This window comes from Argiope bruennichi, chromosome 10 (assembly GCF_947563725.1).
Source record: "Argiope bruennichi chromosome 10, qqArgBrue1.1, whole genome shotgun sequence".
In the NCBI taxonomy this organism is placed as follows: domain Eukaryota; kingdom Metazoa; phylum Arthropoda; class Arachnida; order Araneae; family Araneidae; genus Argiope; species Argiope bruennichi.
The window spans coordinates 71,732,318-71,974,753 of NC_079160.1; the positions used below are offsets into that span (position 1 = coordinate 71,732,318).

Consider the following 242,436-nt stretch of genomic DNA (forward strand, 5'->3'; position numbering starts at 1 on the left):
AGCTCAGTTAATAAAGATATCGGTTGATAGAGGCTCGAGTAATCGAATTCTACTATATTTTCTTTTGTATGCTTCAAATGCTGAAGAATATTTGTGTCATCAAAACTGATTTCTGTAAGGAGAAGATCTTGCTAACAATTATACATTTGTCTCTAGATTCAACAATTAATTGAATATTGAACGTAGGTTTCAAACCCCAAAAGCGCCGTTGTACAATCAATTAGATTAAATTAATTGCGACCACTAAATTCACGATACACTTTCAACATAGTTGCTACTCTCTGTGAAATCAACGACTCACGTTCTTAATTAACACACCAATCGCTTCAAACCTAATTAATTAAAAGACACTCCAATTATTATTTTCTCCACCCTAACATCAAAAAAAAGGAAAGATTAGCACAACCCAATTCTCCAACGCAGCAATCAATAAATCAAAAGATGACAAAAGCTAAAGAGAAGAAAGTATCGTCCATCTGTCATAAAATAATTTAAAACACCGAAGTGGCAATGCCGATTTATCGCCCCCTGGCAATCATGTGTCCGCTGTCCACCCCATCTAGAGCACCGATTCAGACGATTTTTCACTGGGCACTCAGAACAGCCTACTCAATTATTCCATTACGATAATTTCGCAGAAGAGCCTTTTTGAGCAATCTGAGCACGTGCCCATAGTTAATAATGCTTATCGCCACCAGGAGGGGGAAAGGTTTGCCCGGAGACGCCAATTAATTAGGAGGGGGTGGTGGATAGGCGAAGAAGAAGGGTGATATTCTGGAAAATTAATATATTAGCTCAATTGTTGAGGTGACCCGGGTATTGTAGAACAAGGTAAAAAGGCGATGCTTAAATTGCGGTGTTGACCTTTCTAACAGAGCTTCTGAGAAAGAAGATCGATCAATAAAAGTCTTTCAGCTACAAGTATTTTTCAGAAATTTTCATAGAAATATATCTTAATTTGTAGCTAAATATTGTTGTCAAGTTTTAATCCATTAAAAAAATTCAGTTTGCGTCTGATTATTCGACACAATCTTTCTTTTTCTTTCTTTTTTTTTTTTTTTTTCTGTCGCAGTTGTTAAATCGACATAAATGTAGGCAAAAAGGAAAATAATATTTTTTAAAAATTGAAATCTGCTATCTCAAATTCCAAGTTATCATGTGAAAACATTATTTTTTTTAAGTTACGTGATATCAATCCAACAGAAATCCAATTGAAACACAAGACTCATATTTCGCAATCACCAACATTTAGAAAAGCGATGGTTTTTGACCATCTCAAAATCAAACGATTTTTTTTTTTTTTTTTTTTTTTTTCCCCTTCGAGGTTAGAATTTTTTTTCGTGAAAACCAGTTTATACCTGTTTGAAACAATCACGTGACTATCAGACTATGCATGCGTCGGTATTTAGAAAACGATGGTGTTTTGCTTTTTTTTTTTTTTCTTATATAGATAATATAACTTTCGATACCTTATCCTCGCTGTTTCGCTTTCATTCCCATTTACTTCTCTATCCTTTTTCGAGAGATAACTTCTTACGACTCTGCCCTTTATGGTCCAGACAAAAAATTCGGATATGTGGCGGACATTCGAGCCAAGTTGTAACTTTTTGTGACAATCTTATTTAACATTTTTTAATAACCCTAAAAGCGAACAATTGATACCTCAAAAGTGATAAATCGCCCATTTTCTGCCCGTGCATTTTGAGGTTTCAAAAAACCCAAAACTAAAACAACATCATACTCTCACATGATAAAAATTTTTGCTTAGATATAGTAATTCAAATTTAATAATTCTTAACTGTAATTTATTGATTAATATATATTTATCAAAAATATCCCCTTCTTCATATAAAAATTTTAAAATTAAATTATTGCATTAAATATCAAATTATTCAAAATATACTAAAGAAGAATTCATCGTAAATTATTCGAACATATATCACTATGCAATGAGTATTTAATTAATTGTAGTTAGTTATATTCTTAATACTTTTTGTTTGCATTAATCTCGCCATCTAAATATATGTAATATTTTATTCATGGTCGATGGAAACAAAATTTTGACACGAAACTGCATTTTTAGTCATAAAATCTTATACTAAATTTAATATATTTCAGTTATAGCATTTTTTAATTCTCGCTCTTACAAGATTCTAAAAGTACAGACCGACAGACGGCCAACCCATTGTTGAATTTATCTCAAAATTTGCTGGATGTCTACAGTATAGATCTTACAGTATAAATCTGTGTTCCGAATATTATTTATCTAGTTCTTTTCATTATGCAGTTATAGTGTTAACTTGTATTCAAACAGCCGGACAGACAGACTTCTCCTAAATTGGCTTAACTCAAAATTTGATAGAAATCTACAAATGTGGTATAAAGACCGTATACCAAATTTCATCTGTCTAGCTCAAATTGTTTTTGAGTTATCTTTGCCACAGACAAACTGACTGACGGGCGAACATTTTTCAAAAATGTGTTTTTCGAAGTCAGGATGGTCTAAAGCGTGAAGATTCATCAAAATGCCGTGTTTGAATTTTTTGACGATTACTATACTTTCTCTATACTACGGGAAAGTAAAAAAGGGGGGAAATAAATATTTATATGAATTGTATCAATGAACATGCTGTAATTTATTAGATAAACTGTTTCGTACCATATGTTGCAGAAAATATTATCCGTCTTCTAAAAACAGAAACTTAATCAGTCTATGGTTAAATTAGTTGTCCTGTCTCTAATGAGTTCTCCGATATGGTTCCCAGATTCGGAAAGCCACCCGGAAAGAGTTCAAAAACTCTCTCTCTATTCTTCATGATTTTCATTCATTCAAAAAGATTAGAAGCGTCAAGTGGAATAAGAAAGAAACTTTAACAGTTAGCGCAACCCGACCGTAAAATCAAGATTCGAATTACAAGGCACGGGGCTAATTTTCGGTGGACTCAACGATATGAAATCCGCTAATCGAGCCTTCAATTATTCATAGGCATTTTAGCTGGCAGGTAATTATGAACACATCCATCAAAGATGATGGGCCTCAACTTCTGGTGGACAGGTAGGTGTTGTGCTAATGGATGACACTTTAGATAGGGACTCTGGTGCGGAACGAAAAAGCAGTTTGCTTACAGCAGCAGCGTCCTTTACGAAAATTGCTCTTACTACAATCATTCGGAAAATTGGAAATGATTATAGAAGAAGTCCAGAACAAAAAGAATGGAAATAACTTGTTATTCATAAAACACAATAGCCATTATTCTACTTGGTTTTTCAAAGAATTTATTTCGAAATGTATATATTTGGTTCAACGTATCTGGTATGCTTGTTAAACCCATCTTTTACCATTTTCTGTAAAGCCACTTCTGACTTCTTCACAATAGCTGCTGATATATAGAATCTCTGATCCTTAATTTCGATTTCTAAAACAAGTCTTTCCCGGTCATTCCACACCATTCCATTTTTAGCCCATCCATTTCAAGTGGACAATCACTAGCAATGAACGTCGTGACAATCCATCAGAATATCGAACAACATCGCGGGAATATTATACATAACACTTTACGCTAGTAGGAGTAACTCTCATCCTTATCATGACTGCTCTGGTTCGTTTTGAGAATGTGTCATTAAGTATTATGTACAACCATCTAACTCTCCGACCCGCCACGAAGTCACACGGATTTAAACCATAAAAACTAAATGACCGAACCGCCGCAACAACAGCATTGGCGGGAACTGTGGTTTAGTCCTAAGGGCCGTCACCGGCCACGGTACAACCATCCCCGAAGGAAGTACGTCTCGTCATCGATGGGAGGAGTCAGATCCCCCACCTATTAGTGTACCCTCCAGAGTGGAGAGATCCAACCACCATGCCGGAAGCATCTCATCCTCATTTCGAGGTGGCCCCCGGGGATTAGGTATTATGTACAGCTTCTATACTATATATTTTCGTTTTGCATTGACGACTCCTGCACAAATTACTCCTTCCGCAATAGACACTAAGTGCCCATTAAACGATGAAGATGAAAGTCGGATTACCAGTCATCCGGATCACATATGGAATGGAGTATCTAATCTTCCACTCCGTACTGTCCAACTCTTACCGGTGTCCTTTCTGATGTCTGGTTTTGGCATGATGTGCTCGAGAATCATCGTCTTCACAAGGATACAAAAAAAGTCATACAAAATTAAATCCGGACGGTATATAGATTGCAGCATGTATTATATATTTTATCAGCCCAATGATTGTTCAACAACAATGGAAATTTGAGGGCGTATTGTTTGCCAATGAATTCTAAAACACTCCGCGCTTTTGCGATGCGTTAGAATGGGTTTAATTCGTCAAAATAGGGGTGAGAGGAAAGATGAAAGGAGGAGATGTTTACATTTAACAATAAAGTCAACTCGGATTCCTCGTGGAAATAAAATAAATAAATGTTAGATTAAAATAACATTATAAGCGACACGACATTCATATACACGTGAAAAAAATTTGAAGGAAAAGTGTCTAATAGAACGGAAATAAGACCATTCCGGGTCTCGCACGTTAGTGAGATAGAATAGTCAAAAAGTGGTAGTTTTTGGATACTGATACAGTACATTATCATGGAGCATGTGTCAATTAAATGTATGAAATTCAGGGTGTTTCTGTAATACATCTTTAGTTGAGTTTTTCAATACTTTCGAACAGTGTTGCCGAGTTACTGTCGTATATGAAAATACTTCATTCTCGTACTTCGTCAGAAATTGGACATTTTCTTCATCAGCTTTTTCTTTTTGAAGAAGACAAAGGTAATTCTAGAGAAGACATCAAAAGTATCAGCATATACGCTCTGGAACTCGTAAATAAATTAGGTCAATTGCTTGCAATTCTGAAGAAGACCATATCAAGTGGACGGCATAATATTTAGTAAGTAATAAATGCACTGCATAGAATTTAGTAATTTCTGAAAAAAAAACTGCATACTATTTAGTAAGTTCTAATATGTTAAAAGAAAAGCAGTTTTTCAGTTATCATTGCAGTTTTTCATGTTTACGAGAAAATTTTGTGCTTTCTACCAAATATTATAGTTTTATTTGTTTTAATACAAAAGAATTATATAATTCCAAATAAATTGTATAATAGGCTACACTGCTTTGCTGAGCATTCAAAATTATTTTGAAGTAGCAGATTGAAACTTCTTTAAAGAAAAAAAAAAATTCTCAAATATAATGTTTCTTAGTAAAAATTTGCGATTGTTTTAATCCACGTCTGATATATGTAGCTAAGTTCACGAGTCAGAGATTAATGAATAAAAGAGAAGTGTGTCATCGTTAAAGTGATCTTGGAGTACACGCTCACCAGTATAGCCACCACGGTAGGAGTTCTAAGTTTGCTTCATGGTGTAAATGAACGTCTTAGAAGATTTTCAGGTGAAATTGGCTCACATTTGTGTTTCAAGTGGAGGGGGAATCTAACAATCATCTCAGCTTCAACGAAATATTCATAACTGAAACATGCATCGATACATTATAGCATAAACTGCTTTTGCTTAACATACAGATACATACATTCATTGCTAAGGTGTACATTAAGAGAAACAATATTTGAATAATGCTGGTAAAGGGAAGGTAAGAGGATGGAACAATGTCTTCAACTGGATCAAATGAATTTAATCAAGACGATTTATTTACAATTCATGCGTGGTTTTTTTTTTTTTTTTTTTTTCCATGTGAATGGGCTGAAGTGGTTTTAACCATTTTGCGTCCTGAAGCATTATGAGGTTCCTCTTTTAATAAACTGGTCACAATAATTTCACATTTTAATAAAGTTTTAACTTATTAAATATTTCAATGATCTATTTTAACTCAATTTTTTTTCCTTATTATTTTAGCAAATCGTGAAAAAGGTATTTGTTTCCATGAAATATTTACGCAAGATTGTTAAGACAGATTCTTAAAGTAACTAAATCCTATAATAACCAAATGGACATACTGAGATATATAGGAACCTAATCAATTATATATGATAAAGTGTTAATATTATTATTAATCATACAATTCATAAAATATGTTTTTCTAACAAATGTATTTATTTGTCGAGTAGGCTAATTATATTTTTTGATCAACCTGCCCCGAGACAAAAGGTTGTGGTGGTAACATCATAAGCCAGATAACAACTTCCGGAGAGGAGTGCACACTTTTGTCTAGTGGCTTTGTTACTCGGCTATGAACCCTAACATTGCGAGTGCAAACTCAACTTGCACACAGTCTTAGGCAGCTGCCCAATTGATTATTCGCCATTGGGTATACTTTCTTAGGAAATAATTCAAAAACAGTTGCGAAAAAAAAAAATCTACGAAATCAGTGTAGAAAGATATGTACTACAGGGGTTAGCTTAAATAATTGATTTACTCCTTTTCAATAACTGAACGTACAGATATAAAATAGGTAGAAGAATATAATAGCTGTGGCCAGCAAATTTTCCACTAAAAAAACACGACTAAAAATTAAAAATGTGTTATGATAATATGTTAACTGCATTATTATTATTTAAGTATACAGCTGACAAGGCATTTGTGTCTAGGCATATAAAATAACATTATTTTTTCAATAATTACTTAACTCGATTTCTAAATTAGAAATTTTAAAAAAAAGAGTGCAATTTATTCATATTTTATTTCTAAAAAGAGGATAAGAATATGGAATAGTAAAAGCTATATAATGTTAATGATGAAGCATTAATAAAAATATAATTGCTGCAAAACTGGTTCGTAAACTTCGTTTAAAATTGCATTATATTCAGAAAGATCATTAGAAATTATTCGTTAATCTATACTAATAATAAAGATGAATGCGTGTTGTGTATTGGCTCTCTACAATCCAGACCCTTTTATCTATAGCTTCAAAATTTGGCACATGTACACCTTGGAGGTCGGGAATGTGCATTTCGGAGCGATTTTTTTTTTAAATTTTAATTATTTAAAAATTAAGCGAGATTTTAGCGTTTTTCCATGATAACTTTAAATATACATTTAACTAACTTTTAATATACAGCACAAATATAACTTTTACATCATCTTAAGAAGTCCCGATACCCCCCCCCTCCTTTTTTTTTTACAATTTCCAAAGGGTCTGCTTTTTTTGTGGTAATAAATGTAAACTGTTCAGAAATTTAAATTTTCACAATATCTTTCTTGTTCAGAAATTCAAAATTTTCTTTAAAAAATTGACCCTTTTTTCTTAAATACTTCTTATTCAATTCTCAATATTTTCTGACTAATTTATTTTGAAGAATCATTTTAATGAACATATAAAATTAGGCATCCTACTTTGAATATCTAAATTAGTTTGGTAGGAAAAAAAAAATGTTTACCTCAAAATTTTGATTTTTTTTTTTTTTTTTTTTTGAAAATATCACACTTTTTCATCTTTTAAATTTCACTTTACTTTAAAAAAAATTTCTAATCAATATTTTTTTACAACTAATTGTATTAAGTTTATATTTTCGAGTTCTCAGAAAAAATTTCAAGTAGTTTGAATAAATGTGTTTGACTTTAACATTTTAAAGTTGACATAATTTCAGAAAAAGCAAATTGAGAAAAACAGGCTTAAAGTTTCAACACAATAATATTACAACTAAATCAGCTTATATCAAATCAGTTATTTTTATCAACAATAATAAAACATTTTTAAGCAAGAAAATAATGATTTCATAAGATTTTATTGTTTATTGTTTCCATGTATAATAATTTCTTCAGTTTATCTTAGCTGTAATTAGAAAAGAAAAAAAAAATTGAAAAATAATATTTATTTATTTATTTTAATGCTTTATATTTAGGAAATTATTCTTAGCTTCTTTCTTTCAAATGTTTATTAATGCTTGCTAATAATTGTACACCATTTAAATGAAATAAAAATTTAAAAAAAAAGACATTTGAAACAGGCCAGTTTTTTAGGAAAACGAATTGAATAGGTTTAAACACATCCAAACAAACTTTTACAATCACCATTTTTTTTAAGTAAAATTAAATTATATTTTAAAAAAGAGTTGTAAATGTGGCCTTGATAAATTAAAATGTTTTAATTATATACATAAAGTCATTAATTTCGGTGTCACTAATGAATTTGATAGTCAAATAACGAAACCATTTCTAAAAAACTTTTTTTTTTTTAGAAATTTTATTTATACCTTTTACCATTCAATTAATAAAACAATGGGCCTCCAAGTTTACTTGCGGTATTTTCAAATTTATCAGAATTATAAAATTGAAATAAATTATGTTGCAGTTTTAAAAAATCAGTTGTTTTTTTTCCCCAAAAAATGGGTTATACTTGATAGGCAGGTATTAAAATAGAAACGGCAGTAATTTTATCAATTTATATTAAAAAAATTAAGTTTTTAAAAAGTGCTTTATTTTGCTCCAAAGTAAAAAAATTTAGTAGCTTACCAGTAAAAATATAAAAGTATAAAAGGGCGTGGCTCTTTATATAATGTATGTCAAAATGACTTCATATAACATAAAATATTTGTCCGATACTCTCGAAATTTCAGACACATGTCCAGAAATAATTTTAAATACAAAAATCGGCATTTTCATCGATTTCAGAATTTTTTTATTTAAAATTTTAAGAAATATCTTTTCAACCATACCAGTTTAACTGTCGTTCAAATATTTTCTGAATTTTCGCACTTTCGTTGCTTAATTTTTAAAAATTATTATATTGTTACCCCGAAGTTTAAATCGTTTCCTTGTTTCAGCAACTATTTGATCCAGTGTTGTTGTTTTTTCCATTATTGAAAGTTAATTAAGTATTTTGAATACTCTGTAATTTACGAGACAGATAAAGTAATAAAGTTGCAATATCTCAAAATTTAGAAAATAGACGAACAGCATATTTACGTTTTTAATAAGTTAATGGGGCTGATCTCCACTAGAAAGGTAAGTGTATATAATAAATATAATAAACTGAGAACATGTAAAGAGGCTGTTAAATAACAAGGCTTTAATGTCTGATGATTTGAGGAAATCATAGACATGAAGTAATATGTACACCATTTAAATAAAATTAAATATTATCAACATACCCAGCTAGTCATCAAAACACAATACTTTTAAATAATTTATTGCTATCTTATAAAACCGCTTAATTTTAGACCATACAATTCAACCATCTTAAGGATATGCCTTAAGTCGAAGGCATATCCTTAAGATGGTTCGAAGGTGTGCGTTTAAAAGTGAGCGTTTTTATAAGATAGCAATGTTAAATTTTCATAACTCACTCAGTTTTAGTCCCAATAAAGCTGATTGATCTAAAATTATGAAAATGTTGATTGCTCTAAAATCGTAATATTCAAAACTTCGTAATTCGATCAGATTGAATTGCAGTAGTGATACTAATATATATATATATATATATAGTATCACTTAACAGTTGGGAGTATCATGAATATTTCGCAATGAATTTGTTGCTATTGGCGATAGGCGAGGATCGAACTCGCAACCTTTGGGTTCGTAGCCGAGTAACAAGACCACTAGACAAAAGAAATTTCTCATGTCTCGTAGCTGTTATCTGGTTTATAAAGCGTCACCACATTACTCCCCCTTCAGTGCGTCGGAGGTGAGACGAACGATTTTTTGTCCTGTTTTTTGCTGTTATTAGTGATGATATATTGGCTGTAGCGTCTTATCCATTTTTTTTTTTTTTTGGCTGATTATTTATCAGCTGCATTTTTTTTCTTCTCTTATTGGCCGATTATTTATCAGCTTCATTTTATTTATTGGCCGATTGTTTATCAGCTTCTTTTTTTTTTTTTATTGGCTGATTATTTATCAGCTTTGATTTTATTTATTTCTGGTAGAGGGCGCTACAACAGTTGTATGAAGTTTTTTTTTTTTTTTTTTTTTTTTTTGCGTATCACGTCATCGGGTCACCAATGTTGCTATTGGCGAGGATCGAACTCGCAACCTTTCGGTTCGTAGCCGAGTAACAAGACCACTAGACAAAAGAAATTTCTCATGCCTCGTAGCTGTTATCTGGCTTATAAAGCGTCACCACAAATTCTTCAAATCAAAAGATAGTGTGAAATTTAGATATCATAATTTTTTAAGTACATTTATTGAGTGAAACAAAATAAAATATTATGCATTACGTTATTTAAAACCTTTTGAAATTAAAACTAAAAACTGAATTTTATGACGAATTCAGAAGAATTTTCATTGAATACTTATTTGAGATATAATGATTAATTTTCTTAAATTATGAAAATTATTCTACAATGCACATAAGACTTCAATGTCTAACGATTCTATTTTCTGTTCTCGTATTTTAAAAAAATGTATTTGTATTAATTGAAATTTAATCATTTCCACTTTAAAGTTCAGTTTTTGAGGAAGCTAAAAGAAATTAAAGAAACACATGGTACAATGAATAGAAGTCTTCTATGATAGTACAAGTTATATGACTATACAAATTTGAAACTTAAAAATGTTTCACTGAAACTTTTGGCGAGCATTAATCTTGGCTAACCAAACTGTCGCCAAAGGCGCCTAGTACCAAATAAAATCATATTTGAATTTCAGTAAAAAAAAAAAAAAATGCTGAGAATAGTGAAATTCAATAATCGATTCAATACTTTACTCGTGAATTGGTACTGCATAAGCACAGAGTCTGGTCTCATTATACACATTAATATCCGGAATTGGTTTTAAAAATTAAAAAAAAAAAAAACATTTTTTTTTTTAATACAGCAAAGCGATATTTTAAAAGTTGTCAATCTCGTAGACAATATACTCACCATCAAGTAAAACAATTATGAAATAGGTAGACTTTTAGAGAAATAATAGAGCTGCAAAAAACGATTGTTTTAATTTCGGAACATTTTTATTTCCTACTTCCATTTATTATATCTTTAATGGAATATTATAAAGAAACAAAATGCAGTCAGATTTGGCGCATTTTGATCACCTATCGTCCTCACTTATCGAAATAGTCTTGTCTTTTATCATACAATACTTAATCACATTCTCCAATTCATCAAAGAAGGTTATAAAGTAGTCGCTAAAAAATTAATTACTTCCCTAAATCAAATGAAAAAATATTCCGGTGAAAGAAAGCTGAATTTACTTAAATACTAACCAATGGAATATTATTGCTTTTGAAAGAATTCCAAAAGTCTAAACAGTAAATTTGGATGAATAATGTTGTCATATTGAACATAAATTCATGCTCAAAAATGGTGAATTACTAGGATGTGCTTTTCTTGATTATTTTGTACATCAGTACTTCATCAAAAAATTTTATAACTTAGGTGAACGTGGTATATACAGCGCATTCTACCTATGGAGCAAACTAAATTAAGACAAATATTAGAATGTTCATTTAATACTTTAAAATAATAACATAATATTTTAAACTTTAATACTTACTTCAGTTATAGCTTTAAAATTAGTAGGAGAGAGAAAATGTTTAATCCTTAGACTGCCAACAGGATATATATGTCCTGTGAAATAGATCATAAACAACGATGGGATTTTACCAATTTAACCAATACAACACACTCCCGATATGATTCACCGGGACCGCGTATCAGCCTAGTTTTCTTTCATCGTAATTAAATGAGGGAGGCAAGGAGTCTATTAAGTTATCTTTTAGACTTTTTCGAAACCTTAGAATTATAAATTTTAACTCTTATTTTAGGGTTACTTTTCATATTGGTGAAATCACTTATTAGTGAAAAATAAAATCAGTTTGAGACAATTTTCTTAAGAATTAGGCCTATGATTTACATTAATGTTTTATATTTTCTGCACTTAATTTGGGCATTACAGAATTTATGTTAAAACGTGAGCAGTTTATATCCTTTAACTTACTTTTTCGTTAATAAATTCTTGCAATGTGTAGTGCAGTATATAAACATATATAAATTACCAGTAAAGAGCCTTCTATTTTAACTCAACAACTACTTCTATGATTCCCCGGGATGCGGCTGCGTTCACATTGAGACAAATGGAAGATTTAGTACTCAATAAGAAGTGTGAAAATGCGTATTAAAACGAGTTTTTGATAAAAATTTTGCCTTCTGTATTGGTGGACAAAGAAATGAATTCATAGAACTCCAGCCTATCCGGGTTTTTTATTATCAGTTAGTCCTTCCGTCACAATAATACTGGATACTTGGGAGTGTATTGTAATAACACAATGAATAATGTCCACTAGTTCAGAGCTTAGTAAAATGTATGGAAAAAAGTAATATAATTTTAGATATAGTCTATAGTTCCATAAAATGAAATGGACTGCAGTTATTTAAACAGTTTATTAAGAAACTCAACAAAGATATCACATTATAATTTGATTAATACTAATTATATTATTGAAGAATTATAAAATTGTAAAATTAGATCATACCCTTGCTTAATAGGAGGTAAATCTGAACAATAATAAATAAGAGAATTTCATCTCCTACTTAGCAAAGGAGCATCTATCTCTATTGGTCCAGCTCGCATGAGAACCCAGTCTGAACGGAGGGAGGGATTTCCTCTTTCACCACCACACGGTGAAAGAGGAAATCACGTTGCAAGGGAGCTTAAGCAAATACCATGTGCCAAATTCCACTTTCCAGATTGTACTTTACCAAATGATATTAATTTATAGGCATTCTATGTAAACAATTCTAAATATATATATATATATATTTCCTTTCTCTTACCAGTGGCATATATACAGCAACTTTAAATTCCTCCTTATTTAATATGATTATAATAATTCATGACTAACTTCAACAAAGCCTATCTAATATATTTTTGCTGGAAAAAGGTTTTAAAAAAGTAGTCTAAAATTTGAAATCTTAAGTGAAATATGTGAATAATCCAAACCTACTTAATTTGTTATTTCTAACTGGACATGTTGTATTGAAGATTTGTTAATATTTATAAAAAAACACTTCACAAAATATATATAAAAAACCATTTTAATCATCCACAAACAGTACATATTTTCAGCACAAACATTAAATTTGATTTTTAATAAAACAGCAATGCATCCCACACAGAAGTTTCATTTTTCTTAAATGTATATAATGGCAATGTACATTGAATAAACAATATGTGGGAAGAGGGAGTCTTGCTAACAAAGATACACATTTAAGTTATAGAAAAATATAATTTACATATTTTATTTAATAATAATCCAGAATAATGTAAGATAATTGACATCCGAAAAGAAGAAAGCATCAGAATAAAAGTAAAAGATTTAAGCAAAGATTTCAATTAAAATAAGAACATTTTATCAAAGTATTCAATATGATTACAAAGGATAAGTTTGGACAACTGAAAAATAAAACAATATCTTTAACATTATTTAATATATATATAATATGCAATTTTTAATGCCAAATGAAAACACAAGACATTCTTTTTTAAATGTTCAAGAAGTTGATTAACTTTTAAATAATAAATTTTAAGCTATTTTTCTGAATTTCTAACACTGAAAAAGATAAGAAAAATTATATATTTATTTCAAATGAATAATATAGACATGTTAATTACTGATACTCAAAAATAATCTTTTAAATTCCACAGAAGGGAGTATTTTTCCCTAGTCATAAAATAAACATAATTAACAAAGTAGACAAATATTTGCACAATGTGCTATAAAAAGAAATAGATTATAAATAATTAAAAACTTACAGGACTATTCAAGGAAGTTCATCAAAAACATCAAATGCTATTCTTATGTGTCTAATTTTCAATCAAGATATACTTTTATGTAATAACAAACTAAAACTTTTAGACAAATATTAAGGAGAACATCAGTTTTCTGAAGCATTATTTATTTCTGTACCGATAAAATAAAACAAAACCTAAAAGTAAAATCTAAGATATGAAATAAATTTTTAAATGAAAAAATATTCAACAACATTAATGCAAATATATAAGAATGATAATATGTAATGCAAATGTAGTTGCTGAAATAATGATAGGGTACATACAAGATCCATAATAAAAGAATGATTTTTTTTAAAAACACATTATTTCTCAAAAATGATATCTTTAATGTTTACACAAATTCAATATAAGTACTTCAACAGCAAGCTCATACAACTAAGTGGTCATTAATTCATAGTGAATTTTGAAGCCATTCTATTGAATCAGGAAAAATGCAAGATAAAATGAGAACTCAAGATAGGATTCCCATTCAAATATAGTGCAACTACCTGAAATTAACGAATATGAAATTTCTTTAATTTCACATAAGCTGTGTACATCAACATGGATTATACAAAGACTTTAGCTATATATACACATTTGCCAAAGTATAAAGAATTCAAATAACAGTAATTATGATGTAAAAACATCTTTGTGTCTCTATATATAAGCGTTGTGGTGAAAAATAGTTACTTCATTTGCACAAGATAAGAACATATTTTCCGTTCTCATATAAACAAAAATATAAGCAATATACAAAGTATTTTACTATAAAATACATAATTAAACATCATTTGTTTTATTTTGTATAAAAGATAGTGGCAATTCACAGCCAGTGTAGCAACCATTGACAACACAATAACGTACAAATGAATGCCAGAAAAGATCTTTTGACAAAATATGGGGATTACCAACAACAATTAAAAGTTCCTGTGACCGTGTAATAGCTACATTCAATCTTTTAGGATTGCTCATAAATCCTAAATTATAGAGTAAATCAGAACTGACATACTGATCAGAAGATCGAACAGTTGAGATAATTATGGCTCGCCTTTCCTGGCCCTGAAATTCTTCCACAGATCCAATTTTGCAAAATTCTAAATTTAAAGCTGTCAAAAGCATTCTAATTTTTTCCACCTGTTTCTTATATGGAGCAATAATACCCACATCATTAGGCGATAAGCCAAAATTATAAAGTTTCTGCAAGTACTTTGCCACTTGGACAACCTCAGCTGGGTTAAACCACGATGGGCTATTTTGTTCTCGAAGTTCTTCACCTTTAACACCATGAAAAATCACAGGAAAACCCTTGTTTGGAAGCTCGTCCCAGCTCACTAGTTCATGATCAATATCCATAGGAAAACGGCACACTACTCGAGAGTAGTAAAACATATCAGAGGGAAAACGCAGGATGTCTGGATGAGATCGGTAGCTTTCTTCTAGCATTGTCACAAGTAATGGATTATAACCTCCATATTCTTTATATTCCCTCTCATTCCTGGCATACAAGGCAGTGTTCATTAGCCTTTCTAGGTAAGATACCTGTAACCCATATGTTAAAGCATGGGATGATCGAAGCACAGGACCTAACTGTTTTGGATCACCAGCCATGATCACTTGACCTTCTGTCTGGGAATCAATAAATCCGACAGCTATGTCACTTTCAGGCTCCATTAACTGACCAGCTTCATCAATGAAAACGTGAGTGAAAAAATCATGGCATAAATCAATTGTATATAATGAGCCAGCGGTGGAACAAGTACTGATTACAATACGATACTGTGTAAGATGATCCATTGAATCTTTATCCTGACAATAAGGTCTAATAAATTCAGGTATCGAGTCTACAGATCTTTGGTAACTATTCAGTCTAACCATTTCAGAAATATCGATCAAATCACTTTCAATTATTCTTTGTGCCACAAGATCGGCAGCACTATTAGAAGGTGTGCAAATAATAATTCGGGACTCCGGGATATTTTCATATACTTGAAGAACAGCTTCTACAAGGGTTACAGTTTTGCCTGTCCCAGGGGGACCAAAAATAATATATGGAAGTGGCCTACATCTACACTCAAGAATTCGCATAACAGCTTCTTTCTGTTTCCAATTTAGCTTATTATTTTTCCACTGTAAGACTGCAACATCTGAAGGCTTAGCTTGATATTTTTGGCGTTTATTATTATTCATTCGCTTTTGAATAGGAAGTAGTCCCAAATCAACTAAAGGTTCTTCAAGTATTAGTTTAGAAGGAAAAATAGCATATTCGTGATTCTCAGATACATGATGAACACACTGATGTAATCTTCTGAAATTGGTTCGATTCAGTTCAAATCGCACATCATACGACTCTCCATCATAACTCGTATGGAAAGAGTCGCTAAATTTTAAAAGAACTGCATTTTGATGTACTTCGTGAATACAACCTTCAAATGCAAAACTGGATTTCTGATAAGGAGGTACAAGGATTGCTTTGTCACCTATAATTAAAGAAGGACGTCCTTCAGCTAATCCTTCCACTTCAAGACTTAAAAATTCTCCTTTCCTTTGCAATATAGCTTCAGAAAGATCGAATTTCTTCATATCATAACGAACTTGGATTTCTTCCAAATGAAGAAGTGTCGAAAACTTTGAGACATAGTTATGCATTGTCAATTCTTTGTATAAGCTCGGAACTACTAAAGTCAGGTCTTGCCTGTTTTGAACAGCTTTTAGAAGAGGTTTTGGAATTAGAGAAGGAGGAAGTTTATTTGAGAACTGCGAAACAGGCTTATATGGTCTTCTACCTGGAATTATGAGTAAATTTTCACAGTCTAGTTGATTTTGACGTTTCTTATTTGCAAGAGAGAAAGGAGCAGAAGGATTTAAAATGTGCTGCAAAGGATCAACGACAGTTACAGTCACATTGCGTTTAATAATACAATCTGTAAACTCAAATAGCAGAAAATCTTCATGCTGTCCAATGGCTTCAGTTCTACAATGAATCGTGATATCGACACTACTACTATCTGGTATACACTGAGCAGTTTCTAAACCTTTCCCTATATAAAACACACCTTTTTTATTTTGAAAATAGCAACTTTGAAGAACTAAATTTGAAGAAGTATTATTCTGCACAGTAATTTGTAAATCATTTTCCTTCCCTAAAGAAATATTATTGAAATTTAATGGTTCAGTAATATAAATTCCATCTTTATTCGAAATATATGGTTTACGTACATCATCAGTATCATCATTGCTAGTGCACAAAGAAAACGCTCTCCACTTGAACAAACCTTGCTCACTTGAAGCGATCATAGCCGAGACCTTTTGCCCGACATATAAATTCACTTTCTGGCGGCAAGAATTTCGGAAAAACATAATTTCATCATTTATGACTCCACAATCATTTTCACATGCAGTTATATCTCCCTCAATGCATTTTATTTCTTTTGGTTTCCAAGACACAACCTTCTTACCACCTTCATTATAAAGGACAGTAACTGAGAGAATGTCACCAGTTACAGGAACAAAGTTGATTTCACCATCTTCAACAAAAAACTCAACGCCATCTTTTAACCTCCCATATCGGCCATTGCATACTGATACAATCTGCTCAATTGTTTCAGTCCGATCCATAACTGGATTTTTAAATTCAGCACTCAACGAATTTAAATCTTTGTTAGCCATTAAAGAATTTTTGTCAGGAGTTTTCAAAGTTATACAGTTAGAGACTTTTTCACTCGATCTTTTTTTATTGTCTATTGTGCCTCTGTTAACTAATTCGACACGTGAAGCAGTCCAACAATGATAGACCTCTTTTCGACGTGCATCAAATAACACAGAATCACCAGCAGAAAGTTCTTGGCCAGCATAAATTGCACTAAATGGAAAGAAAATATCACTGTCAATGACACCGTATTCTTCAAAGCTGTTGATGCTGGTAATTTTTCCAGAGCAGTTTTTCTTTGCCAATTTGATGACTTGTGCGCTATTCTTTTCTGAAGAATTGACTTTCTCCTTCACTCTGTGGCCAGTCAAGCCATTCCAATCCAAGGTGAGAGATGCAAACTTGGTAAGTAAGGTAAACATTGTTTCAAATCAAAAATCGCAAAAATTACCTGAAAAAGAGTAAGACTTAATGAGTTTTGATGTAAAACAAGTCATAAATTAGATCTCATTTTAGAGAAAGTTTTTGCATCTATTTGGCAAACTTCCTCAATGTGCAAAGGCCATAATTCTGGAATATACACTTGAAATCCCCACTTGCATCCGCAATACTTCAATGCATACTTTGCAGGGAACAACACTTTCATAAAAAATATGGGTAGAAACAAAATGGAGGACAAAGATGATGAAAAACAGATGTACACAAAACAAATACAAGAAAGTCACAATATATATAAGTAAGCATTTATCATCCAACAATACTTTACTTTGGACTTCATAGCTGAATCCAAATGCATAGCCGAGTTTTAAGACAGATCTTTAAAAAGCTCTTTGAACACAAGAACCAGCAAAACCCTTAAAAAATAAGTCAGAGAAATTGGTACGGGTTTAAAGACATATGCAGATAATAAACAATAAATGTCACTATAAAAAAATCTGATCTGATAGTTAATTAGATAAAAAAAATTTAGTTTATTAGCTTCATTATTTTTTTACTTAATTTAAAATTTTAATAAATTTGCCATTTTTCTCTTTCCATTATATATTTGTCAAATAATATAAGTTTGAATATATCTTTATATTCATTTTAATGGATCACTTTTGCTTAATCAGAAAAAAAAATGTTGAAAAATTGATTCTTCAGTAATAAATCCAACTTTATATTCATTTTATAAACATAAAACTTAAAAAAAATATATGAATTCATGAAATGTTCAAACATATTATGTAATTTTCTAAACATATTATAAAGTTATAAATCGATGAAAAAAAAAGATAATTTCAAACTATTGCAAGATTTTTGTTTAATAAAGATAAACTATTTACCACAATATATTCCTATTAAATAAAATTCATCATTTGGCATGTAGTAATATAGATATTTGTGGCTTCAATGTGTAAATATTAAATTATTTGAAAATTCAAACAGATTTTAAACGATATTTAGTTAGAATGAATCGTATAAATTATATTTCTGTGTTTATAGAACATTAATATTCTTAATCACTGAAGATATTAATAAAAATGCTTATGACAATAGTATTCTTTTTAAAGTTTATGTAAACTAATTATTAAAATATTTGGAATTAAACTGACAGTGATCTCTCAAAATTAAAAATCATGTAATTGAAAGTTAAAAATAAACCATTTAAAAAGGGGGGGGGAACTCTCAAAATTTTCAAAAAGGATTCAAAAGAAGGAAAATTTGAAACAATTTCAAAAATAGTACGCTTATCTGTCAGGATATTAGTATTCTTCATAATATTTAGAATGACATAATGAAAAGAGAAAAATCGGCAAATTAAAATTTTTCTAAGAAATGTTTCTTGATTCTTTTTTTATATTCTTTATTACCCATCTTTTAAATGTATTTTAAAATACAGTGGCCATAAAACACTAACATTATTTTAGGACAATTATTTAACAGTCTCCCCTTTATTATTCCCCAGAAAAGTTATAAAGAAAGATGTTTATACAGACTTCGCTTTTAATACTAACTTATGAGACCACAAGATGCTTAAATCTCCATAAAATAAAGAGCAGTTTGAAAAAAATAGGCACATCCACTGTTTCCAATCCCTATTCTGAAAAAAATGTCAGATTATAAAATATATATATATCCCAGGTCAAAAAAGGAACATGTGAATATGGAAAGCATCAGAAGCCTAAAATCAACTTAGTGAAACGAAACTTTGCAGACTACACGCATGCAAAATATTATTTTTATAATAATTTTCCACTTGATGCAGCTGAGGAACTGAATGCTTTTCAAAGAAAATAATACAATGAAATTAACAATGTAGAAAAATTTTAAAGCATAAAAATTTGTTATATGCCATTTTTGTGATTTTCATTATTATTATTATTAAACCCTGAGAATCATTTCACATTTCATCATTTTTCAGTGCTAATTCAAATTTAAATTTTGAAAATGAATTAATCCTATATTTTTAAAAATTAAAAACAATTTTAATATGCATTAATTAAAAACTGTAAAAATAAATTCAAAATTCAAGTTCATTAAAATCATGCATGCTGCATTTCAACATAATTTCATTAGAAAAAAATATAACAAATAATATAAATCATAGCATACAAATGCAAAAATTATATCACATTCCAAGGCAAATAACATCATTTTCATATCTTCATAAATTAATCTACTTTGTAAACTTTATTGTGCTTTTTTCTCTTTCAAAGTTGTTCAGATCCTCAACTGCATTTTCATAAATTTCAGTTAATTCTCGAAAATAAATAGTAACCAATGACATCTAAAAGGATCATTTTAATTATGTATACTTTAGTAAAATGAAATTTTCAACAAAAAAATTGCTATTTTGAAAGGTATGTTAAAAAACAAATAACTAAACAGGTATTTTTTTACTAAAACAAAACAGAAAAATAAAGAAATTATTTAAATGCCTACTGATGAGATAACATAAATAATAAGGACAAAGGGAAACATAAAAAAGTTTAAAGTTCCAAAATAAAAGTGAAAAGACACTTGACAACAGTAAATTTATTATGACAATAAGATACAGAACATAAAATAGTAATAATTGAAAGAAAGAAGATTGATAATATTTTCCTTTCAGTATAGATCAGAGTTTAATCTTAAAAAGGAGTCCCTTTGAGATATATATATATATATGTAAGGATTTTTACTCTTCATTTCCCAACAAATGAAAAAATGTAGTTCATATGTATCTTTAAAAATTGAAATAAATAGTAACCCAATTTACAAATTAATTCACTTTAGTGTATTTGATTATTTTCTCAAGTATTTTCAAACTATTTCATTAAAAAAAAAAAACAATTATTAAATGAATAAAATTTTGTAAAATAGAATGGAAAAATTTATAACAGCAGCTTCACAATAAAAAAATATTCGTTGTGAAAAAAAATTATTAAACACTAAAGAAATATGTACTATTACTTAAATGCTTTAATTTACAAATTTTATTTTTACAAATGATATACAGTTGAACTTATTTTAAATCTGTTTGCAATTAATGAATACAGGAAACAGGAATAAACCTAACTAGAACAGATGAACAAGGCTTAATGAAAATATAGATATGCAGATATCTTGAAATTGTATAAGAGACCTATACTAATGAGGAAGGAAGTATAATGATAAATTTTCATTCTATAGCAACAGAACTAAAACAAAATCATGTACTTTTCAATAAAAATATATTTCATATACCTATAAGGCATTTCTGTATTAATGATATTATCATTTCTTTAAAAAGGAATTTTAATGACTTTTAATAAAAATAATTCAATTAATAACTTTGTTTTAGAAAAATTAAAATGGTGGAATCAAACACAGTTGATTTTCAGTTACAAATAGGCAATTAATAATTAGAAAATTAACAATATTAGCAACCATATAATATCCTATGCAAATTAAAGGTTAAAATGGGACTATAACATGTATAATAGTTCATTCCAATAAATTTGTTTCTAAATTCCCAAAAACTTTCAACAAAAATAATGAATTCTGATAGACTAAAACAAAATTAGTTTATATTTAAAATAAAAAGCAATTAATTTATGCAACTTCAGAGAAAGAAAAAAAATACTATGAAACAGCAAAAATTTTCTTAAAGTAAAATGTAAATAGTGGGATGACTGAATATGTACCAAAAGAAAAAAAAAATTCACTAACACACATGATAAATCTCAAACACCAAAAATGTATAGATTTTATATCACTATAATGGTTAATCATTGCCAAATCATGTAAAGAAAAAAAGTTTGAATAAAATATGTATTATCAATTTTTTTATTTTGATAAAAATAAAGAAATACAGATTATTTAGAGAGAGATTTATGAATAAATCAGCTTTCAAGTTTGATGATATTTCAACACTTCAATTATAAACTCACATAACTTGTAGAAAATTTTAAAAACTGTAAAGTTAACCAATATTGGAAGTGAACCAAAACTTCATTCTTACTATTTTACTTAGATAATTTGTTGGCAAAACAAATAACCAATTCAATGAAAACCTAAACAAATATGTTGAATTTCAATGAAACAATACTTTAAATTGCAATTACAATTTAAAAATAAAAGAATTCATCAAGAGATGTTAAGCTATCACAAAATAGATAAACAAAACATGAAATGCACACACAGAAAAAAGTATCAATTAAACAATTTAATTGATAATAGACGCATAATAAAAAAAAATCAACAACTTCTAACTGCAATTATGGGAAAAAAACAAATTAACATGCAAACAAGACACGAACATAAAACAATGAATGAATAAAATATCCTGACTTGTGTGCTCCTCTTGTAAAGAAGTCAGAATGGTTTTTCTGGCACTTTCCCATGCAATTCTCATTCTACAAACCTGTGTTGCTAGTTGATGAAAATGTAAAAACAAAACAAATAACATTATTAAAGTAGAAAACAAGTGAAACAGAATACAATACCTTGAATTATTTAATTTTACTTTTGATATTTTTACTTCGAGTCACTGGGCCAGCAAAACTCCGGCATCATTAAGAATGACATTGGCAGTTTGATATTCTTCTGATTCACACAAATGAGTTTCTGATTCCTGCAACGAAATTTCAATAAATCAATCTTTAAGCTTACACATTTTATAGTAATGATTTCCTTTATTATTATTTTTATTATTAATGCTTTAACTTTTAGGTACTTTTAATAAATTTTGTAAGAATATTCCTCACAAATACTATTTTAATATTTCTAGGATTTAATTATCAGTAAATTTTGTGTAAGAGCATTTAAATGTAAATGAGAATAACAACAAAAAACAATATTTGAAAAATTATACCTATTTATCCATCTAAATTTATGTAAAAAATATTACCTATGAATATATATATTAAATTTCAAGGTACAATAATAACAAACAAAAAAGCAGAAATTTCAGAAATAATTTAAAATAATAGATTAACTTAACTGAACTTCAATTCCTTACATGTAATGCCATTTAATAATGCATTAGAGAAAAACTACTTTTAAGATTCTATGATATTTATAGTAATAAATTAAAAATTAAAGAAAAAATATAAAAAATTAATTAAAACATTTTTAAATGCTCAATTTTTTAACACATATGGTAAAAAGAAATTTTGAAAAATTATTTTTTATTTAATTTATACCTAGCAGAATTTGTTAAAGAGGTAATCAATTAAAGAACAAATTAGTTACCAAACATTTCATAGAATAAAACACAAAAAGCTATGCCAAACATAGGAATTATAAAATTGCATCAAAATGTTTGACATGAAGTGAGGATGCCAAAAAAATAAAAAAAAAATAAAAAGATTTTGTATAGAGATTCTACCTACTGCACACATAACTTTTTTATGCATAGAAAGTAAGCATGACATTGCTTTGTAACAAAATATATAAACATCATTAGAAATGAAGAAATTTTTATTTTTTGAGTACTTTAGCAAATTGCTATAAAAATCATCAGCAGAGAAAATGTTGCTTTTGTATGGTTTTTTTTCAAAGCCCATTTAAAATATATGAAATAGCACTTATACATGGCAACAAAAATATCACTAGAAAATACTCTGATACACTACCATTCCAATCAAAATCCTGTTGTTCACATAGTAAAGGTTAAATTGAAAACAATTTTAAAATTAGATTTTAAAAATTTCTAATTAAACCTATTTTTTTAGTTAAAAATTAGAAATTTTTAATAACAATTTTTATAGACATTTTATTTTAACAATTTTTATAGACATCACGTAAAATTTTTTACTAGATCTTGAATTTACATTGACATAATATTAATCTTATTAAAAAGTGATCAGAATTGTTTCAGTTCTAAATTTTTTCTATTTCCATGTATAGTGCATTATGCCCAATTTAATTAGGAAAAAATTGTATAAAACTGTCATCACCCTTTAACACACTGAAAAATTCAATAGAATTTCAAAATAAACTTTCCCTTAAAATTAGCACGTTTATTATTTAAAACAGAGTACAGAAGAAAATAAAATTGAAAACTGAGTTTAAAGTTCAGTTTAAAGAATTAATAATAATCTAGAAAAAATTGTTACCATTTTGTAATTAATTACCACTTAAATACAATAAATTGAGAGTTATTCAGATATTAACACGAAGAAATCTTTGCAAAATAGAAATACATGGTGAAAAAGATATAAAACTGATTTAACATGTTTACATTTATTTTGAATAAATTTGATAAATATATCAATCGTTTCATGCATTAAATGCTTCCAAATACATAGGAGGGGGAACAAAATTATTTAAACATGTTTGTATTTATTTTGAATAATTTTGATGATATAAATAAATTATTTTATTCAAATGCTTACTGTTCAGTCGATTCTTGTCATTGATTTTGATTAAAACAAATTTCATACTGCTAAATCAGAAATTTTATTCTCCTTTGACAAAGGTTCAATCAACCCACAAGTAATTTAATTTTCGTACACAGATAATACATTTTTGAACAGAAAGACGTGGAAAATTTTAACATGGGGAAACATAAACTTACATGAGGAAACCAATGAACTGACACAAAATTGGCATGCATAATGAACAGTGGTCAAAAGGAGGGGGGGGGGAGAATTCAGGAATATATTTTAATGAAGAAAAATTATTTAAAATTAGTGAAATACCAGTAGTGCAACCTTGTGATTTTTTTAAAAACCTTTTTTAATGTTTTGCATTTTTTTTTTCCTTCATACTCTTTATCTGAATTTGACTTCATTCTAAGATATTTCAGTTTTTATTAATTTGACTTATATAATTTCTTGAATTTTCTTTGTATGTGCTTTTCAAACAATATTTATGAGTTTTATTTTACATTTAAAACTATACATATGTTTAAAAAAAAGAATATAAAGAAAACAATAAATCAGAATCACATTTTCTGAATAAATTGAAATAATGATTAGCACAGAAAAAGAAAAACTGCCAAATCTTACATTCCCAGATAATGAAACAAATAACTTTTTCTAGAACATAGCAAAGTTAAATGTTAGTTTGCATAATCTTAGATAGAGAAAGAAAAGAAGAAAAACACTGTTTGAAATCACTCAACATTTGCTTTACAAATCTATATCTTTACAATAATTATGTGAACTAAATCCCAATCCCAAACAAAGTTTCTCTCTTTAGCCAACTTTTATATCACATGAAAGCTCATTGCTAGCTAAATAAGCTCTCGGTGGTCAACTGCTCTTTACCCATCCCCTCCCCCAATTTATCAAGCATATTGAAAAATAAAGCACTGAAAGAACTCCCAGCCTTAATAAGAGCAATTTCCCCTATTTTATTCATCAATTAATTTTGCCAGTTTGCAAACACAGCTAACCAATCAAAATGCTCCAAGTTTATGCTGTAAGCATAATTTAAAATAAAACTTTCTTCCATTGTGATAAAATTTGTTACGACTAAATGAATACTATTAACATGATAGGTGAAGATCTGGTTGTTGGATGAAGCTAGTAGATTCTTTATTACAGACAATACTGACTATAGATATTTCAAACAATATTAATGCTTAAATATATCAATTGTTTTCAGAATACAAAAGATTAATTCAGATAGATTTTACTTGGAAAAATGGTATGCTTTAAAACTTTTACAGATACAAAACTGCTAAAGTAATCTATATATAAGCATAGTTTCCATACATATAGCAGTGTTTTAATCATTAAATATAAGAGATTCTTATTGTATAAACAAAAATGTGAATTTCTCTTTGGAAAGAATATTTAAAGCAAAGAAAAAGCACTAAATGATAGATTCCACTAAAAAATAATTATTCATAGCTCTTTTTTTTATATTTAATAAATTGCTTAAAAAACATGCAAGCATATTCTGCACACTACACTCATTTAATCATCAATACATTTCATGATTATTACCAACATTAAAAGGCAGTAATTCAAAAGAATACCTTACCAGTAAAGCTTTCAGTTCCATATATGCAGTTTGAAGTTCATTCATACAATGTGGCACCATACGAGCAGATTCACGGATTACTTCTTCCTACAAAAGACAAATACTTAATTTTCTAACAAAATGTAACTAAATTTTTAGCATTATATATATCTAAAAAAATTTCTTTAAATAACATTTCCTTTCTCTGCTGTTAATCCTTCATTGCCCTAATTGTTATTTGCTAGTAAAATAAATAAATATTGATAACAAAAATTTAGAAATACTTATGTTTAAAATCATATTTTATCCAGATTAAGTAATAACTTAATTTATATTAATTAATTTCATAAAGATTAAAAATTAAAATTACTCATTCACTATTTATTTGCTTTCAGATCATGCTGCCATATAACATTACTATGAAAATCATGCAGCAACAATAGAAATATAAATTAAATAGATGACAACTGGACTTCTAAAATCCTGGAAGAGCTCAGATTATTTATTTACGGGATTATAGAATAATTTAATGCAATGGGCAATAGATTCCTAGATTTTTAATCTACCTTAACTTGACCTTTTCTGTTTTTCTAGTTCAATTCAAAAGTTGATAATGTATCTTCTATATATGTATACACATATTTTAATTTCACAGATAAAAATATTTTTAAGAATTTAGATAAGCAATTATTTACAAAAAATATTTATTTACTTTAAAAGCTGATTTTTTAAACTTTAAATCTATTAGTTCAACATAATCATAGCATAAATGCTTAAAATTATATCAGAACAGAATCAACATAAGCAACAATGACATAGATATAAATGTTTTTCCTCAGTGTGTTCATAATGTGTGTGTTCTTCTATTTATTGAAGAAACATATTGCTATATCTTTTAATGAAATAAAAGAGGATAATAAAAGTAAAAGATCCAATATATTACAACACTGCTAAAATATATGTACAAATTTTTATTTTATTTTATTTATTTATCTGAGAAAAGCTATTTGGAAATTTTTGATTATGAAATAAATTTTCTAGAATTCAGCCTCTTCTTATCATAAAAATTCCAAATTAATTGTTCATATCCTAAAGAAATTAGTATAGAACCAAATAATAATAATAATTGAAATTACATAAAACTCGTAGCATTCGCAAACGCATTTATTTTTCTAAGAATTAATGAAAACACCTTCACAGTTAACAAGGCACTATATTAAGTAAGAACAATATATTAATCAGCATTTGAATAAATTACACAAAATAACCTTGATAACAACTTTTATGTCTTTTCATAATTAATATCACATTATTTCAAATCAAAAGCTCTTAAAAATTGGTTAGGAGATAGCTTTTCCCTATCCAAACATTAAAAATCAGAAAATTATTTAACATGTAAGCAACTATATGCACCTTCATATTCTGCATAATATTAATGCATAATGGATCCAAAAGATGTCAATATAATAGCTTAAATGTGCTGCATTATTTTTATTGGCATGATATCTGTAACATAACAGAGGATAAATAAAATATCTTTTTTAATCATTACTTCTGAATATGAAAATTTATGTAACTTTAGCACTAGTCTATTTTTCTGAAATATCAGCCATTTTAAGAATCAATTTAAAAAATAGTAATTTTTAAGTCATATCTGTTGATTGTCAAAAATAATATCGTAATAAAAAACAGCACATTTCAAATGACAATTTTTAGAAAGAAAAACCATATGCTTGATACATTGGAATTTATTTACTTTACACTTTAATTCTATTGTATGGTAATTATAATTGTAAATGAATAAAAGTGAAACTTTTAATAGCAAAAATCTGAGGAGATTTATCATCAAAAGAGCAATTCCAAAATCAACAAGATTTTTTTTTTGAAAAAATTAATTGATTTATTCAGAAAATAAAAATAAATATTCCTTAGATATTCGAGTAAAGCAAGACACATTTTCTTTACTAACACTTTCGGGTTTGTTTAAAAACATGATGATTAAATAACTTAATAATTGTAAAATTTGCTTACATATTTCTTTCAAAGCAACAGAAAAAATGTTAATTATTTTTTAATTAAAGAATTGATTTAATTTTAATTTACTAAATTAATAATTTTTCTATATTTCTCATATTTATTTATATAGATTTACATAATTTCTGTTTAAAAATTAAAGTTGCATACAGAAGGAAAAAAATGTCACAGTTAAGAGCAAAAAGAGAATTAAATAAATCTCACAACAAAAATAATAAAAATATATATTTTGAAAAACAAATGTATAATGCCAAGAATATCAAGTTAATGTAGTTTACCATTAAGAAAAATTCCTAATAATTTTTTTCACTTTCCCTCCCCCCCACACACACATTTCAAATTCTTTTGATATGAGAAATGACAAGATTCTTTTGAATGATTTTTTTTAATTGAAGAATTTTCCTAGTTTTGAAATAACTATAGTTTAAAAGGCATTCAATTCTCTAGTTTTATATTTTGTCTAATTGCGGGTAGCTTAGGCTAATAACACAAAAATTCTATATTCCTATTTAAAAATAATTCTTTTCACAGATTGAGTGGATTAAAATAGCACACATTATGATGGTTATAAAAAGAATCATAGATTACTTACTTGTTGCTTTAAAGTATATTCATCTTTGCCTTCATTTTCCAATTTTGATAACCTTTCTTTTTCTCTTATGACTTCTTTTTCATAATAATATACTTCTTTTGTTATTCTAAAAAAAAGGATTTAAATATAAAATTAAAATAAATCCATGGCATTACAAAAATATTTTAAATTCAAAAAGTACTTTTTTAAATACCACAACCAGATTTTACCAGGATACTGGACCACATACATCTTCTTCACAAATTCATACTTCTTTTCAATTCTCCCCTCCCTTCATAATTTGTACTTTTGTGATTTATTTGTTTAAAGTCTTATTTTCACATGATTAATTTAGAAAAACAGAATTTTTTAAAAAATGGAATTCAGTAATTACTGAATACATTAAAAATTAAAAATATTTAAATGCAGCTATATATATATATATATATTATTTCTTTTACTCACTTTTTGAAAATTCCATAAGTAAAATATTCTTGAAATTTCAAAGATAGAATTACAAACTAAAAAGTATAGTCACCCACCTAGCAACTTTTTTTAAAATTATTTCTAAGATTTAAATCTATGGAAACAAAATGTCAAATGAAAAATTTAACTAAACATATTTTGTTATTTGTTATATTTTTTTGTAACAGTAAAATATTGCCATTTAAATATGCATGTTTAAACTGCAATGTTTAATGATAGTTGACATTTATTCTTTCACAAATTCTGAAAGAATTAATTATAGAGATACTTTATATATTATCTTAGTAAATTTCAAATATTACTACTAGTGAGAGATCTCAGCCTTAAAATGAATGGACGAGTAGCTGCTTAATAGTTACCAAGTATTATTATATATACATTGTAGAGTTTACATGTTGAGAGTAGATATACATATACACACTATAACCAAATAATTTCTTCTATAATTAATACAATAAAAATTATTCATATTAAATACAAAAAAGTAAAATTCACTCACTTTAAAAGTTAATTTTTCAATTAACAATTTACCTCAGACATGATTATTTTGAAATAGAGAAAAAAGGGTATTACAGTAAGAATGATAAAGAATCATGAATCAATAATTAGGTAAGATTTGGATTAAGATAGATATTGTCAGAAATCAATGAATAAAGTCATAATGTTACTTATTGCTCACTAACAGTGAAAAAAGCATTATTAAAGCAGGATGTTATTATATCATGAATCAAAAAAAGGTTTTATAAAATAAGCATTGCATTGTTTATTATTTATATGTCATTTTCAAAATACTTTTCAGGCAATTTAGATGTACATTAGGGGGAAAACAATAAGAAGAATTAATAATTTACATTTAAGTATTTATTTTGGAAGAAAATATTTACATGTGTTTATCTGCACAATATACTTGCTATTGTGATTGTGGAAAATAATATTTCATTTTGTGGTATCTGAAAAACTACCCAAAAAATCAACATCATTCACTAAAAAATTGAATGAATAATGAAAGAAAAAAAAATCCAGTCTTGAAGTAATGTTTTCCTCCCAAATATGTTACCGTTCTAAAAATCAAACTCTTTCTTCCCAATAATTTAAATAAATGTTAATTAAAAATTTATATACACATTCATTCAATGGCTAATAAAAAAAACTTTTGGATGACAATACGCTTCTAAAAACAATCCACAATCCGCACAATTGTCAGAAAATTCTTCTTGGAGAGTGAATGCATGAAGATGTATATATATACTCAGTTCTTCTTTTATACACTTTGAAAGATTAAAAATAATTTTATTATTAGTGGCATTCTATTAATATATGTTTTCATGATAATTTTATCTTTAATTTTGCCTTCAGGAACTCTGAATACATTTACAGAATGATTTGTCAAGAATTGTCTTCAAAAACTTTAAAATCTTTTATGACTTGCCATGTCAATTATTTATAAAACAGAAGCTTTGCTACTTCAAAACAAGGACAGAAATCATTTTAAAAATTTGGAATCAGAATTGATTTGCAATTGTTAAATATTTAAATAATATTTGAAATTTATATAAACCTGAACTTTCACTGAATATTCTTTACATTAGGGGTTTATTATCTGTTCATATGAATAAGTTTTCATTGCTATGAAATATTTTCTGACATTATATGTTTTTTTTTTAACTAATTGTCTTTATCTAATGTCATATGAAGATATCTCATCTTACTTCTATATGTATGAACTTTATTTAGCCCCCACTCACTCAGTGAAATTCATTATTTGGTATTAATCTCTCATTTTATCTTTTTTGTTTAAACAATTTCAATTCTTCTAAATTTATTTTGTATAGCTGATTACATAAATCAAAGAGAAAAAAAAATGTTTAGTATGGGGAATTTTGTTATATTTTATTTATTTGATATTTTGATATATGGTGTGCTGGTTTCAGACATGAAAAAAGATTTGCTTAATTTCAAACAGTAGCTAATAGAGCTACTGTTTGAAATTAAGTATATCCAAATTTTAAAATATTTAAAAATTTTAAAAACAAGTTATTTTTCTAACAGAAGAGTCATATAAAAAGAATACTTGTTCTCATAAAAAATTCTATGATGAATTTTAAAAAATAATTCCATAGATTTGGTTATGGAGAAATTAAATTCCATAAACATCAATGGATAATTTGTATAAACTTAAAAATGGTTATCTGTTTTCATCAGAAGCAAAGGGACCGTTTGAAATATTCTCCATGAGATAGCAAAATCAAATAATAACACTGCATAAGAGTGGCTTACCAGATAGAACAAGTTGCAAAGAAAGAAATATTATTCAAAAGGCATTAAGATAGTTATAAATCAGATGAAATCATCTTGTCACCATTGCATATAAAACTAGAGTGAATGAAAACAGTTTCATGAAAGCTCTTTATTAGGATAGCCCTTTTTTTGCAAACATGGGACAAGTCAGAAATAAGTTGAGGAGAGGGGGACTTATAAAAACTGAAATTTGTATGATTCTCATTTAATAGATTCAATGAGTAATACAGAGCAATGTACTGATCTCATTTGTCTCTGCTTCAAGAACATCCTGAGCAGTTATAGTGGTGAAAACTATTATCATTTAGTTCACAGCAAACTCCACAGCTTCAGAAATGTTGGCTGTATTATATAAACATGAAAATCTTATTTTATCTCTGACATTTCGAGCACTCTCCTGAAAATTTTAACAGTAATAATGAAGAGCAAAGAGTATTATTGTCAAAGAATACAGATAATGATGGATCAATATCAAGATAAATAGGATATTAATTTTTAATTAAGCTATAGTAGATTATAGGAATGTTTGAATATTTTGTTTTCAAGGGACTAAAATATTTTACAATCTTTATTAAAAAAAGAAAACGAAGAGTCAATACTAGGACAGCTTGTTACTCACTTGATGGCAGATTATTGTTAGAATCTACAAACCTAAACACTGTTCATCCAAGAACATCAAATGAACTTTTGGAGTGGGACTAAAAAAATGTTTTTTCTTTAAGTTTTTTTATATTATTCTTTTAATTTCTACTTTTTAATTAATTTATTGTAAATTCAGAAATGTAGTGCTTTCTTTTCTACTCAAATTTTTTCATATTATTTATTTAAGGAAAGGGTGTTTTTATTCAATAGCTATAGCCTAGATTTCGTTTAATGTATTAAATACTACCATCATTTCTAACAGACTAGCACTAATGGACAAAGATTATTAATGCTTATTTTCAGCACACAAAATCAGTTTAAAAAGTCTTCAGTATCCAAATATGTAGGAAACTTACATTCACAACTAGACAATGAACAGAAGAAAATTTTGAATAAAATGAGACTTCAACATGGTCTTGAATTACAAAATCTTATCGCAGAAATATTCTTAATTTATGCAAAATTTAATCTACTTGAAGATTATAATCACTATCAAGAATACAGATGTAACTTGTGATAGAGACTTCGATCATTTTCATAATAACATTTTTATGATTGGCAAAAAAAAAAAAAAAAAAAAAAAATCATATTGGTTAAATATCTCTATAATTATTAAATATGTAGTCTTTTATTAGCTGAAATCAAATAGTAGTAACATAGCCATTTTCCTGAAAATCATGACAATATTAGTGGGAAAATAATGTATGACATACTAAAAGATGAAAGACAATCATTTCGGGTACCCCCAGATCTTGATTTACTAGAAAGTTAAAAATAAAAGTTGAAGGGCCAGTTCCCTCCTCCACGAAATATTATGAGTAAAAGATAATAATTTTTAAGAAGTGTTTAATTTTCAGATTGCTACAAAAGATTATATATCTTGAACAATAGATATATCTCATAGTTCACTATACAGATATATGGCATTTTTAATAAATTTAAAACTTAAAATTCAAATGCAATAAAAAATAACATTAGTATGTTATCAATTTATTAAAGTAATAGATTGTTTCACAGGTAGAACTGAAGAATACAACATATTTCTTGTTAAAAATTAATCAGAATATCAGCATATCAACTTTTCGATTCCAATTCTTCCTAAATATTAGATGCAAAATGCAGATTATATTTTATTCTCTTAAGAGACTCTAGAGATAATAAAAGAAATAAAGAATAATTTCTTCAGTTGAAAACACCAAATATTAATACTTTCTGTAGTAATATATTTCAGAAGTTAGTCATGGTCAAGGTAAAAATTACTATTGTAGATTTCTTAAATAATCTGGAGTTCAAAACAATTGTTAATAACTTATTATATCTGAATGTGATTTATCATTTAAGATAAATTGTCTATTAAAAAAAAACATTCATTTTCTGTTAAAGATTTTAATCAAGTGCTATAGGAGAAACAATTTAATTTTAATAATTTTTCTTTTTCACAATAAACGTTTCAATTCCATTTGCTCCATAAACTTGATTTTTTACTGGTGAAAACATGTTAAAATATCCCAATTCATTAGCTAGGACTACTCTTTTCTCAAACTTTCTCAAGTTTGGGAGAAAAAATCTTCAAATGCAGATAATTTAAAAAACAAATTTAATGGGAGATAAAATAAATGTATAATAAATATGGCAGAATTAGGTAAAAGCCACATAATTAAAATAAGTATTAAAATTTTTTCAATAATAAATACATGCAATATTAATTAGATAACATAATATGAATATTGCAGGATGGATTATAATTAACTCAATAACAAATTTTAACACATTTAGGAAACTTAATGCTTAGTAAAATTAAAAAATTTGATTGTCTGATTTAAACAGTTAACCGAAATCAAGTACTATTTGCATCCAAAGATACAAGAAATTACTAAATGATGGTTCAAATAAAAATAGTAACATTTGACAATTAGTTTGGTTTGAGCCCAATAAATCCTTTGCTTATCAAATTTGTCAAAAGGCTTTTCAAAAACCTAAAAATGAAACTATTAAACTGTATGAAAAAAAAAATACACAATAGCATCCTTTAAAAAGGATATTTAACTAAAATAAATGAAGAAAAATAACTTGCTTTAATACACACACATATATATAAAAGCTTATCTAAATACATGTTGAGCATTAAGGTACTATTAAATTGTGCATCATTCAAACAATTTAATATATAAATATCATGGGAAATGACTAGCATTTTTTTAATTATATAAAATTAGTTTATTTTAATATTTCTACAAATTGAGAATAAAATTTCACGACTTTATAGATATATTTATAGAATTTCTAAATCAATATATAAATAAGAATCACATGCATCATTTTTTTACTTTAATATAGAAAAGCACAATGGCTCAGTTATCATTTAAAAAAATCATTCTTTTCTGAATAGAGCTTGTAGAAATAAAAGAAAAAAAATCAAGCAATGGAAACTAATAGCTAATAGCTCAATACTAAAAATACACATGTTCCTTTTATTCTTTCTCAAGACTGTTTTCAATAAATGCTTCAAAATAAAAACAATCATATATATTTAAGTAAACATTTATTTTTAATCTAAAATCAAAATAAATAAAATTACATACAACTCAAAATACTTTTTCACAGTAGAACAGCAATTTTCACGTTTGAACTACAAGAGGAGAGAACAGTATCAAACGAAAATCATAAATTCAGAAACATTTAACTGTCCATCTAAAAATATTCACATGCAGATCACCATATAGAAAATAAACCTAAATTCAAGTCACAATATAATTTTATAAACAAGTTCTACAATACTTCTGGCTACAACTAAGTACTACTTTGACACAAGTTGTAAAACAATTCAAGTAGAAGATGTGCGCCTTGTAGAATGTCTTGGAATTTTTGTTTCGGAACCTTCATTAGTGGTTCCGTCATCTTCACCCCAATTATCTCGAGACGACTTTCGCTTCCCACTCCTACGCCTAGATTTACGGTAGCCAATCTCTGCAGATCGGCGTTTTCTCCGTGAATCAGACCGAGGACGAGAACCTTCGTGTAGGTGGTCATCCTCCGCACCGGACGATATCCAAATCTCGCTGCCTTTCTCTTCAGCTCCGACGTTGTCGTCCGATGTCTTCTTGCATGACCGTCCGCGACGAGGCTTCTCCTGATCAGACTTGGACAATTCTTTATACCGTAACTTTCGAGGAGCGTTAGCATCCACATCTTCATGTTGTTCCTCTTCCTCTGTCTTGTCACACTCGCTACACTGCCAGCCAAGCGATTTTGTCTTCTTTGGCATTCGAGAAAGTGGTGGATCCAGGCAGGCCAGGTGATAGTGCAACTGACAACTGTCGCACTTCGCAAGTTGGTGCTGGTCATGCGATTTGTGACAGATGCTGCATTCCATAATCACGGACCCGACAGAATCAGATTTCTTGTTTCTGCTGGACTTGGCAACAGGCTTGGGTTGCAAAACATCAGGAAGAGGAAGTTTTTTGTTATTCAAATCACACATTATCTTCCAGTAATGCATACCTCGCTCAGTCAACTCCGCATTCTCTTTACGGAATATTTCTACATCAGAGACAATCCGTTCATAATTCTGCCTTAGTTCTTGCTCTTGTTCCTGTAATTGACTATTTTGCTGTAAAAGTTCATCTAATCTATGTTGCATAGATACCATCCGAACATTTCGATCAAGATAATAATTGACAAATTCTGCACTAAAGGCTGGTGGAACATGCCATTTGCGCCTTATGTCCATACCATAATCGGCACTACTCAAATGTAGTTGTGGACTTAAGCCAAGAAGCTCAGCCTTTTTAATTAATTTTTTACAAGCAGAAGGACTTGTTGTTAACAATCTTGGCATTTTTTGAGTTGGAACCCACGGTTGGGGACGCTTTTCCTTATCTGCAAGATAACGATCACGATGCCATGCAAGCTTTCTTTCAATTCTTGTTTTTTCATCTGACATTGAGGTATCAGCATGATGCTTTTGTCTAAATTGGGACTGAAGAGCCAAATAGTTACGCCGTTTACTTCGTGCAATATTTTTGTCTGAATGTAATTTGCAATAAGCAAAAAATGGATCAGCTATATCTTCTTCTGTAGAAGCTTTTGATAATAATCCTTCTTTCTGAGCACATGTCACATGGAAATAACTACGACACATTCCTGCATCACAGTTAATGCACACTCCTGTGCGGCTAAAGCGTTCATCTTCACAAAGAGAACAAGCTTTGGCCCCCCAACGAGAGTATGGCATTTCAAATAGGGTGACTGGCGACAATTTATCTACATCACCAAATGCAACACCTGGAATGTATAAAGCACAGACAAGATGAACCCATTTTCCAACATCAGTTTCCTTGAAAATTCCACCTGTATTGGGACATAGCTCACAAGTTGGGTTCATATTACCTGCTTTACAGGCATCACAAAACCATGGTTCTGTAGAATAAGAGGAAACTGTACTGACAGCAGTCTCAACATCACTTATGCCATAGCAGCCTTCATGAACAGAAATACCACAACAGTCACATTCAACGATTTCATCTTCTTCATCGACAGTTTTGTTATCAGTACCTTGTCTAGGAAGAAGACTAACGTCTCCCAGACAAACACTGCAAATAAGAACTTTTAACTTTTTGGCTGCGGCTCCTTCGCCAATCTTCAACTTAATTTGACGTTGTACACCTTCAACAGCATCTCCAGACGAAGATGGTGCAATGTCTTTAATAGGCTCAGTCTTGATTTTTATATCATCCTTACTGTCAGGAATTTCCTGTTCTCCCTCTTCTTCATCATCATCGTCTTCTTCTTCGCTGTTGTCATCGTTTCCTCCAGAACTCTCGCCAGAATCCTCTTCATTGGATTCTTGAGCATCGTCACCTATTTTGAAATCACTGTCATCGGAACTGTCGTCTAAGTCACCAAAATCTAGTAATTGTTGCATATGATTTTCAACCGGTTTCACTTTGCGTTTACTTGGATCCCGCTCAACCATCGTGCGGTAAAGAAAACTTGCACCTTCCAGTGGATCTTGTTCTGCCATATTGTCATTGTTATTCATCTCCATGTTTACCAGAAAAAATTTACCGCAACAATAGCTTTTAGATATTTCCAAAAATTAAAGTTTAGCAGCAATTTTCATTCAAAATATAAATTTGAGAAAACATTTAGGGATGGACGACTTATTTCGCGAAATTGAATAACGATAAATATTAACAGACGCCGCCGAATTAATCAATCGTTTTAATGATGCCAACAACAAAACTTTAAAATGTGCAAGTTTTAATAACATTTATCTTACTAATTACACAAAGGAGCTTAATAAATAAAAAAATTGAATTTGATCATATATTTGAAATAAATCTATTAATCTGAAATTAACTGAGTGTACAAATTACAAGGTTTTATCAAATGCATCTTGTGACGTCATAAGCCAAATACTTTTTTTTTTACTTTCATGCGATTTGCACAAAAAAAAATAATAAAAAATTTTAAAAAATGAATAAAAATAAATTTATCAAAGATCCGGGTTTATTTTTTTAGTTAACCTGATCATCTAAAAATATATTTATAATCACTTTGATGAATGGAAAAAAAATGCATGTACAACCATTTCTCATATAGTTTTAGTGCCAACACCAGATGGCGTAAGCAAATGTAAACATAATACGTAGGCTGTCGGCGAGGAGATCTAATTCTGGCCTAAAGATCCCAATTTATGTTTTTCAATAAAATCGAATCAAGATTCGTCAATAGTAATACGGAATTACAGTTCTATTTTCATGTAATAAAAGCAGTAACAACATTCTTCAACTGCAATTCAAAGGACTTTTCATATTTAAAACTAGAAATTCAATTTCCTCGCCTTCATTTTTAAATCATTGAATTCTTTGAAAACTTTCTTTGGCCCGGTTTCTTGTGAAATATCATGTAAAATGAATGAAACTTTAACCTAAAACATTTTACGATTATTAATGTTTTATTTTTAACCCCCCCCCCTTTTTACGTTATTAAAAAATATAGATTTTAGATGGCAAAAATCATTGATTTATAAATATACTTAGTTTTATTTATTTGATTTCCTTAACTGATTGCTTAGAAACTAATTGAATATATTTTTTAGACTGGATGAAAGATTTCAAATAATTTTATAATAACTTATTATAACCTGATACTAAAAAATAATGCTACAAAGGATACTTTTCAGAACAGTAAAATAAAGCTTGGAACTTATTTTCAAAAAAATCGTTATTTTTTTATTGACTTTCATGCATAAGGCCACATGAATCATTGAGCTTAAAAAAATATTTTATGCTAGAAATTTATTTGAATAAAATTTTTGATTATCTTGCACATTAATTTATAATTACTCTATTTAAATATGATTTTTCATCAATCTCCCCATTTCAGTTATCTGCATATTTACTTTCACATAAAAACTGTTTTATACATAAAATAATCCAAAAGGCATAAAATAATTTAAACTTGATAAGAAAAAATGGGAAACAAATTTTCAGACTTAAAAAAATTTCAATATATAGACCAATAAAGGAAGTTTCAATCTTCTTGCATTCCAATCTGCCTATCCTTAATATGTTGACATAGAATAATGTTTACATATTTTTAAATAGTTATAAAATGTTAATAAAAATATTTTTTTTCAGATTAAAAATTTAACATTATTTAATTTTTAATAATGTTAAAAATTAAATAATATTGTTGACAGAGATACGCAAGCTTATATTGTTGACAGAGATACGCAAGCACAAATATGTATATGAAGGCAAAACAAAAATGACAAAAAAAAGAAAAGAAAATAGTGAAGAGAATTCTAAAAACTGTAATAAAACAATTAATATGAATCAAATAAGTCAAGACAAATGAAAGATTTAAGTAATCATTTTGGATATAATAAGAATAAAACAATTTTATGCCAATAATCAAATATAACAAAAGACAATGAAACAAATTACAAGAGTAAAAAAAATAGTGAGTGTGATCTCTCTCAAACTTTCTTGTATATTTCTTTTTCCCAGAGAATGCTTTGCATTATGGTGGTACACAATGGTTATGAGACATTAATCTTTGAGAATGAATTTAACATTTTTACTGAATCTGTCATGTAATTCTTGGCAAGTTTTTTGGCAATGAATCCTTGACATGTTTAACAGTATCCGAAAACTAAATGTCTGTTTTAGATACAATTGACTGAAACAAAAGTTTGACACAAAACTACATTTGTAGTCATATCATACCAAATTTGATGCATTTAAGTCATTGCAATTTTTAGTTATCATGTTTATATGTTTCTGAATGTATAGATTGGCAGACATTCTGAGAATTAACTCGGTTATTTTTTAGAATGTGTGTTAGAATTAAATAAATAAAAAAGTGGGATTTGAATCAGGCAATAAGAGAAAATTTTAGATTAAAGTAATATGGAGTAATTTAGGATAAAATATAGGAGAATTAAAATTAGATTAAGAGATATTAGATGTATGCCTTGTGACAACAGCACATTAACTGCCAAGAGTAAAAAAAAATATATCCTAGGTATACTTCATAAAGTACATTTTTTTATAATTTATTACTATCCATGTAACTAAATGGAATGCAATAATATGATCTTCATCACAGTTTTGCTTAAGATATACTAACATGTTGGAATGGAAAAGGAGAGGGGTAGTGATATGATTGCAAGAGTAAATCTAATGAAAGATGTAGGCTTGGTGTGCAGATCATGTAAGATTTTGTGGACAATTAAAAGACTGATATCTAATATTGCAAAACTCTTAACTACACATTTTGACATCATAAATAGAAAGGAATAGTAATATAGATGATGTTTGGAATATCTGGTTGAACAAATGTATTTCAAAAGATAGAAGAGATGTAAGTACTCCTTCCCCAATTAACATGAGACACACATCTAAATATCAAATATGAGTCTAAATATAATACATCAAAAATTCTCTCAAACTGTACAAAAATATTAAAACAAAGCCATTTAGCAAAAGAAAAATAACCTAAAAAGAAGTAAATTCCTATTCTTACTAGATCAAAATTATATTTTCCTACATATAAAAATTAAGAAAATAACAATAAATATATTTCAAAATGAGGCTGAGAAACATCATTCCTTGTGACAATTGCTCATCTCAAAGTATCCACAACAACTTCATAATATTTTTAAAAAGTCGAAATAATGATCAGCAGGAAACTTCAACCTTAAACAGTATCCCATTATAATATATTTATAAATATTAAAAAATATTGTTTATATGCAAAAGTTTAATAAAATTAAAAGTAAAACAACAGTATCCATTGTTCTTATTACTTGATTTAAACTCATGCATGATCAGACAATATTAAATACAACTCTTTTTGTGCATATTATCATTGTTATATAAAAAGAGCAAATTTGAAAAAAAAAAAAAAATTAAACCAAAATCATGCTACAAAACTAGAAAACATTTGAATCATTTTTTAAATTTTTTCTTTTAATTTACAGTAATTAATAATGTTTAAACTGACAAAGATGAAAATCGGCAACAACAGTTTTGATAATAAAACTGTTAGTTCAACGAACAAAATTCCATAAATTTTCTTTTAGCAAAAATTTATTTAATTTCAACCATTATAAACTACATAATTTTCTTTTATAAATAAATATAAGTGTAATATATCATAATTGTGAAATAATATTTGTAATAATTGGTACATTAATTTCTTTATAATAAGTGTTCTAGTTCAATTATTAAACTAAACATTAAAAATATATTAAATATCAACTGCCTTCTGGAATAAAATAAAAAAATTGCATATCATATTTGACAAGTACATAGTATATATCTTAATCTAATTTAAATTTTAATTAATTTTTTAAAAATTTTATCTTAATTTAGCCCATGTTAATTTCATTCTAGAATGTTCTCTTATTTCCTGATCCAATTCCCTCTTTTTATTTAATTAATTGTACATATGCTTTATAAAACTGCTGATTTTTGCATTTTCTCATGCTCAGAGTAAAGGGATAAAAATCCTTAATATTTACAACATTCTTTTAGATATATCTAAAATTTCTTTGCTTAAATCGGCTTATAACTAAGAAATCCCAATCAAAATCTCATAGTAAAATTATAGAAGGAAAATATTTCTGTCTAATCTAACAATTAATAATTCTAATCTAATAATCTAACAATTAATATGATTTGTACTGATCGCAGATTAAAATTTCAATCATTTTTTGAAGAAAAGTAATAAAAATTAAAGCAGCAGAAATATTTTCAGGTAACTTTATGTAAAAAAAAGTTACCTTTTTAAAATTTCAGTAGTTGTGAATACTTTATTTTTAAGGGTATTAGATAGTAATCATTATTATTTTGGAAACAAGAGTATCTTATAAAATAAATCTTAAAATTAATTTCTTAATTATATTTTCTTTGTGGCAATAATATAAAAGAGAAAACTTCCTTAATCTTCCTTTATTCAATAATAGACTTCTTACTTAAATACAATACTGTTGGAAAGAGTTCATATTTTACTATATAAAAAAGATCATGAAAGTGATTTTTATAGTAGTCAACCCATTTAATAAAGATATATCAATAACCTTGGCCAGTTGTAAAATTAGCTGCTGCTCAAATTTTAAATTACATTTTATATTGATAAACAAGCAGAGTTTTTAGTATAATTTAATACAATAAACATAAATTTTATTATTTAAATTGTACCCTCCAATATTAGTTACCCAGTCATCAGTAGAACTTTTTACAGATAAATTACATTTAACATAGTATCAACAACTTATTGAACAATAGATTTTTCCAAACAATTTAAACTAAAAGAAATATTTTCAAACATTATTCAAAATTTTAAGATTATATTAAACAATTAATATTCAATATCATAATTAAGATTCATTTATTATAGATTAAACATATAAATAAAATATTTTTTTAAATATCACAGAGCATAATTTTAGTGTTTAAACAAATTAAATGTTAAATAGTTATAATTTTTTCATTAAATAATAAATACTTTTGCTTTTTTTTTTAAACTCATCATTGCTCAGTTTAACATCATACTAAACTCCTATATACATTTTGAAATGAGGAGCAACTCCAATGTTTTTGTATTCATGTTGAAACAAGATTCCATTTTTTTTCTAACCGTGGTAAAAATTCTTTCACTTTCAGCATTAATGTGGGTGTGGTTTCAAGAAGGTATTCTCAGCAATTTTTTGTAGTTGTTTTTTAGTAATTAGTTTTGTAGTTTAATTTTTTTGTACTTTGCAGCAATTTTTACCTAATTTCTGTAATATTTACAGAAATATTACAGCTGTTGAAGGGTATGTTAAATGCAATTTTAAATTAACTTTATTGATTCAAAGTTTTTGTTAATCTAGCTGTTAAGTCTGATGTCTACCACATTACAGATAATATTACAGTATTAAAAAAAAAGACAAGCTTTAAAGATTTAACACAAGCATGTTAAAAAAAAATTGAAGACATATTCTCTTTCATTAGTTATAATTTAAATGCATAAATGTACAATAGATAAAATCTTAGTTTTGATACTAATTAAGAAAAGCAGAAGATATTTTGTTCCCAATAAAATCAAAAAATCAATGATAAATTCACAATTTTTATCATAAAATGTTTCTTTCGGCATTTATTTGAAAGAAGAATAATTGCAAACAGAATTTATTTCTTCAAATATGTAAAAAACGTAGAGAATAAAATTTTAGCCCTTATCAACTAACATAATCTTTTAGCATTTACTTAATAGCTTCAGTTTTTAAAAATCTATTATTAAATTTGAAATAATCTTTTTGCTTTTTATTTTTATACAGTACAGTTTATGTATTAACTACTTGTAATGGTGGACTTTTGATTTAACCACATAGCACTTACAAAGTTCTAGCTAAGCTACATGTCATTAATGAACATTATGCAAAATTGCATATCATTTATGAAAACAGTGATAAGATTAACATGACATCTTTGGTGGTTAATCATTAATTGCAAATAAACAAGATAATTTTGTCAATTTGAGGGGGGGGGACAATTAATTAGTAACAAGTGATTAATATACAAATATACTATTTGTTACATTAATATTAATTATTTTGCAATAAATGCTGAATTATTCAATATCAATAAGTCAATATCTATGGTGTTGTGACTTATGACACTTTACAAGCCCACTGACAATTAACTGTCAGCAATTTAAACCGAGTGAGTGTCTTGTTTTTTCTGTGGCGCTAATAAGGGTCAAGAGTACGACATAGCTACTTCACACATCATATTCACTTCCACAACCCCTTTTTACAGGGGGAACATTCACACACCTCACAGATAGAATACAGAAGAAGAATGACAATGCCTGAACCTGGACTCAAATCCAAGATGCCCAGATCACTTGGAAGACGCGCTAACCCTATGCCAGGAAGCCAGCATATCTATGGTTGCTATAATATACAAAATTTCATTGCTTTTATCTAAGGAATTTGACAGCTTTTTTTTATATGAATTATGGGATAAAGAGAATATTGTAGATATCTGAAAACTGAACCTTAACATTTTGAAGTACATTTAAGACCAGAAAAGAAAACAAATATTTTGATCTATTTTATTTATTTATTTTATATGTATTTACTGTATTTGAATATTTTAAATGTATATACTAATTTTTACACTGAATTTTTTTTTAAAAAATCCTTTGGACGATATCCATTAATAAGAAAGTATCTATTAGTTGATATGTGAACAAAGGCATTTATAAAAAATACAAGATAAATAGCATGTTGAATGTGATTTTGACTTCAAAATTGCACATCTAAAACAAATTCTAGACCAAATTATTTGCTCATAAGTCAACTAAAATACTATAGGAGTAAATAAATCTTAAGCAATTTACCAAAGTACAACAAAATCATTTAAATGCATAATAAAATTTATTATTAGGACAGTTTCGGTTAATTTCAACATATTTCTCATTGGCCAGCTACAAACCAAATCATAGATTTCAATTTTCAAACTAAAAATTCAATATGAAATCTCCTTTAAGTAAGTCCTGAGGATGATAAGAATCATTAAGGAAAATAGAAATGAAAATTGGAAATGGAAAATTGAGTTAATGCCAAAACTTCCCCTCCTTCCTTTTGCCCATTCAAATGAAATAAAAATCAAAGTTTTCAATTTGTGAAACCATATAAATGTCTAATATACTCTAAGGACATGAAAAATATGTCCATTGATTTATGTACCATAATAATAAGTCTTATGGAGATAAAATATACTATTTGATAATAACCGCTATTTCCATTTTATATCTATAAATATTTATTTGGAATGGGTAATTCAATGTTATGAAAAATGTTTCCACCAATCCATTGGATTGGTGGAATGGATTGGTGGAAACAATTCGCTCAAAGAAATTCACCTTATTGACTAATTAAGAAAAAAAATTTATGCTCAGGATTCCTAAAATTGTAAAATGCTTGAAAATTATCTAACATTGAGAATAAGATAAGGAATCCAATATATTATATTCCCCAACAAAAGAAATTTTTGTTATATAATAAGTTGATATCATTAGAGCATGAAAAAATTTTCACAATAGAGAATTATGAATAAATATTATTTATATAATATTATTTTGTTCTATATCTCATGACATTTATGAGAGAAAGAATAGGCAACAAGATTATTCCATTGGTACAACCACAAAGTCTATGCATTATATCCAGATATATATATATTAAAAAAAATGCTTATTCTTCTGCAAAATAAAAACTATCATATTAAATAGTATAAAATATAAATTAAATTGGTACACAAAATGAATTATGTGATATTTTCTAGTTTTCTATAATAAATTCAAAATAAGTGAGTACTATGAGCTGTGTATAAATTAAGGGGTAATAAAAATAAAAAATAAGTCTTGAAATGCCTATAAAACAAAATGATAGTGTTTATTTTACTTTATAATTTAAATACAATAAGATGGAAAGGGATCTATTATGTGTACCCAAATATCTAAGCTGAAGATTGAGGTAGCTTATTTCCAAATACTCTTGCATTCCCTTTCAGAATGCAGAATCAGAAATATGTGAATAAAAAGTTATTGTATTAATAAACAGGTTTCATTTCTCCAGTAGGTATAATATTGATGTAAGAATGACTTATCTATTGACACATTTTATTTTATAGACATTTTTAACATTGGATAATGACACATTTTTCAAATCTTAAAATCAAGCAAAATATTTCTAAGACTTGAGTCTTTTTTTTAAAAAAAGGGGGGGGAGAGGGAAGACTGACACATAGTAGTTATTTGTTGTCATAAATTGCAGAGAAAAATTTCTATTTATTTTTCATCTTTCCTACTTCATATTTAAATCAATGACATTGAATTGAGCCACGTTTTAGTCTTCACTTCTAACAAGGCAATGGAATCACTGATGACTTTAAAATTTAATATAAATACACATATCAACTAATAACTGAAATTTATTTCAAATATAATAAAAGCTAAACAAAAATATACTTTGAACCAAAATTAAAAGAAACAGCATTTTATAAATAAAAAGAAAGTAATTATTTATTATTATAAAAAGAATAAAACAATTATTTCTAAAATTGTCTAAATACTTATTAAAATTCGTAACAAAAAATATAATGAAATATTTCTGTGTTTATTCACATATATTAATCAAACTACCCACTTTTCATTTTTGACTACTTTATAACTGATCGATTTTTTTTAGAATCGAAAATTAACGATATGACGATTTATATTTGGTTTGGAAATATGGAGAAGTCAAACGTATGGGGGGAAACAAATTATACCTACGAAAAATTAATATTCTACAACTGAAAACAAATGAATTTGCAATTAATAACAATTAAGTTCGATTATTTTTCGAAATTGGTTGGATCTTGAAAAGTATAACAAATGCATAATAAAAAAAACTAAGTTATTTAATGAAACCAAATCTCGTCAAGAGAATATTGAAAAATCCTTCAACAAACAAATTTATTAATATTAATACTAAAAATTTGGTTTAAAATATAAAAAAAAATGTAATAATTTGTACCTTTTTACAACACCGCTTTTTATCTTGATTAATTTCAATGCTGGGGGCAAAGACATGATTTTTAAAGGAAATTGTCAGGAAAACTTTAATCGAAACAATTTAGTAGAAAAGCACTAAAGATCATGTTGATCTTACTTTCTCCACACAAGTTTCTTCACGAAGATTTCTATTCCATATATTTTCAGCAGAAACCCACACAGACAGGTAAGAGAAAACAACGAGACTCGTTAACCGGAGGACGCTTGAACCCCCCATTTGAAGTTGAAAGGGGAGGGAAGTAGGGGGAAGCAGCACTGGAGGACGGATTTCATTCCGGTAGTGATGGAAATGGGGGAATCGATGTATGGTTGCTTACGGAAAAGCTTTTTTCGCCAACATTTGAAAATTTATTTACCCGCCAAGAATGAAGCTCATTTTTGGAATGTATAGGGTTGAGTGTGGACGAATGTCGGTTAGATCTATGATGAAGGCAGACCTTATTTATGCACGATCTTTTTTAATAAAAGAATAATACCGTGTTATAATATATTTATTTTTGCTCATAATTAAGTTTAATGAATCTAATTTTTGACTAGAAATTAATGTTGACTGTGGCTGGGAACTTGGGAAAGCTGAATTTTCTACAGGCGCTTTCTATTTATAATTAATTAAATGGCAAGAAACTAATATGTTAACTGATAATTAATTTCTATCTTCTATTGGTTTGTTAAATGAAATTTAAAGTTTTCACAAAGTAATGGAATGAACTTACAAGTTTCATTTAAATTCTTAATGGAAGCTAAAAATGATGCTTTATTCAGAATACAAATTCGATGTAGTTTTAATTTTATTTCTTGCAATTTGGCTGTATTCATTGGAAAGTATTTTAGTTTTTTTATACTATTAATTTTAATGCCCATATTTTGTTTGTTTGTTGTTGTACAATATTAAATGTTTTTTTAAAAATTAGCTAAATTTTTTTTAAATGATGCTTTTAAAAAATTATATATATATATATATTTTTACCTAATTAAGTAATAAATTAGTGTTATAGAACATTTAAAACATTTTTTATAACTGCGGGCATGCTTTGATTTTGTTATTTGCTAGTATTTATAGTAGCAATAAAGCATTTATATTTTGTGGTCTAAAAATTGCAATAATAAAAATCTGTAATCTCTTTCTTGCAGTTTTGTACATTCTATTTTTATTTTTTTAATGTTGATAATGTGCATGATGAACTCTTTAAAATTTGTTTTTTAATTTAATAATTCATACTTGTAAAGATATATATATATAATTTTAGCTAGGTTTTTGATAAAATATGGCTTATTCTCTGTTAAGAAAGTATGATAAACCAAAAATCCTCAAAGGAATCATCAAAATATTCAATATTTTCTATTTAATAAAAACTAATTTTTGTTTTGTTAAAATAAGATTTATATTGAACAAAAAATTATATGCATAAGTTGATTAATATTACATGATTTTAAAAAGTACTCTTTCAATACATATATTTCTTATTCTAAATTATTAATTTTTTTTCATAAATGCTTAATACATTTATTTATGCATACAGCAATTTAATTCTTCTTTTAATGCTAAAAATCAGAATTTTGATTGAAAGTAGCCAAACTAAATTTGAAAAGGTAATAGAATCAATCATTTCTAATTATACGATTGGTGTAATAATATTTTTAAAAAAAATTTGTATTAAAAATTCTAATATCGTGGATAAATTTGTTCTAAATGTTGAATTTTCTACTTTTATAATAATGCACAGAAGTTGAAACTTTTAAAGAAAATTTGGAATGTAATTTTTAATTTCAAAAAATAAAAATTATTTTTTAATTTAATATAAAAATATTAGTGTATTCTAAATTAGTCAATAGAATTTTCAATTAAATTGTAAAATATCATTTGTTAATTTTTGCATAATATTTAAGTCATATTTTATTCAACACATACATTTTCTCAAGAAATTTTTCTTTTTCTTAGTTTTTTGAAGCTTAATTTCTTCTCATTTTGATTTTCAATAATAATTCATAAAATAAAAATGATTTGCTTCACAAGCATTCATTATTGTAATATACAAATGTATATTAGTTAACCAAACCATTAACAAAATAAACATTTACTCCACCTTAAAAAATGCTATACTAACATTGTTTTAACTGATTCAAATGAGTGGATAAATACCAAGTGATGAATAGTTCTGAGATATTGTGTAAAAAAAATTATAAAGGATGATGAAAATCCTTAAAACCTATAAAACTTATATAGTTTATATACCTACTTTATCTTTTAGAATTAAGGTTTTGACTAAATTATTAAAAAAGACAATTTCTATGAGGATATAGAAAAAAAAAATGTTTTAGGAAAAAAAAAATTGGAAAATAATCTTTTTTGTTTTAAAGTAATGAATAATTACAATGGAATAATGAAATTGATCACTGTTTATGTTAAAGTGAAAAAAATTATTTACAATTTAGAATCAATAATAAAAATAATCATAATCTCTGAATCAAATTATCTGCAAATTCATTTGTTCAATAGGAATTTAATAACTTGGAGAATATGACTTTAGTCACTTGGAAACTTTAAATCAACTTCCATTGTCCCCATTACAAAAACGTAAAGAAAGGCTAATTTCCAAAAATAATTTAGTATTGATTCAATTCACCTTCAGTAAAAATTTTAAACTACTAACGCAAATAGGTTAAAACTGTCTGAGTGGTTTAACTTACATATATCAATTGGATCAATAAAAGAAATTAGATGGCAATCAACTGAAGGCAGATTTTATTCATTACAGAAAAAAGGATGGACAGAGAATGAATAATATCAGAAGGATCACAAAATATGTTCTGATATTGTTTTGATGAAGGAGTTTGTATGAAACCAGTATTTTAAAAATCAAAGTAGTTTTGTACATTTTAAATGCAACTGAAAGAACTACCTGGGCCATTGTATTCACAAAAGAAGAAAAAAGAAATCTTTTAGCATATGAAAGAGCAGTTGAACTTGGATATGTATCATATAATTGGGAACTTCTAAAGAGATAAAGAGAACTTGACAGGGAAAAAAAACAAAAAAAAAACTTAATGAACAAAGAGAACCACAATCATTTACAATTGGAATATATGAATAATATATTCTCAAGATATTGTATCAAAGCTGATAATCTATGCAACTCCTCTCAAAATTCAAATTGTACCTCTAAAACATGATTCTTATTAATGCCTAAACCACAGCCTGAAAATTGGAAGGAAAAAAACTGTAAACAGTATCTTTCACTTTTGTTTCCAATATCATTTTAAATAATTAAAAAAAAAAATCTTTCTTTTTTATTTAGTTAAAATTACTTTTTAAAAAATCGTCTACCTCATTATTATTCATTGTAACTAAAAAGAATTTAAATTAAGTATGTTAAATGTATAATGTGTTATTCTTTGTTTTTTTATTAATTTTTTAAAAATTTTATGAAATAAAAAAAATTATATGCTTCCCTCCCTTTCTCTCTTTTATCTTTATACTTTTTCTGCCTCTTTATAACATTAGCATATAAGATCATACAGTTTTTTTTATATGATCTCTTTTATCTTTATACTTTTTCTGCCTCTTTATAACATTAGCATATAAGATCATACAGTTTTTTTTATATGAATACAATTAATTGAAAAATAAATAACCATTGTGGATATTTATCCTTAAAATTAGATACCTGAATGCCATCACTAATCAACTCGCACTAAAAGAAAATTTTACTTTTGAAGAAAAATAATTATTTTGCGAATAAAAGAAACCTTGGTTAATGCTTCAGAAGAAAATTTCATAATTTCCAAATGTATTTTTTGAAGTTTTAAATACTAAATCTGAATGATAAAATGGTATTTTAACAAAATTTCGAATATGGCTGTGTTAATTTACCTAAGCATTTTTATTGAACAAATAAAATATCTTGAAGGGTACGAGAAATTGTGTTGTTTCAAGATGTCATAAGGAATTGTTTACCTCGTTTGTAGATTTTTCAGCTACTACTGCAAACATAATATTCCATTTTTTTTTTCAAAGATTATTGTTATCAAATAATATTATTGCTGTCATACTTTTTTTTTTTTTGTAATCACTATATTACATACAAACAAACGCGTAATGTTGAGTGACAGAAAAAACAAGTTTAAATTAATGACAAAAGAATAAATTCATCTTTACTTGATTAGTTAAATTTTGATAGTCTTGGGAATGAAATGAATTTTATTACAATAATAAAAATTATTGTAGAAATACATTCTAAAATATTTTTTAGTTTATTTATATTAAAAAGGCAATTGTATGATAATGAAATTGATATCAATAAAAGGATTTTGATATTAAGTTTGGAAAATGGTGTTAGTATCATTTTTGTACAATAATATATTTGGGAATTATAAAGAGGAAAACATCAACATTTTGTTTAGTTAAAATTATAACTGGAAATTTTGATGCATTGCATCAAAGCACACGCTTTCATCTTTTAAAGCATGTTTGATTGATTTTCAGTTTCTGGAGTCGGCAGTCTGTCTTATAACTCATGTTAAAGTATAGATAAATATATGAACAACTATATATTTCTTCAGTAAGATTGAAATTACAATTGCATATCTGTATATTGACCTAATGTCATTCTTTGATTTGATATCCACCAGAATGCAGCATCTTGTAAAATTTTTATTTATCTACTATTCTATTTAAAAGTAAAAGGGTTTTTTTTTTCAATTAATTTTAATAAACATTATTTTGTTCTTTAGCATTTTAATCATCAAAATAAAATTGCTTAAATGTAGTTTCCCAAAGAAAGCTTATTTGCAGAAAAGTATTTCTTAGATAGCGCAGTAACCGATGCTTTTATGAGCATAAAGAAAGAAAAATAGATACTTATGACAGTTCTGTAATTGATTTTTCCACTTCCATCTACTTATCTATCTCTGCTGCTTTTGAAAAGCTACCCCAATTTGCTTACGGCAACAAAACCACCGGGTGGTGGTAAGCAGATGCGCTCTTATCTAGTATCATATGTGCTAAAGTTGTAGGATTAACGGAATTTAACTACCTGTTAGAGAAAACTTGGTAAACAGTTAGAAAAGCTGTAGGGAATGCATATTTCTCATTCTTATAATGCGAGTGATTGATGGATAATGATTCTTTTTTATGGGATAATCAACATTTTTCCCACGCGAAACTTGATAATTACACTTTAATCCATGCCTGGAGATGGGAAAATTCAGTGAACTCATGATCTAATTTCCTTCAAACAAATGCCTTCATTTTATAAAGGCAAATGAATAAATTTTTATTGAATTAAAAAAAAGACAAATTAAGGAATAATTAAACAGACAGTTATTTGTTTACACAAATGATATAACAAAGTATTTGACATTCGCATTGGTCTGTGAATATCCATTTTGAACGGATGATTTTTAAGTAAAGTTGATTAAGCCGAATCTATTTTTCCCTTGTAGCATATAAATATTACAAATACTTGATAAAGAATATTGGAATTATTATTACGATTTATTTCTTATTTAATACTTTTTTATCGATGTATTTTAGTCAGTTTTTGAGTTCGCTGTTTTGAGCTGCATTTTAATATAATTAATGTTTTGATAGCAATAATGGACAAAACCATTTTTTATACAACCATGTCGAATGAGTTTTATTTCAATATGTAGTATGTATAAATATATATATATAGAGAGAGAGAGATTAATTAAAATTATAGTTGTAAATTTTGATAAATTGCCTAAAAGTACACATTTTTATCATCTAAATCACGTTTGCTAAATGTTAAGCTTTGGGGCGGCAGTCTGTCTTGTAACTCATGTTAACATATAGATAAACACATTAATAATTATATTATTCTTCAGTAAGACTGAAATTACGAACGGGTGTCAGCATCTTACTCTAACCTTATTCTGTTGATTTAATATTCATTAAAAAGGACCGAGAAGAGCTATTTGGAAGGCAGCATATAGCAAAATTTTTATTATTTTTATTAATCTGCTTAACGATGAAGATTTTTAACCAAAAAATTTTTATAACATGAGTTATATTTTCCCCTTTCTTGTTTGGTATTGTATTCATCAAAGAAAGAAATTGCTTAAAAGTAGCTTCTCAAATAAAGGCAATCGTTTGCAAAAATAAATTCAAGTTAAAATATCGATTTCTATTTATTCTTTTATTTATTTATTTTTTTTATTGGGCTCGATTTTTCATTCGGTTGACATGTCTAATTTTTCTGAAAAGGATGTTGAATTATTTACAAAAATTTTAACATGATTAAATTTATAGAATGGATGTTGTCTCTGAATTAAGTTAGAACATTTATAAGGCAAAAACATATTCGAGATTTCTGAAGGCTAGACCGTTCGACCGAAAGTTGGTTCCTAATTTGAATAATAAATGTTCACTAAGAAAAGTTTTTAAAATTGCAAATAGGTTTTTTTCTTTAAAAATTTATTGACGTTTTAACCCTTCGTCTCAATAACTTCGGAGCGTATTGTTGCATAGGAGTCATTCTTATGCCATTTTAAAATTCAAAATATTAATTATTCAGTGATATCAATTTTATTTCTGTGTAATTTCTTTTCATATTTTAATTAAATATTTGAAAATATTTTAAAGAATATTTTATAATAATACTTTCTAGTACCTTTGTTACAAGGTTGGTCTTAGAAAACGCGAGGCCCAATCTGAAACTATTTTCTATAATGCTTATTTCTAGACAATTTTTACCAGTTATATAAAATAACTTTTGTAAAAAAAAAACACTTTTTAAAAGATATTCTAATTAGTAAATTAAAAGTAGATTTTAAAAAATTTTAATTAATTTTTTAAAAATTTTTAAATCATTGTTACTATTCCCCTTTGGCAACTAGCTGGTTTGCCTAGAATTAACATTTGCTTTTCAATTAAATATTTTATGTAACTTGCTCTCTTAATAGATTCTCAAGCAAAATGTTTTTAAGCTTCAAATTTTTATAAACATAGCACCGATACTATTATAGAAGCCTTTCCTTATTCTGTTCGTTCTTCGATGCCTTTCTCTAATTTTCTATCAGTTCCTGTAAAATGTGAACTTGAAATTTAAGCTGGAATTGATAAAACTTCAATAAATACATTTTTTAAAAACCAAACACGTCTTTTAAAAAAAATATGAGTTCAAAATTGAAATCTAATTTGTATTACAGAATATTTTAATAATTTATGAATTATATAAAAACATTATTCAATAATATTTTCTTTGGCCTCATCATAAAATTTTATTTTCAATTTTGCTTTCTGAAGGATTTAAATGTTGTAATATTTTATTTTATTTCAATAAAAAAAAGTACTTCTGTAAACGATTATGAAGTCTAAAATTTATTTTGTCCTTCAGGCTTACGAATCCTATTCAATAAAATAATCTTGATCATCTAACGTTTCCATCTTTTGCGTTATAAATCCTTGAATATCCTTATTTTAGGACAATCAAAACTGTAATTATTTTAGGTCGATCAATCTTCGAGAAACTCAGGGCATTGATTGAATATCTTCGAGATGGTCAATGGAATTCCGCGATTTTATAAAACAGTGACATTCAAATTGTCATAACTCACTCAGTTTTGGTCACAAAAGGGCGAACTTTTTTTATTTAAAGCAACAAAATATATGTAGAAGAATTATTAAAAGCATGCTTCATATTTAAGCCAACTCAACATGGGAAAATAAACCGAACCTTCATATCTTGGTCATATCAGTGGGAGAAGGCCAAGATGAGGTATTAGGAGCAACAATGTAAATGGTTTCAGTTTCTCTTCAATAATTAAATACAGTGTTGTAAAATAAACTTAAAAACTTTTAAAAAATAAAAAATTATATGGCAAAAATTTTAGCATCATTAAAAAGATAATGTTTTGAATTTTAAGATACTGTACAAATTGTTTTTCTGCTATATTTTCAGAAATTATTGCAAAAACGCCAAAATTTTACAAATTTTAATTAACTGAAAATTCAAAAAATCCCACCGATATTTCAAATTTCCGCACTGCATATATGTGCAAAATCTGGTTGTTATAGATCAAACGATTTGCTCTACAGTACCAATACAAACACACACAAATTTATCTTTATAATTAGTGTAGATTATATGCATTATGTAATTTAAAAATAAAGTGTTTTTTTCTCATATTCAGTACCGGATGGCACTACTCATGTGAAATTAAAAATTAAGTAAATGGACAAGTTAATTTTCAGTAAAGTTATGTATAGTCATAGAGAATACAAACGTGCCGTGCAATTTTGAAACTCTGTCTCCTGAGAGAGTGAATAAAAATTCCATTACAGAACTTCATTTTTACAAACAGGAAATGCATTATCTATCCTAATTATAAAGATGAATGTATGTGTCTTCGTGCGTATGTGAGTATTTGCGTAAGACAATAAAAGTAACATATCTTTGATGTCTGGAAATTTCGCGGTATCACTGTTATATAGTTATATCTAAATAATTTATTTGGAATTAAATATAATCAATATTTTTGTCTTACCAGCTGATCACCGGGAGCGATATTTACTAATAATAAAGATGAGTATGTGTTTGTGCGTCTGTATATCTGGGTGTTGACGCTCTATTAATCAAACCGTAAGACTTATAGCTACCAAACTTAGTACGCAACTATGTTGGACGGATAAAATGTGCACTTCGGAGCAATGTTTTAAAAATTTCATTTAGAATTTTAATTAATTAAAAATTAAGCAAGTTCTTGATGTTTATTTCACTCGTTAACTTTCGCAAATATTACAGTATAAATGTTATTTTTATATATTCAGAATTTTTTTTTCAATGATTGTAATTTTTTGCTGTATAAATATTTTTTTCATATTTAATCAATTTTCTAAAAATATTTTAGGCACATTTTCCAGCAAAAATCTTAAAATTCTGAGCAAATATTAAGCGTATCAAGATTAATTATTCAAAAGCATAAGAATTCTTGATGAACACCAAAGTTATTAAATTTGCAAAAAAATGTTCAGTTTTCGTTTTACTGTGCGAATTATTATTCTGTCCTTTACAAAAATTATGACTGGCAAAGCTGATTTCAGGAAAGTACGCAATATAATTATCTAATTTTGCAAAAAAAAAAAAAAAAAAAACCCTGAAAAATTTACATTTAAAATATTTTTAATATGAAGAAAAATGCCTTTTGTTTTGCTCTAGGTTAGAAATTAGATTGTATTGTTAAAAGACTAAATATCAAAGTGCATCCACGATGGTTAGTGGCGTTGGCAGAAAATAAGGGAAATGCATAGTAAAATGAATAGAATCATAGATGTCTTCTAATATTATATTTATTATAGACTATCTATCAAAATTTGAAGCTTATAAATAATTTGCTTAAGAAGCTATTAAGACCCAGTTACGTAAAGTATTTAATTGAAAATTTTAGCGGCCATTAACTTTGGCTAGCCAGTTGGTCGGTGACTAGTATTAAATAAAATGTTGCTATAGATATAACTCAGCAATAGAATGGAAATCACAAATAGAAATTAACGCTAAATAGAAAATGATTAAAACGTGTTTTTCACACTGATTAATAAACCAAACATACTCGTAAATTTATATATACTTTAAAACATATGCTTTAATTTTTAATTTACGAATGCACATAAGCTAGCCAACAAATGAACAAAAATTTGTATACTATTTGTAATAAGCAAATAGGTCACTATACTATTTATTTCAGTGACTTAACAAAGATTTATGAAAATTCTTTATTTGGTACAAAAAAAATTGAAATGCAAGAACATTGTCAGAAATAAATAATTTTTAGGACTTTGTTATTTTATTTCTTTTACTTATTCTTTATTGTGTACATGAACTCTTATAATGGAGACTATACCATAACATCATAACACTATTAAAAACATAAATATTTGATTCAACTACAATATAAATTTCGTGATATTGTAATTTCACTTTTTTATCTTGTAAACAACACAGATCTTTTTATTACATAAAAAATAATTGAACATTCATACATCATTATTGTCTTTTATTATTAGGGAGCAATTTTTCTTGTTTTTATTTCCTTTTGCGAACTTTTTATATAAATCCGAAATCCAGCTGATTTCAGATCCAATCGATATAACAGCCCAACAATTTAAGCGTCCTTGCTGAATTAATGATCGTAAGTTTGTTTTATAATTATTGATTTAATGATCGTAATTAATTTCAAGTTGAAAAACTTTCTTTCTACAAATGCTAAAGAAACTGAAATTGTCAAGAGAATCCGTAGATGAATATATAATTTTGAATTCTTCTGTAAATTATATCACGAAAAAAACTATATTATTCCAAATGTTTCCATTAATGACATATGGATAAATACGTCTTGTTAAAATGGTGATTAATAAAGAAAAATGTTGATAGAATATCCATATCTAACATAATGGAAAAAAGTTTTAAAAATTAAAAAAAATACTTATTTTTGTGAGCATTTGAGCTCGCAAAAGTTAAAATAAAATTCTTAAAAATAACCCTTCAGGATTACAGGAGAATTCGAATTAAAAACAAATATCCTGTTTTGAATAAATTCAGTGCAGAATAATAATTTCATAAATTCACATTTCCTAGTTAAAAGGCTTTTATTTAAAAATTACTTTATTCAAATTTTATAGAAAACATCACTTTTATAATGAACCAGAATCCAATGCATAAAATGCTAATTATTTTTTAAACAAGAAATGCCATGAAATTTTTATTTTCTGCTCATCAAAAGCTTCGCCACGGATCCATTAGTAAATAGCATGTTAAGTGGACAAGAAGTTAATAATTTCCGTTGCTGAAGAGTTATAACTTTCCGAATTCTTCTAAATTGTAAATTCTAAAAAAGATAGAAACAATGATGGAATCAGAGAGAGAAAAAAAAAAAAAAAAAGCTGATACAAAATTAGTAATAACATTGAAAACGGCTTTGAGCTTTTTTTTTTCAACAGTGAAATATATATTGTTGCAAAATACGTTTAAAATATATTTCAAAACATTTATTAAATATTGTAAGAAAAATTGTATGATAAACAAATCTGGTATCATTAAAAGGATATATATATATATTTTAATTTTATAATGCTATAAAAACTATTTTTCTACTGTAAACTTTTAAAAAGTTATCCCGAATAAAGACCAATATTTCGCTTAATTTTTAATTAACTAAAAAAATTTTTTTAATCACTCTGAAAAGCACATTTTTACCCACCAAACTAAATATTTGCCAAATTTGATTGATACATGTCAAAAAGGCCGGTTTGTAAAGTCAGCACATGTACAAACAGTCAGAAGCTTTTTCCTTATGTATCAAAATTTAGTTAAAATACCAATACATTTTCTCACTAAACATTCTTGCCAGCAGGCTTATGTGTTTTTTAGCAAAGACTAATCACTCCCTAGCCCCTTTTTTTAATGAGCTAAGAATGATTTATTGGATGTTTGACTCGTACGGAAATGTCTGGTCCCAATACCCTTCTCGTGCCCCTTCCCCCTTTTTTTTCCCTACTAAATAGACAAAGTAGCTGTAAATTTTATGTTACGAACATACAATACCCTTCGTAAAAAGACTACTAGGATTTTTTTATGTTTGTAAAGGTCCATGGCAAGGCGGAAGAAAAATTAACCCTGTATGCAGGAAATAAGAAAGAGACCTTATGAACGTCGCCCAATTGGAAGCAATCGACTAAAGACCGATCCTGCTTAATTCTTGGTCTTATACTCAAGAATGTGTTTGATATTGTCGATATTAAACACCATTTTTATTTACTTTATTGCTGTTGTAATTAAGGGAAAAGAATAATATAAAAATAGATTAAAATGAAACCTAAAATATTATTATACTACGATATTTCGAATTAAAGGTTCGAATCACCTTAATATTAATTTTTTATATAATTTCTGTGATAAATTTGAAAAGAGAATATAAGTAGAGTCTATAGAAAATATAAGCCTTGATCTGCCGTCAAAGACATTTTTTTCCTTAATCTGTTCCATCCTAGCAGATAACAAGTGGTCAAGATCAATTACATGATGTCATTGATACCGGATAAGATTAATGTATTAATCATTGGAAGAAGTAATAGGATTTAATTGAACAAAATTAAAACACAGTGCCTAAAAATTTGCCATTGTAGGATATCCCTGTAGCGATGGTTCTAATTCTCTCGGAGAAAGCGCGCCAAAGTTTGATGTGCGTTTCATCTCCATGAATCATAAAATGGCCTTGAATGCGCAATATGACCCAGTTTCCCGCCTCTCGGGGAGCTCAGAGAGACATAACCAGAGTATTAGCTCCGAGGGACAGAGCGTGCGATGTTGTTGTGTGTCTAATAAAGATATATTTTTGATATAACCGAAGAGTGATTGCTTCCAAACCCTTACATGGAGTCAGATCATGACAATAACATTATGGATTAATCAATCCTCCTCATCCCCTTTCCGAAAACTAAGACTCCTTCATGGTTTTTTTTCTATCATTTTTCTTGATAAGTTTTTAATATCCTTCTATTGATAGCGTTTGAAAAAGTCATAACAATAGTTTTTGATGCAAATTTAATTGAATTTTTTATTTCTTAAGATTTGAAGTCTGATTGGAAGAATTTACTTGATAAAATCAAATATCATAAACCCCATTATGGGTTTGAAGGGGTTTATACATTCCAGCTTATTTTCATCAAATAATCTACAAACAAGTTCATTACATTTTCAGAGAATAAATGTAGATTATTCAAAAAATAGTAGTTGATTAGAAAAGATATGTAGAAATTTGTAGAACAATTAAAGGTCCATGCTACACATTCAGCATTAATATAACAATATAGGCGCATACCCGGCAGCTGAACATAAATGCTAAATAGAGAATCAGTCAATAAATATTAGTTTTGGATTTTAAGAGGAGTCGGTGCATAACTAAGCAGGTATTCCATGTATGACATGGCTAGAGCCGAAGAAGAAACATGAGCTCTAATGTTAGCTAACTATTTTATATATAGACACCGCGTTCCCCAATGATATAAGTAGACTGTTTTGTTTCACATTGAAAACACATTTACATTATAAGGATGATTATTGTTAGATGTATACTTTGGAAACGAAATCGAAATAATTAGGGATGTACCAGCTGCTTTCGTTGACCAGCTGGTCTGTCCATCATATATTTAGTATTACTTTAATTATGTCAATTAAAGTATTTGCAATAAATTTAATTTTTGTTAAATTAATGCATGAATTGAAAAAAAAAATAACAAGTTATATATAGTTGTAAATTATTATAAAAAATACTGTTTATGAGATTTTTTTTGAGAATTATTTTTTAAAACTTAATTTTAGTTTAATTCTTCTTTAATTCTTAGTTTTTTTATGACAATAACTGTTTAAGCAAACTATAATATATAAATAATTAACATAACCTTCGAAAAGAATTATCTTGCAGTTGATAGAAGACTTATTTAATGATTCAGCTAAGAAGTAAATATATTAAAACTAATAGAAAGTTAATTTTTAAAATTGACGTTTATTAAATGATAGAAAAAAGCCATAAAAAGCTGGTCAAATAAAAAAATCAACTGTATTTTATTAGGAAAAAAAAAGATGATGCTCCAGTTATACCTAATTTTTAATTTTATTTTAACCTAAAATAAATTAAATAAAATAAATAAAAAATAAATAATGGAAATGAAAATAATAAAGTAGATTTGAATCTTCATCCAAAATATTATAGAAAGCCAAGATAGTAGATTTTAATTGTTTAGTTTTATATTATCTTTAAAAAATTAAAATGACAATAATATGTGCATAACATTGTATTGGATATCACTGCAATGTGCTCATATAGAAGTATAGTTTACTACACCAATGAAAAATATTTTTGAAAAATATGTTTAAAAGTATTTTGAAAAATACTAAGATCAAAGAAGAAAAATATTGAATGGAATTAAAAAAAAAAGAAAAGATAATTGAAAAACTAATTTTTTTTTTTAATTTAAAATGTTTTTGGTCAGCGATATATTTTGAATTTATAAAGAAAATGCTGGAATTTTGTTAATTTTTTATTAAAATTTTAATTTAATTTTTGAAACAAGATTTGTTAATATTGCTATCTAAGAAATAGCTACTTGCCAGCCAAATTTGGAAGCTCTAAGTCCAACAACCTGCCTTGAAAGATGCAATTTATTGATAGCATGCCAGCCTATAAATTTTATAATATTAAAAGTATGAATAATTTTATTTCATATTTTTTAACAAAGAAAAATCATTCAGATTTGATTGAAAAATGAAAATGATTTGTCTTTCATTTACGATATTGGTGAAAATCAAAATTTAAAAATTTGTTAAAATAAAGAATATCATATGATTTTATAATTAAAAAGATATATGTCTAAATATACTTTTACTTTAAAGATGAATTAAAATCTTTTTTTTTTTAATTTGGAAACATTTTCGAAAGTTATTGCAGAAAAACTTCAAACTTTTTCGCTGTTTTTAAATAATAAAAATTAAAAAATTGCTCTACCAAGCATTACAGTTTCCTACCCTCCAAAACATATTTATTCTTCTCTGCATACACACGTGCACGTTTTCTTTTATTAGAAAAAAAATTTGCATATAGTAAAAAATTTATATATATATTATATAGAAAGTCCTTGCAGTGAAATGTTATTTCGAATCGCAATAACATAAAAGCATTTATTTATTCAAATTTCGCATGAAAATATTTCTATTATTATCAACTGTTGGAGACGTTTTCTTTCAAATGAAAAATACTTATACAATAATAAAATAAATAAAAAATAATAAATAAATACATTTATATTTTCAATAAGTTATTTAATAAATAATAATTTTTAACAAATGACTTATAAAAATTCTTAATAAATAAATACATTTTAATAATAATAAAGAATTTATTTACATCAAAATCAATTTAAAATAAAAAAAATTATCAGATGAATTTCTGAAAGAGTGTAAAAGAAACGAGTAAAGTTTCAGAAAGAGTAAAAGAAACGAAACAGTTTGACGATTCCAAGTTTTGGCGGAATAAAATAAAAAACAAAATCGCGTAATAGGAAATGAAAAAGATTGGCATAATTCGCCACAAATGTGCTTATTTGCCAAATCTTATAACCCCTATTATAGCTAATCCTGCATTTGGGATAGTTTTTGTTAGCGCCTACAGATGGCTGTAGACTGCTGGCGCCGTCTACAGGCACTAATTGGAACCTAGCTTGATCCTCCAATACGTCCTCCGGTTAACTCTACCCGAAAACAACATATTAAAAAATACGAACGGATACAGTTATTTCTTAATTCTCTGAAGAAACACTGTAGACAGATATTTATCCTGCTTTTATTATTATTATTCGGCCTCAAAGTTTTAAATACAAGAAAACTTTCAATTTTCTAAAGCAAAAAATTATCTAAAAGAAAATGTGTAATATTCAATTCTGAAATAGATAAAAACTTTGCATGTAAAACAAAATTCCACCTGAGGAATTCCAGATATAGATATTGATTGAGAGGGAAAGAAAATTTGAAGGAAAATGGTAATTTTTAAATAACTTATGAAAATTAGTCTTTGATAAATTTCATTATATATTATTTTATGATAATAATTTTACAAGAAAAATAAATACACTGGTAAATTTTGATATAACGGAAGCAGATGGCGCAACGTCACAAAATAATAGTTATCATTTCCGTTTAATGAAGTCTGTGCTGACCTCCATATCTTACAATTTATATTTTATAAATTCATACGTGTTTTCTTTTAATAAGTGATGAAAGTTAGGTACTACTTGCAGAAACATAACATTTTTATTCATTGAATTGCTCTTGGGTAATAGCTAAAATTCTTATAAATTTAGCAATGAACAGAACAGAAGGACTAGTTTTAAGAAAAAATGCCGTTGCACTAAATACTGAGAGATCCCTTAATATAGATGATGAGCTTGAAAAACATCATTTGGATGAACAAGAAGAGGAAGATGTAGATTCTAAAGAAACACGTCTTACTCTAATGGAAGAAGTATTACTCTTGGGTCTGAAAGACAAAGAGGTATGTTTACATTCCTCTTACGTCACTGTCAAATATAGCTTTCATGTATTTGTTGCAATTAAATTTATTTATTAACTAAACTTATTAATTATTCATAAATCTTGAAAAGAAACACTCCTTATATTATATCTCAGTTGATGAAATATAGCTCATTTATATTTTTATTAATGGATACGGTGAAATGTTCATTTACTTTACTTGAAGCTTTGTAGAAATAATACGTTGAAGTCTTTTAAAAGATTCAGATTTTATATTCAGAAACTTCATGTGCTCCGAAAAATTTTCTGAACAATTTGACGTGTTTAATTTTCAGTTCGTTTATAATTTTATCCTTTCAATTCCATCTTCAAAATTAGCATAGCTCTTCAAAAATAAAAATTACTGCATTGACAGCCTCAATTATTTTAGATTTTCATGGATTTCCAAAGATATTTATTCATAATTTGTATAATTGATCAGAAATTTGACTTTTTTCCCCCTCCTACTTGTTTTCCTTTTTTTAAAACTCCTACTTGCAATGTGGTGCATGTCAGTATTGCTGATAGTGGGTGAATTGATCAAATATGTGTGTATTTTGCAAAAGATGAAGCATCTTTATCTTTAGAATGAGTTTTATATATTTGATCTCATGAAAACCAAGGATCTGATTTTCTTCTTGAGTAATTAATTTGCTACAGAAGATGTCATGATATAAGAAGAGTTCACCATATTCCCAGGGAGAGGAACATCTTAAGTCATATGTGAATGAGAACTTATTGGATATGTAAGTTGTTTCTTACTTCTCCTAGAATTTTCCATTACTTCCATTCCTATCGTGGAGTTGGAACTCCTGTAGTACTGTTTGGTCTGCAGCTACTGGTGGCCTATAGTACTCCATCTTCACGTCTTGTATTTTTGGTATTCGATTTTCCTGGTTGCTTTAGCATGGCAGGTATAATTTTTGTGTAATTATAAAAAGTGGGTAGGGTGGATGCTCCTGATTATGGATTTGATTTGAATCGATCGTGTTCTTAAGAGACATTGAAGCAAATAAAATAATTGTAATATTTTCTATCAGGTCTTTTTTACATGAAAAAATAATTTTTTGTAAAACTTTAGTTTAAATCAAGTTCTTTCATGTAATAATTAATTTGGTATTATCCTAAAATTGATTTCTTTTTAAAATAATACCTTTTCCTTAATATCTATTTGCTTATTTCATGATTAGATTCTATCATTTTGTTATGAAAAATATTTACTGATATATATCTTGAGAAATAAATTATTTGATTTGTAATCAAAGGATGCTTTAATATAACTTGGAATACTTAAGAATATCTCTTTCATTCTGCACCTGATATTTCAATTATTTTATTCCCTTTAAAAAGGGCCTAGAATTAAAAGAAAAAAAGAAGAAGAAATTGTATTTCAAATACATTTCAAACTAATTATAACTGAGAAGCAAATATTGGATGTTTTAGTGCCTTGTATCTTTTATACTACCTGTGTATCATACAGAATAAAAATAATTATAAAATCATAGTTGTAAAATGTAAGATTTTAAACTTTATTTTATTTCTAAATTTTTGATTATGACTGAAAGTTATAACAGATAATCATTGTTATTTTCTTCTATTAGGGATACACATCCTTTTGGAATGACTCTATATCATCTGGATTACGTGGTTGCATTTTAGTGGAATTAGCTCTTAGAGGCAGAGTTGAATTGGAGAAAGCTGGCATGCGCAGAAGAAGTTTATTAATGAGAAAAGTGCTTGTAAAAAATGATTCACCTACTGGGGATGTTCTACTTGATGAAGCTCTAAAACACATTAAAGAAACTGATCCTCCAGAAACATTACAAAGCTGGATTGATTATTTAAGTGGTAAATAATGTAATTTCTGCTCTATTTTCCATAGATTTCAATAAGCTCCTTTGGAATCCGTGCTTAGACTTTTCTACCCATAGAAAAATAAAGGTATTTTGAACTACATTTTCTTTTTTCTAAAGGTACTCATTTTAAAAGTTTTTGGTAAGTTATTCTTTTCCAAAACTTAATTTCATGGCTTTATCTCTACATCCATTATTACATAGTTTTTTTCTTAAGTTTACCAGTGATGAAACTAAAGATAAGAATAATAACTGATATTGATACCATGCCAACAACTTTTTTTTTTTTTTTTTCAGAAAAAAATTATTTAAATGTGATGTTTTGATATATTTTTATACTTGTAAATGTATTTTAATCAGTGTTGGTAATATACATTTTAAGCTGTTGAGCATTTTTTTTAATGAAACTTAAAAAACTTAAACATTGTAATTTTTTAAAATTTTATAATTATTAATATTGTCTCTCCCCCCCCTTCCTCCCCCTATTGTTGGCTAACAACTTACTAGTAAATAGCCTCACCAAATTTTATATTAGAATGTATAGATTGCTTGATGATTTTTTTTTTTTTTTTTTTTACTTTTTTTGTTTTTATATGCAAATTTAAATTATAAACATTTTGAACATGATAGGTTGAGCAAAATTCCCTTGAAAGTGACTCAAAATTGAATGTTTTCTTTCAGTTTGAATTAGTGTCTTTTAGTTAAAAACTTCTTATATAGAGGTAAATTAAAGTCAGCAGAAAAAAAAAATCCAATTTTGACTTGCCAAAAGCCCCTACAGGACTTAATTTATGATACTATTTAAATTTAAATAACACTATTGTATTCTCAAAAAAACATTAATTAAAAGCTAACAAAAATGTTTTGCATATTGTAAGTTCTCTTTTCGCATAAAAATTTAAAATATAAGTTGAACATACATTTTGAATATTCATTTAAAAAAAAAAACTAATAACTTTTATGGTTTTTCTTTTTCTTCATTTAAAAAAATGTCTTAAAGTAATTTGACTAGTTAATGTGAAGATGGTGGTCAATATTAGACAATTCTTATGAATATATGCCTATTATTCTACACAATACAACTTCTTGGGTTATAAGATATCTTTTCTAAAGAAAATTTAACATGTTTATCTTCAAATCATTAGAATGGAATATTGTTAAAAATTACTGTGAAAATCAGCTTTTGTTTGTTTATGGATTTTTATCAAAAGTATTGTAATGCATTTCATATTTTCATAGGATAGGTTAGGATTACATAGAATATAATAGATTACATTTTTTAAAAAATGAATTTGATATTTTGTTTCATTTTCATATGAATTTTGAAATATTTTTTTTATTTAGAAACATGAATGGTGGTTAATATTAGACAATTCTTATGAATATATGCCTATTATTCTACACAATACAACTTCTTGGGTTATAAGATATCTTTTCTAAAGAAAATTTAACATGTTTATCTTCAAATCATTAGAATGGAATATTGTTAAAAATTACTGTGAAAATCAGCTTTTGTTTGTTTATCGATTTTTATCAAAAGTTATTGTAATGCATTTCATATTTTCATAGGATAGATTAGAATTACATAGGATATAATAGATTACATTTTTTAAAAAATGAATTTGAAATTTTGTTTCATTTTCATATGAATTTTGAAATATTTTTTTTATTTAGAAACATGATTCTTAAGTAATTTTGTAAAAGTGACCAGCTGTTCTCAATTCAGTAATCATCATGGAGTTATTTTTTGATAATTTTCCTTATTGCCTTTGTCTACTTCAGCAAATAATGATGTTTTGCTTACAATGAGAGGATTGCTTCCCTCTTGTTGTATAAATCTTTGATCTAATTAAAGGTTCTATATTTAAAGCATTTTCTCCCCTTTTTAGTTCTATCTTCATTATATTAAAAGCTTAGTGTTGCTTAATTAATTGCTTCCTTTTTAATTGGTTTGTTATGACTGTATAAAAAATGTTAGTAAATAGTGAAACTAATAGTTGAAAACTTGGAAGTTTTTGGTTATCATTTATTTAATGTTTGAAATGAATTAAACAAAAAAACTATCCTTTTTTTAATTTTGAAATTAAATTTTATACTATTCATTCTTCTGTATATGTAATAGCGTCAAATTCCTTTATGGGTATTGTAATATTCAGTAAAATTTCATATTTCGCCATATCTGTTCAATCAAATAGTATTAGAAAGTTATTTTTATAAGCTTATTTCACATATGACTTATACAAATAAAAAAGTAACAAATTTGATATAAAATTAAAAACAGGAACATATTTAATGATGGTGATTGAGCATTGTAACAATATCAAAATTATCTCGAAATATCAATATTTATTCATGTAGCGAAGTAATGATTGCAATGTTATAAAAAGGGTAGGCAAATATAACTGATTGGTGATGACTTTTTATCTACATTTTTTTTTTTTCAATGAGAATTTTTCTTAACATATCTAAAAATTTTATGAATATTAGGGATTATATACTGTATTTTAATAAAATTTGCATAAATAAGTGGCAAATCATATGTATTTAAAGAATTATTGTTATTTTCAGGGGGAAGGGGGAATTTTCTCTAAAAAATAATTTTAAATAGATGTGTGCTGCTAATTGTTCCAAAATATATATATGATTTTGATTCTGATAAACAGATTGTTAGAGTAAAAAAAGGCAGCATTGATTTTTTCTACATGCTTACTAGATAGTATCTTGCTGAATTTCTTTTTATGAAGATACATAAAATATGTTTGTTGCTTAAAACCAACTATAATTGATTAGTTGAGCAGTGATTGAAAGGTAATGTTTCTAAATTGTATGGTTAGGAGTGTTTGTAATTCCATGGATTAGTGTTATCAGCAATGCCTGAACAAAAGTTGCCATTAATTCAGACACTTCCAACAACTAACAAGGCTTTATATTTCTATTTAACTTTGATAAACTTTGAAAATGCATTGTTTATTGGATGGTTGGTTAGTGATATATTTTTAAGGAACTTTGTATTTTCTTGGATGAATAAATTAGAAAAATTTTCACTAGCAGAGGCAATTGAAAGGTATAAATGTAATTAAATTAGGAATTTACAGTTTAACCATGATTAAGCATCTTGCATTTCAACTCTGTTTTCCTTTAGATTTTTGTTAATAACATCTAATGTGATAATATATGGGGTTTAGTTTTATATAAACTGAAGTTGCAAAATACCAAATTTTAAATTTCCCAAGGAAAAGCTGTCATTCCTTTACAGTAGAATGATTATTGAATAAGTTTTGGAATTGTGTGCATTAAATATTTTAGTTTTCTTTAAACCTTCTGTAAAATTTATGTTTTAAAATAAAATGCAATAGACTTAACTTTAATCCAGCTGTTACTTGACAAAAAAAAAAAACTAACTCCTGGATTAACAAAAGTGCCAATTAGTAGAAATCTATTTTTTTAATTGTATTTTAAAAAACTGCATTGAATTTGTGTATTGCTAAAAAAAAAAAAAAAAAAACTGCATCAAAATATATAGGAACTTGTTATGTTTAATAAATATTGCACAATATCATTCAAAATTTTCTCTATAATATAGTGAGAGCATTGAATTCTAAGTATTGTTTTGTTTATCCTTTAAACATCCCTATTTTTAATTCTGAAACTGCTGGACTTCAGGAGGAGCCAGATTATTATAGTACTAGATTACTGAGTGTCTATTGTACTTTTAAAAATATTGTTGGTCTTTTTTTTTTTTTTCGATCTTAGTTTAGGTAATGAATTAGCACATGAATTTTGTTATTAATATTAAAATTATTTTGCAGGTGAAACATGGAATCCATTAAAACTGCGTTACCAACTAAGAAATGTCCGTGAGAGACTAGCAAAGAATCTTGTGGAGAAAGGTGTCTTGACAACTGAAAAACAGAACTTCCTATTATTTGATATGACAACCCATCCACTGACAGATTCCAGCACAAAGACTAAATTAGTTAAGAAAGTGCAAGATGCTGTTTTGAGCAAATGGATCAATGACCCTCACCGCATGGACAAACGTATCCTCTCTTTAATCATTCTAGCGCATTCCTCAGATGTTTTAGAAAATGCTTTTGCACCGTTATCTGATGATGATTATGAAGTGGCTATGAAGCGTGTACGCGAATTGCTCGAATTAGATGTGGAAGCTGAAAGTATGAAACCAAATGCCAATGAGACAATGTGGGCTGTATTTGCTGCTTTTATAAAATAAAACAAATTTCTATTTTAATTTAAATTTTGAAAGAAACACAATATTTCTTTGAGTGACTAGAGATCAATTTACAATTGCTGTATAATTGAAATGCCTGATATTTTTTCCTATCCAATTTTGTTGGCATCATATTTACAAATTGTATCCTGATTTAGCAAACAATAAACATTTGAGTATATTTATTTATAAACTAATTAATAGCAGATTTGTAAAATTTGGTGTTGGTTTATTAGATTTGCTTGTATTGAAATGGCTTTTTTTTTTTTTAATGTATGTAAGTTTCTTCATGGTATTTGTTTTTGAATTTTTAAATAATTCTTCCTTATTCTGAAAACTTAAAACATCATTCTTCCAGAAAACATTTTGGCGTTGGTAAAAGTCATCCTCTTTGCCATTTAATTCTTTTTCCTTTTGTGTTATACATTCATGTGTTATACATACAAGTCATATTTTACACAAATAATACTTTATTTTCACTTAATTTTGTTGATTATCTGCTTTCAGTAATTTTTCTCAGAATCATGGTTGCTATAATTATGATTAAAGGATTATTGAAACAATTTTTTAATGAGCAGCTTTATGAAGTGTTATTTATATTATTTTCATATTGTGTGTTTAGATCTCATTGTAAAAGCAAATGGGAATTTTTTCCAGTCAAAGTTTAATTGCCACTTTGAAATATAAATTTTATTCATCTGTGAACAAATACAAATATTTATATTTATAAATCTTCTCTCAATTAGATGTATTTTGAAATGGCCTTGAATATTTAATATCATAAAAGAATAAATTTAAAATTAAATTTTTATTATTGACACTTTTTCTTTTTCATAAAAATAATCGAACAAGTTAATTCATTTCATTATTTATTTTGCATTGATGTAGAATATTAAAGAACAAATTTGTAATGCAAAAAAAAAAAAAAAAAAACTTTAATAGAAAACTTTTGTAGTATTTTAAAGAAATATTACATGAATTTTATTTCTCTAATTAATATAGTATCATTTAGCTGTTAGGGGATTCTAAAAAAATAATCTAAAATGAATCATAATATTTATTCCAATTATAGATAACTTTTTTTTTTTTTTTTTTTTCATCTCTAAATGTGTAATGTTAATAAAAGATATTGGAAACTTTTTTTTTTAAATGGAAACTTTTGAATGACAAAATTTCCCAGGAAGTAAAAGCGAATAGTTTTGGAGTTTTGGCTTTAAATTATTTATTATTGTATTTAATATTTGTATATTTTATTTTTGAAATCAAAATATATAAAAAGTTTATAATCAAATATTAATTAATTTTGAAATCTTGACTTTTAAAAACAATCTTGATCATCATATAAAAATTCTAGTTCATACTGTGCTTTCCTTTAAAAATTTTCTTCAAAAAGAAGATAGTTTTCTTAAACTGGTATTATGTGTAGGCTTGGAGTGTAAGCATTTTTGCTTACTGGTGATTTTTGTGCTTCGTTTACATAGTTGAAATTTATATACTTTATTCATTGAAATATATATATTATTTAACTTAATGATTAAAAGATTTCCTTTGATGTAGTACAGTAATTTAATTTCTTTGTCTTAATAAGATTAGTATTTGAAGAATTATTTGGTTATAAAAGTATGCAAGTTAAATTTATTTTTAGAATAAAAAATCAGCCAAATATATGCTGAATAAATTAAAATGTTTTTGTTGTAAATATTAGAATTGAAGATTTTATTTTTGCAATCGTGTTTGATTGAATTCAAATTAAAGGTAATGTTTTTTAAGCTTTAAATTCTTTTAAAGAGTACATATAAGTCTTTGAAGAAAGAACTGAAATGAGATAAAATTTTATTTGAATAATATTTTTTTTTAATTTATAGTAAATTTATTTTCTTAGAATGGAAACGTTGTTTATTTTATAATAAGGCTCTTTTTATTTATATCTGTAAATTATACCCCTGTTACTAGTCACTGTATCATTAATTTGTAATTTGGAAATAAATTTTATTTTACGATATGACTCAATGCTGTTATTTTAAGAATTTATTTGAACTTGGAAATTATTTTGTGTAACTTCTGGCATATTAACATGCAATTCTATAATGCATAGCAAAATTTTATAAGTTAATGTAGTAAATAAGTGTCAAATTTTAGAACATTTCAATCTGTGATCATTTATTGAGATAAATTTTGTTGCTAAGATTGTTATATTTGATTTATAATATAACATAATATATTTGTTATATTAGATTGCTTTTAATCATATATAATTTCTTGTGTCTTATTTTTATGTATATTTCTTAAATAAAACTTTGTGCCTATTTATATCAATTTTAAGCATAGATTTCAAAATTATGTTTTATGGAAAATTATGATTAAATTATAGGATTTGGAAAATTATGTTTTATGTTATGTTAGATAAAATTAAGAGATTATAATGTATAGTTAAAAAATTTTAATATTTTTTCTAAATTTCTTGCATTATTTTGAAAATGAATCAGAAAAGATAAGGAATGTTCTTCAAAATGACAAGACTTTGACTTCTTAATCTGGTAAATGAATGGTCTATACTAGTTGAAACAAGTTAAGGAATACATATTGACTTGTTAGACAAATCAAATAAAAAAACTAACTATGGAAATGAAATGATTTTTGGTAGATTAATAAATTTTAGATTATGTTTTCATTAGCTTGACAACAGTCATTGCTAAATAGTAATCTTTTTACAGAATTCATTTTTTTCCCTTTCTTTTATATATATGTCAGGTACCAAAGTGTGTTAAATGTAGTAACTTAATATCATGGATCACAAGTTTTCTGCTATTTGGTGGACTTAATTTGATTCAAGAATTGGTTGCTTCTGTGTAACTGTAAAAGTGACATTTTTAGCTTCTCTCAAGTTAATGAAAATGCATTAATATCCAAAATCTTCTCTTTTTATAAATGCTTTCTTATTTAACCTAAGCCATAAATAATGCTTAGCAAATCAATTAAATTTGATCACAGTTGCAATAAAAGTGATATTTTAAAAGAAATGTTTTGCAATTTTTATAATTTTATATTATAGATTTCTCTCTTCCTTCATATGGGTAATTTTTTACTATTAAATTATAATATATATTTGTAAGAAAATTAATGTAATATAATGTTTGTCTCTAATTGTATATCTTCTATGTGTAAATATTAGTTTTTATTTTTTCTTGTATTCTTAAAAAAAAAAAAATGTCCTTTTTGCTGTTTGGTATTATATCATTGAATATTGTTTCAATTTTCTTTCCATTTTAAGAAATAAAAGTGACATATTTTAAAACAAAAATTGTATAAAAATAAAATTATTCTGAATTGAGAAAAAAATTTACTTCTGAATTACAGCTCACATGTATAAGATATTGTTAGTGGTACTTATGAATACTTATTTCTAAGTATAGGCATCATAGTAATCAGATTATTATTTGATTGTAAATTTTGTTGAAAAATTATTGATAAAAATATTAATATCTGAATAATAAAGTTAATTTCTCTGCTTATTAATCATTTGAATCCTTTATATAGAGCTCTACTTTCATGTTGAAAAGACCCATTATATTTCATCTTAATGTGTAAATATTAATGTTTTGTTATTATTTGTTTTCTTTTACAATTAATGCATTTGAAATAAGCATTATGGCAGTCAAAAGACACATTTCTGCCAGAGCATTTTTTTATTTGAATGAAAGAAGCACTTTTGTACTGCTTGGGACTTTTTAGCATGAAATAAAACAAGCACTTGTGCTCATTTAGGTTATTTTGGCAAAATTTAAATCTTTAGAATTTAATTAATTGAGCTATTAATTAAGAATGTTTATAATTATAATCTTATACTGTTCAGTTAATTATTGTCCATTGATTTTTAAATTATTGAAGCTTATTAATTATTGTAAATAAAAAAAATTATCCTTTTGTAATAATCAGTCCTTTAATTTGTTATTCAAGTATTTTTTTTTTAATATGAAAAATCATTCACACCATTAATATGTCATTTAATATTTTGCAAGTTATTTGTTAAGGGCTTAAGGTTTTATTATTTTAGTAGTTAAAAATTATATGTTCTCAGCTTTTTGACCAATCTAGTCTCTATTTTTGTATACTGTTTTTCTGTGTATCTTTCATTAATGACTTTTTACATGTTAATCAGTATTTTATGTTTGGTAATAGATATCTTTCACATTCATTCATATTTTGTGTGAAGTTTTAGTATGTGTATGTATTATTACAACTATATTAACTATGTATGCCACATTTTTCTCAAGGCATTTGAAATATTTTATGGTGGCATAGCATGTATATTGGTAGAAATGTAAATATGTATAAAAAAAAAATTCTGGCATATGTATAGTCAAGTTGGGACAAAATTGCCTAGTATAAAATCTAATATTCTTGAACAAATTACTGTTTGTATTTTTTGAAAATTGTCTGAACTCTGATTGTTAACTAAACAACCATACTTTTATATTTCTGTCAACATATTCCACCTTAGGCTCTTGATTAAATTAATAATCAAGGCATGAAATGGCCCTGCAATTTAGTTTTGGAATTTGGATAGTTGATTGCAAAGGGTGATTAAGGTTGCTGTCAAAAATCTGTTGTAACAAGTAAATTAACTTTTAATGCTTAAGAAAAAGATTTCACTTTAAAATCCTTTGAAATGCATTTAAGGGAATCTTCTAGAAAATTTGTATATGTATTTATCACACTTTGTAAGGGGAAGTTTTTTAGTAGGATAGGTGCATATTTTCACTAATTCTAATTGTTATTATTTCTCAAAATGCATTAATCCTTTTACTCCTCAAAACTTTAAAAAGAAACAATATTAAAATAATGTATAAAATGCTCTGTAAAAAATAATTGACTCTGGAAGAATTTTATTTGTAATCTTAATTTCTTCTGGGGCTATTTTTGTATGTCTGATGTTCTATCTTTAATTCACTTTTCGTGTTTTAAGCATATCTATTATTAATTACTTTTTGTATACATTAGTGCTTTTGGGTGATATTTGAAACATGGTTGGACATTTGAAATGTGAAATTATAATTTCTGAATTTATATTTTTTATTAAAGGAATCATATTTCTTTAAAAACACACATCCAATATCTTTCACTTCAACATATATTTTACTAACTAGATAAGCATTTTTATCATTTCATTTGATATTTTGAACTGAAAAAAAAAAAAGAATAAATTTTATTCAGAATTTGTGTTTTGAATAATTTGCAAAGGGAAAATAATATTGTATAAATTTGATATTCCTTTAAAAGAAATCTGTATGATTTTTTTTTTTAACTTTTATTCTTTAAAAATGCTTTTTATGTACTTTGTCAGTTAGTGATCTTAATGGACTTAATAAGTGAATTTGTTATGAACTCAGTTTGCATACCCATGCAGTTAAACATCTTTTTTTATTATTATTGGAGCTAAATTGTTTGTAAATGCTGTGATACAAAGTTATAAATTTACATGAGATATTAGTTAAATTTTTTCACCAATATTCTTTGGTATGGTGTTGGGAGGGTTAACAATGTTTAGAAGTAGACCATATAAACTTGTTAAGGTTGGTCTAATTTTATTGGGTGTGACTTTTACTTTAGAAATTTTATTGGTTTAATTTAGTTTTGTAAAGCACTTTACTTGTTTGTGAACAAAGCATTCCATACTTTGTAGTTGCATTCAAAATATTTTGTTGAAGCACATATGGTGATGAAATTGTCCCTTGTTATTGGTTTTGGGCATGAGTTTTTATAATTTGAAAGATTGCATTTTGATTACCGAATAGTATCACCAAAAATTAACATTTTAGTTATATTCTAGATAATGTGACAAGTGCTAGAAGTATTTTGCATATGAGAATAATGTAAGAACAAATATGATTTATTTTGCTTAATCCTTGTTTTGTTTTTGTAGCATAGAAATCATTTTTATGAAAACTGCATATCATTTTCATAGTTGATATCCAAAATCATATAATAGATAAAGTTGTAATTTATATGTCACTTGTATATCAGTCCTGTATTTGAATTTTTAATCACTTAGACACCTTCTATTAAAAAATAACAAATTATTATAATTTAAAAAGAATAAATTATTAGTGGCATATTGTTGTGATATCAGTATTTTCTTATTAACTTTTTATATTTTCTGTAATTTTTTGATATGTTAAATTGAATACTATTTGCTTAAATTTATTCTATACTAAGATATTGTTGTTTGATTAATTAATAATATTTTTATCTATTGCTTTATCAATAAAATTTTATATTTCCTTTCAATTCTTTTTTTATGGTCAATAAAAGTTAATTATGCCTACTAAAATTATTGGAACATTTGATGTTAAAGAAATTATTAATCAAATGAAATTTGCAGTAACTAATTTAATTCAATTCTAATCAAATGAAGATCTTTGCTGATCTTACTAACTTTGTCTTTGTATTTGTTTGTAAAAAAAAAGAAACAATATTATTGTTAGTTTCCAAAATAATATAACATTTTATTTTCTGAAAGTTTGCTTTTAAAAACTATTTGAAAATTGTACTCGTATTTTTTAAATAATATTCTAAAAGTTTAATAGATAAATCAACACTTTTCTGATACACAAGTGGAATTGATAAATGATGGAATTTTTTATTCTATTTAAAACTTCCTCTTTTGAAAATGTCTTCTAAGTGCTCTGAAAAATAAATCTTCTTGATGCTTGAGCATAGTATAGAAATTTATTTTATGATATTTTGGATCCAAACTATTTTGATATGTTGCTAAATTTTGTTTCATACAATTTTGATGTATTTATTGTTTTCCAGTTTGTCAGGTTGCAGGTGTATTAGATCCTATCAATGACAAATATATAAGATATTGTAATTATATGTTGTGTAATAAATAAAGATTTACTGTTTTATTGTTTTTATTATTTTTCATACCTGAATCAAACTAATGAATTAAATATTTGTTAACTATTGCCACAAAAGTATAATATACTAGTTATAAGTGATCAATGTAAATAATTCATCTAACAGAAAAAAAAAGGAAAATTAATATTTTATATTTTAAAACATTTTAGTCAAGTTATATGGATCATAACTGAAATATAGATTGCCCATATAAATGGGAAAGAGAAAGGTTTTGGAAATAAAGAATACAGCTTTATTCTATATGTCTGCTTAGTAACTAATTTCTGAAACATTAGAAATGGGCATGTTCTTCCAATTAGAGAAATATTCTAAGTGAAGTAATATATACATGTGTGTGTTGCTTAGACAATGTTCTTCTAAAAGGACTACATCAAAATTTTTATACAGCTTTCAGTTCTAGAAGCCATATCCTGTAAAATATTATTGTCACACTAAAAATTTTTTTAAATTATAACTTTCATTCTTGTATAATTAAGGTTGACTACATTATGCAGCTTTGAATATTACTATTTAAAAAAATTTTGAACAATTTCAATGACCCTTTTAGGAACATCTGCTTCAATTTACAATTCTGCTTCAAGACTAAATCAGTTTTGGTTGCTATTTTTGTTTGTTTAAAATGTTAGCAAGGCAGGAATATTTCATTAAATATGATCAGAAAACTGTAAAAATATAGATTTCACAATTTTTCCACTAATAAATTTATTGCTTCGAACATAAACTATAATTCTTCATGTTATTTGGAGCATTGTTTCTACTAATAATATATGCTATCTAATGATTTAAAAATTAGGTATACCATGGTTTTTCCTACGTAATGCATTTTTTTTAATTGAACATTTATAAAACATTAATTACGTAATGCATTGAATATAGATTCTTGTATTCTTGATTTTCTATTAAATGTGTAAATTATCTAAAGTTTATTAGATATTTTTTTTATTTATTGGCATTTTCTGCTGCTTTGGTGATTAATGATGGTCTTTTATTTGCAGAAGTAACTTTTCTTCCTTATTGTACTAATAAAAACATCCATTTTAAATCTTTTAGGTAAAAACATTAACTTAACCAGAAACCATTACATTTTTAATAATTCAATAAGTTGCCAAATTTTATATAGTATGTTAAAACAATAGAAAGAAAATCATTTCTGAATAGAAAGATTGGGGAATATTCTATACACAACAATTATCATTTCTTTTCAAAGTAACCCTGATATATTGAAACACAAAACTTTTCATTTCACATTAAATCAATAAATATAATTCAAATTTATTGAAGGTTTTAGTGCATTGTATTTTACTGTTTCCAATTAAGTTAGCAATGAAATCAACACCTCCTAAAGCAATGTACTTTAGGAGGTGTTGGTCAAATGCACTTCCGTGAACGTATTATAAACAAACACGTATTATAAAAATAAAAAATAAAAGTATATGTAGTGTCATATTAGAAAAAGAAGCTTTAGTGGTTGATAAAGACAATTTTTTAATGATTATACATAAAGTTTTCATTCATACAGAAACTGCTTCCCAATTCCTTCAAATTAAATTTATTGTATTTATTTTTAAACTATCTAAATAATATGTATGCATGTCCCATTAGTTAAATTGTATTTATTTTACAGCATTCAATTACAAATGAAAGTAATAATTGGAATTATTTAATTATAAAAAATTTTCATAGCTATGAAATTTTAGCCCTTTTACTAGAAAACCGATGCTGGAATTGCAAATGTTCAATTTCCATACATTGTAGATAAAAATTCACACACACTCTAATGATAACTGGTTAATCATTTAAATGGAATAACCAGTTACAATGATTCTTTAAAAAATGAAATTTGTTAAAAAGAATAAATATAAAAATTCATACACATAGAATCTATATAAATAAAATAAACAATCCAAAATAGGAATAATGCATTTTGCCTTGATAATTAAAGTAAGCACAAGAAACTTGTTTAATAATCTTCAATCTGGAAATTCATCTAAATATAGTGATATCTAAGATGTTTGATGTTTCTAGTATTTCTATTGGCTTATCATACAGGAGAAAAATTTAATGGTAAAATTTTATTCCTAAAAATAAATTAAAGATGATCTTTTCTGTTATTATATACTTAAGGGAAAAGCTTCATTGAATATTTTATAAAGATGTTTCCATCAGGATAAACACTATTCTAACTTCATTCAAAGATACCAATGCTTGAAGAAATTATAGTGAATTCCTTAAATAATAATAACAAAAAAATCCAGGAAATAATATTGTTTGGGTATCTTAAATGTATTCTGTTTCTGAAATCATTCAATTACTTTTAACAAATACAATTAAAGGAATTACTGTGTTATAATAAAAATGTATTTATATAAAAATATTTTACTCTATGGCAAAACAAACACATTTGTTTATAGATATTAAAAATAGAAAAAAAAATGTACTTTTTTTCCCAAGATTTTTAATTTACACTAAAACAGCTAAGAAATAGTTAAACATAATAAACTGTTTTGTAATAAATTTATCCCTCGGAAATCAGAAAAGAAATAAGATACACCATTATGTATATATATATAAGCATTCATTTTAGAACTTAGAAAAAAAAATACTCATTGTTTTGTTTCCATTTCTAAAAATATTGTAAGAATTTTCATTATTATATGGCTTTCTTGTTTGATAAGAATATGAAAAGCAACATTCAAAATGGCTAGTAACACCTTCAATATACAAATTGAAAGATTCAATTGTTGAAACTACATTAAATAATTAAATTTTAAGAACTATCATGAAATAATGAATATGGAAAGACACAAAATAAAATTAAAAACTAAACATAAATAGTCTAGAATTTTAGAATAAGATTTGCCTAAAACTCAGAATATTTTAAAGGTGTAATTTTTTTAAAAAATTATAAAATGAAGGTATTATTTTAAATTTTGAATGGATAACTTGATAGATCTACCTTAAATGCAGGACAAAGAATTATATCAAACTTCTTGAAAAATTTTTTAATGACATTTGATCATATTTGCCATTATTTTGCCATTTGTAATTCATCAGTAACAGAACCCAAATCAAATATTTTCCCCAAATTTATTAATGAACTGACATTTATCTAAATTGCTTTCTAAAAATTATAATAAATAAAATTAATATGAAAAGTAAAAAATACCCTTATTTGTACATTAAAAGAAAATTACAAACTAATTTCCCATTATGTATCACTTCAATTACCTCCATCTTTCTGTTGTAAAATAACATTGTTACAATTAAATGCCTGATGAAAACAAAGAGAATGAAGCTAATGTATGAGTAATGTGTTAAACTTTTCATTGTTCAGCAATAACTTGAATTCTTGAAAAAAAAATCGCTATTTATTTTCAGAGAAAAAATTATTTTACAGCTTACTTTCTGGTCCAAAAATTCTTATTAAACTGCTTAAATCAGCATTTTTGTTCAGCATTTGCCATTCTTGAGAAAAAAATGTAAACAATAAAAACAAGATTTCAGTTATACAAAATTTACAGTACAATTTTACTTTCAAATAACAATGTCCATATTTGCTATGACCATATTTAGATACACACCCTATGTTTGGAGCAGCATAATCAAGAGATGTTTTGTGTGTGTGTGTGTGTGTACAAATAAATCACATCAAATCAACAAAATTTAATATTTATCACTACTATAACTGCATTTGCTTTTTCACTTCTAAAAATACAAGTATAAGTAATGGACAAAATTTTATACACAATAACAACAAAAAAAATTTGCAATGCATGATAATATGAAATGGAAAAGAAAGTATTATCATCAGTTTTTGAAATTGCCATTGATATTGAAACATTTGTCTGAACTCTGAATCAATCAGAAAATTCCATTTATAGAATATTGTCAGCCCTTATGAGATCCTCATCAAAGTAAAATTTTTCACTGCTGATGAACCTATGGATCCAAACAGACGGAATATAATACATTCACTGCCGTTTCACTGTAGATGCCACATTCACTGCCGTTTCATAGATACTCCGAAATTTCTCAACCAAATACTTCTCTCCTATCCACCTCATACAAGCTGTTGGCTTTGCGAATGCAACATAAATTACAGTTATGCTAGAAAGTTCTAAATTAACAATACTTTCATGTCCAATCCATATTATCTTACATTGGATTTTTTTATTATTGTGTGCAAAGTTATGTGCATTACTTACCGATACCCTCTTGCATATTCAGCAGATGTGACTTCATTTGTAGACAGTAAAATTTATATATATATATAAGCATTATTTGATATGAAGCAAGATGCAGTTTTGAAGACAGTGAAAAGACTTTCGATTTCATGACGTTGTTTTATTTCATTTTGGAGAAACAGGCAAATGTACACACAACGACACAACACAGAAAGGAATGAGGAAAAAGCTCTTGGACATTTAACCCTGGTCTTATATAACCTGAGATTTTGATAGGGAAAATATTTATTTACAGTGCTAATATGTTATTAAGATTTCGATAGGGATTTTTGCTACATGCGTCGAAGAGGCAGGGAATACACGGGGATCTTTTAAAAAAGAATGTGTCTCGTCAGCGGTATTTTGTCCATCTACTCGGAGTGTGGGAAAATTAGGCTTTTAGCTGATTCAGCAATTTTACAAAGCTACTCTTGAATTAATTAAGTAGAGACAGTGGAATTGGATCAAGAAATAAGAGAATATTTTAGAATAAAGTTACTATGGGTTAAATTAAGATAAAATCTTGGAAATTAATTAAATTGAAATTAAAGTTTAAAATATCATTACATATATATGACTAACTTAAAGAATCATTTACTCAAAAACCTACAGATATTCATAAAAATGGCATAATTTCTTTGTAAAGATTTTAGAAATATAAAAGAAATATTTTTAAGGAGTATTAGTACTGTAAAAGCAGATCCCCCCACCCAATTCTTGATCAGTACAAGTTGGTAAAACTAACATAAACAATTTGTTCCATCAACCAGAATTTGTAGATTCACATAATTATCTAGAATACAGTTTTGATGCTTTGCCCCATTTATTATATGCAAGAGTATTAAATTTCTTGTTAATAAGAGAAATGCTTAAACAGTTTGTACAGGAAGAAAGAGAAGTACTTTGCCATTTCTTCTTCGAAATCCCCATTTTGAAGAGAACATTTCAAACTCAATCTAATCTTAATTTAATGGAAAAAAAAATTAGCCCTTCAAAAGAAAATGCATTTAAACATGGTGAATTCTGATCACAATGTATTAAATAAAACAAATGATTTAATTTTTTTCAAGTTTTAAATTTTCAAATATGTGTGTGCTTATCAATATAACAATCAATTATATTGCAATATTTTTAAAGATGTCTTACTTAAGATATTGATATCTGTTATAACATGTCATAAAAGAGCATATATGACATTATATTAAAAAAAGAACAGATAAATATCAATTTAAGATAAAATCAAAATATAAAAATCACTACAGAAATAGGGCATGTATCCATGTACAAAATAATTAAACTTTAAACTCAATGATTAAAAAATAAAACAGGGTGATTTCATTAAAATTAAATTTTAATACAGAAAAATAATAAATATTTTTTATTTTACATAATATTCCAATCATCAGATGCCCAAATAGGCATATCAGTTTGAAATTCCCATTTATCAGATTTATATATGTGAGCATGGAGGAACATAAACAGGTTGGAGGGTTTGGGATCACATAAGACATTATTACAAAAAAAGCAATCTTCATCTCTGTAAAGTCTAGATGAATTTTTTTTATATGCATCACTATGTAACATTGCATCCATGTTATAGCAATTCATATCCAAAAGTAATTTTGAAATATTTGTATCTGTTTCAGAGTTGCAAGGTGTCTTTTTTTCATCATCTTTCACAAACCATTCAGTAGAATGGATTTCAACAAGATCTTTCAAAAGCTTATCAATACTTTTGTGAATTTTACCATGTTTACCCTTTTCAGGCCCAAAAATATAACTATTGTAAAGAGAATCATTAAGAATTGGGAACCCCAAATATTGAAGATGAGCCCTAATCTGATGAGTCCTACCAGTATAAAGTTTACATTTCACTACACTAGATTTACCATTGAAACTTAATTTTTGAAATTCTGTGACTGAAATTTTCCCCCTTGGGTGAACAAGAGCGATCCCTATCTTGTTATAGAAATGCTTGAGAGGTTTATTGCACATAATAACACCATCAGGAAATTCACCTTCGACTCTACAAATATATTCCTTCGTTACATCACGCATATTCAAATCTTCATGTATTTTACGCGAACTTTCAACATTTTTTGCAAAAATCAAAACACCTGATGTTAGTCTATCAAGCCTGTGAATTACATGCAAGTCTCTCCAGTTCCCTTCCTGTTCTAGAATAAATACTGCCGAATTATATCTGTATAAACCACAAGGGTGTACAGGAATTGATGGGGGTTTATCGATAACCACGAAATTTTCATCTTCATAAATAACTTTTATAGAAGCAGCTAATACAGGCAATTCATGCCTGTGGACTTTTGACGAAAGAACGTCTGATAATTTCAATTCGTATTCTAAATCAACTGGTTCCCCATTGACTTTTACTGCACCTGATAAAATTCTTCTCTCAAGTTCATTTCGAGGATATAGACCGAATTCACAAGAATAGATATCAATCAAAGTTCGTTTAGCCCATCGCTTTTTACAATACGTTAAATGATTAAAGTAATAAGGATAAACTTTTCTCAGTCTGTCTTCGATGTAATATGGATTTTCTTTTCTCTGAGAATGATTTTGTATCTCATCAAATGTAGTGCTTTTCATCAAATTTTCTACATGCTTATTACAATGATTATCATTCGGATCAGAATTGTATGTATTTGATGTAAGAATTTTATTACTCCTATAAAAGAGTCTACAAAATGTTTTTGAACGAAATCTTAAGCCCGAAATCATGATTTCATGTACGTATTTTATTAACTAGTCTAACTTTCCACAACACACAAAGCTCAATTCAAATCAAAATGTAAACATAACAGACATGGTTTGATGCTGAGATGAGATGTTCAATAATGATAGACTGTTGTAGAAATATTACATTTACTATTAAATGTTAGCCGGCTCCTTTCCTCCCCATTGAAGAAACAAAAGAAAAGAAAAAAGAAAGATTTCAGTTTCGAATTTATACAATTATTTCTTAAAAATAAGAAAAACAAAGATATAATATTTTAATTCAATAAACGGTTAAGTACATGTAACTATAGCCGCTAAAGAATTGTTTACATTTTGAAATAAAAGCTAGCAGACGAACGTGCTTTATTTTTGAGAGTAAACATTAATCGTAAGGAAACATATTTTACACTTTGGGGCCTACTCTAAAATGGCAGAAATTGAAAAACTGGCTTCTGATATTCAACTGGCTAGACGAGAATTAAGAAATATCCGGTAATTATGTGTATATTTATAATTAAATAAAATTCTCTCTTACTTTCATCGAGAAGGGAAAATGCAAGTCTTTCCAGTTTCTAGTGATCTCTTGGGAAAAGTTCTGGCTTATATTTCTGAAAAAGAATGTTTTTGTAAAACTTAATAAAAGGCACATTTCTGGATGCTTTGAACAGTAATTTTTATAAATAAATTAAATATTTAAGCTTTTATTTTGCTTTATTGATTTATTTTAACACTTAGAAAAAGTGTAAAAATATTTATGACAAAAAAAAAAACTTAATGAAATTTATGATCCTATTAAATTTAAATGACACTTATTATAGCTATTACATTTATTCATCCCTTTCTAATTTAGTAGACTGCCATAATTTTTTATTAAATAACTAGAAAGCAAGTATAATTTCAATACTCTTCCATAAAGGTTTCATTTTAAAATATAAATAGCATTTAATTGAATGTTTTAATAAAAAAAGATTCATAATTAAAAATTTGTAAAATAATTTCATTGTTAGTTTATTTTTAACAATTATTATCATAAAATTAAAAATTTTTATTATACTAATTTACAATAAATAAATGATTATAAAGTAACTAATGTATTAATTTAATGTTCTGATGAGGATATCTGTATTGTTTATTTCATAAAAATCTATCCCTTTCACATCTTTGATTATCAAATCACAGAAATTCTATATGAATTTTATGGTAGGGGTAGCTTTTAAACTCCTTCCTGCATCTTTTTCTTCGTGATTTTTTTTTTTTTTTTTCATTACTGTTTGTCTCCAACCTCAGTACAATTATTAATTTGTTTAATAAACATTTTTTTAATTTTCTCTTTAAAAAATGAAGTACAATCTCCATGTAAGGAACTTGAAATATATGCAAATGTTTTTCATTTATCAGGTTCTAGAATTTGTATTTCTTCCACTGTATTTGTAACAATATGACATTATTTTATTTTTAAAGAATTTTTTTTAAAAAAACTGATACTTTTCATAAATTTCTAGATGTTTTTTTTTTTTTAAATGGATTTTACTGGCAGTTTGCTTTTTGTAAATGTAAAAGAAACACTGAATTTTTGATAATACAAACTTTGAATGGACTTATTCTATTATAATCATGAAAAAGAATATTATTATAAATGTTTATGTTTAGTAATAAATATGAATAATTGACAGTGTAGAAGCAGCTCACTAGATATATGCAAACTGTATTTTTATATAGCTTTAATTATTTTGAATTGCATTATATTTTGAATTTTAAAAATATTTTATAACAAAGCAATAATACTTTTTTTTTGTTATCTTTAAAATATTTTTGTAATTTTTTTTTTTAATTTATAATTTTTACTTGCATAAGAAGTTTTTATTGTGATTATTATGAATTCTTATTTATCTACTGTATGCATTATTCTTTTTATAAATCTGTTATATTTCATAAATTATGAGTCTCTACTAAGATAGGATCTGTGGCATCGCCTGAAAAAAATGGAATATAATACATCCTTGTTATAAATTCTTATATTGCTTAAGAATAGAATGGTCAGAAGTTTTAGAAATAATTGAATAAAAGTATGGACATGATTTTGTATCTTCAATTCAAGTTAATTTGATTTTTAATAAATCTATATTATTAATTGTTGATATGATATTTCTTCCTGAAATATGTTATGAATAATTTAATATGTCCTACCTAAATATAATAGACTGTTTAATAATGTTATATTTAATATATCATTCTTAAATGTAGTTTTCTGCCAAGCAGAAAAAGTATCATTTTATATATTATCATAAATAAATAGTTGCAAATTCCAGTGATATTTTTAATAATTATTTCCTTATGGCAATTAATCTTGAATTATAGTTTTTAGCATTTATCTGCTTTTAACCATGTTATTGCCTGTATGGTTCGATGTATTGGAAAAATTTGTAAATCAAAAATTCATTTCCTTTATTTTTATTTCTCCTAATAATAAAGAATTGGCGTAGTGGTAGCGCTTCACTCTCCCAACTCACAGGTCCTAGGTTCGATCCTTGGGCTGGGCAAGGTCGACTCAGCCTTTCATCCCTTCAGTGGGTTGATAAACTGCGGACCAAACATGCTTGAGAATCAAACACTAGGGGTTCCTCGTTAGGCTGACCACTTAACCGGGACATATGCTTAGTACCTCAGGGCCCTCGGTCAAGAAAGCAAATATGGGTACTGTAGGCCTTGGCCCACATGGGCTACCATGCCACTGAGTTTAGTTTAGTTAATAATAAAGGACTGTGTGTGTGTGTGTGTGTGTATTAGTATTCTACAGAATAGATTTTTAGACCTAAAGCTGCCATATTTAATGTAGGTATACTTTGAAGTACACTTTGTAACAGTTTTTATTCATAATCAAAAAAGTGATATTTCATTAAATTTATTAAAATTTAAATGAAAGAAAAGATTTTTACTCCATTTGAAAATTATCGATACACACACCTTTCCCATGATGTCAAATTATTTTCTGTTCCCCTCAAGTATTTTGATATTTACTAAGTGTAACCTTTTCTCATCCAAGAAATAACAGTCTTTGTTGCAATATTCCTCTGTGTTTATATTCAAGTTGGATAGTTCTTTTTTTTTTTTTTCCATCTTAATGTCAAAATTAATTTTTATTAATTATTTTAATTTTACTTTGCAATACTACATATCATTATAGTAATGAAACTCAAATGTTTATATTATTGCTCCTGATCTTTTCATCCTCTATTTTTCTTCCGTTTTTGATGACTAAGGCATGAAGATTCAGCCTATTCTTACATACTGAGTAGGTTTATGTTATATTCTTTTATTAAATTTTTTATTTATTTATTTATTTTTTAATTCTTTAACAATAATGGCTACAATCTTATTTCAGAAATAAGCAATGATGAAATATTTCTTTAAATCATCCACTTTTAAACTCTGATTTGTTTTTAATTTCTGTAATAGAATTAGATGTATCTTTTCTTTTAATCAAATAAATTTTTCTTGTATCACTTTTTGAGATGTTGCATAAATTATGAAATAAATTTTGTAGTATGCACTAGACAATGAGGAACAATTCAACTTTCTGTTCTTATATTTATTTCAGAGCATTCAGCTTAAAAGTTATTGAAGTAATTGAAGTTTAAGCCCTTTTTTTCAAATTAAAATTCAAACTTTGAATAAGATAATAGAAAATAAAAAAAGTTATAAAACGCTATGAACAGATCAATGTAAGATGTATAATCACACAGATTACATGTCTATTAAGATTCAAAAATGTTTTTCTAAAAAATCACTCAGGTACATAAAAAAGATTTCTTTGAAATTTTAGCAACCATTTATCCACACAAATCAGCTGGTCATCAAATGTGACTTGTTAGTTATATGTAAAAACTTTTCTTTAAATAATTTAATTATAGTAGTGTTTGAAAAAAAAAATCTCAACTTAAAGCATAAAGAATATATATATATATTTTTTCCCCTTATAGACAAGAATGCTTGAAGCAGAAGGCAAATTTAAAGTCAGAAATCAACAGAATCAAAGAATTTCTTTCAAAAAGTGCAATAAATGACAAAGATACATATTCTGATATAAAAAGTAAGTAAAATGAAGTCTAGAATGCCATAAAGTTAGAGGCACACTTTTTATTCCAAATGCCTTAACCAATTTATTTCTTCATGGTATTTATTTTTATATGTGTAATATCTATTATGTGATCTATTATTTTTCAAAGTTAATGCAAAATTGTTTTATTATTTTAAGTAAAAGCATTCCATATATTATAGGCTTAATTTTGAATGTCCTTTTCTTTTTTTAGATCTATTTGTAAATAACTCTGTTGTGTATTACTAAGGTTCTTTTTTGTGTGTAAATATTTCCATAAAATATATAAAGGCATGTGAAAAAAATTATAAATGCAAGAACATAGTTAAATAATTGATTAGGATAATGTATTTAAAAAGACAATATAAATATATGAATAAGTTTATACTTATCAAGCTGATTACTTCAAGTACTTCTATTAATTATTAATATTTGAAATGACAAATATGAATGATTGACTATAGAAAAAGTTATCTTTTCAAATCCTGAACACTCCATTTATTTCATTTTAGAAAGAAAAGAATAAATAATTTTTAAAACAAGATAAGTAAGGTACCATTTTAGTCATTTATGCAAAAGATTGAAATTTATCTCTAATAATATGTAATTGCAAAAATGAAACTCTAGAAGTGAATTATAATAGAGCTTTCAGGTTCAACTAGTCATATACTTTGAGATATAATTATTAAGATAATTAAACATATGAAAGATATTTTCTCAAGTTGTTGGCTTAAAGAAATTTGTCTAATATTTGTTTAGTTTCCATCATAAAAAAAATACTACTATTTAATTCTTAAATGATAAACTAAACTTATTACATTTTTATAGTACACAAATCTTAAGACATTGTTGCTGTTTTTTATATTGTCTTGTATTATAGTGAATGAAACAATTTAAATGCTTTGAAAAAATAACTATTTAAAAGCATTAAAATTAAAAATAATTATCAGTTAGTTAAAGAAAGTGTGAAAATATAGTTCTAAAATAGAAAGCACATGCTAGCGTGCAACATCAGATAGCATCAATAAAACATTCAACTAATGAATAATATATAATTCAATAAATATTATATGATGTAGTTCAATTGTATTGATTCCTATTATCAATTTAATTATTATTTTTATTGCAAATTTATAAAAAAAATGTTAATATTGGATAACTTAACTTTTATATATAAGGTTTTATATATAAATTTTACTATCATGCATTGTAATTTTATCAATATTCAAAACGTTTTATATTTCTTGGTTGCATTTGAAAATCAATAATTGAACAATGTATTCAGTTTTATATACAGTTTGTTTCATTTGCAAATAATCATTGATGACTTTTATTCCATATCAAAACTTTTCATACAAAAATTATTTTGTTACAGATATTGTTTCTTAACATTTACACAAATTAATGAGAATCTTAACTATTATTATTATTTTTGGTAGTGTTGATATTAGAAGAAGTATATATATAATATATATTTCAGAGGAAGAGCATTCTAGATATTCTATGAATCCTATTGGCTTTATTTCTTCTTGTTTTAAAACTAAAAATGGAATTCCTCGTCAACCTGCTTTATGCCCAGCAGCTAAAGGTACACTGACTATAGAGAAAAGCATCTTTTCAAATCCTGAACATTCCTTAATTGGATTAAATGAGTTTTCTCATATATGGTGAGTCTTTCTGTTTAATCTTAATTTAACTTTGCATTCAGTTCGAAATTTTCAGTACTTTAGATATATATTTGCAAGGGGAAAAAAATTATATTTCCATTCTTTTTGTACTTTTAAATATAATGACTTGCAAATACTCTAATTTTAATATAAACAAAAGTCATTGTAGCTATGGATGAATATATTTAGATATGTTCCACATCTTCTTTTAGGTAACTTATTCAAATTCAACCAGATTCTGTACATATATTATTTAATATAGTGTAAAAGGAGAGAGAATATTGTCATCTTTCCAAAATAGAAATGTTAAAAAAACATCCAGTTGGTTAGAAATTAATCAAAACTTTGCCCTTTTTTCCACAATAATTTCTAAAGAAATGTTTTTCAGAAAAGAAAAAAATTTTTTTTTACTTTGTTTAAAATTTTATCTTTTCAATGAAATTTGTTTTTGTGCAATTTTTTTAATTGTTAGTAATTTTTTAAAAAATTACTAGGCAATTCAGAAATAAAGGAATTTTTAGATTTTTTTTTTTTTTTTTTTTTTTTTTTTTTTGTAAAACATTAAGACTTTGAACTACTATTGTTTTTAAATTTTTCATTTATGTTAATGTTTATTTGTTCACAGTGTTTTTATTTGTTTTCAGGTTGTGTTTTAATAATTATACTAGCCGCCTTTGGCGACCAGCCGTTTCGCCAATCTTAATGTTCGTTAAAATTTTAATAATTAAATATTTTATGCAATTCCTACTTTAATAGCTTCTTCATCAAAATATTTTAAAACTTCAAATTTTGATAGTCATATAATTCACTTATAATATTATAAACGCCTTCAGTCATAACATAATATGTATCTCTCTAATTTTCTGTTAGTTCCCGTAGAATTTATACTATAAATTAAAGTGGAAAGGACTAATCTGCAATTAATATAATAATATTTTTTACTGAAACAAAGTTTTTTTTTTTTTTTTTTTTTTTTTTTTTTTTTGTAATATGATTACTGAAAACAGTCACTGAGCGTTTAAACTTTATGGGCACTAAAGAATATCTTTCCTAATTTATGTAATATTTCAAGAATTTGTCAAAAAAATATTCTCAGATTCATCATGACCAGAACGACTAATTAACAATGTTTAATTTTAAATGCATCAAACACTAAGAAAATAAAACGAATCGTTTAAAATAATTGGTTGAAAACAGGTTAAAAAAAACTACTTAAAAAACGATGTACTTAAAACTATAAGCGTATACAAAAAATATATAACTAACATAAATACAATTTAATTACAAAAACATGCAACTAACCTAAAAATAATTTAAATCATCCGTTGATAATGGTTGTCATGTCAACAATCAGAACACAATGCGCATGCGTGAATTTTCACGCCAGTTACGGTAACGCAAATGCGTGTGTTTTTCTACGCCAGTTGGGGTAACGCTATGCAGATTACAAATTTTTAATTTCCTTTATTCTGTTTTATTTTAATTCAAAAGTACATAAGAATGAATCTGAAAGATCGATTAATTAACAATGTTTAATTTTAAATGCATCAAACATTAAGAAAATAAATAGAATCCTTTCAAATAATCAGCCGAAAAATCTTCAGCCCAGCCTCATGACTGTTGGGAAAAAAAAACTGAAGCCGTACTCATTTGGCGGTGGAGAAAATGAAAAGATTTTTTTGGCTGGAAAGTTAGTTTTAATTAATAATTAAAATTCTAATTAAAAATTCAAAAAAAGGGCTATCCTATCTTTTTAGTTAGATCAAACTGCATACGGTGTGCAAATTTGATTAAAATCGGTTAAGTAGTTTAGGAGTCCATCGCGGACAAACAACGTGACACGTAATTTATATATATTAAGATAAACGGGTGGGGTGATCTTTCAAATTCAAATGAAACTTAATTATGAAAGTAAATCTTTCATAAGGAGAGTTTTTTTATCGTTAATGAACATGAATATATATTAAGACCTGTTGATAGAGCACATTAGCGAAATTCTAAGAGAAAACTTTAAAAACAGACAATAAACTATTTGTACTTTTCATTAGGATGAGTTTCTTTTTACTTTCGCATATACAAAATACAAATAGAAAGTACTGTAATCACCAAAAAGATATTTGACTGAAATGTTCATGAATTTTTAAACAGACCCACCGGAATCTAAAAAAACAAACTTTTAGAATTATCTCTACCTGTTTATCAGCATTATTCCTCAAAAACATTTTCAGCTTGTTGGATGAATTTTGGAATGAGGTCTTTACATAAAATTTGTGAAGTTCTGTCAAATTTTGAAAAAAATCCATTCAAAGGAAACCTGTTTGTCCAGCTGTTCTAATATAAATTAACACAATAATCATAAAATTAAAAAAAAAAAAACTAGATGGGTAAAATCTGGCACACTAATTTAGCTTCGAAGGTGTAGATCCTTACCAAATTTTTATACCAGGTATGTCAGAGTTAACCATCTGTTGATCTGTATTTATGCAGGCATATAAAATACGATAAAACAAAGACGCATTTTGGCATGAATAAATGAAATTCGTTCTTGTAACTTCAACTGTAGTTCTGTTTTAAAAAAGAAAAAAAAAAAAAGACATCGAAAATATATAAAATATATATTTGATTTACTTTACTATACTTTTAAGCAAACAGCTTTCATATATGGCCCTCTGAACAGAAAAATGCTTTAGTGACGTTCATGGTCTTGACCAAAGTCTGCAATTTTATCCAAATGCGAAAGGAAAGTAACAGTTTTATTAGAAAATATGCGAAAAAGATTCGGGACTACCGCTATTGCTGGTTTAAATTTCCATTTAGGAGCCATCCTTGCTGCAAGAAAGCTAAACTGAGTTTAAAGCAAAAATTTTACTTCAAATATAAAAAGAGATTCGTAGGATAACCTATGATATTTTAAACTCTTAATTTAATTCCCATATACCCACTCTTAATACCAAATTCATTTCCAAAGCTTTATCTTAATTTAGCCCATAGTAAAATCTCCTCTCGTTTCATAATCTAAATCCACTTTCTGTTTAATTAATTCAACTGAAGCTGTGTAAAAATTATTGCGCCATCAGATGCCCTTGCCAAGGTGAACACGAGTATACAATCGCCACGTGGCCGGAAATCTCATGTTATATAAGACTAGTGATCATTTGTTTCGTCCCTTCCATACTTCTGCTTTTGTGCTGCAGTGTGGCGGACATGCCTTGTCCGCGTCTCTGCTTGTAAATAATTATGCTTTCCCGGAATGGATATTAAAATTAATTTTAAAATGTAAAATATTTCTTCAAAGTCTTCCATACGCACACATAGATAGCTAGCTAGGTAGGTAGGTTGGTAGATTGATAGATAGATGGATGGATGGAAGCTGAGTATATGGACGTTAAACTTTGTTATCATATTATACAACAAAAAAAGTGATTATAGGAAGAATGTTAATATCAGGGAATCATTAATGTATTGACCTAAATACATTTAAATGTAAAAACATGATAATCAAGTTGCATATGTTACAGGAAATCGGTGGATATACGGTGCATATAGTACAACAAGTTAGGTAATGGAAACGGTGTTTTTTTTTCTTTTTTTTTTCACGGGGAAAAAAATTCCTCAGAGCCCAAAACCCCCCAGCAAAATACATTAGAGATGGAAACGAAGAACTACACTTCTAGAAAGAACTACACATTACAAGCAGACAGTAAATCGTTAGTTCGAAAACAATAAGAACGCTTAGAGTGCATGGTAGAGCTCGTTTTGCAAATAAACTCCAGAGAGATAATTACCTGAATAATGTCGGCCTCTCCAATTTATATAGGTTTCTTACAGGGAGTGGAATTTTTTAAGAAATATCTTCAATTCTCAGTGCCTAGTAATAAAGATGACGCCATAGTTCTTGTGTTTTCTAGAATCTCGTCATGGGAGGGATAATTCACCTGCTATTCGTTCATCAACCATTTAGAATATCTGTAAATCTCTCTTTTCACCGATGAGACTAACATGATGGGAAAGCGGTATTACGAATTCGTAACATGTGTAAACATTTCCACATTTGTAGTAGCCAAATGTTTATCACTCTCCCTCCCCCCCCCCCAAATCCTGCAGCCGCCTCTTAGTGTGTGTGCTATTGTAGCCGACGAGGGGGTGTTCCTGGGCGGAACGGGCGAAGCACTTCGGGATAGTATTCTCCTGGCAGGGAATCACCCAAGGCGTGAAGGCCGTTCCATTTTGCTCAGCTAAGGTCTGCAGGCATTCAGAGCTAAGTCAGTCTTCCAACTTCGATGCTTAGGTCCACGGACCTATAGAAATTGCTCATTTCCCTTTATCATGAAATCAAATCCCTCACCTCCCAACACGGACGGAGGATCTTTGCTGAATGTCCTTGGTGCAAGGCAGATCAAGCCTCCCCCAATCATGTTCTTAAATGTTTAAATTTTACGATTTTTGAGATTTTAAGGGATCCGCTATTGTTTTTGGACTTTTTAGAGATCTTTGGTTTCTTGGAGGTTTCATGCAACTATACTACCTGGGATCAGAAACAACAACAACAGATGTTTTTTACTGTTTTGGATCTACTAAGTGAATATAATGTTCAAGTTTGCAAAGCTATTAATCACTCATAGTCAAATATTTTGGTCCATGCATCATTCCTTGCATGTACATGAAATTGTATTTAAAAAATTAAGCTATGAAATGTATATTAAATTTTTTGCTGTAATATGTGATATGTTAAAGTTACTCTTTCTGAGCTGCCATGCCCTATAGTCAACTTATTTAATACTACTGGCTTACATGATTTCCTATGTAATTTCTTATGTGGATTGTAGCTAAAATGAATGTTGAAAAATCTCTTAGGAAACCAAATTAAATCATTACAATTTCTACAGTTATTTTTTTTATATAAAGTTTCTCTTTCACTTCCAAGTTAAATAGATGAAACATTTTTTTTCTTTGTCTTCTTATATTTTGTAGAAGTTAATACTGTTAGCTAGATTGTGTTTTTAATAATTTATCAAGTACATGCTATATCATTTTAGGATTTTATTTATTTTTCATGAAAATGGCACTCACAATGCAGTTAAAGCTAAAGTGCATCCTCCTCGGTTAAATGGTACTTCTGTTGGAGTTTTCAGCACTCGTTCACCCCATAGGCCTTCTGCGATTGGCTTGTCTTTAACAAAATTAGATAAAATTGAAGGTCAGTAAGATTTTTATTTATTATTTTAGTCTTAAGTTTTTGACGCGTCTTCAAAATAAAAATTAAAACAATTCAATTATTCTACTTTAATTGAGATGATACTGTTAAAGAAAATAATCGTTGAAAAAAACAATATACATTTAAAAACAATTATAGTAAAGTCCTCTTAGCTAAACACGTCATATAATTTAACTACTGAAAAAATTAAGATCTACCCCCGCTCCCTTTCTCATTTCACATTGAAGAAAGATTTCTTTTGTTAACATATTGTATACAATATACAGTGGGTAAAAAATGTATTGGCAATTGCATGTTAATGGGCGTATTTAAAATAATGTATTTCTAATCGCAAATTAAAGTATAAAATAAACATTAGAAGGCATTTTGTTAGGAATTTACTTTAAAATTTATTTATTTGTACTATCAGTTTACCTGCTAAGAATAAAAATATGCAAAACGAAGGTTAAAGAAAAGTATTGGTATAGTGAGAAGAATCGTCGTATTGAAAGCACTTGATTTTAGGAAGGAATACATATTTTCCTAAAATCACGTTGATTTATTGATTAGACGATCTGTTGAACTTCTGGGTCGTTTTTATTCAACGCTGGTTAAAATGTCTACAAAATCGAAAGAGTTGGATGTGAGTATAAAAAACAACATTATACGTCTTAGAAATGATGGCTTAACATATCGCGAAATTGGAAATCAAATGCAAATTAGTTTATTCACTGTCAGAAGTGTCGTCAAAAAGTTTCAAGAAATGGAATCAACAGAGAATAAGGTCAGAACTGGGCAGCCTCGAATATTTTCCACAATTGATAAGCGTGACATTATCAGAGAAGTAAAAAAGAACCCAAAAATAGGTACGCCTCCGTTGACCCAACAAGTGGCAAATACTTCGCAAAAAATATTTAGTGTCCAGACTATCCGATATGTTTTACTTGAAAGTGACTAGTATGGAAGAGCAGCTAGAAAGAAGCCTTTCATTTCTGAAAAAAAAAAACACAGGAAACTTAGACTGGACTTCGCAAAAGCTAATATTGATCGGCCAGACGAATTTTGGAGTAAAGTCATATTTTCGAATGAATCGAAATTCAATATTTTTGGAAGTGATGGAAGACGATATGTATGGAGAAAGCCGAATTCTGAATTTGAAACACGAAATGTAACAGCTACTGTGAAACACGGCGGTGGGAGCGTCTTGGTGTGGGGCTGTATGGCAGCGAATGGAGTCGGTAATTTGCATTTTATTGAACGAAAAATGACAGCACTTATGTACATCAAAATATTGCGCTGTAATTTGAAGGCGAATGCTCAAAAACTTCGGTTGGAAACGTCGTTTGTGTTTCAGTAAGACAATGACCCCAAGCATACAGCGTATAAAACATGGAATGGTTACTCTACAATGAACCTCGCCAGTTAAAAACACCGCCTCAGTCTTCGGACCTTAACCCAATCGAAAATTTATGGCACCAATTGGATTTAGCTGTCAGGAAACACAAAATATCATCTAAAGAGAATCTGAAAAGTATACTTCTCCTAGAATGGCAAAATATACACAGTGATGCCATGAAAGCGTTGGTTTTGTCAATGAAGAATAGATTACAGGCAATCATAAACGCGAAACGCATGCATACAAAGTATTGAATATGACCTGTATTTATCTAAACTTCACTGTTTCATTTTGCCAATACTTTTTTGACAAGCTTATTGCCATTTTTGCTCCATTTTAATTTTGAAAACCTTATTAAAACGAAAGTTTCATTTTATTTTGAGTTTTTATTGTCTTTATACTTCATTATATTACGCTTAAATTATCAGACATTTTCTGAGTTAAGTAATATGTTTAAATATAAGCAATTGCCAATACTTTTTTTACTCACTGTATATAAAAAATATATTAAAATCGTCAAAAAATTCGATCTCAATATTTTTATGAATCTCCACATTTTGAACCTCCCTGATTCTGATTTTTTTTTTTTTTTTTTTTTTTTTTTTGTATTATTTAGAACTTTTTGTGAACACATTGCTTAAAAAAATGCAACAATAGAACGAGTGAAATCTAGTATTTAGTCTTTATTTGAAATCTACAATCTTGATATAAATTTTCGACAAAGTCAATCCGTGGGAAGACTGTCTGATTGTCAGTTCATGTGTACATGAGCATAACTTAAAAAAGACATAAAAGCCATGATTTATTATTGGTTTTATCTTACAAATTATATATCTGTACAAAGTTTGATCCAAAATTGTCTGAACTGCGTTTTTCTGTTGATCTGCATTTTTATGTGATACGAACACGATAATTAAGATTAAAGATGGGCGATACTGCATTGTGCTTTTGATTTGAATAGATAATTTTAAGAAAAGTCTGAGTGCTGCATTTTATTTGAGACATGTGTTTTCTTTAAGAATACGTTCATGTCATTACATGTTGTTGTTTTTTTAATCAGATGTTCTAAAGTATCAAGTACATAAGACTGATACAGATAAGGGTATAAGTTTTCGAATTCAATTCATTGGTATAGCCTATTTCGCTGTCCTTTCTCTGCAACACTATCCTATACGTGTTTTTTTGGGGTTTTTTAACTATATATATTTCAACTCTAGCCAAAAAAGATATTGTAGTTACTAATCAATTCGAACTCGAGACTCTGTTGAGTTCCTACGTTTCAAACCTCCTTATAAAACACATTTTTGGAACTATGTCTGCCACTTATTTTATCTATCTGTGAACACAATAATTCAAAAGCGCTTTGATCTAGAAGGATTCAATTTGTGTATGTGGACACCAAATTTGTAGATTTTTATCAAATTTTGAATGAAATTTATTAACAGAAAGTGTAGTTGCCCGAGGACAGGAAGACTCAATAACTCAAAAGGCTAAGAGCTAATTGAATAAAATTTAATATCCTAATTGAAAACCTAAGGTGCGGGCATTCGATGATTTTGAACTAAATCCGTCAAGAAATTGACAGTATTTCTGTTTATAGTTTTGCATGCAAGTAAACGCGATAACTAAAAAAAAAAAAAACGCATCAAGTTAGACAAATGAAATTGAATATACAGTTGTAGCATCGAAATAGTATATTTGTGTCGAATTTCGAATAAAATCCATCAAAGGCTTGCCAGTCTGTACTTTCACATGCATATAAATGTAGGACTGGGTGGGACAAAATGCCCATTCAATCCCATTTGGATCAGTGTCTAGGGTACTGATTAAGAAACTTTTAAAGAAAAACAAATAGTTTATTTACAGTAAACAAAATTAAAAGGATATTAACAAATAGGACGGGAAACATTATTTACATTAAAGTTAGAAGTAAAATATTTAGATGGCACCAAGGGCGAAGCCTAACCAGATGTCTGCTCATAGCTAAGCTATGTAACGCCTCTCCTTCTCTGCTCTGCTCTCGAGCTAATGCCAACAGCTCGCTTTTTCAAATTTATGGTCACGTGACCTAGCACTTTCGATTAGTAGAACCCGTGGTGCCATCTATTACAATACAATAAAACTAAATTGAATTGGATGCATTCAGTATAACAGTGGAATGGTAATGGCCACTAATTAAAACTCTACAACTCGGCCAATCCTGATAGAACGATGACCTCATCGTTGTTTACATACTGGCACTCAAAATTGACATTCAATTCCACTCGGCCAAACTGTTATTAAAGAAAACAAATTCAGAAATTCACTTTAAATACGTTGATTCTTAATAGAGAAGAACGTTGCACTAGTAGTAACAATTTGCTAAATGCATAACTGGAAAAAAATGTATAAAATATAAATGCACAATTTAAAGGAAAACACAGTTTACATAATTGTTGATAACTCAAGACAGAAGTTCACTACAAAAGAAAAATATAATGGACGGAGCATGGAAAAAAACATACGTGCACATTCATTGAAGCACAATTATGTTAAAAGAATATAAAAATAGACATAAAAATGGAATACATTACAGAATAAAATACGGTTACTAACAATCGCCCTGATTTCGCTTTATTCAACCAGGTGAGTAAAATTTCATCATATCAGCTGACGACGTGGTCTGATTCGGACTTTCATGGTCGCCTATTTTTTCAACGTCGTACCTGTCTTTCGGCTTTACTTTTATAATTTTATATGGTCCCAAAAATCTAGGTCTTAGCTTTAGTCCAGTCCCGAATTGAGTTCGTTGAATGGCTACCAAATCCCCTTTCTGATATACTGGAGCTTTCTTGCGCTTTTTATCATAGTTCTTTTTATTTTCAGCCTGTATATTCTGAATGTTTGCTTTTGCGTCTTGCCGAAGTAGATCTCTCTGTTCTTGTAATTCTTCTATTAATTCTTCCAACAGTAAGTCTCGTATTCGGAGATCTTCTTTATTCCTCATTGTGGTGCCAATTAACAGTTCAAAAGGTGTCCACTTGGTACTGCGGTTTGAGGTACTGTTAAGAATTCTCTGTAGTCTGTCTACATGCTTGTACCATTTTGTAGGGTCATCAATTGACAATTTGGTCAAGACAGGTATGAGGGTGCGATGCACTCTTTCTACTTGGCCGTTTCCTCGAGGTACACCTGTTGCTGTTTGTAAATGCTGGATATTCTCGTCAATACAATATTCACTAAAGGCGGTAGAGGTGAATGCTGATCCTCTATCAGTAATTATTATCCTTGGATTGCCAAACGTTTTCTGTTGTAGTCTTAATTTGTCAAGTGTGTCCTCGGTAGAAGTAGATTTGACAGGGTATAGCCAAGTAAATTTGGTAAATGCATCAACAACTGTTAGGATATGTTGATATTTCTTGTTCGTGGATGGCATAGGACCTATAAAATCGATATGATAGGTACTTAGTGGTATATCTTCTTTAGGAATAGGGTTTAAAAATCCTTCTTTCTTCCCACTTTTCTTATTCGCTAGTATACATGATACACAGTTCAGGATTACATTTTGTACTCGTTTGGTTAGATTTGGAATAAAGAATTCTTGCTTGATGATTTCTTCGGTCTTAGTTGTTGAAAAGTGTCCCTTTTCATGAGCTAATTTGATTAATTCGGTTTGCATATCTCTTGGAACAACTGTTAATTCCCGACCATTTTCATATTTATATAAAATTTCGTTTCTTTCGAAAAAATTTTCTTGATTAACACTGCCGCTGATGGCCGATCTGAAATTTTGGACATTTTCATCCTCTTGCTGGGCTCTTTTCAATCTTGCTGTAATAGTTTCGTTTGATATTACCGCTACCGGATTTCTGCTTAGAGCATCTACATGTTGCATTCTTTTACCTGGTCGATGAATAATTTCGTAGTCAAACTCTTCTAACAGAAGTGCCCATCTGGCTATTCGAGTGACTAAGTCCTTTTTATCCATAGTCTTTTGGAAAGCGGAGCAGTCTGTAACAATCTTGAAGTGATTACCTAAAAGGTAGGTGCGAAATTTCTTAAGTGCGGTGACAATGGCGAGGACTTCTAATTCGTAGCTACTATACTTTTCTTCCTCTGGAGAGGTTTTATGAGACATGTATTGGATCGGATGCAGTTTTCTATCTTCGCCTTCTTGCAGTAAAATGGCTCCATACCCATGTTGACTTGCGTCCGTATGTAGTTCTGTTTTTCTTCCTTGTCGAAATATATTTAACACTGGACCTTCTGTTAATATTTTCTTGAGCTTTTCGAATGCTTCAAATTGTGGCTGGTTAAACACAAATGGAGTATTCTTTCTAGTCAGGTCACTCAGTGGTTTTGCTATCTTTGAATACTGAGGAATGAACTTGCGAAAATAGCCGGTTAGGCCTAGGAAACTTTGAACTTGTTTGACCGTTGTCGGTACTGGAAATTTTTTTACTGCTAACGTTTTCGCTGTTGACGGACGGATTGTCCCGTTTTCGACGATGTGACCTAAAAACTCTACTCTCTTCTGCAGAAATTGACATTTTTGAAATTTTATTTCTAAGCCAAATTTGGAAGCTACTTCAAACACTTTCTTTAACTTTTCGAGCCCTTCAATTTCGTCTTTAGCTGGAATTATTAAGTCGTCCATGTAAATTATCACAATGCCTTTACGCATAAGTTCTCGGAAAATACTGTACACATACCTCTGGAACACGCTAGGACTGGTACTCAGACCAAAAGGTACCTTGTTGAATTCGAATTGTCCATCAGGAACTACAAAAGACGTGAAGTGTTTACAGTTTTCGTTTACGTCGACATGAAAAAATCCGTTTCTTAAATCAAGGGTAGTGTATACTTTAGCTTCTTGGAGTTTATTCAAAACGTCTTCTATTAACGGCAATGGGAAACGGTCTTTGATGAGCTTTTTGTTTAATTTTCTATAATCGATGCATAGCCTAGTAGTACCATCTTTTTTCTTTACTAATACGATTGGACTCGCGTACTCAGATGAGCTGGTTCTGATTATTCCTTGTTCTAACCATTCGTCGATTTGTTTATTCACTGCTTGATTCTCTGGAAATGACAGTCTTCTTGCAGGTTGGTAGACTGGAATATCGTCCTTTAAAATAATTCTCATGGATACATCCGTACTTTCAGTTTTTTCTGGTTTGTAACTGGAAATTAGCTCCGATAATTCTTTTCTTACTTCTGGACTAGAAATGTGCTCTATTTCGATTTCATCTTTTGGTCTTGACTCATATAGCTGTGCATGCATGGAAAATATTTCTACGTCTTCTCTTCTTCGAAATTTAACACCTTCTTTGGCGAAGTCAAGTGAGGCTTGTTCTAAGATGTCTGAACCAATGATTGCCTGAAAATCTAAATATGACGTAGGCACCACATGCCATGTCAGAGAATATTTTTGTCCATCTAATTCGATATCTTGCCGAAATGACCCTTTTGTTTTGACTTGTGATTTTCCTAAACCAGATAATATAATCGTTTCTCTTGAGAGTTCTGAAGGTTTGATGATTTGTTTGCAAATATCTTCTCGGAGGAGTGTGACTGAACTACCAGTGTCGATTAATGCATAGAAAGTTTTGCTTCTTAAAGCTACTTTTCTTGTTCTCATTTTCTCTCGTGAAAGTTCAGATCAAACTTGTACAATAGGCGCCAAAGGCTTATTACTTTTCGTATTTTTGGGTCGTCGTGGACAATCTACTCCAAAATGTCCTAGTGTCTGGCAGTAACAACAATTCACAGGTCTCCATGGTTTATTCTTCTCGACGCATGAGTTTCTATTTAGCTGCAAAGGTCTCTTCTCGAACTTGTTATTTCCATCCCGGAAATTCGCTGGTCTTCGTGGGTAATTCTGAAATTTATTTGCTCCTTGAACTTCATCTTTCCTTCTGAAGAATAGATCTGATGCTTTTGGTTTCAATGTCCTCCTGACATCGTCATATTGCTCGAATTTTCTCGCCACATCAGCAGGTGAATTTATGGATGACCACTCATCAAGAAAGTGATTCTGTAACTCTGGTGGTGCCTTCCGTTTCATCTGGTCAGCGATAATAAGTTCACGTAACTTCTCGTAGGTGTCTATTTTCAGCCCTGTTACCCATCCATCAAAATAAGTCTGCAATTCATGATAGAAATCTTGCCATGTTTTCTCAGGAGCTTTTTGATGTGAAACAAACAACTGTCGAAGTTTCTCCGGTGACAACTTGAATCTCTGTAACAACAGATTCTTCACATGTTCGTAATCGTTCGATTTTTCCTCAGGTTCTCGAGCAATTAAATGAGCAATCTCCAGAGGAATTAATCCTAGTAGCTTCTGGACCCATTGCTCTTTTGGCAATAACGCCAAATTGGCATGGTGCTCAAATAGCGTTAAATTTAAACTTATGTCATCTTTCATGTTGAATCGGTGGAACATCTCTTGCGAAGCCTTATTCGTTATTGAAGTATCTGCCGAGTTTCCATGACCAACATTTCTTTGAGCTTGGATTCTCAAGTTCGTGCTCACGTTCCTCCTTCCGCAATCGCTCTTCTCTTTCGTTTTGTTTTTCTACTTCTGCTAGATGTCTGTCCTCAATGATACTATCTAACATCACTTTGGCATCTTCCTCATCATAATCTTCGCTTTTCAAAATCAGATCTTTAATTTTGGGTTTCGTCAAGTCGGATTCAACAGATACGCCGAATTGTTTCGCGAGAGCAATTAAATCTTCTTTCTTGCCTTTTAGTAAGAAAGCCATTTTGAGAGAAAAAGGGACCTGGTGCCAAATCAAAGAACTGTATTAATTTTGAAATGTATCCAAAATTCTCTATGCTTTGGCGTATTCAATTAAATGCCAAATTAGATTAGTTTCGCTTCAAACTTGAAATTAAAAATTAATCTTTGGGAAATTTAAAACCAATTCCTTAAAACTATATCTCAAAATGGACAAATTAGTTTTAAAACAGTTCCACTCTGAAATTATAGATTGAAAAAATGACACTGATAATAACTTTCAAAATAATGCTAGTGACAATAAAACAATTGTAAAGTAGAAAAGCCCAAAATTACATCAAAATATTAGTAAAATTCAAAATTAAATCAAAATAAAAGTAAGATTCAAAATTAATTCAAAATATAAGCAAAATTCAAAATTAATTCAAAATAAAAGTAAGATTCAAAATCATTTCAAAATATAAGCAAAATTCAAAATCAATTCAAAATATAAGCAAAATTCAAAATTAAATCAAAAATATTATTCGAATTTAAACCGAAAGTGAATGAATTATCTACAACATTGATATATAAAACAAATATTTTTAACAATTCAACTGGTTTCCTTAATTCAAAATGCTATTGGAATGAATAGAAGATAAAATACTTTATTAGAAAACCATGATTAACTTTCAGCAATAAATTTCAAATAGTAAGAATATCGGATATTTCATTTGAGATCACAAGTAAAATATAAAAAAAAATCTCTTTCGTTAATATTCATTTATGCAGCTAGGAAAAATTATTTGAATATCAGTTAAGTTTCCTTCAACACGATACATATATATATAGACTTTCATTTCGTTTTTAAGGATATCGGAATGAATAAATACCCGTACAAAAATATAGCATAAAATAATATACACAAATAATAAGAAAAAAGATTTCATACAAGTGGAACTCTTGATTTGGACTCTGGAATCCTAAGGCGCGCCACTCGAGGTCATTGCCCTGCCGTTGATTCGGCGATTGGAAGGGAGGAAGGAATGAGGTTTGTTTTTCCGGCGTATGCTCCTGAACGGATTCTTAGCTTGTGCCGGGTTAACAAAAATCAAACTCGAATATCAATCATAGAAAAACAGAATAGTGCATACAAATTTCAAAAAAACAAGTTAAATTCAGAACTCAAAACAGAAAAAATATTTTTTTTTCAATAAAATAATAACTTTTAATTAATCAATAGTTTACTTAAAATTAATTTCCCTACGTTTATTATAGAATAGACACTTCAAAAACAAAACTGAAATCTGTTACTATACACATCAGCAAACACATTAATGAAGCTGAAATACACAACAGTTATCAATGGATTTAAACAAATGGATTGTTACATATATTTAAATAAAAAGAACTGGAGAGCGTCAATAGATTACTTTCAGGTCATGCGATTCAATTCTGGAACGTAGACAAAATATTTCAAAGTACTTACGCGAATCTTGCTCAGTAGCTGTATGCGACGACACAACGTTTCATATTTTACTCGGCGGTGCACACTTATTTTCGATGTTTCGATAATTTTTTCCGTTGATGATGCTTTCAAGGTGAGGTTTTTTGACTGATGATTTTTTTGAGATACAATTTTTTCACTGATGACACTTTTGACATTTGATATGCAGGAACACACATTCTTCCGTTGCACAGGTGGGAACCCTTCCGTTGTATACTTATTTGAAGAGGAGACTGGATGCTGGAGTTTTCTTTAACGATGATTCAAAATCCGGGCCGTGCCCCCAAGTTTGTAGGACTGGGTGGGACAAAATGCCCATTCAATCCCATTTGGATCAGTGTCTAGGGTACTGATTAAGAAACTTTTAAAGAAAAACAAATAGTTTATTTACAGTAAACAAAATTAAAAGGATATTAACAAATAGGACGGGAAACATTATTTACATTAAAGTTAGAAGTAAAATATTTAGATGGCACCAAGGGCGAAGCCTAACCAGATGTCTGCTCATAGCTAAGCTATGTAACGCCTCTCCTTCTCTGCTCTGCTCTGCTCTCGAGCTAATGCCAACAGCTCGCTTTTTCAAATTTATGGTCACGTGACCTAGCACCTTCGATTAGTAGAACCCGTGGTGCCATCTATTACAATACAATAAAACTAAATTGAATTGGATGCATTCAGTATAACAGTGGAATGGTAATGGCCACTAATTAAAACTCTACATAAATACCATACCATGCATATAAATACCATACCATTCTAGGCATATAAATACCATACCATTCTACGCATATAAATACCATACCATTCTACGCATATAAATACCATGTATACCCTAACTCAAAACACAATTTCTTGAAGAAAATGAAATTTAATATAAAGTTTTAGCATCTGATGCGTAGAGTTTTGAATGAAATCCTACAACAGGTTCACTGTCTGGCTGTCAATCTGTGCATTCTTATGCATGTGAATGCCATATTTTAAAAACGCTACGACTTTCGTAACTAAAATTTGGCATGTGTTCTCACTACTACAATTGCAGTTGTATATCAAATTTTGGTTTCAATATGTCGGGGAAAGAAAAGAAAGAAAGAAATGCTCGGAACACATGCTCGATTTTCTAAACTTGAAAGTGCTTATGCGGGAGGGACTCTAAAGATAAAAATCGTGTCGTTCGTGACATTCATGGTCTAAATGACCCCTCTGAGAATTCGTTAATTTTCTTCAAGAAAATTATTTCCGTATTTTATGAGAATATTTCTATTAATTTTTACTTAAGACATATAATCGCAAATCTTATCTTTTTCTTTTTATATTTTAGGAGGAATGTATATAGTATCCCTTCTTTTACCGAAGGGATCATTTTGACCATTCGAATAAATATTGTTGACAATGCATACATTTATATTTAAATATGTAACGGCTTCATAGTCACGCACATAGATATAGGTATAAATATAGAAATAAGCATGTGTCAGTAAAATATGTGCATATCAGAAACTAGAAGACGAAGCCGAAAGTCAGTCATATAGAAGCTATTATAGGTGTTTAGTAAGAAGACGTGAGAGTCAAGGTTTTGGTGGAAGATGATGGTAGATGAATGGTCTTGAAGACATAGATTAGAAAATAAACACATTTTTTTAGTAAATAAACACAGAGTAACTGCCTTTTCTTAATCACACCACACCTTAACAAATATACTGAAAATATAAAAGCTTTTTCTACTTTAATATCAGAACAGATAGGTCGATTTATATTTTTTTTTCTAATTAAATACTGAAGGAGATCATTTTGACCCCTTTGGTAGAAATAGGTATATGCCAACTCATGGTAAACCTAGTGTTAAGTAGTATGTGAAAAAGTTTTGAAGAAAACACGTTGGTTTTGTTATTTTGTTTTGTTTTAATCATACATTTGAAATTTGATACATGTTTTTTAGATATAAAAAGACGTTTTACATTTTCTTTTTATTAGTTTTACTCGTGTATAAATAGTGGCTGTCAAAAGTATATGTACACTTTTAAATATGAAGAAAAAGATCTGTGGCAAGGAATTGAATTCTAATTTTCTGTCCAAAATTTTTTCGTTTTATCTCCTCGTGATTTTTCCTGTCTCTGGGGGGAAATATCATTTTATTTCATATAATTTTTTTTAATTAAAATGCAAAAAGGGCAAAGTAAGACGAGTACGTCACAAAAGTGCTCATACATCAAAAAATTTCCGAATAAATTCATATATGAATTATTGTCAAATCCTCTCTTTGTTTTTGTTTTTGTACTTTGGTTAAATTTTAAAAATCGTTCGTCTTTAATCTTTGCCTTTTTAATTCTCTATGTTCTATTTATTATTTTAAAATGGCTCATATTCGTAAGGAATCAACGAGTAGCATTTGAAAATTGTTTATTTTTAGTCATAATAATGGTAAATCAGATCAGCATATTGCTAAATTAGTCAATGTATTCATTCTATTCTATAGTATAATATATGATAAAACGCTTCGACGAAAAAAATCGAATCAAAAATAAAATTTTAAAAATTTTCCGCAAAGCTAACTTAGAAATTTTTTTAAAAAAATGTATAATTAAAAAATTATCAAAAAAACATGTTTCAGTTCTGTAAGAATTTCTGCAGAGCTTACGAAAATGTTTCTATTTCAGTTTCACCTGAAACTGTTCGGTGAATACTCAGGTCAATTGGATTACATGGCTTACAATCCGCAGAATTTTTTTTTAATTAGTGAAAAGAATAAAAAGATTAAACTTTCCTTCGCCAAATCATTGATAAACAAGCCCGAAATATTTTGGAATCATGCCTTATTCGCCGATGAAAGCAAATAAAAAAAAAATTCTGATGGGCTTATAATTGTATGAAGAATTTATGGCATACATATGAACTTAATCCTAAAAACTCAGTTGGAACAGTAAATGGCGGTGGAGGCGATGTTCATCTGTGGAGGTACATTTTAGCATTAGGATTAGGTAATTTCGCATTTATTGGTGGAATAATAAATCGTGCTCTTTATTTGAATATTTTAAAAGAAAATTTAAAATTCTGAGTCCAAAATGTGAATATAGGAAATGGCTTTATGTTTTATCAGGATAACAATCCTAAGCACACTGCTAACAACGATCACTTCTGGTGCCTCTGTAATTGTACGCGAAATCTAAAAACACATCTTTCTCCAAATTTAAATCTATTAAAACTGGAACTGAAAAGTACAGTACGAAGACACAACATGAGTACGGAAACCGACCTAAAAATAATAATAACGAAAGAGTAGAGGTTATTGACGCAAAAAATAACAAATAAACAAATGCACTCTCTTCTACAGACGTTTGAAAGCTGTTGAGGATGATATGGGATATATTATTGAATATTAACTGACTGAAATACCGCAATATTTATTAAAATGTATAAATTTCTTTAAACTACATGAAGACTTTTTTCAGATAACTTTATATTTGAATAATGTTTTTTCAAAAAAAAAAAAGTTTTGTATATCTTTTAGATATTTAATGAAGTTTTATTCAGAAGCATTAAATTTTGTAATGACATTGAAAAAATAGTATTTTTAGTAACTTTAAGTATACGAGCATTTTTGGGAAAGCATTGTATATTAGTTTTTTTTTTTTTTCATTCTGTAAATTGATGCTTGTAGTGGTGACTACACTAGCCATATGCAAGTTACATCTTTGATCTAACTTGATGTATAATTTTTGATTATACATCAAGTGATGTAATTTGATATAACTTGATGTATGATCTTTGACGTATAGAAAGTTACATCAAATTTAGAAAATGAAATTTGGATAAGATGTTTATTTTCTCTTTTGGAAGGTGCCTGAATAATATTTCGATTCAAGAAAGAGATAACTTTTTAGATATTTCATGTGGCAGAAATCTCGTTCAAAAACAATAATTTATAAATTTCGGTACAAAAGAAAAAAATGAATTTAAGTATATTTCCAAAAAAGTGATTCAATTTTTAATGCTCTGCAGCACGTCACGTTTCCGCGTAGTTACATTTATTTTTAATTAACAAGATGGCTGAAAATTTAATACACAATTGTGATTTGAACCTGCCTTATGATAAAATAAATGAAGATAAAATCTGACATTTAGTTATAACGAAACAAGAACATTCATCGCATTAATACTCATAAGTAATGCTTCTAAATATTTATTATTATGTATTATCATTCTCTGTTGACTACAATACATAGTATATTTCATTTTATTTTAATATAAAAGTTTAATTTACAAAAATAATTACATAAAGTAAGTTTAAAATCTTTTGTTTGATGTTAATTTTTATTTAAAATGCATTGATTTTTTTAATCGAAATAGGATTTTAAGATAGTACATATATTTCTTATTCTTATTTATGTAGTACGAAATTTTAAAAAGTTTGGGAACTTTCGTATTATTGTATGAGGAGGCGGTTGAAATTAAATAGTATAATAGCGTATTTCAACTGAACAAGACCTGGACAGAACATTTTTATAATATTCTACTAAATTTTATAAAATTGCATATGACACAGTTTCTTTAACTATTCAACCATTGCTTACCGATAAATAAATTATAGCTCTCTTTTTAACAGCTAGTATACTGTATTAGTAAAGAATTAAATTGTTTTACATAAGTTTACAACAATTTAATAGATATACATTTCTCAATTATTTTTTTAATTAAGTACAGAATAAAAAAGTGACGGTTGAAAATAAAATTGTATGCATGTGTTTATAACTCAAGAAAGTACTTTAAAGTATTTTTATTTTTAAAAGTTGTAAATATTTTTTGGACTTTTTTTTTTAAATAGGAAACACGCTCTTCTTATCTGGTATAGATTTATTGGATGGAACTCCAGTTCTGGATATTAAACCTTACATTCCTTTCTATGACATGCCTCCAAATCTTAAAGAAAATTTGACACAGTTTGAGCATGAAAGTGAAGCTGAAAACACCGGTGAGTAATATATAACGTATTCAAATATTTCCCCGTTTATTTTGTTTTCGTATCTTAGTTTAAATGAGTATACTGATATTTTTTATTTTAAAAATGGATTATTTTTAATATAAACTAGCCATCTTTGGCGACCAGCTTGTTCACCTAGATTATTTATTGCCTTTGCAAGTGAAAAAACGATTGTTATAGGATGTATTTTTTTAAAAATTCCAACATGCCATTTGATGCAATTGAAATCTCCAAATCTTAAAGAAACTTTGACGCAGCTTGAGCATGAAAGTAAAGCTGAAAACACCGGTGAGTAATATATAACGTATTCAAATATTTCCACATTCATTTTGTTTTCGTATCTTATTTTAAGTTAGTATGCTGATTTTTTTTAATTTTAAAAATGGATTACTTTTCATATAAACTAGCCATCTTTGGCGACCAGCTTGTTCACCTAGATTATTGACTTTGTAAGTAAAGAAATGATTGTTATAGAATGTATTTTTTTTTAAATTCCAACATGCCATTTGATGCAATTGAAAGTATGAATTTAATTGAATCCCTTTTCTATAAATGACTGGAGTGCTAATGGCAGATTGTATACCATACTGCAAATAAAAGCGGAAATAGAATTCCTATTTCGGAGGTACTGTCCAAAAAAAAAAAAAAGAAAGAAAGAAAGGGGGGAAAAAAAAAGACATTTTTACCTTCTCATATAAACCCCCGGGGGGCACCTCGAAATGAGGAGGCGATGCTTCCGGCATGGTGGTTGGATCTTGCCACCCTGGAGGGTACACTAATAGGTGGGGGATCTGCCTCCTCCCATCGATGACGAGACGTACTTCCTTCGGGGAGGGTTGTACCGTGGCCGGCCCTTAGGACTCAACCACAGTTCCCTCCAATGTTGCTGTTGCGGCGGTCCGGTCATTCAGTTTTTATGGTTTAAATCTGTGTGCCTTCGTGGCGGGTCGGAGAGTTAGATGGCTGACTTACCTTCTCATATACGTAGTATAGAGAAAATATAGTAATCGTCAAAACTTCAGATTACAACGAATCTCCAAGTTTTAGACCTCATTGAGTTCGAAAAACTCATTTTTGGAAAATATTCGTTTGTCTGTGACAAAGATAATTCAAAAACGCTTTGAGCTTGACAGTTGTAATTTGGTATATATTTACACTAGATTTGCAGATATTAGTTAAATTTTGAGTAAAATTATTCAGAGGAAGTCCGTCTGTCTGGCTTTTCAAATATAAGTTAACATGATAACTACAAAACGAAGAGAGCTAGATACATAAGATTCAGCACACGGATTTAACGTCTATAGTGTAGAGACAAAACGAACTGCGGGTTGACAGTTTGTCTGTGTTGACAATTGCATAGATTATAAATCAGGTACTCGTTTCTTCATTTTATTAAAATACTTAAGTGTTTAAATTCATAGGATTGGAATTTTAATTATGGCAATCATATAATTACAATCGGTACTAGCCTGCAACATTTATTGTCCTCCAATGCAATCAGCAATATTATTTGTTTTCAGCGCATCAGAATTTCTTTTCAGCGATGGGAAGTACTTATCTGTTGATATATCGGATGGAGTTGCTGCCTTTAACCCCTTATGGTAAAATGACGAGTATAGCTCGTCACTGGTTTGTCATTCCATATAGCACAATGACGAGCTATATCCGTCATGCTACCTAAGTTACTGTTGAATATGATGGTACATTCGGTTAAAAATTTCTAGTGTACTGAATCCGGTTGTACTTTTATTTATGTTGATATCATAGTTGTGGGAGTGAATGTGTCCATCCTCTGAAAGAACTCACTACCAAACGGTGTCTAGGGTTAAATATAGGTTATATTGTACATATTTGCAGTTTTGGTGTATATTATAGTGTGGGCACCTCATCGTGCAATCATGGTTCACAGCCATTTAAACCGGAACAGTCCAGCCTCCGCTCTCCCGTCTCATTCAATATTTACTAAAGTTAGCGTTCTCCCTGGCGCCGCCTGCGCAATCTCGTCGAGACTGCCACAACCGCTTCTACGTAGATCAGTATCTCATATTGTTTACCGTTAGATTGTCTTGGTGCAAGTTACGGCCAAATTGGTATTAGTCAGTGGATTTCATTCTTAAGAACATTTAGCGTTAACATCGGTCTCACTAAAGGAAAAACAAATTCTGAAATAAACACCGTGATGAATAAGAGTAGTGTGGACTATGAAGATCAAGGTAATTGTTGGGATTCAGAAAAAATAAACATACATTTACCTGATACTGATAATGAAACTAATGGTAGCGAAATATGACAAAAAACACGAAAACGGGCTTAGCAACTAATAAGTGATTTTAGTAAATGCTCGCTCTGGAGTCACAGACACATAATCAAAAGAATGGATTTGGAAAGAAATAGATAAGGTATCTGAAATAAAAAAAAAAAAGTAAGGCCGTGCCTGGCGTAAATGCGAAAACTACGTACTAATCCGAAGTCATTAGAGGTTTTAGAAAAAGTGTTGAATATGAACTTACGAATTACATTTATATAATTATCAATAACTAACTAACAAAATGTAAAAATTATAAATTAAATTTTCTTAAATAAAAATTAAATGGTTATTTCATGCACAATTTTTCATTATTAAATCTTACTTGAAAGGGTTAATAATCTCTGAAATAATATAGTGGCCACCTGATTTGCTCCACCGCTGACTATTTCATAGCGAGTATAAGTGGCATCCTGGGTATAACAATTATTTTTCTCTCCGAATTGAATCAGAGATTAATCGCAAAATTATTGTGCCTTCATTTTAAATTTTCACTCTTTTATTGCTTTTTTTTTTTAGCAAAAAGAATCAGCGCATTAACATTTTGCTTCCATGCCACAAGGGCATTTCTAACCCCTTGCACCCCTGTCATTATATCACTGATCACAAGAAGTTGCTTTGCCATCATCTGTGCATTCCATATTTAAACCTTTATGATTATGATTTCATACCAAAGTTAAACGTATATTCAGTAGTTACTAGTTACTGCAGAAACGAACTGCGTTGGAAATATATATTTCACAAAAGACACTTAAAACGCACAATGTCTCAAAGCTTTACCTCTAAATAGCTGAAAAAATCTTTCATCATATTTTAGAAAATTTTCACCGTTTCTTTTTTGATGAGTAACTTTGTTTCTGTCGAGGCCAAAACAATGTAAAAACTAAACGAGCGTAAAATAATAGCTGACGGAACCAACGGCAGTACTCTCCCCAAAATTTTCTCGCATATTCTCTAATAAATAAAAGTGCTATCTCCTCCCCCCTCGTATAAAATCATGGATCTTGGCTAAGACCTTGAATACTTTGCATGGCATTGACGACCAACAGTTGTGAAATATTGATCTTTAGCATGAATTTAGCATATGACTGAGTCTATTGTTTGGTACCTGACAATTTTTTGGCAATTAATCCCTGGCATTTAGCAATAGATACATTGAAATTTAATTTTTTGTTCTGGATACTTATTTCCAGTTAGTTAGGAATAAAATCTGACACAGATCTGCAATAATAATCACAAAATCACATACCAAATTTCATTAATTATCTGTCTATTCATTAATTTCATTGAACTATCGCCATTTCTTTCTTGTGAAAGCAGACCGATGGAAAGTCAACCCTTTGATAGATGTGGTTCTAAATTTTATAGGTATCTACACTTTAGATTTTGAATCTATGTATTAAATTTTATTCATCTAGATCCTTTCGTTTTGTACTTATCGTGTTAACTTATATTCGGGCAACCGGATAGACAGAAAAAAATCTCTGAAAAATTTTCAAAATTTCTGAGAGATTTCCAAAATTTGATAAAAATCTACAAATTTGGTGTAAAGTTCATATACCAAATTTCATCCATTTAGCTCAAAACGTGTGTGTTTTTTTTCAGTTATCTTTGTCACAGACAGAAAAACAGGCGGACAAACATAATACAAATATATGTTTTTTCTTGATATCTAAAACGGAAAGATTCATCAAAATTTTTAGCTGGAATTTTTTGGCAATACTTTGTACATACTTCGTATACGAGAAGATAAAAACGGCGAAGAAAAATAAATAGAGTGCATCCCCCCCCATTCCAAGTCCAGTCTGCTACCCATAACAGCTTAGCCACAGCAAAGCTCAATTGGAGGAATCTTCCGTTGCGATGTTGTGAGTGAATTTTGATGGCCTTCGGTCTGGCGGATGTCCACTTGCTTCGACTACGCAACTGTCTAAAGCCCCGTTCTCATGGCCCGTGATCGCCTTCGTCAGGCACATTTTGCCCTCTTTCCCCTCATTTGTGGTTATCCGGGGCTCTTTTGATATCTGTTCATTTTAGCGGCAGTTTGCGGGAAGCTCTCGACCAATGCCCACAGGCGAGTGTGGTTCTAAAATGCGTCAGATGGCAGATTTACTACCATAAAGGAGAGGGCCATGAGGACGGAGCTTAAGGCCGCTTGGGTGATAGGATGGACAGCAGGTAGATGGCTTTAAAAATTTCTATTAGCCTAGTCGCCAAATAAATATTATCTGTAAGAAACTACGAATCTTACATAAAATAGCCACAATGGTTTTTATTTATATTAAGTTCTACATCTTTTCCTAACCGACTGAGCTGCTTTCAATCTAATTTTAAACATTCATTCTTTTAGACTAGAAGAAAAATAATATCAACTTTTCACAGTTGAAAAGTTAATTAAATATTCAATTAATTTGAAATTAACTAAAATTTTACCGTTTTCTTGCTATAATTTTGAAGTTAATAATCGTATAAGAAATATTTTATTATGATTTTAAAATTCAAAATTTTACAATGTTAATGATTGCGATTTCATTTTTGTACAATATTCCTTTCAATTGTTACTAACTTTAAAAAATACTAATGTATTAAAATTAATGTTAACTTTTAATTATTTTACCACTATTATTATTTTTTTAATTTTTATTTCGTTTTTTTTTTTTTTTTTTATTTCAATACACTTCTCTTGAAAAAGGTTTTGCCAATTATAACCATTGAGTTTTACATTAAAAATATGGTTATAAAATACAAAAAAAAAGGAATTTAAAAAAATAGTCCTGTTTATTTTAAAGATAAAAGAAAGAACGAAAAAAAGCTAGCAATATGTCTTACAAGATTAAGTCTTGTAAGACAAAGAAATCAAAAGAAGTAAAGCACTTGCAGTTTCTGGACTTACCAGGTCATTTTAATTTTTACTTCATGTTACCAACAAATGTTTTTGTTCCATTATTTCAGTTTGACTATTTCTCTTCAAATTATTAAATTTTAGTCTATGTGCGTTTAATCGTTTTTGAAATAAGAAGTTACATTATTTATTTTATAGAATATTTATTTATTGGATTGAATACATGTATAAAAACGTTCATTGAATGAAGCAGTCTAAAATCCATATGATGGCTTTATTTATATTTGACTGTTACCATTCTACAATAATAATAATAATAAGCACTATTCCTGTGCCTCGTACGTTAGCGTTTTATATATATTAGGGTGTCCCATAAGTTTCTTTCTTATTTCTAATATGAAATGAATACACAATATTTACTATTTAAGATATTATTTATTTTGTTATATGAGAACCCTTTTGTTTTATTACCTTCTTCCATCTCTCAAAAAGCCTTAATATACCTTCTTTACAAAATTGTTGTGTTTTGGACAAGAAGTAATCCTCAAGGTGTGCTTTTATTTTGCTGATGGATTTAAAACGCTTATCGCGAAGAGAATTTTTTAAGGACAGAAAGAAGTAATAATCAGACGGAGCGAGATCTGGAGAATATGCAGGATACAGTAAAACATCCCAATCAAACTAAGAGTTTCTCTCTTACAACTAATGCAATATATGTGGTCTCGCGCTGTCATGATGAAAAACAACGACTCGTTAATTCTGGCCGTGTTTTTTGCTATGGCAGCTTTCAATTGATGACAGTATGTCATCAATCTTTGTACAAGCAGAGCCAGATAAGACCATTCATAAAGAAACTTTTGGGAACCTTAATAGATAGATATTTTCAACAGAATAATATTTTAACCAAAAAAAGAAAGACATTTAGTGTCCGACGCCAACATAGTTATAAAGCCTTGAATTTATTTATTATGAAGCATATATAGTGATGAAGCACTATTTTCAATCATTTCAATGGCCGCTTCGAGGAAAATTAGCTAGATAATTAGCGGTGCTAACTGGAAGTGCCTGTTGATTGACTTAAAATAATTTAAGCATAATTTGGTCAATTTTAATCGGAAAAGCTTTAAGTTTTTTTGTTTTTTGTTTTTTTTTTAATGTTGATGTAACAAATATATGCTATTAAACATTAATACACCAGGAGGTAAATGCATAAAAATTCAGACTCCATAATATGTTTAGCATTATATTTATAGACTCAAACAACATAAGTCATTGTTCTTCATTCATTTAAAATATTTTTTCCAGTTACAGAAAATAACGAAGAATGCGCTTTCTAACAATTTCTTTCGGGTCATGATTAGGGAGATTTTCTTTGTTTTGTAATATGCAAGCGATATTGGATATTAGAAAACAAGGAAATTAAAATCCCTGGGTTTAATATAATAAATAGAGGAATTTTAACTATATAGTTACAAAAGAAGCTATTGTACTAAATTGTTCGCCTGTTTTTTAAAAATGAATGCTCTCTGTAATAGCTTCATGTATATTTACAATTAGAGTATTATATTATTTTATAGCTCTTTATAGAAAATTCCAGAAAAAATTATTAAGGGTTTTTTTTTTTTTTGCGTCTGTTTTAATGTGTAACTATTAACTCAATAATTTTTTTTTAATGTGCGAACGTAAGTAATTAATTATGGGATCTAAACTTCAGTTTTATATACATTTTTTTTTTTAAATTTTGCATTACAGCTAAAACCCGAAAGTGTTTATGACAATTTTATTAAAGACAGTAAAAGAGAGGATAAAATAAATGGGAAAACCCTCATTCATTTAGAATGTTTTTAGATTGTGATATCACGTCGTAGTTCATTATACAGTACACTCTCGATTGTCCGCGGAATTGGGTGGCGCGGCCGCCGCGGATAACAAAAATCGCGGATAATCCGAAAAAAAGCTAAAAACGGGTATAGCAAAAAAGAAAACAGTCATTCCAACTTTGAAAAATCGTTTTATGTACAATAAAACGTAAAATAAACAGCAGGATGTTTAACTAACGCTTAATATTTTAGTATATCACTCAAAACTAACCTAAAATGCATTTTGTTAATGAAAACAGAAAAGTGTTTTGTATTTACGAGAAGCGTCAAGGATACACAGAAAAATTAATACATATGTACTGTTTTAATACTGTAATGTATTATGTAATTACAAAATCATAACAGTAAAACTGCACTTTTTTGAAAAAATCAGTCAAAAAAAAAAAAAAAAAAAAAACTTTGTGCGGCAGGCGCGGATAATCGGGAGTCTACTGTATTATTTCCCGAGGCAGTTGGAAGTTACTTCTAAGGTTAATCAGCTGAGGTCTGCTGATTCAGAATCAAATATTTTCATTCTTCATTATTTTAATTCTTTATTCGGTATTGCATTTTTTCTTCTTCTTTTTTTTAGTAGATCACTATTTGTTTCAAATTGATTTTAGTGGTTAGTTTCAATTTGAGTGTCCGTAAACATTACTTGTAAAGAAGATTTCACCACAAAGAAACAAAACTTTTAATGTAATTATATATTTTCATCTGAAGTCTGCTACTAATAGTATATTTTTAAAATTTCTTAACACATTCTGTCATTGTGATATGTTTTTCCTACTATAACTTCCATTAATTATTCTGTTACATATGTGATATTGTTAACCGCTTAACTGTTTTGTCCGAGTGCCATACGTGGATCGATTTATCGAATTTTGATAGTTGTAAGCAAAAAATAAATCATTCATAACGATTATAATATTAAAATTACTTAGAATACATAGATAAGTCAAGTTTTCAATGGATTTACATTTGAATCAAAATAAGAAAATATTCCCAAAAAAGAAAGTGTCATCTTATTAGGTAGTAAAGAAAATAAAACAATTAAGTGGTTAATAAGATAGCAAATTGTCTAAATGTGCACAATGTATGTTTTTTTAATCATGGTTTGTGTAGTGATGCAAGGCCGGATTATTAAACAGGCAAATTCTTTAATGCCCTCGAACTCTAAAGGCCGAAGCTTCTTCTTTTTTTTGCGGTAAATTGATAGGTATTTAATTTTGTGCTTTCATATAATTATAAAAAATGGCCATGTAATTGGACTTATTCAAATTAAAATCAAGAATTGTTTAAATTAATCTTGAAAAGTTATTCTAGTAATATTTCTAATTTATTACCATGTAAGTTTAAAATTTTTTTATTTTATAATTCTAAAAAAAATATGGTACTTCATAATTTTTAAAAAAAAATCCGACCTTATTAAACATCATTCAGATTGTGTTAAATTTTTTTTTTAATATTTATTTATTCACTACGTTTAAAATTACTTTTCAAATTTCAGTTGTATAATTTATTATATGCGATATACTCAAAACAACTTTTTAGACAGTGATATGCAATTAAGCGTTTTCTATTTCAATTTGACAAAAAATTGCTGATTCGAGACGGATTGTGTCCAAAGAATTTCCGAATTATAAAGACGAGTAGCACACCATAAGTGAACTGATTGCTATTCAGTCATTTCAGCTTCTGGTGGTGGTCTTCAAATAATGCTTTGTCTTCATTGGGTTGAAACTATTTTATATAAATTAAATTAAAATCGATAAAAAAATATTTCATTTTGAAAGTTTGGAGGGGAAAAGCTGTCTTGAGATTTGCATTACTAAGGGACCCTAAAAGACTTAATCCGGCCTTGCAGTGAATGAAAAATAAAAGTACCAATAATTAAAATTGTTATAACATAATATTTTACATTTTATTTCCTCTCTCTATAGAAGATGAACAAATTGATAATCATAGCATTCTACAACAAACGGAAGCAGAAAATATCAGTACCGATACCACTGCAGCCAGTGCCATGCATAATGAGCCCCTTCTGTGCAATTCAAAACACACAAACTGCAACGTTGCTTCTTTTCTGACTAAAATGCCCAAATATTTGGATGTGCTATTTACAAATAGAGCATTGAGAGATCTGGAAGGATTTCATGCTAAAGGAAGTCATGAAGGGTGTTGTGTAAACTGTTTTGCTTTCGCTAACCAAAATGAAGCGAAACAAGCTATAACTGATGTTTTGAAGAATGATCCGAGATCAGTATATCGACGGACAAAATGTTCTGATCGACTTTATTATTTTTTTATAAATAATTTACATGTTACATGCTGGTTTGATGAAAGTATTGCAGAAGTACTGCGAGTAAAAACACTTACAGATGAAAATGAAAAATGTGATAATTTGTAAATAAAACTAACTATTTTTATATTCATTGTTTGAATATCTTTTCTTTCTCGCATGCGAATATTCAATAGTCAATAGCTATCAAAACATTCGATCTCAAACATTTCAATATTCTACGTGATCTTCATCTACTACCAATTTTGACCTTGAATCAAATCATGATCTACTATCAATTTTGACCTTCTCGAATCATGATCATGATCTGCTATCAGTTTTGACCTCATCAGATCATGGTCTACTATCCATTTTGATTTTCTCTTATCAAAGTCGAGTTTTGAATATCTATGAACACGATAAATCACTAACAAGTTGAATGAAATTTGATGTTTTATCAAACTAAATTTCTATCAAAATTTCGATGAAATTCGTCTTTTCTGCTTATTATGACTTATTGCATGAACTTGCTGACTGTCACTTGTTATGACTTATTGTAAGAAAAGCACTTGTAGAAAACTTTCCTCCGATAAGTCACGTCTCTTTTTTTTTTTTTTTTTTTTTTTAGTGAGAAGGCTATTTTGCGACTAAATATACAGGAAATTAAAAAAGAAAGAAATGTTTAATCATAAAAATAAGACAATGCTTAATGATTTTTAAATATTCTTTACAAGTATATAAATTCTCTAGACATTTCTGAACTTAAATATTTTCATACATCTTAGAAATTTAAAACGCATTAGTTAATGCCAATAATCTAATTATAACTTACATGTTATTTATTCGGAAATAATTTAGAAATTTAACAGCAAATTCTATTACGAATTTATTTAAAATTAACCATTGCTGCTTATCAGTCGGTTTACCTGAAATATTGATTGTATTTGATTTCAATTATATCACTTATACATAACCTCCCTCCACAAAATATTTTTAACAATGAGATTGTGAGTAGGCATAGTGTTTCTTTAATAGCCTACGCCTGTTCAATTAATTGAGTGCATTAACATTCTTTATGGAATTAAGAGTTCGACGATATTAAAAGTGTAATTATTCGAGGAATTCGTCTTCTAATTGTGTATTGTCATAACATAATAAATACATTATTGGAAATAATAAAAAAATCTGTATTTAAAAAAACTGCCGAATTTTAGGGGGGGGGAAATGCCTTGGTTAAAAAGGATATTTTTTTAAATTTTGATATGGCGTAAAAATTATTTTTGTGCAATAATATCCTCAGTACATATTATTGTGCCGAAAAATGCAAAAAGATCATGATTTTTAAAAAGTAGCTTATTCATGTTTTACCTTAATTTTGTAACTTAACATTCAGCAATATGCCATATGAAGCACTTATGGAACAGATACATATTTTCTTTTATCATTAGTATAGATAATATAAAAATTATGTGCATGTCAAATAGAATTGATTCGTTCTTGAAATTTTAATCAAATCAATCAGAGATGGTTGTAGGATGTTACTATAAGGGCATGCAAAATAAGTTTACTCAGTTTGACTGCCTAAGGTGTAGTTTCAAAACTCGGGAAACTTAGCATCCTTTAAATCTGAATATTACTTAAGATTCAAATTGTAATAATTATTGTATATTTTATTCAGAATTACTAATCATGCATTTGAAGATAACCTTCACGGATCTCTTAATTTTTAAAATTTTCACAAATTTACTAGTAATATTATTTCATGTTGCAATGTTCACAGAAGATTTAGTAAGACTTTTTTGCTGCATCTCTTTACTATTTTTGCTTTATTACAGGCCATGCATCTTTTTTTTAATGATGTTTTTTGTGGCTTTCTGTATACAAATTATTTTCTCACTTATGTTGGTCTACCTTTGTGCAAATTTAAATCTATTTTCATACAATTTTCTAAGTGTGCTTAATTGTAACTTTTGATTACAAATCGAAAAAATATATTTATTTTTTTGTATGAAAAACAACTGGTAACAACTAAAGCACAAGATTTATAATATGCAAGATCTAGATTGCAAGTAAAAATTATCAAAAGAATCCAAAAGTGTGATATCTCTCATTAACTACTTTCACCAAATAGTCACCTATTTCAGCTAGTGTATTTTAAAATCCGAATTTTGACGAGACAAAAAATTTCCAAGTGATTTTCTGGACATTAAAATGTTAGAAAAGCCGATTAAATACAAAACCTTTCATTCATTTTATAATTATTATCAATTTTTGTATTTAATCTGATGTGACATTAGATTTCACACTTAAATGAATCGACATATGATGAAAAGCTAGCTACAGATAGATACATTATAACAATATTAAATGTCACACAAATAGAAAGACTCAACCCCCCCCAAAAATAATATCTAACTAATATTGTTAATAATAACTTAATTAATAACTAATATTGTTAAATTATATAATTGAAATTTGCACCTACTGCATTTATTTAACAGAAATACCAATAATAATAATAAATATTTTTCAATAACAACCGTAGTACTAGTTCTAATCATGCTTCTATATCATCCTTTAGAATAACCAATTTTTAGATTTATTGTTAATCATTATAGAATTTTATAAGTTACTGCATTCCTACTCTACCATCAAAATACATAAATTCTGTATCTTTCCTGCATATATAATGTTACAATTTACATTTCACCAATACTTTGTGTTTAATTAATCAAAAAAAAGTTGATGTCATATTTCATAAAAAATGGCTCTCCATAACAATATAAAATAAATAAATAGCTCTGCAGGGGAACAAATTTTATAAATACTATATGATAAATTAGAACTTTTCTGTATTAAAAAATTGATTCTTTTTTTTTTCCCATTTAAAATCAGATTTTAACTTCCAAGTCTTGCAGCCTTTTAATCCCCCCCCTTTTTATGTTTCTAAAAATCAAAGCAAGTTTCTTAAGAATTAAATTGATCAGAAGCCAATGCGAGTCCAGACACCAAAAAAACCCGAATGAATAAGTATTTTTAATGCATTAATAACTTAATTAATATATAATGAAAATTAATGTATTCTGATCTAGGGAAAGATAAAGGAATGTAATCCTTCAAATGTAAACTTTTCAATAATAAAATTTTTTATTTATTCTTTTAAAAAAATCTACAAAAATTAAGGAATATCAAAAAAATGGATTGGCTTTTCAGCAGTTTAATTATTAGGGAAAAGAATTTAAGATCAAGATCCCACTTAAAAAAAATATCTCCCATTTCTAAAATAAAAACAAATGTTGGAGAATAAAGGAAACCAAACAACTGTGATTCAAGAACACATTTATTATATAAATTAATGAGTGTAAAGGTATGATACATATAATTAAGGAACTTCCCAAGTACTTCTCACCAGGAGTCCCTTTCCTGTAGATGTATGAAGGCTAAGGAGAACACGCGATATTTCAGTCCAACCCAGCCGAAAGACACAGAGACAATTTTAGCTGTAGCAAAGGACTATTGTTTTTTGATGCCAATCGAGCAGTACATTACCTGAAATGGAAGCCATTCACCTGAGCACTTGATACGTTTTCTTACCTTTCACACACATTGTGCATTGTTACAAAGAAACTGTACATTTGCTAGAATGTTTGTTCTATGATTAGATGCAAATGGTACATAAATGGAGTTTGCCTTAAAACAATTTCCAAGAAACACAAATAATAGTAATAATAATAATAATATATGTATATATATATATTGCACACAATCACATTTTTATTATGACTGAAATTTAAAATGCATAAAGTGATCAGAGGTAACATTATGCATTTCATATACTTTTTTTTACATTCATTACTTGGAAATGTACTAAAAATTTGAAGAAAATATCAATTCAGCCTTTCTTAATAAGGGACATAATGTGCTATGTAAAAATATTGTGCCAAATTAAGAAAGGAGGGGAAATACACTAATTTTTGTTTTCCTCAGAGTAATGAGAGTAAATTCATAAATTTTCGAAAAAGGAAAAAAAAAAAATGTAATATGTATAATAATCTATTCTTATTATAGTATATTTTCATATATATATAACGAAATAGCTCTAAACCATATTTAATAATAGAAAAAGAAACATAATTGCAGAAAACAGTCTCAATTTTTCATAAATAATTAGATCTCCAAAATGCTTCAATATAGAACTAATAAAAATTTCAAAAAATAAAGTCAACATAATATTTAAAAATAGATTTAAAAAAAAAAGGAATCTAGTAAAACTGATTATAGATTTTCTATTTTATATGTTATGTAAATATATCTATACACAAAGTGAATTTAAGGCTGCATTAATATTTCGGGTAAATTTTCAGCAAAACTGTAAAAGCTATTTAGAAATGAGTATTAAGAAATCAAAGTTATGTGAAAGCATTCGTTTATAAATATAAAAGCTTCCACTATCAGAATCAGTTTGATAGCTGCAAATCTTAGTCCTCCTATGTCATTTGTTCTATGTTTAAGTGCAGTTCCTTAGAACACTTGAAAAATTCAAACAAAATTAGCATATATTCACAAGGTTTTTTCTCATTGAAGTATTCATAATATTTACAATTTAAAAATATACTATGTTCTAATTTGATTTCTAAATTGTAGAGCTTTTAAGCCTGCATTAAGAATAACAATAATTATAGTGGAGGTAGATGTCTGTAGTGTGCAATGTACCACTAAACAGTTCACTAAGGACATAATGATTACATTTCACTTAGTCAAATTTAAGGAAAATCTTCGTTAACAACATTTTTGTTATACTGCTTGAGCATAGTTAACAGCAAAATCTTCACAATCAAAAACAACTTTTATGCCCAAACTATTGATTGTGGGATCATAAGTATCACTGAATTACATGAGCTTTAATAATTCTTAAAAAAGATATAATTTAAACATATAACAAAAAAAAAAATTAACAGCCGAGTAATATTAGAGTAAGTATTCAAATACAGTAAGTAATTAATATATTCAGTGAAACAATTCATTTATTATGACATTCAATGCAGAATTCATATATAGTAAAGGAAATATTAAAAATTAAGTTCCAAGATGTATAAAAAAGTGGCAAAGTTGTCGAAGTAGCTAAAATTGAGTTAATTAATTTTTAAATTTAACACTGAATAAATTTGGTGACTACTCACTGATGCATGAGAGTATAAGAAGTTTCTTTTATATATAAATACACACTTAGATCTATCTATTGAGAAAGGTTTCATTATAAAATTCAATTTTTGTTTTACCCACTTGCCATCAAATTAAACCTTGATAAACGAGAAAAAAAAATTAAGAAATTTTTTTTTTAAAGATTCCTTTCACATTAAAGCTCAGCGATTGTTTTTAGCTACAATAACATTCAATGTTCTTAAAATCCAGTATTAAATAACGCCCTGAGCTTGAGATATAACAAACTGCGTTTAAATGTAACAAATATTAGTCCTGCCCTGATTTTAGACTTAGAACAAACGTTTATACATAAAGCTCAAAGAATGTAGATTTCCACAAAGTATTTGAAAAAGGATCTATGGTTGAATCACAGTTTGAGGATTTTTATCCCCTTCAAACAAACTATGTAAAAACATTGCAGATGATATCTCCTAAACATTTTATCATCCGCAACAGTGTCTTAAGTGAGGATCAACGTGCCCCATCCAGTTTTCATTAATGGAAATGAAAAAAAAAAAAAAAAAATGTGATATTTCTTATTTGAAAGCATGCTAACATAATTAAATTTACTGTAGAAAAACATTTTACATTAACAAACAGCAGCAAATTGTTAAGCATCCATAACATTTAAGTATTGAAAAAAAATGCATAGAAGAAATAAATAACATATGAATGACAACAAATTCACAATACAGACAAACAAGTTAATCACTTCATTATAGTAGGCGGGGGAGAAAGGCTAAAACAATTCCCTTGCAGCTCACAGATGGATACAAGAGCAAAGTTATTTGATTGCTTATTTCAAATAAACCAAAATACTGATAACAGTAACTCACAGAGAAAAGAAGGAAAGTAAATGACAGCAGCATTTATAATAGCTTGTCATCTGTGAACTTTAATAATTAATCAAGTGCGGACGGGGATTACTTTCTGTAACTAACAAATGAAAGCATGGAAATACTGTTAGAAAGAAATATGAAAATGCAGTCCTTAATTTTTTACAAAACAAAATGAGCAACCTCTTTGGTTACCAATTCTGACGTAGAAATGTCACCGGAGATTCAATGAACGTTCTGCTTTTGTCCATACACACAAGATATGCGCGCGAGCAATAAAAAGCCATGCAAAGGAGAGATGTACTCACAGCTCTACACAAACACAAGAAGAAAATGCTGCAACAACACTATGTACAAAAAGATCATGTCTTCCAATTAACTGACCCTTGGGGTAGTGATCTTGGTGGGATCATGTCCAGCAAATACTGTCGCTGCAATTCGGCTGAGCTCATTGGGTTTTTCCCGAGCAATTGATATGAATATGCCTGAGCAGCTAGTAAGGGAGCAAAGGGATACATATGGGCCGGCTGTGGCTGTGGTTGCATTGTCTGTGCAAAATGTTGCAACTGCTGCGCTTGCGCATGTAGAAGTGACTGGTGAGCAGCACTCAGTTTTGGCAAGTGTTGCAACAGATTTGCAGAGTTCACCAAAGCCTGATTGCTGCTGGTACCACTATTATTGCCCATCTTGGACAACAGCCCATGTACTGGGCTGTGAGGTGCAGGAGGTGTTGGTATTGAAGATGTACCACTTGATGTAACTATAGCAGGGGTGGGAGTCGAACAAGGGGTGTGAGTAGGAGATATGCCAATCGGAGGAGGAGGGCTTGGCATGGCTTGAGACATCCTCTGTTCGATTTCCTGTTCTTGCTGCAAAGCTTTCACAAATGCTGTCTTCAGACGATTGGTATGTTCAGCCTTGAGTGCTTTCTTAATGTTAGATGTGACACATGTCTCACAAATGACAGATGGTTTGTGCATGCGGGAACGTCCTGCATCTTGCCACTTCCATACAGGGCTGAAATCAGTGCCACACTGAACACATTCAAAAGGTTCGGGAGGAGGGCGATTTATATTGGGGTCCTCAGTAATGAAATCTACCACCTTTTCCAAACCTAGAAGACAAATGAATTCTTGATTGTTAGCATTCGGCACAAAATGCATTTCTGGCGGAGGAGGTTTAGGTGGTGGTATTTGAAGAAGAGTTTTTTCTAATTGTTTACGCAAGGCCAGTTTGGCAGCAGCCTGTCTCTGAGCAGGGGTCTGGTTATCCATACGGTCCAATTGGGGTGTCTGAATTGTTGAAGATGGTGAAGGACAAGCTTGAGGATTTGCCTGGTTAAAAATTTGAAAAAAAAAAAAAAAAAAAAAAAAATTAATATTTTTCATTGAAATTTTTTAAGCATTTAAATTTAATTACTATTACTATTTTATTTTCACTATTAATCAAACATAAATAATTTTTTTCAAAGGAAATGTATTTTTTTATCAATAGTAAAATAATAAAATTAAAACATATAAGCAGACTTTTAAAAAATTAAGCTTCATTTTCTTTTCCTTTCACACACATGCACACAATTAGTAATAAGTACTAAATATGTACAAGCACATTTTTTTTCAAAATAATTGCCAAATATTTCTTTATTTTCTAAAAAAGAGTTGAAAACCTTAAATCCTTATTTTGTAGTATGAAATAAGAATCGTTATTATATTATTTTTAAATTATTTATATTTTGTCATATATCATGCAATTAAAAAGCAGTTTATTATATACAACTTTGTGAGAGACATATAATTAAATTATAAACAAAAAAAATGCTTGAATAGCTATTAAAAAGTGTGAATCATTTAATCTACTCAAGATTAAATTGGTATAAAATTATAATGTTTAAGTACAAGATTTTTTATTATACACAGAAATTATATTCTGTGTATATTAAGTAATCATAATATACACAGAAGCCATAATGAAATACTATAGTAGTTCAGTTGTAATCCCACCAAGAAAAGTGAATTCAACTCCTCCTCCATGTTTGAAACTTTTTTATACAAATGTGAAAACACAGAATAGAGAGAACACACTATTTTCCTGCACACAAATAATGGCTAGACACTTTAGCTAATAACATTAAATTGTAATAAAATGAAAAATTCTTATAACAGTTTCTAATAAGAGCACATGTACCTCCATCTTCTCCTCCCCCCAAGAATAACCTAGAAATGTACAATCGAGTAAAAGTCTAATATGATTTCAAATAATTTAGAATAGCAATGTAAAAAAAAAAGCATTCATGTACCTACAAAAATTTCAGTGGTTAAGCTATAAGCATATATTTATAAAAATAAGCTATTTTTTTCACAATATCAAATCACAAAGTTACTAGACTTTTCAGTTTCTCAACATAAATAATAATAATTTTAACATTTATCTTGTTACCTCATGGGCAGCATGGGATAGATAGGATTTACTATATTTATAATTTTCTTAGTAGAGATTAAAATTTTTTTATATGATTAGCAAGATTATATATATATATATATATTAGGTGTGAAGAGACGATGGATTTTTATGTAACATCAGAATATCAAATTATAACCCAAGACACTTCAATATGTACCAAAGGATCACTAACTGGAAGAAAATGGTTACAGAATGCAGAAAATTTTGGCAAGTTACACTATTCAATACTATCTTTAAAATCATTAACAACAACAACCTCTTGATAGAGATTTTCTAAACACAAAATTTCACATGCACTTTCGTTTAATGAGAACCAACTATATATTGATGAGAATATAATATATATTTATTTTCTACATAATTAAAATTTCTGTAATTTAGAAAATGAAAGATTAAGAATTTCATATTTAATTTGAATACACTAAATCCTGTATTAGACATTAAGTAAAATATAAATTTATATAGGCTGTTATTAAAGAGCTGAAGAATTTCACTTTGCATTTCTCACGATTTATAGAATTTGGGAATTGAGTATAATTTGTAGTAATCAATATGTAAAAATAAATAAATAAATAAATTGATTATGAAAAACTTGGTGGCATTACAAAGGAATGTGGAAATGAGTTTTATAACATTTTCAATATATGTATGGAAGTTTTCAAACCTGAGGCATTGAGATCTGATGCTGGGTACTTTGAACTGATTGTTGCAAATTGTGTAGATTATAACCCATAACCATATTGGGAGGAGTTGTAACTGGAGTCCTAGAGGAGGAATTATGACTGGGTCTCATGATACCACTCATTAAATTAGATGACAAAGATGTTCCACTAGATGAATTACTACTTCGTTGCCCAATCAGAGGGGGAGGACCGCCATGAGCACTTTGACTACACATCTACAAATGATAAAACAATTAAGAAAAAAATTAACTTCATTATCCATGTTAGGCAAGCACAGAAACTATATGCCATTTACATGCTAAAAAAAGTTACTGATCTATTTGCATATACCAAAAAGTTTAATAAGCAATCAAATTAAATGAATATCCCTGATGAGTTAATTTACTTGTTAAACATTTCATTTAAACTGTCATTGCAAAATATGATATGAAAAATTTAGAAAGAAAATTTTAAAAGGTATATGCTTTTTTTATACAATAAAAATTGTTTAATGTTATATTTTTTTTAACAAATTTCTTCCATTCATTAGTAGATTAAAGAAGTTCATTTGAAAATACAAAACTGTTAATTGGTAAAATCTATATCAAACTGCTGAAAGAAGAGCAAAATAAAATGTAAATTTATTTAAAGTTTTATAAAAAATATATATATATTCACACAAAAATAACAAATACCATCAATACAAAACATATAATTGTTCAATGTTATTCCTAATGACAGAAATCATAAAAAGAATACTAAAAAATTAAGTACAACATAGCTGAAAATCTTTAGGTGAAATAATGTTCCTATTCATAACAAGAAATAAAAAGTCTGCATTCCTAATGGAAGTTTTTAATTCAACATAGCTGAAAATCTTTGGATGAAGTAAAGTTCATATTCATAACAAGTTATAAGAATTAAAAATTAACATTTCCTCTTTTTTTAACAGAACATGAAAAATTTCAAGTCGTACAGGGCAGCAAAGAATACATTTGCACAATTGTATTAAGAAATTTAAATTTCTTTATATGTTCCTAATTATTTGTGAAGTTTTTTTTTTTAATTTTGTGCTTATTCAATGGAAGAATTTCCATTTATGGAATATAGCTCCAGTTGTTATGGAAAGATTTTTTTTTTTTTTTTGTTAATTAAGTATATTATTTTTAAATTTTTACTTGTACCAACATCTCCTAAATTTTAATAGCATATTCCATTTGTTATATAAATCAAATTTGCATAATTTCTTCTTTTATTGGTAATTCTTGAAAGGCTTTAATGGTAATATTGTCAAAGCTATCCTCATAATAGGCAGGTGAGTTTTTCAATTAGACATATACATTTTTCAGCTGGCTAAATTACATTTTTACTAAAAAAAACCTTCATCAACATAATATATTTTTTCAATAAGTATATAATATTGTCTAATTTATATTTGCTTTATTGATAAATTTAAAAGATTAATACAGCCCAAAATTATAAAACCACCGATGACTACAATCAATTAAATTTAAAATGTTGATAATGTTTTTCAGAAAATATCATGTTTAAAAGAGCTATATCATTTGCTCTTAATAGCTGTCCATACACTACATGTAATTAAAAAATTTCTACATTTTTTTTTGTTTTGTTCTTAAAATTTTACTGGACAAATTACCTCAAATTAATATGATTTGAGGTTTAGTACAATGTCAATAATAATAATAACCTAATAACTGTATAATACATGTCAACAACATGTATTGTGTAACTATAAATATCTGTACTTAATGTCATTATATTTGATAATGCTCAATGAAGTTCCTGGCAATTCACAACATTTCTTATATTCCCTGCCATAATGGTTGACTATGGATTGATTCATGGTTGATTTCTTATATTCCCTGCCATAATGGTTGACTATGGATTGATTCATGGTTGATTTCATGAATTTATACTTTGATAATATTTCCCCTTTCCTTTGAACTTCTCTCCTAGAAGGAGAGGGGAAAAATTCTTTCCTCCTTCAACAGAATTGCAGTTAAAAATCTTTAAATTTGTGAGGAAAAAATTAATTAAAAATTAATGATAAAAGATATTTGGATACCTCTTTTTTTAAAATTAGGAAAAAATGTTTGAAAATGGAAATAGAATTTAGATGTAGGAAGTTTAGTTTTAATTCCTTGCCAAGAAAACTTGCAGCTTTTTTTTTTTAACTTTTTAAAAATTAGTAAAATGACATTAAATGTTTAATACAAAAATTATTATAACATTTCTTTACTTCCAATGGTGCATTCAGTATTTTTTTCTATGACAAAAAGGAATGATAGTAAGGGTAAAAATGTAAACATTTTCCCATATAGGCTAGATAGGAGCACTCAGCTTTGTTACGAAACTTCAGGAAATTGTGGGTGATTGCTTGCTTAGTATAGCAATGCAACTAATAATGCCAAAAGGGCACTATTTCTAAAAAATATTTGGTGCGATTTTGGCAAAATTTATGAACTATTTTTAAGCATTACACCAGCAACACAAAATAAAATGTTAAATTAAAAAAAAAAATTCTGCATTACATTTTGAAACTTTGGCTAGGATATGAACTGAGTTACCATTATTATTAATTATGCACCAAATGTTATAGCTGTAACTGCAAAAAATTTGCTTGGTCAATATAGGTACTATTTTTTTTTAATGAGTTAAATGATATCTTTTATTCTTCATACATACATTAAGATGCGAGTCTAATTTTCAGCAGATTAATTTTTTGTTGAATCCGCGATCAGTAAATGATTTAACTCCAACCAAGGAGCAGAAATTCAAGGGGAAAGTAAGCATATCTCAATTCAGGATAAAAATATTTTTAAGAGCATGGATAAATTGAAATTATATAATTTCAATGTGTGTGAATATTATATATATATATATATATATATATATATATATATATATATATATATATATATATATATATATATATATATATATATATATATTGTACTCACACATGCAATTGTGAATGAGGGGGCAAGAAATTGTGTATTAGTGTTCTACAGGACAGATCATTTGACTTACCCAATTTAGTATCACTTTTACTTTAAAAGGTTAAGTCTCGGAACAATTTTAAAAAAAATTTTTTCTTTACTGCTTATACAACTAAGAAAAATTTTAGAATGGCAATTCCAGAAAATATTATTGCACAAGACTGATTTTTACATCAATATAAAATTTAAAATGCCCTTTTAATTATACAAATTTAGTTGTTCCACATATTCTATATAAATTTCTGGAATTTTTGTAAAAATATTTTTTACATAATCTTCAACAATAATTTTCCTTTTTTGTAATCAAACTCATGGTTTTTTTTTTTTTTTTGTCTTATCTGGTATTTAATTTTGTTCCATTATTGAATATTAATAAAGAAGGATTCTGCTTATTATCAGCACAAGTTACATAAAAAAAATTAGAAAAAGAAATTATACTACAACAAAAGGCAAAGTGCAGTTACTCAGATACTTAAGTTTTCAATGGCACTATGATATAGAAATCAACACTATTAAGATGATTACTCAATAAGCATAACAGGTGTGGGGCTAATCAAATAACAAGTTTTAAAATTCAATGCTTAAAAATACTTTGTTCAAAAAACAAAAGGAAAACATGCAACTATTCTTGGGAAACTAGCTGGTCACTAAAGACGGTTATATTATATATTAATAAAGAGGGTGAAAGATTCAAACCAATAATATGAACTTACAGTAAATTTAAATTTATTTCTACACTTTTTTTTGGTATTATAAATTATATTTAAACACATGTACAGTTTATTTTATACAAGTGTTAATCTTATAAGCGAGTATTTATGAGGAATTTAAAGGCAAATAATGTAAATGACATGATATTATGTTACACAACGTCATTAAGGGATAATGAAAGAAATACTACAGTAAAAACTGAAATTATGGCATTTTATAAAAAAAATTTAAATATAAATAAATCAAAGAAGAAACAAAATTAAATTACCTATTCATTAACATTTCTCATAAAATTTTAATTTTATATTAATATTTTGATTAAGTTATGCTTGCTAGTTTTTCAATAAATGAAATATCCACATTTCATCCAAAGAGACTATTATAATTAAAATTTCATTCATTTTCAGATTTTTATTTATTTTTTCTGAACTGATCAAAGTAATTACAAAGTAATTTCATGCACCTTTATAGAAATACTTAATGAGTTGAAAACTAGCAAAGTTTTCACATAGAAAGTATCACACAGTGAAGCAAAATTCACTGTAATTAAGATTTTCATTAAATATATAAATATTAATTGTCTTACAAAGCAAACTATCTGCTTTCTTCTCTTTATAAAGGATTTTATTTTAATTATTAATTAGAAGATATTGACAAATTACCTAAAATAAAATTATATATAATATGTGCTAATATTCATTTTCAAAAATATCTAATAGAATGCTTTATAGCACTAGTAGCATTTAATACATTTCATCACAGTTAGTTTGTACCGAAATTTAATAAATAATCCTATACCCATCTGAATTTTACAAAGATTTGACAATGGCCTTTTCTTTCTTTTCTTTTTTTTTTTTTCTTTTTTTTTTATGGTTAAAATTTCCACTTTTCAAAATGCTGTAATATATGGGTTCCATAACTGACATGTTTGAATAAATGCATTATAAAAATAAATAATAATAAAGCATTACTAAAATTATGTGAAAACTATGTCAGGTGTTTCAAGAGCCGTTTTGCAAAATCAAAATAATAATTTGCTTAAATAAGAGGTGCTATAATATAACAAAAAATATATTAAAATTAAGTGACCAAAATGGGTTTTTTTTCCATTTACATACAATTATTAAAAAAATTAATTAAAAATAAACTCTGGCCTCGTAATAACAAATAACTGCAACAACTTACCAATGGTGAAGACATCATAGAAGTCTGATGTGACAACTGTTGCCCAAGCATCTTATTTTGGGGCTGTGGTATTTGACCAGTCCTTACTAATGGGGGTGGAGGAGCAGTATTAGAAGCACTTCTACTACCTGTAGGAACAATTTTATTTGCTACAGCAGCAGCCGCTTGATTAAGTATATTCTCTTTTATCATCTGGCTTTGCTGAAGTTTCTTCAGAAGTACAAGCTTCATTTCCTCACTTCTCAATTCACCACGGAACTGTTTATACTGCCTCATTTTCTCCTTCAACTCTTTGGGATCCCAATGTTTCTCAGGTGGCAGAGGGGGCATTTCAGAGTCCGAATTTTTTGCATCACTGTCATACCCATTCAGATGGCCATTGAGACGAGGCCGCTCTTCATCAGAGAGAACAATAACATCTGGCGAGGAACAACTACTGGCACTATTATGGTGCGTTTCTGTTGTTGTATGCAGTCTTTTCCGCGGAAGCATACGGACATGATGAGAGGATTTGCTCCGCTTGTGTTCTGATGTCCTTTCAGGATTGCCAAATTCTGAGGTATTTGATGTTGAGGCTGGCTGGGCTAAAGTTGAGCTTATCGAACTGAGGGGTTTCCTCTCTGAGGTAGGAGGTGCACGCCATTTCGTACTTAGATCCATAGTTTCATCCAGACTATATGAAGAAGGATACACTTTTTCTCTAGTTTCATAGCTAGTTGGTTTTGTTTTTCTGAAAGATTTATAGATACATTTTACAAAAGAGTAAAAATGCTGAAAAAAATGATAGACTCAAGAAATAAAAATTAGCTTGTATTTGTAAAACTGCATTTAAATAAATACTCTACAACAAAAATACAAAAGCCCATTTTGTAAAATTGTAAAAATCAAAAACTATTAAATGTATTTACTAAAAGAAATTAAATTTAAATATTAAAAAAAAATGGATTAAGTAAGTGTTTTAAATAATGATTCCTGCCATTTATTTATCTTAAATAAACTCAATGAGAAAAAATTATTCCATTATTCATCACTTTTGTCTAAAAAACAGTGCTTTCGATAGACAAAAGTAAAATATTTAACTGAATAAATATGACATCCAGAAGACAGAAATAATGGATGTACAATACACAAATTTACAAAACAGAGCAATTGTAAAATATTATTGCAAGATTTCTATTAGTAATAATAATTTAAACTTAATTTTAAAAAAATTGAGATGATATTTATTATTTTTAGTAATTATCAAATAATAATTGCTTTTACTACAAATGTTTACAATATTTACTTCTCATTAATTCTACAAGTATTGTACATAATTTTGATTCAATCATTTAAAAATATAAATATCTACTCATTTTAAAAACCTTGATTATCCTTTTAAAAGCATATTTTTTCCCACTTTTATTAAATGATTATATAATACCAACTATCAATTAATAATATAATATAATATGTTATAATTTATTTTCAAAAAATATGAAATAACCACTCAGTTTATATAGCTCATAGATAATGAAAAGCATTTTAAAATTGCAGGCAATTGAAAATGAAACAAAATGTTTGCAAACTAATATTCAGAATTATATCATTCTGAAATTAGAATGCAAACATGGACCCTTCATTAAAATATCTTTACATTCATAGAAATATTGCAAATTATTCAAACTAATTTAGGGTAAAATAAATTATTTTTATAACTAAAATTATGTTATTTCTAACTATACAAATATCTAAATGAATTCATTTTAAAATAAATTGTAAGAATGCAATCTGAATTGTTCATTTCAAGATTTTGGGCAAAGACTATTTCTTTAAAATATACAGTGGTGGCCAAAATTGTGGACACTTTTGAAAATGTTTATGTTTTCTGACTTTGTATGCTTATATAAAATGTAACCTTTCACAAAATGCAAAATATTATACATCATTTTAAAGAGAATTTAATGCTGATTTTAATACAAAAAACAAAATTCAAATATTTACAAAACAAAAATAATTGAGCGACAATAATTATCAAGATACAAGATGCTGATGACTGCAGTGAGTTATCAGTATTTAGTAGAGTAGCCTTTATTTTTTATTACAGCTTCAGACTGATGTTTTATTGAGCTGATGAGAGATTTAAGCTCTTCCTTCATTATTGCATGATGCCAGGAAACAATTATAGTCTCAATTAATTCTTTTTTATTTGATGAATGCTTCATATGTATAAGAGTTTTAAACAGTGCCATAAGTTCTCAATAATTTTGAGGTCAAGAGTGTTTCCTGGCCATGATAATGATTCAACGCTCTTTGTACTAAATCACGCTTTCGATATTTTTGCTGTGTGGCAAGGAGCTGAATCCTGCTGAAAAATAAATGATGTGTCGATAACATGAAGGAGACCAATACCGTCTGTTGACATGCATGATCAAATCATAACACTAACTGAGTTCTTCATAGTTGCCTGAATGAAGTCAGAATGTAGCTCTTCACCTATTCTATGCCTTACATATTTTCACCATCATTATCAATTAACAATATCTTTGTTTCATCTCTCCGTATAACTTGTGACCACTGATCATCTGTCCAATTAATGTGTTTCCTTTATCCACTGTAATCTTTTTATAAGCTGCTGTAAATTGAGATAAAGATTTTTTCGTTAAATTCTACATCTTAGTCCAACATCTAATGATCTTCTCCTGATTGTTCTTGAACTGACATAAATGCTAGCATCATTCAATTGACTTCTGATGGCATTCTTCTATCTTGGAGACATTGTTTTTTTATTCTTTTGTGGTCAGAAGATGTGGTGTACCTCTTTCAGTCATTTCCTGCTTTATTTTTTTATTGAAGTTGTCTCTTGATATCATAAATAAAACTTTCGAACTCCAGATGTAATCATTGAACCCCCCACTTGTCTTGTAATTTCAGCGTAGGAAAGACCACATTCATGTAACACAATAATCTTAGTTCTCTTTCTAGGTATCAAAATATATTATTTTATTTGATGTCATTGCTTCTCGACTAAATATTAGAAATATTTACAAAAATCCCAACTATATATTAAAAAGTTTACAACTTCCAATTTGATTACATAAATAAAAAAGCCCTCCTTCAATGAAAAAAGTACAATAATGACTTGTTCCAACTTTAAACATGATGTCAGCTTCTGCTAGCAGTTATTAACATTTGACTGGTTCTCAGAACAAGCATTCATTACTGAGTTTGTTATTCAGATTAAAGTAAGAATAACTTTTTTTTTATTGCAAATATTTGAATTTTACTTTTTGAATTGAAATCAGCATTAAATTCTCTTTAAAAAAATATGTAAGAGTTTGCATTTTGTGAAATGTAACATTTTCTATATGCATGCAAAATTAAAAAACATAACAATATTCAAGTGTCCAAAATTTTAGTCACCACTGTATACTAAAAATACATTTAAAATTATCTTTCAACACAATTATATCACTTATAATAAACAACTCAATTATTAAAAAACTTTCAAATCCATTAAAAAATAGAAATTAAATTACTTTAAAGATAAATCAGCAGCTTCTTCAAATTCCATAGCATTAAAAGCACGGGAGTGTCCTTCCGGTGGAAGGACAGATCGAAACACAGCTTTTCTGAAGAATAAAGAAATAAACAATTAATGAAACTATAATAAAACAATGAACATCAAATAATTGTTGCAATAAGATACAAAAAATGCATTTATTTAACTACAGAAAATGCTCCAATTTTTTTTAAAGGAAAATTGAATTTTATAAAAAGAACTATTTTACATTTCAAACCTGAAAAAGTAGAATCAAACAGGAATCAAAATGCATCGTTGAAAAAGTCTTATAAAATTCTAAACACAATTTTGAATGTAGTAAAGCTAGAAATACATTTATTTTTATGAAAAATGAAGAGAGTTGTTTCTAAACCTATCCGGGTATAATATAAGACAAATTTATAAAACCATATTAAGATTGCTAAAAAAAATGTTCTTCTCTCTTTCTTTCATCCAATTATAAACTTGGTACAGAAAATAAACCATGCTAAGGCCATTAAAAGCTATGCCTCACCAATTTCAGTTTTAGCATATATAGCAGGAAAAAAAGTGAAAATCCAATGAAATAAAAGTGATACACCAAAAGGCAACAGTGCATTATCTAGAAGATCTTTTGAAAAAGCGGAAAGCAACAATAATGAAAAGTGAAAAAAAAAAAGATTTTGTACTTTAAAGACCTAAAAAATAAAAGAAAACCTAGAACACTGAGATTAGCTCTTCCTATGGCTTCCTTCACAGAATTGGCTCAATAGTGAGGGTGAATTTGACATAAAGAAAAAGCATTGAAAACTGGTTCTTATAACTTACTTAATCCAATTCTTCTCCTATCTTTCCTTTCATTTTTATTTGTGTTTGATATTCAAATCATAATTCTCACGAATGTATTGGGCATATTCCAAATTTATTTAATAACTGCATTTTTTTTTAGAACTTTTCAGCAAAGATATTGACAGGAAAATTAAAAATAATCGAATTCGAGTACTTCATCACATTCTTTGCACATTAGTATCCACACTTTTTACAAAATGTGAATGATAAAGATAATTCCTTTAATTACTCAAAATTATTATACTGTCTAATCTTTATGAATTCTTTTACTTACAAAATATCTGTAAATAAACATATGAAATAAAAAATATGGAATGAGAGAAGAGAAATCAAAAATCATTTGCCAGGGTACTAAGGCATATAAATTCATTCAATCAATAAAATTCATAGAGGTTGAAATGCAACTAGAAAATAAGGTTAGTTGTTGAAACAACAATGGTGATTGCCAAATTGAAACAAAAACGGAAGTTATGAAGATATTTTTAGAAATTCAAAAATGAAGCATTCATTGCTTATTTGTGTGATGACACTGCATACTATCTGACATAATCATCTAAGGCAAAAAAAGAATGTCAGAAATATGAAGACACGTTTCCCAAATCTGGACCAACCAACTTTCTTCAGCTGGAAATATACAGAGTATGTTCACAAATGAGACAGATATGGCTCTAAAATTTTTTTCTCTTAACACAAATATAAAGCAACAAGGCATATTAAGTAGTATTTTCTTTTTTGTATCAGTTTGAGAACATTATGAACTACTTCTAAGCAAGACAATGAGAGTCTATTGTAAATAATATTCATCCAAATGTAATACTAAGTATGCAGGAAAAAAATAAATTTCATCCCTGTTTTATGTTGTAAAAAAAAAAAAAAAAAAAGTCACTTTGAATATTATAATGCACAGATGCACGTGTAGCAAAATATTCAATTCTTGTAAAATAGTTAAACAAAAATTTTAAGTAAAACACTAAAAATCTAGAGCACAAAAAAATGAATAAATATATTAATTCAAATTTCAGTGTTTGGTACTTAGATACTTTAAGAAAGGCGAGTGAAATTTCTTTTCATATTTTTAAAAAAAAAACAGCTGAAACATTACTAAACATTTGGAAATGTTTTAAATCATTACTTAAGATTCTTTAAATGAACATTCAATGAAAGAAAAAAATAAACTTTACTTCAGATCATAAAAAAATGAAGTATAAATAAAATAGATGTTTTTACATTGAAACAAAGAAAAAAATATAAACAAATTAATATCAGTACAATTATGTAACTTTGTTGTTAGCTTTGTGATGGACAAAGATTTGCCCGAGTTAAAATATACTGAATTATTTATGTATTTGTTCCTAACATTCTTAATGAAAAAAAGGTTATCATTAAAATTTAAAAGATGAAAAAAAAAAGTAAGATAGAACGTAGAATATATTACGGCCAGGCCTTTTGATAGCTATGCTATAATCCAATATTATAAGAAGGTAACATATGCAAATAGGTAGGCATTCTCATTATTTCCAGATATTTTTTATTTATTGTGCCTGATAAACAGAACCATTTATCTAATTATTGATTGCAATATGACAACTGAAGTTCGACTGTTTGCTGAAATGCAAACATAGACTAGTATTATAATTCCCCAGCTATGAATATATACTAATAGTGAGTAATTTTGTATATCAAATTCTACAATAAAGCATAGAAAATGCCTTTATTAAACTGTATTTCTTTTCTATCAAATGAATGCATCCATTTTAAATTCAAAATCTGTGCAGTTTTGTTTCATACATAATGACAAAAATAAAGTATAAGTAAACAATTAAGCTTGGTTAATAACCTTCAATATAATTAATATATTAACAGGCATTATAATATAATAGATCTTAAGTCAACAATTATCAACTTTTAATGTGAACTAACAAATAAAAATTAAAATCTGAAGAATCAATCAATCAATCTCACACACAAAAGGGTTTAAAAAGTATGAAAATAATAATTAGTTCTTTTGCCATTTATTTGCAAAAAGCCAAGAGAAGGCCATAAAAGATATAAAGTAAGGAATCAACTTCAAGTTACTCATTGCCAAAAATTCTATCGCATTTAAAATTTGTTTTATTGTGTCATTTGTAATAATCTGTATGATAACAGACTATAGTTAATTCACTTTTACAAAATCAGCTATATAGATTTAAGTACAGTTTATAATAGTCAAATGGAAATCCACAAAAATGGCAAATCAGTTCCTTAGAGATTAAATGTATGATAAAGGTACAGAAACTAGAGATTAAATTTCCATACATAGAAATAATGATACCATTAAATTTATTATGAATAAAGCGGTTGTTTTTAGATTTATACTAATCATTAAAAGGTTAAAAAGCTTCAAATATTTATTACCAAATGTTAAAGCAAATGATAAAAACAATACTTCTATCATATATTATATAACAGCAATATTTGGTCATAATTGATTAGCCAGTTAGTGTGTGTGTACTGGCTATTTAACTATGACCAGATATTGCTGATATAAAACAATATCAAAGTTCATAAAATATTGGAAGATCTTTAAATCTGTGATTATATCTTACTTTTAATTACTACTTACTTTCATTTCAAAATCACAACATAAATTCTTGTTTAAATAAATGTTACAAAAATTCAATAAATTTAATTCATTAATTCTCATGCCGATTGGTAACATTTTTTTAACTTCAGTATATGTTTATAAAAAAGGCAATCAAAGTTTTCTTTTCTGATTCAGTAAAAAAAAAAAAAAAAAAAAAAAAAAAAGCAAAAAAATAAATAAATTAAAAATAATCATAAGTAATAAAAACTTAAAACTGACAATCCTATAAAAATTATTTAAAAATGTATCTGAATTTTTCTTATTTTCTTATTATTATCTACAATGATCAAAAATCATACTTTCATAGAATTGCATTTTTCAAAAAATGTTACCTGTTTTGGTTTCCATATAACCCAGCGGCAAAATATTCTGAAGGGCCAGTCCATTCTTTAGGCATTCTTACTACCTTTAAAAGAAAATGCATTTTAATAACAGAAAAAACATAACAAACATTTTTAAGTTCAAATGTATTTTCATACATTATAAAAAAGAAATTTTTTAAAAATAATGGTTTAGATATTGCTTATTTAGAAACAAAATTAATTACAAGCATCAGAAAAATATGGAACAGTATTCTTTAAGAATAAAAGAAGCAGTTAAATTTCACTAAGAACATGAAATACAAGCAAATATTTGCCAATTTCAGATCATGCACTTACAATTAAGATATTACAACCAAAATTATTCATTTAAATTCTATTTCAGATTAAACTAATATTATGAAAGAACAATTAAACAAGACTGCAAACTTATCATTTACTTTTTATAATTCTACTTAATAAACAGAAGAAATAAAAATTAAAATGTATAATCTTAATCTTAAAATTAAATTGTATAATCTTTACTTCAACAAAATATTCAATGATACTCAGTGATATTTTTTGTAGTTGTATTTAAAAAAATTATTTACTTAAATATATATGGATAAATACTTAGTGAATTAATATTGATAACCATTAAGAAATAATTTTAAATCGTTAAAAACTTTTTATTCACCACTTAAATAATAATTATTATTATTAATATTGATATTTGAACATATTAATATAAAATGTTTTTAATGAAATAATATTATTAAAAATTGCTTCATTGGTTCTTTATTTTTCTATTAAAAAAAGGGAGGAGATAACAGATTCCTTAGGGGAAAAAATCCTGTTCCTTTTACTCTGGAGTGGTTAGTTGATATATTTGTTTCAAAATAATAATAAATAAATAGCATAAAAAAAAGGCTGAAAACTTCTTCAAAAATAAATGCATTTCATATCATAACCTGGTAAAATTATGTATTGAAATTACGGCTCTTATAATGAAATTAGTGTATAATCAGAGACAATGATACACTTTTTAAAAGAATTAAATAAATTGAGTTTGCATAACCTAACTTAAATTAATTCTATAATTTCTGTATTTTAAAAGTCTTTTTTAGCACAACATGAAAAATTAATTAATTTAAATTGCTGCATTTAAAAAAATAATTTAAAATATGTTTAGTTAAACAATAAGTGCTTTCACAGAAAAGTGTTGTTTTAAATGCATTAGAAATATATAAAAAAAAGTACCTGAAAAAACATTACACACATATTGAATTGTAATTCAATATCAAATGTGCACATGAGTTAAACCCAATTAATATTTAGTAATATTTTTAAGTACATATTTATTGTTCTTTTTTTTTCCCCATTCAGAAAATGTTAATTTCCCTTTTAGAGGCTTTTATTTATTTATTTTTTAATTAGAAAATGAATGTATGAATTAGTAAATCAAGAAGGTGCTTTCAAATATTTTATTTATTTAACTTTTAAACATATTATAATTTTATGGCACATTCAGCCAGCACATTTCTTCCTTTTTTTTAAAAGTATGTTATATATATATAAAAAAAAAATACTTTCATAATGGATTTCATATACATGATGTCGGCTTTTACCTCAAAATTAAAATTGATAAAAAAAATGAATAGATATTAAATTAATGCAGTAAAATTTGTGAATTCACTAGTTGTAATTGTATCCTTTACATTCTGTTGCAATTATCTATGGACATTTTCTAATGAAATTTTATGAAAAAAGACGTGTCTTATAAGTCTACGAAATACTATAGTAACAAAGGGAAATTTTACAGCTAGTTATAATGCAAATTGATAGCAATAAAATAACCCCAAAATATTCCTGATGGCGAAAAATATCTAATATCTGAAGCAGTTCAAGGCTGTAATACTGTATGTCATCATATTCAAAGTTCAAAAAAATTCTGAAGTAAATAGCCGAGATGGAGCAAAATTAATTATTTTACTTGGTCCATTACGAAATTGTTTCATTACATTACATCTGAAAAAGTGCATACCCTATATCCTTTACGAAACTCTCTAAAACAAACAAGAAAACATAAAGCATTGAGATTATGAAATCATTGGCGTCGACCGAATCGGAATAATGAAACAACGGATTTGTCACCTACACAGAGACAAAATGTCGCAAACGGCGCAACGACTTCTAGTGAGAACAAGTTGCAAGTCAGAAAAAAGAAATAGCAATAAATAAAAAAAAAAACACCAAAACAAGGAACAATCTTGCACGCTCAATGGATGTATCACGAATCTGTGGCGAAACCAAAACGCGAATCCATGTATAAAAAAGAATCTATAAAGAAGTGATAAAACTGGATATGAACGAGATCTTGCAAACGAACACGCGTCTTGAGCGAAAAGAATTCCTCGAGAGCGGCCATCTTGCGCGATCTGGGTTCGTTTTCCCTTAGTTTTTATCTTTATCTTTTTTTTTTTTTTTTTTAGCTTCTTTCCCCTTCCCGCCAACAGCGAGGAAGAAGAAACAAAGGGCTTACGGCTATTGATCTTTGTTATCCGACCACCAATTTTAAATGCATGGTCACATGACCTGACCAAAAGGTAGGGCGGTCGCTCACGTGATCAAGTGACCCGCTCCAGCAACACGTTCTAAAAATTCACACTCTGACGACGCCGAATACAACAGCTTCTTTTCCCTCCCAATTAAAAAAATTCGAGACGGAACACTCGTTTTCTCTCTCGACCGTCTTCTTTTCTTCCTCCCCCCCCCGAAAATCGTCCCACACGCATACACAATTTCACGTTTCACCTCCCCCCATCTTTTTTGCCGCCCACGTTTTTTCTATCGATCTTCTTCCCATGCGCGGCAAGAGACGAGTTTTTAAAAAAATATATTCCTCCGGTAATCCGCGATTCACAGTTAAAAAGCAAAGCCAGAAGTGGTAGAAAATATCGATCTTTATATCGTTGTCTTTATCACCAGGCTCGAAGACGCGCGCCAGACATTTATTTTGCCACGCAGGCACGCCTCAGATGCTTCATACATGTACATTGAGCCGCAGGGGATTTTTTTTATTAATTTTATTTGATTCTTTAAGAAGTTAATAAGAACGACTCGCATTTGCATGTTGGAGGCAATAACGTAACATTTTTCGGGGGTAGGGTGTAAATAAAAACTAGTTTTTATTTCCCCTGGACTTTTTTTTCCACCGAATCATTTTACTGGTTCAGTGTTCCCAGAGTGTTGGCTTCTTTTTGGATTCACATCTCACACAGTGTCCTACATTTAGAGCTTTTCGCTATTTTAAGAACGCAATAAATAACCTTTCAAACTCGAAGAATCACTTTTTTAAAACAGTAATCAAAATGAAACATCCTCATTCTTTCACCAAATGAAATGCGTTAGAACAACACTCTTAAAAAAATTTTGCCGCTTTTCTACTTCTACGACTATTTTCATTTATAAGAATTTTCGTTTTAAAACGGTTCATTTTATATATAAAAACTCTTAAACTTATGTAATAAAAATGGATTTATCGTTCCACAGAATAAATTTATCACACTATAAGTAGAACAAAAAAAAATTATTTCACAGTATTTATAGCCAGCTACAGAGATCGCTTCATGTGAAAATCGAAATTGATAAGAAAGTATTAAAACCCTTAAGCAAAATGTGTAGGCGATTTGTATCGGCTTTTAGAAATTTAATTCTTATTCTTTGTGTACAATTTTAACTTCTGTTTGGTCAAAATCACGAAATGCTAATTTTCAATCTAATATTTAAGTTCATATGAATTGAATAAAAGTTTTAAAATTCCCTTCCAAGTTCTTAGAAATCATAAGCTGCTATTGCCTCTTTTAAAAAAAGGGAAAAAAAGAGCACACTGTTAATGAAAAGCTAAATTATTTCAAAATCATAGTATCTAAGAGTCTACATATTAAAAAGTAGTCATGACATCATCTAAAATTTTATAAAATTTGTAACATTAACAAAATTAAAATCGGGTGGAATATTGCAAGGACATTATTTTTAGAATTTGCAATGATATATATATATATAAACTTAGCGTCCGATATTTCACAAACTTTCTTTTTCCCCTTACAAATCTGAAATTAAAATATATTCAAAATGTTATAGTATCTAATATCGAGTAAAAAATTACTTTGGGAGTTCTTATAACATGAAATTCATTTATGCATTATGTTAAAAGCTATTTAATTTAATAAACCTCCCCCCCCCCCTTCTGTAATTTTTAAATTCGGTTTTCTATATTTAAGTTGCCGACTAATTCGAGCCTCGAAACAAAAGTGACGTTTAAGCTGTTCCATCTTATGCAGGTAAGCAACGGCAACCCCTTGATTCTGGTGAGAGGAGTGCCAAGCAGATCAATTAAAAAGTATTATTAGTCTAGCTGCCAAATAAATTTGTAAAATATGCAAATTTTATGAAATATAATTCCGATTTTGTCATATATAATGGGTCCGGTTTCCCTATCTGTTTCATTGCGTTCATTCAGTTATAGCAATACTTATAAGCGTTAAACATATATTTAAATATAAATGTGGACGCAACGTAGACATTAAAATAAATCATCAGCAAAAATATATGTTGAAATGCGAAAATAATCGATCAATTTATTTAAAAAGTAGGTATAAAATATGTTGCCTGGGGCAGCAAAATGTCTTAATCCTCAACTGTGTATCAATGAGTTCATAATGTCTTTTTTATTCATAACTCCCTCCCCTCAAAAATATCCCCTTTTATAATCGTAACAGAGAAAACGTCATTAGGAATTATTTCACCTCATTAAACTGCCAACTTTTAACCTGTAATATGTGAAGAATTAAGCCTTTTCAAGATAAGGGTAAAAATTCTTGACTCGTAATGTTCTACAGGTATTTCAGACAAGTAATACCTGTAGAACATTACGAATTAATTATTCAAACTGATGCAAACCCAAGAATGATAGAAATCACATTTAAAGAATAAAATCACGCGCAAAATGGAACAGTATTAACCTGAGCTCGGTCTATTTTAGTACTAAAAACAAATACATGGGACAAATTATTACTAAGGTAATTGGTTTGGGGGCAATGGGCCTTAAAAAACGAATAATTATAATTGGTCACATAGAATTTTTTTAACCTCACGCTTCTTGAAATTGATAAACTCTCATAAGCCGATACTTTATAACACCAAGATTGTTTGTTACATTATAAGAGAACCTCAAGAATCAGTTAACAGCAGAAAAGTATGAAACTAGCTGCAGTTAAAAAACTTCTCTTGAATACTTATTTTAAAATGAAAAAAAAAAAAAAAAAAACAAATAAATAATAACAGCATTTGTCAGAAATCCAGGAGCACTCATCCAATCTTCAGATCGTAATTGAGAGCAAAGTAGTTTATATGGCAACTTGCCAGGCAAGAATGATGTCTAATTTTATGTGCCACTATATCACTAACTTGAGATAATTACAACAGTATACTTTTTGTGTGTGTGGCGGGTGCCTTATCTTTTAAAGAATGTATCGGAACTACCTTTTTTTTGCACAAACAGCTGATTGTGAAGTTCTTGCGTTATCGTAAAAGAAAAAATGTTGAGACAACAAATACTTAAAATGATAATCTTTAGTTACATAACAAGAGATAAAAAAAGTCGATAATTTAAAATATTCATGTGAAATATCAATCTAATGTAAATAATTGGCCATTTTAAAGAAATCTCATAAAAAGAAACAAAGCTCACTGATACTAAAAGAAACAAATGACTGATACTAAAGAAGGAATTATAAAAAGAAATAATGCTGGTGCACTGAACAGAATGAGATGAAACTGAATGAATAATTTGAAAGCTATAAATCCTACGGATTCTTTTGAAGAATTAAGCTGTTTCAGATGCCATTTAGCACTTTAAACTATAGCCATTAAATAATTAATTAGGTACTCAAGTGACCTTAACATAGCTCGAAATTTAATTCCATACAAGAAAAATTTCGGAACCTGTCTTGACAAAATTAGCTTCTTTAAACAGCAATTGCAATATTTGCATTTTTACCAAATTGAAAGACAAGATTTTACAACAACATGCCAAAAATACGCCTTCTATTATCCATTTCTAACCAATTATAGTTTTTCCCAATCGCAATTCAAAGCTTTTCACAATACTGATGTTCAATAATGGAAACAAACGAAAAATAAAAAGAGCAATGAACTCCCAAGTTTCAAGCACAAAGAAAGTTCTTTGTAGGATAATTCACCACTTAGCAAAATGCTTAAAATGTCAAAGGAAAAATACCCAACAAAAGTTTCTACTTATTATGAAGCTAGAAAACTTTTAAAAAAATAGCGCCGTCACCACTTCACTTCAAAAGTTTTTTCTAAGTAAGATTTAAAGTTTTAAAACAGAAATTTCAAAGCATTTTATGAGTGCATAGTACCGCAATCAATTATAATATAAATCCGCTTTCATATTTCCCAAGAATCAGAAGAATAGTAGTAAATGGCATGTAAGATGGTATAAAAAGTAAGTAGACCCAAGTCAATTTCATTGGCAAAAATGCACAGGGAAGAGGTAAACGTTCCACAAATGCCTATAATTAATATTTTAGAATATTTTATTTTTATGCTAATTATTTATCTCTATTAATAATAAAAATGGATGTATGAGAGTTTGTGTGTATGTGCGTGTGTGTTTACTGGCGCTATACAGGCAAGATTATATGACTTACAGACAGCTACCAAATTTGGCGCATATATATCTTGGAAAGAATGAGAATAAAATGGAAAAAGTGGAAATGTGAAGGCTCGGAGTAGTTTTTATTTTAAATTTAAATAATTAAAAATCAAGTCTTAATTTTCAACTGTTATGCACAATTTTCCTGTATTTTTTTTTTTTTTTTAAATATTTGACTAATTTCCGACAACAGATTAAATTATTGCCCCGAAATTCAGACAGTTTTCATTGTTCGTCACATAATTAATTGCATGATTTTCTTCCATTGTTAAAAGCTAAAGAAAAATACTTCTATTTAATACCTGTACGAAACGAATAAAAAGGTGAAGTTACAATGCCGCGAAATTAAGACAACAGATGGGTCGCACTTTTATGTTTTTAATAGTGCTGTATGTCACAGAACTAGTCTCTGTTAAAAAAGTCACGTACAGAATGAAGAGGACATAGATAGGATAATTAAAATAACAGGGCAAGTCTAAAAATTTGATGGAATCCTAGACATATAAAGTATATTTAAATGATGATACGAAATTAAGTATAATCAAAAGCTCCAGCCAACCAACTGATCACTGATAAGGCGACTAACCTCAAATAAATATCTAATGTAAATTAATAGCTATTAATACATTTACTTAGCTTATCCATTGTTAGAAGGTTAGTTGTGTAATGTATTCTTTTATAGTAGGAGTATGCAATTAATTAAGAGGCAATTAATATTGTTCTTTCTTTGCATGAAACATATACATTTTAATAATTAGTATTTTATCAACAGAATTAACAAAAATTTATTCCAGATAGAAAGCGCCATTTGTTTTCGACCCAAATATGTAATCAAAAAAAAAAAAAAAGGGGGGGGGTATTTCTTTCGGTTACAATTTTCGTATCAAATTCATAAGAATTATGCTCTCTTTACAAAGAGTTATTCGGAATGTTTCTGTTTGTGTAGCTATTTTTCCTTGTTCGAAATGCCTGCCGTGGTGTATATGGTGGAAATCACACAATTTTATAAATATGAATTTGAGACTGTTAATACTTTGAAAATGTAAGAGAAAAGTCAAATAAAAAGTGTTATTACGAGGGAAAAACGTAAAAGCGGAGAAACACCGCTTATGTAAACGATGCAGTAGGACAAGTCAGTGAAAAGCAACTTTTGAAGAACGAATGCGCGCGCGTACGGACACATACACACACGTTTGGTAAAGATGTGAAACTGAAACAATCTACTCGTGAATGAACATTTATCTGAAACTCTTTAGTGTCTACGAATGAGTTAAATGATTTGAACTTCTATACGTCAGTAACAAGTTCTCGTTTTTATATCCATAGAAAAGTCAAGTGGGAAAAAAAAATTACGAATACATATAGAATACTCGCAAACATCATATTAAAAACTTTAATCTATCCTTTCAAATTGCTTAAAAACATATATAATATAATAATAAAATTTATATAGATATATTATTATTTATATAGCTCTAATATATTAAAATGTTTAAATTATATCACTAACTAAAACTGTATTTATTCTCTTCTAATCATAGATTTAAGAAAACTTCAACCACGAAAATTTAATACGAAAAAGAACTTAAAATTATTTGAGCAATGACATCTATTGGAGACATCTAGAAGATAGGGAAAAAAATGCTTTATAAAAAACGAAGCATTTAAGATCCAAATACTTTAAATATTAAAAGGAAAAATAATAACGATAAAGTTGAAATTCAAGAAGTAGATCTGTCATATAAAAAAAACGCATATTTCAAGATTAAAAACAACATTTTAACGAATGTAATATTCATTCAGAACGAAGAAGCAAACTGATGTCATACGGGGAGAAAATTTCTATCAGATTTTAATTCCATATATTTTGTCAGTTATAAAAGAGATTATCATAAACACCTATTTTAATCTATAACACAAATTTTTATACCTAAATATAAATAATTAGATAAATCCATAAGAAAATTCAATAGGTAAAGGATCTCGAAGAATAAAAACGTTATTCAAACATCTCAGTAATTCCAGAGCTCTTCAAATATATAAACACACACACACACACGCACGCACACACACACACACACACACACGCACCCCCCCACACACACACACACAATTTCCTTTTATTTAAAGAACATTATTTTATGTTCCTTAAAAAAAAAAAAAAGAAAGAAAGAAAGCACATTCTTTTATAACAAGAAACCCCTTTCCTAGAAAATTTAACTATCCCGAGATTAATGAATGTATATCAATGCCTGCTTTTTTATGAAATACTGGTCACCAGGAATATTCGTTGCCTTACTTTCAATAAAATATTTTATGCATAAAAATGCCCTGAACAAAATATTTCTGAGCGTCAAATGCTAAAAACTATTTTAATAGCTTCACATCAGTTCCGTCTATTATATACATAAATCGTCCTAATGGAGTTCAGTCCTATGGCATTATAATGCCATAAAAAACTAAGCGTATGGAAATTGCACGTTGTCTTTTGCGGCAATGTCATTTCACCTTCTGATTTCGTATATAAACTGTGCTAATAAGAATTTTTCTTACTTAGCTTCCAATATGAAAGAAAATCACGCGATTAAATATTTGATGAAACAATGAAAACTACTTTTGAACAGTATGCAAAAAAGTTAAAAATATCAGTGAAAAAGTGAACGAACAACTAAATTTGTAACATTATTTATTTATTTATTTCATTACTATTACTTTAATTTTACAATGATGCAAATATCAATTTTGTTCAAGGATGTTTCTGGGAATAATTTGGAAAAAGTAACAAAATTTTAAATTTTTAATTAAGGATTTTTTTTTTTTTTTTTTCAAAATTGCATTACACCTTCAAAATTACATTTATGTCAAAGTTGGTAGCATTAAGTCAGGCGAATTTGGCATCTACAGAGCCAGCAGAAAAACACACTCTCCTTTATTATTAAAAGAAATTAAAGACTGATTTCTAATCTATTCAAATGAAACCAGACATTCTTTCGAAACGCGATAGTCCTGAATTATGATAGATAGTCATTTTTCACAGTTTTCCTGAACAAACACGGAAGTTGTGTTATAAGAAACGAGTTTTTACCACATTAAGATACTGTGCATTAAGTTTATATCTTATAGTCAAATCAATAGAAAAATTATGTCCACGAAGTAGAGTAAATAATCTGATAGCAATGAACGTTTTATAAGTATAATTCAATTTGAGGACCAATTTTACAAGTATAGTTACACATTTCCATTCATTCATCTTTTTTTTTTTTTTCCTAAAGAAACATTTATTGGTTATTTTATATAATTAACTGCAAGTTATGTAAAAGTATATTTATTACTTATGATAAAGTTGTCATAATGAAAGAATGCGTCTTTAATTCATAAAAAATTTATTGTTTGCTAACATATGGTTTATTGTTTTGGCCATTTACGCCTGGTTTCATAAATTCTTCCATGTGATAGAATCTTTAACGGAATTGGCTTCCGAATAATGAAGCAATCCGCAGCTGGATTTGTATTCTTTTCTTGCTATCAGTAACAACACTATCTTTATTCCTAGTCGTATATTGTTTTTAGTAATCTATAAATAAAAAATTTTAAAAAAAATTGTCGATATCAACTTTTAATCTTAAACATTTCGTACATAAAATTCGTATTCAGAAATAGTAGTAAAATAACTTCAGATCAGAATAATATAGATCCAAATAAATTACACATATATACACAAGTTACATCGATATTATATATAATTTCAAATCATTCATGTTCTAAAACTAATTTTCTAATCACTCGATCCCCGTCATAATGGTAACTTTAACTTCAAAATGAAGCGTACAATTCATTTTTCCACGAAATCAAAACACTGAGAAAAATTCCTTTCTAAAACTATAACTAGCAAGGAATATTTTCTCACGGTCTCGCTTTCCTGATTTTTAAAACTATGTTTCACGCGCGCGCACATACACACGCAAATAAATACCCTGCTATCTGATAAATACTACAATAATCAGCATAAGAATAAAACTAAGATATTAATGGTATCTCATTCAGAAATTTTCTTCGCTTTTTTCGTTAAAACTTGCAAAATAATGGCTTCCACCATCAGTAGCCATTCATAATTAGAGCAATTATCTATCTAAACATATTTACACAGAAATGCTGTATCTTAAAAAAAAAAAAAAAAAAAAAAAACAGAGTTTTGAACTTTTAGTCCAAAATGTCACAGCATGCTAACATTTTAGACTTCTCTACTTCTATTTTATATTTAAACAGTTTGCCCTTAATTATAGCATTAATGTGCATATATATAAACATTTTATTTTGTCATAAAGCGCGTGAGAAAATCATTAAAACAACGAAAATTGTTGTTGTAAAATCGTCTACTTAACATTAATTTTTTTAATTATTTAAATTAGAAAAAAATCCGGAAATATGAATAGAAGCTTATTTTCTAAATTTTAAGTAAAGATTTAAAATGGTTCTTGAATACAAATAAAACACTGACAAATATCTTGAAGACAAATAATCCCACGTTATTGGAATAAAACGTTATAATTTTCCTAAATTTTTAATTAAAAATATTTACGAATAATATATTAGCATATAAACATCTTCAGGTTAAAAGTAATTTTACAGATAACTGCAAAGTCCAATCGAGCTGAACAACCATTATTCTGTAATAGTTTGGTTCAATAGCGTTCATATCGCGCTCTGATCTCACACATAACAATGCATCTAGTTGTCTTAAGTAGCAGCAGGGACGTCGCATCTTTTTCCCTCTTAAGATGCGACATAATTGAAAATTAATACCAACATTTGACATGCGTCACTTGAACATAAATTGATTACTAGTAAATCGTCTCTTATTTACGATATTTAAAAGAATCCTCAATAATCCTCACAACACTACAATTATAAAAAAAAAAAAAATGAACTCATGGCATACAGAGTTATGTGCTGTACCAATACAAACAATTAAATAATCTTTAATGGTGAATTTTTTTAAAAAAAAACTAAGTTATTGATGAAATATCAAAGGAAATCTTAAATCTGAAAATTTTATTTTTAGCTATTCGCAGAATTGATCAAAACAACTCTAAGATACATATACATGATCACAGGTATTACATCACCAATCAATCATACAGAGGATCGTAGCTTTCTGCGAAATGTCAACTTTAGTTACCTTTGACTGCAGTTGTCAAGTTAGTATGCTTATTTTACATGTTCACGAGACCGCACAAGAAACCCAATGCCCCGTGAACATTAGAGATTTGCTGTTTTTCTTTAATCTCCCCAGATATAAGATTACTTAGCGTCAGTAAGTCAAGCACCGTCGATGCCTACAGGCCAGTCGCAGCTACGTGATGAAAGGTATTTGAGTATGATTTGAAGTTCACCAAAAACGACCACGTTAACGGGCCTGAAGCCATCAAAAAATGAAACCAGACATTCCAAAGATTGTTGAACATATACACGAAATGAGGAAAAACATTCACAGAAAAGAAATTGTCTAATTACCATAATGAATGCGTTATAAATGGAGGGGGTCAAATATAAGAGCAAGCATTCCAAAAGGCCTTTTCGTAAATTCACGAGTTTCCCAAAAGATTTACCTTAACATATATAAAAGTCATTGTGGCTTTAAATGTATGTATGTATGCTCCACATTTCTTCCTAAACGACTGGTCCGATTTCTACCTAAATTCGCATATTTATTTTTTAGATCCGAGAGAAATAACACCATCGACTTTTTAAAGTTAATCACAAACTCAGTTCTTTAAAATTATTTAAAGTTTTGCTGTTTTTTTTTTTTTTTTTTTTTTCATGGCAAATTCAGAAAGAATTATTTTAAAAGAAATATTTTAGTATCATCTTAAAAATTCAAGATGTTACTTTTTCAGTTATATTAAATTCCTTTCTATGTAATTTTTTCTTTAATTTTTCATTATAACTGAATTATTATTATTCTTTTAAATTAATTATTAATTCTTTTAAAATTTAACGCAGACGATTTTGAAAATAGCAAGTCTCTGATCCACTCTGCCACTATTATTATTATACACTAGCCGCCTTTGGCGACCAGCCGGCTCACCAATCTTAATGATCATTAAAATGTTAATAATTAAATATTTTATTTATTTCCTACTTTAATAACTTCTTCATCAAAATATTTTAAAACTTCAAATTTTGATAGTCATATAATTCACTCATAATATTATAAAGGCCTTCAATCATAACATAATATTATCTCTCTAATTTTCTGTTAGCTCCCGTAGAATTTATGCTTTAAATTAAAGTGGAAATGATTAATCTGCAATTAATATAATATTTTTAACTGAAACAAAGCATTTTTTTAATAACATGATTACTGAAAACAGAGTCGCTGAGCATTTAAACCTTATGGACACTAAAGAATATTTTAATTTATGTAATATCTCAAGAATTTGTCAACAAAATTTTCTCAGATTCATCATGAGCAGATCGATTCATTAACAATGTTTAATTTTAAATGCATCAAACACTAAGTAAATAAACAGAATCGTTTAAAATAATCGATCGAAAACAGGTAAAAAACTACTTAAAAAGCGATGTACTTAAAATTGTAAGCGTATACAAAAAATATATAACTAACATAAATACAAAAACATACAACTACCCTAAAAATAATTTAAATCAAGTCCGCATACGTTGGAAATAGTTATCAACAATCAGAACACAATGCGCATGCGTGAATTTTTTACGTCAGTTGGGGTAGCGCAATGTAGATTAGAAATTTTTAGTTTCCTTTATTCTGTTTTATTTGAATTCAAAAAGTACATGAGAATGAATCTGAAAGATCGGTTAATTAACAATGTTTAATTTTAAATGCATCAAACATTAAGAAAATTAACAGAATCATTTGAAATAATTGTTCGAAAAATGTTTAGCCTGATGTCATTATTGTGGGAGGGGGGGACTGAAGCCTTACTCATTTGGGGGTGGGGAAATAAAGTTCTTTTTTTTGGCGGAAGTTAGTTTTTAACTGATAATCAAAATTCTAATTCAAAATTCAAAAAAAGGACCCCAGGTGCACATTTCCGACCTCCAAGGTATATATGTACCAAATTTTGTAGCTACAGGTCGAACGGTCTAGCCTGTAAAGCGCCAAAACACACACACACACACACACACATTGAGCTTTATTATAAGTATAAACATAGATTTCTGTTTCGTATTTCTGGGACTTTTTTTTTATTTATTCATTTAAAGTAATTATTCAACAGTGCCTAAAAGCACCAAAAGAAACAATTCATGTATCATTCATTTTCAAGTGATTACAAGACGCTAAGGCTAAAAGACGATTAATCGAGTATAATAAAAGGATTGTGCATTGTATTAATTAAAAAAAAATAATTTTTAAACTGAATTCATAATACACAAAAATATTTAATTTCCGCACAATATCGAGTATATAAGCTAGTAATTCATAAATCTAGACATACACTGATGCTCTTTAGTGATGTGCAGCGAAATATGGATAATAGAATGGATATAAGACAAAATTTTAGATTTGAGATAACTATATAAAATTAAAAATTCTTTAATCGAAGTTTTCAGTGTAACCTAATAATAATCAACGCATAAAAAAAAAATTAGACTCTCTTCCATTAGAATTGTATACATTAAACCACCTGAAAATATTTTTAAGCATTTAATATGTAAATGGCAGTGAATACGAGACAGCATTAAGCAGGCAAGTAACAATGTGAGAAGTAGGACGGAAAGCAGACGATGTCAATGCGATAAGGCAAATAATAATAATAAAATGACACGAAGTATTCTTGCTTATTTTATTCTTTAAACATCACTTTCAAAAAGAACATAATACTAAGCAGCATTCATAATAGGAGAGAGGCAGCCATGCATCAAAAGTAAAATTAAAATGCATTTGCATAGGATCAACAATTTTTTTTTTTATTTTTTTTTTTTACTTTTTTTCTGGCAACGATAGAAATCACAAGACTGAAAGCAAGAATTAGAACAAGCATTACGTATTCCAATTTTTAGAGAGGAGAAATTTCAGGTAACAGTAAAGAGATACATTTAATTTCTGAGATAGTATTTTTTTAATTAAAATTAAATTTGGATAAATATTACATTTCAGCAAAAAATAGACAGAATTCATCAGATAGATTTCTGATATATTCCATATATGTGCATGTTTCATATATTTTTGTCAGAATTTATTAAAATTTATAATTTTTTTGTATTTTCAATAATTGCAATCGTTTTATCATTCATAATTAGATTCAGATATAAATTTATAAATCATTATAAATTTACATCCCAAATTCGAGAATAAAAATACTTACGTATTGAATTTAAAAAAATAAATAAATTCAAAATTTTAAATATTTTTATCGGTATTCATTCGATGCATTAATGAATTTAAAAAAAAAAAAAACGATTAAGATATACATCATTTTCGACAACAAATAAAAATATTTTTACCATTTTCACTTTCTCGTATATAAAGTATAGAGAAAGCATTAAAAAAAAAAAAAAAAAGAGAACATAAGACTTTGAAGAATCTATGCTTTAGATCTACCCGAGTCCGAAAAATACATTTTTGGCATTATGTCTATCTGTAAACATAACTCAAAAACGCTTTTAACTAGATAGCTGAAATTTGGTATGTGGTCTTAGCACTAAAATTTGTGGATACATTCAAATTTTGAGAGAAATTCATTCAAAAGGAGTCAGTCTGTCCAACTATCCGAATATAACTTAACACGATACCTACAAAATGAAGAAATTTAGATCGACAAAATTTGGTATTTAATAATGAAGGAGAGTGTAGATACCTTTCAAATTCGTTAGGGGTTTGCTTTCTGTCAGTCTGTGCTTTCACAAGCATATAAACGTGATAACGCAAAATGATTTAAATATATCAAATTTTGTATGTGATTTTGTGACTACAATTGTAGTTCTGGGTCATATTTTAGTTTGAATTACTTAGTACAAACATGCCTAAAACACAAATTCTTTCAACCACATACCAGGGAGTAATCACCAAGGATCACACGATAGATTTAGATAAAAAAAAATGTTAACTTCAAGCCAACGATCAATATTTTTTAACTATTGTTTACCAACGTTATGCACGTTTATTTCGCGGCATTACTCAATGTCCAAAATTTTATGCAGAGTGTGGAGGGCGGGGTAACACCTTTATAAAAGAATATTGGAAAATATATTGGAGAGGTCATTCCCCCCGCCACCTAGTTTGAAACGACTATCTGGAAATAGATAGTATTATCTATATCCAGATAAGTCTTAGTCTGAAATATCTGATAATCAATGAAATAAAGTTATAAGAAAATATTTTCTTTATGACGGTGCTTTCTCAAGTTCTGAAAAATGAATATCCGGTCTAGAATTGATGACTGAATGATCATCTGAATAAAGCTGATACCTGATTGCTGAAAATGAATTTCAGGAATTTTGAGAATAACTGAAACAACTTTTTAAACGTGTTTCGTAAAATAATAAAAAAAAATTTATTAAAAAATCATCTCTAATACTGATGATTTCAGTAAGGCTCTGCAATCTAGAAAATTCCCAATTAGGTTATTAAACCTAAAAGCAAATACAGATTTCTAACTAGAAATTTACAAAAATCAATATTAAAAAAAATTTTTAGGCATATGTACTCATTTAAGTAAACCAATAAGTAGGAAATATTTTTTTAAATAAAAAATTTGGAGATCAAAATAAATATCTAGAAAGCGTGGAACGCTTATAGATTTTTGTTCTTTTCCGTAAATTGGTATTTTAACAAGATTTAAAAAGTTAAATTTTTAATTAATGTTTAGATATCTTGGCTTATCTTCCATATTATTTTGTTTCCAGTTTCTCTATTTTTAACGATTTTGGTTTTGATCTCCAAATTGATGATGATGAAATCTTCTATTCTTTTGGTACATTCATTTAACACGGATTTTTTTTTTTTTTTTTTTTCAGATTTATTATTCTTACACTAGTTTTTGAATACATTTCTTAAGTCAGTTTTATAATTGTTATTGAATGCCGTAATTAATTTGTTTTAAAAAATTGATCCAAATGCATGTAGTTATTTCTTTTCTAATTTACACTTTTTTTTTATTTTTAATATTATTAATTTTTATTTTAGTTCCTATAAATAATATTGATATTTTAAAAACAAATATCTAAATTCATGACTTCTTATAAAACTTTCCAACTTCCCATCTAAAAACTGTGATCTTATTCTTTCTATTAATATTACACTTGCTTTATTGATATACAATTATTGGAAGGAGAACTCAATTTGCTCAAAATTAAATATAAAATTAACTAATAAAATTAATTGATAACTTAATTCTGAAAATATTAAAATGCTGCAATATCATCAAAAAGATTTTTAAAAAATATAAGAAATTTTTAGAACTCAAGCATTAAAGGAACTGAGTGATTCCGTCTTTGCAAATATGAAATTTAAAACATAAAATGTGTTAGGTAAAATAAAAGCATGTAAAAAAAAAAGCATTTCGGTAAAAAGAAATGGGGGGTGCAGGTTATTCTTCTGCCTCTAGGCACTTACGGTAAAATGTGCAAATAGTTTAAATTATATACAAATGCAACTGACACTAATTTTAATGAGGAAAAACTCAAAAAGGTGTTAGGATCAATTTCAATTCTTTAAAAAAATTGTATAGTTTTGACACATTCCTTAAATTAATGTATTTTTTAATAATATATATAATTTTTCTAATTACATGCTTTTAATGTTACAAGATGTTCAGTTCAAGAACAAGAACATCTTGTAACATTGTTCAAGAAGACGAGAATTCTCGCCCTGAGTACCTAAAAGGCTGCCCTGAAAACTATATCTTTATTAGGCTTGTCACAGAATTAAATCTCTATTACGCATAGTTACTGAGAAAAATGCTAGAGATAAAGTTATGTCTCGTCTGGTGTTAAAAAAATAAGCTTTATTGCACTTCACAAAATAGTAAAATGGATTTTTTTTTTTAAAGTTGATTTTTAAAAAGTAAAGGAGATTTTTAAAAAAAATCGGAATTGTACCCCACAGGAAAGTAGTTAAAAAAGATGCACAGAAAGCTTTCGCGTTATGTATAAGAAAAGTCGTCATTCAATTCAGTTTAAAAATATAGCTTCATAACTAAATTAGATGCGAGGGTCCAGTTATATGGAGATCACGATCGCCAGATCAAACTCCTTTAAATTTTTTTTCATACAGAAACATCTATAACGATAATTATAGCGAACCTCATTTAGTAACTCATCGTCATGCTTCCTTCATAATGTGCAGTGGCTATTTGCTCACGATCCAACACTACGATGTTGGATTAAGAGCAGCTAGCCAGGCAAGCATCTAAATACACGACACTAAATACATACAAATTCTTGAATCGACTATGATGTCATACATTGTCTTCTATTTTTCTCAAAAACTATATGTCGTAGAGGTATGATTGATAAATCAGAATTCTTGTATGAAATGCTCCCCCCCCCACTCTGCAGAGTTTGTTCAGTGGTATCGGAATGTCTTGCATGTTGTAAATATAATAAATAATATCTTGAAATGCGCACAAAAAACTTTTTTTAATTAATCACACCTGTATGGTTTATTATTTTAAATACACCTTGCCTTCAATATATATAATGAATCTCAGCAGAAAATTATACCATTTAGGCTTGTGGCTGTACATAAGATTAATTCTTAAACTCATCAATACGTACTTTATATTTATCTTTCTAGCTAAGTATATGTATTTTGGCGCACTCTGTTTAAGTCTCTGTCTACTTAAATCACTAATATAAGTAGTTAGGGAATAAATACCTTATAATATTTGATTTACTAATAATAAACATAGTGAAAATACTCTTTCAAACAATGATATTTTCATTTAAAAAACCTAATAAAAAATCCAACAATCAGATTTATTGCAGATATAAATCAGTTAATAAAACTGAAATACAAGCTAAATAGCGACAAGCATAATCAAGTCTCAAATTCTCTAAAATAAATGTAACTATTATAATTTGAAATATTCAGGAATACAACGCAGAATGAAATTTGGAAAACATACACGTTCTCTAACATATATTAGAAAAGATAAAAGAATTTTATCATTTTTATCAATACACATCAAACCCCATATCGGAGGAGAGTAAGAAATTTTCGAGAAAACTTAGGATTAGATAAATTTTTATCGTATTCAAGATATACTCTATTACTAAAATATCTACATTTTACTAGAACTCCTAAATAATCTAAATAGCATCAAGGCTTCAATTCGTCAAGCTATACAAAATAATAATCAGAAATCAGGCTCTGATTTATTATTCAAAAATTCAGAAATGTATTTTGAAGCTATTCATCAGATGAATAATACAATTTTAGTAATAAAAAGGACAGGATTTTAAAATCGAATTGAACAATCTATACTAATAATAAAGATGTGTTGGCTCTCCCCAGGCCAGAGTTCATAAATTTAATATTATTATTATATATTGCAGGATAGAAATGCGCAATTAAGAGCGATTTTTTTTTGAAATTTCAATTAATTAAAATTAATCTGAATTCTTTTCCACTTTTTTTTTTTTTGCGATATATCGGAAATATTATTGCACAAAAATAAATTTTTCACTGTTTCAAATTTTTTTAAAAAAGAAGTTTTTTAAATTATAACAATTTAACAATAGTGAAAAATTTTCGTGAATTTTGGCATTTTTTAAATTTTTTTAAGTTTTGTGTTTTATTTCCAACGATATATTACATTGTGGCCCTGACATTCAAACCGTTTTCATTTTTCCATAAAATATTTATGCGCAGCTTAAGAAGAAGGGTTTTGTTCAATGTTTGCGCAATTTACAAAACGAATAAAAAGTGAAGTTACAATACCGCGAAATTTAAAAGATAAATGAACTGGATGTTTACATTTTTAATAGCGCTTTAGAACTAGTCTCCATTAGAAAGGTTCAGGTACACAATAAACAGAACATATGCAAGATAATTAAAATAACAAGGCTCTAATGCATTACAATTTGGCGCAATCATAAAGCTATATTTAAATGATTTAACAAAATTAAATATAATCAATATTCCCAGCAAACCATCTGGTCGCCAAAGGTGACTAGTAAAAAATAAATACGAATATTGGAAAGATATTGAAGGCATAGCATTAATACATAGCTTTAAATTCATCCGCTCAATATCCAAATATTTAAAAATTAATTAATAAATTTAGAGTAATATAAAATAAAAAAAAAAAACAGATTTGTTGAAAGCTGTACCTCTTACTCAATCTTTTCAGACAGATCGTTAATCTACAATACATACTTAAATACATTAATAAAAGGTTTTAAAAAAATAATGGTAAACTCTTATATGCATTGAAGATTTGCATCAATAGCAGGCAAAAACTAAACAGCTCGTACTCTTATCGTGTACTCTTACACAAGATATATTTAAATGGAATTTTTGAAATAATTTCTTCAAAAAATATGCAAAAGAATGTTTTTCTCAATTAATTTCAAGAAAATTCCTTTTCGAATTTTATCTGAATAATTCCTTTCAAATTGAATAATAAAATATTATCCAACACTATTTTAATAAAAGGTAATTAATGTTTCGTATAATTTATTTTTAAATTCTATACCTTAAATTTCATAGCATCAATTTCACTTGAAAACATTTTAATTTCTTTCATCTGTTTCTTGAAAAAAAAATAATAATTTATCAACGCAAAATGTACTAAAAATATCAAAACAAATAGCCATGAGTTTTACAACTGTATATAATATATAACTGTATATAATATACAAATATAAATTTAATACAGATAGAAACTGACACATCGAAATTAAACTTTAAGATTTATGAAATTATACAATTTCACTGCATCTAAATATTGCCTCCCTCCCAGTTATTTTTAAAATTTATTAAAGAAAAAAATCAAAACCGCGTATTTATTTCCATAAAATATCATTTTAGATGGAAATAAGAGTTATAACTTCATAAACGACTACGGATTTTACGCAAACACTCAAGAAATGCTACATCATTTACCAGTTGGACGCAAAGTTTCCGCTTGATAAAACTTAAAAATATATTTCACAACAGTCGCTTTGATAACGTACAATTAAGTTTTAAAGGGAAAAAAACGAAATTTTTCCTTTTCACGCATGCCAATGACAACAGTCACGTTTATTAGAAAGTCAATTCCAATTATTATTGTTATCTTTAATGGAAGGAAACTTACTGTCTCAAAAATATGAGTCTTGCATTTTTATTCAATGTAACACAATTAAAATATTATTTTCATAATCAACATCTTTAAATGAAAATTATAAACTTCTGATAATAATAATATGGCATTACGTGCATTACACTATTAAGAATATAAAAATTAAGAAAGTTTAATTTGACAGTAAAGAAAACGCAATAATAAACCTCATTATCAATAAATTGTCGTGTTTCTAAGGGTCTTGGGTTAGGACTCAAATTACCACTCACTTTGACAACAAGAGGCACTCAAAAAAAATGCGCTAAAACTATCGTACACACTTTTTTCTCAAAATAAAAAGAAATATATGACATGATAAATTACATTTTTTCACCTTAAAATTAATTCTTACGCCCAATTAAAATTCTAACATAAAAACTGTTTGCTTCAGAGTTGCGTAGATTTTTAGATTTTTCTCACGATTCTCAGACTCTACTTAGGACAGAAAGTTGAAATGCCGTAACAAGAACAATTCTGCCCATTTAACAACGAGCATCTCATGTTATACATTTAAATTGACTCTATTAGCTATTATTTCATATTATTATTTGACACAGTGAGACTGGCAAAAGAAAATTGTAGATAGTTATATATTACAAAATTAAAATGTTTAGGTTAAATATTGATTAAATCAAACTTTGTATCGCACATATCAGATTTAAATCACAATAAATATAAAATGGAAATACAGCTTTAAAGTTATACATATGGCGAACCATTGATACAACGAATTTTGCATTTAAAGGATTATTTGACTAAATATTCTTTAGCTTTTTCGCAATCCTTTTCGCGCCCTTTATAGCTCAAACTATTATTTGCCAATTAAAAAAACATGGGGAAAAAAACTTGGAACTTTTTAAAGCATTTAAAAATTTTCAATTTATTATTATACATTAACAATTTGTTAATTTAATCATTTGCATACAGATCATGCTGCCTTTTAGACCCCCATCAAACTTCATCACAAATCAAAAGAGAAGTTGTCGCTATTCTGACGCTACAATCTCCTCAAAAAAAGAATAGAAAACAGAATATGTCGAATTTCGACACATTATTCAGAAACGGACACATACTTCAATAACTAGATAAAGCAAGTACAACAGTAATTGATTTTAGTATGAAATATATCAACAAATATGACAATCTGAAATTTAATTTTTTTTATATTAAAAAGGGTTAATTATATGTATAAATGTATGCAGCTGTAAATTCTCGCTACATGTATAAAAAAAAATCATTTTATGTCAAAATTTTAAAATTTTTAATAAATTACATTTATATGATTAAGCCAATCAGATTTAAGGTTTGAATGTTATCAACCAAACATGAATTAAAGACACATGAACATTTTAACATTTAAAACGTTGAACTCTACGGCTAATTTATTACTATGTGAAACAAAAATATAAATGAATTTATTCACTGCCTTTGACTAGTAGTAGTCATAGTATTGCTTAAAAAAAACTTAATTAAATTTTAGATATTCTATTTCTCATGTTATCTATGTCGAAGTTTTGCTTATCATAGCAGATACGATCTTCCCTTGAGAAAAATTCAGGGAAAATATATATGTGCAAAATAATAGACAAATATCAATTTATCTTTCCTGCATGAGTAACTCGAGAAAAGACTGTCCAAAAATGATAATGAGGACTGACGTCATATCCAAAATATTTCCGTAGTGTACAAATTTCAGATAATTAATAAATGCTTTCTGGAGGGGAAAATACGAAATATACATACTTATAGCTGTTTATGGTAATAATATAGGAAATTCAGAAGGAGAATTATCAAAGTTTCAAAACTTTTGCCTCTAAGTTCAATCAAGGGATTTTTAAAAAAAAAAAAAATCGCTTTCCTATTTAATTTTACTTTTTTTTCAATTAAAGTCTCATTTCTTTTAATTAAATTTTAACACTAGAGAAAAATATTTTGTAATAAAATGAATAAACATAAACAAAAAATGATGAATACGAAATCGGGTCTATGAAAAGAACAACATAAAAGAAATATTCAGTAAGAATGAATTTTTATGCCATTTCTTACAAGATACTTATCATAAAAAATTTTCATGTATTCGAGAAAGCATTTAATTGTTAAGTAAAAATAGCAAGAAAATGCAGGAGGCATTTTCAAAAATATAGGGTTGCGTTAAAATCTATTCAGAAAAGGGCAACCAAACGTTCCGATAAAAAAAGAAAAGAAGAAAAAAATCACAGATAAAAAATCTTACTGTCGATTCGTTTATTTTCATTCAAATCAGAACTCGGGCATAACCAACTTTTATACAAGTTTTTTAACTATGTCTTTTGCAAATCAAAGTTAAAGCTTCATATTTATATCTTTTCCCAATTTATTGCGATACGATTTTTACTTACAGGAAAAATGGCATAAAACAGTCAATGACACATTTTCTAACAGTTCGAATATGAAAGGACGCACAAGATTTATGGCAAACCAAAGAAGGATTTCAAAAAATCCCAACTATGATTAAAAGATACATAAGTTAATTAAATGAACAATAAGGATAATTGATTAGAGAAAGTTTTAAAAAAATGACATATACATCCGGAGATGAGCGCATATTAAAGGTAGAGGACAGGAAGATCAAAAGATAGGAGATAACGGTACGAAATACTCGCAAAATCGGAGAAGAACCAGGACACACAATAAATTATTTTACGATGACAACAAAATACAGAGTTATCACAAGAGACATAACAGAAAGCGAATGACCAGTATTAAGATTATATAACCTGACTCAGATGAGTTGGGTGTGACGTAAGATTCACGTCATATCAGACTAGCATATTTTTAATAACTAAGAGACGAGTATGAATCAATGTTGGCCAGATCATTTCTCCTTCATAATAGCGAATTCACTAGCTATGCTTCATCATGAGAAGTAAATTAGCCGAAGTCAATAAGATTGTATTTATTACAACGTTCTTATTTCTCTGGCCCTCCTATAATTTATATATTCTCTCCCAACGAAACATTTCATTTGAGGTCGTATGCCAGCAGACAACTCATCAGAGCTATTCTATAAATTGATTTCAAAAATAATAATATCAGAAAAATCTTATGAATCTTAACTTTGCTAATTGCAAGACAAAAAAAAAAAAAAATCCCACATTTGGAAAGAGTTTCCAATTCGACAACCATAATTCATTAATGTAACGCGGTGGATATTTCAAATCAATTCATTGTTCCAATGTACTTATAAAAATAATTACTTCTGATATATTTCTTCCGAAACTTATAGTTGGTTTTTAAAAGAATATTAATCTATCTAAAAACTATTAAAAAATATTTGTTTAATAAAAGAAACATTAATGCAAAACTCGACATCATTCTTACCAAAAGCAAAATAAAAATTTTAAAAGCTCGTTCAAATCAGAAAAAGCAACTTAAAGCTGCTTTTTCTCGATGAATTGCATACTAGTTATGCACGATCACGTTTAAATTCAGAACCATCCACCACTCGATCCTCTTCATTCTAATTTATACAATATAAGAATTTACATGTAGTGTAAAAAAAAGCATTGCCCAAATGTTCCGGGGGGGGGGGACCGTATTCCCACAAATGAAACAGGCGTTTCATTCGTCTTGGCAAATTACAAAAGATACTTTTTAGCCCATTAAGATAAATGCCACCTCTTAACTTAGTTATATAGCTTATGACATCGATGCCTTAACAAATATAGAACTTTTTCGAAATAAAAGGTACAAATGATATTTATTTGGGTTCACTTCAATCTTTTAATGGGTCCACTGCAAAAGAACTGTCACATTATTTTTTTTCCCCGATTACATCATTCTAGAAAATTAAGTGGTAATAAATATAAAGTTAAGCTGACGTTATATTAAGCTAAAGTCGTTAAGCTGACACTTGCGTCGATGGAAGAAAAAAATTATATAGTTTTTCTTATCTTAAGGCTAATTCCAAACAGACGAGAAAAGCAATATAACGAAACTTAAGTTCCAAGTTATAGTAGCAATCCAGTTATTTAAGAATGAATCTTTCAGTCATCGATAATTTGCTACACATTGGTAGTAAATATGCGATCCAAGAATGAGATCTAAAAAAAAAAAAAAATCGATATTTGTGAAGCAGTACAATGTCTTAGACAGAAATTCAAACGGATCTACAATCATAAAAATTCGAGGAAAATTGTCTTTCATTTAAATTAAATATTTAAAAAATTAACTTTTCAGCTGTGCAGCTAATGTAAGAAAGACTCATTTCTTTATCAAATTGCCATTATATACTTATTAAATCAGCGTGAAATGGCAACATCTAGAATAGGAAAGGCAGAAGAAAACTTATAGAAGACTAATACATTTTGTGATGATTGAAGATTTATTTCCTTTCACATATTTTAACAGAGCAGCAGTTTAAATAAATGGTTAAGACTCCAGAAAAACATGAGATTCACCCGCTTGAGTCAATAATGAAATTTTAATACGAAATACTATCTGAAACCACTAAAACAATATTCTTTTGTGAAACATTACTATTACAATGGTCTCTTATATATTGTGAATTTGCAATAAAACAAATTTAAAAATTATCATGAAAAACAGTTGGTAACACCTGTAAAATGAATTTAAAATTTTCATGTGTGTTTAGAAAAACAAATATCTGTTATTTATATATGAATTAAAATGCTGTCAATTTAGAAAAGTAATTTATCGCCATGTACGTAGATTAGAGTTATTAAATATGTAAAAATCAGTGGCATGCTTAAATTCGAACAAATTCGACCGATAATGTATGGCTAGCATAAAGGACTTTCCTATTATGTGGAACTTGCCCCTAGCGCTGTATAAAAGTCCGCAGTATTTCCCTCAAAATTTTTACCTAATATAAAGTTAAAAAAAAATACTTTGTTTATAATAAATTTAACATTATTTATCGGGAAATTTTTCGGAAAGCTGTAGGAGACTGTCCTTAAAACTGAGATTTAAGATCAGAAGACACGAACAGCTTTCAAACATTTCACAATAAAGGTAAAACACTTTACTTAAGACCAAATTAAATTCTACGATACAGGCTAGTGTAAAAATTCCAATCCCTCAAAACTCGGGTTATTTTCAAAGCAGGAAAATAAAAATAGAATCACCTCTGTATGAGCGGCTGGACGAGAATTATCTTTCACCCCTAGAATTCAGTATCAGCCCAAGACAAAACCTTAAAACAGAAAGATTTAGAGCGAGTCTGGATTCATAGGGTTAAAATTTATCAGCTGAATTTTGCATAAGGCGGATCAAAAAATAAAATCGTGAATTTCCTTATACGACGTCGATTTCAGTTCAAAGAGCAAAACTTTTTTTTTTTTTTATCTCTTCATTCTGTTAATGTATTCTATTTATTGAATCCTATACCACTCACTACTGATAAAGAGCCCGTTGACTTCTAAAGACAGCACAGTAATCCAGTCTTAATAATCCAAACCGCAACTCGTGGACACTTCAAACACAACAACTCTTCACTTCCGAGTTTTCAGAGATCAAACGGTTAGCTATCAGATCATGAAACCCACAATTACTGACTGAAACCACACAAATTGTCCGGCCTTTACATTTTTGTTGGAATGTAATAAATGCATCACATGAATACGATCTAATATATGTTTACATTTGTGAACAAAAAGCATTTGCGAACTAATAAACATTTGTAAAAAAAAAATTGAGAATGGGTATTGCTGGATGAGATTTCGACCAAAAAAATGTTCAGAAAATTCAAATTTGGCATATGAAAGATCTCATAATGGAATTTTCCAAAATGTGTAATGCTTCCAAGAATCCAAATGCTTACTTCCGTGCAAATCCGAAGAACTTTGTCACGCAAGGAACCGTCTTGTTCGAATCTTTATACAAGCAGAAAATGTCTGAGAATATGTACACATCTAGTTTACAATTACACGCTACCTTCCACGTTTAGCCTGGAAGAAGACTAATGAAAGCACAGCAATGCAAAAATTGAATGTAATTCGATGACAAGCAACTATTCTCGAAAATAAAACTTTAGTTGTATTAAAGCATGTACCCAAGCGGAATAAATATGTTTGTTGAATAATAAAATGAAAAGGCCAAGTCAATTAAAAACTCATCAATATATATAATAAATGCAGCAGTTATGTAACCTAGTTCTTTTTCATTTCACAGTCGGAGAATTCAGAAAGAATTTAGGAACAGCTTCTACGGGAGGCTGTAAAAAATCAAACACATGTCCAGGAAAAAGAATATTCCAACATATAAAAAAAAAAAACAGTATTTAAGCATTAAAAAAATTATTATTTCAATAATACAAAATTTGAAGAATACAACCCCCAATTTTTTAGTGGCATGCTTATAATAAATTATGTCATTAAATATAACTAAAATATCATTCATTTAAACCACTTCGTCATTCATTTCACTTGCGTTTCTCAGAAATTATGATTTTCAAGTCAAAGATGCAAAATTGGGGTTTAGTTCAGCCAAACATTTATCTTTAAAATAGCTAACACAAAAATTAGACTAAAATAAAATGGACAGTATAAAAAATAAATTATTAACCTTTATGTCGCATAAAACCAATTTTAAAAATAATGGATCATTTCAGTGTTACTAATATTTTAATCGATCGTTGGAACCTTTACTCACAAGAAACTGGCATTTACTATAATTTATCCATTCAGCTGAATATTTTAATACAATTGCTTAAATATAAAATAAAAGAATAATTTTTTAACGTTAATTATCAAACGCCAGAACATCGATTAACCAAAATAACCATCACAATCAAAATTCAGTATATGCAATACAAAAATAAGTAGAGAGTTTATGTCATGAATATTTCTTCCTCAACCAAATACATAAAAATTAGATAATCAAAATGGAATTTAAAGCATAACCATCACAGCACTAGGAAATGTATGATTATTAACAAGCTTGTCAATCGGATTAATTCTTTATATCAGCTTTGAAACAGTAAGAGATTGGAACTAGTAATCCTGAATCGTGGTCAGATGCCGAGGATGATACTTCAGCCAGCACTTTAATCAAACTTCCTCGCCACACCACCGGGAGGGCATCAGAATTTGACAGATTTAATTTGCACCAGGGAAGCCTACAAGGCGATTTTTCAATAAAATTGGGTTTCGAACCTCGAACTCTCTCTCCTCATATCCGAGATCTTGCCACTAAGGTAGCGCGGCGTTAATTAGTATTATTTAACTGCCAATGAAATTAAATAAATAAAAAAATATGCTTTACTTTGGCAAAAGTAAATAAAAATAACTATTATTTATCCATTTCTGATCTTTTTATTCTAGTGGCATTAAAAAATATCAAGAAACTACATTTCGTAAACATCAGTTATACTACAGGTAAAAAGAATTGATTCAATTTTATGCGCTAATAATCGGTTTTTTTTTCCAAATAAATTATTAATACAGATAACAGAGTGAGGATTATTTCCTGTCGCATACTAATTTTTCTCTCAACTAATTTATAGGAAATAACCTATCTTGAAGCCAATAATTCGATAACATATTTGAAATGAAATGCATGAGTAGAATTAAAATAATGGAACTTGTTTTTTCGAAGCTGTTTTTAGAAGACAATCTTAAATTGTAATTAAAGAATATAGTAAAATCTGAAGAGTATTAATTAATAAGATAGATAGATCATTTTCTATTAAAGAGCATTTTTTTCCTTTAATTCAATTAAAAGGTGAAAGACAAAGCAGTCACCAAGAGCTAAGATGTGCAAGACAATTAAGGACAGGTAGAGAAACAACTGATTAAATAATGCCTACGTACTCAAGGATGTGTGATAACAGCTGTTTAAAGTTATGCAATGTAAATGTTAGAATTGTAGTTAGCTTTTAAAGAAAAGAGATTTGTCAACGAAAGTCAGAAAACGAACAAAACATCGACATTTTTTGACAAACCTGATTGAGTAAAATATGAAACACGATAGCCTATGAATGCATGTGATAATCTATTCGAAATGATGAATATCTGATTATCTATTCGAAATATTTTTTTAAAATATCATTGAAATCTTATTAAAAGTAAACGGGAATTTTAATTAATAATAATAAATTTTAAGTAATAATAACAGGAATTTTAATAATTAATAATAATTTAATTAATAATAATAATAATTTAATTAATAATAATAATAATTTAATTAATAATAATAATAATTTAATTAATAATAATAATAATTTAATTAATAATAATTAATAATAACAGGAATTTTAATAAATAATTCAAGAGAGAAGAACTGAATGAAAAGAAAACTTTTCATCGCAATACGGCGGTGTTTCACAATTTGAAATCTACAAGCCTTGAAATATAGCAACGTGCTGAAAAGTAACAAATACTCTTAAGCTTTTCGTTCGTCTCTTTTTTTTTTTTTTTTTTCGCGCAATGATAGGGAAAAGGGGGGAAAGGGATTTAATATATAAAGAGCAGTTCCATTAGTGTTCTAAATAGGGGAAAAAATAATAATAATAATTTGATCAAAAATTTGGATCGAAATAAAAATTGTAAAATTCGTAAACGCTGAAAACAATACGCAAAAAATATAGAGCCAGAATGAATAATATAAAACAGTTCATCAAAAATTAAACTGAAATTTCAGTAGATTATTTCTATCAATATCTCACACTGATAGTTTTTTTCCCTTTTACATTTTTTTGATTATTAAATTAATTTTGCATTCCACAGTACACAAATAAATACGAGTAATTTCATTATTATTATTAGATTTTAAATAGAAATGATAATTTACTTTTCTGCTTACTATAGAGCTTTGCAATTTGTTTATCTATTTGCTAAAACATATATTTAAATAAGATTCGAAATTTCAAGTAAAAAAATCTAAAATTGTTATTTTATGTGCAATGAAATTGTACAATAACAGAATGATAAGCTCTAAATCACTTTCACTTAATTTATGTTAATTCCAAAGGCGGTAAAAAAATGTATTATGTTATTCGTAATAATGTTATTCGAAAATTTCATATGAATTTTTTTTTTAACTTATCACGGATTTTAAGAAATTCTAAAAGAACAAATCTAGATTATAGCGAAATTCTTCTATCGTAAATACTGATCCACTGGAGCACATTTTATCAACATATTTAAAATAATTAGAAAAATAGAAGAGCCAATCCCTGAACTCCAATAACAGGACCGATTACGCCATTTTTTTATTTTATATGAAAGTTCATAACCTCTACATATGTCTTTTAATTATTATCTGATCCACCTGCCACTATTTTCAAGAAAAATCACGAAGGGAAAAAAAAAAAAAACTTCTTTGCACATTTTTTTGAAATTTTCAAGGACAAAAACCAGACAGAATCCCTCAGTCACATTTACTTGACCGCATTCGCCAATTTTTATTTTATTTGAAAGTTTGTGACTCCTAGAAATGTCAACATTGAACAAATATCAACGGCCCATTTTCGAGAAATCTCAAAAATACTACTTCGCTATACATTCCCAGTGAGGGGGAAGAAAAATAAAAGAAATCTGGACAGTCCATCAGCCCTCAGCCATTATATCAACTTTTATTTCATTTGAAATCTCGTAACATTTCGATATATCATCAACGATCGAATCCCATTCTCAAGTTTCGAATGATATCGCAAAATAAAAACCTTAAATCAGCTCCGAGCCTCAATAACAGAGCTGATATCTCCGATTTTACTCGCTAACTAATTTTATTATTTAAATTGCATAATTAACTTATCAGAATGTTTATTATGCACGTATAAATAAAATACTGCTCTCATATGGTGTGATAAGATGCAGTTCATCAAAATTGATTGACATTACTTTATACTGATACTAGCACTATCATCATGGTGAATGGGTTGATATTATTAATACTATTAACATGATGGGTGAACAGGTGTTCGCCGAAAGCCTCTAACTATTATTGGTTAAGTTATTTAGTTATGCAAATAAAATTATAAAGCATTCTCTCAACTGGAAGCACAAGCTTATCTCTAACGATTTAAAAATTAGCTATTAACCACGCTTAAAATGGGTGGATTGTATATATTTATTTCATAAGAATATCATGCAAACACGATAAAAAGAATTTCGTTTGCTCGGAGGAAAAATTCATCGAATTCGAGCTTTGTCGTGCAGAAAGAAACCTAAAACGAAAGAATATGTGTATTTGCGGAAATAGCGATAATGTGGTTAAAATAGTTGAATGGTATGGTTGATTTAATTAAGTTCTAACTCCACTCCCCCCCCTTCCAGTAGCCAATAATGACCTCCTTTCATATACATATTATATATCCTTCAGTTTGAATAGGCAATTTACAAATATTTGATAGAAATTGCATTTTATGTTCACAAATGTTTGTATTTTTGAATCATAAAACTTATATATATAAGCTTTATATTTATAGTTCGAAAAGACAAACATTTATGAACATAAAATACATTATATCAAGTATCTTTAAGTTGCAATTCAAACTGACGAAATTTACCCGCAGATACAGAATTTAAGAAGAAAAGAGAGTATATATATATATATATATATATATATATATATATATATATATATATATATATATATATATATATATATAAACTAGAGACATATGAAGACACCCTTATTACTGATATTGTATAATTTTCATATTAATGCATACTAAAGATTTGGCTGGATTAAATGTTCTAGGGTCTCTTGGATAATGCAAGTCTCATCCCTCCCCTTTCCACTTTCTTTTTCTAATTTCCTGCAGCATTTTTTAATGATTTTAACTCTGTACATAGGCAAATGTATATAGCGAATTCTGATCAACTGACAAAACATTTAATTATGATTTCCTTTCGAGAGTTGGTTTCAGAATTTAGCATATAAAATAATTCCAAATTCAAACTTGAAAGCAATTCTAAACAGAAGGACAAATCTTTTAAACACAACGTAAACTCTATTTAATTATGGAATCGGATTCTTTTTTAATTATTAAAAAAAATCCGAGTTCTTTTAAAAATAATATAAAACTTGAAAAATATAATTTATTAGATTATAAGAATAATGCCATAAAATTCCAAACTAACTTGATTTTATTTGAATTAGTTCGTATGCATGGCCTTTGTACCGAAATTTCCATAAATATTGCAAATTATCAAATTGCCCATTCGATAATTCGACCCTGACTAAATATACAAATAAATGTATAAATACTTAATCTGAGGGGAAGGGTGAGTATTATTAAAATTCTTAAATATGACTAAATATAAAATTTTAAAAGTGAAAATGAATACGAAAATTTCATTCACTATTAACCCTGTAAGGAAATAAAAAACATCAAAATTCTTGCAATTTAAAAACAAAATATAGCATGCATCTGGCAAAGGGAGTAAAAAGTATCTCGACATTTTATGCATTGGAATCGACATCAACTGGAATTAAATAAATTAAACATTTTTCTAAAATATTAACGGAAGAATTAAAATGTTCAATTACCAGGGCATCACGAACATCTGAGAATCTTATTCTCAAATTTTCTCCTTTTATATAAGTTAAGAACAAATTCTGTTCAAGAAATCCAGAAATTTCCAGAAAATACTAATGGACAAAAATTTAATTAACATTATTTAAATAAATATTATAATACTTTCCAAGACGAATAAATGAAGTTAATATTCGGTCAGACGGAAAAATTTCGATCAGACAGAATCGATCGAATATTCACTTTCAAATGCGCAGATTCCTGCATCTCATTGTCTCCCCATTTTACTGCTATCTATGATTCCCTCTTGAAGAGACTCGGATATTATCATCACCTAAATACATATTTATCAAGCATCCATTAAATACCTTACCCTGTTCCTTAAAAAAATTCTATGAATTTTTGATATTTTTAATTTTTTTCAAATTGTATATTTTTAATTAATTTTAATTTATGATTTCAAAATAATCCATGTTAAATTTAACAGAAAAGTAAAAAGCAATCCCTCCGACATCTCTAAAGACTAACAATGGCGACCAAGTAACTGACGAAGAAACCCGCGACATCCAACACGTAGGCATTTTAAAAATAGAGCGGCGTGAATTGCAAATCGATTCATCTTGCAAAACTTCCATTTCCGCAGAGCCCCAAATCGTCGAATTCCATTACTATAAGGCAACTACAGATTTACCTGACTCCCATCGGGATGGAAAAGGATTGGGTACCATTATTACAGGTCGACATCGAAAGGGTTCTCCTTAATAAGGAAAAAAAAGAAAAAGAAAAGAGAGATACGTTCGCATACTTACATCATCTTCACCCAGAACAGAGGAACACACTTAACTTGCGGGAGGTTAAAACCGGTCATCTCAATTTCTAAAAGAAGGGAGGGGGAAAGCAGAAACGACGGAGAAGGCGAAAAGAGCGGATGTTCTCTGGCATTCTGCAATATCCTTTCAAAACAAGAAAAAACGTTCTCTCAATCGCAGAAAACCTCGCTCTCTCTTTAAACAGAAGATAATTCAACCCTCTGCATAATCTATAAATAGATGCGGTATCGAGGTTGACAAAAGGAGACGTACGGATACACTTTCAGGGTTGTTTCATTTATAAGGGAAATTACAAGCTGTGACAGAATGTCGAAAATCATTAACACATACTCCGGATATTGAACGTAGGCACATCCACGAATTAAAGAAGAAACTCTTGTTTAATTGCACGCTTATTTGAATTTAATTTCGATAAAGTAATAAAAATTTCATTAATTTCGGGTCAAAAAGTCGGAAGAATGATTACTGCCACAGTTTTTTATAAAAATGAATGGATGGTTTAAAAATATTATAAAATAAAAAAAATCGAAATGGCATTCATTTTTTAAGCATTGATTCAACAGTTCTCAATTCACATTTTAAAGAGAAGAAGCTATTCAAAGTATATGCATAACAGTTTTGATTCTAATAAATAACTTTTGTTTCAAGTTTTTAAAAAATAGTTATAAAACAAAAACAAAAAATTTGAGAATTTCTCATTTAGAAAAATTTGTATTCACAAAAAATACTATTCTGTCAGACATATAAAGAAAAATCTTGTGTTCACATTATACACTAACCTTCTTCTTTTTTTCTTTTTAAAAAAAATTATTTGAGGTAGGCAATAAAAGAAGCTCAAATTTTGATGTTCATTGAATTAAAAAAAAAAGCTACATTGATTTCTGCAAGATTCTAAAAGATCAAAAACATTAGGGCAAGGGGATTGAGTATTTTTTCCCTTGATTTAATTTTGTAAGTTGTAATCCACAACAAAACTTTTAAAATTTATTTGCAAAAATTGCAGAAAATAACTGTTTTCTTAATTTTTTTTTAAATTATGACATAGAAATAGAATGCATCTGAACTTCAAAGGAAAATATAATTTAGAAAATAAGGAGGACTCTGAGAAAATGAAATCTTTCCACCAATTATTATTCAATTAAGAATAAATTCATAATAAAAGAAATGGGAAGTTCCTTTGTCTGCTCACTAAAAATTTCAAAAAATGTTGTTTATGAAAAGCAGAAAGATGTATAATATTTCAACTAAGAAACTGGATATTCTTGAGAGAGACAAAATCTTTCACAAATTAGATACACTTTGTAGACTTTAATTTACAATTGTAAAAAGAATTATATTAAATCAAGGAATAAAAATATTTTACTAGCAAGAATCAATATCAATAAAAAAGCCAACTGCAAAACAAATTTTGTTTTTAATTCTTTTCAATCAATAAAATTTTATTGGATTTTCATGGAGATATTATACTAAAAATAATTTTTGATAATGTTTAATTTGTAGAGTTTACTGTCTGCAAATTAAAAAACTCTTTCCAAATATGCTTCATAAAGCAAAAAAAGAAAGAAAAAAAAGCAATAAAAAACAAAAGCAGATTTTAAATTTTCCTATTTGCCTTTAAAAAATAACTATTACGATGACGATAAGAATAATAAAATTCAGTTTCTTACAATTATAAAGACTATGCAAGTGACCAGATATATTTAAAGTGGAAGTCAGTCAGTAATTTAATTTAAAATTGACTTTTACTATAATCACATCAAGGAAGAATCAGATATATTTTATAAGAACTGCTAAAAATTTTTTAATAATGTCTAATTATCTGTCGATTCCCCGTAAGAGCTTTCTTTTTATTTGTATACTGAAAATGGTAAAAGGAGATAATACTTTCATACATATGGGTTGCAGAGAATTATGTTATTTCAACCATCTTTCAAAAATATTATATAACAGTTCTACAACTTAATAAGCAATATGAATTATAATGAAAACAATCAAATGTGCATATAAATAATGCTTGTAACCAAAGAGTAGGAAATAAATGTATAAAAATGTAAAATAAAACTGAAATACAGAGGAAATATAGGTATGAACTTTATACTTTTTTTTTATTCAGAACAAGTCTCTTCAATTATGTTATAGATAAACTGAAAATAGAAACAAAAAAAAACGTTTTTTCTTATATTTTATGAAGTATTTTATTTGCATTAAAAATACATTTTTGGAAAGTTACATAAAGATAAAAACATACTTCAAATATGTAATATTCATATTCAGATCATATTGCCATTTCATACCTTTATCTATTAGAAAAATATTCTAAACTATTTAGAATATTTTATTATTAAAAAATATATAAACTATTTAGACAGAAATATTTATATAATTTCAGCTAAATACATGTATATATATACAGTTCCATAATTTTACTTACACCAATGTAATAATTCTATAGATGTATTAAATTTATTATATTCCATATTTATTTTATTTTATTTGTTTAAAATAATTTTGTTTTTCTTTTGGTAAGTGTTTTTTTAAGCTTTTGTACATTCCTAAATAAATTTCAGGTATGTAAAAAAAAACTTACTGCTGTAGGAATTCACTGCTTCCTGATAAAATATTTCTAATGTTGCACCTAAGTGAAAGGTTTTCTACATATACATACATGACTGAATATAAATGCATATTTAATTCTTCCAGTTTAGTTAATGCATTAATTATCAAACAAGGGTGGAGAAACAAATTCTCTCTATGATAATTACATTGATAAAAATCACCCATTTATTTCAGCAAAATGTTTCATTTTAGATCAATTATTTATAAGTTACAAATATTTACAGAACACCCTAATATCTTTAAAAAAATTAATTAATCAGCATTTTTAATTCTACAACTCTCACAATACATTATCTAAATCTTCCCTCATATATAACAAAAGAAAGAAAATTTATAATGAAATTAAGTTGTTCAAGTGATATTGAAATTCAAGTGATATTGCTTACCAATGAATTATGAATATCATTTGCACCTCCATATCAGAATTTAGAATATGGAAAAAAGAAAAGAAAAAATCAAGTTTAATCTTAGGTAGGCATTTTGATCTCTAAGAATTTTAAAAATGTAAATAATGAAATTAAAGAATTTTGAAAAAATTCTATTAAATAATCCAAAAGTTTTAATATAATTATCGTAACTTCCATATTTTTATTACTTCCATTAGCATTTAAATACTTAATTACAATAAAATTGTAATAATTTTATTAAATAGACTGATTAATCCTCTTTCAATTAACATACTTGAGAAATATATAAGTATGATAACAGAAATGACTGAATTCAAGAACTGGATAAAAATCTGATAACTAAAATTGAAGAAGCAGATCAAAATTAGATTTGGAAAGAATAAATATAAAAGAATAAAATACTGAATAACATTTAACTTGCTTCCATAAGAAGCTGAAATTATTCATAAATATTACAGGAGATAATTTTTATAATATATCTTCTGTATTTAAAACATTAAGTGATATGTTTACTGTTAATAATAACGTTGCTGTTTTTTTCTTTCAAAACCATAAAATTCTTTTTTTTAGGATTAATTAATAACATTAATTAAATTAATAACTTTGTTATGCAAAAATTTACTTTTTTGATTCTTCCAAATCATTATTTTCTAACTTAATAATTCTAATTCATTATCTTTGTTATCAGCTTCCTGTTTTCTAAACAATTGTAATAAATTCATTGCAAAATACATTGCTATAATTTTAACATTTAAACTGTAAGTACTTTAACAAATATTCTTAAAAAAATCATTTTATTCTCACTGTAAAGTTATAGCAGAAAAGACAAATATCAAATAATAAAGATATATAATGGATATCTATAAAAATTCTGTGCTAAAGCCTATGAATACCCTATGGACATATTATTGCAAATAGAAAATAAATTAATTTTGAAGATCACGAATTTTTAAACTTTTGTTATAAAAGTTTTGACAAACTATTTAAAAAAATTTTATGTTGCAAAAAAAAAAAAAAAAAAAAGAGAGAGAGAGAGAATTAAATTCATTGGACACAATGTTTTAATATTTCCAGATAAAAAGAGAAAGAGAGAGATTTCTTCAAAAAAAGCAAGAAACTATTTGTTAATCTCAGCGAAAAAAAATTTTTTTTTAATCTTCTAATTAAATATAAGCTGAAGATCTACTAGATTCCTCCCAATACTTGGTTCCCATACTTTCACAGCTTTACCAAAAATAAAGGAAAATTGTAAAGAAAGAAAAGATTAATTGTCAAGATTCATATCAGACTCGACTATGTCAAATAATCTGATCCATCGAAATTTAGATTAACTTAAAACAGAGAAACTAGCAAGAGAATACGGAATTGTACTATAATAGATGCATTTTGAAACATAATAAAATAGCTCCCTTTTTGTGCCAATAAAAATTTCTTTCAAATAAAACCTCATATCCAAGCACAAGCCGAATAATGCTCAATTCCTCAGGCAAGAAAGGAACATAATTGCAATTCATTATGAAACACAACTGCATAATAACTCGTTCAGAAACAGCAATGAAAACCTAAAAATAAAATTTGTAACTAATTAATAAAAGAAAAAAATTAAAAGCTAAATCTTCCTGAAAATCACTTTCTAATAAAAAAGTAATAATAAGAAATACTTTCCACCCATTTTAACAATACTTTTATATATATAATTTATTATAATACTTTTCGTAGTTTTCTTGAAATTCAAATTAGTTTTAATACAAAATACAACATAAAATTTCACTATTTTTTAAAGTTTTAGAATAGTTACAGTAAAGAATTAATTTCAAATATTAGCACTGATGAACTCTTACAGGTGTTTCTAAATTAGAATAAATTAAATGTCTAAGATAAATTTTTAAAAATATATGCCAGAAATTATTAAAACAAAACTAAGAATAAGAGGTTCAACTGATATCATATGATTCCTCGCAAAATCTGCTAATTTAAGGCAGCTATTTATCGAGAAACATTTAGAATGCATAAGAAGTTGTATATGAATGAAAGTAAGAATTTAACAGAACAAGAAACATTAGTTAATATTTTTTTAGAATCATTAGTCACCTTAAAAAAAATCCAACTATATATCTAATGAAACAGAAAAAAAAATTATATTAATGTAACTCATAGAATACAACAAATAGAATTACTATAGATTATTATAGAACAACTATAATGCAACAAATAGAATTTATTTTTACTCTTATGGTATTAACATCTGTCACTAATAGATAGATGTAAATAAATTAAAGAAATAACTGCTTACTCAAGATGAAAGCAGAATTTAAAAATAATATACATATATTAGATAAATATGTATGAACACCTGAGCAGTAATACAAATGCAAATAGGAAATCAACAATCATATGTTATTGCATTTAATATAATTTATACAAGAAAAATCAGGCAAATTTTTTAGGCAATTCCTAAAAACATAGGCACTAAATAAAACACTTTGAAATATTTTTCATTTGATTAATGTTTAAATAGAGAAAAATTAAAAAAGTCATTACCTTCAAAATCTTTTTAGAATTTTAAAGAAGGAAAGAAAGTTTTATAATGATTTGTTTTAACAAGTTTTGAACAGAAATAGCCAAGAAAATAACAGCATTTTTTTTCTTTGGATCTACTGTTAATTACACATAAGTGTGGGTTGATTTTTTTTCACTGAATAAATTTATAAATTTCATTTTAATTTAAAAAAGCATTTTTTATCCAAATTTTGTAATTTCCCACCGATTTATAATTCTATTTTTATTAATGAAAAAAAGTGGGGTAGGAGGGTACAGAAAGAACTTGTAACAATATACACAAATAGAAATAAATGATTGCACTGGTTAACTTTGAAATTTTTTCAAAAAATGATAGGAATTCTACACAGTTATGCTCAGAGGTCATAAAAAAATTACTGAATTTGATATGATATCAAATTCACACGATGCAGACTTGGAATGAAAAAAGCTGAACTTCATAAATTAATTGAATAATAAAATGAATCAAGTTCCACAAAGAATGTTTGATATTAAAAATATTGTAGAATTTTTACATAAAAGAAAATTAGTCTCAATAATTATAAAATTTAATTACAAAAATGTTGAAATCTAAATTCTCATAGAAATGTATTGTATCTGCAGATTTCATTAAATTCTTAAACTGCAATATGATAAATGCATTTATTTCTCATGAATACTCCCAAATTCATTGAGCAATTACCTACTAAAATGCTATATCATATTTTTTTTTTTTTCAAATTCCAATCAAATTTATCCTTTGGAATTTAACAAATTTCATAAAGAAGCACTGTTAAAAAACACAATAAAATCGCTATTATTACAATAATATTTTGCTCGTGGAAATCAATCATCTGCTTTTTTCAAAATAATAATACAAAGCAAATCATATGTCATCTCTGAACTTATTACAGAGCTAAAAGCACACAAATACAACAGCATGGTGTTCATCAAAATCATAATAATTCACAAGCAATAAGTAATTTTAGTGACCTTTTTTCTTTTCAAGCATTCTTAACTTTAAAAATATTTAACTTAAAGCTATTTACAAAATTTAAGAATAATCCTCTTAATATACAATTTAATTATAAAAATTGTCATTTTTTAATTCTGCAATCAATTATTTTATAATAAAAACTTAAAAATATATTGTTTTTAAAATCAAATCTTCAGTGCCCAAGAAATTTCATTATTTCTCCAGCACATTTTTTTACCAATTTTAAAGTTATAAAATCTTAGGTTATTTCCAAAAGTTTCCATTAATAATTTCATCTAATCCACACTGTTGGACAGTTAATTTCAAATAAAGAAACTCTATTTTTTTTAAATGCATTTTATTTATGCATAAAGATAATTCTTAATCCTGAGCTGAAGAAAATTCTTAGAAAATCAATCAGAGAATTTGCTGAAATATAAGTATTTAATTAAATTAAGATTTTTCTTCCCCTCAAGAACAAGATAAAATTTCAAAAATAAACATAAACAATTTCTCACTCTTCTTTTCAAACCAGCAATTTTTTTAAGGATGATTCCCCCCCCCCGGAAAACAAGTAACTTTTCGTAGTTTAAAATGAATGAAAAAATTTTGTCATCAGAATCAAAAAATTTCAGGATTTTAGAAGACAATTTTAGACGCTAATACAAGAAAAAAAGCTACAGATGCTTCACTCTGCGATGCTACATCTATAAGAGTAAGGGAGACTGCAACATCTGAATTATTTCAAAACATGTAATTATATATAACCTTAATTACTAATTTTACCACTAAGAATTATTAATTTTACAATAGTAGGCACAAAATGGGACTTTCTCACTTTGAACCAAGTGCCAAGATTTTCAAAGCTGAAATTTGGCACTCAGTATAGAAGATAGTTTTTCTTCCTTTCTCTTACTTGAGGTTTTCCTCAATTTATTTATCTTGACTATTTTTTTCACAATCATTTTTTTATCCGTTATTTTTATTATTTACTTTAATTGTTGTTAATAAAACTAGAAGAGGCTAATATAATAGACTGATTATTTAATAAGTTTGAAGTTCATTGAATTTTATATTTCACTTCATAAGTAAAAATTTACATGCCAAATTACTTTTTCAAAAATTGTAGCCAAATTACTTTTTCAAAAATTGTAGCCAAATTGTATTTTTTTGAAAAATGGTTTTTGAAACACTTTTTCGCTACTATGCTGGCAATATGTACCCATTTAAATGAACAAGAATATGTATAATAGACATATTATATATATTAAACAAAATTTAGGTTTGAATGTTTTAGTTAAACCATATTTTAAGTCCTAAAACTATATTTCAAATAAACATTGTTTAATTCCATATATGTCTGAAACATTTAGTATTAATGATAAAGTGACCATTAATAGCTTTCCGAGTACAGTAGTTACTGTTATATGATGTAAACTGGGAATTCCATAAAGCATTGGATCACAAGGAAAGAAAATGAATTTGAAAAAAGTTTTTAAGTAAGATATCAAAAGTTTATCTCATGATATACTGCATTTCAAGACGAAAAGAAAAGTAATAAAAAGAATAGGTTAATCATCTACACCTATGGTAATAAAATAAAGCAGTAAAAAATAAATCTATAAAAAAAATTAATTTTAGCAAGCTATATTAGTGCTGTGGCTTCTTTATGATATTAATGCATTTTTAGGTTGTATCATCAGCATACAATTCACTCGTATAACATCTTCATTTTGCCGCTTCATATGTTGTTCATGGAAGTAATTTTTTTCTTTTTTTAAAGACAGTGAACTCTCTATAATATTTTATCTAATTAATATTTTTGATCAATTGAACATTAATAATGGTAATTATCGGATCACCAACAAAGAGATCCTAATATATTGATAACTTAATGTGCAGTTAATAAGATCACATCTTTAAACAAAAAAAAGATGCTAGCACAATACTATTATTTTATAATTAGAATCTTTTAATAATATATTATTAAAACATATTTGCATTATTTGTTAGAACTTACGATAAAAAAAATTGATGCAATTTGCATCTTTTCAAATTGGAAAAAGGATAAAGATTGAAAATCATCAAAGCAATTATAATAATATATAAGAAATACATAAAAAAAATCAAAAAAAATTTAAATCAATTTTCAATCTTTCTTTCTCCAGTCGCATTTTAAGCATACAAAATTGTGAATCCTTAGTTTGCAATATCTGGTAAAGAATTCTTACAAACCTTAAAGATTTTTACGATGCTTCCAAATTTTCTGGTAGAAGCATTTTGAAATATATATTATATCAAAAACTGCTTTAATCAAAAAAATTTTCCCCCTCAATATGAGCATTTTTGCAATATTGTCGCTTATTTCAATTCATTGATGATTGCAACTCTATACTTCATTTCTCAAAAACAAAATAATAACAATAATTAAAAACGTATCAGCTCTTTCTTCATAGTAATTTTTTGAAATTAATGTGCCATATCATAAAAATAATATTAAAATAAGGAAAAATAAATAATTAAATGGTAATACATTATGTAAAAATAAATTTTTTGCTTTACTACATACTTTTATTAAACTGTTTTAATGACTGGTTATTAGCAAACAAGTTAAAGAAACCAGCATCAAATTTCAGCTCACTTAATTTCTAAGTTGACAAAGATATCTTGAAAAATAAATTTTACTTATCAGTAAAATACAGAATAATTCTCTCTATATATATTTAAAAAAAAAAAAATTTTAATTGGCTGGCATGCAGCAAAAATTATATACTTATTATTGATACATAAATTAATTCCACAGGAAAAAAATATCCAAAGCAAGAAAAGCAATGATATTTATCATACCATGAAGTATTTATGCTAAAACTCTGAATGCACAGTTTTTTAAACTATTCAGGTTGCTGCATCAAGATTTTAAAACATTTCATCTAAAAAATTTACAAAAGAAATATTCATAGACTGGTCAACTCAATTTCAGGAAATAAAAGTATAAACATTATATTTACAAAGCGTAACAAAATAGAATTTTAAAAGAACTTCATTTTAAAACAAGCATTCATATATATTTTTTATTTATTGGTAGATTATAAATATGGTCAATATTAATTATTTCATAATAAAATTAAATTTACTTAGTATTTCAGTTGAAGCTAAATTTACTGATTTTTATTCTATTAGATTAGGCAAAAGCAATATGCTTCATTTTTAATTCTTAAAGTATTTCTTTATATTCTTTGCTGCTATTAACTACATATATACAATATGTTCAATCTAATTTTATAGTTATTGTATATTTTTTATCACTTCAAATAGTCTATCAGTTTATCAAATGGATACTTTCATTACAGCAAAAAGAGATTTCTGAAGAATTCCAGATTCTTAACAGCTTCCTAAATTTCCATTAGTGAGCTTTTGCTTTATATAGCAATTTGATTATCGAACATCTAACAAAACATTCATATTCATCTTCTTATTTATAGAATTTTATTAGGAATTGTAATTTATATACAACAATTTAAAGGCATAGATCGCATCATGATTGAAGAACATTTACATCACAATTTATAATTCTTATTAAATGTTAAACCTAGCTTGTACACTTTATCTACTTGAATCTCTACTCTTATTAATTACTAATCTCGCTTTTCAATCACTAATCTTTTATAACAAATTTGTATTCAATTTTGAGCTAATTAATTTTAGTTTTAGTTCAAATTTAAATAATACTTAAAAGTTTTTCAAAATTTTTTTTATACTTTTATATCAATCTCCACAACATTTTTGAAAAAAAAATTTAAAAAAAAAAACTGCACATAGCAAGTTTTATGGAGAGCTGAAATTGAAGTATGTTTATGTCTCTTTCTTAAAATAAATATTACTATGCAACAAACAACATAATATCAATTTGAAAATAATAAATTACTGAATCATAGAGAAAAATCTTCATGAATCATTTTTATATTTGAATAAAATATTCATTTACACAGAAAGTTATATTCAATTTTTTTCTTCTAAAATAAGCTTATTGCAGACATAAGAAAATTTAATTTGTATGTAGAAAATTTATATATAAATATTTCTTGAACAAAGATTAAATTTAAATATGTTTTGTAATTCGAGAGAAATGATACAAAAATAACATCAAATGTTGATTTGATTATAATAATAAATATATTTTTAGACTATATTCTGTCTTGGCAAGCATAACAAATGAAGCTGCCTGAGTGAAATATCATAGGTGTAATAAAATGGTACATATATATAAGGAAATAATGCATTTGCATCTTATACAATCAGATGAAGCAAAAAATATAGTTTACAAATATATAATTAAATACTGGATTTAATTAATTAAATTAAATATTAATAATAGCAATGAAAATAATTGCAGAATTCATTATTTAATTTCTTTTAATTAAAGAATTGTGATTAAAAATATATATTAATTGCTAATTATATCAATTTAATTGCTTTTTAAATCAATTTGTCTATACATATAAGAAACATTGTATCAAATGATTTACCTAAAAATTGAAAATAATTACAGTATTCATGACTTAATTACATTTAATTAAAGAATTATGATTAAAAATTTCTCTTTCTCTCATAAAAGCATTCTTCCAACTGATTTTTATATCAATATTCGTTTACAATTATTACAAGTTTCAAAATAACTATTTGATATATGCATAAATTTATAAATTAATTAAAATAATAAACATTTTGCTTATTATTAGTGCAAGGCTTTAAATTGTTTACTAATATAATAATTCATATAACAGATCATTCAAAGGGTTCAGAAAAGGAATTAAGCTATACAAATTAAGGATGGCAGTGAAATATTGAGTTGTAATATTCATAAATGTGGTGATGTGCGACTTTTTTTTCAATAAAATATAGGAATGTAAAAAAGAAAACTTACAACCGTAATATTAAAATGGAATAAGTAAATAACAATATGATGATAATGTTCCAAATGTATTTCAATATAGAATTTTCAATTTATTATTTTAAAACAATTAAATCTAAGTAATTAAAATCAAGTATTTAATTCAATTAAAAAAGTAAACTTGCAATTTTTTTCTTAAAGAAAAATAATTAGGAAATGTTACCGAATTTGGCATTTCGTTAATTACATCAAATAAAATTGGATATTAATATAATAGTTAACATGAATAATAATTATAAATGAATACCAGTAATTAAATACAAGAGGAAGAAAACGTACAACTGAAGATAGTTTGATTGGCGTTGAATAATTGAAGCTATACGCGACGCGTCGAAATTTCAGTGATAATGGCGATGCGATCCATTTCAGGTCATTACGCTTATTAACAAAATAAGCAAAAAGAAAGCGCTGCAAACAGTTGCAACGTCCTTCAGTTTCATTGTTATGTTCATTACATTATAATATGAAAATAATAAGTATTGAAATATAAGACATTCGAAAATGAGGAAATTCTTTTTTTACTGCAATATATATAAACAAAATTTGCATGATAAAAAATTTTGGCTTTTTTTAATACCTCGAAAATTGACAAATGAATTGAGTTTATCATAAGAAAAGTTTTCTAAATTTATTCTAATTATAAGATAGTGTTTCTTTTCTCTAGTAACGTCGAAATTTAGAAATAGAATAAACACTCAGTTAAAAGCCACAAGTTATAATGTTTAGATTTGTTTTTATTCGAACATGCGGCGAATAAAATAAAGTGTGTTAGGAAGTTTTTAGTCAAGCTGTCCATCAAACATGCAATGTGTAGGGTAGTTTCCGTTATGCAGAGCTCCTATTCGCCGAACATAGAACGTCACCATACTACATTCAGTTTACAAGGGTTAGGATCAGTGCTCGCGCAAACGCCATAGTAAAAATCGCCACGGGACGCAACATTGCCTTAGCTGCTGGCGGCGCCACATTAGCAATCGGCTGACTTTCTACTACTGGCTTCCTTCCCACACCTTTCGAACCGCAAATGATCCCTCAAGATAAGAAAATAGAAAAACAGATCTTACCTTTCAAAACTAATCCTTATCCTTCTGCGAAAGGTGTATTCGACGGCCCGGTATCAACGATTCTGCTGCGGAACACAAAAAAAATGCCGAGCGAAGGTCAGGTAACAATCGCGACGTTTAGTATTTTTTCTCCCCACTGCTACCGCCAGCTCGATTATGCACTAGGGACTAATTACACAAGTCTTTCCGATCGAGTTGGCGATATTCCTGTGAATTGATCGGCATTCAAAGAACACATAATCCCTGGATATTGATATCGTTTGGATTTGGGAGACTTTTACTTCACTTCAGAGGCGATGGATAAGTGAATATCCGAAATTGTTTACTTCCGTATCAGCTGACTTCGGGCCCCCTCGCCTCGTCACATCAGACTAAACTCAAACAATTTTATACAACATGGCGTTCCCTCCTCTTCTCTCCCTCTCTCTTTACATCGTCTCGTCACACGCACACACATACAGACACTCACGGAGTCGGTGGTGCACGGGGTTTTCGTTAAAAGTAGCACGGGCGAAGTAAACAATTGTTTATTGTAAACATCTTTGCTTTCGATGATTGGATTGAGGTGAGGGGGAATCTCTAGTGATGTTCGTATACTAGTGGAGCGAGGCAATCATACTCTAAGGGCGGTGGTGTAGAGCTGTTGGCATGGTAACCGGCGGATCGCTGTGAGAAGCATACATTCAGAGGTATATAAACCGATGGGGCAAAGCACACGGCTATTTGGTACCAACTGATTAATGACAAAGACGTCATTCAGCTCGCTACTCCCTTTGGAGGGGGGGCAGTGTCTCTGCGCGCCCGTACCTTGCGCCTTAGAGGAGAGGGAAGGCGCATTTTTGTGCAGAAATAGCGGATGCAGACTTGCTCTTTTATTATTACTTTTTTTTGTTCCCCTTCCGCTCGCTTTAGAATTTAAAATTTCAAACAACCTTGAATCGGGGACAATCGTTTATTTTAACATTTCGCCCTCTGTGTTAAATATTTAAATCGTCTTTTCTCGATTTTATTCAAAGCTATTAACGGTTTTTTTATTAAATCCTAATCAGATATTTAAATATTATCTAGCATTGTTTCAACTACTGATTTAATAGAAAATTTATTGGAATTGTGCCTAGAATAATCATTTAATTTTAAATATATATTAAATCAAATTATTTTCTAACCTATCTGTACCAGCTTTTTTGTGGGAAGTTAAGAATCATCATGTCGCCATATCATTATACTGCGATCTAAAATGATAACACTCCAAACGGATATTATATCGAAAAGTAATTATATCAAACCTGTTTATTGGCATAGATGTATTTAGTATCATTTAATAATGGTTAAAATAAACGAAACTCTACTTCATGTCGAATGCAAGTTCACATATAAAAATAAAAGCGTTAACGTTTTCTGAGTTCCGATAAAAACATTAATGTTTTCTGTTGATATTTTCAGAAACAATGTTGATAAAACTTATGGTAATTATTAATTTATATCAAAAATAAGCTTTATTTCTAAGTCAAATCAGTAGCATAATGCATAGATTTCTATTTCCCCTTCCACAAATGATTCTTTTTAATTTCTTAACTTAAATTAAAGTCATTCACAATTAAATTATTAATTAAAATAAAGTCAATAGTTTTCGTTACAAAAACGACTTTTAATCCAAGAACAACTGAGGTATACACTGAATTCTTACTTGAGTCAATATGACAATGCATTCTCAAAACCGAAAGCCTCATCTTATTAGATAGCAGAGAAAATTACACAGTTAAGGGGTTAAGAACGGTTTTCACCCCATTTATTCGAGAACATTCTGTTACATTTAATGTAATTCTCATTTATTTTGAACTGTTATCTACACATAATAAATAACTGCAATTGTTTAATTAATTAATCATAAATATTATTTTAATGTACATCGTCGCGTATAAAATCTTCATCATTAAAAATAATGAATTTGTTATTCTTGACGATCTGTGTAGAGAATCGATAGAATAAGATTCACCGAATCATGTTTTACAAAAGGAATAACTAGGAGCTCAGCAAAGGCGATCTTATAAACAGTATTTTCTATAATATACATGATTTTATATCTCATGTGTGATTTAATTTTAATATGATGCGTAATCATTAAAAAAGTCATTCAATTGAAAGAAAATAGGCAGTCAATTTATACTGAAGCCAGAAATGTCAAATATGCCGCACCAATTTAGTTTTGGAATCCATTAAGCATCTTATGACTGGAAAGAGGTAAAGAAGTTGTTGGTTAAATAACGTAATGTTAGATGTCGAATGACGTTTGTAATTAAGTTTGCTATGAGACTGTGATGTCATATGACTAGATTTCATTATCAATATTAGTACACTCATGTCTATAAATTAAGGATAATGCAAGTTCAGGAAAAGAAAGAGTCAGAAACAAAACAAATGTGACTTATTTGTAAAGCCTATTTATTAAACAAAATGTATAGAGAAAAAAAGATATATGTTTGATATCATTAATAAAAATTGCGATTTATTGCTCCCTGGAACAAATTACAAAAACAATATTACATGGTTGGTATAATGGTTAATGCATTGTATGTCTCCCAGACGATGCAATACAGTCCGTACAACACCTAGGCATACTGAATATCAAATTATCAATCTGATCTCGGGGAATATTACACCACTCATCGAGCAATGCTCTCCGAAGTTCCGGTAGACATGTAGGAGGTGGTTGGCGGTCTGCAACTCGTCGGGCAGGCATGTCGCACGCATGCTCTACTGGATTCAAGACCGGTGAGAATGCTGGCCAGTCCATACGGGTGATATCCTCCGATCGAATGCATTCGTTTACGATGTTTTTGCACGGTGAGGACGGGCATTGTCAACCATAAACACGAATTCTACACCCATGCGCCCCGAAACAAGCGTACATGTTGCTCCAGAATGACGTCCCGACAGATTTGGCCTGTCATGATTCCAATTTGAACATGCAGGTCAGTTCTGGAACCCAGAATATTCCTCCCCAAACGAGCAATCCTGCACCACCGTAACGATGTCGTTCAGTAATGTTCACTTGGTGGTAATGGGTACCTGGCGCTCTCCATATGAAAGTCCGACGGGAATCAGAATGCAAGCTAAACCTGGACTAGTTGGAAAGCATCACACAAGCCCACTGTTGCGATGTCCACAATGCATGCTCTCTACTCCAGGCTAACCGCAGGCGACAGCGAGTTGCAGTAAGTGGAACACATCTGACAGGCCTACGAGCATATAGACCAATCTGCCCTAAGCGTCTGTACACGGTCTGCCTTGAAACTGTCGTTCCAGTGACAGAAGAGAGCTGACGTGACAGGTCTGGTGCTGTGCTCCGTTGTTTCTTTTGGCAGTAACTGCCAAATACCGGTCCTCATTCGGCGTTGTAACTTGGGGGCGACCTGTGCTGTTACTGACATTACCATTATCTTGGAATCGTCGCCAAAGCTTGGAGATGACACTCTCGGCGATTCCAAGTTTCTTGGATATTTCCAGTTGGGTACGCCCACATTCCAGACGGCCGATAATTCTATCACGTCAAAAATCATCCAAATGCGTCCTTTGTGTCATAGCTATGCGTTATTGCACTGAAAGTCTTATAAAGCGTTTGCGAACAATTTTTCTTTGTCTGTATTCCTTATACACTACTCTCTTACACTCTCGTCATTGTGACGTACTATCGGTGTCATCTGGTGCCTTCCTGCAATTTGCATATGATTTTTGAAGATGTGTGTAGTTATTTTACGGGTGATATATGTATTTTAGAGTTCGATTTCCGTGTGACTCTGAATTATCCTTAATTTATGGACATGAGTGTATTTTAATGTTTTAAATCATTCAAATAGGGAAAAAATGCCTTGTTTTTAACTTTTCTAGCGTTCAATTTTAATATAAAACAATATTTATTATACAAAAAAAATGCGACACAAATTGTTTAAAAAATAAAACCATCTTGCAAATCTTTTAGAGATTAATTCATTTAAAACTAAGTCTTTAAACTATAGGTGTTGAATAGGAACATGTAATTCAATTTTGAGGTTACAAGCAGTTTAGTAAATATTTACATCTGTTTGGATACATCACATTTATTAAGAAAAATATTATTATGAAATTAACATAATTATGTCTATATGCTGGTATGCTCTCTGTAATTATATACACGATTAAAAATATCAAGAGAAACCGTCTAAAAAGATAACCGTTTGATCACAGCTACCAACTTTGGTAGCAGATGATTACTATTTAAGATTTCATTTAGACTTTTAATAAATAAAAAAAATTAATACTGTTCTGATTAATTTCGAGTACATATTATTGCTTAAAATCAATTTTATAATACTTTAAATTTCAAAACAAATAAGCTTTTCATTGAGACCAGTTTTATTTCCGCTCAATTTCTTCTCAAATTTCAACAAATTTTTCGAGTATGTACATATGTTCAAGTATATTTTACAACATTGCTTTTCATTGTTTTAATTGCTGTTTTTGTACTCATGTGCGTTGCGACGATATTAAAAACATGTGCTATTGCGTTATTGATATTAAAACATGTGTTATTGCGTTATATAAATAAGATTAAATTTTTTGAACAGACTAAAGATAGACGAATCAAACTTAAAAATATTCTGCCACGTTGTTCCGGACTAAAGTTCGAATTTCGGCCAAATTTTTTATTTGGAGTGTTTATTAATCATTAATTAATGCTTCTCATTTGCACACATTTATGTCCATTTTTAAAAAAGGATGCCAATCTAACTAAACTACACTTGAAACATTATTATTATTTTATATATACGAAAGCTGAATCCATTTATCAGCTTGTTTTACTAATCAAACCAGAGGAAGTTGTCACCCCTGAACCTTCTCGCATTCTCTGTATTAAATATAATTCAGTATTATTAACCGTATGCCACTGGTGAGCAATAGTTACAAAAGAGCCAATTAGAGTGCAATCTTTTTCTATAGTTTTTGGCAATTAATCGCTGCCATAAGTACCAGAGAATCTAAGTGTATTTTGAATGCATTTTCTTAACCAATTAAAACTAAAATTAGACAAAGAACTACAATCGTAGTTATAAAATCACGTACCGTATTTTATAAACTTAAATCATTGTGTTTTTGAGTTACCGCATTTACATACTGGTGAAAGTACAAATCCACATTCGGTCAACACCTAAAAGAATTTGATTCAAAATTTGATACATATCCATACTGACCCCCGGGGGTCAGTATGGATATATATGAGGATGAGATGCTTCCGGCATGGTGGTTGGATCTCGCCATCCTGGGGGGGGGGGTACACAAATAGGTGGGGGATCTGACTCCTCCCATCGATGATGGGGCGTACTTCCTTCGAGGAGAGTTGTACCGTGGCCGGTGATGGCCCTTAGGACTCAACCACAGTTCCCGCCAATGTTGCTGTTGTGGCGATCCAGTCATTCAGCCTTTTGGTTTAAATCTGTGTGCCTTCGTAGCGGGTCGGAGAGTCTGTTGGTTGATTTACATATCTATACTTTAGATGCTAAAGTTGTATACCAAATTTTATCAATCTAGTTCTTTTTATTTTGTAGTTGTCATGTTAACTTGTATTCATACAAATAGATTCCCCAAAAATGGATTTCGTTCAACATTTTTATAAAAATTTACAAATCTGGAGTGAAGAGCGGCATGACACATTTCATCCATTTAGCTCAAAGCGTTTTTGAGTTATCGTACTCACAGACAATGAGGCATAATTCCAAAAATGTGTTTTTCGTACTCAAGAAAGTCTGAACGTGGGGAATCATCACAATTTTGAATTATTATATAAATTATTATGTAATTATTATTAAATAAATATACTAATTGTCATTGAATAAACTCGTCATAATGCAAAATGTTATACTTTTTCCATGATGAATATAATCGTCGAAAACAGTTAACTGGTTAATGTTTTCTTTATACGTTTGATCACAGACTTTATTTTTTTATCAGTATTTTTGATAGTCAAAACAGAAGGCAGTAATTTTTTTAAATAACTATTTGTTTTTCTAATAATATGAATTTTTCTTCCAAATAGAAAAAAGAGAAAGAGAGAGAGAGAGAAAAGTAATGTTAAAACATTTTTAAAACTTTTTTCTACAAACGAAAAGAAGCGATTTATTACAATTGAATAAAGTAATTCAAGTTCATTTCAATAAAATAGTTACGTTTTGCTGGGTCAACTAATAGGATAGAAATTTCAAGTAGTTATGAAAACCGCAAATGACAGGATATGACAGTAAATGTTTGACTGCTCAGTATTAGTGAAACGGCTGTCTAAAGTATTATTTATTAAATGATCTGCTACGTTTAGAAAAACAATGGGAGTGGTCTCTTTGAAATTTCTCGCATATTCTGAAATTAAGGTCTGTATAAAATTATGGACATTAAGTAAAGCCGCTTTCCATTGCCGCTATCGTACTATTGCGGTTATTTAATAACATTTTGAAGCTCCTTTGTGTGATTTTGATATCTGCAAATCTGTATGTAAGATTTTGGCTGTGTCTTGCTACCCGTGTTTCATGTTTTCTTGGGGAATAAAGCATCACCCGTTATCGAACTTTCTGAACTTCTTGCAACATTTCTATAATAACATATTAATATTTAGTTCTATTGCAATTTCAGTATTAACTTTCCCTGTCATAACACTTCACTGTGAAATATGCAAATTTCCAATGAAATGTTATGATGTTAGAGTCTGCGAAAATGTATCCTCCCAAATTTTCTCGTTTAATCTCCAATAAAGATCTTATTCCTCTTACTCTGTATAAAATTGGACATTGAATAAGGCCACGAATTCCTTGAATGGCATTAGCAAACAATTGTTACGAAATATAGATCTTTAGAACGAATCTAATTCTGCTAAATCTATCGTGCGAATGTGTTTTAAACACCCTTTTGCCGAATGAATTAAACCCAAAATTTGACATGAAACTACAATTGTAGTCACAAGATAAGATACTGAATTTCATCGATTTAAGTCATTTCGCTTATAAATTATTGCGTTTACATGCAAGTGAAAGTATAAACCCACAGGGATCAACCCTGGTTCAAAATTTGAAAAAAGAATCTATATTTTAGATGCTAAACCAGTGAACCAAATTTTATCTGCCTAGTTCTTTGCGTTCTGGAGTTATCGATTTCGTTTGAAATCGAACAGCCAGATAGACAGACTTTGATAAAATTTGATAAAAAATTTACAAATTTATTTGCAATTCCATAAACCAACTTTGAGGCAATAGCAAGTGTTTATCGGAAGTTCAAAACTAATCTGTTTAAAGGTGCTTTTTTTACACAGATTTAAATTTTCTATTGTTCTCAAAATTTATTCATAAATATAAAATTCTTATATATATATATATATATATATATATATATATATATATATATATATATATATATATATATATATATATATATATATATATATAATAGTTGGTATATTCGGCGTTGGTTGGAATTTAAATATTTTCATGCATAATATTTTAATGTAAAATCTAATTTTATATAATCTATAATACATGCAATCCTTTTATTATACCCCCCATTTGATTTACTGGCCTTGAGAAAGGATTACTTACAATTGCTTGAAAATGAAGAGTATATCAGTTTTTTTCCTTCCTTTTTTAACCTTTCTTACAGCTCTTTTAGACATCGTAAAATAACTACTTTAAACGAAGCTAGGTCACTAATGATCATTGAGGGAAGGACGGAAAAAATTAGCTTACATCCCGGGCGTTATACACTCCCGCTATCCAATATAGTTAGTCAACATCTCATTTTGAAACCTCACTAGAGCTAGTAGTAATATGGATCTCGTAATTCTGAACCGCAATCAGATGACAAGGAAGACATTTCAATTGGCATTACCATTCCCCAAGATTCCTCGCTGCATTAGCGAGATCACCGACGGATTGAGTAGAGTTGTTAAGCCTGCTTAGACGATAGTTAGTTCTTCAGTGGAGTAACTGAGTTTAGAATCTGGTGCTCAATTCCATCGAAGCATCATTACTTGTTATGTCGTCACTGAATCGGACTGATATTTCATTATTTAATTTCTGATAATTTTTGTAGTAAAATAGGATCAAATTCATGCTCTCATAATAAAAGCAAATTTAATTTGCTCGCGTGATTTTGATACCCATTATGCATTTTTTTCTCAGTACGATGCAATGAAATTATGTTTGTCATATGATGGTGACGTCAAAAGCATTTCAAGAATTTATTCTGGAAATTATTCATAACCTCAAAATGTATTCGAAAAACAAAATTTATTAGCGCAATATTAGGTCCCTCCATACTTTATTGATGACAACTTATAAACACTTCACAAGTATTTAGTTATCAGTGAATCACTACAGTATTAAGTGTTTAACAAGATATGTAGGAGAAAAAAATCAAAATAACTTTTCAAAGATCCGATCAAAATAATTTACAACCACCGTTTTTTCCTTCCATTATTTGACCTAATATGCATGAACTATGATATCTTTTCGATAAGATGTATAAACTAAGCGGAAAGACTTCAAAGATTTTATTCAACGCTGACTGGTTTTAATAAAAAAATAATCTTTATTTTACATTAAAATCTTTAAAGTATATTTATTACATGTAAAGTTATTTCACATGTAAAATAACATGTTTTTTTACATTTAAGTTTATTTAAATTTAAAGTTTACATTGTACATGTTATTTTATATTTAGTTATTTTACATGTAAATCTTAAAGATTTACATGTAAATCTTTATTTTACATTAAAATTTTTATCATCGAATTAATTTTGAGATGAGAATTATAACTTAAATAACACTTTTGAAAAAAAATAACATAATGAATTTCTTATTGATTTTGAAGTCCTTTTAATTTTTAATTTTTATAAAACATAAAAATTGAATGATTTTTTTCTTCATTTCATTAATAGGCAATTCATTAGTTATGTATTCCAAATCTGCTCTTCATGTTGTTCACAATATAATCAATCCAAAACAAATATTTTTTGGAGTGGGCGCCAATGTAACAGTAACACAACCACTCCAACAATCTCCTACAGAATCGATTTCTAGTCATTCAACTCTGGACCATTTTACCAGATTTCATCTTTCCTATATGCACTCCATTCTCTTGCTTTGTTTACCAACAATATCATTTTGAAGGGTGGGAGAAATGTTTTCTTTTTATGTCCAGCGGCTGTGAAAAGTCAAGTGTCTCAGCTCCTTAAATCCATTAGCTTTTTCATCATTCTTAGTCGAAGCGATGCTGGAAACAGCTGAATGTGAGTCCAAATGGAATAAGGAATCTCAGCCTCAGTATCTTCCGGGACAAATTTTGGTTTTTTTTTTTTTTTTTTTCTTCCGCCTTTATCTACCGTCATTAGTTTAGCAACGGCAGCAGCATCAAAACTATGACTTTTTCCCCCTTCTCTCTCATATTTGACTTCAAAAAATAACATAAATCCACTAATGATTTATTCTTATATCGATCAGGACACCTATGTCTTCCCTCGCCTTTTGGTGGTCTGTGATCAGATGTAGGTAAGGTCTTTTGCTGAGTATTTCCAGGTGCAGGTATATCGTTGAAATTCCAGATATTTTAGTTTGGGTAAGGTTTATGTATAGTGTAAGGGCTTCAAAAATATTGTCAGAAAGGTAACCTAATCCAAAGTGATATTATACATGAAGAGAAATTTAGGTTTCCATTTTGCTCAAAGTCGAAAATGCTAACTACCGCACAGCATTTGCTACTCGACATGTTTATAGCGATATCAAAACTAGCCAATGGCCATCACGTTAACTAGAATTACCACGATATGGTGATATTTGATATGTAATTGGTTGATAACTTTGTTCCCGTTCCCATCCTGACCATATAATAGGAACTTAGTTACAAGAATGAACAGAAATAGTTAGTTATAAGAAAGAATATATAATGTTCATGTCTGATGACTATAGATTGGATTAAGCCTTCTAAAAGACCTTAGATAATGCATTTCGAAGCCCCTTTCCTCTCCTTCAAATTTCCAAACCAAGTTTCAATAAATCCTATATAAAAATGCGTAGTTTAAATTTGAATGTAATTTTAAACATGATTGTAAAAAATTGATAAAAATTTTTTTAACAGAATCTAAATAACATTTAATTATAAGAGAAGACATTTTTTTAACTATTAAGCGCCATATTATTTTAGAAATATAAAATAATATATTAAAAACTTGCAAAGGGTAATTAATTGGGAATGCTACTAGAATAATGTTTCAAATAATTCGATTGTACAGTTTTTATAATTAAATGAAATCACAAAATTAAATAACTTTAAAAATAGCACAATAAAGTTTCGATAGCTCGGGCCTCTTAAAATTGTGGGAACCTTAGATAATTACTTACTTTTCCCATTTAATAGCTTGACCCTGCTGCCAATAAAGTGTCACTAAATAGATTACTGCCAAGGAACTCTATTACATTCTTATGTATTTAAAATTATAATTACTTTTTAATTTTTTCCCTCTTTATCATCATCAGCTCATTCAGCATTTCTAAATAAACATATTGCTTATATTTTATACCTGGTTTACACTCAGTCAGTAATAAGACGGCCAGTAGGCAGGCCATGCGTAGAAAGGGACTATGTATGCCACAATTTTATAATAATGATTCAGGCATTCTATGACTATAAATTGCCGTTTTGGCTTTCCTGAGTTTTTTTTCACTGCGTATCGTATTAAAATGATGGATATTTACCCAAAGAAACACAGTAAAATAAAAAATTGTCAACATACCCAAATTTGAAAACTATAGAAAAGAAATCACAAATAAAACGGAAAAAAAACACATACACACACACAACCTCACATCAGAAAGAACAAAGAGCAAAAAATGCCGGAATTAATCTATAAGTGATCAATTCTTTCACGCCAAAAAAAATCGCCAAAATTCTACAAACGCATTTGCAGTTAGAAAAAAATACAACACAACAGCACATTGTTTACAATTACTTGCCATCGGCTGAACAGCATTTTTCAGCCTTTCAACGCATGCGCTGCCTACTGGCCGTCTTATAACTGGTCGAGTTATAAGACCCGGCATTACTTCAGAAACTGCAGAACATATTAAGAAATTATTGCACTAAATTTGGACAAAAATTATGCCTGAGATTTTAATTTATGAGACTTTTAGAACGAAAATTCTATAAGAATTTAGAATTCGAAAAAATAGCGTTTAAAAATTTAAAATAACAATAAAACGTGTATTATGCAGATATATAAATCAATCTAACCTCTTAAAGGATGAACCTAACTTAAAACATGCTGAACAACAACAACAAAAAATCTTTCAAATAACACTGAATGAAAATCAAATAACGGAACATCAAAACATTTCAACACAAGGCAAAAACAATTATAACCTTTCATTTTTATATTTGTGGGTAGCAACAAGTTCATTCCATTAAAAAAATATGTTTAATCATTTTGCAAACGATTAAAAAATATTCCAATTTTTCCCTAGTGATCTTATCTTTCAATATCATTACATGCATCATGATTGATCCGTAAAAATCTTTAGTGATTATTTAAAAAATATTTGCTTGCATTTTATTCATTTGTTTTAAAAATTCCTACATAGATGATGGCAACAACGATTAGCGAATTCAAAAAAAATTTTATAGCAGAAACTTTACTTCAATAATAAATAAATAGAATAAAAATCCCACTTACAAAGAAGTGCAAAAAAACTGTGGATCGCATAAGAATGTTCTTGAAAGCTCCGATAATGCAGAGATTGAAAGGGGAAAAGTTTATTCCTTTTCTGAAAATTTTTATATTTCGTTTTTTTCCCCCTCTTTTTCTGTCAAGAATAGACATTCTTATTCTTGAAAGTATTTTGAGATAAAAATGTACTTCTGATATAAAATAAGGGTGTGTGTGTTTTTACCATTTATGGGAATTATTCTTTTCATTATATTTATTATTAAATGATATAATATTAATAATAAATAATGATATTTATAAAATTCTATCCATATGATTATTATAAAATTCTATCTTTTCAGTAAACCAGTAAAGCGATGATATTTATTATTATAGAAAAGGAGAATATGTACTTCCTGATATTATTTTGCAATATCTACATTGGAACTAGAAATCAAATTTTATATTAAGGTAATTTTTCTATGAGACTACTCAAGTTAAATTATCTTCACACACAAAAAATTACAAAAATTAAGGCATTAAATCAACGCCTTATACAGAAAGAAAAAAAAGGTTTTTTTCCCGATATTCACCAAATACATGTGAGTTCTTTTTCTATGAAATTAATAGTAAGCTTTAAAATTTGCTGAATCATTTTTATCATGCTGCTTTTACAGCAACATCAAGGAAAAGGAATTTTGATCAGAAGTTCGCAAAAATTCTGACGTCCTTTTAAGAAACCGAATCTATAACAATCCATTGCATCCTCGATACATTGAATTTTTTCACGGATAGACAAATTTTTTCCTAGAAAAGTTTGTATGAGCCAAAAAAGAAATTTTGTAAAGAAAAAAAATTATTTATAAATATAATTTTACAAAAAAATATTTCTAGTGTGTGGCTTGATGAAGATTTTAATCCCGCATCTCATTTTTGCAAATTGTCGAAAGATGTATATGCATTCAAAATCTTGCTGCGACTGATAAAAAAATTGATTACGTCAAGTTTGAAAACTCTATGATTTAGATTAGGCTTAGATTATATATTCTGTTTTAATATTCTGTATATATTCGGTTTGATCAACTATTACATCAACAAATAATATTATATATAAAAATTTCATAATTCTTCTAAGCAAAATTCTACATTTATTCAGATATAGAATTTTATTAGTTTCACAAGTGTTCGAATTTTTGAAATACTAATAAAACAGATCAATGGACAAGAAACTGCAAATGCTAATAAGTATGCAGTTGACATTCGGTAGCCTTTTCCTTTCAGTGATTACCTCGCCATGTTGACGTAATTGATCTCAAGCTATAAGTATTCTGCTTCATACATCTCAACAAAAAAGTAACCCATCGGAATGAAATCAAGTAAAGGAAGGGGGAGGATTAAAAGGCTATCTCTTCTTTTGAATTTGTTCAATTATCATTATTTGTTCATCAAAATTCAAATTAGTTAGCATTCACTCCACATAAGTAATGCGAAGACATTCCATTACACTCGGTTAGTTGAGAACCCTCTAAAATCACCACACATTTGGTTACCAAAATCTGTCCTGTGGATGTAAGGTGCAAGAAATCCAATAAGCTCTGCAATTTACATCATAAAGGAAAGAAATTCGAAATACAGGTTGAAAATCACACCCAAAGCTTATATGAAGACATCATTTATAGAAATTAACAACGTACAAGCAGACAAAAAATTGTTATTTAATTATAGCAACAGCAAAATTGAGCTTGGCGCATTCGTTCTCAATACTATAGAACTCCAAAGAGTCTCCTCGTGGAACAGCTTCACCTTTTATAACGTCCCACCAGAAATTCTCTAGAAAGATCTCTGAATCTCCGTTCCTAAAAGATATATAATTATAATTCTTGTGTTTTTCAGATTCTTCATTTTTGTCACCAAAAGGCCGTTCAAGTTTGTCGCCACAAACGGGATCATTGGCATGACATTCATTCAGCATCCATTAAAAGAATCTATGAATTTCCTTTTTATTATGACAGAAAAGAATTTATTTTTAGGAAAACAATATTACAGATGTATTTGTATATTTTCGCATGCTTAGTCATAAAAATAAATTGTCAAAGGCACCTTAACCTTCGCATATCTTTAATCATTACAATTCTAATTCAGTTCATATTGACTATTTTCATAAATGCTATAAACACCATTTCTTTCCTCATTATCTTAAATAATATCGACTCATGCTAAAATGGCATACATCAAATTGATAGTACATCGCGGTAGAGAAAAAGAACACCATAAAATGAAATGCAGTTAGATATTAAATGACATGCGCAGTTGTATAAGTTTGGGACTATGATTCGTGTGTACTAACTCCATTCTTTAAATTCTTATATACAATAAATGAATTCAGACCGATTATTCTGCTGACTGGTTCTTAATTTCTGGAATATGAGGAGTGCACAGTTTATTTCTTATACTAATGTCAAATATTAAATGTGTTCTTTCATATACAAATTTTTGCATTCATTCAATATTATGTTTCTAGTAATCGATTTTGAATCTTCCACACTCAGAAGCAAATGGGTAAAATTTTCATTACTACTATTTGATGGTGCGGAAGTAGACGCAGTGGGTATTTACATTTTAAAACTATTTTGATAAATAATTTTTTAAAACTATTTCGATAAAGAATTTTAAAACAAATGGAATAAAAAGTTCAAGTAATAGCTTATTATTTGAAATGAGAAATATCGTCTGCTACTTTTAAATTTATTCTTCTTTCAAAATATCGCTTATGAGCATGTTGTAAATTGACGAATATGTTTTTGCATTTTCAAAAGAGAAATATTCCTATTCCATAACTTAAAAACGTTGTGAAAAGCCTAATATTAAAACTTCTAACTGCAAAATAAGAAACATTAATAATCGGAAATGGAAAAATAGTCAGTCATTACTTCTACATGAAAAGAAGATTTTAAACGAAAGCCCGAAAATGCTAGTACTGTTTTAAATATTTGTAAAATGAAATCTTACAAATATTTAAAACGAAGGAAAATTTGCTTTATTCTAAAGTCAATTGCAAAATCTTTAAATGCATCGGTAGCAACAATAAATAATACAATAAATCGAGATTTACAACTTAAAAAAGCTAAAAGACATAATGTTCACCAGCTTTAGCCAAGACATTTGTCTCAATGCAAAACAGTTTGTAGATTCCTGTAATAAAATTGTTTAACTGGAAACAAACGGTAATACATTGTGACACTTGATGAAGCATGGGTTTACCTACTATACCTAAATACGGCATATCTATTTACTATCGAAATCGAATAGAAACCAGAGGAAGTGGATTCCCCCAAACTTTCTAGCATACTCTCTAATAAGCCTGCCATGCCTGAGAACGCATTACATGGCACTGATGCACAATAGTTGCGAAATATTGACTTTCGGTGTGAATTTTGTGTTTCTACTGAATCTATCGTGTCATCTTGGCGAGTTACTTGGCGATTAATTCCTGGCATGCATTAATAGTATCCAAAAATCAAATTTATGCTTTAGACACGCTTTTCTCAACCGATTGAGAAAAAAATTTGACACAAAACTGCATTTATAATCGCAAAATCACATGCCAAATTTGACATATTTACGTCAATGCATTTTTGAATTTTCGCATTTATATGTTTTAGAAAGTATGGACCGACAAACAGTCTACCCATTGTTATATTTGGCTTAAAATTTGACTGGTGTCTACACTATAGAAGTTAAACCTGTGTACCAAATTTTAATTATCTAGCTCTCTTCGTTTTGTAATTATCGTGTTAACTTATATTCGAACAGTCGGATAGAAGTTCTTCTTCTGCACATAGTTTACTCAAAATGTGAAAGAAATTTAAATTTTGGTGTAACGATCATGTACCAAATTTCAACTTTCTAGCTCAAAGCGTTTTTGAGTTATTTTTGTCACAGACAGACAGACCGACAAACAGATATTTTCTAAAAATGTGTTTTTTGAACTCAAGGAGGAATAAAACGTAGAAATTCGCCAAACTCTCGAGTTCAAATATTTTAACGATTACTGTACTTTCTCTATACTAGGTATACTAGAAAATAAAAATACTCAAACCTGGCTCTGGCAATTTTAAGTGAAGGGTTTATGATTGTTATAGGGTTCTCCTACAATAAGAAATTAAAATTAAGAAAAATTGATAAAATTAGTTCAACAGACTATCAAAATAGTCACAGAAAAAAAATTCAATTTCTTTATGCCAATGACTTTCAAAGATTAAAACTTCATCATGACAATGTTACAAGAACTTACTTCGAAAAATACCACAACATTTCTTGTAAACATAAAGACTGATAGAGATATTACATATATACCTTTTCAACATATTTCTACAAAAGTTCCACTTATAGGAAATTATGCCTTTGGTGTATTGAAATAGAGTTCTTTCTAATCGCAAACCCACTACAGCTGATGATCTTTGGAAAGTAGTTGAAGAGGAAGGGAAATCATTATCCCACGAAGTTTTATGAAAAGGCCTTCTATTATAGAAGTCCTCAAGTAGATTTATAAACAAACAAACAAGAAAACCTATCAGGATCGATGTTTTAAAAAAAATAGTCTTTACATTTTTAAAATGAATTAAACTGAACCAAAATCCTTTTAAAAATCTATAAACAGCCGCTGTACTTCTACACCATAATAAAAATGTTTTATATAAAAGTATAAGTATAAAAATGTTTCACTGATTTTCGCTTTTAATTATCGAAATTTTTATTTCTTCTTTTCTATATACTTCAGCGATGACGAGAAAGAAAAAAAAAAAAAAAAAAGATATGTATGAACAAGAAATCTACGAATTAATTTTAACCAGATATTTCCAACCCACCCTGTATTCCTGGTCAAATTCTCCTGACTAGGAAATGGGACATAACAATAATGCTACTAATTACAGAAAAGACAAAACATAAGAGATTAAAAGGAAAATAAAAATTACAAAATTTTATTTTCTCAAGTTCGCAAGAAAAGTAACAATTATGCAAGTCCGAAAGTCTTTAAATAGAAATGGAAGAAGAATACAATGAACTGTTTGATGCCATTCAAGGGCACAGAATTTGTGGGAAAAGACAACAAATATGACAGTCAGCATTGATATAACTTTATACATGAGATTATAACTGTTTATATTTGAATCTAATTTTATAAAACTTAATCTAAAAAAATCTCAGGCATTTTCAAGGAAAATATTTTTACCAATACTATTTTCATTTGCTGCGATGTGGTTATTAACATTTTACAAAAATGGAATAAAATTTAAAATCAAAAATAAATCTTACAAATTTTACTAATTCGAATCGTTTTATACTTAAGCTAACCTCAGACCTGAATATTATCAATTAAAAATCTCTTTATTTCAAAAAACATGCTTAAATTTTTTTAAATCCTCTCCGCAAGTTGAAAGGCTTAAGATAAATCCTTTATATCTCAGTTACTATCTAGTAGCACAAATTTCTGATCTTAGAAACAGTCAAAATGAGGGTTTGAAAATCACTTTTCAGCCTCTAACTTCTAAGATATTGCAGTTACCGAAGAACTTTAAATGCAAAAGTTGTTCGTCTTAATGAGGCGCTAATTTTGCTAGCTGGGTTTTTTTTTTTGTCTCCAATATTAAGAAAGTTATGGAGAAATGAAAATTTCAATCCCCCACCATTTTCACCCCCTTTGAACTGGGCCATTTACGAACTCGATCGAGATTTTTACATTTTTAATAATATATTCCAAACCAGTTAAAATACAAAAGTAAAAAGTTTATATGTACACTTTTGAACGAAACGTGGTTTTGGATCGGTCTATGATCGGTAAAGAACTGAAGAAATTTTCCCAAAGTTTTGTCAGAGAACCATTGCAATAGATAGTCTTCCTATAGGAATCTACCTAAAAAATTCATAAATGGTATGTAAAAGGGGAAAAAAACGGGAAGGTGGGCGTTGTTTTAAATAGTTGCCACTTTCAGAAAATAAAACACGAATTTTACTGTTTACTGTAAGTATCATAAATTCACAGGAATGCAGTCTTCCAGAATAATTACGAAATTAAAAAAAAAAAAAATAACACTGGGACAGAAACTAGAAGACTGGGAAAGAAACAAGTAATTTTTTATCACTTGAATCTCTGCTGCAATTTGCTCTAATATTCATGATTCTAATATAAAAAAAAACTGATATTTAAAAACCTTATCAAACCTTTGGCCAGCTTATCAAATTTGTCTTGATGAATGACTTAAGTTTCGAGTCTTAATCAAAGTAATTGTGCCAATATCAGCAGATAATATTCTAGACGCATTTTTTTCTAGCCATTCTTTGCATTCTGTTTATAATTCTTGAGAGATTTATCACCATAAACTTAATGACAGTATCGTGTAGCAAGTTACTTTTTTCAATTCGGTTCCCTTCTTTGATTTACTAAATGAAAAGTAGATAAATAATACTGACCACCACCCTTTTAGAATTCCATAAATTCAAATCATAAAAATGAACAAAATTTATTAGAATTGCAGACGATTATTGGGAAATGAATGTTCACAAAAAGAAAAGTATGAAAAAATTAAATTTTTATATATATCTACTTTTGGACATACATTTGTATAAAAATTTATATTTATAAAATATCTTTGAAACCCTGACATTAGAATAAATCTAGATCTAATTTCATTTTTCAAATGAAATGATTTGTTTTTAAAATTTTATCAGTTTTGTGAATACTGTGATAAACTGAGCACTCATTGTAGATTCCGTAGCATCAAAAGAATACGTTATTGTATTAAATTGAAAGAAATTTTTATAGTAAAGGTCAACATTTTAGCAATAAATAATAATTTTGCAGATTAATAATAACGTAAAATTTTTTGTGCCCCGCCCAATAATAAAGAGTGATTTTAAGAGAAAAAGAGGGAACGAAAGATTGGCATCGTTCAAAAGAACAAAATTAGTTGAAAATAACAGCAATCAATTAGTAGAAAATCCATCTGTCTCCCAAAATAGTTATCTATAACAGTAAAGTAAATTTTCTAAACACCTGCAATGATAACATAAATTTAAATAATTAAATGATAATATAGATATGACAGATCGCATTGGTGTACAATTATATAGAGTATAGTAAAGCTAATGGAGTTCTCTGACGCAAAGACTATACAAGAAAGAGGACTGTACACCGAGTTAGAAAAGGTAAATTCCATTGTAATCATATCACATTTCTTTACATAGTATCTAGTTTTAGGAAACTGGTGGACATAGTTTGTTATCTTTATATAAACCAACATTATAGCTAATGCATCTTTCTGGTTTCCTAGAAGCAATTGATATGTATTACAACTTAAGATAGAATTATATGCATTAGCCGCTTTTGGTGACCAGCTGTATGCCCACCATGTTAATAGCTTATAATTAATTTTATAAAGTCAATCAACTTTGATGAACTACATCTTAAACTGAATGAAAGAATTATTTCAAATTATATTAGCACAATAAACTGGAGTATCCGTAAGCGAAGTGGCAAAATCCAGCTGGGTTATTGTTTTCAAATTGCTCAAAGTGACAAAATACAAATGTTAAAGCTGGGTTGTTGTAGTTGTTGTGTATGGTTTATTGGCGCAAGAGCCATATTTGGCTATACTGCGCCAAGCATACGGTAAAATCAGAATAGACATTTAAAACAACACATTTTAAAAACAAGTGAAAGTAATAAAAACCACGTAAAATGCGTCGATACAAATATTAAAGAACTGTCTTAACGTAAGACAATGATCAACGTAAATGTAGAATAATCATATAAAAAATACATTTAACATAAAAGGATGAACAAACAGATGAAATAGGTGTTATATATAGTTGATGAAACCAATAGCTCTTAAAAATTTAAAAATATTTGGGTGGTAATTTTCACCCACTAGGTCTTGCAAGTTAAGAGAAGAGGAGTAGAAAAAATTATGGCGATGAACATTAAAATCGGGACATTCAATTAAAATATGTTTCACACTAAAAGCAATATGACAAGTCTGACAAATTGGCACTCTTTCACCCAAGATGAGATGACGATGAGTAAAACGGGTGTGTCCTATACGGAGGCGAGTCAATTAAGTTGGGACACTCAAAAATGTATTTTTCAATATCTCTAGGAAATAGACAGATTGACAGATATCTAAACACCATGAATCTTGATATCTAAACACCATGATCTTTAAAGTAAAAGGAAAGTTGTCTGAATCAGTACATTGATTAAGGATGGAGAGGATTTTGCCGCGATTTTGTCGCTTATTGAGTGTACTGTGAAGTAGTATATTTTGTAATTTCTCTAGAAAATGAAGGGTGGTGAAGACCTTTGATGACATATTAAAAGATCGCAAGCTTTCTTCTATACTTATAATAAAGCTCAATGTGTGTGTGTGTGTGTGTGTGTGTTGGCGCTCTACAGGCCAGGTCATTTGACATACAGCTACCAAATTTGGTACATGTATACCTTAGAGGTCGGGAATGTGCACCTGGAATCCATTTTTTTGAAATTTTAATTAGAATTTTAATTATTAATTAAAAACTAACTTTCCCGCCAAAAAAATCTTCCATTTTCTCCACCGCCAAATGAGTAAGACTTTTCTCCCAACAGTAATGAGGCTAGGGTAAACATTTTTCGGCGGATTATTTCAAACGATTCTGTTTATTTTCTTAATGTTTTATGCATTTAAAATTAAACATTGTTAATTAATCCATGTTTCAGATTCATTCTGAAGTACTTTTGAATTAAAATAACACAGAATAAAGGAAATTAAAAATGTATAATCTGCATAGCGTTACCCCAACTGGAGTAGAAAAATTCACGCAGTTGCGTTACCGTAAAAGACGAAGAAAATTCACGCATGCGCGTTGTGTTCTGATTGTTGTCATGGCAACCATTATCAACGGACTATTTAAATTACTTTTAGGCGAGTTGTGTGCTTTTGTAAATAAATTGTATTTATGTTAGTTATATATTTTTTTGTATATGCTTATAGTTTTAAGTACATCGTTTTTTAAGTAGTTTTTTTAAACCTGTTTACGACCGATTATTTTAAACGATTCGTTTTATTTTCTTAGTGTTTGATGCATTTAAAATTAAACATTGTTAACGAATCGATCTGTTCATGAGGAATCTGAGAAAATTTTGTTGACAAATTCTTGAGATATTACATAAATTAAGAAAGATATTCTTTAGTGCCCATAAAGTTTAAACGCTGAGTGACTCTATTTTCATTAATCAGATTATAAAAAAATGCTTTGTTTCAGTAAAAAATATTATTATATTAATTGCAGTTTAATTCTTTCCACTTTAATTCAAAGCATAAATTCTACGCGTGCTAACAGAAAATTAGAGAGATACATATTACGTTATGACTGAAGGCCTTTATAATATTATGAGTGAATTATATGACTATCAAAATTTGAAGATTTAAAATATTTTGATGAAGAAGCTATTAAAGTAGGAATTGCATAAAATATTTAAATATAAAAATTTTAACTAACATTAAGATTGGCGAACCGGCTGGTCGACAAATTCATGAGATATTACATAAATTAAGAAAGATATTTTTTAGTTCCCATAAGGTTTAAATGCTCAGAGACTCTGTTTTCGTTAATCATGTTATTAAAAAAAATTAACATTTATTGACGAACACGAACACACTGATATTCACCGTTATTCTGATTAGATGTTATAAAATCTGAATAGATAAACATAAACGTGTAAACAGCTGTGCGCCGGTTTCTATGGCAAAACAGCTGGAAAGGGAAAAGAAGTTTCTAAGACAGAACATCTGCTTTACACAATTTTAAAGAATAACTTTTCCACTTTTTCGTTTCATTTTTTAAAAAAAATTAATTATTTAATAAGAACACCTGCTTTACCCAATTTTTTAGAATAGTTTTTTCCCCCTCTTCGCTTGCTTTAAAAAAACATCTATACTTATATATAAAGTTCAATGTGTGTGTGTGTGTGTGTTGGCGCTCCACAGACCATTTGACCTACAGCTACCAAATTTGGTACATGTATACCTTAGAGGTCGGGAATGTGCACCTGGGGTCCCTTTTTTTGAATTTTTAATTAGAATTTTAATTATTAATTAAAAGCTAACTTTCTCGACAAAAAATTATTTATTTTCCCTACCACCAAATGAGTAAGAGTTCAGTTTTTTTTTCCCAACAGTAATGAGGCTAGGCTTAAGATTTTTCGGCTGATTATTTCAAAGGATTCTGTTTATTTTCGTAATCTTTGATGCATTTAAAATTAAACATTGTTAATTAATCGATCTTTCAAATTAATTCTGAAATACTTTTGAATTAAAATAAAACAGAATAAAGGAAATAAAAATTTCTAATCTGCATAGCGTTACCCCAACTGGCTTAGAAAAACTCACGCATTTGCGTTACCGTAACTAGCGTTGTAAATTCAAGCATGCGCATTGTGTTCTGATTGTTGACATGACAACCAATATCAACGGACGATTTAAATTATTTTCAGATTAGTTGCATGCTTTTGTAATTAAAGTGTATTTATGTTAGTTATATATTTTTTGTGTATGCTTATAGTTTTAAGACCATCGTCTTTTAAGTAGTTTTTTTTAACCTGTTTTCAACCGATTATTTTAAACGATTCGTTTTTTTTTTTTTTTTTTTTTAGTGTTTGATGCATTTAAAATTAAACATTGTTAATGAATCAATCTGGTCATGATGAATCTGAGAAAATTTTGTTGACAAATTTTTGAAATATTACATAAATTAAGAAAGATATTCTTTAGTGCCCATAAAGTTTAAACACTCAGTGACTGTTTTCAATAATCATATTACAAAAAAAAAAATACTTTGTTTCAGTAAAAAATATTGTTATATTAATTGCAGATTAATCCTTTCCACTTTAATTTAAAGTATAAATTCTATGGGAGCCAACAGAAAATGAGAGAGATACATATTACGTGATGACTGAAGGCGTTTATAATATTATGAGTGAATTATATGCCTATCAAAATTTGAAGTTTTAAAATATTTTGATGAAGAAGCTATTAAAGTATGAATTTCATAAAATATTTAATTATGAAAATTTTAACGAACAGTAAGATTGGCGAACCGGCTGGTCGCCAAAGGCGGCTAGTGTGAAATAAAAATTGTCGGAATTGGCACAGTGTCTGTGGTTGGCGAACTTTCTTGTGGTTACTCTTTATAGAAAATGTACAATGAAGTAATGTTTCTAAAACTTTTCATGAAAATACATCGTGGTATAGGGCAAGCCATCAGACCTAAAGCAATGCGTCTTCAGGGGAACCTCTTTGTCAATCTCTAATTTCCTACATCTGATATTTTTATTGACCTTAATTATTTGTATACACATGTTTATACAGAAAAATCTGATAAAATATTTAACTACGAGTTCTTTCGAGAGAGATGGCTCCAATATTTCTCATATTAAAAAAAAATTGATTCAAAATTTAAAAATTTTAAATAAAATAGTAAAACATACAACAATTTTTGAGCATAATTTAAATACTATTTAATTCGAAAATCGAACACTGTGTTTTAAATCCAAAGTAAAATATTTTTTTATACAACAACTTTTGAGCATAATTTAAATACTATTTATTTCCAAAATCGAACACTGTGTTTTAAATCCAAAGCAAAATATTTTTTCAAAGTTTTTAATCAAAATAATAATAAAAAAAAACTTGTAAAAGAAAATTAATTAAGAATATTAGAACAATGTTTCAGCATTTAATCGATACCTGATTTGAATCTGAACCAGTTCGAATGCGTGGATCATGTAAATTAAATGAAAGTATAAAATCGAAATAAGAAAATATCGCAAAAGAATATGTCGAATTTTCAAGAACCCCTAATATTGCTATGCTCATAGGCAGTTGTCTATAAACAAATTAGTCTTTCAGGTGGATATTGATGATTTATTTCATGAGCTTTCATATTAAACAGAGATTAGCAGAAATGGGGCTGGGAGACAGAATTAAATTCGTTCATACTTGAATTTAATTATTTTCACCAATAGCTTCTCTATAATTTAAAATGTGTTCGATAAATCGTATTTTTACGATTATTATATTTCCTCGGTAATTTTCTGAATAAAGTTATCTGAATTTAATTAACCAAAACAATGAGACTTTTCAAATCGTTCTGAGCCGCCATTATGACATATCTATTCCTAAGTTAGTCAAAAAACTTTCCATCACGTATCGAAATAAACTAAAGAAACATCTACAAATCACAAAAATAATAATAAAAAAAAATGGAAGACAGTGCATTTAAATTCAGAAGCATCGGGTGAAAAAAACTTTGGAGAATTCGTCTAAAATAGCAAAATAAAAAAAAATAAAAAAATAAACCAAAAAAAAACAATCCAATATTATAAGAAAAAAAATTAGCTAAAGAAAATTCTTCCAGAACACAAGATAAGAAAATTAATTACAGAGAATTCGCCCAAAATCGCGAGAATCAATGAAAATCGTTTGGTCATTTGATATGCCTTTATATACACGCAACACGTACGATAAGCCGGCTTGAAGCCGCAGTTGAACAAACAGTTAACGCAACAATGGAAAATTGATTCTTGGCATAACCGATATAATGCGCAACTAAAGTGAAGAAACATTAAATTATACGCTCATTAACGTGCTTGTGCACAGAAAATCTTAAACATAAAAATTGCGCTTCAAAAATTTATTCTTTGTATTTACGAAGCTTATTGCAATTTAATAATAATAAAGGAAAAATTTGTGTTTGGTTTTAATTTATTTAGATTTACAGAAATGGGATATGTGTGGCAGTTAAATGATGTATTTTTAAAGAACATTTTTAAAACCAAATATAATTTAAGAAAGAAAATTCGTTTATATTCATTAGATGAATTCAACTAGATTTCCTAGAACCACTTTTTTATGGATATTATTTTTATACTTCCAATCAGAATAAAACCAAATATAATTTAAGAAAGAAAATTCGTTTATATTCATTAGATGAATTCAACTAGATTTCCTAGAACCACTTTTTTATGGATATTATTTTTATACTTCCAATCAGAACCTGATTAAGTTCTATAACTACCTTGTAATTGTTGTAAATTTTATAGTTCTCTTTACCTTTTTCAAGCTAACAAACCCGGACATTTTTTTTATTATTTTAATCTAATTTCAATGAATGTAATTTTTAAGACATACAGATTCCTATATGACTATATTTCTTAGAACCACTTTTTTTATAGAACTAGATTTCCTAGAACCACTTTTTTACAGAACTAGATTTTCTAGAACCACTTTTTTATAGATCTAGATTTCCCAGGACCACTTTTTTATGGAACAACAAGGACCTGACTATGTTCTATAACTACCTTGTGTTGTAAATTTTATAGTTCTCTTTACCCTTATCAAGCTAACAAACCCGGACATTTTTTTATCAATTTAATTTAATTTCAATAAATGTAATTTTGAAGTCATATAGATTCCTATATGACTAGATTTCCTAGAACCACTTTTTTATTGAACTAGATTTCCTAGAACCACTTTTTTTATAGGACTAGATTTCTTAGAACCACTTTTTTATAGATCTAGATTTCCTAGGACCACTTTTTTATGGAAATTATTTTTATACTTCCAATAAGGACATGATTAAGTTCTATAACTACCTTGTAACTGTTGTAAATTTTATAGTTCTCTTTACCCTTATCAAGCTAACAAACCCGGACATTTTTTTATTATTTTAATTTAATTTCAATAAATGCAATTTTTAAGTCATATATATTAAATACAAGGTATTTGATTTCAGAGATCTTCAAGATAGTTGAAGACCGCGAGTATAAAAAATTAAATTAAAAAATTTTTTTTAACAAAACGGTGAAAAAAAATTACAAATCTTTTTGCATTCCAAATGCTCAAATACAAAGTTTGCAGAGTTACGGACTTGGCAATCAAACAACAGACTGGGGCCATTTTGAAAGCATGAAGCAAAAATTCTAAAAAGGAATGTTCTGAAATTTAAGTGGTAATTTATTTTATGTTGAATATATTCAAAGACATGATTTTTATAAATCAAACGAAAGTTCAAAGATTCTGGAGTCTTTGATGCTCTTCAAGATTGCGAGGTTCCTAAATAATTGCCTACTTCGAAAATTGTAGGCAGAAAAAGGTAAGTTTCTCAATATTTATGGGTTAGAAACAATATTTTCCAAGCTCAAATTAACAACAAACAGAGAAATCCGATGGCTTGAATGATTAAATTTGAGCCCATATTTGAAGCTGGACTATGATTAATTATATCGATAGTCAAGATATTTAGTCCCTATTCAGTCACTTACACCATATCAAAGGAATGGGCATTTACCCTAAAGGATTTAACATGCTCCAACCTTGTTGAAATTGAATTTGGGAATAGAGCTCCTCTCTTTATTCTAGCCTCAAATTCCAGTACTTCCATCAAGACTTTTCAACACAAGATATCAACAAGACTTTTCAAAACAAGAAACAACAAGGCTTTTCAAAAATTATTAATCATTTCGTAATTAGAAAATTAGGATTTTATACTGTAAAATACTTTGCTACATCCTTTAAGGGACTGATATAAAACGAATGTCTAACAGGTATCCGATCTTGAATTTTCCTGCTTACGGTAATGATGCTAGAGCGGAGCCACTGTGCACAATGGAAGAAGACAACTTAATGCGCATGCTTGAATTTTTTTTCTCCGTGTTCGAGTGTCAGTCGCTGCTTGCTGTCATAAGTGTTCGTCGGGTTTTTGCAGTTAGGTGCTGCCTGCAGTAAGGCGCTGTCACAAGTGTTCGTTGGATTTCTGATTTATCTCAAGATGATTGAGCGAAATGAGCAAAGATACTTCATCAAATTTCGTCAAAAGCTTGATGACTTTCAAAGCGAAACAATTCGTAATATTCAGCAAGTGCTTGCAGACGATGCTATGTGAGTAACACAAATGAAGAAGTGGTTTAACTGATCCAAAAATGGCTGCGACAACGGAGATGAACACCATTCCAAAAGGAGTGTCTTTCCAGGAGTGTCTTCGGCAGTGGAAGGATCGGTAGGCGTATGTGAAGGCACAAGGGGCCTACTTTGAGGGGGTTTAGGATGCCAAAAGTCAGATATTTTTTAGACAGCCCTCGTATAAGTGAAGAGTCGTATCTTAATAAACAACTTAGATAATGATACATTTGATATTACTAATGTAAATTCATTTAAAAGTAAAAAATTCTTAAGTTCTTAAAGCTAGTTCTAATATATTTCTGAATAAATTAAAAGCAAAAATTAAATTTTAGAATTAAATATTTGTCATAAAAGTGGAAAATATCACATCTTAATTGATATCTTGAATACTAATTACACATTTCTCTTTCTATACGATTCATGTACTTGCAGTTAGACACTTGTTAAAAAATTATTATTGTTTTCTGATAAACTGATTGTTTGATTGTATTATCATTATGAATTGAATTAAATTCAGTAATTTTTTTCTCTAACGTTTAGACAAGAAATATATCAGAAGTTTTTTTATTGGAATTCATTGTGTCTTTAAAGGAAGTTGAATCATTTGATCAATTTTTTTCTCTGTTAGCCTTTAAATTAGCTTCAAAAACTTTGTCATCTGTTCTTTAAATTATCAGTTGTGAATATTTCTGAAGTCATGATATCGATATCGATGTTCACAGACTCCTTGAAAAAGATTTTTCTCAGTAAATTCCAGATTTATTATGGCCGAAAACCATAAACCGAAACTTTGCATTCGTGTAAATGAAGTTCTTCATTATTACCTCGGTTACAGAAATGCAGGTTCTAGAAAATACAAGAATTAGAAAGATATCTTTGTTGGGAACCGAAATCCAAAAATCCTTCTAGAAAATTCCATGCTCTGTCAGAAACCTGTAAAAGGCGAAGCATTCAAACGAGGGGGATTTTTCTCTTTGGAATGTTGATCGCAGAAAGAACTTTCTAACTGCACTCTGAGTACCAATGTATTGGGGCTGTTTAATAACAATCAGCTATTTGCGTGCGTTTTTTTTATTTCTGCAAGTGTGTGTAAGTTTTGATTATGTTTTGACCAATGTTTTTCATGTTTTCTTGTGGAATAAAACGTCGTTATCCACTTAAGGGCTTGTTGGATACGTATAAAGAGAAGATATAACAATCGCCAGATTTCATTTCAAGATTTTTATGAATATCTATGTTTCAGATGCCCTTGAGTTTGAAAAATAAACAATTTCGAATTATGTTAGCTATCTGTGTGGACGATAACTAGGAATTCATTCGGATAGACAGATGAAATTTGGAATGCGGTCTCAGCATCAAATTTGTAAAATTCTATCAAATTTTGAGGGAAATAAGTAAAACGAAAGTTTTTCTATCTATCTGAGGGCAAGCAAATTATATGACTTGCAAATGCAATGAAATCCGTAGATGAAATTTCATCCAAAGTCTTTATCATCAACAATGTAGATATGCGTAAAATTTTGGATACAATCCTCAATGGAATGACCATCTCCCGATCTCTATATTCGCGAATATATGAATGCGATTTCAAAAACGCAAAGATGTAATTTCCTGCTGTTTTGTGCTTAAAATTGTAGATCTGTGTTGAAATTTTGGTTCAATTAGTTGAAAGGGAAGAGCCCAAAATTCAAATCTGGTTCCATTTATCAGACTGCGAATGAAAAAACCGTAGTACATAGCAGCACTACACGCGAAAGTCGAGAGTGGCGCATTCCTGTTTGCGAACTTTGTCGTGACTTTTATGGGTTTTTCAGATTCTTCTCTATACCTCAAAATATGTTCACGAGATGTATACGAAAAAAACTTAAGGAAAGAAGAATCTATTCTTCGAAAAAAGAACCTAAACCTCTGCTTAATCTGTCTAACTCTCTCTCTCTCTCTCTCTCTCTCTCTCTCTCTCTCTCTCTCTCTCTCTCTCTCTCTCTCTCTCTCTCTCTCTATATATATATATATATATATATATATATATATATATATATATATATATATATATATATATATATATATATATATATATATATATAGTATATATTTCGTGTATCTCGGAAATGGTTCTAACGATTTGGGTCAAATTTTAGATGAGGTTTTGCTTTTTAACTTTATCTGTAGGGGTGTTTTTCCTGAACCCCCCCTCACCCCGCTATTTTATACACGAAAAAAAATTTATAACTAAATATTGACATGTGGCTATACATGACCTGAAAAAAAATTTTTGGACTTCCAAATTTTTTTCATACATTTGCAATTCAATTAGATTTTGCTTATAACTTTAAACAATCAATAATAGGATTTTATTTACGATTTTTTTACGGAAGAAAAATAAAGCCTCATCTTTAAAATAGTGCCTTGAAATAGTGCTTTCAAAATAGAACATCGAAGCAAAATTTTCAAATATAATAAGTACATCGAAGATTGACCCTCCACCCTTTCATTTACTGTCTTGATAAGAATTACTTCCTAATACAGATTATTTGGATGATGATAGCATAGTTTTTTTGTATTAAACTGTATCATAAACTATACAATTAATTGTTAAACTTGGCAAATCATCGACTCTGCAACTGAAAATTATCTTAAAGTTAAGACAGTATATCTCAGTCTCAAAACGCAATTATTTCCTACTTTATAATCATCAATTTATATTTTGTTCATTATTATAAATATTGTGAAATCTTGAAATCATTATTTTTTTTTAATTCACTAGCTGGTGGAACCATTTGTATGGAATAAAAAAATAATTAATCGATTAACTATAATTATATTCTGAAAACATCAAAATAATGTTTTATCATCGAGATCACGCAAGAATACGAAATTTCAAAACACACAGAAAATAAGTGAGAGATCGATTACAAAATTTCATCTTTGTAAACATGAAACAAATACAAGTTAAATAAGAGTTTATATATACATATACATATTCAAAAAAACACTCCCGTGTGGAGAACCATATAATTATGCCAGGTTAATAACCTAGGAACAATTTGCTTTTGTTTACATTGTTTTGAAAGCAATTATTAGAGAGCGACAGTCAATAATAATGGATTTCGGTGGATAAAAAATTAGAAATAACGCTTACAAAAGGTAATTCAGCTATCGGTAATCTTTATGCAAGTGCGTGTTATTGAATTACTAATAATGGAATTCTGCACAGAAATGTTTGTAAGACACATTGGATGGAATTTCAACATTCGATTTTCAGCATATAATTTATAAAAATTCGTAATTTCACTTAACATTAATTAAAATTCATTATTTGAAAAAAAATTCTTTGTCTAGTGTATTAATCAATGGTAAGTTTATAAAAATTTTAATCAGATAAAAAAAATCACTATAGAAATAGTACTTTTTTTATTAAGAACTAAATACTCTTTTTTATTAAGAACTAATTTATATTTAAACCAGGACTTTTGGAACTTTTAACCAAAATTCGCCATTTTTTGCGACCATCTTGCTTTTTGGGAATATTAGGTTTACTTCATATAAATAAACTCATTGCACTCGGATGGTATCTCTCAGTCACCATTCAAGACGGTGCATCATTTTGACGTTTTATTTATTTATTTTTCACTTATGACTGTTAAAAACGCCTACAGAATGGTAAAAAGATTTACATTAATTTTCCAAATAAATTCGATTTATGTATATTTATTTTTCAGAGCAATAAACAAGCCTTTGTATTAGGTGAATAATTATGCATCGAATTACTTTTCCGAGTGCAAAGAGTTAAATCTCTTTTGCTGTTGGAGTTATTTTCATGCTCCTTGAACAAGATATTGAACAAGTTTAGATTGTGACAGATATTTTTCCGATGCAGTTTATGAATATTACATCTGTTCTGATTATCATACAATGAACGTAATTAATGGAGTTTACACTCCTGTCGTTGTAACCATAAGGTATTAAAAAATTCAGATTCTGACGGATATTGAGATCGCAACGGTCTTTAAATCTGGAATTCCCTTTAATGAAAATTTGCAACTCTGGTGTCATAGTCAGAAGGAAAATTAAATGTGTATGACAATTAATATCTGATTACTGAATATTTAAAATTGCAAAATCTACAGAAAAAAAAATGACCTCCAAAATTAAACTTTTGTGTTGGATGGGTGGACTTCATGATGCTTCTGTGTATTAGTCTACCATTTTAATTTAAAAAAATAATGAACATTTAATTAATCATACGACTAAAAACATAGGAAAATTATTCTATATCAGAGTAACGTCAGCACTATCATATTTATTTCAAAATTTAATTAATATTTTAACGGGGTTCTGTTGGCAGCTTTATTGAAAATGCATTGCACGACAAAAAAAAAAAAATGACTTCCAGCTAACGAAGCAATAAGATATTTTTATACGGCAAGTTATATGAAAGAGAAAGAGAAAAAAAAAGCCACTGAAGTTTAGAAATAAAGAAACTTTTAACATTTTACCATTGCTGTCAATTCTGACATCAATCTTAACTGAGATTGCTAGGCTAGGTTTTCCTTATTACTTTAAACTAGTCACTTTTGACGATAAGATGATTCGCCGGCGATATTGGCTACATTTAATTTCAATCAACCCGTTTAGATATAACTTCATGTTTAGCATTCTGTCAAATTGCCAGATATCAAAACAGTGTTATTCAAATTGTTTTACATATATTTGCCCATAATGTGTGCCAGGTTAATAACCTAGGAACAATTTGCTTTTGTTTACATTGTTTTGAAAGCAATTATTAGAGAGCGACAGTCAATAATAATGGATTTCGGTGGATAAAAAATTAGAAATAACGCTTACAAAAGGTAATTCAGCTATCGGTAATCTTTATGCAAGTGCGTGTTATTGAATTACTAATAATGGAATTCTGCACAGAAATGTTTGTAAGACACATTGGATGGAATTTCAACATTCGATTTTCAGCATATAATTTATAAAAATTCGTAATTTCACTTAACATTAATTAAAATTCATTATTTGAAAAAAAATTCTTTGTCTAGTGTATTAATCAATGGTAAGTTTATAAAAATTTTAATCAGATAAAAAAAATCACTATAGAAATAGTACTTTTTTTATTAAGAACTAAATACTCTTTTTTATTAAGAACTAATTTATATTTAAACCAGGACTTTTGGAACTTTTAACCAAAATTCGCCATTTTTTGCGACCATCTTGCTTTTTGGGAATATTAGGTTTACTTCATATAAATAAACTCATTGCACTCGGATGGTATCTCTCAGTCACCATTCAAGACGGTGCATCATTTTGACGTTTTATTTATTTATTTTTCACTTATGACTGTTAAAAACGCCTACAGAATGGTAAAAAGATTTACATTAATTTTCCAAATAAATTCGATTTATGTATATTTATTTTTCAGAGCAATAAACAAGCCTTTGTATTAGGTGAATAATTATGCATCGAATTACTTTTCCGAGTGCAAAGAGTTAAATCTCTTTTGCTGTTGGAGTTATTTTCATGCTCCTTGAACAAGATATTGAACAAGTTTAGATTGTGACAGATATTTTTCCGATGCAGTTTATGAATATTACATCTGTTCTGATTATCATACAATGAACGTAATTAATGGAGTTTACACTCCTGTCGTTGTAACCATAAGGTATTAAAAAATTCAGATTCTGACGGATATTGAGATCGCAACGGTCTTTAAATCTGGAATTCCCTTTAATGAAAATTTGCAACTCTGGTGTCATAGTCAGAAGGAAAATTAAATGTGTATGACAATTAATATCTGATTACTGAATATTTAAAATTGCAAAATCTACAGAAAAAAAAATGACCTCCAAAATTAAACTTTTGTGTTGGATGGGTGGACTTCATGATGCTTCTGTGTATTAGTCTACCATTTTAATTTAAAAAAATAATGAACATTTAATTAATCATACGACTAAAAACATAGGAAAATTATTCTATATCAGAGTAACGTCAGCACTATCATATTTATTTCAAAATTTAATTAATATTTTAACGGGGTTCTGTTGGCAGCTTTATTGAAAATGCATTGCACGACAAAAAAAAAAAAAATGACTTCCAGCTAACGAAGCAATAAGATATTTTTATACGGCAAGTTATATGAAAGAGAAAGAGAAAAAAAAAGCCACTGAAGTTTAGAAATAAAGAAACTTTTAACATTTTACCATTGCTGTCAATTCTGACATCAATCTTAACTGAGATTGCTAGGCTAGGTTTTCCTTATTACTTTAAACTAGTCACTTTTGACGATAAGATGATTCGCCGGCGATATTGGCTACATTTAATTTCAATCAACCCGTTTAGATATAACTTCATGTTTAGCATTCTGTCAAATTGCCAGATATCAAAACAGTGTTATTCAAATTGTTTTACATATATTTGCCCATAATGTGTGCCTTTCTAATGCAGATCAGCCCCATAACATTACAGAGCTATTAAAAAAATAAATGTGCAGTTCATCTATCTTCAAAATATTGTGGCACTATAAGAGCTTTTTTTTCATCGTCTTGTAATCTATACAGATATTAAACAGGTTCCTTCTTAAGTCTTGAACAATGGAAAAAATTCCGCGATTCAAAATTTGAAAAAACGCTGAAAGCGGCTTGAATATCAAGGCAACAATGTAATCTATGAATTTAAATTAAGCAAAAAGATGTTTTTAAAAATCTGCCAAATTTCAGGGAAAGTTTGTACGATCACTAATAGGCCTGATTAAAAAGAAGTTTTTTAACAATGTAAAATTTATTTTTGCACAATAATGTTTTCGAATTTTCATTATTTTGCACAATAATATATACCGCAGAAAACTGCCACAATTCAGATTTCCATAAAGACATCGACAGGTTTTTTAAAAATTTATTTTATGGATTCATTATTTGTTATCGAGCAGTTTGGACTTCTTGTACCGAACATCCACCGAAGGATATCAGCACTGTTATACTAGATGTAATTTAAAATAATGAGTAGATTATTTAATGAATTTACCACTTAATTTAAAGCTTACTTTTTTTAATACTTTTTTCTGGTGAATTTCTATTGACAACAGGAAAAAAACTGTAATTAAACCTCTGACTGCGTAATTTTTTAAAATCACTATTTAGATGTGATATTTGCAAAATAAGTTCAAATATTTTTCAAAGAAAGTGAACTGATACTATATGTTACACGATAATAATATGCTATAATAAAATTCTGTAATCGTAAAAATAAACATTCTAAACTGCGAAAAACGCGGGATGCAATAGAAAATGGACTGATTGCCAACCCATGGAAATCGTGGGATAAGCAGCTGGAGGGTTAAACACACAGACACCCAAATTTATCTATTCTCATAAGCAATAGAGTTACCTTTTTCGGCGCCGCTAATTGATGACGGAGAATCGAAAAATTGTTTATTTTAACAATTTTTTGATTTTGATTTATTTGTTGATTTTGACAGTTACCAACCTCTTTATCGTAGTTCTGTAATTTCTGTCCAACTAATGGTTGCTTCACAATGCTTCTATTTCTGTCGATTATTCTTTTCTTCGATGTTTTCTGTTCATGCAATACAAAACTTGAATTCTTCCAAGTACTTTTTGGCTTATAGATATCAGAATAGACAGCACTAATTTCTCCGTTCATATCATTCAGATTTTTAGAACAATCATATTTATTTCGGCTATTCATTGTTGGAAAGGATGGATGGCTTTTAGAAATTAAGCTGTCAATTTTATTGGTAATGTGCAGAATTGGCTTTTTCGAAACGCTGAATGCTTTGGAGACACGCGGAGCTCTGGATTGCCCTTCATAACAAAAATTCAGAGACTTATTTTTAGTAATCAATATCTTTGATTTGAGATCATTAGGGCATTGTAAAATGTCACTCTGGGAAAAGTGGGTATTTTCAGAACGGCAAATATACTGTCTTTTGCTGTTACATTTTTCTGTTCCTTCTGTTTTCAAAAAAAGTGAATCCACAAGTGGTCGCTGAAATATTTTTTTTGGGTATTCTTGTTGATTTTGGATTTGCATCTCATCATACGGGATATTCATAAATGGTAACATAATTACAGATATTCCACAAATGTTATCCTTTTGTGCGAAAGAATGGGGATAATAGCCAGATCCTCTTAGATTGTACATCTGAAAAATAAACAAAAATTGTTACTACTCCAGCGACACATGGTGAAAGATTTACTACAGTAAGTAAATTTTCTAAATTTCAATACAGGTCCTTTACTAAGTGAAGATGTAAGAGATATTGTTAAAATTTCCTAAATATGCAAAAATATGTAAATAAATAAAGTAAAAGTTAATTGTCGATAAAATAGTTATATATTAGTTTTTTTTTAATAACTTAGGAAGACATGAGTGTAAAGTTTATACCTTGCTAATTTGCATATAGTTTCATCAAAGTTTTGATCCATCCGTAACCATAGCAGCGATAACTATTCGTTCCTACGCCACAAAGCTTCGATTATAAATAGTTAACTCGATCGTTTCAAGATTACTTCCAAAGAGTATGTAAACTGCGACACCGATATCATGACTTTAGAATTATTCACAATTAACAACCTGAAAAAAGATAAATTGCCTGACACTAATTTAAACAATGATGAAGAAGAATTAAGTCATTGCATATACTTTTAAAGATGTGGTGAAATCCATTAATCTAAATTATTTGTCCAAAATTTATTTTCTATGTCAAAATACAAGTGAAGATAACTTTCAACGAACTTGTGATTTGATGAATTATTGTCTGTATCTGTCTGTCGATTTGTACTTTCACAAGAATCTAAATGCGATAACTGAGAAACGCAGTAATTTACATGCATGTAAAAGTACAGACAGACAGACAGACGGTCAACCCCTTTAGGAATTTGGTTCCCAATTTGATGCAGATCAGCTTTAAAATGGTTAAATCTGTGTGATAAATTTTATCCAACTAGCTGCTTTCGTTAATAGCACTAAAAAGTTTATTTTTTGAAGTTTAAAGTGATACAAAATTGATTATCGTAAAAAAATATACTCGAAAATTACTGAGGAAAAATGTTTGATTTTTATTAAATTTTATTAGAAATGGAATTAAAATTGTTAAAAATTTCTTTCTCAATGAAATTACCCATAAAGTTATTATGAACCAAATTTGGTAGTTCTAGTTCCACTATAGAGTATTTTAAAAGATTTTTGCATTCGTATTACAATATAGTGTTACAAACCTGAAATGTTACTTCCCAGCGCGAATAGTTTCACCGTAAGAAAGATCGTTTTACGATCAGCCCTGTGAGTGCTGATCGGGTGCCGTGTCAGTGATCTCAGAACTTGGCGACAAACATGGCGATCATTTGGCGACATAATAGATATTACTAGAAACTTCGAGAATTTTAGCAATCCATTCAATAGGAAATGAGATACGCTTGGTTGGCCCAGAAGGTTCTCGCCCCGCCTCCCGGGAACTATAAAATGTCGGCACTCTCAAACTACAATGAATCGGAGTCGTAGTCAAATAACGAGTCGTCGAGAAGATAATGAAGCAACGACGGAATAGTCCGGCGAAGTTTCAGCGTAGTATGGATCCCAAGCTATTGCTGAACTAATCTGTGTACCGAGTTCTGGTGTTCATTGTGGAAGCAGCATCGAGTCCTGTGAAGAGCAATCAGTCGTGTAGAAGTGTGTTCGGCAGCTGGATACAGCCAAAGTGAGGAGACAGAGCAGAATTGTAGCCATCTGGAGAGACCATAGAGTGAAGCTACGAAGATTCCCTCTTCTACTGAATTCTATCTGGCCTCTTTGTGTGCATACTGTTATTACTACCGATTACGACTGTGGGCTACTGTTTGTTGTAGTGCGCTGCTGCGTTTCCTGTCTTCTTCTCAGCTGTAATTTATCGTGTTCGTGTGCCTACTAAAGGACTTCGTTATTTCTTACTAAAGGACTGTTTATTTCTGCATTGACCAACAAATCAAAAAGAACACAGACGGAAGAGTAAATCCGTAACAATAGAAATTCGATCTAGGATTGATAGATTATGTTAAAGGCAACGGCATTACTAAAGCATGATTATTACACTAATTCTAAAACTGTGATGCATATTATTTATAGTACTCCTGTTCATATTAAGCCTTCGAGAGGTCCTTAAATAATGCAAATCTGGGTTCTTTATTTCACTACAAACTTTCAAAATCCAATATTTACTTCCTCGTTTACGAAATTTAGAGAAAGCATTCTAATGGTCAAAAAATTCGAACTCGAGATTTTAAATCGTTTCAAGTTGCTCTCATTTCGAAAAAATATTTGTTTGGATTTATATTGGTCTGTCTGTCCGCCTACTTGTGAGAAAGATAACAAAGATAAAAAGCTTTGAGCTAGACGGATGAAATTTGATATACAGTCTTTAGACCAAATTTGTAGACTTCTTACAATCTTTAAGCGAAATCCATTCAGAGGAAGTCTGTGTATAACTCTGTCTGAATATAAGTTAACACGATAACTTCAAATGAGAGAAAGCTAGATGGATAAAATTTGCCACAGAGCTTTGACATCTGAAGTCTAGATACCTATCAAAGTGGGAACGAAATCCGTCAAAGGGCTGACTTTCTGTTCGTCTGTACTTTTATAAGCATGTATATGTGATATCTAAAAAACACAATGACTTGAATATATAGATTTTGATAAAGATTTTATGACAATAATTGTAGTTTTGTATCCAATTTTAGTTTAGTCGCTTGAATAAAGAAGCGTCTAGATTCTATTTTCGGGTATATTAACCGCATGACAGGATAAGATTCCACGACATATTCTGTAGTAAATTCATGCTAAAGATCAATGCATTTTACTCAAGGCCTACAATTTTATGCAAGAGAAGGGAAATAACATCTTTATCAGAGAGTATGAGAGAAAGTTTGGGGAGACCCGTTGGTTTTTATTAATTTTAATTTAATCTTTACATAAGTAGTTTTAAGTAGGAAGCTTTGCCATATTGAAATAACGAAGCGCTTATTGTAGATTACTTTCTAAAGGCATTGGTTTCATTATATCTCGTATGAAAAACATCAGGACTAAAAGTTAAATAAAATAGTAAAAATGAAGAAAGACTACAAAAATTTTCTTAAAACAATCTAAGTAATATTTAATAATAGTGTTGGACATTTTTTTAAATTACAAAACATCCCATTTTTAAAAGTTATAACATAATATAAAATTTACAAATTGTAATTAGGAATATTATTAAAATAATATTTCAAAATTAATTTTAAAAAATACCTGATTTAAATTAGAATAAGCTCAATTGCACAACCTTTACAATTAAATGAAAAGGAAACGTTAAATAATTTTGAAAACGCCACAAAAGAGATCTAGATGGTTAGGGCCTCATAAAGATATCGGATTCCCAAGCAGTTGCCTATTTTGCCTGTTTAATAATCTGATCCTGATAGTATGCACAAATGAAATTAAGAATACGCTGTGAGTTCCAAGAAACTGTATCATCGAAGAAAGACGTAATACGTTTTTATCCAAATCTTGACGTAATAAATTTCCAAGAAATAAACATTTCTTATTTGAAATCCGTTTATAATCGGACAAAAGTACGTATTTATCACATATTTTTGTAGTTTTCGACCGGAAAATGATTTTCTAAAAATAAAATTCTCAATTTCAGCTTCGGAAGTTCTTTTGATCTAAAGATAGAAAATAGTTGCCGTTATTAGAATAGTGCGAAATTATTATCTTTAATAAAAGAAGAACTGAAAATAAATATATTTTCACGAAAATAAATATGCCATAGAAACTGTAATAACTGAGAAATTCTACAGGAGAATGTGGAAATAATAATATAAGAAGTCATCTAGTTTTTCTATGAATGATTAAAATATTAGAAGAAATATGCAGAAATGTATAATATTCAATAAAAAAATATTCCAAAAATTATGCAAATTCAATAAGATACTCGAAAAATATAATTTTTAAAGAAGATTGAGGGAAGAGAAAATGCAGAAAGGCTAAAGAAAAAAATTAAAGCTGTGCATCATTAAAATTTTGACTATTAATATAAATTAGAATTAATTATCACAGAAATTAGAATTAATTATCACATTAGAATTAGTTAGAATTAATTATTAAATTATTAATAATTAAATATTAAGAATTTAATATTAAGAACTAAGAATAAGAATTAATTAAGAATAAGAATAAGATATTGATATATTAGAATAAGATATTAATTAGAATTAGATTAATTAGAATAAGATATTAATATATTAGAATTAAGATATTAGAATAAGAAATTAAGAATAAGAAGAAGTAGAATTAATGTTAAGAATTAAAATTTAAGAATTAAGAATTTAATATTAAGAATTAGTTATTAATAATTAAATTAGAATTAATTATCACATTAGAATTAATTATTAATTATTATTTATTTACAATTGCATCAAATAAAATAGTTTTCAGATAAAAATGGCTAGTTATGCCAAAGTAGTATGAAAAATTAGTATATAAAAAGGCAACTTTCAAAAATAAAAAAACATAATGTTACCTTTACTTATATTGAAGAATGCATCTGTATCACAATAATTTTATCAAAAATAGGGCATATTAAAATATGTAGTCATCAATTAGTTTTTTTAAATTATTCTAATGTATGTCATCCTCGAATTATGGCCGCATTCCATACTAAGTCACAGATCGTTTGTAGGATTTTTTTTCAACACTAACTTTACACAAATGGGTAAAAAAATCATTCTAAATGTGTATATTACTGCACACAATGTGAAATATTTTTACCAATAATAAGAATGAATGTGTCTGTGTTGCTGTGTCTAAGTCAGCGCTCAGTAGGCTAGACCGTTTGACCTACAGCAACTAAATTTGGCACATAGTATATGCTTTGAAGAATAAAATTGTGCATTTAAGAGCGATTTTTTTATAAAATGTTATTAATTAAAAATCGTTTGATTTTTAATGAATTATAATTAGAATTTTAACTAAATAAAAATTAAGCGGAATTTTGGTTAAATTCCACAACATTTCTGAGAATATTATTATTGCACAAGAAATTATTTTTACATTGCTTCAAAAACTTTAAAGATTCTCTTTTTAATTATAGCAATTTAACAGTCGTGCTTGTTTTTCTGAAATTTGTCAATTTTTTGAAAATAGTTTTTGTATAATTTTCGACAGATTACATTTTTTTTTACCTGAAATTCAAGAAGTTCATATTGTTTCGTCGAAGATTTTATTACGTTGTTTTCTTTCGTTGTTTAAAGCTAAAGAAGGAGGATTCTGTTTTATACTGTATAGTTTACACGACGAATAAATAAGCCGTGATGGCCTATTGATAAGATCTCGGCTTCGAAACCGGAGGGTTTCAGATTCGAGACCAGATTCTATCGAAGAGCCGGCGTGTAAGTGGGTATAATGCAAGTTAAATCCTCCGGGGCCAAACGTCCTCCCGCTAGTGTGGTGTGATGTGGAAGTTTGGAGTGGGGATGCCATCCTTATCATCTGACCCGCGGTACAAAATTACTAGGTCTGTTCCAAAATAGCCCTAGTGTTGCTTTGAAACGGGATCTAAATATAACCTTAAAAAATCACGAATAAAAATGTAAATTTGCAATACTGCGAAAATTCGAAGATAGACGAACCATACATTTACATTTTTTAGTAATGCTATGGCGACATGATATTAGTCTCTGTTAGAAAGATTAATGTACTTAAAAAAAAAAAAAAAAACAGAACATATGAAAGAGAAAATAACATAGTTTTAATGTCTGAAAATTTGGTGGAAGATGGACATAAAGTTGTATTTAAATCATTTAATTGCATTAAATATAACCTGTTCGGTGAATCAACCGATTCCCTAAGGCAACAAATGAATAAATAAAAATAGCATATCAAGAAAAGTAATGTAAGATTGGTAAGGTTGAAAAGTTCTCGGAATTGACAGATTTATGATTTCTCTTGGAAAATCACATGTCGATCAAACTATTATTTCAAGAACCAGATACTTTCTTGTTGATATAAAGGTTCAAAACAGTTATTATAAACTCTATAACTGGAAATCACACCTTTGACTTGGAAAATGGAATGGATTTGATTTAGATAAGCAGAAAGGATAGAACACTAGTACTTTATTACATCAGGATTGCAGGTTTTGCTATTAAAGATATTATTAGATCTTATTCGGATAAATCGAAGAATTTATGGTGATAGGAGGAATTAAAATATCTATTTGTTATGGTAAACAAATTAGGAATGCAAACATGAAGACATTACACAACTTCTGATTGTTGACAGAACATAGGCCTAATGGAATACACATTGTGTTTTTTTTACACTATCAAAAATAATTATGTGAGATTAAAAAAAAAATCACTACTAAGGAACAAAAAAAGGAACTCTATCCTCCATTTAACCCCATAGTCACCAAGGAGCTCCTCAGATTTCAGGATGAGAATCTTCCAGTTTTGTGGCTGGTTCTCGCCACCCTTATGGGTATAGAAACTGTAAGTGGCTGCCCTATATCGGGATGTGCCACCTACCGGACGGGTTACACCGTGGCCGGTGATGGTCATTAAGATTCAACTATAATCTTGCTTATGCTGTTGCTGCGTTCTGATTATTTAATTGTTCAGAAATAATTAGTGCGGAAAGAAGTAACCACTTTTGACTATTCTCAGCCCCAAATCAAGACTTTTAAAGAATGTCGATATGCTCATCAACAAAGTAATATTGCAGTCATTAATTTCGTATGCATCCTCCAAATGGGCGATCACTGCAAAAATCATGTAACAACGATGGAAATGCTTCAAAATTTAACGACAAGGATTATTAGTGGCATACCGCGGCTTGTTCAAAATAATGACATTAGAAAAGACATTAAACTCGCCTCCATAAATGAACTTAACAAGAAATTGTCCATCAGGTTCTTAGATAAACTCGACAAAAGAGGCAACATCGTAATAAAAGAAATCGAAATTTAAGATGCCAAACTAAATAAGAAACCTTCTGAAGACTTCGCCATATTATAAATGATAAGAATTCACTAATAGCTTTACCACACAAATTTGATTTTGTACCGAATTTTACCGATAATTTTCTTATATAAAATCCATTCTCTTCTTTCATTTTTTCCGATTTTATAAATTAACTTTAACAATTACTAAGTACATTAAAAATATTATACACAACTGTTAGCTAAGTAATATATTGAGAAGCTTTTTCTTCATGCAGGTACAATACCCGGATGTTAAGAACTTTGAGTTCTAGAACTCCGTCGTCAATAATTATATGAACATACATTTCATATTTATGTTTAATGTACAATTTTTATTTCTCATTTAAATGAAAATTATAAATCTCACTTGCTACATATCAATCAGAATAGAACGCGGTTTGAGCCGAGTTGGAATTGAACTTTTATTTCAAACTAGCTGCTTTTGAAGACCATCTAGTTCGTCCGAATATTGATTTATTTAACTTTAATTGTATCTCTTGTGCATAACTTGATGCTTATAATTGCATCAATTAAATAAACATTAAACTGGAGTAGATATTAAACAGTTATGTTAATAATTTACAAATCTTCTATCTACAGTGTAAATGAGAGTACTAACGAAGTCAAGTACCGTGAAATCATAGCGCACTTGAAAAATGTAATTCTCCGAGTAATCTACCTCCTAATTGCATGTTGTCTTTCACATCATTGTACCTTTACTTTCTTATTCCTCATGTAAATCATGCAAATAATAAACAAAACTTATTTTTTCAATTTTCAACAAAGAAAATCACAAATTCACTATTCTGACCCGCATAAAAGCACACGGATAAAAATGAATAACTGGACCACAACGACAGCAACACTACTGGCGGGAACTGTGGTTGAGTCCTAAGGTGTCCACGATACAACCCTTCCCTTGTGAAGTACGTCCCGTCATCGATGGGAGGTAGCCAACCCCCACCTTTTTCTGTACCTACCAGGATGGCGAGAACCAATCAACATATTAAAGCTTCACATCCTCGTTTTTGACATGCCCCCTCCCCCCCAAGTGGGAGTTTCAACAAAGGTAAAAAAAAAAAAAAAATCATGGAATTAAATGGTTGAAAGAAGAATGAAAACGGTTTGAATTTCATTACAGCAATGAAATCTATTGTTCAAAATTATGTAAAAAAAACTTAGTTTAAAATTTATCAAAATTGAGTAAGAAAACTGCACGGTAATTGATTTAATGCAACAAAAAATTATTTCATGAATTTCAAAATTGGTTTTTCAAAACATTATTTTGAGTGAATAATATTTTTGGAAGTTATTACGGCAAAATAACAAAATCTTATTCAATTTTTAATTAACCCATACATTTTTAAATCTCTTCGATGTACAAATTCTTACCCGCCAATTATATAATTGCCAAATTTGGCAACTCTCGCCTTTATGACGCCAACACATATAAACAAAAAGACCCCCCCCCACACACACAGTTTCCTTTATTATTAGAAAGGAAGCAAATTCATCCAAAAAGAATCTTTTATCCTTTCAGACTCATAAATTTGTCACTCCGTTAACAAATAAAAACTGATAATTTTACTTCCGCTTTGGCTTTAGTTAAATAAGGATGGCATCACCAAGGATTGGTTAAACGTTTTGTTTCAAATTTAAGTAAACGAGGGTTTTTGTGAAAAAGTGACAGTAAAAAGTTGACAGCAAGCATCACATTGTTTTCTTCGTCATTCTTACTAAAAACCACTGAGCTCAAGTGTTATCTTTTTGACAAGGTATCTATATCATCATCCGGACTTTCTACAGACTTATCTTGGTTTTTGTTTTGCACTTTTCGTAAAGAAGAAAAAATCTCCTTTTAGATAAAACGAAGAAATTTATATAAATTTTGTTACATAATGTTAAACGGCCATGAAGATACTAAATACTATTCGCTTTTGGGCGATCAATTGTTTTGTCAGGAATACTGGTTATATTTAAATTCAATTAAATTTTTCATACATTATTTGACCTTGATGAACCCTCAACAAGTATTAAAATGGAGCATATACTAAAGCTGTGTCATTTAATAGTTTAAAAATATTTTGTTTATTGAGAAAATGAAAGTTTCTATTCTATTCTACACTGGCTATTTTTATTTCTATTGACTATATTTAATTTCAGTTAAATCGCTTAGATATAACTTCATGTCCATGACTCCGCCAAATTGTCAGGTATTAAAACCGTGTTATTAATTGTCTTATGTAAGTTCTGGTCATTGAGTGCATGAAACTTTCTAATGGAGATTAGTCTCATGATAACATAGCATTTTTAAAAATGTAAATGTCCTGGTCATCTGTCTTCGAATTTTCGCGATATTGTAACTTCAATTCAAGTTTGTAAGTTTTTCGCGGTTGTATTGTAAATTTTCGCAGTTACTGTAACTTCACGCGGTATTGTAACGTCTTTATTCTTTCGTTTTGTAAGTCACACATATATTAAATGCAATCTTTCTTCTTTAGCTTTCAACAATGGAAAAAAATCAAGCTATTAATTATTTTAAGAAATGGTGAAAACAGAATGACTTTTAAGGCAAATATACATTCTACTGTTAGAAATGTACAAAAAATTATTTCTAAGAGAATGTCAAATTTCAGAATGAAAAAATGCGCGAAAATTAAATTAGTATAATTGAAAAGACCATTTTTTGAATTTCAAATGATATAAAAAATTATTTTCGTGTTATAATATTTTCGGAAGTTATGGTCGCAAAATGTCACCATGTCGCATAATTTTTAATTCATTAAAATTCAAAGTAAAATTTTTTTAAACTCCTCCGAAATGCACATTCTCATCCTTCAAAGCATATATGTTCCAAGTTTTGAATTTCAAGACCATTTCCTGAATTTCAAATGACATAAAAATTATTTTCGTGTTATAATATTTTCGGAAATTATGGTCGCAAAATGTCACCATGTCGCATAATTTTTAGTTAATTAAAATTCCAAGTAAATTTTTTTAAAACTCCTCCGAAATGCACATTCTCATCCTTCAAAGCATATATGTTCCAAGTTTTGAATTTCAAGACCATTTCCTGAATTTCAAATGACATAAAAATTATTTTCGTGTTATAATATTTTCGGAAGTTATGGGCGCAAAATGTCCCCATATTGCATAATTTTTAATTAATTAAAATTCCAAGTAAAATTTTTTAAACTCTGAAGTGCACATTCTCATCCTTCAAAACATATATTTTCCAAGTTTAAAGGCTCTAGGTCAAATTGTCTGTCTTAAAGAGTGCTAATATACATATTCATTTGTTTGCTTTCTCGTATGCGTAGTACAGAGAAAGCATTGTCATCGTCAAAAAATTAGAACCCGAGATTTTGATGGATCTTCAGGTTTCAGACCATCCTGAGTTCGAAAAATACATTTTTTAAAAATGCCCGTCTGTCTGTCTGTCTGTGATTAAGATAACTTAAAAATGCTTTGAGGTAGATTGATTAAATTTTGTACGCGGTCTTTACACAGAAATTTTAGATTTCTTTCGAATTTTGAGTCAAACCTGTTCAGAGGAAATCTGTCTGTCCGGCTGTTCGAATATAAGTTAACACTATAATTACAAAATGAAGAAAAGCTAGATTGAAAAAATTCGGTACACATATTTAACATCTATTGTGTAGATATCTATGAAATTGCGATTCAAATTCAACAAAAAATTGACCTTGGTCTGTACTTTCAGAAATATGCAAACGCGATAACTCAAAAATGCAATGACTTAAGTATGTCAAATTTAGTATGGGATTTATGTAAACTATAAATATAGTATGTAAAAATTTATATAAATTATAAATGTAGTAAGTAAAAATGTATGTAAACTATAAATGTAGTAAGTAAAAATGTATGTAACTATAAATGTAGTAAGTAAAAATTTATATAAACTATAAATGTAGTAAGAAAAAATATATGTAAACTATAAATGTAGTAAGTAAAAATGTATGTAAATTATAAATGTAGTAAGTAAAAATGTATGTAAATTATAAATGTAGTTTTGAGTTCAATTTTTGGTTCAATCGGTTGGAAAAAAACGCGGCTAAAACAAAATTTGATTTTCGAATACTATTAACCGCATGCTGCACGCAAAGAATGACACAATAATACATTAAAAATCCTTAATTCTCGCCAAAGGTTCATATTTCGTCGCTACTGTACGCCAATTCCATGGGAGGCATTTTCTGGGACAACACCTTTAAAAGAGAGTTAGTGAGAACATTTTGGACAGACCACTCTCGCTTGTTCAAATAGGAAAATCCACATTTGGAGAGGACAATTCAACTTACAGAAAAATATAAGATTTTTTAAAAAAGTTTTACAGTAAAGTGTGTAGTTTTTTTTTCTTTTCTTTTTTCCCTTCTGCTTTTTTTTTTTTTTACCCTTATCTTTCCATTCCGTGAATTCTTCTAGTATATCCCAGATATCACAAAATAAAAACTTCTACCCTTAAGAACTTTTATTTCATTTGGGGTCATTATAATCTATATTTTTCTAATTTTTCAATCAATGTTCTATGGAAATGCTTTGGACGTTGAAAGCCACCTCAGATTATAAGAAGCCCTATAAGAAGCCAAAGATCAGAGAATTTTAATTCCTTTTAATTATTTGGGCGAAATTGCTTTTTCGGCAACTGTGAGTGTTGCGAGGAAATCAGTGTGGAAAGAGGATAGCTACAGCAGTTTTAGTAAAGGTGTAATGATCAACAAGCTCATCCAATCCAATGTTAACATGTGTACATAACTTTGCAGATAGATGGCCGAAAAGAAGAAATTTTTAAATTTTTAACTTCGATTTATTTCAGCACGAAAGCTATAATTTGTGCAAGAGAGAAACGAGTTTAAATTGATGCCTGTTTAGATCGCGATACAAGAGCAGAAGAGACCGAAATTTCTCCCCTCAGTGATTTTACTGAGATTCTGATAGGAATTTCTTTGCCACATGTCGGCTTAGGTAAGGGAATCTTAAATACCTTTTTATAAAGATGTGCAGGTGGTAAGAATTTTTATCCCTTTGTTTCTGGCGTGGGAACGACGAAATCAGTAACTTTGTTAAGTGTGTGTTTGAAGTAATTAAAAAAAAGTAGGAATTGGATCATTAAATAAAACAACATTTAAGAATGAAGTTAACATGGACTAAATTAAGATAAAAGTTAGAAAATTGATTAAAATTTAAATTAAGAATTATCATTACCCCCCCCATATAAATATATATATAGGGGGTGTAATCGTTCAGTAATATAATATCTAACGTTAAATATGCTTTATTTTATTGACTGTAATTAGAGCTGCTATACATCCGTGTATTCCAGACTGTCCCTGTTTTTCATTATTCAATCTCGTATTATTGTTTGTCCCATTCTTTCGCCTTGTTTTTCCCCTAACTCTGCTTTAAGCAAAGAAATTGACAATACTTAGATACTATTCGACTAATTCAAATGTATAAAAGACTATTTAGATAAAAATACCATCAAAATTGTGAAGCATTAGTAAATTTGAATATGGAATAAAAATAGCTAAAGTGTTTTATAAATGTTAAGTACATTTTATTTAGAAATCGTGCCTAATTAATTTGTACGAATACATATTTGCCATTTTAAAGCAGAATACAAATGCGGTAAGGATATTTTCAATAATATCAATTCAGCATTCGGTTGTCGTAGAGAATTTTAAGCAATTTTGATTTGATATTACAAAAATATTTTCGTCTAGTTTTATGAATATATGAAAGAAAAAAATATAATTAAGATTGTAAAAACTACTTTAAAATATGACCAAACTGAAAAAAATTAACATAGTATAATATTTTTCACAATTTTAAATGTTCATTTTATTAGAATGTTTAAAAATTGATTTTTTTATAAATGTAAGATAAGCCAATACCAACCCACTTTCTTTATGTTTTATTTATTTAGTATTTAAACATCGCGTATCAATGCTTGGCAATTACGGCAACGCCTCCTATAATATAAAAATTTTATTTTTTATTATTTCTAAAAAGACCAAGTCTAGATACAAAAAGGATGCGGGGAATCGAAAAAGTGTTATTTTTATCAGAAGCATACCTACATAAAATGGCTCTCAAGAAATGCATAAAATGAGTAGTCCCTCTTTTATTTTCCCTAATACGTACTATAGAGGAATTATTATTATCTTCAAAAAATTCGAGTACGAGATTTTGATGAATTTTTACGTTTCAAAACTTGCTGAGGCGGCGTCCTGGTCTACGGGTAGTGCGTCTTCCTTGTGATCTGGGAGTCCTGGGTTTGAGTCCTGGTTTGTGCTTGGTTATTCTTCACCCTATGGTCTATCTGTGAGGTGTGGAAAGAGCCCCTCCCCCCCACCTGTAAAAAGGCATTGCGCAAGCGAGTGTGTGAATGTCATCTTCATATGGGATAGAAGTCAGACTTCTGCCCTCGGGTGCTACCCTCAGAAGCTACTGCACCCTCCCCCCCCTTTTTCCGTGGTAACGCGGACACGCGATCACCATCAGAACTTCCAGAGTCCGAAAACCATACTTTTGGCATTATGTCTGTCTCTCAAATAGTTTGCCTGTTGGAGAACACGATAACTCAACAACTCTTTAAGCTAGATGGCTGAAATTCGGTATAGGAAATTACGACCAAATATATAGATTTTTATTAAATTTTAAATAAAACCTATTGGAAAGTTGGCCGTTAGAGTATAAATGAGCATGATAACTTCAAAACGCAAAGAGCTTGATACATAAAAGTACGACATTTGGTACACAGGTTCCGCATCTAAAATGTAGATTCCTATCAATGTATCAATGGTATCATTTTATTGCATTTTGTGTCAAATTTTGGTGTCAATCGGCCGACAAAAAGGTGTCCAAAATACACATTTGCATGAGAGATTTAGTGAAAATGCAAGATTAACGTCCAAGATCTATATTTCACAACTAATTGTTCGCCAGTGCCATGCAAGGAATCCGCGGTTTTATCCAAGGTCCATATTTCATGCGGAGGAAGACCTTCATAGGGAAATACGCGAGAAAATTTCGGAGGATCATTTTCGCTAGTTACAATCTGCATTTGCATATTTTTCAGTGAAATATTATTGTGGCTAATTGTAATATTGAAATTGTAATGAAGTTGAATATTAATATATTATCACAAAAATCATCCGGTGATAATATATAACAAGAAGTCAAAAAAGCTCGATAAAAGGTACACTTTATTCCCCAAGAAAACATGAAACAAGGGTAGCAAAACGCAGCCAAAATCGTACACAAAGATTTGCAGATATCAAAAACACATGAGCGAGCAGCTAAATGTTATTAAACAACCGCAACGGTATGATAAGAGTTCAGAATGCAGTAGAAAGCTTACTTTGCGATTAATACTCTAAACAACGAATTCACCTGACTGGTTCGTTTTAACTTCTCGCGCCTATACAGATTTTTTTAGTAGGTCATCGAATATTCTAGAAGGATCTTCAAAACTTAGCTCAAATAAAGATATTGCCATAATTCTTGTATTTTCTAGTAACTTCTTGTCTCCTACGTCGGGTCATTGATCTTGCATCCATTCGGTGTATAATGAATATATCTGTAAATCTCTCTTCTTTACTGCAAGGCTAACTATGCAGGGAAGCAACATTACATATTGGCAACAATCTAAAGCATTTTTTATCACTAATATCATATGTTGTGACAAACGAAAGATTTAGGCGATCAGCTGCTTCGCCCAAATTAGTTATATTGATTGCACATGATCAACAAATTTTAATTTAGTTATTTTCTTTATATTTTTGGTACATTGAAAGCATTAGTTGCTATTAATAACCGAACAATAAAATGGAAATTACTGTAATATTTTATCCCGTTTAACTTTCATAAAAGGAACCCACAAAATGACTATTCAAAAATAAATCTAACATTATTTATAAATGGTCAAGCTTGAATTTAAGTTACAATAAATGGACATTACTAAGTTAATTATAACATATATGTTTAAGTTAGTTATAATTCAAAATTGAATAATAAATTAACTACCGAAGTAGTTTTTACCTTGAAACAGAGCGAAATCACTATTTTATGAAATCTACAACTAAACATATTTAGAAAATTAAAAAAAAGTGATTGAAACTTCTAAATCACTCATCAACTGACTAAATACATCGTACGCCAATTATGATTCTGAAACAAGATATATATCATTGTTGATAATAAAGCACACACACACAAAAAAAGGTAGCATTTATTCATTATCTAAAATTCAATAATAAATATATAATATTTGAAATCAGTAAAATATCTAAATCATAATTAATCGAACCATATCGCATAAATAAATAATATAATGAATAGATAGTAATGCTAGAAAAATTACATTGTTTCTTATGAGATTCGTAATAAAATATATCTCTAACTTCAGAAATTATAAACATCTCTTGTATTGATGTACATTTAATACACATCATATAATAGATTTAACCCTGGTGTAAGAATTTAAGTTCATTTTGTTTGAACAATCAAAAATTCGTTTCATTTGGAAAAACTATGTTTTCAAATAAAAATCAAATATTGTTCAGATTTCAAAACGTTATTATTATTTTTTGTTTTTTCATATTTGAGTACAGATTAATCTGATTCAAATCTTTGTAGTTGGCCGACTAACTTACAGATAAATTGCCCCAAGAAATTTTGTATTTTTTTTTTTTAACATTTTGTTTAAAATTATTTTTAAGTTTAATTTTTTTATACGCGAAAATCCGAAACAAAGCATCTTGAAATTAATAAGAAACTAAATATTTTTTATTTAATTTTGTCATAATGCTTATATAGATAGTAAATTAATAATAATAATAAAAAAAAACTTTTGAAAGGAAAAAGGATGGGATAAAACATTTTCTCAAGATCCCTTCAGGAGATTAATTTGTTCCTGCAAATATATTAAACTATTGCTTTCTTTCCTAGGCTCTTCGAAAATAATAATTATGTGTTCTATATACTCTCCCACACTTCAATAAAGCCATTAAATTTTTGAGAATCTGAAGAATAACAGTTAAAAAAAATGCCTTTCTAATTAATGCAATTGATTGATATACGTATTAAATTTTGAGTTCGACGGTATATCTATCTCTGTTACGCTACCAGCCAGATGACAACGACAAAGTCACAACGCATGACAAGCGCATTCAATTCGCTCTTTTTCAAAATTTTAAAAAGCTGGAAAATCGATCAAAGAAAAAAAAAAGCGAATTCCGAATTTTCCGTTACTTTCACACCTGCAGGCCTGAAGTTTAGCGAACAAACGACAGTTTCTTTGACAAGCGCCTCACTATATTGTTGTATCCCCGAGGCAATCGTCCAAAAACACTTGAAAGTAAAGCTGGCCATGACAAGCTGTCTAACTATACAAAACATTTTTGCTAAAATCCATACTATCAGTATCTTGCCAGAGATTTTTTTTTCACGCAAAAAACTTCGCATTCTCTTTTTGATGAAAATCGTTAATGAAGAAGAAAGTGGATGTACATTTTGGTGCTCTGTAGGTCAGATCATCTGATTTAGAACTACCAAATTTAGCACAGATATATTTTGGAGAATAAAAATATGCATTTCGGATAATTATTTTAAAATTTTTAATTAGAATTATTATTTATTAAAAAAATTTAGCGAGATTGCAACATTGTTTCAATGTATATAATAACATTGTTCAACAAAACTGATTTTTACATCATTTTAAAATTTTAAAAACTGTTTTTTAATGATATTTTTTACCATACAATTTTTCTAGTTTTAATTAATTTTTTTTTAATATTTAAAGGGCATTTTGCAACAATATAATTCATTGTTGAAGTGAAACTTAAATAATTTTCATTGTTGCTACTAATATTTCATCCTGGCATTTTCCGCCCAATGTTTGACGATCAAAATATGAAGATTCGACTTATTTTTCCATGTTAAATAGGTTTCCGCTTAAGGTATACTTTTAACAAAACTTTTGAAACTTAGTTGTTCTAATAATTATGGTTTAATTTCAGAATCAAGCAAAGGTGAAAAAGTTTTGGTATTTGGTTTCTAAAATAGTATAAATTATATGTCTATCGAAATTTGAAATTTAAAAATATTTTACAGAGGTAACCAATAAGATATAATTACATAAAATATCTAATTAATATCTTTGGCAAACATTAATCTTGGCGAATCAACTGGTGGCCGTAGGCTGCTAGTATACAATATTTTACGATTTGCGCAGCACCTTGACTCTCACTTTTACAGGTTTTTTACCTTTTATCATAACAGCAACCAATGCAAGAGATAGTTCATAAAGTTGCACAAATTCTTTAATTCCGGATTTGAAAATAAGAATTCCAGCTATGTTTAAATTATTATCACATTTAGGCTAGTAATAGATTTAATTTCGTATAGAGAGAGTCCCACGGGGGAGGGGAGGAACTTCGTAATTGAGGACGAGAAGCTTCCGGTATGGGGGATGGCTCCCCCCCCACCTTGGAGGGTACGCAAAAAGGTGGAGGTCTGACTCCTCCCATCGATGATGAGATGTACTTCCTAAAGGAAAGGTTGTACCGTTGCCGGTGATGGCCCTTAGGACTCGACCACTGTTCCTGCCAGTATTGCTGTTGCTGTGGTCAGGTCATTCAGATTTTCCCATGTGCCTTTCGACGGGTCGAAGTAGCCAGTTTGTGGTTCATATATAGCGAGCTTGAATTCCATAATTTAGAACATGATAACGGGGAATCCTATTCTATTACGTTTTCGCTTTTAAACTAGATTTAATAATCTCAAAAACAGCAACCTGATTAGTAAAACTAAAGTTTAGATTTTCATTTACTGGTTACAGCTAATGATGTAATAAAAAAATGGCTTTCAAGGCAAAAAACATGCTCGTCTTCTTTTCTTTGAAATATAATTCATAACTTTTTTAAGGTTTTTAACTTTTCATGTTTCATATTTTTGAGAATAGAAATTTGTAATCGTTTTTTTTTATTCATTTCCTCAAGTACTAGTGTTATGAAATTTTGTATAGTAATTAAGCGCTCTTGATGATAATAAAATACTTTATAATTTAATATATCAGTTTAATTAAAAAGATTTTCATAGAGAGGACTCTTTAGATATTAATTTGAGAAATAATATCCAAATATTGCTTGTAGCCATGAATTATAAAATATATTAAAGATTAAAATTTAGAAAATAATCAAAATAAGTATGTTTTAACCACTATCTTATTAGAGTAGTAAAAACTAAGAAATAATACTCTTTTATACACGATCAAGCAATTTATAAAGAAATATGGCACAATGAATTAATTCACAGGAAATATAATATCGTATATTCATTGAAAATTAAAATATATTAGTGATACAAATAAATTCCAATTTATTTAGAATATTTCGATCAGTATTTCACGCTTTTACGATTTCGTTTTAGTATGCATAATTTTGACAAAAAAAAATTAGTTAGTCATAAATTAAAAATATTATAAAATAAAAAACAACAAATATATTCTTAATGTAGGAATAATACTAATTCGAACTGAATATTTACTACTATGCAAAAATATTAAATAAATATATACTTAGAAATATAACATGTTGATAGAAAATCATTTTTTATACAGAGAAATTATAGATAACAATTTAAAATATGAATTAAATTTAAAGCAAGCCAAAGGATTTGGTATCGTAGCTTGCGCACTATCAGTGTGGTTTGCATTCGACCACATTTGATTTTCGAATAAGGCTTTAGTGTTTAACTTCCTTTTATTAAAGCTACAATGACATTATCATGTCTGCTTTTACTAATAATAAAGATATGTGTGTGTGTGTGTGCATGTTTTGACTCAGAATACTAAACTTGGCAATATTATACTTATAGTACATATTTGCGCCAGTATAACTATATTAATCTATAGTATTAACTATAATAATAAACTATAGTAATCGTCGAAAAATTCGAACTTGAGATTTTGACGAATCTCCAGTTTCAAATTTCAATGAGAACCGGTAAACACATTTTTGACATTATGTCTGTTTGTCTAACAAAATAACTCAAAAACGCTTTGAGCTAGACACATGGAATTTGGTATACGGTCTTTACATCAAATTTATAGATTCCTATCAAATTTTCAATAAAATCCATTCAAAGGAAGTCTGTCTGTCCAGCTATCTGGGTACAAATGAACATGTTAATTATAAAACGAATAAAAGAGCTAGAGCTAGATAAATATAATTTGGTTCATAAATTTAGCATTTAGAATGTATATTCGTATCGTATTTGGAACTAAATCCGTCAAGAGGTTGACCATCTATCAATCTGTATTTATACATACACATTAACACAATAAACTTAAATAAATGAAATTTAGATGTGATCGTCTGAATACATCTATTATTCGATGTGAATTTTTTTTCAATGGTCGAAAACAAAAGCAATCAAAATACAAATTCAATTTTTGTGTACTCGTGTCTTAATCGCTTGCTGGCCATTAATGGCTAAAGATCGATATTTCGTAACATTTCTAGTTTACTTTCTTTTCTCATATGCTTATTTTCCCCTATGTTATATTTTTCACCAATGCCATGTAATTAATGTACAAGTATGGGTTTTCTTTGTAATATTACGAAGCAATATTACTCATATGTAATACTAATAAACTTTGCTATACTACTCATAAACTGGAAAATAAAAATCAGAGCACTCCTAGCATTCGTTACTTTGCCTAAGCTCTACAATTTTATAAGGGGGAGGAAATCATATACAACTATATATACAATATAAATTATTGAAATTTTAAAATTCAGTGAGAAATACTTAAATTTGTAATATGTTTACGGATGGGTTCGATTACTTACTCTGAATCAATAAAATGAAAACATAGGCCAATGTTCTTTTCCTGAATTTATAAGCTTTATATAAATAATTGCATTTATTTTTCGTACATTCTTTTACAATTTTAATAAAACATTTTTTTAAATAAGAATTATTAGCAAAAACCAAGTTTTTGATCAAAATAATTTCATTCCTTTTTATAAATTTTATTCCTTTTTCAAGTCGGAACAGATAATTATTTACGGATTAATATTCGACATATCTGATTTTTATTTTTCCTTGCAGTAAAATAATAACAATTCAATAATAAATTCATTTTCCTAGCGTACAAATGCTCCGTAAAATTCTCAGCTTGCTCTTAAATTCATGGTGATTTACCAAAATCTGAGTGCATGTATTCGCATATTAATACGATACACAAATGTTGCACGAATTTAAAATGTCGAATTACCCAAAAATTCGAAACAGTTTGTTCCAAAAGCCTGAACAACTAAAACCAGCCAAGCGTGTTTTGTTGACGAAAAAATAATTTATTAAAAAAAGGATTGTCTGGTTCATAGAATTATATCTGTCTCTACGATAAAAATAATTATAATGTGGAAAAGTGTGAGCGGAGCGGACACTTTTCGTCTAGTAGAACCAGTACGGTTCAGGTTTCATTGACCTTGACGAGAAAAAAAATTATATGCCACTGAAAGTGATTCAATTGTGGCGCCATCTTCTTTTACAGATGTAAAATACTAATTATCTTCATAACAGTGCAACGACAAGATTTCAACAAATAAAAGTAGCAACGAACATAATATAAAATGCATAAAATTAAATAAAATGATGGCCATAAATTCAAATAATATTAGTATTAAAATAAATATTAATAATATGAGAAATTCCATTTTTATTTTAATTAGCGTTAAAATACTTGCAAATAATTGGATATTTATCGAAAATTTTTGGATGGATGAATTATTAATATGGATATTTAGAAAAATTAAGAGTGGAACTTCAGTAAAAATATTTTGAAGAATTATTTTAGTATTTTCTTATTATTAAATAATTTGACACACATTTTTTAAAATTTAATATGAATTATTTCCATACATATATTTGAAATAATTGTGATTAATCGTAGATTAGCAAGATGTATTAATTTGACACTGCCATTTAATTCACCGCCCCATTCCCTTTCCAGTGGCATAGAAAAAGTAATAAGCGAATAGGGGAAGGAAAAAAAAAATTTTTTTTTTCAGCTCCTCTCCTAATTATATGTAGCTTTTAAAAGTGACAAATAAGCACTGCTTCCGTGGCGCCCTCTAAGCCTGGCGCCTATACCCCTCCTCCCTCCTCCACTCTTCTCTACGCCAATGCACTTTTCTTAAATTATTTCTTGTTTCTTTCTGTATCAAAATTTAGTACCTACTGTTGCAGAAGTTTTTTAGTAGCTTGGTACACTAATATACTCGTTTCAGATTTTTTTTTCCTTCATATAATCAAGATATTCGAGGCTGTTAATAGAAAAAACAGGGTGAAACAAAATGTGAACAGAATAAACAAAAATGTATCAGTTTGCTCTCTTCTGCTCTAAAAATGGCGAAACCAGCCAGAATCGTCTTCCAAGCCATTAAACATATTTTTCACTTTTGGCCACCATAAAATAAATTTGAATTAAAGAAAGAATTGATTGAGTTTCAGAAAGACTGAAAAGTTCCAGAATCGGATTGGTTTGATATGGTGTATAAATGACAGAAAATTAAAGAATAAGTTTTATGTGGCAGATTAAAAATTTCGGATAAAGCAAAAAAATCTTTTAGAAAATATTAACAATCTTAATTTATTTTACTGCAGTGATGCATTTAATTTGTTGTTTACATAACATGTATAATTGTTAACATTGTTAACATAACATGTATTATTAAATACGAAGATATTCAGCTCATCTATCTTCCAACTTTCGAGGTACTATAAATTTACTTTCTTAATTCTTACCAGCCGCCTTTGGCTACCAGTTGGCTCTAAATGTTGCTGTTAACGGAAATATTTTAAAATTCTAAATTTTGAGAGACATATAATATTTTAAAAGCTTTGCGTGCCATTCTGTTAATTGTTCTTTGCATCTTTCTAATATTCTATCAATATCTTTGTACGTGTATATTACAGGAAAGAGAAGCAATATTTAAAAATGGCAGCACTTTAAAAAAATTCTGAAATGCAGTTCAGTGCATATCTGTGTTACATTAATGCATTTAAATCATTGATACATAATATCTCTGAGCAGAATGTTATGATCATTGCAATATATTTTTAAGTGTATTTCGTATAAGAGAAAAATATGAAATGCGAAATTAACGATAAACTCTTTAAGTTTGTTACTATATTTTACTGAAAATAACAAATTGAAGTGGTAAATTCTGCTGCTGACATTGCGGGCTTTTTTTTTTTTTCTTTTTTTTTTTCCCCTTCCCACATTTATGACACTAAAACACGTCTTTTTTTCTCTTTGAAAAGGCTGTCACATCCAGTGTTATACCACTCACATTTTTGTTCAAAGAAAGTTAAAATAACTTTGCCACGTTTCGAGCACAGTTCTGCCTTTGTAGATAAAAGGAAAATTAGTAAGTGATTTAAATAAAAGATTTTTTTTAAAAGACCCGAAAGCAAAAAAAAAAAAAAAAAATGTTGATATTTTTAAAAAGAAAAATTACGCAAAACGCGACATGATTTTGAAAACCTCCAATATGTAAAAAAAAAAAAAAAAAAAAAAAAAAAAAAAACCCGAATTAATTTGTTTAATAGAGTTAGAGGGAAGAAACTAAATTTTATCCATTAGCAAATGACACAGCTAGATGAAGATATTAAAGAAGATTTCATCTATTAAAACACTATATTGTTAAACAGATGCTTCCCGAATAAGCATAAGTATTAGATTATCGAAGAAATACCAGAATTTATAAGTACGGAAGTACAGTATTTGGAAATTTCATATACAGGGTGTCCCACAAGGTATGCAGCGTCAAATATTTACAGATTCGGATAGAGCATGTCAAGTCGAGTATTTTGATATATAACATGTAAGGTCCCCGAATATAGCGTCATAGTCTAATTACACGAAGAACGTTAATTACGAATCCGACAGTTTGTATTCCAAATTATGATGCATAAGACGATTGCACAACGTGGAAGCTTCCCTAGGTGACTATGAAAATGTGTGGCAACCAATGAGAGGAAAAGCGCGTCTGCAAGTGAATATGGAAATTTCCGCAGTGACATATGTAACTAGAAAACAGGTTTGATAAGAATGAGTCGCACGTTCTCACTAAGAAATTAATGTATACTGTACGCAATCACTGAAGTTCTGAAATGAGCAAATATTCGACTGAGCATCGTGTTTCCATGGCGCTAACCAATCATGATTGCAATCACCAGCGCCTGTAGTGTAAAAATTCGGCAATTCGGAACATATTCACTATAGACTTATCGATTTCGATTCCATTACGAAAACAGGCAATGGTATAGAAAGGCCACCTTACACCCCGGATCTTAACCCGTGTGACGTTTGTTATGGAGATGTCTGAAAGACACGATGTATCTCACACAGACCTCAACATTGGACGACTGGAGAGCAGCAATTGAAACTGAGGTCAAGGACATTGGAACAGATGTTTTGCAGAAAACAATTGAGAACTTCAATTCCTAATTTCGCAGTGTTATATGTTCGAACGGCCGACATTTCCATAATCTGTTGTATTGAAAGTTCCCAATATACATTGATTTTCACTTCACTTTTTTTCTCATTTCTTGAAGTTTTCATAATACA

General features: G+C 28.3%; 7 protein-coding genes across 11 annotated transcripts; 2 read left to right on the forward strand and 5 right to left on the reverse strand.

Annotated features, from left to right (window-relative positions):
• Positions 1-12,925: 12,925 nt before the first annotated feature.
• On the reverse strand, positions 12,926-17,750 carry LOC129989428 (RNA helicase Mov10l1-like). The gene has a single exon (XM_056097968.1). It carries the CDS (start codon positions 17,748-17,750, stop codon positions 14,463-14,465), a length of 3,288 nt encoding a protein of 1,095 aa, XP_055953943.1. The 3' UTR covers positions 12,926-14,462.
• Positions 17,642-46,095, reverse strand: LOC129989430 (tubulin-specific chaperone A-like). Of its 2 annotated transcripts, none has more exons than XM_056097971.1 (5): positions 45,861-46,094; positions 28,373-28,478; positions 25,768-25,854; positions 22,278-22,405; positions 17,642-17,779 (listed from the first exon to the last, which is right to left on the reverse strand). In XM_056097971.1, exons 1-4 carry the CDS (start codon positions 45,914-45,916, stop codon positions 22,319-22,321), a joined length of 336 nt encoding a protein of 111 aa, XP_055953946.1. In that variant the 5' UTR covers positions 45,917-46,094; the 3' UTR covers positions 17,642-17,779; positions 22,278-22,318. The 2 variants fall into 2 exon arrangements, with proteins under 2 accessions (XP_055953946.1, XP_055953947.1); XM_056097972.1 differs by lacking the exon at positions 17,642-17,779 and adding an exon at positions 18,703-19,411 and having other exon boundaries at positions 45,861-46,095.
• On the reverse strand, positions 34,303-37,009 carry LOC129989429 (PHD finger protein 14-like). Its single transcript, XM_056097970.1, has one exon. The coding sequence runs from the start codon at positions 36,822-36,824 to the stop codon at positions 34,602-34,604; it is 2,223 nt and encodes a 740-aa protein (XP_055953945.1). The 5' UTR covers positions 36,825-37,009; the 3' UTR covers positions 34,303-34,601.
• Positions 46,096-61,584: 15,489 nt separating the features above from the next.
• Positions 61,585-68,493, forward strand: LOC129988240 (Golgi phosphoprotein 3 homolog sauron-like). Its single transcript, XM_056096415.1, has 3 exons — positions 61,585-61,960; positions 63,579-63,825; positions 67,640-68,493. The coding sequence occupies exons 1-3, from the start codon at positions 61,772-61,774 to the stop codon at positions 68,062-68,064; spliced, it is 861 nt and encodes a 286-aa protein (XP_055952390.1). The 5' UTR covers positions 61,585-61,771; the 3' UTR covers positions 68,065-68,493.
• Positions 68,494-80,480: 11,987 nt separating this feature from the next.
• Positions 80,481-82,086, reverse strand: LOC129988534 (pseudouridylate synthase RPUSD2-like). The gene has a single exon (XM_056096782.1). It carries the CDS (start codon positions 81,948-81,950, stop codon positions 80,592-80,594), a length of 1,359 nt encoding a protein of 452 aa, XP_055952757.1. The 5' UTR covers positions 81,951-82,086; the 3' UTR covers positions 80,481-80,591.
• A 175-nt stretch (positions 82,087-82,261) lies between these two features.
• Positions 82,262-116,923, forward strand: LOC129988536 (tRNA (adenine(37)-N6)-methyltransferase-like). Of its 2 annotated transcripts, XM_056096784.1 has the most exons (7): positions 82,329-82,439; positions 85,208-85,239; positions 85,928-86,037; positions 87,524-87,710; positions 92,747-92,907; positions 107,327-107,473; positions 116,432-116,923. In XM_056096784.1, the coding sequence occupies exons 4-7, from the start codon at positions 87,547-87,549 to the stop codon at positions 116,896-116,898; spliced, it is 939 nt and encodes a 312-aa protein (XP_055952759.1). In that variant the 5' UTR covers positions 82,329-82,439; positions 85,208-85,239; positions 85,928-86,037; positions 87,524-87,546; the 3' UTR covers positions 116,899-116,923. The 2 variants fall into 2 exon arrangements, with proteins under 2 accessions (XP_055952758.1, XP_055952759.1); XM_056096783.1 differs by lacking the exon at positions 85,208-85,239 and having other exon boundaries at positions 82,262-82,439.
• A 3,168-nt stretch (positions 116,924-120,091) lies between these two features.
• Positions 120,092-184,832, reverse strand: LOC129988066 (transcriptional repressor p66 alpha-like). Of its 3 annotated transcripts, none has more exons than XM_056096174.1 (6): positions 184,052-184,832; positions 138,173-138,246; positions 134,364-134,456; positions 130,846-131,575; positions 125,932-126,165; positions 120,092-124,141 (listed from the first exon to the last, which is right to left on the reverse strand). In XM_056096174.1, the coding sequence occupies exons 2-6, from the start codon at positions 138,235-138,237 to the stop codon at positions 123,170-123,172; spliced, it is 2,094 nt and encodes a 697-aa protein (XP_055952149.1). In that variant the 5' UTR covers positions 138,238-138,246; positions 184,052-184,832; the 3' UTR covers positions 120,092-123,169. The 3 variants fall into 3 exon arrangements, with proteins under 3 accessions (XP_055952149.1, XP_055952151.1, XP_055952150.1); XM_056096176.1 differs by lacking the exon at positions 184,052-184,832 and adding an exon at positions 183,267-183,350; XM_056096175.1 differs by lacking the exon at positions 184,052-184,832 and adding an exon at positions 171,479-171,638.
• Between the last annotated feature and the right edge of the window lie 57,604 nt (positions 184,833-242,436).

Coding starts and splice junctions, on each gene's coding strand:
- LOC129989429 (XM_056097970.1), bottom strand. CDS start 36,824: ATGGAGATGAATAACAATGACAATATGGCAGAACAAGATCCACTGGAA.
- LOC129988534 (XM_056096782.1), bottom strand. CDS start 81,950: ATGATTTCGGGCTTAAGATTTCGTTCAAAAACATTTTGTAGACTCTTT.
- LOC129988536 (XM_056096783.1), top strand. CDS start 82,375: ATGGCAGAAATTGAAAAACTGGCTTCTGATATTCAACTGGCTAGACGA. Junction 86,038..87,523: donor TACATATTCTGATATAAAAA/GTAAGTAAAATG, acceptor TATATATTTCAG/AGGAAGAGCATTCTAGATAT. Junction 87,711..92,746: donor AATGAGTTTTCTCATATATG/GTGAGTCTTTCT, acceptor ATATCATTTTAG/GATTTTATTTATTTTTCATG.
- LOC129989430 (XM_056097971.1), bottom strand. CDS start 45,916: ATGTCTTTGCCCCCAGCATTGAAATTAATCAAGATAAAAAGCGGTGTT. Junction 28,479..45,860: donor AAAAGCGGTGTTGTAAAAAG/GTACAAATTATT, acceptor CCTTTTTTTTAG/AATAACAAAAGAAGTATATT. Junction 25,855..28,372: donor AATATACTTTAAAGCAACAA/GTAAGTAATCTA, acceptor TGTCTTTTGTAG/GAAGAAGTAATCCGTGAATC.
- LOC129988066 (XM_056096174.1), bottom strand. CDS start 138,237: ATGCCTAAAGAATGGACTGGCCCTTCAGAATATTTTGCCGCTGGGTTA. Junction 134,457..138,172: donor TTATATGGAAACCAAAACAG/GTAACATTTTTT, acceptor TTTATTCTTCAG/AAAAGCTGTGTTTCGATCTG. Junction 126,166..130,845: donor CTATGATGTCTTCACCATTG/GTAAGTTGTTGC, acceptor TATCATTTGTAG/ATGTGTAGTCAAAGTGCTCA.
- LOC129989428 (XM_056097968.1), bottom strand. CDS start 17,750: ATGTTTACCTTACTTACCAAGTTTGCATCTCTCACCTTGGATTGGAAT.
- LOC129988240 (XM_056096415.1), top strand. CDS start 61,772: ATGAACAGAACAGAAGGACTAGTTTTAAGAAAAAATGCCGTTGCACTA. Junction 61,961..63,578: donor TGGGTCTGAAAGACAAAGAG/GTATGTTTACAT, acceptor TTCTTCTATTAG/GGATACACATCCTTTTGGAA. Junction 63,826..67,639: donor CTGGATTGATTATTTAAGTG/GTAAATAATGTA, acceptor ATTATTTTGCAG/GTGAAACATGGAATCCATTA.